The following is a 284,196-nucleotide window of genomic DNA, read 5'->3' on the forward strand; positions in this document are numbered from 1 at the left end:
CTCCAACCAAACTATTGGCTCCTCTAGGCGACAGCTGAGAGCAGGCCGGCCAAGACAAGCCTGCCCCTCGGCATCTGCACTCCTCCACCCACCCAGGCCCTCAGGTCAAGGAGTGTTTTCGAAACTTCAGAGATAACTTGGAAGTTGTGCATCTGTACCAGGCCAACTTTGTGCTCCTGCCACTGTCCCCGCGTCCGGAACTAGGGTGCAGGATCTCCGAAGGCTACATCTGAGGCCCTCAAAACGTGGGCGGGGGTAGTCTTGGGTGCTGTGTGTCTCCTCCCTCCGCTCCTCAGCCGGCGCAATTGCAGCCGCGCAGCCGCAATTCTATCCTGGTAGTTTGGGTGGAGACCGCGGAGACCCGGTTCTCCTGCCTCTCTCTGCATTCACTTCTACACCAGGAGAGCGCCAGCGGGGCGGAGAACCCAGGAGCCTGCTAACGGACCTCGCGCGACCCCAGTGTCTTGCCGAGTCTCAGGCCCTGGCGAGCAACCGCTGGGAGTTGTGGCCCTGTATTGAGGTCTGGGTGTGTCCCTGAGAGCATGTACAGACGCCTGTGTCGGGTCGGAGGGTGGTGGTGGATGATGAGTGGATGTCTTACTGCATGTGAATAGATTTTTGTTGGTCCCTGTGGACCTATGCGTCCCTGGGGTGGATCTGGGGTTGTGGTAGGAGGAGACTGTCTTTTTAGACACCTTGTTCTTGTGCCAGATGACAGTGAAGGATCTGTATGTCTGTCCTTGTGTCTATTCCTGTTTGGGAAAAGGATGTCAGGATTGTCCAAGATTGTCCTGCTGCAACAAAGATTACTTAGAGGCCCTTCAGCAACCTCTCAGATCTATCCTCCCCCATTCTTGCCAACACAGAGGCCCCAGCTTTCACCTGCTCTCCACCCTAAGAGACTTTCCTTCTCCACCCCAAGAAATCTCCCCAGCAGTTTCCCTCTCAGTTTCCTTCCACTTGAAACATTCTTGAAACTCTGAGCTGCCAGGTTAAAGGGCTGTAAGCAGGGCCTCTGCTGGACAGGCTCAGGAGTGACCTTCCTTCTTGCCTGGGGCACTGACTCCCAGACTCCTTTCCACCAAGATGCAGAAGCCTTGTTTTGCCCAAACTTACCCATGTCACCTCAGGGATATGCAGAACAAATCAGCAGAAACTCAACCTCTTCCTTCTCCCTCCTCATTTGTGACTCCTCTTTATTCTCCCTCTCAGCAAATGGCAGCCCCACCTTCCACCCTCTTTACCAAAGAGGGGACTTATATCTGCAATAGAATTCTGTTCATGTCATTCCAATATATATTTACTCATTCACACATTCCATAAATGTACTAGACTAACACATTAGGAATCTTGTAAAACATAAAAATAGAAAAAGAATAAAATAGAAATAGAGGTTCTAGGGGCTGGGGTGGTATCTCAGTGGTAGAGTGCTCACCTAGCATGCATGAGGCTCTGGGTTTGATCCTTGGCACCACATAAAACTAATGTATCCACCTAAAACTAAAGATACATAAATAAATAAATATTTTTTAAAAAGAAATAGAGGTTCTAATATATTTTTCTCACACCCAGTTGGATTATCTTGCATCCCTGAAAGGTATGCACTCCACTTTGGAGAACCTCCTCAGAACTCAGCTCACAAAAACCCAGCATGACTCCCATTGCTTGGTATGCATCAAGAGAATTCCCAGAAGATCCAGGGCACTGGGTTAGGCCAGAGTAGCCCATTGAACACCACCTTCATGATATGTAGCAGGCATCTGGTCTCCAGCACCTGGCTTTGCCTCCAGGTCTCCCCAGTCAGGTAGCTGTGCCCTGCCCAATCCAGCAAACTGGGACCAAAGGTACTTTTGTGGGTCCCCTGGGAACCTCTTCTTCTGTGTCACTTCTGGTCTCCCTCCTACCAAAATGGACAGTGAGGGTCACACTATTTATAGTAGTTGGTCTGCATAGAAGTCTTTGTGCTGTGTCCCTCCTGGGGTGCTGATTTTATCTTGAAATTAGTCCTAGGGCCCCGAAACATACTCTGGAGTCCTTGACAGTTGCCTATTCTACCTGCAGCCTCTTTACTCATCTTGAACACCATCAAGGCCTGTTCTCCAACTTTGATTTGCTTTTCCCGTAATTCATTTTGATTCTGCTAACCTCATCCTCACTTTACCCCCGCAGAGTTCCTGGTGTAGGTACACTAAGTATGACAGATGAAAATATGTGTCCCATCTTGAGGGAACAGCAGGATCAAAGACACGAAGGCCTAGAGATGTACCAGATAAAATGTAGCTGGAATCTCAGGTGCCTGGGGAAAGATGGGAGGGGGGTAAGTGGCAGGTGAAGGTTAAAAGTAGTTGGTAGCCAGGACATTGTGGTGAGAATGTCAAGATGGCACCTATCACTCACCCGGCTCTTTTAAGGAAGCTTCTCTACCGTAGTCATCTCATATTTGTATGAGTGATTCTGTTACTGGTACAGAATTGGACTTGTGCACAAATCCACACTGACACAATCCATTCTCTCAGGAAGCAGAACTAGGAAGTATGGAGAGAGTGAGGCCATTCACCAGGAGAGGCAAAGCCCCAGGGAGGCCCTGGGTAGCCTCCTAGTTTTCTTCTTGTCTGTAAAGGATAGCTCCATTCTACCAGATGCTCAAACCCCAAACCCAAATTTTCCTAGACTTCTTGTTTTTTTGCATCCCACTTCTGATTCATCAGTTCTACAAACAGTTCTTTAAACTAGATCCAGAATAGGACCACTTCCAACTCCCTGCAACTGTACTATCCCTGTCCAAGCCTCACCGCCCCAAAAATGTTGATTGTTCTTGCTTCAATCCTAACTCAATCTTCTCTTCCTTTCAGCAGCCAGAGTGACCCTCCAAAAAGTACAGCAGATCATGCCCCTCTTCTGCTCAGAACTCTCAGGTGGTTTCCCATCTCCTTCAAATTCAAGGTCAAATCCTGAGATAGATCTACCAGGTTCTACATGTTCTGCTGTTCCCCCATACTCCTACCCTGTGGCACTCCCACCCATCTCTCATTACCTCTCTCAGCTCACTATTCTCTGAGCCTTCTGGCCTCTGGGCTATTCTGTAGTCACACCAAGCTTATACTTTTTGAAGATATTTACACTCAATGTGACTTTTTGCCTAACAAACTCTTCCACTGGGCATCACCATGACTTGCTCCTTCACTTCCTCAAGGTCCCCATTCTAACATTACCTATCAGAGAGGCCTTCCCTGACCACCACAATCCCCTACCATGCTCCACTGCCTTCCCCTGCTTCTCCATACTGTCTACCAGCACCTTGCAGATTGCTTGTTTCATTTGTTTATCTCCCATCCCCTCCCATTAGAGTGTGACTTCCATGAGGGGAGATTTTTATTTGTTCTGTAACTGCTATATGTTCCAGTGCCTGTCACATGTTTGGCACACAGTTAACAGTTCAGCAGATGTACAACAGGCAAATAAACAAATGGAATGGTGAGGGAGAAGAAATCAGGAGCCCTCAATCATTGGGACAGGGTGATCCAGAGAGGGAGTAACTGAGTCGCTATATGGAGCTTTCAGAGGGCAGATGCTCTTCCTGCTCCTCCTGCAGCCCGGTGGTTTGAGATTTGTGAGCATCAAACTCCTTGAATAACTCCAATCATTATCTGAATGACTCTGTATTCCTTATAACCCAAAGCAGCAGTCATAGTTCCCATGGGAGGGGCATCAGGGGTGCACCCTTCCTTACATTGGGAAAGTGCCCCTCCACCATCCTACATAGTTCTTGGGGGATTGTCAATCCTCATCAGCTCCTGCCATACCTGTGGGTCCCTGACCCCTATCTGACCAACTAGGACCCCATCCCCCTGGCTATAGCCTATAGATGTCAAGTTAAAAACAATGGGAGTTCTCTCAGAAGGGTAGTTATTGGGTACTAGATTCATTTGGTCTGAGAGCTGCAATGATAGTCTTAGAGTTTCCCCCCCCCCACTAGGTGAAGAGCACCTGCCAGCCATGGAGTCACACTCAGAGTCAAGCAGAGACAAGCTGAGCTGAGAGGAGAGAAAGAGCTCTGGTGGTATCATTAGAGCCTCTGGAGCCAGATAGATCTGAAGCAAGACCTACTTTTGAATTTTCTGGGATTAGAAACCAATATTTCCTCTCTTTTTTGGCTTAAGCAAATGTGTTGGATATCTGACACTTGCAATCAAAAAAGTTCTGACCTAAAGAGCTCTGAGAGCATGAATGCCCTGTTAAATAAAGGCTTTGGGGAGACACACACACACACACACACACACACACACACACACGCACACACACTTCCCCCTACAGGTATGAGAGTTATGGAGATTTTTTGAGCAAGAGAAAATGGTTTAATAAGTCTGCATTTTTAGAAGAGTGCTCTGTCCCTAATGTGAGAAGTGGGATACAAGGAGAGACTGTGGGCGCAGGGAAGCCCATGGAGACCACCTCTGTGGTACATCCAGGAGATGATGGAAACCTACAAGAATGATTAAATTAGCTCTGGAAGGAAGCAGACATGAAAATATTACAAGATTATATTTTTAAGTAAAAAAAAGTGCAGAATAGAGGACATATTGTATAAGAAAGAGAGAAAGTAATAAATTTTTTCCCACATTTAATTTTAAAAAAAAAATAAAGAGATGACCAGGCCTTTGACACACAGAAGGATAATTGTTTCATGAATAAACAAAACTGAACTTTTTGTTGTTGTTGTTGTTGATGATGATGTTGTTCTATGACTGAGGGAAAGGCCACTGGAAATGGTATATAGGAGGCACCTAATGACCTCTAAGAACTGTGCTTTCTGAGGTGCAGGGAGAGCTGTGGGAGATGGGGTGGGAGATGGGGTGTGAGGCTAAAACCCTAGGAAACAGAAGGAGAGTGTAAACAATTCTTTTGAAAGGGAGAGGACAGAAGACAGTGTGTCAGTGAGCTGGTGAGCTCCCCGGGGCAAGTTCTTTTAGGCTAAGGACTATGTGAGCTAGCCTATGGCAGAGAGGCGGAGGGAGAGGAGGACTAGGGTTGCTATTGAGAGTGAGTGTGAGGGACATGTGGAATGAGGCCTGAAAGAAGGGTAAAAACATAAGGTGGAGGAGTGGGGAGGAACCAGAGAATCCTGCTAAGAAGATGAGGGTCATGAGGTCGTGGGGTCCACTAGGGATTGCAGGAGACAAGGGTCTTATCTGCTGAGAGGAGGGGAGCAGGGCTGGATGCATACCTTGGGGAGGATAGCAAACTTTGGAGGATCTCTTCTGGGGATTTTTAAGAAGTCTGTGGAGGCAGGTGTGTTGCTGGCCAGCAGCAGGGGACACACCTGCTGGTGGTAGAATCTTGGCTCCCCTTGTCCTGGATCTACCCTTCACAACACAGCACCCAAGCCTCTCAAGATTATGCTACCCTGCCCTGCACCTGACTCACATCCCCTTCCTCCATGAAACCTCCCCAGTTGACTGCACTCCACAGCACCTTGGGCCCATCCTCACAACCTGATCATTGTGACTGTCCATCTGCAAGCACCCAAGCTCAGCCTCAGCTACCTGTGTGGAGGAACCACACATCCCCACGGAAAAATTCCAGTCCCTACATGCAATATAGAGGCAGAACAAAGAGCATGTATATATGCAGGCAGCTCCAAGCCTAGGGCTGAAGGTACTCACAAGGTCACATGATACTGTCAACAAGCTCCCCCCTCTAAGCCTTAGTTTCTTCATATGTAAAAGCAAATGGCCTCTAGGGCTCCTTCCTGCTTGGACATTCTAGACCTCCATAGTTGTACACTGTAAGTGCTCAGGCAAGCTCCATGGCCAGGAGAAGTTCAGGAAAGTTCTATGGAAGGTGGGGTGAGTCCATGGAGATGGGGAAGGAGATGAGGGGCTTTTTAATGCTAGAGAAGGAGGACTCATGGGTTTGTTTCTTTATTGTCATTCTCCATCTTGAAGTTAGTACTGTGTTCTCCTATCTTTCCTCCCGGTGTCTGTCTAGAGATCTCTGGGGTGGGGAATGTAAGCACTAAGGCAAATGAATGGTGATCTGAGTGGGCCTTTGAGGGTGCAGGATAGGGCACCAAGAGAGGGAAACAAAGGAAGCAGCTATTTGGGGCTAACTACATTTCTAGCTTTCTCCCCATGCCCCAGCCTGCCCAAACCATTCCAATACCCTAATTAGCCAGTCCCTTAGGCCCCTGTTAGTTAGGCCGGCTGAGCGCCCAACTCCCTGGGGAACAGCCCCCTTACCCCCCAGACTAATCAGTCCTTTGCTCCTTGAGTGCATGAATGGGTTCAGAACACACACATATTTCTCTCTCTCTCTCTCTCTCTCTCTCTCTCTCTCTCTCTCTCTCTCTCTTTCATTCTCTCCCAGAGCCCTGGGCCCATTATAGCCTTCAGAGGGTTAATATAGGGTTGGTGCTGAGTTTCCTCAATGAAGATGCCCCCATTTGTGGTGACTGAAGAGTTGAGGAGAGACCAAAGTTTAGAGGGTCCTCTCCAAACTAAGGTTTTCTCTCCAACTTGTGGGAATCAGAATGTGTAGCAAAGGATAAAGTCATGATGGGGGTACTCTATGGTACCCCAAGCCCTTGGGCTTGTGCTTCTCAGGCCTCTATGTATGGTCAATATTCACCCCTCCCACACCCCCTCCCCTGTATCCCACCCCCTCCCAGGTCTATCTCCCCACCCCCTCTACCCCCCGACACCCGCACTGTCAGCCCAAACACATGATAAATTGCCCTGTCAACAGAATTCATTCAGGGACCAATTAATTCCACAGAAATGAACCAGGAGCCATCAGTTGCTGAAAAACTCAGAGTGCAGGGAGCAGAGGGAGGGGGTGCAAGTGGAGGGTGGGCGGTAGGGGAGGGGACGGGGAGGCTGGGGAAGTTAGTCTGACAGAAATTGGTCATTTAATGCTTAAGTGCACGCTAGACAGCCCTGTCATCGCCCGCGGCCCCCGTGCGGGATTAATTATCAGAGGAGGAGAGGGCAGCCCAGCCTAGCCCAGCCGTCTGTCACCAATGAAGGCTGGAGTCACCCAGGCCTTAGGCCACCCTGGGTCCACTTCCAAGTCTGCAGGCCTCCTGCTTCCCCAACTTCCAGGTCTTCCCATTTCCCTGTTCAAGGCCAATCACACTTAGATGTGGCCTTGCCATCAGCTAGCCTACCAGGAAAGCTTCCTCAACCCCTTGACCACATTAGGTATCATAACTCCTTGTATGCCCCTATCATTATCCACAACCTTCTAGAACCCAAGGCACAATTGTTCCTTCCATTGATCCTGTCTGAGGGAATTCTACCATTATGTATTCAATTGCTCAAGCCAGAATTCTTCCAGTCACTCTGACTCCTCCCAATCACTCATCCCTCTCAATCCAAATCTTGACAGTTTAGGTTCCCAGAAATATATCAAGTCTGGTCAAGTGTGTGTGTTGGGGGATAGCAGACAAGATGGTATTTGCATTTTCAAGGATAATACTTGGGATAAGCAATAGCCTAAAGTCAAGAGAGCAGGCAGAACTGATCATGGCTCAGCCTTGAATAGGGGCAGAAAGCTAGAAGCAATTGGATGAGATCTGATATATTTCTGGGAGGTTGTACTCTCAAGATTTGGATCCTGATTGGATGAGAGGGATGAGTGAGAGGGAGGAGTCAGAATGACTGGCAAAATTCTGGCTTAACATTCTGGTGGTCTACCATGAACTATCAAAGCCCAAACTCTTCATTGACTTTCAATCCATAAGCTCTAGTCTCAGCCACCAGCCAGCCTCTCTGTACTCTCTGCTCCAGCCCCACTGACCTTGCCTTCTGGCCTTTGTACACCCTCTCTCTACATGAAATACTTCTTCCACCCTGCAACATCCACTGTTCACTTAATTAACTCCTATTCATCCTTCCAATCTCAGATTAAATGCCACTCCTCCCAGGAAGCCTTTCCGTTTTAACCCTCAATATGCTTTTATAGCTCCCCAAATCTTCCCACTCATCAACATGTCACCTGGGTGTTTGTATTGTCCCTCCATCAAAATATTAAGTTCCATGAGAATAGAACCCATGTCTTTATTCTCAGAACCTGTCACTTAATGGACACAGAAAATGAGTAAATGCCTAATTCTGCCTTGGCTCTCCCCCAAGCCTGACTTAGGGGCTGTGGTCCCCAGAATCAGAACCCTCCTAGCAGCCCAAGACAGACTGGAAGGCTGGAGAGATAAGAAACACTCAGAGAATATTCAGTCAATTTATGAGCCCATCAAACTGATCCAAACCAGCTGGCTGGGTGGGTTCAGATGACAGAGAGATTGTTGAGAGCTGGAGATTACATTATCAAAGAGGCTACATTGTGCTCCGTTGGGAGGACTTCCTAGAAGAGTAAAACCCAGGGTCTAGAAAAGCAACCTCTACTTGGAGCCATGTGCTGGTTGAAGTTCAGGGGTTTGGGAGTGGGAGATACGTGGTTGAAAGGGGACTTTCCAAAACTGGTTAAGGCGTATTTACTGGAGGTTGAACTCACAAGACTTGGATACTGACTGCATGAGAGGAATGAGGGAGAGGGAGACCAACTTGTACAGGGCATTGAAGACCAGGTCGAGTTTGGCCTTTTTTCCTGTCACTATGGGGTTCTTGGACTGCTTCTAAGGATGACAAGATCAAAGTGTTATATATTTTTTAATTTGCAAACACCTGTATTTTTATTTTTATATTGAATCTTCTATAATATTTATTTGCTCATTTTAGATACACATGACAGTAGAGTATATTTTGACATATATACAGGGAGTGTAACTTATTCTAATAAGGATCCCATTCTTGCAATTGTACATGATGAGGAGTTTCAGTGGTCATGTATTCACATATGGACATAGGAAATAATGTCCCAATCATTCTACTATCTTTCCTATTCCCATGCCCCCCTTCCCTTCCTTCCCTTTGTCTATTCCAATGAACTTCTATTCTTCCACGGTCCCCTTATTGTGTGTCAGCATCCACATATCAGAAAGAACATTCAGACTTTGTTTTTTGGGGATTGAGTTATTTCACTTAGCATGATAGTCTTGAGTTCCATCCATTTACTGGAAAATGCCATAATTTTATTCTTCTTTATGGTTGGTAATATTTCATTGTGTATATATACCATACTTTCTTAATCCATTCATCTGTTGAAGGGTACCTAGCTTGGTTTCATAGCTTAACTATTGTGATTGAGCTGCTATAAACATTGATGTGGCCATGTCACTATAGCATGCTGATTTTAAGTCCTCTGAGTGTCTACTGAGGAGTAGGATCTGGGTCAAATGGTAGTTTCATTACAAGTTTCCTGGAATTTCCACACTACTTTCCATAGTGGTTGCACCAATTTGCATTCCCACCAGCCACGTATGAGTGAACCTTTTCCCCACATCCTCATCAACATTTATTGTTACTTGTATTCTTGACAATTGCCATTCTGACTGGAGTGATATGGAATCTCAGTATAGTTTTAATTTGCATTTCTCTAATTTGCTAGAGATGTTGAACATTTTTTCATATATTTGTTGGCCATTCAACGTGTTATTTGAAAAGTTAATTCTGGCTGATAGACAGGGTGGTTAAGGGAAAGTTGAGACAGGAGACTACTAGGAGGCTGGTACAATTGTGAGAAAGGAGGATGGAGAGATGAGGATGAAAGCAAGAGAGGACAAGAGAAAGACATTGAATTTGACCTATGGAAGGAAGGTCTGTGATGAAGAAGTATCACTTTAGGGACAGAGGGGGTTTCAGTAAACTAGATGAGCTCCATCTCCAAGTATCTGGGCCAAGGAGGCCTAGTTATAGCCTCTCTGAGATAGCACATCTTCTTGGCTACCAATTGGATATGAAGGTTCAAAAGAGAGGGCCAAGATGACTGCCTCCAAGATTTGTGTTCCAAGGGGGCTATGTGGCTGGTGGAGCCATCAGCAGAGGTGAGAGAGGCTGACTTGGAACTAGAAACAATGAGCATGACTTTGTATACTGAGTAGACATTCTGGGCATGATGTCCCATAGATAGAATTATAAGAAAGTGTCTCAAATCAGTGAATGATCTTGATAATTTCCCAGAATTGGTAGATTTACCCTTCTGCCCCATCTCCTAGCCTCTACATTTTCATTTCAGTTAGATGAGCCCTTGTAATTCCATGACAAACTGTCAGTATAATAGTAAAGTAAAAGAATCCTATAATAATATAATACAGTAAATGTATTACCATAATGTGTATTACCTTAAAGATAAAAGTGATGGTATAGTGCCGTAATGATGTAGTCCAGAAATAAGAAAATCATATGATAATCTACTAATATCAACTAGGAAGTAACAAGTCAGTGCACCATGGGTTAATGGTACAGGGCAGTATATAATCACGACACTGTAGGGCTGAAATGAGTCTGAGGAGGCAAAGAATCCAGCAACAAAATGACAACCTGACAGTGTAATCATGTTCACTCAGTAATGATGTACCTATATAATGATGCAATAACAAACGTAGTGATGATGTCACATAACAATAAAGCCTCAAGAAAGTGGAAAGGAAGATGATGGATCCCTTAACATAAGCCCCAGGACCCTAAGAATGGAGCAAGAGAGCTCTTTGAAAGTTTAAAGCTTCCTCAGGATGCAAACAGAGGTCTGGAAGGATGCTATAGCCTAGGGCAGGAAAGAGCTGATTCAAGCATAGTGGTGATGGCTTTGTAGGACAGAAGACAATTCTGTGGGATTGGCCAGGATGAAGAGGCCGAGGCTTGAATCAAAAGTAGCCTGACATGCTAGGGTTGTGGCTCAGTGGTAGAGCACTTGCCTAACGTGTGAAGCACTAGGTTCAATCCTTAGCACCACATAAAAAAATAAAATTAAATAAAATAAAGGTATTGTGTCCATCTACAACTAAAAATAAAATAATTTTTTTTTTAAAAGTAGACTGCTGAATAGTGTCTGAGCATTCTTAACTAAATTTGGTTCTTTGTCTGCCTGACTACTTGGTCCTGTTCCTTCAGGAACTAAAAGGTAAGGCAAAACTCACATTTAGCACTCGTAAAATCCGTGAAATCACTAAAAATTGAGAATATAAAAGAAAATTTAGACCTAATCACAACATTATTAAGGACAACTCATATTTATCCAACCTTTACCATGTGCTGGGCACTGTGCTGTTCCTGTATTATCCACAATAAAAAACCTTCTGAAGAAGGTTTTATTATGTCCGTGATACAGATGAAGATAAGGAGACCCAGAGAGATATTTGTCCAAAGTCACATACCAAGAAAGGGGCAAATTCAAACTTAGATTCATATACCTTTAAAGTACATCTTTGCCCTTGCCAATGGATAGTTGCTTTAAAAAATAAGAAAATCATATGATAATCTACTAATATCAACTAGTAAGAGACAAACCAGTAAGAGACAAATCAGAGAGCAAGTTGAGCTCCCTCTTATGTAAAAGGCCAATAAATATTAAGGTGAATAAAATATATATAGTAGGCAATTATTTAAGAAGGAAAGGAGAACTGGGTGTGATGGTGCACACCTGTAATCCCGGTGGCTCACAAGTCTAAGGCCAGAGGATGGAAAGTTCAAAGCCAGCCTCACCACAACTTATGAAGCCCTAAGTAACTCAGTGAGACTCTGTTTCTAAATAAAATATTAAAATGGCTATGGATGTGGCTTAGTGGTTAAGTGCCCCTGGGTTCTATTCCTGGTACCAAAAAAAAAGGAAAAATATTAATTTGGATGTATGCATATGTATATATATATATGTATATGCTTATTTGATTACATTTCATAAAATGGAAAGATAAACAAAAATTGTTTTTTAGAATGATCATCTCCTAGAGAAGGAAGGAAACAAAGTGAAGATGGCAGGTAGAAGATAGATATTACTGAGTGTAACTTACTTTATAGATTCAAATTTGAAACTATGTGAATACTTTACGTGATGACACAATAACATCAAATAAATAAGTAATCACCAAAAACACAAAATGAAATAAATGAACATAACTCTCTATTGAGTTGATATCATAGTCACATAGAGAGAAACTATTTCAAACAATTTAAAATCCAATAATTGACTCTACACACATCCCTAGTGGGATATACACTGATAAAGCAAATAAGAAATGACATTGATGTTCTCAGAGGCTTTTGGTATGACAGAAACAAATAAAAACAGATGGTAGATCAATGAAGATTAGCAAAATCTCCATAGTCCTGTATTTTATTTGGAAGTATCAGTAATACCTCTCGATGCACTTTATTTTTTTTTTAAGAGAGAGAGAGAATTTTTTTAATATTTATTTTTTTAGTTTTCGGGGGACACTTTGTTTGTATGTGGTGCTGAGGATCGAACCCAGGCCGAACGCATGCCAGGCAAGCGTGCTACATCGGCCACATCCCCAGCCCGATGCACTTTATTTTTAAAAACACCTATTTCATAGTTCTGTCCTCTAAAAAGGATAATAAACTAATCAACTCAGAAACAGTAAGCACCTCTAGGTCTCAGACTGTGGTCTTTATGAACTATTTTGCACTAAAAGGAACCAGGGCTCCTTGGGAGAAATGAAAGATTCTAGATCTAAAATATGATACATACTATAACTTCAGGAGTCTTGTCATATCAGAAAGAAAAGAAGCTATCAAGAGTCATGTAAAAGGACTTATATAGCAATTAGAGCCTCCCATTGGCCAAAGATGAGACAACTGAGCATTAATGAGAATATTAACTGTCATTGATTGAAACATCAAACATGGTTAAATCCCTGAGCATATAATTAAAAGAAAAATCTTACTGCTCTTTGAAAGATACTAGGGAATCAACACATTATTGGAAAACTGACAAGAGAAAGAATAAAGCTTTTCTACTGACTTTCTTTTATTTTTAGACATTATTTTTCATAACTTTGTTATTATTTTATCTGGTGTTGAGGATTAAACCCAGTATCTCACATGTGCTAGGCAAACATTCTACCACTGAGCCACAACCTCAACCCTCTCTGACCTTTTTTATATGAACTGTACCTTGGGAAAACCAAATAGTATGAGACAAGTTTCTCTTCATAAAAGTTTTCCAACTAATAAATGAAAAAAATTGATAGAATTAAAATATCACTTTGCAACTTCTAACGAAGCAATGGAGCTAGGTAATGATCATCCATGGCTATTAATTTTGTAAAAGGAGAGAGAATAGGACATTAGGTGCCTTGTAATGAAAATACAAAATTGAACTCTACAGGAAAGATTTTTCTAAAGCCTGAATCCAATCAATCTTCTATATGTAACTGCCACTTTACAGGAAATACTACAGACAGAGAAACCACAAGTATGCAATTTAAAAACTCCAGACCATGGGAAACAATAAGGCAAATGACTTGCTCCTTTAATAAACAGAAAGGCAGGGATGGAATAGACTGAAACAGACTTAAGAGTTAGATTACATTATATTTGAATTTTGCAAGTAGTTAAAAGGTAAAGGAGGAGCACGAGGAAGAAAAAGAGAAAGAGGAGGAGGAGAAGTTATGAGTCGATCAGGACTACATAAGCATTGCATTTATTGACTGCTATGAAGTTTTCAGATGTGCTAGTGATCCTGATTATTTTAATATCTTTTTTCTTCAGTAATTATTTTATTTTTAAATTTTTTACTTGTTTTTATAGATATACATGACAGGGGCTGGGGATGTGACTCAAGCGGTAGCGCGCTCGCCTGGCATGCGTGCGGCCCGGGTTCGATCCTCAGCACCACATACCAACAAAGATGTTGTGTCCACCAAGAACTAAAAAATAAATATTAAAAAAAAAATTAAAAAAAAGATATACATGACAGTAGAGTGTATTTTGACATATTATACATACATGTTAATGACTTTTTAATTTAGGCAAAAACTGAAATATTTATAGATTAAATGATAGAATATCTGGAATTTTATATAAAATAATCTGGTATATGAAGTTGGTTGAATGAATATATAGAATAAAAGTGATCACAGATTGATAATTGTTGGATCTGGGTTCATTATACTATTCTATTTTTATATATTTGAAGTTTTCAACAACAAAAATACTTAAACCATTGTTATTTTGAAATAAGCTGGTTAAATTTAGTAGTAGCTGTCTCCCTCATCTTGACTTTCAGATAGTTAGCAGCTTTCTGAATTTGCCCAACCTGCCAAGCTGAAGACTTCAAAGAAGCTGGTCAATCCAGAAGAAAAGGCCGATAAGAAACTGACAATGAAGGTCTCCCATCTGATCACTCTTCAGTGACGTCACTAATCATGTCCCAAACGTGAACATATAGCTTCCGAGCCATCTTTTTGTGTCTTACTTTGTGTATTGATGGACAGGAAAGAATACTAAGAATTTAAAACAAGTTTCTAACATGAAATATAATCATTAGAATTATATACTATAAAAAAGAATTTGAAAGAATTAAAGACAATTCATGGAAGAGAAGAAAACTTAAAACTCCTATAATTAACAGCTTCAGAGAAATAAAGAAACTCACATCAATGAAACAAGTACAGGATGTGTTTTAAAGTACATGCAGAAAATAATAATTTTCAAACTTCTAGAAATTAATGTAGACGATCTATAATATTAGAAGTAAAACTATTCAATTGAAGGTTTTCAAGATTAAGAAAAAAAAAGAAAATTTTCAAGATAAAGTTGAGAAAATCATGATAAAGGAAAACAAATAGCCAAAGAGATGAAAACTAGGGAATATAAAAATTTTAAACTAGAGTATAAGTTTAAACATCTGACTAGAAGAAATCTCAGAAAAATAATATGAAGAAAATAAAAGTAAAAAAATTTTTAAAAAATACTTCCAAAAATTCCTCAGAAATGAACAGTATGGACTTCTAGTTTAAAAGGTCTTATAAAGACCTAGAACAATTGATTTACAAATTCCCACACCAAAATATACAATGATTAAATTGTAGAACATCAAGGAAGAAATCAAATAATAGAAAGAAGGAAAATAAAAAGAAGGAAAATTATGACAGTTTGGAAATAAGAATGGCAGCAGACTTCTCAATGCCAATAATAGAAAATTATAAGGTAATGGAATGACACTATTAAAGCTCTAAGAAACAATGGTCTCAAGACTAAAATTCTATACCCAAACAAAATATGAATCAATTATGAGATGAAAATAATGTCATTATCACACATCCAAAGTCCCCCCCGCCCAGTTTAGTTCTCCTGCATTCTTTCTTGAAAAGTTACTGGAGAATGTTCTTTATAAAAAAATGAATGGCTGGCATGGTGTGCATGCCTGTAATCCCAGTAGCTGAGGAAGCTAAGCCAGGAGGATCGTGAGTTCAAAGCCAGCCTCAGAAAAGTGAGGCCCTAAGCAACTCAGTGAGACCCTGTCTCTAAATAAAAAACAAAATAGGGCTGAGGATGTGCTCAGTGGTTGAGTGCCCCTGAGTTCAATCCCTGGTACCAAGAAAAATGCGGGGCAGGGGGGGGGGGGTGAATAACCAAGAAAAAGAAATACTAGACACCCGGCAAGCAAAACATTTAAACATAGGAGACAGATAAGGGAAGTTCCCAAAACGATAAAGAAGGAAAAATCCATGATGATGGCTTTACAACATCATCACAGAGTTACTAGTACCAGATAGAAACAAGATCAGGTATATCACATACAGTTATGTAGGTTGTTTGCTGGCTAAATGTGTCTGGCTTGGGGTCATAAATGACAATTGAAATCACTTTTTTTGTTGTTTATTTTTTTATTTTGCACTCTACTTACAAAGCCACAATCTTGATGAGAAATTGCATCAAACCTAGAGGAAAAAGAATTGCTAAATAATTGCTCTTGGGCTGAGGTTGTGGCTCAGCGGTAGAGCACTCGCCTAGCACATGTGAGGTTCTGGACTTGATCCTCAGCACCACATAAGAATAAATAAAGGGGCTGGGGATGTGGCTCAAGCAGTAGCGCGCCCGTCTGGCATACGCGGCCAGGTTCTATCCTCAGCACCACATACAAACAAAGATGTTGTGTCCGCTGAAAACTAAAAAATAAATATTAAAAAAAGAATAAATAAATAAAATAAAGGTATTGGATCCAACTACAATTGAAAAATAAATTTAAAATAATAATAATAATAATTGGTCTTCCCAAAGGGAGCATTGTTTTATGTGTCATTCGAAGAAGCTTCTTTTAAAAATTCATCTGTTCAAACTCCAAAGGGCCATCTGTTAGTGGTGGCCTTTAATTGAAATATTTTAGGTGCAAAAAGTATACCACCAATAAAAAAATGTTAACAATAGATTTACAATATATTTTTTTCAAAAATAGTTTTGTACTTCTGTTATAGATGAATTATTAATAAGTAACTAGAAAATTTAGCAAAAACTGAGGTGATTATTAACTCTAGGATAAACAAAAGTTAGATGAGAAATTAAATGTGATGAAATGATAACATGGCTCAGCTATAATAAAAAGAAATATATATACATATATACAATATTTCATGTGTGTGTGTGTGTATATATACATGAAATATTAATTTTACTCCAATTGTGATATGAATATATTTGGATAATGGCCAAACATAAAGTGAATATAGATGATGGTGATATAAGAAACCCCAATCCTAGCTAAGCCTGATGGCACACACCTGTCATCCCAGTGGCTCTGGAGGCTGAGGCAGGGTGATAGTGAATTCAAAGTCAGCCTCAGCAAAAGCGAGGTGTTGGGGGCTGGGGATGTGGCTCAAGTGTAGCACACTCACCTGGCATGTGTGAGGCACTGGGTTTGACCCTCAGCACCACATAAAAATAAAATAAAGATATTATGTCCACCTAAAACTAAAAGCTAAATATAAAAAAAAGTGAGGTGCTAAGCAACTTAGTGAGAGCCTGTCTCTAAATAAAATACAAAATAGAGCTGGAGATATGGCTCAGTGGTCAAGTACCCCTTAGTTCAATCCCTGGTACCCCCACTGCCAATGTCTCAGCTGGGCACAAGATCACGAGCCACCACACACCTTGTAGATTCAAACAGCAATTCTTTATTCCCGAACTCACACCGGCCTCTACACACACGTTCTGGGGAAATCCCAGTTCTGCCGCCGCCCAATTCACCTACTCCTCGAGGCTTTCTTTTCCAATACTTTCTGCATCTCAGGAGAACTCAACGGGAACTCAAGCAGCAGGAATGCCCTATTCCCAGCAGCAATAATCTTCAACATCCAACTTCCCTAAAACCCATATTGTCTTAAACTGGGAACACCTTAAACTTGTCCTAAACCGGGAACGCCCTAAACCCAAGGACCGGGATACTTCCTCAAACTGCAGGATACACCCTAAACCTGGACCCACCCTCGTCCTTGAGCAGGGTCACCTTTCTCAAACACACATGCAATGTCACAGCGAATTTCCAAGGCAAGTCCATTTAACATGGGGTACGCTGGCAAGGAAATTTCGATGCGTCATTCCTACTTGGCAATGGCCCTTAGCACCCCCAAAAAAAGAAACCCCAATCCTAATCTTTCATAATAATTAGTCAATAAGGCTGGGTGCTAATGAGACCCTGTCTCAAAATAGAAAACAAAAAGGGCTGGGGAACCTAGTGGTAGAGGGCCCCTGAGTTACATCCCCAGAACTACACACACACACACACACACACACACACACACACACACACACAAATATGTACATTAATTAATCAATAAATAATATCGAAAATAAAAAGTTAAAAATAGCAATATAAGCATGTTATTTCTATAAAAATAAGAAAATATGTACCAGAAGATTTAGCTAAACTACTTAAAGGTGAGGAGCTGATAGAAGACAGGTACATCCTTAGCCAGGCATGGTGGCACATACCTCTGATCCCAGCTACTCAGAAGCCTTAGATAGGAAGATCACAAATTTGAGACCAACCTGGGCAAACCAGTCTCAAAATAAAAAATAAAAAAGTGTTGGGGATGTAGCTCAGTGACAGAGCTCCCGGGATTCAATCCCCAGTATTTGAGGGTGGAAGGAGGTAGTCAGACATATTTCTTTCTTTCTTTCTTTCTTTCTTTCTTTCTTTCTTTCTTTCTTTCTTTCTTTCTTTCGAGCTATATAAACACACCTTTTTTTTGGGGGGGGGGTACTGGGGATTAAACTCAGAGGCACTCACTCCACCACTAAGCACTTCCCCAGCCCTATTTTGTATTTTATTTTATTTAGAGGATGTGGGGTGCCATCCTGGAACGTGATTTGAGTTACCTCCCTGGCTGGGTAAGAGGCGCTTAGACACAGCTGTGTCTGAGCCATCCCCCACCCTTTCCCAGGTCCGCGCAGAGGCATGCCTGGTCACTGTCCTGACCTTGGGATGCTGCCCCCTTAACCTTCATTGGATGGGATTTTCCCTGGAATTTTTTGTTCCCCAATAAAAGCTCACTCCCTGGCGTGTTCTCCCTCTCTCGCTAGTCTCTTCTGTAAACCTCGCTACAGCATTAGGTTGATGGAGGCGGGAGCTAGGAGAAGCCGTCTGGGAGCTGGTATTAAAGGTAATGAGAGTCTGTCTCTTTAATTTAAAACTCCCTAGTAATTTCTTATGAACCGAACCTTCTTTCAAGAAGTCAGTGCTGGTCATGTGGCAGAAGAGGGTCTTGCTGAGTTCCTTAGTGCCCCACTTTTGCTGAGGCTGGCTTTGAACTGGCAATCCTTCTGCCTCAGCCTCCCAAGCTGCTGGGATTACAGTCGTGCACCAATGTACCCGACTAAACATACCATTTTTAGTGAAAAACTCAAATACACTCAAAAGTTGGAAAAATAGTATAGTGAATCCTCATATACTAATGCCTCAGATTTAGCTATTATCAAGATTTTGGCATACTTGCTTTATATAAACATTACTTCAAATTTAAAATTCAAGAAATATACATAAAAAATAATAATATGGTTGCTTTTGAAGCATATAGGGAATGAAAGAGGCTAGGAAAGGGAGTATACTTTTTCCTTTAAATGGTTTTGTTTTATTTTATTTTATTTTATTTTATTTTATTTTTAAAGAGAGAGCGAGAGAGGGGAGAGAGAGAGAGAGAGAGAGAGAGAGAGAGAGAGAGAGAGAATGAGAATTTTTAATATTTATTTATTTATTTTTTTTAGTTCTTGGCGGATACAACATCTTTGTTGGTATGTGGTGCTGAGGATCGAACCCGGGCCGCACGCATGCCAGGAGAGCGCGCTACCGCTTGAGCCACATCCCCAGCCCCTTATTTTATTTTTTTTCAGGGCTGAGGACTGAACTCAAGGCCTTCTGTACACTAAGCAAGTGCTCTGCTCCTGAGCTAAATCCCCAACCCTTAAATGGCTTTATTTATTTATTTTTATTTTACAAACTTATGTCAGGCTCTGCTTTGAACATTTTGCACTCATTTGATCCTCATAGCAGCAAAGTAAGGTATATACTAGTTTTATCCCCACATGACAGAACAAAGTTAATTTCTATCATTTGAATTATTTTCAATGAGCAGGTGGTGTTCCTTCTTAAATAATTTTTTTAATGGGTCTTAAAAATGTGTTTCCCATCTCATATGACAACCCTGGTTTTTTGAAGTCTTCTCTGGTGTAAAAGTTCCAGCCCCTCCACTGATACCTTACAGATAGGATTATTACACATTCCTGTTATTAATAAAACTTTTTTTCCTTCTCAAATGTGCCCCATTTTAGGTAATAAATTATATGGTTACCCTACCCGTAATACTTGATGTTTAGATTCCTTACCATTAAGGGTTGCCCTCCTCTGGACATTGCTCTTAAGAAAGGTTCTTATCCCTGAATCTAGCAAAATATGGGGCTAGTGGGACCACTGACCTTTCTTATTCCAGATTTCTCCATCTACTGAAGCAGCTTGGGAGTCATAGGCTCCTGACAGTGCCACACAATTGACTCACAGTGAATTTGCTGTCAAATAAACTCAAGTATTTTTCACATGATTCATTCCTAAGCCAGAGCACCCAGGTCCACATTTGCACCTCTAAACTTCTTAACCTGCCTGCAGAACTCCACATCCACCCCTCCAAATGTCATTTGTTCATGTAGGATCATCAATCCAGCCTGTCGAGATCATTTCAAGTCCCAGTTCTGCCATCCAACCTATTAGCAATCCTGTTCCTCTTGGTGTCATCTGAAAGTGTGATGAGCTGGACATCTACATCTTCATCTGAATAACTGAACTATCACATGACCAGGAATGAGTCACAGGCTCAAAGACCTCCTATTGGCAAGACATATAACCTGTCATCACATCTCTTTGGGTACAGTGAGTCACCAGTTATGAATCCTCCAAGCAGGGCCATCATGTACACTACATTTCTCCTATTATATCCACCAGGATAATGTGACAAACTGATTCATGCCCTGTTGAAAGAGAAAAATATATATTATTTACCACTCCCTAACCTCTTCATTCAATAGCCTTATCAATGAAAGAAGCATGACATTCTATCCTTCAGGAATTTGTTTATAGAGAACACCTTCTGGCTTCCACCCAGTGTTGTTTTCCTGACGAGGTATTGCCAGACTCCATAACAAATCATTTCTTAAAAGATAACAATCATGGGCTGGGGATGTGGCTCAAGCAGTAGCGCGCTCGCCTGGCATGCGTGCGGCCTGGGTTCGATCCTCAGCACCACATACCAACAAAGATGTTGTGTCCACCGAGAACTAAAAAATAAATATTAAAAATTCTCTCTCTCTCTCTCCTCTCTCACTCTCTCTTTTAAAAAAAAAAAAGACAACAATCATTTCTTAAAATTTTCCAAGAATCAAAGATTAACATTAAACAGAGACATGAGGTGGGAGGGAAAGGGAGAGAAAAGGGAAATTGCATGGAAATGGAAGGAGACCCTCATTGTTAGACAAAATTACATATAAGAGGTTGTGAGGGGAATGGGAAAAAAAACAAGGAGAGAAATGAATTACAGTAGATGGGGTAGAGAGAGAAGATGGGAGGGGAGGGGAGGGGGGATAGTAGAGGATAGGAAAGGTAGCAGAATACAACAGTTACTAATATGGCATTATGTAAAATTGTGGATGTGTAACCTATGTGATTCTGCAATCTTTGTAATGTTTTGTGCTGAGGGCCATTACCAAGTAGGAATGACGCATCGATTTCCTTGCCAGCGTACCCCATGTTAAATTTGCTGTGACCTTGCATGTGTGTTTGAGAAAGATGACCCTACTCAAGGACGAGGGTGGATCCAGGATTAGGGTGTATCCTGCAGTTTGAGGAAGTATAGTATCCCGGTCCTTGGGTTTAGGGCGTTCCCAGTTTAAGACCTTGGGTTTTAGGGAAGTTCGATGTTGAGGATTATTGCTGCTGGAAATAGGGCGTTCCTGCTGCCTGAGCTCCCGTTGAGCTCTCGTGAGATTCAGAGAGCATTTTGGGAAAAGAGTCTCGTGGAGTAGGTGAATTGGGTGGCAGCAGAACTGGGATTGCCCCAGAACGTGTGTGGAGGCCGGTGTGAGTTCGGGAATAAAGAATTGCTGTTTGAATCTACAAAGCTGTGTGGTGGCTCGTGATTCTGTGCCCAGCCAAGACTGCGGCAGTTTTGAACAACCAATTAAAAAAATTTTTTCCAAGAATCAACATCAAGTTTGAAAATCTTTTATTTCTAAATCCACTGTCTACTCCTTGGTGGAGAGAATGGTGGTATCTATCCAGCTCCACCCCATAGCACCCCTCCCATCCTCCAGGCGTCCCTAAAGTCCCTGTCAGCAAATTCCTGATCACATACATTGACATTTACTTGGACCTCTTACCATTTTTTTCTTACTATTTCTGATTTTCAAGTAACTCACCTTGACACTCTGGAAAAAAATGAAGAATAAATATAACAGATCTTCTTGTTCCATCTTTGGTTAATACTACATCATGACTTCCATCTCAAAGGTTGTCTGGGCATTAAACACATTTTATTTACTTATTATTTATTTATTTATGTTTCATCACACTAGCAATATAAAAATACACTTTCATCAAAATACAACTATTACTGATAAAACTAAAGCTCTCATTGGCCACTCCTTCTAATTCTAGTCCATTCTTTATTGTTGCAAGCTTGGTATATGTTCTTACAGATTTTTTCAATATATTTATACACAAGTATGTACATAAAAGCATATGTTTTGTTTTTTATGTTATAACTACATTGACACCTCTAGGTTTTTAATACCCAAACTTTATAAAATAGGTATAACTTTTAATAACATTTTTCAAATGTTTACATAGGGAAAATAGGTACAGTATTTGCATTTCCCAAACCCAATATACTACTCTAAACATAATGATGCACAGGAAGAATCCCAAGCTACATTTTGAATAGATTATGTAGGGTGTCAGGGATGGGGTTGTAGCTCAGCAGTAGAGCACTCGTCTAGCACATGCGAGGCCCTGGGTTCAATCATCAGCACCACATAAAAATAAAAAATAAAATAGAGGTATTGTGTCCAACTACAACTAAAAAAAAATAAATAAATAAAAGAAGATGTAGGGTGTCAGACTCATGTGTAGACAAGGGGATGTAAGCCCAGAGGTGGGTCAGTACTAAGAAAGGTTTTACTACTACTAACCATTTGTTTGGTACACAGGAAGAAATGTTTTAAGAACTTTACATCCCAATATAATAATTTGTTATTTATTTATAGGCATTTTTCTGGGCTTTGTTACATATTAGGAAATTGACTGAGAGATTTTGAGCTGACACATAATCTGTTTATCATTTTTCCCATTTGAAATAATGGAGAACAAGCTCCCAGTTAGTATTTTCACACAGAACATCTGATTTGAAGGAATGGATTTAAGAGTGGAAATGTCTACACATCAACAGATGAATGGATAAACAAAATGTGACAGGAACATACAACGGAATGTTATTCAGCCATAGAAAGAAATGAAGCTCTGAAGCATGCTACCTCATGGATGAACCTTGAAGGCATGATGCTATGTGAAAAAAGCCATACCCCAAAAGACAAATATTATATGATTCTACATCTGTGAAATATCTAGAATTGGCAAATTCATAGAGACAGAAAATAGATTAGAAGTTACCAGGAGCTGGCAGGAAGGAGGACTTATTACTTAATGGATAGCTTCTGTTTGGTATGATGAACATTATTTGAAATAGTGGTGATGTTGTGAATGTAATAATGGTGAATGTAATAAAACCACTTAATTGTATGATAAACATAGAAAATTCTTATATATATATATATATATTTACCACAATTAACAAGGAAAATAGTGCTGGGCACAGTAGCACATGCCCAGGGACTTGGAAAGCTAAGGCAGGAAGATCACAAGTTCAAGGCCAGCCTCAGCTACTTAATGGGGCTCAAGCAATTTAGTGAGATCTTATCTCAAAATAAAAAATGAAAAAAAAAAAAGCCTGGAGATATGGCTCAGTAATAAACTTCCCCTGGGTTAAATCTTCAATGCCAATAAAAGGGGGTAGGGTGTATTTTTTTAAAACCTCTTCAACACTGAGATTCTCATTGAGTCCTACAAAGAGTCCAAATACACATATGGAGAAATTCAGGGGAAATCATGTTTTCTTATTGATTTTTAAATTTTTTCCTTGAAAAGGGAAGGATGCCTGTATGTATAAAAATGGTGGGTTTTTTCCCCCTGCAGTTAGCTTTTCTCATTCAACAATATATTTTGTGAAGCTCTCTATGTTAGGACTTCCAGCAACCCATTTTGTAGTTGCTGAGGAGTCCTCTCTAGAATAGATGCATACTGGGTCTGCTTAGCCACACCCTGCCAGGCAATTTTACCAGGCTCTGCTAATTTCAAGCTCTCATCTTTCAGATGTTCCTCATAATTTGTTGTCAATCTGGTGTCTCTCTTCTTGGTCACTCTTTGAAGAAGCAAAGCCTCAGTCAATACAGTCTCATCAGAGAACTTCTCAGGCAGTCACACTGGATCATCCATGCCTCTATTGGAGTGAGAAATACAGGCTCAGGAATGTTTCTTGCATTGTTGTTCACAAAAGTAGAAAGCATGGAAAGTGTCCATCAATAAGAGATTATTCGATAAAGTTTTTCTCACAGTAGGCATCTATCAAATGTCAATGTAGATTATAGAACTATATTCATGGACATGAAAACTTGTTCACAATACATTAGTAAATAAAAATAAAGTTTCTAAAACAATATGCATTATATAATTCTATTTTTGTAAAAAACAAAAAGGTTGATTATATACTATGCATAATTCAGTCTGGAATGCTATCTACTAACATGTTAACAGTGGTAATATAGGTTTAGGATTGCAGGTGACTTTCATTTTGCATATCTGAATCTTCCAGTTTTTCTTCAGTTAGCATCCAGAACTCATGTAAAGAGAGAAAATATTTTTTTTAAATTCCAGGCTGACCTCCCTGACTGTACAGAGCTATCTATATTAGAGCACAAATAACGTGCCTTACACCCTTCTTTTTTTCTCCCTGAGAGTTTCGGTGTCCACTACAAGGAAGAGGGGGAGAGGGGAAAAAGGAATGGAGCTGCCATTCATAGGCATGGCACCAAGGGATATGCCTGGGGCTTTCTTCATTTTTTGTTGCACAAAACTAAGTGGATTAGATATTATTCATCCCATTTTACAAATGAAAGCACTATGGCTCTGAAATGATAAGAAATCACTTTCAATCATATGGCTAATGAATAAAAAGTGAAATTGAAACACAAGTCTGCCTGGCCCCAAAGCATTCCCTTGTCCCCTATACTTTTCTTCCCAAAATTTCTACCAAATGTCTCTTTTCTTCACCCCTTCCATCAAAGACAGGCATCAGAGACCAGAAAGAGTAACATGCACTAATTTTCCTAATTGTACCACCCTAACAAAACTACCAACCTCATTTCTGTAAAGGAGTTGTTTATTCTCTCAATGATTCTATACTCAGCACCTTCTATGTCTCAGACAGAGGGCACCAGGCACAGCAGACTCAGTGGTCAATAGGATAAATATGATTCTTGCCATCACAGAGTTTACATTTGGCCTGAAAAATGCATTATTAACAGTGCATGGGTGCTAAATAGAGAGCACATGCATAGTAATAGCCACTGTAGGTGCACCAAGAACCAATAATTCAAATGGAGAAAGGTATCAAAAAGGTAGCTGGGTATAAGTTCAAAAGGAAATATCAAGAGTTTTGTCCCGTGATTTCACCCTCCGCTCTTCCCATTCCCTATTTTTGTTAATGACCTCCAGTTTCATCAGATCATCAGAAGATGTAAAACTTGTGAATGGTGAAAGACAAAATTAGGGCCTCATAGGATCCTCAGAATAATAGGCTAAAATTAACATAATGGAATTTAAGGGGGGAAATGTGAAATTCTAAATTTGTTTCACAAATCAATTGCCTCAGTGTACTGTGAAGGCGTCATGATTTGCCAGTAGTTCCTAGGAAAAAAGGCAGGGGATTTCTGTTGGTCCACAAAGCCAACTAGCTATTTTAAAACGAGGACATAGGAATGTGCACTCTGATAGAGTCCAGTGCAGGCTAGAAAGACACTGTTCTCCAGACTCCTCTGAGAGGGCACTCCTCCCACACAGAGACCAGGAGACGCTGCAAGTGTCAATAAAGATGTGCAACATCTTGCATCATTGCATATCAGAGCTGATCATCAGGTCTATCCCCTCATTTACAGAGTGATAAACCTAGGCCCAGAGAGGGGAAGGGGTCTGCCTTATGGCACAGCAGGTGTGTACCAGAAAAAGATAGCTCTCATCTATCTTGAAGGAAGGAAGGAAGGATGTAAGTGGATAAGGATAAAGTGCATAGAAAATGAGATCAGCAATATCCATTCATTTCATCTTCTTAGAGGCATCAAGAGGAATAAAGTGATAAATCTTCCTATTGACTTGGGTATGGGTTCATTGTGCTCAGTACATATATGCCACCCCCAAAGGCTCTACCTTGATGCTACACACTCACCTCTCTGCCCTTGGTTGGTGCTGGAGGCAATGAGGAAAGCATAATCAGTTCTTGCCCATTCTCTGGGTTTTCTTTCCTCTTTCCAAGATCCCTCCTCCAAGAAACCCTCCTGAATTAGAGGCAGTAGTATTGACCTCCTGGCCAGAGCACCCTGACAGCTACCACAGCCTTTACTCAAAGCTCAGTGCTGGGTAGATACCCTAAATTTGCCAAAGAGCAAGAGCCTAGAGCAAGCCTGTATCTTATACCTTTGCACCCTCTCTCCGCAAATGCGTCTATGCCCTGCCCCTCATGCCCTCACTCTCTCCATGGTCCCGTCTCAGATCCATGTCTTCTTCACACCCCCAGGTCTCTTCCCCTCCCCTGAGATTCTCTGTCATTATCTCTGGAAAGTGAGGCTTGTGCATCATCATTAATGGGCTAAACAGCAGGGTCAGCGAGGCAGGTAGCAGTAAACGCAGCAATTACAGCCGCGCCTCCATCCCAGCGCCTTCGCTCCCAATCCATCTCCCCTCATCACCAGGCGGTGCTGAGCCGGCCCTGCCTTCATTACATTAATCAGGTTAATTCCAAGTTAGAGTCCACATTCTAATCACAGACAGTCAACACAGGTGGGGTGCAGGAGAAGAGGGAAGAGCTGTCTTCCCAAGGAATGGGGGTTGACAGGAGGATCCAGTCCTGGATGGCTGACAGCCTAGCCCCCAGAACCCCATTTCTTCCAGGAGCTGCTCCCATTCTATTTCAAGGCCTTGCTTCTGAAATCTTTTGCATTCTGATTTAACCCAGGGCTGAGAATTTAGATATAGTTAGAGGCAAAGGATGGTTCAATTTGTTGCCTCTCTAAAGAGACCAACCATACCACCATGTTCTTCCTTCCCTTTCTCAAGTACTGCTGGCAAGTTTGTATGTACACTGACAACTCACACTCATATTTAAGTCTATGTCAGAATTGTGCCCTTAGAATTGTGCTATGTAAAATTGGCACAAAAGTACAGAGCTGTCCTACAGACTGCTGAGGGCCATTGCCAAGTAGGAATGATGCATCAAAATTTCCTTGCTAGCGTACCCCATGTTAAATGGATTTCGCTGTTGACATTGCATGTAAGGTGACCTTGCTCAAGGACCAAGGCGGATCCGGGTTTAGAGCTGATCAGGTTTGAGGAAGTATCCCGGTCCTTGGGTTTAGGGCGTTCCCGGTTTAAGACAATAGGGGTTTTAGGGAAGTTGGAGGTTGAAGATTATTGCTGCCGGGATTAGGGTGTTCCTGCTGCTTGTTCCCGTTGAGTTCTCGTGAGATTCAAATGGGATATTGGAAAAAAAGCCTCGTGGAGTAGGTGAATGGGGTGGGAGAACGGGATTGCCCCAGAACGTGTGTGTAGAGGCCGGTGTGAGTTCAGGAATAAAGAATTGCTGTTTGAATCTACAAGGTGTGTGGTGGCTCGTGATCTTGTGCCCAGCCAAGACATTGGCAACAGACCACCTCCTAAGAAACCAAGTGCAATACAGTATGGGAAAGAGAATAGAGGCCACTGAGCCAAAACTGGAACTCAAAGAGCTTGTTAAGAGGAAACAGATAACAAAGCCAGCCTGCACCAGTGGCGACTCCTCTATCATCCCCAGCACACTGGCATCCCTCCTCCCCAGGTCTGTCCTCATTCAATGATGAGTGTCCTCCTCTGCTCCCACAGCTTTAAATAACATCATGCTGATGAAGACTGCTGTATTTTTTCACTTTCTGTTACTATAATGAAATACCTGAGGCTGGGAACTTATCTAAGAAAAGAGATTTATTTAGCTCACAGTTTTGAAGGCTAGGCAGGTTCTGGCAAGGGCTTCCCTGGCTGCATGATATCATGGAAGGTAACATCACAACGGTGTTACCACATGCAGGAGTGAGAAAGAGTGGGAGATCACATGATGATCACATGAATAAGGATAAAGTGAAAAGAAAATGAGATCAACAAAATCCATTCATTTCATCTTCTTAGAGGCATCAAAGAAGAATAAAGTGATAAATCTTTCTATTGACTTGGGTATGGGTTCATTGTGCTCAGTATATATGCTACCCCCAAAGGCTCTACCTTGATCCTACACACTCATCTCTCTGCCCTGGGTTGGTGCTGGAGGCAATAAGGAAAGCACTATTCAATCATATTGCTTTCCCCATTATAGTAACAGAAAGTGAAATAATACAGCAGTCTTCATCAGCATGATGATATTTGAAGCTGTGGGAGCAGAGGAGGTCACTCATCATTGAATGAGGACAGACCTGGGGAGCCAGTGTGAGGGAAGATAGAGGATGATAGTAGTCGTGCACACCTGTAATCCCAGCAGCTTGGAAGGCTGAGGCAGGAGGATCATGAGTTCAAATCCAGCCTCAGCAACTTAGTGAGGCCCTAAGAAATTTAGTATGACTTTAAGGTGCAGCCTGGCTCTGTTATCTGTTTGCTCTTAACAAGCTCTTTGAGTTCCAATATTGGCTCAGTGGCCTCTATTCTCTTTCCTGTACTGTATTGCCCTTGGTTTCTTAGGAGATGATGATACAGAAAGCCAAAGTGAGGGGAGGGACTGGTCTTGTTCTTTTTCTAACAACCTTCTTGCAAGAATCAATACAGGGTTCCTCCAGAACTACGTTAATATAGCACTCTCAACAACCTAAGGACTTCCCACTAGGCCCATCTCTTAAAGATCTCCCCACCTCTACACTGCCACACTAAGGACCAAGCCTACAACACATGAGCCCTTGGACATAAAGTACATCCAAGCCATCCAAACCCCCTCCCAAAAATCTTTCTCCCACCTTGGCTTCATATCCTATTTGATATAGTGCTCCACATAGAATTCCTTCCTGCCACACAAAGAACATGGTTGATACAACTCAGAAAACTCTCTCCAAATTTACCCTTTTACCCTTTACTCCTCCCTTTCTTGCCCAAGCTAGAAGTCTTAGAAATCATTTGAGAATCCTTCTTGGATTTTTTATAAGTTTATCACTGGTATTTTAACAGAGATCACAAGCTTGGTGGTTTAAAACAACACATATTTATTAACTTTCACTTTGGAAGTCAGAAGTCTAGAATGGTTCTCACTGAGCTCCAATCAAGATGTCAGCAGGGCTAGTCTTTCCAGAGGTTGTAGAGGAAAATCTGTTCCTTTGCCTTTTCCGATTTTGAGGGGCCACCAGTATTCCCTGGCTCATGGCCCCATTCTTTGTCTTCAAGAACAGCAACCTAGCACCTTCAAGTCACTCTTGACTCTGACACTCCTGCTTTCTTTTTCTTATAAGGACTCTTGTGAATACACTGGACCTATTCAGATCCAAGATAAATCTGGAGCTGATTAGCAACCTTAATTCCATTTGCCACCCTAATCCACCATGCTCTATAACATAACATATTTACAGGTTCTTGGGATTAGACTTAGGCACTGCCTACCACAGACCCCAAACACCAAATTTATCTATAGGCCAAATTAATTCTATTCCTTCCTCCCCTCAGTGCTCACATTCTTCATCTTGGATTGTGTGGCCATTGCAATCATCTCCTAACTGGTATGCCTCCCTCCATCCTCTACCTTTCCAATCTGTTTCCCAAGTGCCTGCCACAATTAGCAGATTCTTAATTGTTCCTGATATCTCTTCCCATCAGCCCACTTCTGATATCAGTTCATCTAGCCTAGGAAAAAGGATGGCATGGCCCTGACAGCAACCTTCTACCCATGGGGACCTCATGGAATAAACCCAGCTTCTTGTCCTTTAGAGATGCACAATTTTGAAGTGCCTTTTTTTTCCCTTTCTTTTTGGTACTACTAGGGATTGAACCCAGGGATTCTTAACCACTGAGCCACATCCCCAGCCCTTTTTATGTATTTTTTTTTTTTTTTTGAGATAAGTTCACACTAAATTGCTTAGGGCCTCACTAAGTTTCTGAGGCTGGATTTGAACGCGTGATCCTCCTGCCTCAGCCTTCCAAGCTGCTGGGATTACAGGTGTACACGACTATGCCCAGCCCAAAGTTCAGGATTAGAGGTTTCCCAAAGATTGAGCTCCCATTGCCCACAGTGGCATCCAGCTTTCCTCTCTTTCATTCTCCTTGTTCCCTCACTACTGCTCCCTGGGATCTCCTCTCAAATAAGCTGCCTTCTCCCAAGACCTTGTTTCAAGTTCTGATTCCAGAGAAAATCAAACTAAGATGTAGAGTAACAGCTGAAAATCTAACCAAGTCATATCCTTATTAAAGATAGTCAATAACTTGAACCTGGCTGCAGGTTAAAGTACTAACTTGTAGGTTGGTCTTCCAAGCCCTCGGTAACCCACCTCACTTCTGTCTCATCATCTGCATCCAAGCCACTCCTCCTATACATCAGTTGTGCCAGATTCTAGCATGAACTTTCACATCCCTAGGCCTTCACTCATGCTGAGAGAGCTGCCTTCTAGATTTGGCCACTAGACACAGATATATGGATGTCTCATAGCAAGCCTCAAACTCAAGAACTCTAAAAACCGAATTCAACTCTCAGCCATGTTCTCTTCCCTAACTTTGTTTTCCTCTGTTTTGTCTGATTCTTCAACATCTTTCTGTTTCTTTTTCTTCCTCCAGATCTCAACACATTCCCTGGGGAGTCACCTCTGCTCCTGTGGCATTGTTTACCACCTCCACATGCTGAGGATTCTCCTCTCTGTCTTCAGGTTGGTCATCTCTGCTGCACTCTAGCCCCATATCCAGCTGTCTTCTGGGTACCTCAACCTGACATCCTATTGCAACTTAAAGTCCACACATTCAAGACTGGGTCATTACCTTCATCCTTCACCTTCTTTCTCAAGTATGTCTCTTAAGGAATCACTACCTTGCTCTTAAGAAACCTTCAGCACCTCCTTCTGCCTCTCCCCTTCCTGAATCCTGCCCATTCTACTTAATCTCTTCCCTCTTCCCTCAGACCCTTATAATCTCTCCCCTGCATTATTCAATGGTTGTAACTGTTTTTCTTGCCTCTCATCTTGACTTCTCTGATCTATCTTTTAACCAACAGCCAGAACAATCTTTCTAGCAAGCATTTCTGAGAGCTGCTTCCAGGCAATACCGTACTGGAAAAGTACACATTTCTTAGCACAATCCACAATCATTTATGCTCCATTTATGCTCTGCCCTCCTAAGCAACCCTCACTTCCTCTTGTGCTATGCATACTGTTTGATCTTGTTGCAATGTCTTTCCTATATCCTAACCTCAGCAACTCCTTTTCTACTTACAAACTTTCTTATCTTTTAAGCCACTTCTTCTGGGAGGCCTTCAGAACAGTGCCACCTCAGCAATCCATGTAGTTCATGCTATAGCCATGACATTATTTACCAGTCTGTCTCCTTCCCTAGACTCTGAACCCTTGAGGACAGGGACCCCATCTCAGTCCTCTTTGCTCCACAATGCTATGCCTAACTCTTAGCAGGAGTTTTTTCTGTGCTTCCTGAAGAAATGAACAAATACATGTGCAGCCTCACACGCAGGTAGTTCTTACCTACGTAATGATACACACATAGTCACTGTATTCATGGTTACTCGGGCAGAGACAATCATCCTCATTCACACTGTCGTTCCAATATACCAGGAGTCTTTGACAGTCAATCACATGCCTCAAACGTCACTTACCTACACCCAAATACCAGCATTCACCCACACTCCCACCTCCACGTCAACCAAATCACTCACAGGCACACCCACGCAAACATGCCTAGTCACAAACTCCCACACAGCCAAACACACAAACTCACACAGAGCCACACACATGCAGCCACGCACACAGCTCCAAACACCTCGAGGGCACACTTCATCTCCAATTGTGAGCAAATGCTGTTGGTTTTCATTAATCTGCAGACTCTGTGTTTGCCAGTCTCTCTGGCTCCCCCTCTCCCTCTTCCCCACTCTCTCTCTTTCTGCTCCGAGGCAGGTGAGCGCATCAATTTTCTCCTCGTCTGTGGCAGTTAAATTAAATGGAATCGGCCTGATTGCTGAAAATCAAAGGGAAGGCTGATAAAGCAATTAAATCCCTCTAATTCCTCGTCCTGAAAGGTGCAGCGGCTCTGAAGCTAATTAACTTCATAATGAAAATCCTTCTTCACCCTTTTAGGCTCTTCTCCCTGGGTCTCCTCTCCTCTCCTTCTCTCCTTCTGGGGAGAAGCTGGCTACTGAGGAAGCGCTGGATCAGCAGCATTAAAAGTCAGAACCCTGGAGAGGTCTCAGGGGGGCTCTCCTGTGCTCCTGAATCCAACTCCCTCCATCAGCCCTCCCCCACTCCCCCAACACCCAGTCCCCTTTATCCTCCACCCAGTTGCCATTTATCTAACATTGCATTTCTAACAGCCACCCCATCCCAGACACCCAGCCCTGCACTGTCACCAGCTCTACTCCTACACCCAGCCCACCTCCCACCAGCTCTGCTGCAACACCCACCCTTACCCCAAACACCTCTACATCAACACTCCCTGGCTCCAGCCCTGTCTCTGACATCAGCCCTGCCCATCACCCAGCTACCTCCAACTCCAGCCCCATCTCCACATCAGTCTACTCTAATGCACCCCATCTGTAATTTTGAACCTGATATGTGCCTGGAATTATACGAGGCACTGGAACTATAGACAGGAACAAAACCCAAGCCCAACCCTACAGGATTTTCCTATCTGGAAGTAGAACCAGACCAGCAAGACAATCATCATATGAGTTAATAAGGTTTCCCTAAAGAGAAGCTGTCTTAGTCTGTTCAGTCTGCTATGGCAAATACCATAAACTGGATGTCTAATTAAAAAACTAGAAATTGATTTCTCATCATTCTGGAGGCTGACAAGTCCAAGATCAAGGCACCAGCAAGGCCCATTTCCTCATAGATGGCACCATCTTGCTGTGTCCCTGCGTGGTAGAAGGGACTAGCTAGCTCTCTGGGGTCATTTTTATAAAGGCATTAATCCCTTTCACTAGGGCTCTGCCCTTATAACCTAATCAGATCTCAAAGGCCCCACCTCCTAATACAATCACCTTGAGGGTTAAGATTTCAACGTGAATTTAGGGGGGACATAAACATTCAGATCCAGCAAAAAAAAAAAGCCCATGAGAAGGGTCCCTAAGGGGCTCTGAAAGACAGCAAAATCTCTCAGATGGGAGACACCTGAGCCAAATCACTAAAAGGTGGGAAAGGGAGATGGTGTCAAGAGCATGGGCACAGCTTGGAGGTAGGAGAGAGCAAGGGCTGATCAGGGTTTGGGAGTTAGTTTGGAAAGGCTGCCCTGGGGCATATGGGAGGTTTGGCCATGGATGATGCTGGGTAACTAGGCTGAGCCAGATCATGGAGGGCTTTGAAGACCATAACAAGGAGACTTGTTTTGTTTTGTTTTGTTTTTCAAACAATGTTGGAAGCTGTAGAAAGCTCTACAAGGCAGACAAAAGCAGAGTGTGTCAGACTTCTCTTCCACTGTACCACACACGGGAGTAGGACAGTCACAGGGAGCCGGCTGCCCCACAGACATGAGAAAGTCTATGTATGAGAAAGTCATGGAACACTGGCAGGGAGAAGGCCTGGAGAACAGGAACCACAGGAGACATCCAGTCAAGCTTGTCTGAGAAGGTAATGGAGCAAGTGTCTGGATGGCCTTCTGTGACTCAAGAGGAGAGGCCTCAGCTGCCTGCCACTAGCCCTGCAAGGCTGGCACTCTAGCATCTTCCTCTGTCCCCCACTGGAAAGTCCATCCTGTCTCATGGCTTCAGATGCCACCATTGATAGCTAGTGAGCCCCACAAGGGAAGAGGGCAGCTTGTTTCATATACCATTGCATTCCCAGCCCAATCCATCATAGGTGCTCAGGGGATATTTGTTGATTGATTCATAAAAATGAACAATGACTTCCAAATCTACATGCCCACCTCCAGACCCTGGTTTTCCACCAACAACTGAACAGTTCCACATGAATGCTTCCATTGCCTACTCAACACATCCAAAAGCATATTCATCCCTTCCACCATCCCAACCCTAATCTTTCTCTTCTAAGTTTCTCATTTTAGCAAATGGCACCATCAAACTTGCTACTGACTAAGCCAAAGGCCTGATCTTCAATCTTGGCTCCTCCCCCTCTCCCACCCACAGCCAGTCTCCATTCCTATTCATTCTGTCTTCCCCTTGGATTTCCATCTTCTCTCTCCCACAGCATTACCACAGTCAACATCTCTCATTGCCTAATGTCTCCTTCCTAACTGGTCTTTCTGCTTTGGGTCTCAACCGCCTCCAATCCATTTTCCAGAATAATTGTTCGAAAGTGGGAAATGTGGTCACACTATTCATCTGCTTACTACCCTTCAGGGTGGCTCCTCATTGCCCGAAAAGCAAAGCCAAATTCCTCAGCCAGCCTATGGGACCCTCAGGTTCAGCAACAGCAGTCTTCTTACAGCCACAAATATCCTGAACTCTTGCCACGATGCCTGGACTCATGCCCCTACCTTTGCCTGGAATGCTCTTCTCTAATTCCACTGTTCCCAAGTTTCCCCACCACCACCTCATTCACTTACAAAAACTATCATCTCTCAAAACTCCCTGAAATTGTTTGTAGAAGTTCTATTTGATTTCTGTTTTCCTTTGAGCTTCTCTATGTCTTCTAAGCATTCTGAATGAAGCAAGTATTATTTTTGTTAGTAGAAAAATTCTTTAATGCAGCTGAGAATCCCCTTCTCCCTAAAGCTTCTCTTCCACACTCCTCCCTATAGAATTCAGCCCCCTTTCGGCCTCACTGTACCCTCTCTCCCACCCCTGGAAGACCAGCATCCTTATCTGTTTACCTGCCTGCCTCCCTTATGCAGTGAGGCCCTGGAGGACAAGGGTCTATGAACATCTTGCTCATATTGGTTAACCCAGTGCCTGGCTTATCATATGGGCTCCATGATTGTTGAATTAATCAATGAATGACCAAGTGATCTGAGAAGGAGCTGATGGTTTGGTTAAACCACAGCATCCCGCTGGAGTCAGGGTGTTAGGGGCACTTGCTCTAAAGTGAAGAGTAGCCAGTGTGCCCCTCCCTGACAGGGCCCTATCACATTTCCATTCACCCACCCTCACCACCCATAGGTCTCTTTGCCATAAAGAATACTGCTGGTTTCAGGGAAGGGTGGTAATAGGACTTGCTAAATGGAAACAGCCTATGCCCCCGTTCCAGCCCCAGCCCTGATCTGCACCTTCAGAGACCCTCAGAGGCATAAAGAGAAAAATAGAGGAAAGGAGAAACCAAAGTGTGGAAGAAAGGCTGAGACAGAATGAATGGCAGAGGGAAGTTATCATGAGGACACAGGGGAGAGTCAGCAGCAGAGACACAGGGAGAGCACATAGACAGCAAGACCCTAGGCACAGCGCCCAAGTTGGGATTGTAGGACAGGGATCCCAGGCAGGGGAAAGAAGAGAGTGGGCTCCCAATCCTCTGCAGGTACCAGCCCCTATCCTGGGTGTGTGCCCCTCCCCATTCCAGAGCCAGCGGGCAGCACCCAGCAGGGGGCAGATGAGGCTGCTACATGAGTGATGGGCGCTGATTTAGGCCCAGATTTGCTGCTTGTGGGGCTGGCTCAGCTCCGAGACTAGAAAGGAGTGGGCAGGGTGAACCAGGCTGGACTGGCAATGGGAAAGAGGGGCATCTCTGTGGGGAAACACCTGGCTCTTTTCTCTGAGTCCCCAGCAGAGCCAGGTGACCAGTGACTTGGGGCCTCCGCCAGGATGCTTGAGAGTGCATATTATGCAGGGGCTAACTTCTGTTTACAGAGAGTATAGGGTTCTCTGAAGGGCCTAGACAGACACACATACACACACATACACCGTTCTCCTATCCAGTATTCACACCTAGAACAAGTCTCTTGGAAATGGCTGCATGCACTTACTCAGCAACACTGTTTGAGCACCTATTGTATACCACAGTTCATTTGAAACATTTGCACACTCAGCCACACTCCACACAACCCTCTACCCCAAAACCTCAAAGAACTGTTGCACACATGCCGTCACACTCCATCACACCCACCACCTCATCACCTCATTTTCACTCAATCTACAAGTCACAGTCCCACCAGACATAAAATATGGACACCCCCTCAGTCACACTTGGTCACAAATAGCCACCAACACTCATTCACACCCTTTCACAGTTGGTCAGAGTGAAAGGCAATTCACACAGACAAAATCGATTACAAGTCACCTCAATGTCCCAGACATCCTTGCACATATGCAAAAGCAGATAGGCATACAGGCACATACACCCAGGTGCACACACAGGCACATGCACAAATTATTAAGTTTTTTGGGGGGAATGATAGAGACAGTCCCAGGAGTCTGAGTCTTGGTTTTGAAGAAAGCAAAAGGCAGTATCAGGTTACTGAGACTGTGGAAGCAGATTTGTGGCCACAGTCCTAGCAGTACCCATAGGGTCTGGGTCTCTTGGGACAGCCCTTCCATCCCAGCTCACTTGGGCCCTATTCATACTAGAAGTCCCTAGCAGTCCTCCACCCTGCTGGGGTCCAGTCCCTTTCAGTCCCTATAGTCACCCCCTCCCTGGCCCCTCTCCTGTCAGCTCATTCTCTTTCCATCTGCATCCCTTCTCCTCCCTCCACCAACACCCCCATCCCTGCCCCCCCAGCCTCGGTGATAAAAGAGCCAGATTGGAGCGGGTGCCACGCAGCTTCATTCCCCACCATATGGGCCCAAAAGCCAAATCGTCAGCTAAGCGATTAAATCAAGTATGTCGAACAAAATGTTATGAACTGACATTATGGGTATATAATTTTATGCCATTTGTTGCCATCTGTTTATCTAAACAGCCCCTGTTCCACACAGACATACAGACTCACACCTTCCCTCCTACCCTCCACCCAGCAGGATCCCCCACCCCAACCAGGGCCAGGGGTCAGGGACAAGAAAACATGTGCCTGAAAGTTGAAGAACTGGGGGTTTTGATGTTCTTGGGAATCTGAAGCAACTGGAGGACCAGGAGCCCCAGAGGGCTGAGGGCTGGGAAAGTAGGAATCAGAATTGCTCCCTGGCTTAGGAGGGGGCGAGCCCCTTGGGAGTAGAAGGTGAAGGTATCAGAAGTCCCGAGCATAAAGATTGTGGCTAGGGCATCAACTCAGGGCGATGGACCAGGGCCAGGGAAGCCTCATTGGCAAGTCGCCAGCTTGGCACGTGGCATGTGTGCGTGTATGTGTGTGCATGTGTGTGTGTGTTCAGGGACAGGCACGAGAGTGGCAGCTGTGCACAGCCATGGCTGTGGGTGCTTGCTCTCGCTCTTTGCCCTGCCTGCAAAGGGAGGCTCCTCTTGGGACCACAGGCCAGGAGTCCGGGAGTTTAGCTTAATTTACTCAAGTCTCCTCAGCATGAGACCACAGGGCTGGTGTCTCATCGAGCCCAGAAACTGGGAAGCCTCTTCCCCACACTCTATCCCCAAGCAGCTTCAGCCTGAAGTGGACCTTTAGTAGAAGGTCCATGGCCCCTGGGAGCTTAAGCTTAAGTTCCCAGTCACAGATGCTCAGCCGTATTGGCCCTCCTGTCTCTTGCGGCCTGGCCTCTGACCTGAGTCTATTCACATCTGTGGGTCTCTCTGCCTGTCTGTCCCTTGTCTGCCACCTCTGCCAGGGTAAGTATCTGTGTGTCTCTCACCTGTGTTGGTTTTCATGTCTTTCTACCTCTGGATGTGTTTTGGCCTCTGACTCTTCAGGAGGTACAGGCTTGGGCCTCTGGCTGTCCAAATGGAAAGGGAGGTCTCCACAGAGGGGTACAGGCCAGAAGTGGGGGTGAGTAGCTGGGCCAGAGAAAGGGCAGAGCAAAATGTTATACACCAGAGACATGGATGGTGAACACTCAGGTGACCTTAGGGCATTGAAAGCCTTGGAACTTTTCCAGCAGCTGGAAAGAAAGTGGCTGTGGGTCAAGAAAGGGAAGGGGAGGGAGGAGACCTTAAGCCTGTACCCGAGGCTGGCCTGGAGGCACAAGGTACAGGAAGGCCTTGCAGAAGGCATGGTGCGGAAGATGATGAGCAACCTCTCCAAAAGCTTATTAAAGTTCCCCAAACACACACACACACACACACACACACACACACACACACACAGAAGATCCCACGTGCCCACCCATGCCCACTCACAGACTCTCGGGCACACTCCAAACACTCACTTTGGGTCATCATGACACTTCCCAGATACACAGCTCAAGGTCACTCTCACACACCCTCATAATCAGGGATAGTGTCACCAGCAAAATAGTAACTCTGCAGCTCACTGAGCCCAATCCGGGCATTCCCCAGTCTACTTGCAGGGTTCACCCTCCTCTTCCACGCACAGCACCACACAGCCACCCGGCAGCATCAGACAGGTGTAGCTCCATCACTGATGCAGGAAAATGATTGAGCACACAGAGAAGAGCCGAAAGTGAGCCCCAGAAACCCAGGAGTGAGAACAGAGAGACAGCCATAAAGACTCCAGAGAAAACTGAGCTGAGAAAGAGACACGGAAACAGAGACGGAAATGCTGGTCAAGCGACAGAAGAGAAAGAGAAGGACAAAGGGAGGAAAGACACTGAAAGGCCGACTGGGAAAAAGCGGGACAGCAAGAGGAGCGAGGGGACGCTGCGGGCGGGCGGGCGGGAGGGGGCGCCCGGGACGCGGAAAGCCGGGCAGGCGCGGGTGGTGGCGGCGGCTGAGGCTGGAAAAGCTCATTTTGCTGGTAATTTACTCTCCTGCTTTTGGGCCGCTCCGCCTGCCGCTGCCGCCCGCCCGGGCTGCCTGTTCCAATATTAGATATAAACAAGTAAACTGTGTAATGGATCACATTAAGCAGGCCTTGCGTCTTGAGGCAGGATTTAATTTGCATGGCAGATTAGCTTGTCTTCCCAGCAAGGCACCCCGGGGCACCCCGAGCTGTAATAGGATCCCGCCTCTTAGAGCCCATTAAGGCAATTGAGAGCGCCTTCTAATCTCCCTCCCCGCCCTGCGCCAGAATCCCCTCCTGCCGGACTGGGAGGGACTTGTGATCGCCACCCGGACCCTATCTTCCAACCCCTGTGTGGTGACACCACCTTAGACCCAACCTCGACCTTAAAGCGGCAACGCCATGGGTTGCCCCTTTCCACATCTTGCCTTGGCACCTAACCTTAGAGAAGTTTCACTGTGCAGGTCCCCAGCTCTACAGCTGAATCCCCAGATGCTCCCAACCCACTTTCCCTCTCTCCTCCAAAGCCTCCCCAAACTCCAGGCCAACGCTCTGACCCCCCAACTTTCTCTCTTCCCCATAGGGCTCCCTCAAACCCTTCACCAACTAGTGGACTTCTTGGTTGAGGTCAGAGATTAGACTGTGTCGCATTCTTTTCTTCCATTTTGCATTGAACAGCTAACTAGTCATTGAGTCTCCCATTCACTTAGCAATAGTGTGGTCAGGATGGACATCAGAGAAGAACTCAGAACCTACATGAAAATCAATGTTCAAGGCACAATTTGGTTTAAAAATGGGGTACTTTTAAGATTGTAAGTTGTATACCTATTAGGTCATTAATCCTCAGAAGAATCCTTGTAGATCAGTTCCACTATAAATATGAGGAAACTGGAGGCTGAGAGAGGAGAAAGGACTCACTCAAGGCCAAACAACTGAAAAGCAGCAGCTTCCAGACTCAATCTAGGTCTTCCTGACTCCAGTGCAGTAGCCCCTTAATCTACCATGGTACTGGAGTCAGCGTCAGGACCCAGAGAAAAACAAGTTAGTATTAAGACCCATGTCAGGGTCAAGACCCATATCAGGGTCTGCATCAGGATCAGGCCACCCATGGATATGTAACCCCTGGCCCCAAAAGACAGGGTGAGTGGAATCCACACCATGACTCAGTTTCCCCATGCATTTAACAGAAGGTACTCCTGAGTGAATTCACTGGGCACTCATCAAGAGGACAAAACATTCAAAGATTGGTGGCATCAGAAATTAAAGCAATTAGGGGTAGACATAGAGAAGGACTTCCAGTCTCTGGCAGCATCCATCTGGATTCCTTCAGCATTAGAGAGACCTTGAGCTGGACTGGAGTGAGAAGGGAGGAGGTTTCAGAGCCTGCAAGCAGGGAGATGGGGCCCAGGGTGTGTGGGATGGAGCCAGGCTGGTGGAGAAGGGTCAGTTCAGCCCTACTTGGTTCACAAAGGGTCCTTGTTGTGGGTAATGGGACTCCCCTGGCAGCTTTATTTGCTGTCAGTGGCTTTTATTAAAGTCTCCAGTTTCAGACCCTCCAACCTCCAAGCATTGTGTATGCTCCCCCTGGGCCCTGCCCCCAGCCCCTGGCTAAGCTGACTCTAAAGGGCCCCCTGCCCTGCCTCCTGGGCCCCGGCCGCCAGGCACCAGCCTCCCACCTCCATGCACCTCCCAGCGAGAGAAGGGAGAGAGGCTACGGCACACCACAATCAGAGGGAACATCTCAGCCTTGGCCCTCAACACCCAAACAAGTCCTAATCTCCCAGATGTTGTGGCTGGTATTGGGGGTGGAGCATGAGTCAGCCTGGGCAGAATTCAGAGTGACCTACACATGTGCACATATATGTTCACCCATGTGTGTCCTTGAGGGGTATGCACCCATCTGTTCCCTCAGTCTGCACCCAGATACACCAGAAGGTGTACCATTTAGGGAATGAGAAGAGGTTGAGGGTAAGGACTACAGTTTGATTCCATAAACATATAAGGTCACCAGATCAGGGCTGAGGGTAGGAGGACGGAGAGATGTGCCCAAGCTCAGACTGTCACTTGGGTGTGTACTCCCTGCTCCCTTCTTTTCTGCTGCAGGCAGGGAAGAGTGTTTGTCCTGTGGAAGGAAGTAGGCAGTGGACAGGCTGGGCCTTGACCTGGGGTAGGTAGGACTCTTAAATACAACGAATATCATCAGATAGTTTGACCTCACTTCACCAGATCCAAATCCCTCCTGTGTACCCCACGCCCTCAGGCCTGAATTCACAGCCCAGAAGCCAGGTCCTCACACTCTTCTTTCTGAGAAAACACAACTGGGGTTGAGGGATGGAGAGACCCAGGCCAGTTTCTTCAGGATGACTGCTGTGAAGCAGAAGTTTGGAATCAAAGTAGGGACTTTATTTCAGGAAACCCTTGCAACAGGGGAAACAGAAGAGAGGCAAAGAGGGAGGCCCAAGGGGCACAGGTGGGAATTGGAGAGGTCTCAGATCCCACACATGGGCCTCTGTGGTATGTCACACCCACCCTGTGGAGCAAGAGGGGAGAAGTGGCTGGTCTCCATTACCCACCCATGTGAGATCTGAGGCAGGTGTATTGCCTGACCCTTGACTGTGTATTGTGGGGTGTGATCCATGGAAAATCTGTGCATGTGTGTGCATACCCACCTGTGTGTGGGGATATGTGTGGGTGTGGTTGTTAGGTCCATGTGAACATGAATATTTGGAGTCAGGCAGGGAATCATTTGCACGCTTGCATGTGCCTCTTCTGGGGGTACTAATCTATGGAGAGCAGCTCCCTGGGTTATGTAGAAGAGTATGCCTGTGTTTGAAGGTGACTACCTGTGTTCATTGTGGGATGTCATTCCTGCATACACGGGAGTGCATAAGAGAAGGGGAGGTCCAGGGGGAACTTAGCCCTCCCCAGGGTCTTCTATGCTCTTGGCTCGGCCTGTGCCAGGCCATTTGGGGAGCTCCCGTGCTTTATGGTGCGCGGGTGAAAAATGGAAATGCTAATAAGTAGTCGTTAAGTTGTCTTGCAAAAATGTTAAATGATAAATTGGGTAATGTTATTGTTGAAATGAAATATGTAAAATAAATGAGTTATTTATTTCTAATAAATATTTTGTTTACGATACATTTGTAGGGGTGTTAATTATTTTCCCCCTCAATAGGGGCAACATATAAATTCTAATAAAGTGCAGGCTGTGGTGAAGGCAGCGGTGATGGTGGAGGCTCCTCTGGGCTGGGCTGCTGGAGGACCTCAGCCCATGATGGATGCTGTAGTCACAAGCGATTGTTTTACTCACCACTATTTCAGGTTCCAAATGTAGCCTGTTTTCTTTCTAAATAAAAAAAGAAAGAAGGAAAAGAAAAGCGAGTCAGGGAACAAAACAAATAGACCAGGGTCTCCATGATGAGATGATTAAACACCCCTCGGCCGGGTCTTGCTCCTTAGCTAGCTGCATAGGCCCTGGGCATTGCTATCATTGTGGGAACCAGCTTCAAGGAAGAAGCAATAAATACATAAGCAAACGGAGCAGTGAAGAAATTTCCCATCACCTAGACCCATCAGCAGCACTGAGCCCTCACGCTAAGCTACGTATCCTCAATTATTGCTGCTCTCCCTGACGCCAGTTGGGGATGTCCAGGGAAGCAGAGGCCCCTATTCCTTGCTGTTTCCATTTCTGCCCCCACCAAACCTCCTCTTTCCTCTCAAAGGAAGCCCAGCTCTCCCTTGACCCTGTCTCTTCTCTCTCTGCCCTTCCCTTTCTCTGCCCTTCCCTATGCAGGAAGCTCCAGGACTATCTATGGCTTCTCCAGGGGGACACTAGTTAGGTCCCTTCAGGATCCATCTGACCAGAAATTGATCTAGGCCCTGGCCTGACCCCTAAGGCTAGAACGTGTGTGGGGGGTACATTCCCCTTTAGAACAGGCTGCCTCCCCGCAGGGCGTTATCTCCCCATGGGTAATAAAACTGCTGAGGCAGGACCACCTGGTAGGCAGGGACAGGGAGCACGGGCACCAGATGCAGGGCCGCTCTGTCCCTGCCCCAGGCACCATCCAGCCCTCCCTCCCAACTCCGCTCACCCAACTCCCTGAGCTAAGCTAGATTCCAAGTTCCGAGTTCTCACAATGGAACTCTAGGCTGACCTCCACTGGAGGTCTCAACCACTTAGCCTGCTTTTCCTTGGAGGGGCTGGGGTAGTGGAGGTTGAGCAGATTCGGGAGGTTCCTATGGGTCCTTTAGAGCTGGGGTGGGAAAACCATGCCCCCTAAGCTGGGATCCCCCAAAGCCGGTCAGAAAGGGGACCTGTACTTTTTGCCACCCACCTACCATTGCCAACCACCCCTAGCTAAGCCACTGCAACTGCCTCTCAAAAACCATCCCCCTACAGAGGTGTGACCCATGTGCAAGTGCAAAAGGAGCAACAGGCCAAGCCTGAAGGATGAAATGACCTGCAGCACGGGACTAAGAGGAAGGTAAATGACAAGCCAATAAAGACATGCCCTCGTGCCCTGCCACATTCACAAACGCCACACTCACCCATACAAAGATACTGGACTTGGACATACAGACAAGTGTTATGCATGTTCAGTGGCAAAGCCCCAGCCCAGCGCAATCACGTTCCCACAAATACCAATTCAGCACAACTACACTTTTAGGGGAGTTTGAATCAAGAATTGTGAGTAAGGATGACCAAACAAAAAGGGACATGAAATCATTGCCCATCTGTGGGGCTTTGATTAGGTGGAAGGAGGGGGCATCAACACTGGGGGGGAGGCGCCCCCTGCTGGCAAGATCAGCTATAGCCACCCCCAACCCAGGCCATCCAAGCCTACCCCCTAATCTTATCCCCAACCCACTCCTACCAAGACACCTACACATCTGACACACTTGTCCACCACACTCTGGGTGAGTCCCCAGGCAGGCTGCATAATCTGGGTTCTTTTCAAAACATGTAAAATCTTTGATCATCATTTGTTTAAACTGTATAAATAATCCAACCAGTTTTAATAGAATTTTTCTATGAATCGGCAACAAAGCATGAAATGTGATATTTTCACCATGAGTAGTTGGGAAATTAGTCACCTCTGTCCCTGGCTTGCTGCTGGCTGGAGACCCCCATGCTGTTGGTCCCTTCCTCCCCTCCAACTCAAGTTCACCCTGGGCCTTCCAAATGCTACCCCCTGGGCTCCTAACTTTTTTGGATAGTTGGGGGAATTCTACCACATCACTCCAAGGAGCCCCTGCTGGTCATCACTTGGTCTGAGAACAAAGACCAGACTTCCCTAGGCCCATTTCCCAGAGACCTCATCTGAGGCCAGGTCTCATTCAATGAGTCCCATCCCAGGCTCTAATGCAGGCTGAGCTGGGTTTGGGATGGGTCGTGGGTTTAGGGATAGCTGTTTAAGGTAGGGGTATTGATGAGGGCAGAAAGTTGGAGTCAGTCTCAATTTCCCCCAGCTCCTCAAAAGTGCTCCAAACCTTTTCACTCCCCAGACTGTTGCACACCCACGTGATGTTATACACTAACAGTGGTGGAACCCAAACCCTACTCAAGGGAGCTGACTGGGCCTGTCTCCTAAGGCTGATAAGCTGCCTAGCCAGGCTGGGAACAGAGGATACTGAGTCTGAGAGGAACCACTGTTGATGACAAGGAAAGATCAGAGATGGGGGAGCAGATCTGGGGAAGCGAGAGACAGGGTGAGCTTCAGGGTTGGGAACCAGGCAGGGGTCAGGATGAGGCCAAGATGGATGAGGCAGCAATGGTAGAAATTGTCCAAATATGCAAGAAAGGTCCAAATAAGCAAGAAAGTCTTTCAGTGTCACTCCCAAATGACCCTTGATCCCTGCCCCCACTACCAAGTACAGCAGCCCCAAAGCATCCATCCCTCTTCTGCCTCGGTGCCCTGTTGGGAAAAGCCAACAGCCAATGCCAGTGTCTAAGGGCCTTGGATATAGGGCTGACCCTGAGCCTCCATCCAGCTCAAGCCAAAGACTGGTGAGGCTTAGCTTCAGAGTTGGGCATTGCTGTGGGGGAGGGGGTGTGGGTCCCCCTCCCTGCATTGAGCCACTGTCCACGTGCTCCAGGCTGAGCAGGACCCCCTTCCTTTCTGCCCTCTGGCCCTGGCCCTAGATGAATAAAACTCAGGGGGTGGGGGGAACTATTCATGGAACCAGAGAATGTGTGAGCCTCCCAGCAGCCCCCTCTCATTAGGGGACCCCCGTCAGGTGGCGCTCATTAACTTCAAGTTGTCTCTTGTTTTAAAACTCGGGTGAGGGGGGCAGGGTGGAGGGGCACATTGTCTGGCTGCTGCCCCAGAGAGATTAGGCGCCCGGGGGAGGGGACAGGCAAAGACTCTTTAATTAGTTACTTTCAAAGGTTCCCTGTCCCCTTTCTCTCAGGTCCCCTCCTAACCCCTGGCTGGGCCCAGCTTCCAGGGGGGCGGTCTTTTCTGCTTGGCAGAGCCGCCTGGTCACTCGGCTTAAATCTGCAGTCTTTGTTCCCGCCTGGACAATGGGCCCAGCACATCAGCCATGGAGGCCAGGGGAGAAGCAGAGCCTTCTCCTGGGAGGCCTGGAGCCAGCCAAGATGGTGTATCCTGGCACCCGGATGCAGCCTGGGGCCCCAGGCAGGGGGCTGGGCACCATGGGCCCTTTCTAATCTGAAAGGAAGAGGACATAGACAACACACTGACCTGAAAATCTGGCTCAAGCAGAGGAAAAAGAGGGTTCTTTTAAATGGGAAGTTTGGGGGAGAATACCTAGAACCTGGCTCAAGAATGGAGGTCCTCTTCCTTTCTATATAGCTGAAGGAATGTCTTGAGTCAGGCAGATCCGAGTCCCAATCTTAGCTCTACTAGTCATTAACAAGTGATTAATCTCTTCTGCCTCAATTTTCCTCATCTTTGAAATGGGAGAATTAAGGCCTGCCTTTTGGGTTCCAAGAATCAAAGGACCTAACCTTGTAAAGGTGTCTAGCATAGAGTCTGGCACACAGTAAGCACTCACTATGTGTTAGTTTCTTTCTTCCATGTTCATTTCTTCCTACAGTCAGAATCTGGCCCCACACTCTCCGCTACTAAGGACCAAGCGGAAGGGACCTTTTAGACTGGTAGTAGACATGGATTAGCCTCTTGACACACAAAGTGCTGGGACACATATGTGGTAAAAGACCTGGGAAGCAGTGAGTGTGTAGACCTGAATGAGGAGGAAGGAGGAGTGATGGGATGGGGGCATCAAACAGAAAGGGGTAAGTAGAGGAAGGGAAGAGTGAGCCCACCCCTCCCAGGGAGCCTCAGGGGAGGGGTGAGAAGCTTGAGTTGCAGGAAGAATTGGTGATTTGCCTGGGTCAGCAGATTAATGGCACTAACGAAGTTTCCGAGAGCATAGTGAGTTGGGGGGTCGGGGGCGTCCATGTGGAAAGGCACATGACTAGGGATTGATCAGGCTGAAGATGAAACAGAGAAAGCTTCCCGGGCAGCGGAGGTAGGAAATGCCAAAACCAATTACTCCCCAACCTCTTTGGCCTCCAGATCCCTCCCCTGGAGAGCAGGAAAAGGGCTATGACCTCTCTCAGTGGGTATATGCACTCCCAGGCACACACACAGACAGACCACTCACATGGGTGACAGTCCGCATGCAGGGGAAGACCCACTTGTGGAAATGGGTAGCCCCAGGATGTGATGACATCATGCATGCTGGTCTGCATGCTCTCCCCCTTGTGTGTGGGTCATTTGACTTCTCACAGATTTCCTCACATCACACCTAAATGTCCCTGCTTAGCAAGCACATGTGTCACCAGGAGAAGCCAGGGATCCATCAGTGGTAGAAGAAGTTTCAGGGACTGGAAGCTGCTGAGAATTTTCTTCATTCAACGTTGGTCTTAAGTTTTGCCTCCGCAAGTTTAATAGTTTGGGGTTAACCCTAGTTTCCAATCAGAGCAATTCTGGATTACCATTTAGGTGACTCATTCCCAATGCAGGTAACTGACAACTTACCAGCCTCTGGTTAATAAAAGTGTACCCCACTTTAGGAAAACCCACCCTTTATGGAAATCATCAATTAAGCATAGGTTCCTTTTAACAGCCACTGATGTTTGTCAAATGAATAAGTGTGTCAGATTGGACAGCCCTCTTCAGCTGAAAGAATTCACAAAGGATATCAAAGAACCAGATCAAAGGGCAAGCAAACATCCCTTACAGGACCCAGAGAAGCCCTTGGTTAAAAATCAACAGTTAAGAGGTGATTAAACATAAGATAAGGGCCCTTCAAACTCATAACACTAGCCCAATAGGGCCTGCATTTGGAGTCTTTGAGATGGGGGTGGAAGTTGGTGAGCAAGAACACCTGAATTTTGGCTCTTGCATGGGGAGGGCAGCTCCCTTCCAAGCATCTTGTAGACTGTGTAGTGTTCGCACCTCCAGACCCAGAACAGAATTTGCATTTCATGTCATATGTTCGGTGGTATTAATCGAGTTATTAGTAATTATGTTTTATTATAAAATCACTTTTCCTTGAGATATGTGAGTGAAAAACATTGGCTGTCCTTAGAACAGGGTTCTACTCAGTCTATCCCTCTTGGAAATTACTTCTAGTTTTATAATGTAAGCCAATAGGCAAGCAGGACAGGAGAAGCCCTGGACGTTGGCATGAGGCCCTGTTGGGAGCCTCACAAAGGGAGCAGCCACCACACTGCTAGGGTCCACACGGTTGTCCTGCAGGCAGGGTCATGCCCCAGAGATACTGTGCAGAGTCAGTGCCCGCTCTCCAGGCTCCTTACCTGCCCCACCCCCAACCTCCAACCCCATCAATGCAGTCACCAGGGCTCCTGACCCATGTATGCCTCCCGCCTTCCCATGCTCCCCCATCCCCACCTTGTGCCCCGCCACAATGTCTATGAGGGAGACCGGCTCCTCTTGGGGCCTGCAAGCTTTTGTTAGCGTTATGTGAGCCTCTAGTGACAAGGGCCTTGAAACCCAACTCGACCGAACTCATAAAAGGGGTCACTGTCTCTTTAATTAAAGTTCCCTGTTTGGAGGTTAAAGACAAACCCGTTTGATGGTGCAGGTGTGTAGAGGGCGGGTGGGGGAGAAGGGTGGAAGGGGCTAGAGGGAAAAGGAATTCTATCCTTGGATGGGAGCAGGGAGGGGCAGACATGAGGGGCAGACTGGCTGACCCATGGAAAGGTCTGATGGAGGCCCCCCCCCCCGGAGTGGTGTGGTGTGGGGAGAGTCATGAGAGTCAAAACCAGGCAGAAATAGGGAGCCCAGGAACCCAGGCAGCTGGCTCTGACTCCCCTAGTAGCATGTGTGCACTCCCGGCCTGGAGCCAAACCTACACACACTGCCTGCCCTCAGCCTCCCGCCCAGATGTATGCCCTGCTGACCACTCCCCCTTGTCCACTGCCTGATTCCCTTTCCCATCCCAAAAGTTCTCCATTAAACGAGGGCCCAGGGCCTAATCCCATCTCCACACAGAAGCAACTTCATCACAGTTTAACATAAAAAGATCAGCTGGTATCGACCCGTAATTTGGACCCATGCCACGCTATTGGCAGGAAGACAGAATAAGTTAGGGTGGCCATGTTTCAAAAATTCTCTGTGTGCACTCAATCACGGCCCAGGGAAGGCGGGCGGGTGCGTAATAACCCAGTCGCGCTCTCCATTTCCCCTGTAGATCAATGCTAATACCAGGAGGCCCCAGAAGATGGATGGAACCGACAGGAACCTTGAAATCCCGACACGGGGGCTGGTGCCTCAACCGATAAAGGATTTTGCAGCTGCTGGGGCAGGGACACTGAAACCCTAGGGGCCATGGGGAGAGAGTCTGGTAGGAGACAAAGAGGTGGGAAGAGGGGACAGCCTCTCTTTCATGCTCACTGACACCCACCTCATCACTTACAAGGCCCCTGACTGATCTTACCCCAGAGTCACTAACAAACCCCTTGCTCCCTCACTGCCAGGCTGAAGCACAAACATCTCCACAAAGAGATCTTGACTCTGTGAGGTCACTCAAAAGGGGCCTAGGATGTCCATGTATACAGCTTACACAAACTCAAGTCTACACCAAATCAGGGCCTCTACCACAGGAATGCCAACCTACCAAGGTACAGACAAACCGAAACATTGGCATCCACATCTGCCACAGTGAGACATCAAGGTATACATGCACACACGTACACATGCCCCTGCCCTTCCTCTTTTCCATCCCCTCCCTTCTTCATATTTCTTTCTGATTCTGTTCAGAACCTTGCTGGCTAATGGCCCATTGGAGAACTTTCCAAGATCCATGGAAAGAAAATCACTAAGAAATATAGTAATTGCACAGTCCTGGAGACACCCAGACAGGAATATCCACATGGAATGGGCTGGAGGCAGGAGTCCTGCATTCCAGGGACAGTTCAGCCACAGACTTGCAAGCCACTTCCTTCTTCTGGGCCTCTATTTCCTCATCTATAAAATCCAAGTTGGACTGAGCCATTTCTAAGGCCCTCTCCCAGGTCTAAATTTTTGTCTGTACAGATACAAAATCTTTGCAGAATCACACACAAACACAGGCAACCAGGATCAAACACTCCCCAGCTTTTGAGTACCTAACCTATGGTGTCCTGAAGCCACACACACAGCTCTTCACCTCAAGGGTTCCTACAACAGGGACAGCAGGTCCAGGTCTTTCCCATAGTTAGGATGTCAGGGAACCTCAGAACACACTGTCCTGGGAGCAAAGAATTGAGGGTAGAGAGATGGAGCATTGTCGTGAGTCTGAGGAGGGAGCAAAGGGAGAAGAGGCTACCACGTGCCCGGGTCCCCCTTATCAACTGCTATTTGATTTTCTTCCTTTTAAACTCAGCCCCAGCACAGACGCCAAGAATCCATTTCCACAGCCTCACCCTGACATCTTGTGGCCACCTGTAAGGATTGCAGGCGTCTCAAGGAGTCACTCAGTCCCCTACAGAGAAGCTGAGACCATACTGGACAGGACTGTGGATCTGATCCCTGGATGCCTTGCCCCATGCTCAGCTGCCAGGAAAGTCACAGGCAGCTGGCATGCACCTCCTATAGGGACAGGTGGAAGGACAAGAGGCTGCCTTGATAAAAGGCTTCAGGGTTACTTGATGAAAAAGCAAATGCGTAAGGGAATGCCAGTCTGTGGTAGTAATGTCGCCTTGCTGTCCCACAGCTGCAACCAGATGCAAGAACACTGCCTGACCCAGGGGACTGAAGGCTAAGGGAGGAGATGCAGCCTCCTTCAGAGACCTCCAGCCCAAAGGAGAATCAGTCCTGGCCTCATACATGCCCAATCTGATGCTGTGCATTTGGCCTTCCTCACAGCCTTAACCTCAGCGAAAGGAGGGTTAACTCTGCCCTAGTGAAGCCTCTAACCTTAAAGAAGGGAAAGTCTTAGGCACTAGAAGGGAACTTAATCCTATCTGAGGAGTACACAGTTTGGGGGGTTGGAAGCTCCCAACAATTCCTATTACTTAAACCAAGCCCTAATCTGAAAGTCTTAAAGGAACATGGTTTCTGTGTTTCCATTAACAACCTAGGGCTAGGGAGAAGGTTGGGGCAGAAATCTGAGGGAGTTGGGCCCTCCAGATCCAGCCCCATCTGTCCTAAAGCAAAAGTGGGGGCACACAGATGTCTCTGATCCAGGACTTCCCGACTTGTTCTTTCTTCTGCTAGGTCAGGCATCCTGTCACCTCTGGAGCCAGGTCTCAGGCACCTGGAGATGACAGACCACACACAAGACAGAGGCCATGGGTTCCCAGCCTCAAACCAGGGAACCCTGGAGGTGCTGGGCTGATGAGTTTGTTATAAATTAGAGACTCGTTAAGAGAAGGTGAGAAGGGCTTAGTAACAGCTTTCGGGGCCCATCTTTTCGATTTCTTGTTCGGTTTGTTTATTGCGATTGTTCCTGTCTCATAAGCTTATTGCAAAACCAATAAAAATGATCTATTCTGAGAGGGGAACTGCTCTTTTGACTGGTAAGCTGCTGCTTGGTCCCAGACCCCACCCTTCCCCCTCCCTGTGGCTGCAGCCCTAGCCTGGTTGACCAGCTGTCTCCCGCCGCCGGGTCAGCAGAGGGTGCCAGATTCCTGCTCACCAGAAACTGTGTCCACCTGCCATGCAGCCAACCTGGGCTGGCCTCAGGCCTCCAACCTGGCCCCATCACACTGATGACCGGTGTACCCCAGCCCTCCAGCTCACCTCTGATGGACACACCAGGGCTCAGTTATGGGGGGACAGGAGGCCAGGACAGGATCCAAGGACAGTCATTGAAGCCTGGAATTTCAAGAGAGATTTTTGGCTCAGTTTCTTCTCTGTGCCTCAGTGAGTCTGTGCCTTTAGCATGGGTTTGCCTGCCCTGTGATGGCCCTAAGAGCTGATGGAATGAATTAAAAGGTACCCAGGGGTTCCCTGGAATCAGAAGTTCTAGCTTTGACCTTGACAGAATAGAGGCCCCTGGTCCTTTACACTTCCAGGAACCTTGTCACAATTAAAATAATGGGTCTAGCAACTCCTGTCCTAAGTGAATTGCTTCCCACCCCCACCCCTTTTCCACCCATGACATATGTTCCACTTAGCAACTCTCATATTGCTGAAACATTACAGATTTTTCTGTCTTTCTGGTGCTTGATTTCAGAACCTTTCAGATAATTATTGTGTGGGGGGGGGGGGGACAGAATCGAGGAGACTCAGAGAAAAGTCACACTAACTTATGCAGAATTTCAGAGTGTTAGAATCAGGGACCCTGGAGCTTATTCTATCCAATCCCTTCCTGTCTAAAATACAGAATCAGGGTCGGAAACCTGAAATGACTTGACCAGAGTCCCACAGTCAGTGAGTGGCAGACGTGGGAGGGGAACCCAAGATGGCAGACTCTTGTACCATTACTCTTTACTTTGCCCTACTCTGTGTCTTCCTCTGTCCTGCTCATGTCTGAGACCCTTGTCTCCTACTTTAGTCCTGCAGCTGACACAGGTCACAGAGCATCCTTTCCCTCCCCACTCTCTGAGAACAGGCTCCTTTCCTCTAAAGCAAATTTGGCCTCTTTCCCCAAAGCCAATGCGCTGGCTCTGCCTGAGAGCCCAGAGGAGGGAGAAATAACTTGCACAAGAGGCCTGTATAGTTTCTCTATCATTTCAAAGAGATAGCATCGATTGACTGTCCCTTTGCCTGTTTATTTTGGACAAGGAGGATGAGAGGTGAATGTGGTTGAGAAACAGCAAAAGTTTTCAGGAAGCAGAGCATGTCAAGGACTTGGCACATCTTCAGAACAAATCCCATCAACATTTTTCCTTTCCAACACTTTTCTGTGTATTTGTTTATGTTAACAAGCATTCAGTATAGCCTTACTATGTGATAGTCATTGTTCTAAGCATGATGCACGCTCATCTATTAATTTAATTTCATATTAGTTTTCATATCACATAATTAATTTACTAAATTGTCTTACTAACCCTATGAGATAGGTACTGCTATTATTCTTATTTTAGAAATAAGGAAACTGAATCAGAGCCCTCTCAGTAGAGAAGTGGCAGAGTTTACATTCAAAGTCAGGTCATTGGCTCTTATCCACCATGCTAGTGTAGGGACAAAGGAAAACTTCCTTCTCTCACCTCTGAAGATTCGATATTTGAATCTATAAAACTCAAATATAAAGATTTTTATTTAAAAAATTTGATATTTGGGGGCTGGGGTTGTGGCTCAGTAGTAGAGCACTTGCCTTGTAGGTATGAGGCACTGGGTTTGATTCTCAGCCCAGCATATAAATAAATGAATACAATAAAGGTCCCTCAACAACTAAAAAAAAGCTTTTAAAAAAAAATTGATATTTGAGGGCTGGGGATGTGGCTCAAGCGGTAGCGCTCTCGCCTGGCATGCATGCGGCCCGGGTTCGATCCTCAGCACCACATACCAACAAAGATGTTGTGTCCGCCGAGAACTAAAAAAATAAATATTAAAAATTCTCTCTCTCCTCTCTCACTCTCTCTTTAAAAAAAATTGATATTTGAGTCTAACAATAGACAGATTAACAGGAAAAAAGGCACATACATGTATTACATGCAAGCACACAAGAACCACATGAAATATGAGCTTCACAGAAGAATCAGAAGACCAAAGTTTTATACTGTACAGAAAGGGAGTAGGGTTTGGGAAGAAACAAAGGTTGTGATTCTATTATTCAGGTAAAGTCTCTCAGGTAATAGCTCTCAGAAGGATGTGTCTGGGCAGGGTTGTCAATGTGATCTTTCCTAGAGCTAGATAAGGTGGAGATAAGGGGTCCCTGTATATATCACTTCTGGGAGAGGGGGTAATCAGGGATTGAATTTAGAGTCAGTCAACCACTGAGCCACATCCTCAGCCCTATTTTGTATTTTATTTAGAGACAGGGTCTCACTGAGTTGCTTAGGGCCTTGCTAAGTTGCTGAGGCTGGCTTTGAACTTGCAGTCCTCCTGCCTCAGCCTCCCCAACCACTGGGATTACAGGCATGCGCCTCCAAGCCTGGCTCTTGTATACATCGCTAATGTATATTTCCCTCCCCAGAAAAGGATAGTTCTTCAGAACTATTTCTTCAGCCTGCAGCCTCTCTGAATAGCCATCCCCATATCCACCATAGAAGCACACTCAGGGGTGGTATATTTTAATCTCCCACACTGGGAACCTTATCTTTACCGAAGCACCAGTGCAAGGGCTGGTGAGACCCATGTGACCTGGGGAGGAGGAAGATTCCAAAGGATTATGATGTCCTTAGAGTTCAGCACAATGTTCCCTTCAGTCTCTTGTTAACCTCCATCCTGACCACCTCTGCCCTCAGTTCATTTGAAGGCCAATTTTTGTGCTTGGGGTAACCAAAGGAAGCATAGGCAGCCTGGACCTTGGGTTCCTCCCACACCATTCACATTGGCAGGGAGACTTCTGCAGGGTTCTGGAAGCCAGGGTATGGGGTGTGGTGCCAAGCCCCACCACCTCCTCGCTCTCAGAACCCTGCTCCCTCCTACGCAGCTGCCTGCACTGACATCTCTGAAAGGGCCTTTGATTAAAGAGACAAGTGACTTTGCCCATTCTATTGATCAGAATAAATTACTAGGAACTAATTTATGGGCCTCCCCACAGCCGATGACATGGTGGATTGTGCGCTATTGGTCAGTAAATTGGATTGTCAGGCTAGATTATTGGTTCGTATACAGTTATCTCTCATAGCAATATCAGGCATCCCAGGTAGAAGAGTGAAATCCTTTCTCTGCTGCCAGATGCCAGGATGTCATGAGGCCTTCTCCAGGGCTGGTGAGGAGGGGCAGGGAGGGAAGAGGAGGAGAGGGGAGGAGAGGCGAGGCGAGGCCTCTGTGCAGGATGCTTATTAATTAGTGCAGCATCACAGCATTAAAAGAACATTAGTGTGGAATCGTCTGCAGAGTGATGGGGAAATGACATTGCAGGCCTCCTCCTGATTCTCCAGCTATGGCTCTGCTGGGCAAAGTCAGGGAGGGGGTTGATGAACAGACAGGGGGATGGGAAAGATAAAGGGTGAGGGGCGATGAGGGCCAAGAGGAGGGGAAGGGAAAGGAGAGGCCACATTTGCTGGGAGTTGCAAGCAGAGCAGGTCTGCTAAGTGCCAGCTTCGCTGAGCCCCACGCCAGGGAAATGGAGCTGCCGTTCTGCTCCGTACATCACAGCCAACGATGAAAAGTTCTAGAGCTGGGATTTCTCAGGCAATTTGGCCAGTGATGCATGGGGCAGTAGATCCTCACGCGCTCTTCCGTGCTTCTGCCAAGCCAGCAATAACAAAAACTTATTTTTTGCCAGGGAAACGGATATGAGTCAGGCGGCCCATCAGGAGTAAGGGGGGCTTTACCACGCCGCTGCGATTTGTACCGCTCCACTGTTTCCCTGAGCTCTAAAGACCTGCCAGGAGGTGACAAAGGCGAGACAATTTCGAGTTCACAGTCCTGTGTCCTCGAAGCATAACAGCATGCCATAGATGGGGACTTGCAGGGGCTGTAGGTTGCAAAGTCAGCGGTCTTTCCCCCAGTTCCACTGAGGAGGGGGAAATGGGGTGAGAGGAAAGAGAGCAGCAGAGAGCTGAGACACTGCTGATTTCCCTCCAAGGTCCCACTTTCTCCTCATGACCCCACCCGCCCAGTAACATGGTGGGAAGGGCCCTGAAGTGGGGATTACCAGAGTGACAAACTGGTCATGGGAATGAGAACATCAACATCCCAAATGAAATCCCTCTATGCCTTTCTGGCATGGGCTGCCAGGATCTTTGCCTCCCATCCAGACCCTGGGCCACTCAATCCCTGAAGGCCTGGGCACAGGAGCCTTATTTGGTCTTGTTTTCTTTCTTTCTGTTGAAGTATGAGCCCCTAGGAGGCCTGCACTTTCCTTGAGGCATGATTGGGAACACAGATAACCTGTTCTCTTGTCTGTAGGCCTCAGGGGAAATATTCAGATGGAGCACTGAACCCCTCTGACTTTAGCTATCATTCATCTGACAATGACAGTAACCCAGCCAAGTAAGCACAGGAACCCAGGGCCTCCAGCTTGCTAGAGTTGCCCCTGAGAACAGCAGCAAGGAGTTCTCATCAGTGCCTGCAAAGACGCCAACAATACTTCCCTTCCCTTGGAGCTTTAACATCCTTTAACATGTTAAACGGACTAAACACAATGGACTAAACATATGTGGCCCATTCCAAGAGATAGAGATTTCAAAGGTGAAGATCCTCTCCTGGGTCTCTAGATGCTTTTTATGCCCACCCCCCTCTGCTCTCCAAAAGATAAGCTGTGTCCAGCATGAGTGTTAATCCTAGTCACTCTCCCTTTCTGCTCTCTGTTGATAAATATGAAACTTAAGGGAGAAGCCCCTCAAAGTCAGAAATCACAGGGCTAGGCTCAGACCCCCAAGTTCCAAGGCAGTGCCACCTCTTCCTATGTAGCACTGCACTGTCCCAGTTTTTATTACAGTCACTATTCAGAAATGAGCACGTTCCCCCCTCCCACACACACACACATTCCTGCACCCAGGCCTCCAAGATGGAAAAGTTTGCAAAGCTTAGAAAAAGAAAAGTGGGCCTGCTAGTTGGTCTATAAATTAGAGACTCATTAAGAAGAGGTGGGAAGGGCTTTGGGGGCCTGTGCCTTTCGATTTCTTGTTGAGCTAGTTTATTGCTATTGTTTCTATTTCATACGTTTATTGCAAAACCAATAAAAATTATCTATTAAGAGCAGGAAACTCATCTTTTGACTTGTTGGTTGAGGTTTCTACAGAATAACCTTTAACTGGTCCAACATGTCTGCAGGACAGGAGGAGAACTGTGTAGTTAGCTCCAGAGGCCAACCAAGCACATAGTAGGAATTTCTAGTCTTAGGGTGGGAGGGCTTCCAAAACGTGAACAACTCATCCAAAACCTACCAGCTCACTATATTACCTGCCTGACCCCTATAACCATGTAGCTTTGCAACTCATACTTCAGAAAAGGACCGGGTTGAAAGGGGGGGAGAGCTAAATATTTCATTTATGAAACTACTCTTGAAATAAGTTTTTATAAGAATGATTCCAAATGAGACTAATAAAATTTCTCCTCCAAGATCCCAAAATGAAGGCCTGGGTCTTGTCCCAACTGGAGGAGAAGGAGCTAACATCTGTTACATACTGATGTGCTGGGCTCTGCACCCTGTTTTTTAAAATGTGCATTATCTCCATTTTGCCAAAAGGAAAATTGAAGCTGGGAGATATCAGTGATGTGCCCAGGGGTAAAGGACAATATAATCCCCAGCCTGAGATCAATGGCCCTAGAAGAACCCAATAACCACCTGCCTAATTTGAAGAAAGAACAGGAGGTACTACTCAGTGTTATCCTCCCAGGCCTCCGGGATGCCCTTAGGGAAGATTCACAACCAATTGAGAGAAAATCCACCCAACTGTGACCCAAGTTAGAACTTGCCTCCAGAGTTGCCAACACCCCTAAATCTAGTAAAAGGGAACCACCAGGGTCTTTAATAATCACTCTGGCAGGTAAAGGGATGGTGACTAATGGGCCTGGAGGAGGAGACGATGAGAAACACTCTAGGAAATAAATTTGGGTGATTAAATTTCAAGGCAGTTCATGGAACAGCAACCTGAGGCCTAAACTAAGCCATCAAGTTACCAAGAGAATCAAGATTTCAATTTAATCACCACTGCCTGGGAACCAAGCCTGAGTCTGCAAAATATCAGTGGATTAAGAGATGGTACCCCAAATTCTTCTGAGTAACTCTGCTACCTTCCCAACTTCAGCTATTACTTCCAAAGCGCCAACTAACAATGTCAAGTAATTACTGCCTTTCCCGGGTTATTATGAAATTCCAAGTTTTTAAGTAGAAAAAAAAATTATTGCTCACCTCAGCAAGGGAGGTAGAGGCCGGGGAAGGCCTCTTAATCAGGCATAGTCCAGAGCCTAGCACAAAGCTCTGAGAGAGTCTCAGTTTACTAAACTAACAGAAGTTATCCAAATTCCTCCAATTCTCTGCTATTTCAATTGAATACCACGTACCCTGATTGGATCTCAGCCTCACACACTCATGGTCTAAAGAATGGGGTGTAATCCCCCTGGTCCAAACACACCCCAGGTGCTGTTAAGCTTTAGAGTTGAACACCACCCGGCCTCCAAGAGCCTCATCTTCGACTCCCCCTTCCAGTGGGGTCCTCACCCACTGTTTATAGTCCCCAGGGCATCACTTTGTTTGTTTCTTCTTGAGTAAATCCAGGGTGGGAGAGCTGGAGCCTGGGTAGGCCTCTGTGATGGAAGAGCCCAGGCCTGGAAGAGCTTAACAACTGCAGCTGCTCCCATCTCTCTCTTTCTCAATCTCTTCCTCTCTTGAGATTTCACCTCTTTCTGCCCTAGCTCCACCAGCTGTTTCCTGCAAATCCAGCTGAGACAGCTGCTGGCCCCACCATGCAAAATTTCCAGGGGCCCTAGAATCCCTTGGCTGTCTTGGCCTAAGTGCGGGCAAATCTCGGGCATTCAGACAAGGTTGAGATTGTTCAAAAAGCACTAGGAAACTGGGGAGAAAGCCAAAAATGTAAATTACAAAAACAGAGAAACAGACAACTTACAGAGCATGGATTCCTTCCCCAGAATTACTCAGGTCCAATCCCAAAAAAAGTTTGTTGCAAAAATAAGAGTATAAGAAAAAGAGGGAAGGAAGGAGGAAAATAGGGTTTGTTGGACACCCTGACCTTCTTGCTCCTTACTCTTCCTCAATTCTTTAGGGCATGGATACCAACCAAACATGAATACCTGCTAGCCTGGGAGAGAATTCTTAGTGGCTTTCAGAATCTTCCACTCAGGCCCCTATCTGGTTCCAGCTCCCAGATATAGATTGTGCTGTGTGTCTGCTCTGCCTTCTAGCTGGGAGTCCTGACCAGGCCTCTGTATGAGGAAGGCACTCCTCTATCAACCTTCTGCTTAAACAAACAAGCTCCAGGGTACCCTTTCCAGAGAGCCCAATGACCCTGATCCAACTATGAACAAGCCATCTTCTCCCAAAAACTGCTTTGACTTTTCCCTAAAGTCAAGATCTAGGTCTCTTAGTCTGCTTGGGTGTTGGACCTCTCAGGTTGATGGCTGTTTGGCAAGATGGTGGTAAAGCCATTACCCCAGGACCCTTTCTGTCTGAGCCCCCAACCCTGGCCATCATGCTCACTATCAACAAGAACTCAGAAGTCCCCTTTTCAGAGTACTTCCAGAAGAAGTGAGGCATATGTTAGATGATGTCCTCAATTTCCATCTCTAGATCCAGACTCAGCCAAATTCCATTTCCAAGTGTCCCACTGTTTGGAGGAAATTCCCCTCTGGTCAACCGAATGTGTCATCTTATAATTGCTAGATAGCTGAGACTATTAGTCCAAATATTGGCTTTGGATTCAAATTCTAGTTCTGCTGTCGAACTCAATTAAGTCATTTAACTTGAACTTTTTTTTCATTCTGTGAAATGGGGTTAAGTGTTTTATAGCTCCCTCTCATGGTTGATGTGAGGAATTAATAAAATGACATCTGTAAACCATCTAGCATTTTGTCTGGCACGTAGTTGGAATGTTAGTTACAGATGTGGACATACAGATACATTCCCTTTCCTGTGCAAATTGGTGTCCCACACCAACCCTCCAATGTCCTTCATTGACATCATTTCCAGAAAACTCTGCCCCTAGAGAGCAAAGGTGATGCCTGCAGGATTATTCTAGATCAGAGACGGAGAAGGCAGAAGGCAGAGACCCACAGGTGGCTGCTCATCCTAGGCACCCCGAAGGGGAAGGAGGCTGTTTTGTGAAGATAAATTTCCCTTTTATTCTTCTTTGTTTGGGTTGAAGTATAGCTTATAAACAGTAAAAAGAAGGTGTATGGCTGGAGGAATATCCATATGTACTCCAGTAATCACTAGGCTTCTCATTTAATAATTACAAATGCAGTCTTTTAAGCTTGATTAATACTCTTTTGCTACTAGGACCAGGATCTGTTTCTGCTTGCACATAAAATGAATTTTCTGAGCCCATAAGGCTGAGGGTCAGATTGCCGGCTAGAGAAAAATTTCCCGGTCAATGGCTGTACCCTGAGAAACCTCCCAGAAATAGCCTGCTTTTCACCCCCATGACACCTGGCCACCTCTGTATCTGACACCCTGGGTTCACTGCCTCTTTTCCCATTTGAAAGTGTTCTATGCTGAGCACAGGTCTTCACAGATAGTAGGTATTTAGGACCTACTTGTTTTATTGTTGTGTGAGTGAGTGGGTGGACAATTGAATGGGTCACCGGAAATTTGTACCTCTTTTTGAGGCCAGGAAGAAGTAGTGGTGGCTTAGCAACAAGGGAATCTGCCTAGCAACAAGGGCGGGAAGCAGAGCCTGCTGGAATCGTTTTAGAACAAATAGGCAGATGGAAAAGAGAGCTTTCTGGATCTTGTCAAACTGGGGTCTCAGGCCAAAAAGAGAAGGGAGATCCCTAGGGATCAGGAAAGAAGAGTAGAAGGCAGGACAAACAGAGTCAGCATATTTGGAGACTTACAAACCCAAACTGAAAAAGTCTTGTACCTTTTCCAAAGTGTGTTTAAGTAAAGAGGAACCCTTTCCACCCCCAACCCAAAAGAGCTGATGCACCAGGTGGACACATTGAAAGAGTCTGCCACCTTTCCTGCACTCCAGTTTGCAAGGGTACACGCTTTCATGTGTGTTGTTAAGTCTGAAATTTGTTTGACTTAGAAAGTCACAACCCCTTGGAAAGGATAAAGACCAACATTCACTTAAAATGAAGCCACAGGCAGATTAAGCCACTTTCCAACAGTCTGTCTAGGGCAAGGGACCATTAAGAACTCAGGACTGGTCTGGCTTGAATGTTTGCCTCCTTCCCACCTTTCCACCCATCACAGGACAAGGGCCTGGGCCATCCCCTCCTGTGAACTCTCAAGACCCTTCCCTGAAGAGAAGAAAAATTGTCGTCAGCCTTTGACCTGATTAATAATTAAAACTGCTGAGTTTGAGCTGCCCCTAACAGCGAGGTGCCCCAAAACCCCAGCAAACTTTAACAAATAACCAGCCTGCTCAAGAGAGAGGAAGCTTCTTTCACTAGACAAACTGACAATTAGCCGCTATTCAAATCCCCCTCCAGTCTTAGCATATTGGTTCTCCTTTGAAAGTGGCTCGGCATGGGGTAGAATTTTTGGCCTTGAGTTGAGAACTACTGTGCATAAAATCAAAGCAAGGAAAACAGCAGTTGAGAGAATAGAGGCTATTTGGGGATTAGTGATTTCAGAGTTAGATTTCTAATAACTTGGTGAGTGGTGGGTTAGGAATGTCCTCCAGGAGCATCAGGCAGTCAACACCATGGGACATGTCCTCACTTTGAACTGGAAAGCAGTGAGTCACTACCCTAGAGAGCGGAAAAACAAAATGGCATGAAATAACTGCAACTCAGCAGCACCACATGGTAATCTGCCTTTTGTAACTGCTGCAGGCTACATCCCATGCTTACAATCTCGGGGTTACATGGGAGGCCCCAAGTTTGGCTCCAAGTTTTTTCCCCAAAGAGTCACAAATATATGCACCCCACATTAGGGAACACATTGATGGAGAACAAAGGGAGGAGAGTGGATGAGATGGGAGAAGGAAGGAGGGGGCAGGCATTCAAACTGCTCATTTTCCCCTAGGAAGCATAAGGCCCAGCCACTACGGTGGGTGAGCAAAGCAAATTGGTAATGGATGATCCAGATTGCATGGCAGAGTCTTGCCTGCTTTCCAGGCACTTACTGAACTTTATAACTCTTCTGGGGGTAAGGCACAAAAACCCAGGGTTTCTTATTGACCAGTTGGGGAGAGGGAGTCTGAGCTGGCTGGTGCAGCTCTGTTGCTTCTCCAAAAGATTATACAGTAGTCCATCAGGAGATTTTTTTTTTAATGATTTTTTTTATAGGTGGGAGGGCTGGAAAATCGTGCCATGATCAGCAGTTGCTGCAGCTTCAAGATTACAATATCCCAGCCTAAAAAGCACTAGAAAACTCAGTTTTTTCAGAAATGGAGAAGGCAGAAGGCAGAGACCCACAGGTGGCTGCTCATCCTAGGCACTCTGAAGGGGAAGGAGGCTGTTTTGTGAAGATAAATTTCCCTTTTATTTTTCTTTGTTTGGGTTGAAGTATAACTTACAAACAGTAAAAAGAAGGTGTATGGCTGGAGGAATATCCATATGCACTCCAGTAATCACTAGCAGATCAAGGTTGAAACTAATGATTACAGCACCACCCATGAGGTCCCTTTGTGTCCCTTCACAGTCACTGAAAGTACCAACTACCTTCTTTACATTATGCCCTAAGATATAAGTGATTTTTTAACTTCATGCAAGTGGAATCACTTAGTATGAACTCCTGTATCCTCCTTATGCTCAACACATCTGTAAGTTTCCTTTGTTCTTGCAGTTATCAGTAGTTCATTGTTTTTCATTGCTGTGTGATATCCCAGGGAATAAATTTTACTGTTGGGATATTTATTTTTCCATTTTACTGTTGGGATATTTGTGTTACTTCCCATTTTTGTCTCTTACAAATAAAGCTGCTGTGAGTATTCTTGTACATGTCTTGTGGTGGACATCAGCACTCATTTCTATTGGGTATGTACCTGGGGGTGGGATTGCTGGGCCATTTGTTTGTAAACAAAATGAGTTGGATTCCAAGAGGGAAGGGACCATATCTGACTTCTTCACTGCTATATCACCAGAGCTTGTCAAAAATAGGAACTCAGTAAATATTTTTGGAATGAATAAAAGAATATTAATAAAAACATCAATTTCTCCAAAATTAATGTACACATTTGATGTAATTGTAATTGAATAACAGAAAGTTTTTATTTGAAGGGCAAATTGAATAAAGGGATCTTAAAGTTATATAGAAGAATAAATGCTTTAGGATGGCAAATAAAAATGTGCAAAAGAAAAATAAAAGGCGAGAACTGTCTTCCCTGATATCACACTATCCTATAAAACCACTGTAATTAAATCAATTTGGTATTGGCATGGGAACAGATAAATGGATCAGTGGAATAAAACAGAGAACCCAGAAATAGACCAAATATATATTTGAGAATTTACTATATGACATAGTTGGTATTTCAATTCCATGAAAAAGAATGGATTATTTAATAAATGGTGCCAAGACAACTTCCATCTGGAAGAAAATAAAACTGGACTCCTATTTTATACTACATACAAATATAAAGTCCATATAGATTAAATACAAATGTAAAAAATAAGACAATAACAATCTTGAAAATTTAGGAGGTTTCGTGTTCAATATAGAATCAGGGAGGCGTGTTTTGTAAGCCAAGATTGGAAATCCAGAAGCTATAAAAGAAAATACAGACATATTTTACCTAGTAACAATTAAAAAAACTTTTGTGTGGCAAAAGATAAAATAAACAAAGTCAATAGACAAACAATAGATTTGTACAGGAGAGATGAATAATTAAAAACAACAATAAACAAAAGGTTTTATAAGTAAGACAATAGGGAAACATACAACCCAATAGAAAAATAAGCAAAGGCTATCAAAAGGCACCTCACCAAAAGCGCATATTTAAGTTATCAACATGCATAGGGAAAAAAAACTTAAAATTATTAGTACTCAGAGAAATGCAAATTAAAATATGAGTTATTATTTTATACCTTTCAGACTAGAAAAAAATTAAAATGAGGGTAATTTCCATTGCTGGCAGGGATGCAGGGGAAACAGTTTTTACATTGCTTGTAGAAATGAAAATTCCTACAAGCCTTTGCAATCTGGTAACATCTTTAGAAATTGAAAATATGTACTCCTTTGACCCATCAATCCCACTCTTATATCTCATAGAAATAAAAACACTAATATATGAATATATGTGTGTGTATAAATATGTATATGTATATATCAGTATATATCTCCAATCCTGGGGAAAAATGTAGAAACAAATTAAAACCTATTAGCAGGAACTGAGTGATAGGCTAGTTAAAACAAGGGAAAAGCCCTGGTTTTTAGCATTTACAAATCTATATAATGTGAATATTCGCACCATGCCAAATTTTAAGATACCAGCATGATGTCACTGAATTCCAGGTTGGGAAGAGATGTGAACAATCAGTTTCAGGAAGTCAGGGCTCCATCATCCACCTTGAATAAATTATAATGCAGCCATATCACTGACTTTTAGGTATTCATTAAGAAGAATGAGATAATCCTATAGAAGTCTACCTGATAGATTTCCAAGAGGTATCGTTGAGGGACAAAAACAAGAGGCAGAAAATATATAAGATGACAGAATCATATTTTTGTAAAATATATATATTGACAAAAACTTATATTTGGGGTTATGCAGTCTATTTGCATATGATTATATGAATTTGAGAAGAGGAGGAGAGAGCTAAGGAAAAAATAAAGAAAAAGGATGCATTTACATATCACACATGTGTGTAGCAAAAATACTCTTTTGGATTAAAAAAAAAAGAAGAAAAATATATTGCAACTCTGATACATGTCCAGTTCCATACCAGGTACTTCTGTAGCAGGCACTTGGGAATATAGGAACATGTGAGATATAGTTTCATTCTGTTATTAAAAAGCAAACAGAGGACAATATATTATCTCCAAGTAGGTGTGAAATAAATGCTACAATAGAGGGACAAGTAAAATAAGAGTGACCTTTTTATTTTTAAGATGTCCCCAAAGCCATCCTCATCCCAAATTTGCTGCCAGGCCTGGATCACCTCCTGGAGGAAGCCCCCAGGACCATCCTGCTTTCTTCTCTTTGGGGAGGTGACTTTACCAGCCTCCCTAGTTCCCCCTTTCTTACTGCCCCCAAAGACAAACACATGTTATTTTAAAGCTTTTAGTGTTTTACTGCTACTGATTTACCAATTTACTGCTAGTCACCATGGAAGCAGACATGGAAAATATAAAGAACACAATTGAGGGAGCCACACATAGTCAAGAATCTTTCAGGTGACAAAGGTTTGGTCCCAGGGCCTGGCTCCTGACACCTTTCTAATATGATTATTGGAAACCCTCACTAGATGCTCCCTCCCTTTTCCCTCTTTCAGTCTCTCTCTTAAAGAGTCCCCCCCCTTTTTTTTTTCTCTCTCTCTCTCCTTGGGTGGCCAACTATTCATCAAACAAGACCTGTGCTGAGTTGTCATCAGCTTTCCCTTAGGGAAGGGCCCTTTCATGGCAGAGTGGTTCTGTTCTCCCTTACATCCCTTTCATGGGGTTTGTCTCTGGGTAGCACACCAGCAGATAGGCCAGACAGGTATGCTGTGGGTCTCCAAGCCAAGGATTAGCTAAAGTCCAGTAAATCCTGGTTGGCCCCAACAGCCTTTGTCTTCAGTCAACTCCAGCCCCTTATGAATTCTCTACCCAGAGATGCTAGTGAGAGTCCCCCCAATACCTGATCCCCACCTCCCAAACACCCAGTCTCCTCAGGCCAGCTGGCCACCTTTGTCTTGCTCCAGGGGTTTAGCCTTCATTCCTAGACTGTAAAGAAACATGAGCAACTTCCACCCTGGAAAGGTTAGCTTTTGCCATCTCACTTTAAACACTGTTTTTTGAAAACTCTCTGTGCTCAGTATCTTTAATTGATCACATATGAATTTTACATTTATCTAGCTTCCCTGAACATTTACATAAAGTACTGAACCTCACAGAAAATGGCCAGAAGGCCAGTTTACATAGGAAACTAGGGAGGTCATTTCAATTCCAGGAGTTCAGAGAAAAACAGTATTTAGAATCTTTTTTTTTTTTTTTTTGAGTTGGGGTCTTTCTATGTTGACCAGGCTAGCCTCAAACTCCTCAGTTTCCCAAGTAGCTAGGTGTAAGGAGCATCAGCCACAGGCATGCTTAGCAATGTCTAGAAACAGAACAATGCTTGAGCATGATAAAACACCACCCAAGGACATAATAATGAACACCAACTTGGAACTGTATTTAAACCGCTTGTCCTGCCACATCAGAGAGCTTCGCTCCAAGGATATCAGTGAGACTGGCCACCTTGCTGTCTGTCCCTAGATCAACTCCACTGTTCCCTGAAGTCCAACTATTGGCTGGAGAGAATCACTGGACAATGACAACATTTGCTCTTTGGCTAAGAGAAGTCACATGGTATCAGAGGTACTTTGGGACTTATGGTTGCCCAGGGATTGTGTGATGTGCTTGCTGTGTTTAATTATCGTGAATTGAGTTAACTTTTAATTTTAATTGGTTTTGAAATAACTATTTGTATTTGATTTAACTGTTTGTATTTGATGATTGGTGTGATTGAATATTCGCTGCATTCAAAGACAATCTGCCTCCGAGTAATTATTAAAGCATCACTCATGACTCTAGAACTACAGGTGCATACACCAGGCTCAGAGTTTGGAATTTTAATTGTCAGATGAATACCTACTGAGCCTGTCTGGATAAGAGGGACAGATAGAGGGTGACCAGAAGTCAGAGGTAGTAGCAGAAGAGCACAGAGACTGCTGTGAATCAAAAGCAAGCATTCAGACTGGTCTTGTGGGAAGGATTTCATCCCTGCATTTGGCAGCAATATCTCAGTAGCCTAAAACAGAGGTGAGAGCACACAGCCTCACCACTGGAGTGATACTCTAGGACCAGGCCTAACTGCCCACAGCCTTTATGTTTTCTTTTTGTTTGTTCGTTTGTTCTGTTTTGTTTTTACCAGGGATTGAACTCAGGGGCACATAACCACTGAGCCACATCCCCAGTCCTATTTTGTATTTTATTTAGAGACAGGGTCTCACTGAGTTGCTTAGTGCCTCACCATTGCTGAGGTGATAGCTTTGAACTTGCTATCCTCCTGTCTCTGCCTCCTCAGCTGCTGGGATTACAGGGGTGCACCACTGCTTCTGGCTTGCCTTTACATTCTGTCTTGATTTTATTCATGCCTGTTTTCCTGATTAAAAATAACTTCCACCCATTGTAAACATGTCAAAAAAGTTACAAAAATATGCAAAGTGGGAATTAAAATCCTCTCCCACTTTTAAGTTGAGGTTTATTTATGCAGACTGCTTTTTCTGCAGATGTGAACATTTAATATATATGTACACGTATAAAAAGTTTTACAGGGGGTGGGATTGTGGCTCAGCGGTAGGGTGCTCGCCTAGCACGGGCAGGACCCGGTTCGATCCTCAGTACACATAAAAATTAAGGCGGGGCTGGGGATGTGGCTCAAGCGGTAGCGCGCTCGTCTGGCATGCAGCGCGGCCCGGGTTCGATCCTCAGCACCACATACAAAGAAAGATGTTGTGTCCGCGGATAACTAAAAAATAAATATTAAAAAAAAATTCTCTCTCTCCCCTCACTCTCTCTTTAAAAAAAAATAAAAATAAAAAATAAAAATTAAGGCGTTGTGTTGTGTCCATCTAAACCTAAAAATAAATATTAAAAAAAAAAGTTTTACAAAATTAGTATCATAAAATCATGGTCACTTAGAACTTAAGCACCTTAAACTTTCAAATAGGTACTACTTCCTCTCCCCTTACTAATGTATAGTTTAAAACAGAAATACTAAGCAATAAAACAAAAAGTTGAAATTTTGATTCTTCCTTTAATAATTATTTCAGTGTTTTTGAAAATATATATATTACACACACACACACACATATTTCTTTTTTCTTTTTTTCCCCCAGCAATACAGGAATTGAATGCAGAGCCTTGGACATGGTAACCAAGTGCTTGATTCGCTGAGCTACATTCCAGTCTAACATATATATATATATATATATATATATTATTTCAAAAATCTTTTTTCTTTCTTGATGCCCATGCCTGGTTTGCAAATTAGATAATCTAACAATGAATGCAACTTGGGTTTTTTTTCCCCCCACATAACATAACTTAGGCATCTGTCCATGTCAATATCTAAGCATTATTGTAACTGACAGGTGTGGGCTCCTCTCCAGAGGAAAACAGGGTTCTTCAAATGCCAGTGCCTGTAGCCAAGGGTTAGGATCTTGGAGGAATTTTCATGGCTTTAATAAATTAGCATTACAACCACTTGGCAAGGAGGATTTTTCCATATTCAGAACTGAGTTCACAAGCAACTGAACTGCTTCAAATCTTTATGGAAAGAGGTGAGATATGAATTAACTCATTCATTTATTCACAGGTACTTCAAACCAGGAGTAGTGAATGTTCTCACAATTAAGAGTAAAGGTAAAAGAAAATTCATGAAGTTTTTTTCTTTGTTATGTCTGTTAAATAATTTAGAATTGGATTGTGTCTTAAGTTGGTTATTTAACTATTACTTTAATGTGGTACATTTGCCACTGTTGTTAATTTTATTCCACTGTTGACAGAGAACATTATCTGTATGCTATTGGTTTTTGGCATTGTGTTGACTCCTGCTATGGCTTGTAAATGTTTTGCATGAGCATGAAAAGATTGTAAATTAATATGGCAATTCTGTCCATCATGCTCAGCAAAGAAAGAAGTCAGTAGATTAATGTCCATATTCTTATTTAAAACTAACACTCAGAGACAAGCTTTCAAGTGCAGGGCTTCTCTTGTAATTCATGGGGAATTAGCTCGAAGACCCCCTTGAATGCCAAAATTTGAAGATGCTCAAGTCTACACACATTCTCCTTATACTTTAAATCATCTTTAGATTGCTTATAATGCTAATGCTAATATAATGCAAATGCTGTGTAAATAGTTTTATTGTTTAGAGAATGACACACACAAAAAAATCTGTACATATTCAGTTTTTTTACCAAATATTTTCAACCCACAGTTGGTTGAATTCACTGATATAGATGGCTGACTGTATTGTAAATCCTGAAATTCACCTTCCAGAAATCCTGAAAAGCTTTTACAAAATAATAATAATAATTTTTAAAACTACAAACAGGGAGGCTGGGGTTGTGGCTTAGCGGTAGAGCACTCGCCTAGCATGTGCAGGGCCCTGGGTTCAATCCTCAGCACCACATAAGAATAATAAATAAAGATATTGTGTCCAACTACAACTAAAAAATAAATATTAAAAAAAAAAACTACAAGTAGGTTCTAAGACTTTCAAATCAAATAAAATATTAAAAGTATGGGGGCTGGAGTTTTGGCTCAGTGGTATAGCATTTGCCTAGCATGTGTGAGGCACTGAGTACAATTCTCAGCACTGCATATAAGTAAATGAATAAAATGAAAGTCCATCAACATCTAAAAAATATATTTTAAAAAAGTTGAAAGTATCCAGGCGCAGAGGTGCACACCTGTAATCTCAGCAACTTGGGAGGCTGAGGGAGAAAGAAACATCATAAATTCAAACCAAGCCTCAGCAACTTAGCTAGGCCCTAGACCCTGTCTCAATAAAAAATTTAAAAAGGGCTAGAGATGGGGCTCAGTGGTTAAGCACCCCTGAGTTCAATAAAAAAAAAATTGAAAGGAATAATTTCCTGATACCCACCTCACTCCTAATCCTGGAAGGCTGGGTTGAATAAAGTTCTGTTAACAGTTTTTGTGTGCAAATCGTCCCTGATTTATGATGGTTCTACCTAACAATTTTTTACTTTATGATAGTTTGAAAACAATAGAAATTCAATAGAATACTACTTTTAATTTTGTTGTCCTGGACTAGAAGCAATGTGAGTGAGCCATAGTTCCCAATCAGCCATGAGGGAGACAACTGAGAATCTGCAGTGTACTGTGTTGCTGAACATCTGCAGGTTTTTTAAAAAAACATATTTACTTTTTAGTTTGTTTTTTTAGGTGGACACAATATCTTTATTTTTTATTTTTATGTGGTGTTGAGGATCGAACCCAGCCAGCGCCCTGCGCATACCAGGTGAACATGCTACCGCTTGAGCCACATCCCCAGCTCCTTGAATGCAGGTTTCACATACAATGTTTTCAATTTACAATGAGTTTATCAGGATATAAACCCATATTAAGTCAAGGAGCATTTGTATTTCCTTCAAGACATTATGTACGTGCAAGACTATGTAAGTAAATATTATGAGAAACTCCATATATGAATGGGATTTTCAAACTTTTGTGCACTTTGCTTTTTTCATTTAATATTATCTCAGGTATCTTTTCAATATCAGCACATTATATCTCCAATCCTTTTTATGGTTATATGGTATTCCATGGAAAAACTGTTCTGTAATTTTTTTAACCATCCCCTTTTGATGGACACATAGGTTGTTTCCAGTTTGGTTATTACAGAAAATGCTGCTATGAGCAAGCTTCATGCAAAGTTTGTGTTAAACTTTGCTGCTATTGCTTAATCCTTTGTGAGGACCAACTGCTATCTCCCACTGTGTACCTCATCCAAAGCTCTCCTATTCCTTTTTTCCTGTAAATGAAGGTACTCTACCTGCTTCGTCCCCTTTGAAGTTTGTCATTCATCCTTGGGGTCCTCTGCCTGTAAGCCTAGCTAAGGAGCTTCCTGTGGCTCCTAAGCTCTCTGCTTTATTAATGCTCCTGACAATCAGCACTTGGGACATTTTGATTCTAAGTGCTCTTTGCCATCACCCCATGATGCAAACAGGGAATAGCAATAAGAACAATGTGATATGGGCTGGGGATGTGGCTCAAGCGGTAGCGCGCTTGCCTGGCATGCGTGCGGCCCAGGTTCGATCCTCAGCACCACATACAGACAAAGATGTTGTGTCTGCCGATAACTAAAAAATAATTTTAAAAAACAATGTGATATGGTACAAAACTTACAGTTGGTTTTTTTGTTTGTTTGTTTGTTTTTAAAGAGAGAGAGAATTCTTTATTTGTATATGGTGCTTAGGATGGAACCTGGGCGCTATAGCTTGAGCCACATCCCCAGCCCCTGTTTGTTTGTTTTTACTTTCATTGTACCTGGCTCTGTTTTCTGTCAGGCTTATTGAATTGTAAATGAAATGCCTACTTTCCAAAATTCACAAGTCCCATTTCTAATTCCAATGTTAGGGAAAGTCAGATGGATTCTTTCTTCCTTAAAATACCTTCTTCCCTAAGCTGAAAGTGTTTTCTTATTTTAAGAGAGCACTTTATGACTCTCAGGACCCTAGACTGGAATCCTCATTCAACCACTGGTCCAGTCAGTCTGGTTTAAGGATTTGCTTAAACCAACACAAACTTTTAATTATTATGCAAGTAGGTATGTCACAACGGTCTTTGACTAACAAACAACTTGCAAATGTCAGAACTTCCCGTCTTAAAGCCAGCTAATCCTGGGTGAGTCACATTTAACCTCCTGCTACCTGTAACAAAAGGCCAGCGGAATGCATAATTTTCTGAGCCCTGCAGAGAGTGGGTGGTGGGGGCCACACAAAGAGAGGGGGCAAATTTCATGAGAGAATTCAATCCTGAAGCAAGCTTTGGGTGTGAGTGCCTCATGGGTCGGTACATCTGTGGACACCTGTTGTTTTGCCATTTGTTCTGCTGAATTGGAGACACCCAGAATCCCTGAGGCTGATCTCTCGACTTTCACACCTGTCCACATCTGAATTTTTCATTTGTGATCTAAGCCAGCAGCACTCTAACTGTCTCTAGAAAAGCAGGCATGGCATTTCTAGGCTATGCACTACAAAACAAAAACAAAGCACTTTTTTTTTTTTTTTTTTTGCCCCTGACTACCCAGGAAAGGCTGGTTCCTGTTCTGGTCCTAAGAACACAAAATGAGAATTTTGTGCTTGGAAGAGTTCAGAAAGAGAACATATAGTAAGGTGCATGTGAGGCCCCAATATAGGAAACTGTGGATTCTGGGCAAATCTTTGCATGGATACCTTGGGTTTACCACATGTTGAGACCTCAGACTGAAACTTCAAGATTGAAGAGAAGAGAGAAAAGGCAGATTTTGGGGGGTGTGTGTAGTGTGTGTGTGTGTGTGGGGGGGTGCTAGGGATTGAACCCAGGGCCTTCCTTGTGCATGTGAGCAATCACTGTACCAACTGAGCTATATCTCCACCCTGAAAAGGCAGATTTGGTGAGTGACCTGGAAAGGACTGGGGTGAAGATAGTCCAGAGTGGCTGGCCAGAACCTTTAAAATGCAAAGAATGTTCTCAGGTTTATTTGATGTGATTAATTTTTCTATGCCTTCAGTTGTTTCTGGTAAGGACTCTAAGTGCTTGGGATGGAGGAGCTGGGGAAAGAAGGAAGGAAGAAAAAGGACACTTACTGACCAAGACCCAACCTGGGAGTAAGTGATCAGTGGGGTGATTCCTGAAACTTTAGCTAGGGGTGCACCCAGGCAGTGTGATGGCTTCAGAGTCCATATTCCTAACCACTCTGCTTGAGTCAAGCTAGTGCTACTTCTGCACCATGTATATCCTCTTGGCCTAGGGATCAGTGTAGGTGTGTGTGTGGGGGGGGGGTGCTGGGGCATGCTAGGCAAGTGCTTTATTATTGAGTTATGCCCCCATCCCATAGGAATCTCCATTTGAGGAATGCTCCTTATTTCAAGAAATCAGAAGAAGTCAGATTGGGCATCAGACAGGCTGGGGATATTAACTCAGCTATAGGAGTTGGCCCTTATGAAGATGTACCACTCCAAGGATAGTGGACAGATGTTTCAACAACCTTAGATGTTTCCTAATTCTGCAAATAACCATAAGACATCCAGGGCAAGTAAACTAGGTATTTGTACAAATATGCCAAGTGCCTATTATGATATGAATAAATGACAGTTATTATTAACAGGTTAAAAAATAGGGATCATCAGAATAAACTGTTTTTGAGCATCTACTAGATGCTAGACACAATAATAAGCACTTATGTATATATTAACTGATTTAATATAAACCAGTGAAATTAGTACAATTATTATCTTCATTTTATAAATGAGGAATCTGAGGCACAGAGTGATTAACTTCCTGAAGAGTAACAAAGCTAAAATTCTAATCCAGGCAGTGTGATGACTTCAGAGTCCATATTCTTAATCACTCTGCTTGAGATAAGCAATCTGAAGTTTTTAATTCTAGAAAAAAAACCCATATATCAATTCAATGTAAGGCCATACATATTATAGTGGACTCATGGTATATGTAGGGTTGAGCAAGGAACAACCAGGTCTCCTTAATGACGTCAGGGAAATTTTTACTAGAAGGACAAGTAACCCTACAAATGGCTTGTACAAAGGCCCAGAAGCATGAATGAGGCTGATGTGTTCAAAGAATGACTATTGTTCTGAGTGGTTTCATATAAGGTACACAAGGAGGAAGTGTGTGGCCACACAGCACAGGCAGAGAAGAATCAGATCATGGTTCATCTAGTAAGACAAATTTTAAAATGTGTTTGATGCTTTTTGTGATTTTCTTCTTGATATTTTTGTTTTATTCCATTTCCCTGTGGTTGATGAGTCTGGGAACAGCATGCTGAGATTTGCTTATTAGAAAGATAGTTCAAGCTATGATTTAGAAGATGGAATAAAGAGCAATGAAAGTTAGGAGACCAGTTTGGAAACTCTAGCAAAAAACTTTGCAAGGGCTGTAGAGGACGTATATCAGGGTGCAGCCAAGGGTTGGAAAGAATTTGTGAGTATTCAAAACATGTATTGTTCAAAATTCTATAAACCAATAAGAAAAATATAAACAATTTAGAAGAAAATGGGTGAAATATAGAAATAGACAATTGACAAAAGTATCCAAATAGGCCCCCCAAAATATATAAACAGATATTCATCTTTTTTTTCTTCTTTTTTTTCCAGGGCTGAGGCCTGTAGATATTCATCTTAATAGTTAAGGGAATACAAAACATTACAAGCATATGTCTGTAATCTCAGTGACTCCAGAGGCCAAAGCAGGAGGGTGGCAAATTCAAGGACAGCTTTAGCAACTTAGTGAGATAGTATCTCAAAAATGAGAGCTGGGGATGTGGCTCAGTGTTGGAGTGTTTGCCTGCCATGTGTTAGGTCCTAGGTTTGATCCTCAGCACAGGAAGGGAAAAAAAAGTGTACAAAAAAATAAAAGGGCTGGGAATGCAGTTCAGAGGTACAGCACCCTAGTATCAAATAAATAAAATAAAACAACAGGAACCAATTTTTACCCTACAGATTAGCAAAAAAAAAAAAAAAAAAAAAAAAGTCAAATATTGGAAAGGACATGAGGAAAACAATACTTTCTTCATACATTGCTAGTGCAACTGTAAATTAATTCAGCCATTTATGGAAAGCAATTTGGGACTATATAATAAACTTGATAATGCAAATACCTATGACCCAGTAATTTCCCTTCTGATTATATAACTCATGGAAGCTCTTGCACATGGGTACAAAGAAACATGTACAGAGATATCCATGACAGCATTGTTTGTAATGGGAAAATAAAATCTGGCATATTAACTACATGCATAAATAAAATGCACATGTATGCATGTTTTAAAAAACATACAAAACAATCCTTCTCTATCTCTCTCTTTTTTTCTCACTCTCTCAGCACTGGGGACTGAACCCAGGAGTGATCTACCTCTGAGTTACAGATCCAGCTCTTTTTTTGAGACAAAATCTCACTAAGTTGCCAAGCTTGGCTCTAAACTTGCTTCTTGCCTCTGTCTCCTGAGTAGTGGGGATGACAGGCATGCACCACCATGCCTGGTGAAATCCTATATATTCTTGTGTAGAAGAATTTTAGAGGACTTGAAAACCACAATAATGAGAAAGAGGGAAATTAAACTGGTGCTGGCAATTAAAAACAATCAGTAATGTTATACCATAAAAACAAAAAGACCAGAAAAGAAGATAAAAAAGTTAAAGATAAAAGGTTGGGCTGGGGTTGTGGCTCAGTGGTAGAGTGCTTGCCTAGCATGTACAAGGCACCGGGTTCAATCTTAAGCACTACATAAAAATAAAGATATTGTGTCCACCTAAAGCTTAAGAATAAATATTTTAAAAAGAAAAGAAAAAAGGTTAACAGTTGTGAGTTCAAAATGGCGAATATGTGTTTATAATATTATTCTTATAATAACTGTTACATTTAAAAAATATATTTATCTTTTAGTGGGCTAGGGTTATGGCCCAGCAGTAGAGCACTCACCTAGCATGTGTGAGGCCTTGAGTTCGATCCTCAGCACCACATAAACATAAAATAATGGTATTGTGTCCAATTACAACTAAAATAAAAAATATATATGTAAAAAAGAAATACAGGTGCTGAAGGTATACCTCAGTGGGAGAGCACTTACCCAGCATGTACAAGGCCCTGCATTCAATCCCCTGCAATGCAAAAAATATGTCTATAAAATGTGCATTTCCTTTGACTCAGCAATTTTCTTCCTAATGTATTTTAGAAGGAAATACATGTATTTTTATGTTTACAAAAATGTGCAGCAGAAAAGCATTCATTGCAGCTTTATCAGAGGCAAAAACTAAAAAGGAAGTGATTAAATAAATTATAGCACATCCACAACTGTGGAACACTAGGCTGTAGTGAAGAAATCACTAGGAAGACTGCATCCTTCCAGACATAGTCTTGGCATATGCATGCATATAACTCCTTTGGTCTATATGAACAATATAATAGCAGCATACATTGTTCTGTGACTTAATTTTTTCACTTAATATGTCTTAGAGATTACACCATACATAATGATAACTAAACCTCATGCTAACTACATGGCAGGCACTGTTCCTAGTGCTTTATTGTATTAACTCACTTAGGTAGGTACTACCATCACTCCTTTTTACATCTGAGCATAGTAGGGGAGAGGTAAGGCCACAGATCTGCTGAGTGGCAGGGCTGGGATTTGAACCCAGGAAGTAATACACATTTAACTATAATATATCCTGTATATTTAACTCAGAAGTCAGAAATCCTAACTGCCTGGTTTGCTACTATGTGGATGCACCATTATTGATTTAATGCATTCCCTTCTACTGCACTATTTAGGTACAAAGTTCCCTTTCCGCTTTTTTACAACTGCTAATGCTGCAATGAATATTTCTGTGATCATCTTTGTGAACATAAAAGCTTATCTCTAAGATACATTAGAATGGAAATTGCTGGATCAAAGGACATATTTTTATAGGTATTGGGCCACTGGTTCTTTTAAATGCTTATAGGTATTTATCATAGGTAATATATGGCAATTTCTTTAATTAAGAAGTGAGAAGCTTGCCTACTCCCTGTAATATTCTTCTGGGCCCCCAAAGTACTATTTCTTCCTCTTTGGGCTCTAAGAGACAATTGCTTTAAGAGAGCATGATCTCATAGTATGATAAAAAAATAAACAAATGTTAGGGTATAGGTCAAAACACTGCATGGCTGCATGCTTTTCCTGCAGGTCTGTCAAGTCTCATTCTACCGCTCCCCAGGGTGAATTTTTAGTCATGGAGCAACATTTTAAAATCAAGGGATTTCAGCTGCAGGTCTGTCAAGTCTCATTTTACCGCTCCCCAGGGTTTGACATTGAGAGGAGGGGAGACAGACCTGCATTCCCACATGGAAATTATGGTCTTGGAGGGGCTGCCCCCATTTAGTAAGGAATGTGCCCTCCAATTCTCACTGTCCCACCTCCCTCCACACTGAGGCTGAGTACCAGGTACCATTTATCACTGGACAAAGTCCACCATTTTCTGATTTGTAGGAATGTGGTGATTAAATGGGCCAGTATTCATAAGAACAGTGCCTGACCTATAATAAGATTCAATAATATTTGTCATGAATGTCACTGGTGGTGTTGAGAAATGTTCTCTGATTCCAAGTTTCTGTAAGAGGTAGGAAAATTGCTCTGATTCACTTACTTATATTACCTATCTAGCCTCTCTATATAGCTCCAATGTGAGACCAGTTTGCACCACTTGAAGTCAGAAATGTAGAAATTTATGCAGAATCCACACTGATTTTTTAATCATTTATTTATTCAGTTATTTATTGGTATGGGGGATTGAACCCAGGAGTGCTTTACCACTGAGCCACATCCCCAGCCCATTTTATTTTTTATTTTGAGATGGGGTCTCATGAAGTTACTTAGGGCCTCAATGAGCTGCTGAAAAAGGTCTTTTTTTTTTTTAAATGTTATGGAATGAATGTTTTTTTTTTTTCTTTTTTTAAAGTGAGAGAGGGGAGAGAGAGAGCGAGAGAGAGAGAGAGAGAGAGAGAGAGAGAGCGAGAGAGAGAGAATGAGAATTTTTAATATTTATTTTTTAGTTCTCAGCGGACACAACATCTTTGTTGGTATGTGGTGCTGAGGATCGAACCCGGGCCGCACGCATGCCAGGCAAGCGCGCTACCGCTTGAGCCACATCCCCAGCCCTGAAAAAGGTCTTGAACTTGCCATCCTCCTGCCTCAGTTTTACGAGCCATGGGATTACAAATGTGCACCACTGCACTTGGCTGAAATCCCTTGATTTTAAAATGTTGCTCCATGACTCTAAAAATTCACCAGGTGTGGTGGCACACACCTGTAATCCCAGCAGCTCGGGAGGCTGAGGCAGGAAGATTGCAAGTTCAAAGCCAGCCTCAGCAACTTAGCAAGGCCCTAAGCAACTCAGCTAGACCCTGTCGCTAAATAAAATATTTTTTAAAATGGCTGAGGATGAGGCTCCATGGTTGAGAACTCCTGAGTTCAATCGCTGGTACCAAAAAAAAAAAAAAAAAAAAAAAAAAAAAAAAAATTCTTTGGGGCTGGGCACAGTGGTATACCACTGAAATCCCAACTTCAATTCAGGAGATTAAGGCAGGAGGATCGCAAGCTCAAAGCCAGCCTGTGTAACGTAGTGAGACTTGTTTCAAAAAAATTTAAAAGGCTAGGGATGTAGCTCAGTGGTAAAGTGCCATTGGATTAAAGCCTCAATACCACCAAAAAATAAAAATAAAAATAAAAAACCTCTTTGGAGGCTAAAGACACACACATCTTCAGGAGACCATCTTATCATGATTGACATAGAGATTCAGAATTTTGGTGCTGTTGAGAGCTCAAAACTTGAGAGTAGAGATAATAGGGAATGACCCTGAAGAGGCCACTCAATGCCTAATAAAGACAGGCCTTTTGGTTGAGGGTGTAGTTCACTGGTTCAGTGCTTGTGTCACATGTACGAGACTCTGAGTTCCATCCCAAGCACCACACACACACACACACACACACACAAAGACCATCACACCAGGCACAGTGGTGCACGTCTGTAATACCAGCAGCTCACGAGGCTGAGACAGAATTGCGAGTTCAAAGCCAAACTCAGCAATGATGAGATGCTAAGCAACTTAGTAGATGTCTCTTAAATAAAATACGAAATAGGGCTGGGGATGTGGCTCAGTGGTTGAGTATCCCGAGGTTCAATCCCCAGTACCAAAAATAAAAGAGAAAGAAAGAGAGAGAGAGAGAGAGAGAGAGAGAGAGAGAAGAAAGAAAGAAAGAAAGAAAGAAAGAAAGAAAGAAAGAAAGAAAGAAAGAAAGAAAGAAAGAAAGAAAGAAAGATTACTATAGGTGTGTTGAATTCTGGGAATATCATGGTGAAGGTATGAGATCAAATGTATTATTCCCCAAAAGATTCTCTCCAGTTCCCAGGTAGCAGAGTTTTCTATGAGGGGCAGGTTGAACAGGAAATATAGTCTTTCTTTCAGGCTATTTTGCATCATTGTCCCCTCTATCCCATTTCTCTCCCACTGTACCTAGATTACTGAGGACAGGGTGAGATATGAGAGGGTCTCAGTCACTTCTCTCCACCTAAAAGTTATTACAGCATGAGAAGCAAAAAGGCAAGTTAGTAGAGAAAAACAAACTATACTCTCCTACTTTACACTCACAACACAGATTGCAAATGTGTGGGGATTTCTTCCCACCAGTAAGCAAGAAATTGATTCTGCATCAGACACTGATTCTGCAGTGGACACTAGCTGGGTCCCCATATTAAAATCAATTCTGACACTAAAGTGTCAGATCCCACAGGCTCAAGATTGTCCCCCACTTCAGAAGCCAGTCACCAGTCCCACCCTCCAGAACCTCTGACTAATCAGCTATAAATCAAGGTTCCTATGATCTCTTCCTTAGATTAATTTGCTAAAACAGTTCCCAGAACACAGGGAAACAAGTTTACTAGTTTGCTTTTTTATTTATTTATTGCAGTACTGGGTATTGAACTCAGGAATGCTCTACCACTGAGCTATATCCTCAACCCTTTTATTATTTGAGATAAGTTTCACTAAATTTCCAAAGCTGTAACTTGCAATCCTCCTGCCTCAGACTCCCAAATTGCTGGGATTACAGGTGTGCACCACTATGCCCAGCTCTATGGGATATTTCAAGGGACACAAATAAGCCAGATGACTAGATAATTTGGGTGAGGTCTGGAAGAGAATAGAGTACAGGAGCTTTTATCTCTGTGAAGTTGACTCCCAATATCCAAGGGAGATTGGTTCCAGGACCCCCACAGATACCCAAATCCACAGATTCACAAATTCCTTATATAAGAGGCTGAGACAGGAGGATCATAAGTTGCTATTCTCAGCAACTTACCAAGGAACTTAGTGAGACTCTTTCTCAAAGTTAAAAATAAAAAGGGCTGGAGGTGTGGCTTAGAAGTTAAGCACCCTTGGGTTCAATCCCCTGTAAAAATAAATAAATAATAATAATAAATTAATAAAATTCCTTAAATAAAATGGCATAGTCTTTGCATATAATCAACACATACCAACCATTCTATTTTAAATCATATCTAGATTACTTATAATACCTAATACAAGATAGATGCTATGTAAATAAGCCATTCTGTATTGTTTCGGGAACAATGACATGAAAAAAGTCTATATCTGTTTGGTATAGATACAGCTGTCACAGGACTAACTACCTAATGTATGAAAGAGATGAGAGGCAAACAATGATCAATGATTGCCCAGGGAGAATCTGTAACATGGAGAGAAGCCATAGGGTATGCCACACTTTACTTCATTTACACAAATTCAGTATAGTGCTTGCTATGTTTTTTGGAACTTTGTGGAATTTTTATTTTTAATCCATGGTTGGTAGATGTGGGTTCAAAGTAGATAAGGAGATATGGATTAACTATATAGTATAATATCATAGCAAGCTTCCTTGGAAAGTCAGTTTGAGTTTTCAGAATACTCCCTCAAGTCACCCCATTCCTGGAGGGTGTGGCCATAGAGAAGAAAAGCCCAAGTGATGTTCCCCATTGCCCTGCCAGCTGCAATGAGTAAAGGAAGACCAGTAGTTTTCCCAAACAACTTCTGCTGTTCAGTGTCAACCATACCAGAAGTATGAAACATCAATACAAATTACAGCAATGACTTTCAAACACTTTTTTTTTTTTGTATGTGTGTGTGTTGCTAGGAATCAAATGAAGGGCTTTATGCTCTACCTTTGAGTATTTCTCCAGCCCTAACTTTCAAACATTTTGACCACAACCTATAGCAGGAGAAACAGAAATATCTTCTAAATCAGTGTTGGAAAACTGAAGAAATAAAAATTTTGCAAAACATGAGCCCATATACTATGTGTAGTATACCAATATATTCCATTGTTTTTGTTGTTATTTTGATGTGGTTGGTGACCCATTATATCAATTTCAAAATCCTCTAATGGCTTGCTGATGTGAGAGAAACATCTGAGTCTGTAGAATTCCTAAAAACAACATTTCCCAAAGAATTTCTTTAGTATGTGTATGTAGTACTAGGGATTGAATCCAGGGCACTCAACCCTGAGTCACACCCCCAGCCCTTTTTATTTTTCATTTTGGGACAGGATCTTGCTTAGTTGCCCAGGCCAGCCTTTAATTTATAATCCTGCCTTAGCCTCCTAAAACCTGGGATTACAGTCATGCACCACCACACCTGGCTCCCAAAGAATTTCTTATATTTCAGATATACAAGTAATATCTATGTCTACTACCACTGCTAAACAAGATGGCTCTAGAAGAAACCTGTATATCTATATCTATCTCTAATGAAAGAATATTTTTGCTAGTCATCATTTATTATTTATTTATTTTTTTACAGTCATCTTCAATTTTAGGATTTATATTCATTTTCCATTATGAAAATGCCTTAAAGATTTTTACACATATATTTAAATTTAAAAAGTGACTTAAAGAAAATTTCCAGATATGTCAAAAATCACAAATGTTTCTCATGTGTGTAAGTGTGGGAAACTGTCTTATTCCATTTCAAAATGAAATAACAAGGAACTGCCTTTCCTTAACATCAGGTCTGCTTTTGCAGAGTTTTACTAATTATTCTCAGGAAGTTTGGGTTACATGTCACTACATTAAATTACATTTGGCATTTTCCCTGCTGCCCTGAAACCAAGCCAGTGCTTTTTCTAAGCATTTGTCCTGCAATTTTGAGTTCAGCATCTGTTAGCAGTTTTCTGTGTGGACCTTGAGCCACTGTGAGCTCACCTTCCCTTCTTGAAACCCTCATGTAGTCTTTCATTCTCTGTCAGGCTTTCAAGTTAATTATTTCCTGTGTTCTCTGAGTCTGTTCCTTATCCCCCTTCAGACCACCCTCTACTTTCTTTCACCTCTGCACACACTCTTGGGCTAACCCCACCCCCAACCTGCAGGTCCACAGCAAATGAGTCTTTGTCTCTTGGCCTGCATCTTCCAACCTTGGAGTTAATTCCTGTGGTGTAGCAATTTCAGAGCAAAAATTTGCCACATCTGTAGAATCAGAAGTTACTTTCCAAGTTCCCAACTTTTTAGAAACATTCTTTGTAACTTACTGACCTTTTGTTCTCTCAGTTCCTGTATGCTAAGGTCCTATGTGAGCCAGTCCACCCAAGATGTTTTCCCTTGATTGCCAAGGATCTCCGGTATGGTATCAGTTATGCTGTCCCTCCTCTCAGGACTCCCACCTTGAGCTTGACTCTTCTCAGCAAACTTGATCTGTTGTTCATGTAACTTTGTTTCAATGGTTGTCCCATCCCTTCCCATCAAGGCCAGAGCCTTTATCCTCTATCTTTCAAAACTCAAAGGTGCTAAACTGAGCTGAGCTATATCCTATAAAAGCTTCATGTACAGAAGCCACTTTGGTCCTGTGGTATTTGCTTCCTTATCCCCATGCTCAGAAACCTACCCAAACTAGCCATTTCTGGTTTTCCAGTCTTAATCTCTCTATTATTTTTCCAATCCTGGTTGAGGTTTGTTTTAGGTCTATAACTCAGTCTTGCTTCCATTATTCATCATCCTTTCCCCCCCAACTTCAGATTTTCTCTCCCCTCATCTCCACGTGAACACATGAGTTCCTTCACATTCCTTACTTAGTGTACAGTTTCCAGGCCAGTCTACCACAAATTAAAGCATAAAAAGTCCTTACAGGACTGGGATGAGACTCAATGGTAAAGCACTTGCCTAGCATGCAGAGGCCCCGGTTTCAAGCCCTCATGCCGGAAAATAAAAAGCTCTAATAATTAGTCCATGTGTGTGTTTGAGTGTGGTGTATATGTACACATTTAAAGTGGAAAAAGGAATATAAGTAGAAAATAGAGGTCCAACCTTGTTGGGGGGAGCAGGGAGAAGAGCATTAGAAATTCCCAGCTATTCTTGTTAATATGTTGAAAGTTATCTCACCCTGCAAACCATATCTGCCTCATTTTCCGACACAGCTTAAACAAAGAAGAGCCTTGATGTTTATTGAGGATTTAGATAACTACTTCCCTGTTAAGAAGAGATTTTTAAAATTGTGTTTTCATTATGACTCCATCTCCATTTATTGATCAAGGGATTTCTTGCCTCACTTAACTCTATAATCTGTTGCTCAGATTAAGAAAATGTGAAAACTATTGTTTGGTAGCATGAGTACAGATTTTAAAGTGATACTTGGAGTCTGGATGATTCAAATAATATAATGCAAGAAAAGCAACAAATTGATCATGCAGAACATGTTTTTATGTTTTATCCTTTTCATGGACTGAACATCCAGTGAAATGATTCGGATTAAATGTTTTGTAGATGTGCTCTGTTTTAAAAGAAGGGACTTCCTAGTGCAGTCACATCCAACAGAAAGCACTAAATCAAGAGATAGGAAACCATATATGTAAAAAGCCCTTAATAAACAAATGTATAAGCCATTGTTCATTTCAACACATTTTCAGCACCTATTATGTTCCTTTTTTAATGTAAGAACAATGCTTATATCAAAACAGGATAATAAGTTCTCAGTTATTTGGAGCAGAAAAGTGACTTTATTTTGGTTTTTCCTTTCTTACAACTACCACTACCTCATATAGAGCTCTGCACATAAATTTTTTGGATGAAAGACCTGTATGTTCACTGTTTATCTTCTACCCTCTACTTTGCAGCCTGTTGGCCACTTGATTCCTCATTAATTCTTTCTCCTGAGAATTACTAGGGAAGAGAAAGAAAGTGAACCTCAGGTCAGTCAGGTATGCTTAGCCATAGAAGCAGTTCAGTCTCAGTACAATAAACTTGAAAGACCTGTTCAAATTCTTTTGTTATTTCCGTTCTATCCAATTGGTTGAACAGCCCTGTCAATTAAAGCATGGCCATCCTCAAGGATGATATTTTGGTTCTTAATAGTAACCGAAACATAATTGCCCTGTCTCTAGATTTTATGGGAAATTAAATTCACTGCAAGAATCTAACTGGAGGACAAAGAAAAAAGAACCATAACTTACTCAATTTTTGATTACATGAAAGAATCTGAACTGTGCACTTTACATTGCTTATTTCTTATGATTTATAGCTGAGCAGAAAAAAATATACCCACTGTATAGATGTTGAAACTGAGGCTTAGGTATTCTGATCAGTCTCTCAATTTGTAAGGAAAACCCTAGCTAACAGCCTCCAAAGCACAAAACCTATCACAAAGTAGGATTTGGAGACTGCTGGCAGTTTTTAACTATTCTATGCTGTCCATAACTACTGGGGGTAATTTGAAAGCCGACCCCATGTTCCTTTCAAAAATCTTTTAAGAAGTTTGCTGCAGGAACTTCATGGATAATTCGAGAAACAAAATTTTTTGTGTGTGGAATAAAAACTGTATTTCAATTTTTTTCTTTGCTTAACAAGAACCCTCATAGAACGGACATGTCTTCAGATTGGCCTATGCAGACTTCTGAGGAAATCGTGACAACATTATGACATTTTGGCCTAAGATTTTTAAGATGTAATAAGCAACTCAGGATTTGTGAGGCACAATGTGTGACACAGAAGTCCAACTGCTGGCCATTTTAACTTAAGGGCAGCTAAGGGCTCCCCGCTTTGCTTCTGCAAACCTCACCCCTCGCCCTCCACCAGGCAGGTCTCACCAGCTGCAGACGCCCGCACCCCCGGCGCGAGGCAGCCCGCGCCTTTCCGCCCCCGCTCTGGGGGCCAAGGCCGACGCAGCCCCGACGCCTGGGCGCGCGCCCTAGGCACACGTGACGGTGTGGGGAGGGCAGTTTTCTTCCTCCCCTCCCCCTTCTGAAGTCCCGCCTCCTCCTGAGAGGTTACAGCTTTTTATTGCGCCACCAACAGAATGACCCCCGTCCAAGCCAATCAGAAATCCAGTCCTCAAGTAAGACCCGCCCCCAATTGGTCCTCAGGTTCCTTCCCGCTCACACCGGAGTCACTTCCGAAGAGAGAGAACCGCCATGAAGAGAGAAGGGGGTGCCGCCCACCTCTGTTCCGACAGCCTCCCCGAGTCCCAGCAACAAGACGGCAACCACACACCCAACTTCTCCAGCCACAGCTCATGCCGCCGTCGCCAGCGGCGCCGACATGACAAGGCGCTGCATGCCCGCTAGGCCAGGTTTCCCCTCATCCCCAGCCCCGGGGTCGTCGCCCCCGCGCTGCCATCTGAGACCCGGTAGTACCGCCCCTGCTGCAGCGGGAAAGAGAACAGAGAGTCCTGGGGACAGGTACCGTGCAGAGGGCTTGAGAAGGGGCCGGGTCGCGGGGGCAAGGGTATGAGGGTAGGACTACAGACGGCCGCTCTTCAGTTCCCGCCATCCTCCGCGAGCTCCGGCCTTAGAGTTCCGGGGCCTGGCAAACCCTCGCCCCGCCTCCGCGCGGGGGCTTCTGGGAGTTGGAGTTTTCTCTTCTGTGGTTGGGGAGCTGCTCTTGGTCTAGTGACCACCAGCCTGGATGGCTACGGAGAGCCCGCCTTTGGTAGAACGCTAGTTTTGTCCTTTCGGAGAGCTTGGCTGGGGCCCTAACTCCTTGATGCTTATTTAGGTCGTTTTCTGTACGTTCGCAGTTCTGATCCTGTTGGTTTAGTATGAACCTTTTTCTATATTGTGGGTGAAATTATGTAAGATGTGACAAAAAAAAACCCACGAATTACTTTATAGTCCAGTGTATATGACAATTCATACCTTTAAAAAAGAGCATGCAGATTTGGAATGTGATTGTTTTCTCTTTCAGTTACTTTGTGCCTCTCCAAGAGGCCAATTTTTTTGTAAAGATTGTGTGGGAGCTATGTAATGAGATGGGGAGTTTTATCAAATGACATCCTCTGACAATAAAACATACTTAAATTCTCTACGAACTTGGTACTGTCTTTTATTTTAAGTTTAAAAGCTTGTAACGATTTTAACAGTAAATTCATGGTCTGATATTGTGGAACAGATCCACAATCCCTTGTCTTAATCTGAAAGCCAGCAAGTTAAGAAAATGAAACGTTTTCGTTAAGTTTTGACACCACATCTTATTTGGCAATCAACCTTACCGAACTATTTATGGACTTTATTCCATTAAGTGTGAATATTAATAAGTTTTGCTGGAGAAATATTTATGTGCTTGATTACAGGTTGCAGCACTGGAAGCCACTGGGGACTTTGTATAATACATCAAATTATGTCCTTTCTAAAATGCAATAAAACACCCATTTGGCTCCAAAAGTTTCAGATAAGGGTTTGTGAAGCTGTTAAAAAAATTTTTTTTTAACCAGTTATAAATAAGTAGTGGACACTTCTGTGCCGATGAGCTAAGGGAACTATTATCTCTTGAAAGTTACATTCATGGTATTTTTACAGGTTACTCATGTTTTATCCAAAGTCACTTTTGTCTTACTTATGTATTCATTGAAAAGGAGCCTGAGATCTAATACTTTAGGGGAAAGATACAATGTTATGTTTAGTAATTAAGATAAAACATTTAATATATCTTGTTTTGAATTAGCTGCTTCTGCGTTTTTTTGCATCTCTCCTCTACCAGTAACAAGGAATCATGTTTCTCCCCTTTTAGACCCTCTATCTTTTCTTTCTTTACTCTGTGGTAAAATTTACCTAATACAGTTTATTTTCTGTAAATAAATGCATATATTCCTCCATAACCTGTCACTTATATTCATCTCATAACCACTTAGGTTTTCCACCAATACCTCAAAATAAATATGGTGGACCTTCTCAGTAAACCAGCAAAGGTGTACTTTTTGTTCTAACGTGACCAATAAAGTGTACAAGGTTAACCTTGGGTTTGAATTGTTCAGGTTTTCACCGAGTAGTCCGTCTTCATAGTGTATAAGTGTTTAGAGAAACTGGTAGTCTGTGCTTATTTTCTTTCAGCAAAATGAATACATTTTAGCAAAATTTGCCAGAAGTTTTTGTTGTTCTGGTATGGGGAATTGAAACCCGGAGTGCTTCATTATGAGCTGCATATCCAAACTTTTTAAACCAGAGGCACTCTACCACTGAGCTACTTCCCCAGACCTTTTCCTTTTTTGAGACAGCTTCTCTCTAAGTTGCCTAGGCTGATTTGAACTTGTGATCCTCCTGCTTTAGCTTTCTGAGTATCTAAAATTACAGGCATGCGCCACCATACTTGACCAGAAACTTAATTTTTTTGCTCTGCATATACCATCTCCCGGCCCACCGCCCGCCCCCTTCCTTTTTTTTTTTTCTTTTTTTTTTTTTTTTTTGGTTTTTTTTTTGTGGTACTGGGGATTGAACTTGTGCGTGCTGGGCAAGCACTCTACCAAATGAGCCACATCCCCAGTCCCAACATCCTCCTTTTTGTATCTCTAAATATGTGAACAAGTCAGAACACAAATTCTGGCAATATAGTCCTATTTCATTTTGTGCCTAATTTAAGATACAGAAGTCACTAAAAATTAAGCAATTTGTTTTTATTATTTTTTACCTATTAACTTTCATTTCTTCTTCTTTTGCTTTTTTCTTGGTGTTATTTTTGAGAATATCCTAAGGATTCTTAGATGATAAAATAAAAAAATTTGAAACACTAGTTGTAAAGTCTACAATTTTTGCTATTGACACCTTACTGTAGTGTATAAAGAGAGTAGTATGAGCTTAGTACTTGATTCTTTCTGCCTTTGCCTAGCACATTCTTCTTCAATTCTAAATACCAAAAAAGTTGAAATAAACATTCTTTAACAACTGCCTCCCCAGATCAACCAGATCACTCATACTACCATCCTACCATTTGCTTTCTTCTCTCATTGTGAGATTCTGTTTAGGTTTTAGTTCATTTTTACAATCTACATTTTTCATTTGGATTTTTGAGTGCTATTTTGTATGAATCACTAGAGAATACCAATAAACAGAATACGATGCCTATCCCTATGATCTTCCATTCTACTGAGTATCAATCAGTACTAAGAAGCACTCTACACCAATTCTCTGGACTTACACTCCAATCTTACTACTTTAATAATACTATAGATTATATAGATCTTAGTTGTTTTAAGCTCATGTAGAGTGATGAATTTTCAATAATTTTTCAGCTTAGCAAAGCATGATTGCCATATTTAAAACAGATAGTGAAATCTAGCTAATATTCTGTAAATCTAACATTTTTCATTTAATCTGAATTTTTGAGATTTTAATATTTGCTTATGTGATACCATATTAGTTATGCTTTTATTTTCAGGAAGCAGTCAATTATAGATTTCTTCAAACAAGCTTCAAAACAAGGTATGTATACTGTTAATACTTTTGGGGGGGCTATTTTGGAGGTTAAGAGAGAGATGGGTTCAATTTTAAACCTACTCTAAACTTTGATTAAACATAGTGTTCAAAATTGAAAATAATAATGTTTTAATGAGATACAGTTTTTTTTAAACAAAGATAAACAAGTTCTAAACAGTCTTTTTGCTTTTATACGTTCTTGCATTATACCATAAAATGTGTATTTTTACCCATATATTATTTATTTGATAATTTTTGTGATAACTAATGCATTTAAGTATTTTTAACTTTGATAATTAAGATAAATATAAAGCATCAGTTGTGTTATTTTTAATGTGTCTTAATTGGCTATTCAGATAGACATATGTTGGATTCTCCACAAAAATCAAACATCAAATATGGAGGAAGTGGATTGTCCATCACTGGGACAGAGCAATTTGAAAGGAAACCATCCTCACCAAAAAAATCTAAACCCAAAAGGGTGTCATCAGAGAAAAGTCCTATTTTAGAAGCTCTCATGAAAGGTGTTAATAAAGAGCATCATAAAGATCGTGATGTACATGAGTCACGTCGACCTTGTGTGTCACTAGGCTCCAAATATTTATCCAAAGGAACAAATATCTATGTTCCTTCTTCATATCGTTTGTCAAAAGAGATGAAGTCACTAAAGAAAAAACATCGGTCTCCAGAGAGAAGGAAATCACTGTTCACTCATGAAAATAGCAGGGAGAAGAATGATAGAGATCGAGGCAAGGCGAATTCAGACTCTAAAAAGCAGGCCATGGTGAGAGAAGCCGAAATCTTCAAGAATGGCTCCAGAAGTCTTAGTAGCCGGAGCAGCCTATCCAGACACCACCCAGGAGAAAGCCCATTGGGAGCTAAGTTCCAGTTGTCACTAGCTTCTTACTGCAGAGAACGGGAGCTGAAGAGGTTGAGAAAGGAGCAAATGGAGCAAAAAATCAACTCAGAAAATTCTTTCTCTGAAGCAAGCAGTCTTTCCTTAAAATCTTCTAGCATGGGAAGAAAATGTACACCGAGGCAGGAACAAAGTAAACATAATGATGTCATACCTGGAAAGAGTAATCTTTCAAATCTGGTATGTGCGATAATTACTGAACTAGTTTTCCCACTACTGTATCAAAGTATTTAATAATTGTGATGTGTTAATTTTTTTTTCTTTAAATATTTGTTTTTAGTTACAGGTGGATACAATATCTTTACGTGGTGCTGAGGATCAAACCCAGTGTGCCTCACGCATGCTAGGCAATCGCTCTACCTTTAAGCCACAATCATAGCCCTATATATGTTGATATTTTTAAGGAGATACTGATACACAGTTTGTGTAGAAGCTGTTTTCATTAGGTTTCTTCCAACGGTCCTTCATTAAATTCTTCCCTTAATTTTTTCAGACCAGGAACAAAGATCTTTTTAAGGAGAGTAGCATTTTTTGAACTTTTAGGCAAGTAAAGCTGTTTTTAAGTTAGGATATGCTGAAGGGAGTTATTCAAGGAATGGCAAATCAAAGACAACAGAAAATGGTTTAGAGCACTGATTCTCAGAATGTCCCCTGGAGCAGGTGTAGGAATGCAGTCTCGGATCCTACCCCAGGCCCACTAAAATCAAAAACTGTGGAGATAAAAGCCCAGCAGTCTTCAATTAATGAGCTTTCCAGATGCACCTTAAAGTTTAAGAAGCAGTGGTTTAGATTATATATTGTGTATGGGTCTTGGAAAACGGATGATGAGAATGATTTGAAAATTGTCCACATTCATCTTATCTCAGATTTTTCTTTTCTACATAGAGTGAATTTAGATTAGCATAAAAGCTATACCTTTCTCCAGAAAAAGTCAAGTTGTTAATTTCAGAGTGCTTCTCACAGAGCAAATAAAGAAAAGTCAGATGTCAAAATGGAATATTGATAAGTTGAACTTTTAAAACCAGACAGGCCACAAATAAACTATGACATTCCAGGAATAAATAGAGATTGGTGCTTTGTGCATTACTGTTTGCAAGAAGTAAGAGTATATTATATTTTTGTAATATAAATGCCCTACTTTTTATTTATTTAGCTCTCAGTAGTAGAGCTCTTGCCTGCTATGCTGAAACCCTAGGTAAAGCAAAAGCTCTACCTTTTGCTACATCCCCAACACATACCTTCATTTTAAATCTTAAGATCTTTAAACATTTTATTTAGAACTTAGATGTTACCTCCAAATACAGATATTTCCTTTATTTAGACTAGAAATCTATGTTTTAAATGTTAGGAAGAAAAGTTCATATTTATCTCCCAATTTCCTAATTTTTTTTTTTTTTTTTTTTTTTTCATTTTCCAAATAGGAAAATGGACATCTCTCAAGAAAAAGATCCTCTTCTGATTCATGGGAACCTAATTCAGGTAGAATCAAATTTAAATTTGCAAATTATTAGATAAATTTGCAGCTTAGTGGTACTGCTTTTTAAACAAATCTGCCTAAATATTCAGTTCCCTTCCTAGAAATCAACTAAGTGTTTCAGGATAATTAATTAAGATTTTGGTAAAATTATATTAAAAAAAAGAATAGTCCTTGAATTTAGCATGCATGTCCTCTTGACAGTTCTGTCTCTCCACAGTCAGTTCTAACAATGTGTATCTCATTAGTATTCAGTGTTCTATTTCTGAATCCCTGGATACATCAAGAAGCTTAATCCTATATTCTTGGAATTGTGAGGGGGGGGTCTTGGTGTTATGTTGAAGATACTTTATATAGGGTTGAAACTACTAATCATGATTCAAAATAGTGTTTCTTAATTTTTCAAATACAAACATGCCTTTTAAATATCAATTTTCAAGGACATTTTTAAGATAAGTGTTCTGTATCTAAAAGTACTAAAAGTATCTACTGACTGAGAAAACATAGTTACTGTTAACTCAGTAATTTTTAAAGTATCTTTTTTTGACTAGAAAATAGAACATTAGAATTCAAACCTGCAGAAATATATGACACGGAAAATGAAAGTCTACCAGAAATAATAACTGATAATAAAACTTAGTATATCAAGTTTTTTCCCTACTGTAAGTGCAAACTTTGAAAACTGAACTTTAGATTCTATTCAGTAAAATACAATGGATATGATGATAATAGTTAACATTTATTGAGCACTGACTATGTGCCAGACCTTATTCTTTGTGAAATTAAAAATACAAATGGACTGGTGGTGTTGGAGGCTAAAGCAGGAGGATCATGAGTTCAAAGCCAGCCTCAGCAAAAGCGAGGCTAAGCAACTCAGTGAGCCCCTTTCTCTAAATAAAATACAAAATAGGGCTGGGGATGTGGCTCAGTGGCTTAGTGCCCCTGAGTTTAATCCCCCATACCCCCAAAAATTTACAAATGGAGCTTGGCACGTTGGCACACACCTGTAAATCACAGTGGTCAAGAGGCTCAGGCAGGAAGATTGCAAGTCAGTCTGAGCAATTTAGTGAGACTTGAAGCAACTTAGTGAGACCATGTCTCAATGTGAAAAATAAAAAGGTCTGGGTATGTGGCTCAGTGGGTAAGCACCCCTGGGCTCAATCCCCTGGTACCAACCCCCCCCCCCAAAAAAAAAAAAAAACCCAAACAAATGGTACGTCTTGTCTATCTTACTGGTATTCCATTTATCATATGTGATGACATACAAAATCACATGATTATTATACTCACACAAGTATAAGAATTTTAGAAATGTTGGTAGAGTAGGCATTTAGCTTTTTGGTTCTCCAGGGCCTTGTCCTTTGGTTGCATTCTTGAGGTCAAATTTAATCCATCCCTAGTATCTTTGATAATTTATTAATAACCAATCTCCTATTAGTGAACATTGAATATTTTTTTTATGAACTCAATCCCAGATCCCTTATTAATGTAAATTGGAACCAGGTCCATCGATTTGGGAAGCTGAGGCAGGAGGATCACAAGTTCAAGGCCAGCCATAGCAACTTAGTGAGACCCTGTCTCCAAAAGGGCTGGAAATGTAGCTCAGTGGCAGAACACTCTTGGGTTTGATTCAGTACTACAGAGAAAAGAAAAAAAACATTGGCTTTTTCCTTTTCTTAAAAACTCAATCTCTCTTTGAATATTTTATATATTACTGGACACTGAAAAAAGTGTAAAACAGTCTATAGCACTACAAGGAGTGTCAAAAAAAAAACATGGAAATTTTGCAATTAATCTGCCCTTGAAATCTTACAAAAGGGGAGTCTACCTTTAGTACCAGTTTATTTCCATCTAATTCTAGATTTTTAAAAAAACTGACTTGCGCTAAACATTTTCTTAAAATATTTTTTTGATCGCCAGTGGATATTTATTTATTTATTTATGTGTGCTGAGGATTGAACCCAGGGCCTCACACATGCCAAGCAAGTGCTGTACCACTGAGCCACAATTCCAGCCCCTAAGTATTTTCCATAAACAGTTTGCATATCCTCTTGGATAAGTCCTCATTTTAATTCATTTTTGCCTATAAAGATCATATTTTCAAGATCACATTCTGTGGTGCTGGGCATCAGATAATATGTTATTTTGTGGGGACACAATGCAACCTGTAACATGGCTGAAGACTAAAGGGATATGTGGGGAAGAATAAATACTAATTAACTACTGAGGGGGACCATGGGTAAATTTATTTTTAAATGAGAAATTTAAATCTATAAGTCTGCCTTGCTGGATAGTGTCACATACCTTTAATCCAATGGCTCAGGAGGCTGAGGCAGGAAGATTGTAAGTTCAAGGCCAGCCTCAGCAATCTAGTGAGGTTGTAAGCAACTTAGCAAGACCCTGTAAATAAAACAATATATTATTTTTATTTTAAAAATAAAAAGCACTGGGAATGTGGCCCAAGGGTTAAGCATCCTAGGTTCAATCCCTGGTACCAAAAATTAATAACAACATAATAATCTGTCTGCAACTACTTATCCTTTATGTGTCTGAAGGTACTATACTTTTATTTTATTAATTTATTTTTGTAGTATTGGGGATTGCAAGTGCTCTACCACTGAGCCACATTCCAAGGCTGGTGCAATACTTTTAAATATAGAAGTGTTATTCTGTAATAAGGTAGTCCTGTAATTGAAAGAATATCCAAAGTGCTTTTAAAACCCTTTCATGGGTATAAATATGGGTTTTTTATGTTTTAGGGAGTGGTGACTTTAATTCTACTAAGGTAGTGAATGTTTAATAGCCTTGGAATGAAAGTGAATGTTTGTTATTAGCTCTAAATTTCTTGGATACCAGTATCTATCAATTGATAAATAAATGGCTTTTTGCTCATTCCATATATGATGAATAATCTCAGCCTATAGTATTAAAACTTAAACATTTTTTCAGTGTATTCTAGATACTTAGTGAATAAGCTGAACTCAGGACAGTATACTTTTCACTAATCTAAAAAAAAATTACTTTTAGCAGGTTCTAAGAATAAATTCCCTGACAAGAGAAAAAGGAACTCTGTGGACTCAGATCTGAAAAGCACAAGAGAATCTGTAATACCGAAAGCAAAAGAGTCCGTCCTTGAGAAGCGTCCTGACGGACCACATCAGAAAGAAAAATTTATAAGACATATTGCACTGAAGACACCTGGTGGTGTGCTGCGCTTGGAAGATATATCCAAGGAACCAAATGATGAAACTGATCACTCCTCCACAAGCTTAGCACCTTCAAATTCTGGCTACCATTCTTCCAGGAATAGTGACCAAATCCGTGTGGCAAGTACCAAAGAGACTAAGATACAGAAACCCCACTTATCTTTACCTCAGGAAAAATCTACAATTAAAAAGGCTAGCAACCTTCAGAAAAATAAAACTGCTAGCTCTGTGACATCAAAAGAGACAAAACTTCTACCTTTGCTCTCCCATGTTCCAAGTGCTGGTTCTTCTCGGGTACCATTAAATGCTAAAAATTGCACTCTTCCAGTTCCTAAAAAAGATAAAGAGCGTTCCTCATCTAAAGAATATTCTGGGCATTCTACAGAATCCTCCAAACACAAGGAACACAAAACAAAGACTAATAAGGCTGATTCTAATGTATCTTCAGGGAAAATTACTGGGGGATCTTTACATTCAGAATGTGGCACTTCTACAAAGTCTCCCCCAGCTGTTTTGGAAGTTGTGCCATGTATCCCAAGCCCTACAGAACCTTCAGATAAAGCCCCTTCAGATAAAGAGAGTTCAGGAAATTCCAATGCAGGTAGCAGTGCACTGAAAAGAAAATTAAGGGGTGATTTTGATAGTGATGAAGAAAGTTTAGGTTATAACCTAGACAGTGATGAGGAAGAGGAAACCTTAAAATCACTGGAAGAAATAATGGCTTTGAACTTCAGTCAGACTCCTGCAACTTCAGGAAAGCCTCCTGCTCTTTCTAAGGGGCTTAGATCTCAGTCATCAGACTATACAGTAAGTAGTTCTGTAACATTTATATTTACTTGAAAAGATGGATTAGTGAAGGAAGATAGGTTGTTAAAACTTACTTTAAAATTCAGTATTTATTATAACTCCTAGTTAGACCAAAACTAGTATAATTCTTGTTTAGTAATTGAGTTTCCCATATCTTTAGTTTTATTACTGTTAATCAGTGGTCTCCAAGCTTATTTGATCACACTTTTTTAGTAAAAAAAAATTTGAGCATGTACCCCAACATATATATGTATACTGATAGATTATATACATGTACCACTATAATAATATTGTGTAGTTTCTAAAGCATATGCAAAAACAGAATTTAAAAAGAAAGAAAAAAAATATTTTCCTATTAAAGTTATATAGAAGTTACTATAGAGTAAGTTCTATTGGAGTTTCTATAGAAGTTCCATATAAATAGAAGTTCTATTATTTTCTTCCTGCACCCCAATGGATCACCTTGCACACCCTCTGCTTTGGAGACCACTGCTGTAAATGAAGGTAGAGTGTAGAAATGTTGTTAATTGTGGTGTGCAATTTTATTTATAAATTGCTTCATTCTATCTTGGGAGTAAGCTGAATTCTAATTGTCTGTAAAATTTGGTGGGGAAGGTGTTTATATTCCATGGTAACACCTAAAGATTAGTTTGGTTTCACTAAAATAAAACTTAGAAGTAAAGATAGGGTAACTATAGAGCCTTTGGATGTTTCAGATCCTAAGGCTAGCAGGGTTTTATAAGCCATGCCTTTCCTAATAGATGATAAAAGCAAATTGCCTGCAGTATAAAATACTAGATTTAAAGCATGAAAATTCTCCTTTAAGAAAGGTCTCACCCTGGCCTTTGTTATTGAAATAGAAAGTAATCTTTAGTACTCAGAATAGCTTAAAACACCTCAGATCTTCTATGAAGATATGTTGTAAAGGATTTCTGAATTTTCTTCTTGTTTTAGGAGTATGTTCATACTGGAACTTATACAAATACTTTAGACCGTCTAGTGAAAGAGATGGAAGACACACAAAGGTTAGTTAGCATCATGATTAATTTACTAAATGTAACATACTATTGTTTGTGCGACCGCCTTTTAATTTTTGCCTTTTAAGAAAAAATAGCATACATGCTGTGTTAGTACCTTTATAACAACAGTTCTATGTGAGCTGTGTTAGAAATAAGATGGGTTCTCTTGTTCACAGGCTGGATCAAAAGATCCAGGTTTTGCAGGGCTGGGGATGTAACTCAGTGGTAGAGTATGTGCCTAGCATGCCCTGGCCCTGCATTCGATCCCCAGCACCACCAAAAAAAAAAAATTCCAGATTTTTATAGTTTATTGTATATTACATTAACTAATAGATCCCATTCAGCTTATCAGTAGTATCTGATAATGGAAATCCTTAATCAAAAGAATGGATAGAATTTATTTTGAAGTGTACAGTAGTTCAGTTCATTTAAGTACATTGACATTGTTTTGCAAACATTGGCGCCATCCAGCTCCAAACTTTTTTCATCTTCCCAAACTGAAACTATACCCAGGAAACTAATTGTCCATACTTCCCTCTGCCCTTGGCAACTACCATCCTATTTTCTATTTTTATGAAATGGACTGTCTAGCTAGGTATTTCATAAAAGGAGGATCATACAGTGTTTGTCCTTTTATGACTGATTTATTTCACTTGGTGTAATACCTTCATTGTTCATTGATGGTGAAGAATGTGTCCAAATTTCCTTCTTTTTAAGGTCAGTTATTCTATTGTATTATGTATAGATCATATTTTGTTTGTTTTGTCTATTCATTTGTCAATGGCCACATGTTATATCCACTTTTTGGCTATTGTGAGTAATGTTGCTGTGAACATGAATGTACATGTATCTTATGTTCCTGCTTTTAGTTCTTTCATGTATATATCCTAAGTTGACTTGCTGAATCATAAGGTAATTGTTTCATTGGGGGGAACTGCCACACTGCTTTCCACCTGCAATGCATAAAGCTTTCCTATTTCCACATAGTCTAATTATTTTTTCATTTTGGATAACAGCCATACTAATGGGTATGAAATGGTAACCCCTTATGATTTTGGTTTGTGCTTCTCTGATGACTAAAGATGTTAAATACCTTTTCATGTGCTATTGAGCCTTTGCATAGTTTCTTTGGAGAAATACCTGTTCAGATCCTTTGCCTATTTTTAATTAGATTATTTCATGTTTTTGTGATTCACGAAGGAAAAATGAACATTAGTATGTTCACCAACTCCAAGCTTTGAGGTTAATAACCAGACATGGTATTTCTACATCAAAGTTACTCTTGAATAGCTGCAGCATTATGATGAACATCCCTCCTCTCCACTGCCTACCTCCCACAAAGCAGAAAGTTGAGGATCATAATTTTTTCTAATGAAATTTATGTGACTAGATAGAGACCTGATGTTGCTAATGAGAGGGGGGAAATACATTCTTTATTAATTTCAAGGAATATCCGTGAATCCAGAGCACTTCACTTAAAAGTTCAGCTGACTTGCCAGACATGGTGGGGCATACCTAAAATCCCAATTTCTCAAGAAGCTGGGGCAGCTGAGGCAAGAGGATCACAAGTTCAAAGCCAGCCTTAGCAACTTAGTGATGCCCTGTCTCAAAATAAAAAGGGCTGGGGATATGGCTCAGTGGTTAAATGCCCCTGGGTTCAGTCCCCAGTACCAAAAATAAATAAATAAGCAAGCTGACTTGATAACATAGAAGTTGGTATATATGTATCTCAAATTTGATAACCAAATAGCTAATTATAGGAATTACAGATAATTAGCAGGTCAAAAGTTTTTCTCTCTCTGAATTTAATTAGAGAAATTGTCTCTTATAAAGTTCTTTAAAAGTTTTGTGAACTCATAGGATGAATCTAAAGTTGTTTGGTTGGGTTTTGGTGTCAGGGGTTGAACCCAGGGTACTTAATCACCGAGTGACATTCCCAGCCCTTATTATTTTTTATTTTGAGTCAAGGTCTCACTAAGGGGATGGCTTAGGATGGCTAAGTTGCTGAAGCTGTCTTTGAACTTGCAATCCTTCTGCCTCAGTCTCCCAAGTGCTGGTTTATCATCACAATACCTAACCCTTACTAAGCACTTAGTACATTACGGTAGTAAGATGTATTAAAACTTTCTTTCTTTCTTTTTTTTTTTTTTTTTTTTTTTTGTTTTTGTTTTTTGTTTTTTGTTTTTGGTACTAGGGATTGAAGCCAGGATGTTTTACCATGGCACTACGTCCCTACTCCTTTTTATATTTTGAGACAATTTTTTGTTAAATAGCTGAAGCTGGCCTTGAACTTGCAATCATCCTGCCCCAGATTACAGGCATGTACCACCAATAACTGGCTGAAGTCACTTATTAAAAATTGAGCATTGGGCTGGGGATGTGGCTCAAGCGGTAGCGCGCTCGCCTGGCATGCGTGCGGCCTGGGTTCGATCCTCAGCACCACATACAAACAAAGATGTTGTGTCTGCCGAGAACTGAAAAATAAAATAAAAAAAAAAAAAGTTTAAAAAATAAATATTAAAAAAATTCTAAAAAAAAAAATTGAGCATTGCTCATAAGAGAGGTAGATATAGTCAATCTGATTTGACTTTTAAGTGGTTGGGATTTTTTTTCTCTAAAATGGATAATAAGAAAACTACTACATGGGGTTGTTGTGAGGATTAAGGGTTAATACAGCTGGGCATGGTGGCACACACCTATAATTCCAGCAATTTAGGCATTTGGGGCAGGATGATTGCAAGTTCAAGGCCAGCTTCAGCTATTTAACAAGAATTTGTCTTGAAATGTAAAAGGAGTAGGGATGTAGCGCCATGGTAAAACACTCCTGACTTCAATCCCATACCCCAAAAAAAGAAAGAAAGTTTTCATATATCTTACTAATCGTAATGTAGTAAGTGCTTATTAAGGGTTAGGTATTGTGATGACAACCATGATGACAACAAAAACGGCCCTCAAAAAATTGTTAACATTATCTGGAGTTGCTCAGGTTTGTAATTCCAGCTACTCAGGGGCCTGAGATAGGATTGCAAGTGCTAGGCTAGCTTGGGCAATTTAGCAAGATCTTGTTTCAAAATTTAAAAAAGTAAAATTGGCTGAGTGTGTAGCTTAGTGTTAGAGCATCTCTGGTTTAAATCCCTAATGCCACAAAAACAGTTGTCTACTGGGCATCAAATGAGTATTAAAAGATTAGAGAAGATAACCAAATTAACAATGTTCATTCTTTGCCATTTTTTAAAATTTTTTAGTTTTAGGTGGACACAACATCTTTATTTTATTTTTATGTGGTGCTGAGGATCGAACCCAGCGCCCTGCGCATGCCAGGCAAGCGCGCTACCACTCGAGCCACATCCCCAGCCCTCTTTGCCATTTTTCTTTTCCCAATCTCCAAAATAATTTGGACAGGTCATTCTTAAAAGTCCTTTGCTATAAAGAAATATTAAAGTCTTTTTTGTAGGGACTGGGGTTGTAGCTATCACGCGTGAGGCACTGGATTCTATCCTTAGCACCACATAAAAATAAAATAGTTTTTAAAAAATTTTTTAAAAAATCTTTTTTGTAATGGAACACTGTTCTGATAATTATGCCAATTGTTGCATAAAAGCTTAATACCTAAGTAGACTTTCTTTGTCTTAAGAAAAATGGTGTACTGTTTTAAACATCATAATATATTTGGGAGACATGATTTGATCTATAGTATAACAGGATAAGGTAATAGGGTACTTAATAACATTTTTCCTTGATACTACTTTTAGATTGATATCAGGTAAAGTTTTCAGGGGCTTTTTGTTTTTTTTAGAGTAATCTATTTATCAGAGCGTTGTTTTAATTATCAGGCTAGATGAACTGCAGAAGCAACTACAAGAAGACATAAGGCAGGGCCGAGGCATTAAATCACCAATCAGAATCGGAGATCAAGACAGTACAGATGATGAGGATGGCCTCTTGGAAGAGCACAGGTACATTTCTCATTATATGTGCCCTATTAAGTTTTTAGATTTTTTAAATTTAATTTTTTTGGTATCAGGGATTAAACCTAGGGGTGCTTAACCACTGAGCCACATCCCCACCACTCTTTTATTTTTTTTATTTTGAAACAGAGTCTCACTAAAAATTGCTTAGGGTCTTATTAAGTTGCTGAGGCTGGCTTTGTACTTGAGATCTTCCTGCCTCAGCCTCCCAAGCCACTGGGATTACACACCATGCCAAGCCTTACATTTTTTAATTTTGTTTTTGTTAAATATATATAGAATAAAGTATGTTGTATTTCAAATTCATCTCTGATGATGCTGAAAGGCAAATGTTAGAGCCCAGGCATCTTTTGTCTTTTCTTTGGGTTATGGTTCCTTTTCATACAGATTTATTCAATGACTTTTGAGTAGTATGGACAGTGAGGGGGAGGAGCAAAACAACTTTTTCTTATGCTAGTGTTCTAATCTGGGATTAACATTGATTCTCACAATGTTTTAAGTACCAAACCATATGCAGTATAACTATTTGGTATTCAATGACTTTTTTTATTTCAGGGAATTTCTTAAGAAATTTTCAGTTACAATTGATGCTATTCCTGATCATCATCCAGGTGAAGAAATATTTAATTTTCTCAACTCTGGGAAAATTTTCAATCAGTATACCTTGGATTTAAGAGACTCTGGTTTTATTGGACAAAGTGCTGTAGAAAAGCTTATTCTCAAGTAAGTAGAAAGTAGGCTTGCTTTTGGGGGACTGGGCAGGGGGCAAAAATTATCCTAAAAGACTTGACCAATGTAATTTTCTAAAAGGTTAATTTCTATTATGATCTATCTAGTTTCCTAATCTTTTTATTGTTCTTTGTGTTTTTCTTAATAGTTTTTTGGCATATCACGTGCTCTTGTTAGTTGGGCTTATGATCAGTGCATAATATTGGACTGTTAAAATAGCAGGGACTTTATAAACATATTGCTTTCTTATGTGAAAGAAGTAAAGAAACAGGTTAGCCAGATGTGGTGGTGCTGGCCTGTAATCCCAACATCACTGGAGGCTGAAGTGAGGATTACAAGATCAAGGCCAACTTCAGCAACTTAGTGAAACTCTGTTCAAAATAAAAAGGGCTGGGCTGGGGCTGTAGCTCAGTGGTAAATAGCCCCTGGGTTAAGTTCCCAGTACCAAAAAAATAGTAGTACAGAAATAGGAAGTTCAGGGCTGGTATGTTGTTTTCACTATATTTATTCTTTACCATTCTTTGCACCTCATTGCTTCAGGTATTATTGGAGCTCAGCTTTTATGTTCTAATTTCCCAAAATCCCATACAACATTAGAATTATTTTGTCCATCAGATAATTATAGAGTTAGGCCAACAGATTGAATCAGCTTTACGCCGTGAATTGATTTTTTTTTTCCTTGAGTAACCAATCAATATTGGTGTATAGTCCACTTCCGTAGACTAGGGATAATTTTCTCATTTTCCTCATTGTATCAGATGTGGTGATGGTGGAAGTGTTTTGCCATGAAAACACTCATATTTGTTTTACTTTATTTTTTCAGATCGGGAAAAACAGATCAGATTTTTTTGACAACACAAGGTTTCCTCACCTCTGCTTACCATTATGTTCAGTGTCCTATACCTGTATTAAAGTGGCTGTTTCGGGTAAGAAATGTTTGGTAGTTCTCTTCCTCAGCCAAAAACAAACTATTTAAATATAATTTTTTTGTACGTTTCTAGAGAAAAAAATTAGCTCATCAAACCTTGGTTTCAATGACTTAGAATGAGGGAGGAAAAGTCAATGTGATGAGCTGGATACATTAGTGCATGCCTATAATCCCAGAGACTCAGGAGGCTGAGGCAGGAGGATCCCAGGCCAATCACAGCAACATAGTGAGGCCCTGTGTCAAAATCTAAAAAAAAAAAAGTCAAATCAGTATAAAGAAATTCTAAAGAAAATTATAATGAGCTGGGCATAGTGGCACACACATATAATTCCACTAACTCAGGAGGCTAAGGCAGGAGGATTGCCAAGCTCAAGGCCAGCCTAGGCAATTTAGCAAGATCCTATCTCAAAATTTAAAAAAGGTCTGGGGATGTATCTCAGTGGTACAACACCCTTCGGTTCAATCCCTAGTACTGCAAAATAAATGGAAGAATATGATAATGAGCTGGGTACAATGGCACTGCCTGTAATCCCAGAAACTCAGGTGGCTGAGGCAAGAGCATTACAAGTTTGAGGCCTGCCTGGGCTTCAAACCCTGACTCAAAATTAAAAAAAAAAAAAAAAAAAAGATTTAAAGGGTTAGAGTCATACAGTGGTAGCAGTACCCCCCTGCCTCACCGCCCCCCCCCCCCCAAACACTCATGTACACTTACATAAAATGATAATGTAGATCATGTTCAGGTCAGGATAAAAATAATGTTTCACACAATTAGATGCTTTTGTCACACTGATATACTGGAGAATCAGTATTGCAGGAACATAGACTTAGAAAGGTCCTTTAATTTCTTTTGAACTTTTTTCATGTTTATGGTAAATATTCTTTATTCATATGTATATTTTAATGCAAATACAACTTTTCTTTTCTCCATGCATATGTAATACCTAAATTCACATAAATATTTATTTTTATTGTATATAAATTGTAATTTTATAATGGTATTATTGATTTTATATATAGAATCCTGTTGTTACTATAATTTGGACTTTCAGACGGAAAACTTCAAACTAGAATTTACTATTCTTGACATTTCTATCATCTAGAAAATACCTATTCAGGATTAAAATATGTTTGTTGGCAGAGCTGAGAGGCTGTGTAAGGGCTTTTTACACTACACTAGGTTCTATATTGACAAGTAATATAGTTATGCCCAGGTGGGTTGCAATTGTCATTCTTTTAGAAACTAAAACTATGAATGACAAATTTTTTATCAGGTTGCTGGGGTGTTCCATTTTAATAAAATCCTGGATATGTGTTAGAGTTAACAAGTATGTGTTAGGGTAAAATAACAATATGTAAAAGTTGCGTATCAGAGAACCATAATTATACACAAACTGAGAAGTGGAAAACACATGAAGTTTCTACATTGGGCTTTAATACAGCATTTCAAGTTATATTTGGCAAGAACTAGAGACTACATTTTATGGATTTTGATTATTTTTTTTTTTTTCAGTTTTGAGTGTCACCTGTGCCAGGCACTGGAGAAAACAGCAGTGAAAAAAAATCAGGCTGTCTGATCTCAAGAAGCTCACATTCTAGTATTGAGAATACAGACAATAAACAAATGTGTGCTTGAACCATTTATAAATATGTTAGATGTTAAGTATTAGGGAGAAAATTAGTAGGTTAAGTTTTCCCAGTGGGAGATAGTCTTGCAGTTATTTTAAATAGTTATCACTACCCTCATCCTTCCCCATTCTAAATATTCTCCCATCCCTTTACTATCTTGATCATCTTTCTGAGTGATCTTTACCTTGTCAATGTTACTCCTAAGTTGTTCCACCTCCCACCACAAATGGACGTATGTTCCAGATAAAGTCTTGTCTTCCAGCAGTTTCCAGTGACACACTTCCATCTATCTCAACCATGTATTTCAAAACTTCATTTGCTATCATGCCAGGGCTTCATTATCTCCAATTATATATATCTTTTCTTAAACTTACAAGTAAGACTTTGTATTTATCTATGCTAATTTTCATCTTGTTGATGTGGGTCTATCAGTGTAGACTTTATTTTTTTTTAATATATATATTTTTTTAAGTTGTAGTTGGACTCAATATCTTTATTTATTTTTATGTGGTGCTGAGGAACGAATCCAGGGCCTCGCACGTGCTAGGCGGGCGCTGTACCGCTGAGCTACAACCTCATCCCCTCAGTATAGACTTTAAAGCTGCTATTGTGACATAACAAGCATATCTTCTAAGTATTTTTTTATACTCATTTCATTCTTTGAAAACCAAATTAATAATCACTAAGTATTTTCTCTATATATGACACATTGTCTCCTTTTTCCTTTTCTATTGTAAATCCATTTCATGGTAGAAAGGCTTTACCAACTTATGATTTTTTTTTTTTTTAAAGAGAGTGAGAGAGGAGAGAGAGAGAGAGAGAGAGAGAAAATTTTTAATAATTATTTTTTAGTTCTCGGCGGACACAACATCTTTGTTGGTATGTGGTGCTGAGGACCGAACCCGGGCCGCACGCATGCCAGGCGAGCTCGGGTTCGGTCCTCAGCACCACATACCAACAAAGATGTTGTGTCCGCCGAGAACTAAAAAATAAATAAATAAATATTAAAAATTCTCTCTCTCTCTTAAAAAAAAAAAAAAGAAAAAGAAAATATGTCCAAATTCATCTTACTATTTTGTAACTACTATTTTGTAAATTTGTTTAAATATAATAAAAATATTCACATTTTTGTGACTTTTTTTATCATGTATGTTTAAATGTAGTAGACCAGACCATAAAGTTTACTACTAAAAAAATTTTTTTTAGCCATTTTCAAAAGAAAATAATTTTATTGTGAAAAATTCAAGTGAGGGCTGGGATGTGGCTCAAGCGGTAGCGCGTTTGCCTGGCATGCGCGCGGCCCGGGTTCGATCCTCAGCACCACATACAAAGATGTCGTGTCCGCCGATAACCAAAAAATAAATATTAAAAATTCTCTCTCTCTCCCTCTCTCACGCTCTCTCTTAAAAAAAAAAAAAAAAAAAAAAAAGAAATCCTAAGCAATGCATAATTAAAAAAAAAAAAAGAAGAAGAAAAATTCAAGTGAAATGGAGAGAGAAAAAAAATTTTTTTTTAAAGCTGTCTAAATGTATCTCAAATCTTAATTTTCAGGATCTGTTAACATTTTGGTCAATGTTTTCTAGGTTGCTCTCTACGTACAAAAATTACTGGATATCTAGGCACAAATGATGTACGCCTATAATCCCAGTGGAGGCAGGAGGATCACAAGTTTGAGGCCAGCCTCAGCAACTTAATAAGATACTCTCTTAAAATAAAAAATGGGGGGAAAAGAGGCCTGGGGATGTGGCTCAGTGTAAAGGGCCCCTGGATTCAATCCCCACTACAAAAAACAACAACAACAAAATTTACTGTGTAACTTAGTATAAACAAAACATGAATATGTTTTATAACTTGTTTATTTCAGATAACAAACTATGATCGCAGTGTAAAACATTTTTCTTTTTATTGTTTTTAATGACCTTATAGTATTTCTTTGTCAGGCTGCTTAACATTTATTTAAACCAGTCTTAATTTGATAGACATTAGATTTGTTGTATAACATATTACACATTTATATAATTTTCTGAAATTATTGTATTCCTCATCCTAGAATTCCTCACCCACCATTAAAAGATTGTTATCCAAGCCAGGCATGGTGGCGTATGCCTGTAATCCCAGCGGCTTGGGAGGCTGAGGCAGGAGGATCCCAAGTTCAAAGCTAGTCTCAGCAACTTAGTGAGGCCCTAAGAAAGTCAGGGAGATCCTGTCTCTAAATAAAACACAAAAAAGGGCTGGGGACATGGCTCAGTGGTTAAGCATCTCTGGGTTCAATCCCTAGTACAAAAAACAAAAGCAAAAAACTGTTATCTGAACTTTGTCCTTTTTGCAGCATGTCTTTTTTAGTAAGTTCCTGGTAGCAGAACTTAACAGCACAAACAAGATAAAGACATTTTTTTCACATAGATTGATTTTGAAATCTTATAGTCATACACCTAATTGAGATCAGAATTTGGGTTTTTCCCCCTTACATTTTAAATTTACTATAAACTTAATTTTTGACAAAAGAAAAAGATAACAATTGAGTCAGGCGTATGTGCCTGTAATTCCAGCAGCTTGGGAGGCTGAGGCAGGAGGATCATGAGTTCAAAGCCAGCCTTAGCAGAAGCAAGACACTAAGTAACTCAGACCCTGTCTCTAAATAAAATACAAAATAGGGTTAGGAATGTGGCTCAGTGGTTGAGTGTCCCTGAGTTCAATCCATGGTACCCAAAAAGAAAAAAAAAAAAAGTTAGCAAGCTCAGCAAGCACTCTACACTGAGCTACATGCCCCGCTTAACAGCTTTTAAACATCAGGTTTTGGTGGTCTTCTGAGAGTTATTTCTCTGCATCTAAATTCCTAAATGTAAAAAGGCTGACTAGATCAAAGTGCAAATACAATGATTTGGCTTAAGTATTACTAAATTATTTCAAAATTTTTACAGAATTACACTCAACAGTAGGCATAGACTTCTTATCTCTTTTCTGGTACTCTTGTGAACACAGTATTATCAACATTCTGATCTTTGCTAACTTTGAGGTCAAATAATAATATCTTGTCATTGTTTTCCATTGCATCTCTTTGTTTGCTAGTAACATTGAGCATCTTTTAAAAAGTGCATTGGTAAGCCAGCACAGTGGTACATCCCTGAAGGCCCAACTCTTTAGGAAACTGAGGCAGGAGAATTGCTTAAGCCCAGAAATATGAGCCTGGGCAACATAATAAGACCTCATGTCAAAATAAACAAATAATTTAAAAAACAAAAGTATATTAGTAGGGCAGGGATTGTGGCTCAGTGGTAGAGCGCTTGCCTAGCGTGTGTGAGGCACTGGGTTCAAGTCTCAGCACCCCATATAAATAAATAAAGATCCATCAACAGGGGGCTGGGTTTGTGGCTCAGAAGTAGAACGCTCACCTAGCACGTGTGAGGCACTTGTTGGATACTTGGCACCACATAAAAATAAATAAATAAAGTTATGGTGTCTTACTACTACTAAAAAAAGTATTTAAAAAAAAGATCCATCAACAACTATAAGAATTTTTTTAAAAAGTATATTAGTATATTAGGTTGTATATTTGTATCTCTTCAAATATTTTACTAGTTTGTGGTTTGATTTTTGCCTATTATGTAATGTTAAACCTGGCAGACTTATGTGGGTCTTGGTTTCATGTCATCATGCATCCAGGAGAGGCATTTTTTGATGGTTTCAAATGTTATAGTTGTCTAATTATAAATGAAAGTTGTTTAAAAAAAAAAAAAGGTAACAGAATAGAAAGAGCCCTGACTTTGGAATGAGACCTTAATTTAAATTCCACGTCTTCCATGTATCGCATGTGTTACATTGGGCAAGGTATTTAATCTATATTTTCTCATACATGTAATGAGGACTACCTCACAACGTTACTATAAGTATTAACTATAAACATCTTTATATGTGCCTGGGAAGTATAAATGCTCATGTTTTAATACTCTTGCCATTTATTTTGAACAGATGATGTCAGTTCATACAGACTGTATTGTGTCAGTGCAAATTTTAAGTACGTTGATGGAAATAACAATTAGAAATGGTAAGTATATAAATTTTGCTGTGATTTATAGCATGTATATTGGTTATTTCTCGATCTCTTTCATATTCTAAATGTTAATGTATTTGGAGATGTTGAATTAAAAAATTGTTTTGTAACCAAATATCTTTAATGATAAAATGAACTCCAATAAAAAGTGAGTATATGTGTGGGGCATGGTGGGGCATGCCTATAATCCCAGCTACTTCAGTTCCTTAGTATTGCAAGTTGAGGCCAGCCTGGACAATTTAGCAAGACCCTGTCTCAAAATAAAAAGGGCCAGCAATATAGCTCAATGGTAGAGCATTACTGGGTTCAATCCAGTGTGCTACTGCAAAAAAAATGTACTGGTATCTGTATTTTTTTAGTTGCATTCATAAAAGGCAGTGTAAGATTTTGCAAGTGGCAACCTTTTCTTAATATTTAGCAAATCATGGCCTATTTCGGAGCAATAAATGGAAATAATTAAGATTTATTTAAAAAATTAATTTAAAAAATTTTTTAGTTGTAGATGGATACAATACCTTTATTTAATTTATTTTTTTATGTGGTGCTGAGGCTCGAACCCAGTGCCTCACACATGCTAGGCAAGTGCTCTACCACTGAGCCACAGTCCCAGCCCCTCAACCAATTAACTTTAATTGGCTTTTTGATGAGCAACAGTATTGTATTGATATTGCACTAATGCATATTGAAAACATCTATTGCAAAAGTGTGATAGTTGCTTTTTCACCTTTGAGAACCCTTATATTAAATAAAAGAAGCATTATGGTTTACTTGATTACTTGTTTGGGAGAGTTAAGACTTATAAAGATAATAGAATCTTCCCATGTGGATGGTGGTTGGGATTTTACCATTGTTATATCCGTTCATTTCAAAATGTATTACTTCAAGCTGGATATGGCTGAGGCTGGAGAGAGGCAGCAGGATCACTTGAGCTAACCAGTTCAAGGCCAGCCTAGGCAACATAGTGAGACCCTGTATCCAAAAAACAACAACAGCAACAACAAAACAAAATGATTACTTCCTTCTGAGTTACACTCATCTATCACTCTCAGGTAGTTTCTTCATTAAAGTCATTTCCTTCATACTTGTTTGAAAATCTATAATTCCTTTGATCATTCTGTAACTTAAACTATATTATTAACATTATTAGCAGATGATATTTTATAAAATCATTTAAATAATCTATGTTTTACATGCAGGCTATCATTTTGCAAATATGGGGTTTGTAGACCAGTGATTTGGAATAAAATATTTTCTTCTGTTAACCAGATACTTTCAGTGACTCACCAATTTGGCCTTGGATCCCATCATTGTCTGATATAGCAGCTGTGTTTTTCAATATGGGGATTGATTTTAGATCTTTGTTTCCTCTGGAGAATCTTCAACCAGACTTTAATGAAGACAATCTAGTGTAAGTTTCCTTTTCATAATTAACTCCCCAAACAACATTTTAAAATAAGTTACATAAAATAACAGTTGATATTGGTTTAATGAGTTCAGTATTGTTCTTTATTATTTTAAAGGAATCTCTTAGAGTTGAGATCAATCTTAAAATAGATACATTTTTAACATGTCTTTTTTTTTTTTTTTTTTAAAGAGAGAGTGAGAGAGGAGAGAGAGAGAGAGAGAATTTTTTTTTTTTAATATTTATTTTTTAGTTCTCGGCGGACACAACATCTTTGTTGGTATGTGGTGCTGAGGACCGAACCTGGGCCGCACGCATGCCAGGCGAGCGCGCTACTGCTTGAGCCACATCCCCAGCCCCAACATCTGTCTTAATCTAAAAGCCATTATCATGTTTAACAGGGAAATGATAGAAACATCTCCATAAAATGTTGTGGTTTTTCTGGTTTTTTTTTTTTTTTTTTTTTTTTTTTTTTTTTTCTGATACTAGGAATTGAACCCAGGGGTGCTTAACCACTGAGCCACATTCTCAGCTCTTCCTATTTTTTTGTTTTGAAACAGGGTCTCACTGAGTTGCTGAGGCTGGCTTCAAACTTGTAATCTTCTTGCCTCAGCTTCCCAAGTCACTGGGATTACAGGTGCATGCCACCACACTCGGCTCCCATAAAAAGGTTTTTTAAATCCAGGTGTGGTGTGGTGGCACATATCTATAATCCCAGTGACTGGGTATGCTGAGGTAAAAGGATCACTAGTTCAAGGCCAGCCTTGGGAACTTAGTGAGACCTTGTCTCAAAATAAAATGAAAAGGTCTGGGGATATAGTTCAGTGATAAAGAACCCCTGCGTTCAACCCCCAGCAGCCCCACCCCCCAAAAAAAGTAAGATTACTCATTGTTTTGTAGATATTGACCAAAGTCATTGGCAAGAGGAAAGAAATAGCATATAAAAATCAGAAAGAAGTTGATGATAAATCATTTATTTGATAAGTGATTTAATCCATACATAGAATTGTATAATCAGTTGAAAAACGATGAAAAATAGAATTTGATATGGGTGCCAGCATACAGAATTTATGAAAAACCAATAACCCTTAGATAGCTGATCTGCAGCTAATTTAAATGATAACACTGAAAGATAAGACAGTAAATTTTTTAATTAAAATTTTCATTGATAGTAATTTTTTTTAAAAGAAATACCTAGGAATAAACTCAACTGGAAGAGTGTGAGAGAGAGAGTGTGTGTGTGTATGTGTGTGTGTGTGTGTGTGTGTGTAGGTAAAACATTATTAAAAGACAAAAAGGACTTTAGGGGAAAGCCTGTCATAGTTCTAATATGAAAATTACACATTATTTATAATGAGATCCTGAAGATGGCGGAGTAGCAATGCGAAGTGGTCAGTATTAAGTCTTTGGGCCGACTTGGGTTCTGGTCTCTGCAGCAGCAGTGATCGCTGAGCGATGAGTGCCTAGGATAATTGCCCAAGATGCTGAATATCAAAATCTTCAGTGGCAGCTCTCATCAGGATTTACCTAGAAAATTGCTGACCACTTGGGCCTGGAGCTAGGCAAGGTGGTGACTAAGAAATTCAGCAACCAGGAGACCTCTATGGAAATTGGTGAAAGTGTACATGGAGAAGATGTCTACATCATTCAAAGTGGTTGTGGTGAAATCAATGACAATCAAATGGAGCTTTTGATCATGATTAATGCCTGCAAAATTGCTTCAGCCAGCCGGGTTACTGCAGACATCCCATGTTTCCCTTACGCCCAGCAGAATAAGAAGGAAAAGAGCTGGGCACCAATCTCAGCTAAGCTTGTTGCAAATATGCTGTCTGTAGCTAGTGCAGATCATATTATCACCATGGATCTGCATGCTTCTCAAATTCAGGGCTTTTTTGATATCGCAGTAGACAATCTGTATGCAGAGCCAGCTGTCCTGAAGTGGATTAGGGAGAATATCTCTGAGTGGAGGAATTGCACTGTTGTGTCACCTGATGCTGGTGGAGCCAAAAGAGTGACCTCCATTGCAGACAGGTTGATCGTGGACTTTGCCTTGATTCACAAATAACGGAAGAAGAAGTGGACCACATGGTGCTAGTGGAAGATGTGAAGGATTGAGTGGCTGTCCTTGTGGATGACATGGCTGACACATGTAGCACAACTTGCCATGAAGCTGACAAACTTCTCTCAGCTGGAGCGACCAGAGTTTATGCTGTCTTGACTCATGGAATCTTTTCTGGCCCAGCCATTTCTCGAATCAATAATGCATGTTTTGAAGCAGTAGTGGTTACCAATACCATACCTCAGGAGGACAAGATGAAGCATTGCTCTAAAATACAGGTGATAGACATCTCTATGATCCTTGCAGAAGCCATCAGGAGAACTCATAATGGGGAATCTGTTTCCTACCTGTTCGCCATGTTCCTTTGTAATAGAATAACTTGAGGCTTTTTTAAAAATGAAATAAATTCTACCCCTTGTTTCCCTTGGTATTTTATGGCAAATTCAGCATAAGACCCAGCTTGCTCCAGTATAGCTTTCTATATCCCACATCATGTAAATGAGAGTTTATTGTAAACTGGGGGAAGACAAATTGAGATTAACTGCTGGGATTTCTTTAACTGCATTGTCTCATTCTGGTTTCCTTAATGATTTTGTGAACTTTGCAGCTTTAACTAGAGTTCAGCTGCTGCAAGATATACAGACTTATGAGGGTGTTGAATAAGGCTGTTTGAATGATTGGGGAAGCTCAGACTTTGCATGTGAATGCTTTGGGGATTTTTCTTTGTCAGAACAACTAGCAACAAAGCAGCCCATGTGTGACAAGTTCTCCAAGATCTATGATAAATTAAGAACAAGAGCCCTGGGCAACCCCCAAACTTATTCTCCTGACCAAGCACCCTGTTAAGGCAGGAGCAGGCAACTCAGCCTGAAAAAACTTTTGGGTGGGATCCTGAGAGAGGAGGGGGTAGCACAGTGCAGCAAATGTTTTTTGGGAGGAAGAAGCCTGATTCATTGTCATCTGCTTGACCATGTAGCTTGTATTTCCTCTGTACCTATTCCTTTCTATGGCTTTACAACTTCAGCCATTTTGACCTTTTCCTGGCCAGATATCCTCTTGGGCCCAAACAATCATTGTACCATAGTCTTCTAGAACACAAATTTGCTTCCTGCTTTGTAATTGCTAATATTCACATTAGATATTTTGCTGTAGCTTAACTTTCTTCTTTCTTCCTGGAATCTGTTTGGCCTCTCCAATGACCTGACATTTCTGTTAAAAATTATGAGGCAGGACTGGCCCAAGAAGATCATAAAGCAGTATATTACAATTGGGAGGATACAAAAGTTCCATCAGTGGAACAAAATAGAGAAGTCCAAAAAGAGTGAGCTCTTCAATATCCAGTATTATCCTATATCTGGAAAACCTACTAGCTGCCTGGAAGAAAATTTAGATTTATAACTCAAAAGTTACAGATCAAAGATTTTAAATGTGTACAATGAAAACATAAAAGTAATAGAAGAAACTGGCAGGTTTTTTTAATAATCTTTGAAGAGAGGAAAATGATTTTATATAATACCTTCCATAAAAAGAAATATTAACTTATTTGACCACATTTGAAAAAAATCTGCATGCAAAATCATTATAAACAATATGAAAGAAAAACCGCAAAATGGAGAGGGAGGGTAAAAAGTGTGTGTGTGTATGAGAAGCTGTGTATATGAAACTTAATGTCAAATCAGCAAGAAAAAGATAAATAACCTATTAGGAAAGTGGCAAAGGAAATGAAAAACTTACAGAAAAGGATATAAGAACAATTCTTAAATATTATGAAAATATATTCATGCAAAGGCCTGGGTTCGATCCTCAGCACCACATAAAAATAAATAAAATAATAAAGATATTGTGTCCAACTACAACTAAAAAATAATTTTAAAAAGAAAGAAAGAAAAAGAAAATATATTCAGTTTCACTTAAGAGAAAAATGCAAACTATTATAATTTGGCATGTCCAAAAAATTCTTCATTTCTCAGGTTCTTTTTTCATCTTGCATCCTCAGATGTCATTTATATCTGAATATATGTTGGATAGCAAATTTTTAAATGGAGGTTATACTCCACTTTTACCCCCCTTTGTGATGCTAGGGATTGAACCCAGGGTCTCACACATGCTAGGCAAGTGTTCTACTACTGAACTACACCCCCAGCCCCTGTTTCATCACTTTAAATAAAAAACTTAATGCCTTTGCAGCCCATGCAAAAACCCCACATTTCTCCCACGTATAACTAGAATACTCTTAAACATCTATAATAAAAAATTTACCTTATATTTCTGCATAATATAAACATTTAAAATACCAACTACTTTATTAGTTAACATTTTAATGAACTCTGTGGTAATTTTTTATGTTGTATGCAATAGATTTGAGTTTTTCTTAACTGTTGAAAGTATATACAGTAGTTGAAATAAACAACAAATTAAAGATACATAGTGATTCCTTCAATACATAATAATGCAAATAATATTTGGCAAAATCAAACAATGTTTTATTAGTTACTTAAAATTGAAAAGTTGCATCATTTAGGTTTAATGATTGGACAGGGAAGTTGTGGCTGTAGCACTGTTGCTTCACTGAGTAAAGATTGGGAACAGGTCAGTAAAAGAGTGGCATAGAAATGACAGCAATGTAATGAAATGTATGTTTAATAACATGAGAATGAGTCTGAATCCTGTTGACATATGATCATAGCTCACTCTTCTTTTGAATCAGAACTCACACAAAACATATAGTTTTGCTTGTGTATAAGTATTCATTATAGGAAGTTCTAAAAATGTTTGTAGATTATTAGATACTCAGGGATATATCAGGGATACTGGTACATTTCTTTTCTTGACCATCACTGTCATCTGCTTGACCATGTAGCTTGTATTTCCTTTGTACCTATTCCTATACACAGACTTTGAGTACTAAGTACATCCAAATTTGTTTCAGTTCAATTCTCACATTCCTGTGTTGTTCCTCCTCCTCCTTATCTCATAACTATTTCTTCCTTTTTATTCCCAGTATCAGTTTTCTAATTCAGATTTTCTTTTTCATGCCTAGCCTGGTGAAATTTCCTATTCTCTACCATCTTTCTACCTCCAAGATATTAGTTTCACTGTTAGAAACAATTTTCTCTCCTTTTCGCATCCCATATTTAAGATTTTGCAATTTTACTCTGACCTATTTTCTGTTTTGCTCTCAGACTTTTGTTCTAAGCTAATTGGTCTACTCCTTTTCCCTCCACATCATAGTTTTTAGCCCTTACGTGGTTTTTGCTATATGCCATACGTTATTCTAAGGTCTGAACATAATATCTCACTTAATAGTAACTGCAAATATTTATAGTATTTCATTCCCATTTTGAGTAAGTGGGGTACAGAAAGGTTAATATTAAGGTTAAAGTTAACTTGCCCCAGGTTTATACAGCTAGGAAGGGGCGCAAGGGACTTCTAAGTAGGGTTTTGCTCTGTTTCCTTTTGTTTTGTAAATGGAATTGAACCCAGGAGCACTTTGTCACTGAACTATATTCCCCAATCATTTTTATTTTTTTTTATTTGAGATATGGTCCTGCTAAGTTACTGAGGGTCTAGCTAAGTTGCTGACACTAATATTGTACAAATTTGCAATCCTCCTGCCTCAGCCTCCCAAGTCACTGGGATTATATATAAGTGCCACCACATTAGCCTAAACTGCTATTTTTAAGAATAAGAAAATTGGGCCTGGAGTTGTGGCTCAATGGTAGAGTGCTCGCCTAGCATGCACGAGGCACTGGGTTTGATCCTCAGCACCACATAAGAAATGTAAAATACAGATATTGTGTCCACTTAAAACTTTTTAAAAAAAAAAAAAGAATAAGAAAGTTATTGCCAGGTGCAGTGGTATACTTCTGTAATCCCATCACTGGCTGAAGCAGGAGTATTGCAAATTCAAGGCCAGCCTCAGCATCTTAGCAAGACTAAGCAATTTAGTGAGACCCTGCCTCAAAATAAAAAATAAAAAGGGCTACAGATGTGGTTCAGTAGTTAAGTGCCCTAGGTTTAATCCCAGTACCAAAAAAAAGAGAGAGAGAGAAAGAAAGTTTTTTTCCCGGTGTGGTGGTACATGTCTATAGTCACAGTTACTGGGGAGGCTGAAGCAGGAGAATTGCAAATTTGAGGCCAGCCTCAGCAACTTAAGGAAACCCTGTCTCAAAATAAAAAGGGATGGAAATATAGCTCAATGGTAGAGTGCCCCTGGATTAAATCCCTAATACCACAAAAAATGAATAAATAAAGTGAAAAGGACTAGGGATGTAGCTCAGTGGTAATGCATCCCTGGTTCAATACTCAGTACCAGAAAACATTTCTGACACTAGTTGTATGGGTTTTCCACACATTGTAAGTCTCCAGTTTTCTGTAGACCCCAGCCAGGTGTCCTATGGTTTAATTTGATTCTGGAGCAGAGTTAGTGTGGACTCCCGTGAAAGGCTCAGGCCCACAAGACTGTCCCCACTTATGCCAGTCACAAATCTGGATCTCCTATACTTCTGACCAGTGAGCTATAAATTGGGAAGTCCTATAGTCCCCACTTTAGGTTCAATAAAATTATTGAATAGCTCACAAAACTTGGGAAAACAGTTTATTTACTATTACCAATTTATTGTAAATGATACAACTCAGGAACAGCCAAATGGAAGAGAAGCCTAGGACAAGGCTTGAGGAGAGTATGCCTGGAACATCCCATGCCGTCCAAGTCTACCACCCCTCCCATCATCTGTCAGAAGATTTCCAAACTTTAGGGGTTTTATGGAGTTTCTATTACATAAAGATGATTGACTAAAGCAGTGGCCACTTGATAATTAACCTGATCTCTGGCCCCTCTGGGTGGGCTCAAAGTTTTAACCCTCTCATCACAGGTTGGCAGTAGACCCCATCCTATAGTAGTCACCTCATTAGCATGAACTCAGTTATAGTTGAAGGAGATTTAACAAAAGAGGTTCTTTTTACCCCTGTCAGAAATTCTGAGGGTTTTAGGAGTTCTGTGCCTGGGTTCAAAGACCAGATGTATTTCTTACACTGCAAGAGGATATATATTCTTATTTGTGTGTGTGTGTGTGTGCATGCGTGCGCACAGTTCTGGGGATTGAACCCAGAGCCTCAGGCTTGCTAGGGAAGTGCCATACCATGGAACTACGCATCTAGCCCTTTTCCTTTTGAGACAAGGTCTCCCTAAATTATTCATTCTGGCCTTAAGTTTGCAGTTCTCCTGCCTCAGCTGCCTGAGTATTAACTGGCATGCCCACTCCTGCCTAACTCATTCTTGTTAATAAAAAATGCTTCTGGAAGGAAGGGACTAACACTAATAGTAATTGAGCAAATGGGTGGTGAAAGGGAGCTAGGTTGGGAGAACATTTTTCACAGAGTACTGTGCCTTGATATGTTTTGATTTTTTTAAACATATGAATACATATTTTTTCAAAAAATTAAAAATATCTTTCAAAAACCAAGTTCATGCATCTCCTCTTCCATGAACCTTTACTGACAACTTCAACCCAAATTGGAAAGTGTTAAGAATTATTTCTTCATATCACTGTGGCAGTTTCTTTAGGCATTTAAAATTTGGCATCAAAGCCACCTCCTTACATAGCTTTCTGACACCAAGAGCATTGAGGATAGTACCTAGTAAAAAGTAACTGGTTTAAAGGAAAACTAATGCAGAGATGGAACTCAGATTGGTGTTTGCTACCAGTGGGAAATAGCAGATTGACTTGTTTCTGGCATGAAGGGACCTTGGGGAATCATAGAAATGTTCTATTTCTTGATTTGAATGATGATTATATTAGTATACACACTCATCAAAACTTTAAGTAGGTACATTCCTTTTACTGTATGTGAATTATTTCTCACTAGAGTGTAATTTTAAGAAAAAAGAAAAAAAGTTAAACTGGGCATCTTGAACAACTTTTTTTTTTTAAGTAGTGTTCAGTATTTCTTAAAATGAGTAATCATTTTTCTGCCTAATTTCACATTACTTTATTCACTTCTCAACAGTTCTGAAACACAGACAACATTGGGGGAGAAAGGAAGTGAAGATTCATCTTATAAGCCAATTTTTTCAACTCTTCCTGAAACCAACATTTTAAATGTGGTTAAGGTAGGAAAAAGAGTTTGTGTGTGTATGTGTCCTTAGCAGACAGAGCTAGATGGTTAATAGTAACCAAAAGAAAAGAGAAAGGAAAAAAAATAGTTTCTTTTTTCTTTTTTTTTTTAGAAAGAGAGAGAGAGAGAATTTTAACATTTATTTTTTAGTTTTCGGCAGACACAACATCTCTGTTTGTATGTGGTGCTGAGGATCGAACCCCGGCCGCACGCATGCCAGGCAAGCGCGCTACCGCTTGAGCCACATCCCCAGCCCAAAAATAGTTTCTTACCTAATAAAATTTCTTAGCAATAATTAATCTTTTATTGAAGGTGGGTTTTTGCTGTTTTTATTTTTGTTTAAATATTAAGAGCAGAAGGGAACTTTAGGTCAGTGTTACATCATTAAAGTAGTTTTGAGACCAATTCCTTTTTGGAATTGGGGTATGTAAAGACAAAAGTATCTCAGTATAATTTAGTGATCAAGAATAATAACTGTTAGCTGGGCATGGTGGCACATACTTATAATCCCAGTGGCTTGGGAGACTAAGGCAAGAGGATTGCAAGTTCAAAGCCAGCCTTAGCAAAAGCGAGGTGCTGAGCAACTCAGTGAGACCCTGTCTCTAAATAAAATACAAAACGGGCTGGGGAGGTGGTGGCTCAGTGGTCAAGTGCCCCTGAGTTCAATCCCCAGCACCAAAAAAATAATAATAATAACTGTAAAACATTTTCATGGCTGAATCAAATGTCAAATCAGTGATACTGAACCATTAACAGAATCTTTAAAATCTTTAAATCTTTTTTTAGAGAGAGAGAGAGAATTTTTTAATATTTATTTTTTAGTTTTCGGCAGATACAACATCTTTGTTTGTATGTGGTGCTGAGGATCGAACCGGGCTGCAAGTATGCCAGGCGAACACACTACTGCTTGAGCCACATCCCCAGCCCCCATTAACAGAATCTTGAAAGAAAAAATATTTACCATTTAATTCAGCTTATTAGCAAGAAGAGCATTTCTGGGCCCCCTTTTCTGGATATCTGATACTTGTTTTATGTAGATTTCTCTTTTGCTAAAAAGATTTTACAATTAAAATTCATCAAGTAAAATAAACCTTCTTAAGTTGCTTTGTCTGCATTTGTGTCAAAAAGTTTCTAGGCTTGTGTACATCCATACATCCAGAAGGTTACCAAGACCGTGAAATAATGTTGCTGATTTTGATGTTGTTTAAAATGAGTTTGGAAAAACAGCTGAAACAGATTCCTCTAGTTGACTTTCAGAGCCTCCTGATAAACCTGATGAAGAATATCAGAGATTGGAACACAAAGGTAACATTACTTAAAACTTGAGTATTGGTCTTTTAAATAGCATCACAATTTGACTTTCACAGTGCATACAGAATTAAAATTGTTCCTAAGCTCAGTTAAAATCTTTAACAAGTGGAAAAGAGACTGTGGAAGGGGCTATGTTTCCTGGAACCTGTATTATATAAATTTAAAATATTTATTTTCTAAAACTGCAGCTATTCATTCAACAGAGATGTATTTATTGAGGATTTACTATGGACAGGTATTCATATGATAGGTGCTAGAAACCCAGCTGTGGAAAAGACAATGCCCTTGCCTTCATGAAGTTTTCATCCTACTCAGAGTTAAATGATAAGTAAAGATAGATTGAAATAACATATCAGGTTGTAATTAAGTGTTGCAAATTAAAAGCAAGACGTGGGTCGAGAGAGTAGAAAGATATGGATGCCAGGTTATTTCATATGAGGCAGTCAGGGGAAGACCTTTCTGAAGTGACCTTTGAGCAAAGAGACCTAAGTAAAATTAGGGAATAATTCATACTTAAGGCTAGAATTGAAGTTGAACTTGAGTAGCCATGTGAAGTAGCCATGTACAATTTTTATATAGAACTTTTAAATTTTTCCACCACTTTTTATGGAAAATTAAAAACACAATAGTAGGGAGAGTGTAATAAACTCTTAAGTAGCTACTAGCCAGCTTCAAAAATTATCAAAACACAATCAATCTTGTTTACTGTTACTCCCACCCCACAATTCCCCTACTTATAAGATTATTCTGAACCAACTATTAGGTTTTTTTCTTCCCCTTTGGTACCTGGGATTGAACCCAGGGGTGCTTCACCACGGAGCCATATCCCCAGCTCTTTTCTTTTTTTTTTTTTTTTGAGGCAGGGTCCTGCTAAGTTGCTTAGGGCCTTGCTAAGTTACTGAGGCTGGCTTTGAACTTGCAGTCCTCCTGCCTCAGCCTCCCAAGCTGTGTATGCCACTGTACCTGGCAACTGTTAGGCTTTCAAAAATACTTGAAGCTGGGCATGGTGGTGCACGCCTATAATCCTAGTGACTTGGGAGGTTGAGATTAGAGGATTGCAAGTTCAAGGCCAGCCACAGCAACTCAGTGAGGCCCTAAACAATTTAGCAAGAACCTGTCTCAAGAAATAAAAAGGGCTGAGGATGTAACTCAGTGGTAATGCCCCTGTGTTCAGTTTCCCATTAAGCCCCCACCTCACCCTACCACCACCAAACAAATAGATAAAATGAAATGCTGGAGTAAGATCCCTAAAGTGCAAGAAATTCCAGGTCAAAAAGCATATATGATTTTGTACAGTTCTCATTATACACATTTGGAAACTGGCATTTGTGTTTAGATTGCTGTATTCTTCCAATAAGGACTGTTTAAAGATATGTTATGACAAAATATGAAAGCCAAGTGAATTTCTGATGAATACATTTGGTTTATGATAGTACAGAATCTGTGTTGTATGCCTTTCAGCAGGTTCTAGATTGCATGCATTTTCAAAAATTGAGCATTCTATTTTGTTAGTGCTTCCATTAGAATAGGAAGGGATGTAGATTTGATTATCTGCTGTTCTGTTCGGAAAAAAATCTTGCACATTTCTTTTTTCTCAGGTACCTGAACTCTGTCTGGGCATAAATGAACTCTCCAGCCATCCTCATAATCTTCTGTGGTTGGTACAGCTAGTCCCTAACTGGACATCACGTGGAAGGTATTGAAAAGTGAGAATGAAACATTAAGAAATTTTATGTTTATAATGAAATACTTTTGGGTCCTTTATTTTCAATCACCATTCTTTGAATGTTACATAAGAGCCAATTGTTAATCATATTCAGTTGAGGGTAAAAGCATTTATAACCTGATTTTGATTGTTTTTTTTTTTATATTGGGGATTGAACCCAGGAGTACTTGAGCTACATCTCCAGCCCTTTGTATTTTTTATTTTGAGATAGAGTCTTGATAAGTTGCGTAGGGTCTTGGTAAATTGCCAAGGCTGGCCTCAAATTTGTGATCTTCCTGCCTCAGCCTCCCATGTTGCTGGAATTACTGGTATATACCACCACATCCAGCTGATTCTCATTTTTAATTCAAGTCATTCTGTAATCCTCCTCCTATGTACCCCTCTCCTACCACCATTACCACTGTGCTACATCTCCAGCCACTTTTTTGTTGCCTAGGCTGGCCTCACACTTGTGATCCTCCTGCCTTAGCCTTCTGAGTAGCTGGGATTATAGGAATGCAGCACTGAACCTTACTGTGATACTTTTGAGTTTTAGTTTAGCTGATAATAGATGAAGAATACTGTAAAAATGAATGAATTAGGGCTGGGGCTGGGGCTCAGTAGTAGAGCACTTGCCTTACATATGTGAGGCACTGGGTTCCATCTTCAGCACCACATAAAAATAAACAAAGATATTGTGTCCAACTACAACTAAGAATTTTTTTTTACAACATGAATGAATTATAGGGCTGGGGATGTGGCTCAAGCGGTAGCGCGCTCGCCTGGTGTGCGTGCGGCCCAGGTTCGATCCTCAGCACCACGTACAAAGATGTTGTGTCCGCCAATAACTGAAAAATAAATATTGAAATTCTCTCTCTCTCCTCTCTCTCAAAAAAAGAGTAGCTTGGGAAAGCTGCCCTTTAAAAAAAAAAATGAATGAATTATATAGCCTTCTCTTGAGACATTGCTTATATTTACAGTTAGAACTAGAACAACTTTTGGCCCATTCATTTGTTTCTCAAGTGATATTGATTAAAATGTTATTGTTGTTGTTTTTGTGGTGCTGGGGATTGAACCAGGGGCCTTGTACATATGAGACAAGTACTTCACCAACTGAGCTGTGTCGCCAGCCCAGCTTTCTAAATACTTAAAAATTCTAATTTCAGGCAACTCAGACAGTGCCTCAGTCTAGTGATAATTTCAAAGCTTTTGGATGAGAAACATGAAGATGTCCCAAATGCCAATAATCTGCAGGTATAAGTACTACTTTTTTCTTTTTTAATGTGGTAATGGTAGTGAAGTGTAGTGAAATTGACTCCTAAGTCAAAAACCCTTAGTCATGTTACTATTCATGTAATCTTTAGCATGGTACTTGCCTAACAAGATCCAGTTCCTTAACAGGAGACTAATAGAGCAAAGGAAGGGGATCAAGAGGGAAGGAGGAAGGAATGCAAGAGGTACTGGAGAATAAAATTGACCAAATTATGTTATGTCCATGTACAGATATAGCAGTAGGGAATCCCACTTTTATGTATGTTTATAATGCACTCGTTAAAATAATAATAGAAGGGAGACCATTAGACTAGAAGAAGGAATTTGGGGGGTGGGGGATGAGAGGAAGGAAAGGGGGAGGCACCAGGGAATGAGATTGATCAAAGTAATTTGCAAGTAGAATTATGTCGCAATAAATCCCACTGTTATGTGTAATTATAGTGCACCGATTAAAAAAAAAACATAAAAGAGAACCTATTATTGGCACATAGTGCTACTATTAAAAAAAAAAGATAAATTAAAAATAAAGGGTTCTTGTTTGAATGCAGTTAGTATAAGATACTCTATCAGGTTCTTAATTTTGTTTGTTGCAACTTTTTCCTTTATCACCCATGTAAAAAAGAACATAAAAATAAGTCCTGGGGCTGGGGTTATGGCCCAGTGGCAGAGCACTCACCTAACATGTGCGAGGTACTTGGGTTCGATCCTCAGCACCACATAAAATAAATAAATAAAATAAAGATATTAAAAAAATCTGAATTTAAAAGTAATAATAATAGTAAATCCTGAGATTCACTAATTCATATTTGAATTACACCGTCTAGATTTTTTTTAACTCTTTATAATGATTCTTTTCAGAATTTAGTGATTTCTATCCACTAAGAAATTGAACTTCACTGTTTTTCAAATAATTTCACAAAGAAATTTGTTATTTCTGTTATTTGGCCTTCTAAACATTTATCCTTATTTATAAGTACTAAATCTTTAACTTAAAATCTCATTTTAAGTATTTGAGGACTTTTAAGTAAAGAGGAAATGAATATCACTGGACTATTAAAAAAAAAGCTAAAGAGGACAAATTAGAGAAGGCAAAATGAACAGTGGGGAACACTAGGGAAAAGTAGCCTAAACAACTGTATTGCTTAGCATTATTCATTCTCTCCTTTTTCTTTTGATAGATATCCGTCCTGCATCGATATCTTGTGCAAATGAAGCCTTCTGATTTGTTGAAGAAAATGGTCTTAAAGAAAAGGGCTGAACAACCAAATGGCACTATTGATGACAGTCTTCATTTAGAACTTGAAAAGCAGGTATCTAGAATCTTAAAGAGTACATAAGTGCATAAAGTGATTTTTTTTTTTCTTTTAATTACTGTCGTGACATAACTCAGTAAACTTGAGCTAAGAATTTAGGTAAAAGGATGGTTGTTGATAATGTAAAACTGGAAGGAATTTTTTGTAGCTCTGTACTAGGGTAGTTGTGAAGGATGCACTTGAGTTAGAAATCTTTAAAAGGCCTAATTTAAATGCGTGTCTTTTTCTTTCTTACTAGCTGGATTAAATTCTTTATCCTCCCAAAACACTTTCTTAATGGGTAAATTGTGAGTGACATCAGTGCTAGCTAATTCCTAGGTATTAATTTTATTTATTTCTCTAACAGGCATATTACCTGACCTACATTCTTCTTCATTTAGTTGGTGAAGTTAGTTGTTCTCATTCTTTTTCTTCTGGACAACGGGTAGGTAATGTTTAATGGTTGTGTTTTAAAAGGTGTAACTATTGCTAAAATGAATGAGCATGCTTTAGTTAGGAGAATACTTAATAAAGGTTAACTGAAAAGAGGGGAGTGATAGTAACCTGCAAACATATCATATCAACAAGAATTAATTTGTCAACAAATGTTAGTTCAGTTGGTTGGAGTACAGTTTACCCATCATAACTTGGCAACAGTATAATATATTCATAACCAAGGTCACCAGATATCATTTGGGCAGCTTTTAGCTCATTTCTTCTCATCTCTTTTCACATTTCTTTTTTCTTTCTATTCTTTTTAAAGAAATAACATTTGGCTGGGCATGGTGATGCATGTCTATAATACCAGCAGATCAGGAGGCTGAAGCAGGAGGATTGTTGAGTTCAAAGCCACCTTCAGCAACTCAGTGAGACCCTGTCTCTCAATACAACAAAAAAGGGCTGGGGATGTGGCTCAGTGGTTAAGCACCCCTAGGTTTAGTTGCCAGTACCTAAAAAATAAAAAGAAAAAGAAATAATATTTGCCTTCAACACTAAACTGATGTTAAGCCATGCCACTTTAGGAGTGGGTTTAATTTCCAAATTATATCCACATATTACAGTTTTGATACTGGGGATTGAACCTGGGGTGCTTTACCACTGAGCTACATTCCCAGTCCTCCTTTTATTTTAATTTAAGTTGATTAGGCTGGCCTCAAATTCATGATCCTCCTACCTCAGTCTCCCAAGTAACTGGGATTACAAGTGTGCACCATCAGTCGTGGATTGTGTATATTTTTACATTTAACAAGCAATAGACCACAACCATCCTGTTATCATGGAAGTAACACTGATAGGACTGATATTATGTTGGATGATTAACATCAGAAATTGCTAACTGGAGAATGATAGATTTTTTTTTTAAATAACTTAATTGTTCTAATTACCTAATTCTTTATTAATTTGTAATGCTTAAGAATTGTTTTCATCCCTTGAACTTGTTTTGTCTTGTACAGAAGCACTTCGTGCTACTCTGTGGGGCTTTGGAAAAGCATGTTAAATGTGATATTAGGGAAGATGCAAGACTTTTTTACAGAACTAAGGTAAGTGGTTTTTTTTTTTTTTAATTAGTTGTTGTGTTAAGTCTTGGTTACATTAATATTTAAAAGCAGAAGCCAAGCATGGTGACACACACCCAGGAATTTGGGATCCTGAAGCAGAAGGATTGTAAGTTCGAGGCCAGCCTCAGCAATTTAGTAAGGCCCTACCTCAAAATAAAAAAATGAAAAGGACTGGGGATGTAGCTCAGTGGTAAAGTTCCCCGGGGTTCAATCCAAACAAAGATTTTTATAAATTTAAGGCCCTAGATTCCCAACACTACAAAATAAATAAATAAAAGATTCTTCTCTTTTTTTAAAAAATATTTTTTTTTTTTTTTTTTTTTTTTTTTTTTTAGTTGTAGATGGACACAATACCTTTATTTTTGTGTGGTGCTAAGGATCAAAAAAAGAAAGAAAATTTAAGGAAGAAAACCACATAAGCTTCTCTTTTAGAAAAAAAGAGTAATAGGTGGTGGGCATGGTGGTGCACACCTGTAATACCAGTCATTCAGGAGGCTGAGGCAGGAGGATCACAAGTTTGAGGTTAGCCTTGGCAACTTAGTAAGGCCCTGCCTCAATAAAAAGGGAAGGGGATTTATTTAATGCTCTGGTAGAGCGCTTGCCTAGCATTCGAAGGCTCTAGATTCACAACACTACAAAATAAATAAATAAAGGATTCTTCTCTTTTATTTCTTTTTTAGATTTTTTTTTTTTTTAGCTGTAGATGGACACAATACCTTTATTTTTGTGTGGTGCTAAGGATCAAACCCAGTGTCTCACACATTCAAGGCAAGCACTCTACCACTGAGCTACAACCCCAGCCCAAGACTTTCTTAATAACAAATCATCTTCTGCTAAGTACTTTTCTAGCTAGATTGACAGAGAAAAAAATCTCAAAAGCAAATACATTTTGTTTTTTATTCTGAAACTCCAGATACCAAAAGAGAAAAAATTCTTTCTAGTGGAATTTCTTAGTTTTTTTCCCATAGTACATATTAAAGCCCTTATGCTTAAGATAGTGTCAAAGTATCAAGGATTGAACCATTGTTTAAATAAAGATATAACTAAAAAATAGTGGCTATAAAATTTTATAATGCCCCATTTGATTTAAATATGTCAAGATCATTGTATTGTCATGTGTAACTATTAAAACAAATTTTTAAAAAATCTAAAAAAAAAATTTATAATGGTTGAAAACTTGTTTAAAGAAGAAATAAGGTTAGCTGAGTTTTTTTGTTGTTGTTTTTGATATTAGGGATTGAACCCAGGGGCACTTAACCACTGAGCCACATCCCCAGCCCATTTTATTTTTTGAGACAGGGTCTCATTAAGTTGCTTAGGGCCTTGCTAAATTGCTGAGACTGGCTTTGAACTTGCATTCCTCCTGCCTCAGCCTCCCAAGTCATGGGATTACAGGCATTACACCCAACTAGGCAACTATTATTCTTTGAATATTTCATTTGACCCTTCAAATCTCTGGGTCACCTATTCTGAGCTGTAGAATGGAAATGATTCAAGCCTGCTAGTTTTTTTGTTTTGTTTTTTTTCTTCAAAGGTTTTTGTATACTTAAAGATAGTAGAAAAAACAAATTTATGAACCATAGGGTAGGAAAGCAACTTTAGTATTAATTATGTGAGTTTTTCCTGAAACAAAATTAAATAATGCTTTTTTAAAACTTAAAAGAATGTTTTAATTTCCAAATCATCTTTTAGTTTTTGTAATGTAAAGTGGATTCTTTTGTTCCTCTGGTGTTTGGCTTGTCATTGTCTCTCAGCATTGTAATTTTTATCTCTCACATTAATTAGCTGTAAAGGCTAGTCATTTGGTTAATACACATTTGGATATAGTATATATTTACTTTAGTGCATTGAAGTTAAGTACAGAAATATAATTGTAGAAATTAGAACACATTTCAGATTTCCAGATACACATATGGGATAACTCTGTGCCTTAGAAGGGAAGCCCTACATCTCAAAGCACATTCTGAACTTGGTGGTTGTGACCACTACTGACAGACATGCTTACCATGGACCACCTCCTGCCTCAGCCTCCCAAATCACTGAGATTACAGACATTCTTTATGTTTCTTAAAACCAAGGGTCTAGCATAGATTAGTACCAAGGCTTCTCTTATTTACAGTGGAATTGACAACAGTGGTTTGTGGAAATTGTTTCAGAAGGTGGTCCTACTGAAATTGGTGAGTTGCAAGCCTCTCCAAAAGCCTCTACTAGAAAACTTATTTTGGCGATGCTTAATTTGCTGAACTATAGATAGGGAACAAAGCAGAAGTTGTAATTTACTTCGGGCAGTGTAAAATTCCTTGTTTAAAACATTTTTCTCAAGCAGTTATGGCAAGAGCTAATCAAGAATCTCTAGTGGGGCAGAATTTTGCTAAACCTCTAAACATAGGAATATACCAGGTATTTGAAGGGGATTCATAGCACTTTGTAAAAACATGGAGAAGAATAGTGGTGAATTTTGGGTCTTCTGATAATGTGGAAAGGAACAAATGACAGATGTTTTTTGTGGTCTTGAGTCTTTCAAATAGAAGGTGATAAGATAGGGAACAACTAAAGCCTTGCGCCCTATAACACAGTCCACCCTTAGTTTCTCTATTTAGTTGTTATAAAGCCAGCAAATCAAAAATGTAAGTTCCTTTGAAGGCAGGGTTTATGTTTTTCTGGATTATCTTTAATAACTAATAGGAAAATTGAACTCTAAGCATTCAATATTTTTGTTAATGATGATAAAGGAAAATTTTGTTGATCACTATAATTTGAAAGCCCCTCTAAAAGATAAGGAACTTGTTTTCTCTTAACAAAAATCAAACCAAGTGTGGGTCTGTCAAAGCTCTAAGATCTTTTGTATCAAGTTGTAAATGGATTGTAGGTTAGGATGTTTTGATCTGATACATTTTCCTCTTTGATATTTTTAAGGTGAAAGACTTGGTTGCCAGGATACATGGAAAATGGCAGGAAATAATTCAGAACTGTCGGCCTACTCAGGTGTCATTTTATTAAACAATTTATTAATAGTTTTACTAAGTGGTACTTTCCATACTTTTGAAACAAAAGTTCAACAGAAGACTTGCTTCTAATTGTCTATAAATTAAAAATGCCAGTATAATATAGATTGTTTGTGTATGAATGGTTTTTGTTTGCTTTATTATGTTCATTAATTTATTTTCAGAGGTGGCTAAACCCATTTCAGAATACATCAAATGAAGGTTATTTCATAAGAAGTATTACTCCCTACCCCCATTTATTTCCCTTGTTATTAATTGAACCCAGGAGTGCTCTACCACTGAACTATAACCCCATCCCTTTTTACTTTTTTTAATTTTTAATTTTGAGATAGACTCTCACTAAATTGCCCAGGCTGGCCTTGAACTTGCAATAATCCTGCCTTGGCCTCCTGTTAGCTGGGATTACAGGCTTGCATCACCATGCCCAGCTAGGGAACATTTTTTTCTTACTAGTTCTATAAAGATATAATACACAAAATATATATTTCACCCACTTAAAAGTATATAATGCTTTTTAATATATCCAGAGTTGTGAAGTGAATGCCATTACAATCATAGCCTAACTTTAGAACATTTTTGGCACCTGAAAAGAAATTCCATACCCATTCGCAGTCACTCACCATTCCCCCACTATTCTCATTCCCCTCCTCACTCCCTTAAGATCTAGACATGTCTGTATAGATTTGCCTGTTCTGAACATTTCCTATACATGAAATACACTGTGGTCTTTGACTAGTTTTTTTCACCTAACATAATGATAAGTGAATCCATGTTGTGGTATGCATGTTCTTTCTATTGATGGACAGTTTTCGACTATATGGATATATCACGTGTCCATTTTATGAAATGGACATTTGAATTGTTTCTATTTTCTGTTATGGATAATGTTTCCATGAACATTTGTATATATGTTTTTGTGTGAATATGCTTACAAATGAAAACATCTTAAGCAAATAACTGAGAGTAGAATTGCTGATCATTTGGTAATTCTATGTTCAACTTTTTTTGTTTTTGTGAGCTTTTTGATTTTTCATATGTGGGTTTTGTTTTGTTTTGTCTTGCAGCACTGAGAATTGAGCCCATCTTTACCACTGAGCTATTTTTTACTTTGAGATAGGAACTCACTAAGTTGCTGAGGCTGGCCTTGAACTTGTAATCCTCCTGCCTCAGCCTCCTAAAATGCTGGGATTATAGGCACATGCTACCAAACTCAGTTTCTATGATCAGTGTTTTAAGTAACTGCCAGAGTGCTGCATGATTTTACATTCTCACCAGAGTGTTTGAAGATTCTAGTTTCTCCACATTCTTCCCAATTATTATCTGTCTTTTTTATTAAAACTATATAGTCAAGGAGTGGGAAGTGAAATATTGTAGTTTTAATTGCATTTTCCTGACAACTAATGGTGCTGAGCATCTTTTAATATGCCTTTTGGCCATGTATACAGCTTGCTTGGAGAAATGTCTATTCAGATTTGTTGCTTCTTTTTTTTTTCCTTTGGTACTTAGGAATAGAACCCTGGAGTACTTTACCACTAAACTCCATTCCCAGTTTTTTTTATTTTTAATTTTGACACAGGGTCTTGCAAAGTTGCTAAGGCTGGCCTCAAACTTGCAATCTTCCTGCCTCAGTTTTTAAAATCACTGAGATTACGGCCTGTGCCACTATGCCAGGCTCACTTTCCTTTTTTTTTTTTTTTTTTTTTTTTTTTTTGCAGTTATAGCTGGACAGGGTGCCTTTATTTTGTTTATTTTTTATGTGGTGCTGAGGATCCAACCCAGTGCCTCACACTTGCCGGGCAAGTGCTCTGCCACTGAGCTACAGCCTCAGCCACTCACTGCCTGTTTTTTAATGGTTTATAGTTTATTTATCTTTATTGTTGAATAGTAAGAATTCTCCATGTGTTCTGGATAGAAGTTCTTTATTAGATGTATAATTTACAAGTATTTTGTTTCCTCTGTTGTCTTCATTGTCTAGGTAGTATCATTTATAACACAAACATTTTTACTTGTAGAATCCAGTTTATATCTTTTTTTTTTCCCTTTTGTCATTCATGCTTTTGGCCTCATTTAAAGAGGTTTTTGGGGGCTGGGGATGTGACTCAAGCAGTAGCGCGCTCGCCTGGCATGCGTGCGGCCCGGGTTCGATCCTCAGCACCACATACAAAGAAAGATGTTGTGTCTGCCGAAAACTAAAAAATAAATATTAAAAAATTCTCTCTCTTTCTCTCTCTCTCTCTCTCTCTCTCTCTCTCTCTCTCTCTTTAAAAAGAAAAAAAAAAGAGGTTTTTGCCTAGTTTGGCATTTTTCTTCACATCTGCTCAACAGTTCGCCATCTTTTTGTTTATAAACTAACTAATACAGGATTGTCTAAAATGATAATTCTAAGAGTTGGGGCTGGGGCTCAGCAGTAGAGCACTAGCCTAGCACGCACGAGGCACTGGGTTTGCTCCTCAGCACCACTTAAAAATAAATAAATAAAATAAAATGTTTAAAAAAATAACTTATGAGTCAACAAAGAAATCATAATAAAAAATTTTAAAAATAAATAAAATGATAACTTCTAAAGTTTTAATATAGGAATCAACTTGGAACTTGGTGAAATGTAGATTCTGATTCATTAGGTCTGAGGGACCTGAGATAGTCTATTCATTAGGGACCTGTGATAGTCTACAATTCCAGTAAGTTCTCAGATTGATACTAATGCTGCTGGTTCAGAGACTATACTCTGAGTAGCCAGGGCCTAAACATTGTTTATAGTTCACTTCATGTGCTAGCAGAAGTAAATCTGACTTTTTTTTTTGTACTAAGGATTGAACCTCAGGGGTGCTCAATACTGAGCCACATTCCCAGACCTTTGTATTTTTTGTTTTGTTTTGTTTTATTTGGGCTTTGGGGGGGAGGGGGCAGTTACTGGGGATTAAACTCAGGGGTACTTGACCACTGAGCCACATCCCCAGCCCTATTTTGTATTTTTTTTTTTTTTTTTTTTAGAGACACAGTCTCACTGAGTTGCTTAGCGCCTCGCTTTTGCTGAGGTTGGCTTTGAACTTGCAATTCTCCTGCCTCAGCCTCCCAAGTTGCTGGGTTTACAGGGGTGTACTACTACGCCTGGCAAATTTATACTGCTTTGTTGTTTCAGTTTCTAACCCTCAGTAGACTTTTTTCAGTCTGGCCATCTGTGCTGATGTGTTATTAAAATAGAAAATAATAACAAAACCTTATATTAATCAGTTTAACATAATAATCTCCTAAAATATGACCCTTCATGAGTACAATGGTAAGAAAAAATATCCTGTTTACATTATACTTCTTTTGATTGTTAGATCACAAAATGTGGCATTTGAACCTGATTATCTGAAATTTTTAGAAAAAATGTATAATATAAAGATTTTATTACTGTTGTTATCAAAACCCATGATTTTTATCACAACCCATGATGATTAGTAGTTTTATATAAGGGTTAATTCATAATTTGATTAAATTTTCCTTCTGCATTTTTTTTTTTTCTTTCCTTTTCTAGGGGCAGCTTCATGACTTCTGGGTACCAGATTCTTAACAGAAGTTATAGCAGCAAAAATATGAACCAAGAGAAATTCATTAAGAGCCTTTCCAAGAAGAGTAAAAAGAATCACTATGGATTCCAGTGCTACAGAATGCTAAGAAAATACACAGCAAATGTGCCACTTGAATATCTAGTATGAAGCTGGTAATGAAAAAATTGCCATTTCTGAAGCAGATATGAAATGTGATCTGCTTAGTTTTTAAGGCAACTGACCTTTTAAAAGAGCAGAGTCTTACAAAAGGAGGGAAAGGATAGAAGCACCTCATAATCTAAACCTGCCCTTATTAAGTCCTCCTGTTAAATTACAAGCCAATATCTTTTTGTAGGGAGTATTTGTGGCACTTGGATAAATCATGGGAAATATGGAAGAAAAGAGTTTGGACCAGCTTGAGGAGTTGGACATAGAAACCAGGACCAAGTTCCAGTTGGGTTTAATTTTCCCTCTTTGTTATTTTAGTATGCAAAGGGATTGCTTAGAACAGAGTTTAGTAACAAAGGCATTGATCTTTTCTGTAACTTCTATAAACTGCAATAGGTTTCAATCCCTGCATTTTCCTTCATTATTAAGATTGTACATCTATTAGGTTTTTTAAAACACATTTAAACAATTAATCAGAAGTTTGATATGTCATCAGATCCCTATAAGAGGAAGAGGTTAAGCTGTAGTGACTCTGTTTTTAAAATGCCAAAATAGTCATATGCAGCTTGTTTTGAATTGCTTTTAAATGCACATATATATATACATATATATATATATATACACACACACACACACACACTTTTTTTTTTTTTTTTAAATACTGGTTAAACCTTAGAAGTCTGGCCTTTGGTAGCCATATTACTGAAGTCTCTATTATAAAAACTTAAATATCTAGAAAAGTTTCCAAAAACCTTGTTTCCATGAGTGTATTACTTTGGCAGAGACCTGGATGGTGTTTATTCTTTGGGATACTGTGTGTGTGTGTGTGTGTGTGTGTGTACATACACACACACTCATGCATGTGTGTGCTCGTGTGCTTGTATTTTGAAGTTGTTGCACTTGAAAATCACAGCTGCTCTAAATTCTTAAACACTGGACAGCCATCCTTTGGTTTTAAATGGTGGAGGGTTAGTAGAAGCGTACAATGCTGGTTTTAGCCCAAGGGCCCTTTAAAGCCATTGGATAGTAACAGGTTCTTACTAGCCAACTCAAAAATTCTTTTGTTGACTGAATGTCTCTTTTAGTAGGGTTTGTTCCTGAAAGAGAATACTATTTTTTTTTTTTTTTTTTTTTTTTTTTTGTTCTTTCAACATTGGCTTGGGTGACTTGCTCTCTCCTGAGCACTCTCATGTCTTTAGTTGTAGGGGAAAAGATGATGGAAGTGAAGGGAACTGGACTTGATGTTTATGGTTTGAGAGGAGAAATTAAGTTTTAATTAAGAACTAACTTTCTACCTCTAAACTGAGGCTTAGGAGTAAAGAAAAAAAAATATCTTAAATTTATCATTTCATTTCAAAAAGCATCAGTAACTTTTGAGCTCATGTCAAGCATTGGGCAGTTAGAGATTTTTATAGACAGGACTAAATAAATCCAGTTTCTAAGAACCCAGGCTGAATGAGGCTCCAAGAGTCAGACCAACATGTTTTATTCTGTGTTGAGTTTACTGGTAAGAATATTATTATCTTGATACTACCTCTCAAAGGTATTGTTACAAAATGCCACTTATGAACTGAACGTTAAAGAGATAGATACAAAGAGTTATATTTGAAAGAAGCTTGATGAAACTCTGGCATCTATCTGCCCAACAATGGGGGCTTTCACTCTGTAATTTAATATTTTGTAGATACATTATTTGTGTGTAATTTTATAAGTGTTCATATTTTTCTCATTTTGCATTGTGTAAAGTGTACAAAATCTCAAAGTATAAAATACTGCTTATATTGCTTGTAATTATAGTGTGTAAATATTTTCTAATCGTGTACATTGACGGGGTGGGGGACAAGTGGGTTATTCAGGTTTTTTTTTAAGTGACCCTTTTGTATTGCAGTTTCAACAGATAACTGCCCATCAAATTTAAAACCACTTTGATACATTTTTATTTAGCAGTTCCAATAAGAAAAATCTCTATTTTTAATTGTCTTTCTCCACTAAAAGAAAAATATTTCATCTGTCCCTTTAAAATAAATGGCCAGACATCAGTTTAGGCCCTTTTATTTATGACTCTGGTAGACATCTTCAGTCTCCAGGTTATAGTCCAGTCAGCATTTGCATTTGGGTTCTCAGAAATTTTGTGATTCTGTTTTAGCACAAGTAGCCCATGGTTTTTCTCCCAAATAAAGTATTTTCCTTCACCCTCTTGAGTCCCCATGCTTTGTCTCCCTCCTCTTGTTGCCCAGTGAATGGGATGTTAGAGAGGGAGAAAATGTTCATTGCACAGAGAATGTCAGGCTGCTTTTGGGACTTGGCAAACAAAGCTTGCACTGAGTGGTGGTGTGTGTGGCAATATTACTGTGCCAAAAATCACCTTGTTTAATTATCTGGATATATATGTCAAACTTATTACCCTTATTGCAAGCTGAAAATTAAGATACTTGTGTTTATGCTTTTGTGTGTAACCATTTGCCTTTTCTAACCTGCTTTTCTTGTTAGCTGAAAATATAGTTCTGTTAGTTAAGTGAAGAGGCTCATGCAAAAAACACATCTACGTAGCAGTAAAGTAACAGCATTTGTACATTTGCTGTCTGTCTCCTGATGGCAGTGGTGCCTTTGTCACCTTTGGAAGGTTGGCGCTTTGTTTTCGTTTTGAAATGCAAGTAGTAGCTTGCTTTTTACTTCACAAAATCTCCCCAGATGTAAAAGATAGGTAATGGCATGTTATCATCCAGACTTAGTTGGAGCATTTGCATTTTTATTTTTATCAAAACAGGTTATAGTTGGTGAGGACTGGCCACTAATAATGTGTAGGGTCTTTAAGAATAATTTTTAAATTAAAAAAATAATAAAATTTTTGAGAAGTGACCCATTAACAAGTGACTTGAGTTGGAGAATTAGAAGTTGACTCTTCTGGTTTGTCTCTGAGGGGGCAAGAATAGGTACAGGTGGCTGGCCATGTAGAGCAGTTAAGCATGATCTTGGTGGTTATTTCTCACTCATCAGCAGTGTTGGTGCACCTCATTATCTGTGCATTTGTTTTCTTAAGAGTTGTGTCAGCCAGTGAGTCCACCAGTTCTTAGGTAGTAAATGCAGATTTCCCTCTTCGTTCATTTTTTTTTCTTTTTAAGATTTTATACTACATCTTGTTTAAAGTCCTATGAATGTATGTGTGTGTTATTAAAACTGCTTTTTCTCAGTTTGAACATGTGTTTGGTAATATTTGTTTGGGGTTGGTATCTGGAATTCCCTGTTGATTCCCTTGCTCATCCAAAGGTTTTTAAACTTATTCCTTTCTCTTTGGTTTCTCCAGTTTTCTAGCTCATTAGCTCCTGTTTCTGGAAAACACAAAAGCTTTTATATAACCAGTTAATAACTTTCTGTATATTTTACAGTCAAGAATTCAGTAATCTCATTTTTACCTCATTTGCCATGTTCATTTAACAACTATTGAGAACCTACTACATGTTAGACACTTTTTAGGAGCCAGTAAGAATTTAGTAACAAACAACACAGATAGCTCTTAGGAATCTTACCTGCTGGTATCTAGGTTAAAATACTTTAAGCTATTGGGCAAAGAGGGCTAGAAAAAATTCCCATGACCTAGATGCCATTTTGTATAGCGCAGGACCAAAAAGGGGGACACCCTACAGTGCAGAGGCAGGGCTCAGGATTACCTTTGACCAACCAGGTAGATAAGGCTCTGGGTATGCCAACTGTGGGGAGACATAGGTTAATACCCCTTATAGGAGAAGCTATTCTAACAAACGCAGAAGGCGTAGGCATTGTTCTTAGGAGACCTCAAGTTCCAGAACAAAGCCAGTATTTTCATTATCCTTTCTGATAGATGAATTGGAGGATGCTGCATTTTTTCTTTTGACAGTGGGTTAGAGGGATAGGGGTTGACAACCAGGCAGAAGCAGAAACATTCCTATGAGTACTTAATGGCAGACAGCACAGCCTTATTCAGTATAAGAGAAGGGCCTTGACCTTGCCCCTAGGCTTAGCCCTAGATCCCAATCTCACCACACTAGCCATTTGATATTGGGCAAGTTCTATTTATTCATCTAGTAGGAGGAATAACATAGGTGTCTACTTCAGAGTTTATAAGGATTAAGTGAGTTAATGCATGAAAAGTGCTCAGTACAGTGCCTGGCATATGGGAAGAACTCAATCATTCCTATCTCTTCTTACTGTTTTGCTTAAGAGACTCTTCTCGGATGACAATTAAAATTGCTCCTAAGCAGATATCCTGGAGTGTGCTGATTGAATTTTATCCCCAGAAAGTATAGTTGTATGCTCTGTTCCTTTAACTTCAGGGAGCTCCAGATGGTTCTCTGTCTAGCCCTGTCTGCTGGTAAAAATTTAATAATAAAGCCATGTGTCATGGTGTATACTTGTAATCCTAGCCACTCGGGAGGCTGAGGCAGGAGGATCACAAGTTTGAGGCCTGCCTGGGCAAGTTAGCAAGACATTTTGTCAAGGAAAAAAAAGTTGTTTTTTAAGGGCTAAGAATGTAGTGTAAAGCACACCCAGAGCCAGGTATGGTAGCACACACCTGTAATCCCAGCAACTTGGGAGGCTGAGGCAGGAGGATCACAAATTCAAAGCCAGCTTTAGCAAGGCTCTAAGCAACTTACAAGACCTTGACTTAAAAAATAAAAAGCTGGGGGTGTTGCTTAATGGTTAGAGCACCCCTGGGTTCAATCTCAAGTACTGCTAAGTAAATTAATAAGTAATTTTTTAAAAAGCACCCCCAGGTTCAATCACCAGTACCAAAAAATAAAGTTTCTGACTTTCCTTATGCCAAGTAGCTGAGAAAGAGGTGGTGGGTGGTGGTTTTCCAGCATTCATGGACATGTCCTGATACTCCCTTTTCCTTGCTAACCATTCCCTAGGCTGGAGTCAAGAGAGGGCAAACCAGAATGCCCAGCTTTGGGTCTGACTCCAAGAAGACTGGCTTGGAGGAAAACTTAGCAGGCAAAACAGGCTTCTGAGGCACAGAACAGTGAGACTACAGCATTGTTGAACTGGTGACAGTCCCTGCTGAAGAAACACCTCAGCTGTATATATGGCCAAAATAAAGATCACACCTCCTAAAGGGAAAATGCTGGGCAGACCAGAGATGGAGATGGCAAAGCAGGAACAGAAATGCTGCCACAGTGAACAGGAAGCAGGACAACCTGACTAGGCCAGAGTTCTCTGCCTCAGGGAGCCTCAAGTTTCAGGAGTTCATACCCACCCCCTTCACCTAGGATCCCCGCTACAGTGAGTAACTGAGCCTGGACCCAAACCAATCCTGATGTGCAGGTGGCTGAGAATCTGGTGAAGGCAAGAAGCACTCTTATCAGCCACTTTCTTTCAGCAGAGAAGTGAAAAGTAGCCTAGCAAAAACAAAATTCATATTTGTATTGTGTATATGTGAAGTACTTCAGAGTTTCCAAATGGGATCTTCTCACAGCCACCCTATCAAGTAGCAAGATTGGTGATTTCAAGGATGAGTAATAGAATAATGTGCCTTGTGTCCCAGGGCACAGAGTTAAGGCTGGGTTAGGATTCATTTCTTGAATGTTTGATTTCAAGTTTTTTATACTGTCAATATTTCCCTCAGTCATATTTTATCACGATTTGCATGGAAGAATCAAGTCAAAAGATATTTCTTATAGAAAGCACCATTAACTGCCTTCAGATCTAATACTTTTATTAGGTTCACAGTTTTAAGTCGGAAAAAAAGAAATGGATTATAGTCTGAATCCACATTTTCAAATGTATTGAAGTAGCCATATATGGTGACACACACCTGCAATCCCAGCAATTTGGGAGGCTGTCTTAAAAAGTTAAAAAAGGACTGGGAATGTAGCTCAGTGGTAAAGTGCCCCGGGATCAGTCCCTAGTACCAACAATAAAAAGAACTAAAATTAACTGCCCAATGACAGTTTAGCAAGTGCCATACTGAAAGTAAGACTAAAATCACATTTTGCTCATTTTAGAAATGTGGGAGGTTAGCCAGATATGGTGGCATGTACCTATAATCCCAGCAACTACACAGGCTGAGGCAGGATTATAAATTTGAGGCCAGTCTTCACAACAGACTCTTATCTCCAAATTTTTTAAATAAATAGGGCCGGGGTATAGCTCAGTGGTAAAGCACTCCTGGGTTCAAACATCAGGAACCACACACGACTACCACCCCCACCCCCCCCCCACCACGCACCCACCAAAAAGTATCTTAGCCAGGTACAGTGGTGCCTGCCTGTAATTTCAGCTAGTTAGGAGCCTGGAGCAGAAGGATCTCAAGTTCGAGGCCAATCTGAGCTACTTAGCAAGAAGACCTGTATCAAAATAAAAAGATCTGAGGGGCTGGGGATATATATAGCTCAGCTGGTAGAGTGCTTGCCTTTATGCACAAGACCCTGGGTTCTAATCCCCAGCACCATTAAATAAATAAAAAGATCTGGGGGTATAGTTAAATGGTAAAACACCTCTCTCTGGGTTTAATCCCCAGTAGCATGCAAAAAGCAAAAACAAGGGGCTGGGGATGTGGCTCAAGCGGTATCGCGCTCGCCTGGCATGCGTGCGGCCCGGGTTCGATCCTCAGCACCACATACCAACAAAGATGTTGTGTCCGCCGAGAACTAAAAAATAAATATTAAAAATTCTCTCTCTCTCTCCTCTCTCACTCTCTCTTTAAAAAAAAAAAAAAGCAAAAACAAGAAAAAATGTAAAGTTTTGAGTCTGCATTAGGAACACCTGAGAAGAGAGAATAGCTTGCTTCAGTGAAGCTGAGACTCAGAACCTACCATTTGGCCTATTTGCCACTCCTGAGGTATATGAAGTTAGCACTGAATCTGAGAACTTGGGAGCCATGCTACCAATCCCCTTAGCCCCTGAGTTTACTTTCTCTCCTGCCAAGTACTTTGTGGCGGGCAGTCTTCCTGTCCCACCCCATTGTTCCCTCCAACCCAGTTCCCCATAAGGACTATAGATTTATCCTTCTTAACTGTGTCTTACCGACTTCCTCACTTGCTCCATCAGCTCTTTCAGGATGTTCTGTGGTCTTTTCCAAGCTGTGATCTGACTTTTCTCTTCTGTTTCCCTCTAGATACCTTCCTGTTTCATCAAATCAAACTCACTGGCCTCTTGCATGCCCCTTCCCTTCTCCCTACTCTCCCCAAACAGTCTGCACCAATTTGTACATTTTTGCCTTTGCCTAGTGATAATTATTCCCAGGCTTCTTATGCATACCCTTTCTCGGACTTTTCCAGTCTTCATTGAGAACTTTCTATAAGCAGAATGAATTCCAATGCCAGTTTCTTAACTTCTTAGAGCCTGTTTCCCATCTATAAAATGGGACTACTAATTCTTCAGGATGAGATGAGGGTACAATGAAAGAAATGAGCCAAGAGCAGTGGTGCACGCCTGTAATCCAGGCTACTACAGAGGCTGAAGTAAGAGATTTGCAAATTCAAGTCCAGCCTCGGCAATTTAGTGAGACTTCCTTAAATATAAAAAGGTCTGGGGTTGCAGCTCAGTGGTAGAATGCCCCTGGGTTCAATCTTCAGTACTACCAAAAAAAAAAAAAAAAAATGTAGCTGGGCACCCTATAAAGTGTGTATGCATTTTTTAATATGAGTGTTTCTCCAAGCCACCCCCCCGCCACACACACACACCCTGTTTTCATAGTGCTGGTAGACAAGTTTAAGGGGTGGGGGTGGAAGTGTGATATGAGTCCTGCTGTCTAGCAGTCTGCAGTCACACTGCACTCCAAGCAATGAGATTTTATAGGATTAAGTACCGAACTCTGAGCTTTAAGGATTCCAGAAAGAAGGATGAAGTGTCTTTCTCAGGGTCCCTTCAGTTAAATATGCAACCTCGATCCTGTTCAAACTCCTGGACACATGCAAGAGTCCATTCCTGTGGCCCTTTACTTGATCCTTCTCTTGGGCCTAGATCAATGTTGTCATGGATTTTAGTGGGGGAGGGGATTGGTCAGGGTCATATCCAGAGCTCAGGTTTTATTGAGGCAATAGAAAGGAGGCAGGGCCTATGTTTGCAGAAAAACATCCTAGTTAAAGGAGTTGAGGAATTGATTCTGAGGGGGTTTTCTGAATTGCTGCTGGAAAGGGATTAAACCTGGCAAGGAAAGGATATTTGCTTGGGAACATGCACTGGAAACTTTGGAGTAAGAATAATGTTCAAGAGAAGCTAGAGGGAAAGGCAGGTGTCTGAGTGACCCAGTCTCTGAGGGGAAACTGAGTTAGGGCTAAGATTTGGTAAGTGAATCAGTGCAAAAGATTGTGACTTCACATGCCTGTAATCCCAGCGACTCAGGAGGTTGAGGCAGGAAGATCCCAAGTTCAAAGCCAGATTTAGCAATTTAGCTAGGCCCTAGTACTGGGAATGTGGTTCAGTGGTTAAGTGCCCCTGATTTCAATCCCAGGTACTCGCCCCACCCCCCAAAAAAGGTTGTGATTTATTTATTCAGAAAAGGGCATTTTTCTGGGAGCACTTCAGGTCAAACTGTCACTTCATCCCCTCCACCTACTCAGACCTCAAGCTGAACAGTCAGGCAGAGGGAGGCCCTTGTGTTCAGAGCTGCCCGGATGCCTGGTCCCCTACTGTAGCCCCAACCCCCACCCCACACTCACCCTGTTATTGTACCCTAAGCTGAGAGCCTGGACACGCGGCGGGGTGGGACAGAACCCAAGAAGTAAGGTCGAAGTTAGAAACAGACAGAGGGCTCTCGGAGAGGGAAAACCTCAAAGGACAAAATTTCCTGGTCACCTGCAGTAGACAAATGGAAAAGATCCTAGGGTTAAAGGGAATAGGCGGGCGGGCGCCAAACCTGTGGAGGGCGAACGCGTTGGGCAAGACCCCCCAGTAGGGGGCGGTACCCAGGTCGCTTGGCCTAGAAGAGCTGGGACGCCAGATGCACTAAGGTTGTTTGTGAGCCTTACCTTCAAGCCATCTCCATTGTGCTAGGGTGGGGGGCGCGAAAGTAGAGAGCGGCCTTCCCCGCACCCCGCCCGTGGGCCCGCCTCCAGGCCCCCGCCCCACCCCCGGCTCCGCCTCCACCCCCGCCCCGCCTCTGGCCGCGGCCCCTTCCTCCCGCAGCTGGTGCTGTGGGGCCGCCGAACCGAGCGTCGCTGTCTCTGTGGCCCAGGATCCCAACGCGCAAAGGTGAGGAAGGCGGAGAGTGCGGGCAGCCGACGGGGCCAGGCCCGGGCCGGGGGTCGGGAGCCGGGCAAAGCCTTCCCCACGTCCACTCCACCCTATGAACTGGGCCAGGCCTTTCTCACTGCCAAGACCCCCAGTCCTGCATAAAGGCTTTAGAGGGGCACTGGCCAGGCCTCAGGTCGCGCAGGGCGCAGACCGGCCGCCGCGGAGTCTGGGACCGGAGCGGGGCGGGGACCCGCGTGGCGAACAGTGTTCCTCTGGATCTGGGTCACGTCTCTCGGCGTCCAGCGCGATCGAAGGAGAGCTTGTCCTCGAGCTGCAGCAGTAGAGACTGAGGTTAGATCTGACGAAAGGAGAGAACCACGGACTGTCCAGAATGGTGGAGGGAGGGGGTGGCAAGGGAGGGGCTCTCTCTAGCCAAGAGAGACCGCCATCCTACTGGGCAGAGGGAGATACCGCCTACAGGCAGGTGGACATCTGGGATGAAGGTCGAGAGCCGGATGATCCTCCATTGATCCTGTTGGGGGCGGGGGGCATCCTTTCCCAGTCCTCTCCACCTTAGTACCTAATAGTGAGAAGGTGATCGGAGTTCAGGGGACCGGCAACCTGAACTGTAGAACTCAGGGTGAAGTGTGGGGTGTGAACTGGAGACCTTGAACCCGCTTAGCCACTGGGGGAGGGGTATGAATGCTCCGCCTAGTCTGGTTAGCCCCGCCTGTCCTCCCTCCCAGCAGGTTAAGTGGGGGCTATGAGCTCCCACTTACTTCTATCCTTAATTCCCCCAATCTAGAACTGCAGTATGCATGGAGATGGGAAGACTGCTGTTTTGCACTTCATTCCATCCCTCTTTGATAAAACTAAGGACCTCCTCCTGACTGGGTTAGTTACCTCCTCCCTCCCTTGCAGAGTAGCCTTGACCTATGCACTCATTCCAGGTCAGAAGCCCAGAAGCCTCCCCTCAACATCCCCATGTCCCCCATCCCCACACAGAACCACAATACACACTTGGAATCTGGCCTTTGAATTGGGACTTTGGGAAAGGAAGGTACAGTTCTGCTCTGCACCTCAGCCCAATGAACACTGTTAGCCACCAAGCCTGCAGCAAGAATCAGACCCCTGTATGCATGTGTGCTTGTCCCTACATGGTTGTAATTGTGTTTGAGTATTGTGTGAACACAACATGTAGCTGGCCCTTCTGTGAACATTAGTATGCCTGACTCAATGGGTTTGTGTGCATGTAATCAATGGGTTTGTGTGCATGTCCCTACACACCTGTGTATACCTATACAGGACTCTCCTGTTGAAGAGGTATACAGCCCTTTATATAAGCCCACATATGTAGGTTTAGAACCCTGATCATCTGCTGGGTGCAGTGGTGCATGCCTGTAATCCCAGCAGCTCAGGAGGCTGAGGCAGGAGGATCACAAGTTCAAAGCCAGCCTCAGCAAAAGCAAGGTGCTAAGCAACTCAATGAACCCTGTCTCTAAATAAAGTGCAAAATAGGGCTGGGGATGTGGCTCAATGGTCTAGTGCCTCTGAGTTCAATCCCTGGTATACCCCCCAAAAAAAATAGATGGGCATATGAATGCAGCCTTACATGTGAAATGTATCACTACACATGGCCATGACTCTCCATGTGAACATAAGTGTGCACAAACCTCCCTGTGAGTGTGAGTGTGTGAATGACTCTCCTGTGAATACATGTGTTCATAGCTCTCCCTGTGAATGTATACTCTCACCTGTGTATGTACATCACCTTCCTTTGGACCCATGTGATTCAGGATAAACCTGTATAAATGTGCCATGTACTGCACTCTGAGTGGTTCCTTTAACCTGGGGTGTGTTTGTTCTGCCCAATCCTAGGGACTGATCCCTCCTGGCTATAGGGCTCCCCGCTTCTGTGCTAAGCAAATAGGAGGCCCCAAAGGTAAACAGGTGTGCCTCCACAGTGAGGGGTGGAGCATGAGAAGCTTGCCTGAAACTTCCTGATGCCCCAGCCCCCAAATCAGGAACTAGTGCCCTTTCTGTGATCTGCAGGCCCTCTCCTCTCCCTCTCATATTCACTCTCCCCTCCCATGCTGACCTTTAACTCTTTGAATAAACCCTCCAAATTCCTCTTATCCTCTAGCCAGCTCTTGATCCCTCCCCTCTCTTCAAGGCCAGATAGTTAATATTTGACCTGGAAGAAAGAGGAGAGGCCAGTGGCACCTTCTGACCCTGCTTCTGGGTATCTGATGAGATGAGGTGAGTTGAACCGCCTCCACACCAAGCCCAGGCCAGGAAAATGAAGGACCCCCCTCAGAGATCAGGAGACCTGTAAAAGGTGCCAGGGAAAGCCTGTCCCCCAATCCCTATTGTTGGCTTGAGGGAGGATCCAGGTACGGGAATAATCTCCAAGATGTGCCAGGGAAGGTGGCCAAGAACTCAGAGATCTCACCATCCACCTTATCCACATTACTTGTGTCTCCATTAACTGGCCTTGCACACTACAGTCTCCTGCACAGATGTTATACCTGTGCAACTAGGGATACCCATATACTCATACCTGGTTCTGACCCCCTTGTGCCTGTGGAATGCCTGCTAGCAGGTAGGGACACGTGTGGAGGCCTAGCCAGAGGGTACAGTACAGACTCGCATGGGCAGGGCAGAGATGTGCAGCCCCCAGAGAAGAATGCTGAGGAGAAGTGTCTAATTAAAGAGAAATTCCAGAGGGAGCTCTCAGGCCAAGGAAAAGAAAAAACAAAGGGAAAACAGGACAAAATTAACAAAGGCCCATTAAACATCTCTGTTCAGGCCTTCCTGCATAAGGCACCCCCGCAGGCAGCAGGGGCAGCAGCTGCCCATTGTTGAAGAAGCATTCTCTTTTGAGAACACAAATTCCACCTCAAAGGGGACCTAGAAGAGCTTCTGACTTGGCCAGAGAAGGGGTGTTACTTGGGGTTTGAGTTGGAGGGAGTCCAGGATCAGATAAAGAGGGCAAGTTCCCATCCTAGCCTCCTGCATCAGAACAGAGATGAACAGGAATGAGTCAATTCTGTCCTAGGAGTTCTATGGAAGCTGGACCTCCTCCACCCTTTGGTGTCCCTGAAGACTGGGTAATTCCAACAATCTTCCACCTACCCACAGATCAAAGAGATTTTTATCCTCTTTTGGTTTTTTTCCCCCCTCCTTCAGAAAACGGACCTCAGAGAACCAGGAATAGCCCTGCTATCAGGGGCAAGGTGACCCATCAGTAACCTACGAACCCTCTATGACTCCGCAACTTCCGATTACCATGAAGTTTGCATTTGATGCAGAAAGGCATGTGATCCATCCTTCCCTCTGACCCCATAGCGGAGATTCCATGGCCACACAACCCTGTGGCTCCATGTCCCCCCCATTCCAGGATCCTCCCTGGCCCCATGACTTCTTGACCCCAAGGCCTCATGTCCCCTGACCTTCTATGTGACCTTCTTGGACTTTGACCCCTGTGACTGTGTTTCCCATCTCCTCCTGTGACTGGCCCTGGCTCCCCTTGGGGGTCTTGTTGGTCTTGGCCTCCCCAAAAAGATGTTGGGGAGGCTTTGGCCCCTCTTCCTGAGCCTCCTCACAGCAACAGCTGTCCCTGGACCCTCCTTGCGGCGACCTTCCCGAGAACTAGATGCCACCCCACGGATGACCATTTCCTATGAAGGTTAGACCCTCAATCTTCAAAGGCCACAGCAGCCAGGGCTGGGAGCAGGGGGCAGCCCCCAAACTGGGCTCACTGCCTCTGCTCTCCCTAGAGCTCTCCGGGACCCGGCACTTCAAGGGCCAAGCCCAGAACTATTCAACATTGCTATTGGAGGAGGCCTCTGCAAGGCTGCTGGTGGGAGCTCGAGGCGCCCTGTTCTCTCTCAGTGCCCATGACATAGGAGATGGGGCTCACAAAGAGGTCAGCCCCTGAAACTTGGACCACCCTCAGTGCCTATAGCCTTATCCTGTTCACAGGGACCTCAGCTTCCCAGAACCCTGCCAGACTTCCATAGCCCTTTGGACAGCACTTCCCTTCCCAGCCCAGGTCTCCCTTGCATCCAGTGTTCCTCCTGCTATTCACCCCATCCCAGTTTTTCCAGCTCCCTTGAAACCTCTGGGTAATGGGTATTGTCAATGCATCTATCCATTCCCTTTACCCCTGCTAGATCCAGTGGGAGGCCTCCCCAGAGATGCAAAGCAAATGTCATCAAAAAGGGAAAAACAACCAGGTATGTGGTGGTCTGCCCTGTCTCCAGCTCCTTCCTTCTCCTCAGTTGGGGATGCCGGGGTTGATAGGGACACAGATGAGGTGGTACAGACTCCCAAGTCAACTTTTCAACCACACAAAAAAAAACTGAGTGCTGCTGGAGTGGCAGACCTGGGGTGTAGCCCTTCTAATCCAAACATCTGGTGGCTTATTAGCTTGTCCTATCAGGGCATCTTAATCCCCTCTGAACTTCCAAATTATAATCATGATAATAAGAAGTAACCTCTAGTAAATGCTCACTTAGCTATTATCTTTTTTTTTTTTTTAGAAACTTTTTTTTTTTTTTTAGGAGAGAGAGAGAGAGAGAGAGAGAGAGAGAGAGAGAGAGAGAGAACTTTTTAATATTTATTGTTTAGTTTTCGGCAGACACGACATCTTTGTATGTGGTGCTGAGGATCGAACCCAGGCCGCACACATGCCAGGCGAGCGCGCTACCACTTGAGCCACATCCCCAGCCCACTTAGCTATTATCTTCCTCAAGTTCTAAAATAACTATGAAGTAATATTTCCCCATTTTACAGATGACAGAAATGAGGTTTTGGTGGGGGACTAGCTCTAGTACCCACTATTCCATGGAGGGGCATTATGGAAATGTCAGCCCTATCTGGCTAAAGAACATGGTGTCTGCAAGGGACCTGCATCTAACTATGTAACAGAATCTATCTGGAAAGCTTTTTTAAAAATACACATTCCCAAGTTTCACTGGCCTGGAGACTCTTGATTCTGGGGTGATGCTGGGACAGCTGAATTTAAAGAGGAGAATCCAGGAGATTCTATAAAAGGCTGCCTCTTGGTGCCGTGTGGGTAGATAACAGGGTTAGTGAGATAAGTAGAACCCTAGTCATGGAAGGCCATAATGCCCAGCAGAGGCTTTGTTTTTTATTCTATGACAATGGGCACCCTCACATTTAATACCTTATCTCAGGGCTCTCAAACTTTACATGTGATTCACCTGGGTATATTACAAATACAGATGCTAAATCAGTAGGTCTGGAAAGGGCCTAGGATTCTATAGTTCTGACAAGCTCCCAGGTGAGGCTGAGGCAGTAGTTCCCATACAACACTTTGAGTGGGAAGGCTTCTGAGACTGTTTCTCATTGTGCTGAGGGATATTAATTTTCAAAAGAGGGGTTTAATGATCCAGTTTGTTTGGAAAGTGTTGCATGTTCAGTTCCACAATGCATATCAATATCTTTAAGGTTCTAAGATAGGTTTTACCTGTGGTTTTTCAAACTTATTTGACCACAGAATTCCTCCCCAGAATTGAAAGCAGTGTGTGTCCTGGGACAGAGCAGGGATGGCTTTTAAAATGTAAACATCTTAGGGTAAGCTCACTGTAGGAAAGTTTATCTGGCCCAGACACCAGAAAGACTCAAATAGGCTGAATCTAGAGACAGGAAAAGCATTGGTGAGGCTGGAGTAGTATCCTATGGGTCAGACGAAAGAGGACTGAGAAGGCTAACAGAGAAGGGACAGATGCCAGGGGCTACAACAGGTGAGAGAGTGGGAGGAGATAGAGAAGACTGTGTAGACTCAAACCCTGGGCAACAGACAGGAGGAAGAATCATTAACAAGGCAGAGAAGTGAAGAGAGTGGTAGCTTAGGGCATTTGAAAGACAGAGAAGGCCAGTGTGGCTAGAATTGAGTGAGTGAGGCCAAGACAGGGGTAAGGGGCAGGGCCCAGTGATGCAGGGCCAGGGGCTTGAGGGACTCTGTTCAGGGCACTGATGAGCCACTGCAATGATATGATCTAGTTTACATTTGTGAAATGCGCTTTGAGAATTGGGTTGGAGAGGAGCAAGAGTGTGTTGATTGGTGGAACATCTCTAGAAGGAAGCTCCAGACAGTGGTAGTAGCAGTCCCCAGTCACAGACTACCTGGGAGACAGGAATAAATGGGAGACTGATTACAACACATCCCCTTATACCTTTTCAAATTTCATACTACGTGCAAGTATTCCTCATTCACTGAACAAAAAGAGTGGCAGAGGGTAGTCAGGAGGCTGCTAAAGTTGTCCAAGAAAGAAATGATGGTAGTAATTTGAATTGGGCAATGGTGATAAGGTAAATTGGACCAAGTTCAAGAGCAATTTAGGACAAAGAATGAATCATGAAGAGGGACTGAATGTGGGGGCGAGGGAGTGAGAAGCAGTGAAGATGACTCCTGCCTCCTGGCTCCATCCTTGAGAACAGGATGGAGGCAGTGAATGAGGTGGGAAAGACTGGATGAGCAGGTTTAGGAGGGAAGATGCAGGTTAGGGAGGAGATGAGTTTGCCTCCTGACAAGGTGAGTTTGATGTATCTAAGGGATGGCAGGTGGAGAGAGAGAGGCAGGGTGTGGGTACTCCTGGACAAGGAACATGCCTGAGAAGGAGTTCAGTGGGGGGAAAGCATCTCAGGGTGGTGGGAGCCCTGGAAGCTCCAGAACTGGGGGTGGAGGGAGCTCCAGGAGACACAGGAGAAGCTGTGGTGTTAGGTGATCCAAGAGCTTTGTCACTGGTAGGTTAAGGACAGAGAGTGCCAGGGAATATTTTGTAATCTGGGCAATGCAAAGGCCCATGAGCATCTTAGAACTGTTTGTCCTGCAAGTGGGGGAAAGAGACAGACTCTAAAATAGATTAAGGGAGGAGGACTCTACTAAGCAGGGGACTCACACTTCTCCACTACCTCATCCCACAGACCGAGTGTTTCAACCATGTCCGGTTTCTACAGCGGCTCAATGCCACCCACCTTTATGCATGTGGGACTCATGCCTTTCAGCCCCTCTGTGCAGCCATTGTGAGTATGACTGACCTGAGCCCTGACTGCTGACCCTAGACTGGTCTAACCTTGGGCTGCAGCCCACGCCTGTCCTGTGACTGACTGTTGGTACCTCGTTCCCTAGGATGCTGAGGCCTTCACCCTTCCAACCAGCTTCGAGGAGGGGAAGGAGAAGTGTCCTTATGACCCAGCCCGGGGCTTCACGGGCCTCATCATTGGTAAGCAGGCATTCCACCCTGCCCAGATCCTCATTCACAAGGACGGCATTTAGTGGATCTTGTCAATAGGACTTGCCACCTACGTGTGTTGTGTGCCCTGATGTATATAACATGTCTCATTCCTGGCATGTCCTTGCCTCAGATGGAGGCCTCTACACAGCCACACGGTATGAATTCCGGAGCATTCCTGACATCCGCCGGAGCCGCCACCCACATTCTCTGAGAACTGAGGAGGCACCAATGCACTGGCTCAATGGTTAGGAGGATGAGGCACAGGATGAAGGGGGGTAGGGGTCTATTTCTTCATTTTTACTCCCTTGGGCAGCTGACCATCCCATCCCCAAGTCCCCAGGTGAGCCTATTCATTCCACTCCTGTGCATTGTCAAGGGAGGGATAGGGTGGGGCAGAGGTCCCCAGCCTGTCTCAGAAGACACTTAACTGCTCAACCCACAGATGCTGAATTTGTGTTCTCTGTGCTGGTACGGGAGAGCAAGGCCAGTGCAGTGGGTGACGATGACAAGGTTTACTACTTCTTCACGGAGCGTGCTGCCGAGGAAGGCTCCAGCAGCTTCACTCAGAGCCGCAGCAGCCACCGTGTGGCCCGTGTGGCCCGTGTGTGCAAGGTAGATAGGGCTGAAATCAGGGCATAGGGTAGAGGCTTGATCTCTGACTCTGGTCCTTGAACCTCTGCCCCCTACCTCCCCAGGGAGATTTGGGAGGAAAGAAGATCCTGCAGAAGAAGTGGACATCCTTCCTCAAGGCTCGTCTCATATGTCACATACCACAGTATGAGACACTGCGTGCAGTCTGCAGCCTGGATGCTGACACCTCTGCCCGCACACACTTCTATGCCACTTTCACACTGACCACACAGTGGTAAGTGCAAGGACAGTGGGGAGGCATTGACTGGGAACAACTTGGGCTGGAGAAGAGGTCAGTGAGGATGAGTTAGGTCCATTGTGGGGAATACTGGCTGCAAAATGAGAACATCAGGCACCAAGCTAGCCTAGGGCCAGAGGCCACAGCAGCCACTCTCCCATGGAATAGGCCCTGAGTGTCTATAGTCAGGTCTAGACAAAGAAACAGTGGCTCCAGGCTAGCTAAACATGGGTTGGGGAAGGCTACACTCAGTGTGACTCAGTCTCTTCCCCTACGTCCCATTCCTAGGAAGACCTTGGAGGCCTCAGCCATCTGCCGCTATGACCTGGCTGAGGTGCAGGCTGTCTTCGCGGGGCCCTACATGGAATACCAGGATGGTGTCCGGCGCTGGGGCCGCTATGAGGGTGGGGTGCCTGAGCCCCGGCCTGGCTCGGTGAGCACCCAGACATAGGGCCAGAGCCGTGGGAGGGAGAGGAGGGTCTGGCCTTATGGAAGGCAGGTGGAAGAGTCCTGAGATTCACCATCCCCATTCCCCACCCCAGTGCATCACAGATTCATTGCGTAGCCGAGGCTACAACTCATCCCAAGACTTGCCATCCCTGGTCCTGGACTTTGTGAAGTTGCACCCACTGATGGCTCGGCCTGTGGTACCCACACGTGGACGCCCCTTGCTGCTCAAACGCAACGTGCGCTACACACACCTCACAGGGACACCCGTCACCACACCTTCTGGAGCCATCTATGACCTGCTCTTTCTGGGCACAGGTGCTTCTAACCCAAATCCCTGGTCCCTGTTAGCTTTGATCATTAATGTTTCTAAACATCCCAGACATTCCTGCCATGACTATTGGGAGTTCCCAGTGTTCTACTGAGTTCCCACTGCTACTGCTGAATCGTTGTTCCCCACATCATGATTCCTGAGCTGTTCCCATCAGGCCTCCTGTGGGGTGCTGAGGGAAGATCACATTGTTTGGGTTTGACTTTCATCCCTTTCCACGGCAGCTGATGGCTGGATCCACAAGGCCATTGTCCTGGGCTCTGGGATGCACATTATCGAAGAGACACAAGTGTTCAGGGAGCCCCAGTCTGTGGACAATCTAGTCATCTCTCCAATGCAGGTACCTCTGATTTCTGACCTCCAAAAAGTCCTTGCTGAAACAAGGGGAGTGGGAGGCTGGGCGAGGCTGTGTATGTTTTGTAAATGGGGTGGAGGATGTTGCCAACCAGCTCTCCTCTCTGGCTTCCAGCATAGCCTCTACGTGGGGGCCCCTAGTGGAGTCATCCAACTTCCACTGTCCAGCTGCTCTCGCTACCGTTCCTGCTATGACTGCATCCTAGCACGGGACCCCTACTGTGGCTGGAACCCCAGCACCCATGCCTGCATGGCAGCCACCACCGCAGCCAACAGGTCCCAGAGTAGCAGGTGAAGTGGAGAGGGTTGCATGTGGCCCAAGTGGAGGAGAAAGGCCTGCAGTCATAGGGGATGTGGGAGCTAGTTATTTGTTCATAGCCCCATCAACCCTTTCACTGGGGAAACTAAAGCCCAGTTGGCCTTGTTCATGAACCCTGACCTTCTGTCCCCAGGACAGCACTGATACAAGACATAGAGAGAGGAAACAGAGGCTGTGAAGGCAGCAGGGATACAGGTAAGTGACACTCTTGGATCTGTGTGGGTCTGGCTGCAGAGCCTGTCCTCTTGGCCATTTATCATCACTTGTATGGCCATGTTTGTGCATGAGTGGCTGCATCTATGTGCCTTCAGTGAGGATGATCCAGCACACAGCCTGGCACAGAATAAGAGCTCAATAGCTCAAACAAATTATAAACAAGGAAACAGGTTCAAGTATCAGGCTAGGGATGTAGCTCAGTAGTAGAGCAATATGTGTGAGATCCTGTGATGGATCTCCAGCATGGGATTAAAAGAAAGTGTCAAGTGTCTTGTCACTTCTGAAGCTTATAGCCAAGTGGTGGTGGTCGGGGGGGCAAGCACTCAAATGATCACAAAAATAACCAACGATAATTATTAATAATTATAACTATGACAAGATTCAGAAGGGTAGTGGATATTTCCCCAAGGAAGATGAAGTGACATGTGAAGGAAGAACAGATGTGAATGATCATAGCTAACATGTACTGAGTACTCAGTATGTGCCAGGCACTGATCTAAACACATATCATTTTATACACTTATTCTCACAGCGCCTATGACAGAAGTGCCATTATTATCCCCTTCAGGGACAACCCCTCAGGCACAAGAAATATAAGTAAACTGCTTAAAGGTACTCAGCTATTAAGCAGCAAGGTCAGAATTTAAACCTAACCCCTAGCATCTGATTCAGTTTGTACTTTAGATTATTATGCTGTGCTGTCTCCCACAAATTAACCAGGTAGGTGAAGGTCCTGGGGTAAGGCAATGACACCTAAGCAGAGGGAGCTATGCATGTTAGAGCATCAGAAGAAGGTGGTCCAATACCATGCTGAGGATCTGGGTTTTACCTGAAAAGCAACAGGACACTCTGAAGAGTTGTAGGCAGGGGAGTGGCATGAATCAGATTTGTGGTTCTTTCGAATCACCCAACTACTGCTTAGAGAATGGGTTCTATGGGGACCTGAATGGGTTGGCAGTTGTGGAAAGAGAGAAGTGAACAGATCAGAGAGATTCTGATGAGAGCTGGATATAAAGGTGGGAAAGAAAGACAGGCAAAGGAAACTGAGCAGCTGGTGGCACCATTTATTGTGGTAGCAATGCAAAGCAAGAACCTGGTTTAGTTTGGAAGTGAGGCTTTGGCCTTAGTTAGGTGCCCAAGAGACTTCATGTGGAGATGCCTAGCATATGGTAGTCAAGTCTGGCACTCAGGAGAGAGAGGTCTGTGCAGGAGGTAGAGATTAGGAGTCACTGGCAGATGGCAGAGACTGAAATCACAAGAGAGCATGGGAGCATGAAGAGAAGGCAAATGGGCCCAGGCACCACCTGCATCCTGAGAAGGGTCACGGGAACCCGTGTGGGAGTGTAAGCACACGGGCTTGGTAAGCTGTCACTGGTTCTAGACTCTATGCTTAGTACCAGTGTCTCATCCTGGCACCAGAATGGCTATCGTATGGGCGTGGATGGGCTGCTAGTGACAGACACACAGCCTGAGCACAGTGGAAACTATGGCTGCTATGCAGAGGAGAATGGCCTCCGTACCCTGCTGGCTTCCTACAGCTTCACAGTCCAGCCTGCCACTCCTGCCATTTCCAATGCCCTCCTGGGATGAGTAGGTAATGACTTTTCCACCCTCCTTCCCAGGGCCACCACCACCACTGAAGACCCGTTCTGTGCTCCGGGGTGATGATGTCCTTCTGCCTTGTGACCAGCCATCCAACCTGGCCCGTGCTTTGTGGCTACTCAATGGGAGCAAAGGCCTAAGTGATGGGCAGGATGGCTACCGTGTGGGTGTGGATGGGCTGCTAGTGACAGACACACAGCCTGAGCACAGTGGAAACTATAGCTGCTATGCAGAGGAGAATGACCTCCGTACCCTGCTGGCTTCCTACAGCCTCACAGTCCGGCCTGCCACTCCTGCCCCAGCTCCACAAGCCCCTGCCATGCCTGGGGCACAGCTGGCACCAGACGTGAGGCTGCTCTATGTGCTAGCCATTGCTGCACTTGGTGGCCTCTGCCTCATCCTGGCCTCCTCCCTCCTCTATGTTGCTTGTCTTCGGGGAGGCAGACGAGGACGCAGACGGAAATACTCACTGGGTCGGGCTGGCCGGGTAGGGGGCTCTGCTGTGCAGCTGCAGACAGTCTCAGGCCAGTGTCCTGGAGAGGAAGATGAGGGTGATGATGGGGAGGGGGCTGGGGGCCTGGAAGGCAGCTGCCTCCAGATCATCCCTGGGGAGGGTGCCCCAGCTCCACCGCCCCCACCACCTCCACCACCACCGACTGAGCTGACCAATGGGCTGGTGGCACTACCCAGCCGGCTGCGGAGGATGAATGGCAACAGTTATGTGCTCCTGAGGCAGAGCAACAATGGAGTGCCAGCAGGGCCCTGCTCCTTTGCTGAGGAACTCAGCCGCATCTTGGAGAAGAGGAAGCACACGCAGCTCGTGGAACAGCTAGATGAGAGCTCTGTTTGAGCCCAGCCTCCGGAACAAATTCTCTTCCAAGCCAGCCTGTGTGCCCCAGGCTGGGCTGCTGCCTCCCCATCATAGCCACTCTCCTTCACACCCCCTACTCCATGCCCTTCTCCCACCTTTTTGATGTCTCTGTAGGGCTGGCCAGTCAGGCCCAGCCTAAGCCCCTTTCTCAGTCTCCAAGACCTATGTGTGAGCAGCCCAGGCCAACCGGTGCTCCTCAGAGGTAGGTGCTCCCTGGGGACCAGGTGCTCTGCTGATCCAGACACAGTTCCTATTCCCTTAACCTAAATGTTTGGGAGGAGAGTACTTACTCCATCCTCTGCTTCCATTATCTGCCCAACCTTTCCTTTCTCCCAGGTAGGGCTCTGCAGATCCAGATGGCCTCAATGTCACCACCCTCTGCATGGCCCTGTTTGGTAGATCATCCTGAAGCCAGATAAGACCTCTGCTAGCCACCTGAGCCCTGCATACATTCACATGTGCTCATGGAAGAATGTTCATCAGCTGGGCTGCAGTGCCCCACCCCACCCTACCCTCTCCTGCTACATTCTTGTGTTTCATCTCTTCTTCTGAATTGGGGTACCCTTCCAATTGTCACATCCCTGTCTAGTTATCTTCCCCCAGTCCCCCCTCCCCGCCCCCACAATGTGTTGATGCCATTGGCAAGAGCTTGGGATCAGGCCAGCCTGGGAGGTAAGACTGCATCATTCCCCTCTTCTGCCTTCCTGTGCAGCCCTTGTGAGTCTGCCTCCCCACTCCCCTTGGTCACACCGAAGAGCAACAGAGCTCTAGGCATGTCCTTTCCCTATGCATATGTGGTAACACACCCACATCACATGTGCTTACATTTCCACCCACGTACACCTCTGAGCCTCCCCTTGCTGCCTTGGACCTGTGTCTGTCAGGTTTGGTCCATGGACATTTCAAAGGGAGATCCCCCTCCCATTTAGCTGTCTTTGCAGACCCTTCCCTAGGACGGGTGACCAACACTGCACTCAATGAGCCAGCTTCCCTTTTGGGGACCAAGCATTTTCTCCCCCTCAGCCACAGCAGGGAGAGAAGAGGACTGATGTCTCACCTGGCACACTAAGCCCGTTCTTGGAACTATGCAAAGGGCAGAGGCTGGGAGTTTGGATGCTTGGCTCCCACCCCTGTCCTACCTCACCGGGACACTTTCAGAGTCCAGGGGCCTCTGAAGTCTTCAGGCCCATATGGGACAATCAATTCTGAGCTCCCCCATTCCCATTGGGTGAGGATGACTGTTATTTTTGTAGCTGAGAACGTGGAATCCCACGGGTTTTTACTGCCCTTCACCCAACCTCTCCCACCTCCACCCCACAATGAATGTATTTATTGTGAGACCCGCTGCAGTTCTTTAGGAATGTCCCCACTCATCCCCAGGTGGGTGGAATAGGCATGTGAGAGTGGGGAGCCTGGGCTCAGCTCCTCCCCCAATGTTGGTTAATAAATATCCTTTTCCCCCACATCTCTGAGTAGTCTGATTGGTCTAGATTGACTTGCCCTGGTCCTCAGGGTACAGGCTCTGAGCCTATGGAGAGAGTGCTACAGTGGTTCTTGCATCCAGACTTGGCCTTGCTTTCCATACAATTATTTGCAAAGGAAACTGAGATCCTTAGCTTTCATCATGGCTGTGCTGGGTGGGCACACAGTCCCTTTTATTAAGGCTCACATTATTCATTGACTGTGGTTTAAGGTCATGACAAACAAGAAAATCACAGCAGTTGAAGAATTCACACAAGGGTTTTCAGACTTTTTACTTTCTGTACATGTCCCCATGCCTGATTCCCTTTTTGTTTTGCAGTTCTGGGATTGAACCCAGAGGAACTTTACCACTGAGCTACATCCCCAGCTATTTTTATTTTTGAGACAGTAGTAACTAAGTTGCTTAGGGCCTCACTAAGTCCTGAGGCCAGCCTCGAACTTGTGATCCTCCTGCCTCAGCCTCCCAAGCCACTAGGATTATAGGCATGCACCACCACACACAGCTTCCCTGCCTTTTTAAAATTAAGCTGGGGGAAGGGGGGGTTGGGGTTGTAGCTCAGAAGAGCGCTTGCCTAGCATGTGTGAGGCACTGGGTTGAATTCTCGGTACCACATATAACTAAATAAAATAAAGGTCTGTCAACAACTAAAAAAAAAAATTTTTTTAAGAAAAAAAAATTAAGCTCAGGGGATGCTCCTTATTTATCAGTCTTCCTGCTCTTCTAAACAGCTTTCTAGCACCTCCCATCCACTGGTCCAAGGGATGACATGGATTCATAGCTGCACAAAGAGGGGTCTTGGGGGTGGGGGTGGGGATGGAGCTGGGACTAGGGAAAGCTTGTTATGAGGAACCTTGTATGAGAATCACCCAGGACTCCCTCCAGGAGTCAGACCTAGATAATTGCCTAGAACATTGCCTTTGATCCTAATGATACAGGGTTATATGTTCTGCTTCTGGATTTAGGATAATGAAATCTCCAGCTTATGCTTTAAAATGCACACATTTTGAAGAACTCAAGTATGATGATAAGTTTAATGACCTCAGTTTTCTAATCTGTACATAATCACACAAGAGGTTTCTTGCCCAATGTCTGGTCACAATGGAGAACAGCTCAAAGGTTGTGGCAATAGGACATCAAGGATTCTTCAGAAGCCAGCCCTGAATCCCCTGTGTTTTGAGATTACTATAATCAATTTGAATTTCAGAAAACAAAGACCCTTCAAAGTTCTATCATCTCAGGTTTTGGGGATGCCAACTGGATTAGAATTAGAGAGTTCACAAGGTCACTGACCCCTAACTGTGGAAAAAAAGAGAAAAAACCACTTTACTAGGGCAACAGTCTCAGGTCTAGGGTTGGAGTTGGTAGGGCAACTCTTCTTCACTGCGCTTGCACCTGGGCTGGGACAGGATCCCGGAGCTCCCTGGGTCGCAGCCCCAGGAAGGTTGTCGGTTTGTTGGTGAAGGGGTGCCACTGGCCCTGTATACTAGGATTGTCGGTGTGGAAGGGCTTGCGGATGCGGATCACGTCCAAGCCCGACTGGTCTGCCAGCTTCTGCACCAGAGTCGTGATCTCTTCGACCGACTTGCAGTGGATGCTTTCCTCTCTTACAGCTCCGTTAACTGGCAGGGCGGAGACGGAAGCAAACAGGTCAGATGTCAAGCATGGGGAGGCTAGAGAATCGAGCTCGGACCCCGCCATCCAGCCCTAACCCGGCGCCACTCACGGTATTCAGCCACTACTCTGGGCACGCAGCAGGGCTTCGAGTTCACATATATTACGACCCCTGGGTTCCGTCGGGCGAAGTCGGTCACTTCGCGTTCCACGAACTCCCTGAGAGACCCAGGAAGAGTGAGCTCGGTGACCCCTGACCCGGCGCGACCTCTGCCGGGAATCCTTACTCCCTCTCCAACCCCGTGCGCTTTCCCGCACTCACCTGGCGCCGCGGGACGAGGGCGCGTCTCGGCTGAGGCTAAAACTGAGACGCTGTAGCTGCTGCACGTAGCGGCCCAGCCCGTTGTGGAGAACACTGGTCAGAAAGCGACTCGGAGTCCCCCGCGCAGTCATTGCTACTGCTCGGAGGTAGCGGAGCCCAGTTGCGGGAAGTGGGGGCGGGACTGAAAACGAACTTCCGGTTCCGGGGACCTTAGCGCTCCAGAGAGTTTTGCTTCCGAGGTTACCGCGAGTGGCGCGTGCAAACGACCCACGTTGTGGGCCTAAGGAGAGAGATGAGAGGCCAGGGGCCGGAGCCTTGGAACTCCTAGAGGAAAGACACGGGGAGAGAGGAGCGGGGCGCGTTCTTGGGGTTCAGACTGGCGGGAGTCGTAGATTAGCGCCCTAGCCGTGTGGAAGGTCCCAGTGAAGGGGAAGGAGTGCGAAGAGGGTCTCCATCTGGGTCCTAAAACAGAGGGACCACAAAAAGGATGCGGAAGGCTGTGACTGTAGAGATGAGTACTACGAGAAGAGTGCGTGGAGGGGTGGTAGAGGTGAGGAAATGATACGGATAGGTAGCGACGAGGACTGCAGAGGGTCACAGAGGTGAGAGAAACCATAAAGGACTGACCATAGAGGTAAGGAAGCCTTTATAGAGGGACATATAGATGTGAAAGGGTCATGTAGATGGGCAGAGATGTGAAGTGGCAATGTAAAAACGCAGAGGAAGATTCAGGGGGATGTTATGACAAGTTTTAGGGGAGATAAGCAAACTAAAAGTGAACTCTGGAGTGTTCCCTAGTGTTTGACCTAATGAAGGCACCCAAACCAGGCATTTAAGGCTTTTCAAGTAGTGACTTACTACTGCACTAGAAATGTGGGTCCTCCTCCGGGGTGCATACCCACTCCGGATCTTGCTGCCCCTGCGTGGGGTGTGGATGGGTCGGAGGGGTCTGCCCCGAAGCTTGGTCCCAGGCTCTTCTCGTCGCAGGTACAGGAAGGAGGCTCTTCCAGCCTTGGAGATACCAGTGTTGCCTCTAACTACAACTGAAATTCGGCAGTATTTACGGGCACACGGAATCCCCTTTCAGGATGGCTACAGCTGCCTTCGAGCACCTAGCCCTTTTGTGGGGTCCTTAGAGCCCAAGGATCAGACTAGTGCTGCCACTAACTTCAGTCTCTTCATTGACAAGACCACAGGCCGCTTTCTCTGCATGACTAGCCTAGCAGAGGGGAGCTGGGAAGACTTCCAAGCAAGCGTGGAGGGACGAGGGGATGGGGCCAGAGAGGGGGCCCTGCTTACTGAGGCTCCAGAAGCTAAGGACATTGAGGAGATCCGGAGGATCTGGGACCGAGCAATACCGCTCTGGGAGCTGCCTGACCCAGAGGAAGCCCAGTTGGCTCGTATGATGTTTGGCCTTACCAAAGTGACAGATGAAACACTCAGGCGTTTCAGTGTTCGATACCTACGACCTGCCCGAAGTCTGGTCTTTCCCTGGTTTTCCCCTCGGGATTTAGGATTACGAGGTCTGAAGCTATTAGGGGCTGAAGGCCAGGGAGATGGAGTACACTACATGGAGACCACTATTCCCCGGCCTGGTGCCTACCACAACCTGTTTGGATTACCACTGATCAGCCGACGAGATGTTGAGGTGGTTCTGACTAGTCGTGAGCTGGACAGCCTGGCCTTGAACCAGTCTACAGGGCTGCCCACCCTTGCCCTACCCCGAGGAACCATCTGCTTACCCCCTGCCTTACTCCCTTACCTCGAACAGTTCCGAAGGATTGTGTTCTGGCTAGGGGATGATCTTCGGTCCTGGGAAGCTGCCAAGTTGTTTGCCCGAAAACTGAACCCCAAGCGATGCTCTTTGGTGCGTCCTGGAGACCAACAGCCCCGTCCCCTTGAGGCCATGAACCAAGGCTTAAATCTTTCTCGTATTCTTCGTACTGCCCTGCCTGCCTGGCACAAATCTATTGTGTCCTTCCAGCAGCTTCGGGAAGAGGTGCTAGGAGAAATATCAAACGTGGAGCAAGCAGCTGGTGTCCCCTGGAGCCGCTTTCCAGACCTCAATCGTCTCTTGAAGGGGCACCGGAAAGGCGAGCTGACAGTCTTCACAGGTAACCCTCTGAGAAATCACTGGGTTAAAGGGAAAGAGAATCAGGTGTCAAAAATCTGGGTTTAGGCCATTGAAAATGTTGAGAAGGGGGCTTCCCCTCCTAGCTTTATAGCTCTAATCTGTGTTTTGATTTAAGGGACTTTTCTCCTTACCCAGGACTATGTTCATCTCTACTACAGGGCCAACAGGCAGTGGAAAGACAACATTCATCAGTGAGTATGCCCTGGATTTGTGTACCCAGGGGGTGAACACACTATGGGGTAGCTTTGAGATCAGCAATGTGAGACTAGCCCGGGTCATGCTGACGCAGTTTGCCATGGGGCGTCTAGAAGAACAACTGGATAAATATGAAGAGTGGGCCGACCGCTTTGAGGACCTGCCTCTCTATTTCATGACTTTCCATGGACAGCAGAGCATCAGGTGAGATCCTTATAGCCCAGCCACTTTGCTTTTCCAGACAAATCCTAGCACTTAGCACCTTTGGTTCCCTTTCCAACTCTAGTGGGAACTACTTCCAGGTCTCCTTAGATAGGTTTAGGGTTTTCAAAGAATGGAAGGGAAGAACAAATTGCCCGCAGACCAGCTGTTTTGCCTGAGGTGTCTGGAGGCTATTTGTAATTGACTCTTGAGTTCATTGCCTCTTCTTCTTCCCAGGTCTGTAATAGACACAATGCAACATGCAGTCTATGTCTATGATGTTTGTCATGTGGTCATCGACAACTTGCAGTTCATGATGGGTCACGAGCAGCTGTCTACAGACAGGTGATGCCCTCTTCTTGTCTAACTTGGATATGTCTTCTGAGGCAGCTGGCCTCTAGGTACACACTCTGTACTCTCTTGTTTTCTGAGAGGTGTACAGGTACATACCACGCTGTATGTATTATTTAGAGTTGGGGGGGGGGTGGCAGCAGGAAGTATGGATGAGGGCCTGATTGTGAGTTCTTGGGTAGAGGAAGTGGAGAGTAGAGTTGGGGTGCTTTGTGGGAGGATGTGGGTGGATTAAGGGTATGCGTCTGTTCTGGAGTCAGGCGCAGTGGCATATACCTATAATCCCAGCAACTCAGGAGGCTGAGGCAGGAAGATGGAAGATTCAAAGCGAGTCTCAGCAACTTAACAAGGCCCAAAGACCCTGTCTTAAAAAAATAGGGCTGAGAATGTGGTTCAGTGGTTAAGTGCCCCTGGGTTCAATACCCAGTACCAAAACAAAACAAAAAAAGTTCTTGACTTTCTGACTGTTCATTAACCTCTTTGGAACAGGATTGCAGCTCAAGACTACATCGTTGGGGCCTTTCGGAAGTTTGCAACAGACAACAGCTGCCATGTGACACTGGTCATTCACCCCCGGAAGGAGGATGATGACAAGGAATTGCAGACAGCATCCATTTTTGGCTCAGCCAAAGTGAGTGGACTTTAAAGGGGCTCAGGCTTTGGAGAGTACAGGGGACAGATGTAGCCAGAGAAAGGTCTCAGTCAGCCTTAGATTATCTTGACTGTAGTAGGAGAGGCAGGAGGCAGTGCTTCTGGGGCCATGACATGAAGAATACATGCACCAGAAATACAAAGGCTGGTAATAGTTAGTTCTTTGCCCTCTGAGAGCTCACATTCTCTAGTGAGGGAAACAGTGAGATAGTGATTGTGGCTCAGTGTGATGAGAACTACGATAGGAAGCATAGGTATTTGGGGAACAAAAAGGAGAGATCTGAGTCAGCCTGAGGAGACTTCCCAGAGGAAGTGTTAACAAACATTGTGCTGTAGTTTGGCAGACTAGGTATTAGACAGTCAAGTACATGGGAGTGCCTGCTGGGCATCAGGACCAGCCCAATCCTAAAGATTCCAGTGGTACACTGGGTACCTATTACATGCCAGGCCTGGGCTGGGCACCTGGGAATTCAGGGTGAGGAGCATAAACTCTGTGCCACGATGGAATAGACAAGGGTCTTGGAAAGAGAACAGTGCAGCAGAAGTGCAGAAATGATGGTGTTTTCTTCAGGAAATAAGAATGTTCTCTCTGAAGTATGACGTTTAGACTGAGACCTGAATGATGAGAAGCTGGGTTGAGTAGGGTGGCCCACTGTAGAGGAGAGGTGTTGCAAGTCAAGGGAGCAGCACAAAGTCTGAGATAGTAGCAAGCTTACTGTGAAGGAACTGGGAGACTGAAGTGGCCCCAGCATCACTTGTTGAAAGAGCTTTAGTAATGGGGGAGTACTTTTCCATTTCCAGTTCTTGCCACTATTCCCTAAACCTTTAGCCTTCTTTTCTGTTTCACTCACATGTCTTCTTAACTCCGGCTTTCGTCTTTCTGCTCCCTGTCTCCTAGGCAAGCCAAGAAGCAGACAACGTTCTGATCCTGCAGGACAGGAAACTGGTAACTGGGCCAGGAAAACGATATCTGCAGGTTTCCAAGAACCGCTTTGATGGAGATGTGGGTGTCTTCCCACTTGAGTTCAACAAGAACTCTCTCACCTTCTCCATCCCTCCAAAGAGCAAAGCCCGGCTCAAGAAGATTAAGGATGACAATGGACTAGTGGCCAAAAAGCCCTCTTCTGGCAAAAAAGGGGCTATGCCCCAAAACTCTGAGACTTAACTCAGGCCAGGGCCCCAATCCCTACCAGTCAGAAACCTCTAAGCCTTCAAGTGAAGGCAACCCAGAGCAGTCACTGAAATGACCTGACGGGACAGGCTGGGCCATAGACACTTTCTTGGCCTTCTGCTAGGACTTCTCTGTCCTATAGTCCTGAGCTATAGGCCCTTTTCAGGCTAGGGCAGGGTTTCATAGTGAGGAAATTCAATTTAGCTACTGTTTCCAAGAACTATCGTGTGCTGGGCTCTCCTCAAGGTCCTGAATATACATCACTGAAAAGAAAAATAAGGTCTCTGTTTCCACAGAACCAGTGTTTTAGTTGAAGAAACAAGACAAGCAATGAACAAGTGAACAAAAAGTTTTAGTTAGTAAAAATACTATAAAGAAAATAGTAATGTGATGGGGTGCTCATGGGCTAGCATAGATGAAATGGCCTACAAATGTTGGCAGCATGCATGTAGTTAGGGCCTCAAGAATTAGAAGGATTGGATCATATGAGTATCTAGGGAGAGGGATCCAGGCAGAGAAAAGCACAGAGTCCTGAGATGGGAATAAGCAAGTCAAATTCAAGATAGTGAGGTCAGGCCCCCTGAACCTAGAGTGGGATAGGAAACTCCTTCCTGAAACTGCATCCTTTTAGGCTTTTGGAGCCAAAAGGTGACATGATGGTAGCAAGTCCCCCTGCTCCCTGCTTTGTTGAGTCAGGCATGAGGTGGCACCTTCTAAAATTAAAATTGATCCTAGGTGCTTAGCTCTGTAATATCAGGGCCTCAAATTGAGAAGGGAGCTTCCTCCTGCTTGATTACTTGGCCATGCAGCCATAATAGGAAGCTATGAGCCTAGAATGCCTGGGCACTGTTTCCATTATATGTAACTTCAGATGAACAGCTGGAGTTAGAACTTTTTATAAAGAGACTTTTTCTTGTTTTACTGAAAAAAAAAAATAGTAATAATTCTTTCCATTATCTTTGTTTCTGTGCTTTTTCCTATTTGTCCACCAGGTGTCTCCCCAGTCTAACTGGACTTGACTCTGAATTAGGAGTGGATGGGTCCCCTCCCCCACTTGGAGATTTTGAGCTGTGGGCTCCCGTGGAAGCGGGGGGCATTAAAAGGTCTTCACATCCACCTCCCCTTTATATCTCTTCTTGCCCTGGGGCTGGGAGGGTAGGGTACTGTGTTAACTTCCCTGAGAATCTCCATGAGATTCTTGGCAGAGGTGTGGGTTAGTGGGCCATATGTCCAGGCCCTATCTGACCAGCTGTCCCTCTTCCCTCTGTGATGTGAGCCACTCATCTCTGAATGTGGACTCAAGACCCAAAATATTCTAATCTCTACCCTCCCCTATCCATTTCCCTCCTCCTGTACCCTCTCTCAGGTTAATATGTGCCAAAACTCCTGGGGACTTTTTAAAAATATAGAACCTAAGCCCTGCTCTCCCCACCCCTCCTGCCTCAGCCCATTATGCACACATTCTGGAGTTTGAGGAAGAGTACAGAAGTCCTCATTTTAACAAGCTCTGCAGGAGATTATAAAATAGATGATCCATAGACCCTCTCAGAAATATTCCTAAATGATGCTACTTTGTCATCTCACTTCCTCAGGTATTCTGAATTTCCAGTTTCCCTTTGAATTTGCCTGAAAAGGTGGTAAGGAAACAAGAATCCCTTTTTATGAGTAGGGGGAAGGTTTTTGCTCCATGGAAGCCTTTTCAAGGTCTTCCAGTCAACCCAAGAGGGGGCTTCTGGGACCCTGTGGAAAGGTCTGGAGTCTGAGAACTGTGGCCACAAACATCTCCAAAAACAGACCTTGGAGCAAAGCTGCTGCTGGCTGTTCTCTTTGGGGAAGATCCTGGGGGTGGGAGTAGTTTCTCCAGATTTTGCTTTCTTGGGGGTCTCTCCCAGACTGGCTGGAGCCAGGCCTCCCTAATCCCGCAGTAATCATTTCCAGCCGTTGGCTGGTCTAGGCCTCATCCAGGGTCTGTAACACTGAATGTCAGCCATGCTTTCCAGATGTACAGTACCAGACCAGTCCTACCTACAAGAACATGAATTCCACATTTAGTCTTCCACAAATGTCTGATACGTTGGAAAATCATTTAGGGGTTTCCAGTAGGGGATTTAGGGGTTTCCAGTAGGGGATTGAGGATTTGGGGATAGAGGGATAGATATACACTTGTTTGTCTTGCTCCACCCTCCTGGAAGACACCCTTACACAGTGCAAACCAGAATGATGAGGGGGAGGGGAAGCTAACACTGTGCAGCCCCCATCCCCTATACAAATATTCCCCTCCATACCTGCCTTAAACTCCCCACATTAAGATGTAGCCCAGAGTATTTTCAGAAGTTCCTGGAGCCAAGAAAGCAAAGGGTGGGGGAGATGCAAGTTTTCTGGGATAAGGCTGGTAATCCGCCAGTGTTCAACAACTTAACAATTTCTCTGAGAGCTCAGTAAGGGGCTGTCCAAGCAGTGACCAGTTGGATCTGCAGGTTTATCCTCAGATTGACTATTTGTCACATGTAGCTGTGAAGGGCAGCTTCCATACTTTAGACGTGTTTGAGAAGAGACTAAACTCACCTTGAGTCCTGCAGCCCCAGTACTCTTGGCTGCAAACAAGGCCCAGAAACCTGTAGACTGAGCCTTTCCACAGGCTGCCTTGAGTACCAGGGAGGGAGGGAGGGAGCTCTTGGTGCCTCCCTGCAATACAGGCCAACTTCCTGTTTGTGCCTGTGGGTGGGACTTTATGAGTCTAAGGGAACCATAGCCAGGCCTTGTGGGGGGCCAGGACTGACAACTGGCTCACCTGGGAAGGCACCTACCCCAGGGAAAGGGGCGGTGTTGATTCTGCTTCGGCAGCCCCAAGCAAAGGTGTATGTGTTGCCAAAAGGTCGGGGAGCTGTTTTGATTAAACCCAAGCCTTCTGTGTCTGCCTTACAGGGGTTTTCCTTGATTGAGGAGTAGGTTGAGAATGGATCCGGTTGGGCTCTCTACCGAGCATGGGAGGGTGACAGAGTCAAGCCCCATACCTTTAGGATAGCCAGGTAATTTAGCTCTGGGTCACGTGCTGCCTTTCCCTTCTCCAGGTGGAAAGCCATGAAGTCAGTCCACAGGGGCAGCCTTCAGCCACTATGGAGCTCTTTTTGGATTGAGTATTGAGTGGGTTGTTGAGGGGGTGTGGGGAAGACCACTCCCCTCCCCGGGTGGGGGGCGCGGCCTCAGCCGCCCCGCCCCGCCCCGCTCCACCAGGTCGGGCCAGGCTGGTGCCGGGAGCCCGGAGCCCGGAGCTGGCTGGGGATCGGCGTTCTCGCCCTTAGGAAGTGGGCGCACTGGAGCAGGAGCTTGGCGGGAGCTGGAGCGGCGGTGCAGGTGGTGTTAGGTGAGTGGCAGGGCGGTGGGGGTGCAGGAACCCCCACCTCCCGCACATCTTCACTCCGGAGCGAACTTTCTGAGTCTGGGCAAGCTGAAGGTTAGTGTGAGAAGGGGTGGGGGTCCCTGCTCCGTGGGACGCAGGCGAAGTGTCCGAACAGCAAAGCGACATAGAAACCGACGGACCTAAACACACGCGTGTCCACAGACCCACGCATGCACTTGGGACACATGAACACACGTGCGTTCGGAAAGGACGCACCCTGTTGGATACCCTAGCAGTCCGAGCGATCCGCGCCGACCCCAGCCGGCAGGGTGATGCTAATTTAGTCGTGGGTAGGGGAAAGGGGACTCCCTGTGACCGCCAGCGGGGGCGGGCAGGGTGGGACCCATCCGGAGGTTCCTGCTTCCCAGCCGCCTCCCTGCAGGTGATAACCGAGACGTAAACAGGCGCCGAGCACGTGATTGCTCCGCAGATTGGTGGGCTGTGCTCCCCTAACCCCACCACAGGACCGCGACCAGGCCAGGGAGTTTGCTTGGTCAGGTGCGGGCCTGATTCCATTATCTGCCTGGAGCGGTGATAAGCCCTCTTCTAGAAATAGGAGCACAACGCCCCCTGGAGCCAGGGTGGATGGGAGGATGACTATTAGGCTGGAAGGCGTTATTTACTTGGACTTCTCACCTTACAGGTCCGAAACACTTTGCTGAAGTCCGCATCCCTGAGGGTATCGGAGGGAGGCCTTTGATGGCAGTGGACAGCTGCCCCCGTCCCTTACCCCCAGCCCAAGGGGCAGCTGCCTGTGGGTCCCTTTCTACACCACGTCCACCTTTTGCAGATCTGGGAGCTCCTCCTCGAAGAGTAGGTACCGAGAGCCCACCCGTGCAAGAGTGGGAGCCTCCTATCCCCACAGGGAATGCTAGAGAGTAAATGACCCCTCAATACCCAAGGGGCCTACCCCCTCTAGTAAGAAGGAAGAGCCCCCACCCCCGCCCCCAGGGAATGAAGGAGGGGGCTGCAATCCTGCCTTCCTCCCCGCCCCACCCCCACCTCTCCACACGCTGAGCCCAGCTGCTGCCTGAGCTTCTGGGCCGGCTGCCAGAAAGGGGAGGAGGCTCTTAGTGCCCCTGGAGGCAGGGATGGGGCAAGGCCAGAGGAGGGGGTCTTTACTGGGGAGCGGGATTCATTCTGTTCTTGTGAGGCTGAGGGTCTGGGGTGAGCCTCAGGGTGGTTGGGCTGTTTCCCTTTCCAGGGAAAAAGAAAGAAAAACAACCCTTTCCATAGAGCTAAAAATAGAGCTGAGAGCCGGCCAGGCTGTGGCCTGGAAGGGGGGGGGATGCTCCTTCCTGGGGCCCAGCCGGCTCTGGCAGGCCGGGGATGGGGGTGAGGGCGTGTGTAGAAGGAGGAAGGTTGGATTTGCTTAGGGGTATCGCATCAGCTGACCTGACCAGGTCACCGAGACCCCTTAGGGAAAGTCCGGGGTAGTTTCTGAGGGGTGTGTATGTGTGTGTTTAAGAAGTTGTCAGAGTGTCTGAATAAGACTTGTCAATGAGTGAATAATGGTTAGGAGACCCAAGTCTATTTAAGTTTATGACTGGGTGCAAAGGACTGTGAGTTGGGAGAGACGGTGCACAATAGGCGTATGGCATCCAGGGTCTCCGTGTGTGAGTTGGCCTGGAAGATTGTGGAAAGGAGAAACACGCAACCACGTGATGGTTGAGACCGTGTGATGTGGCTGCCTGAGACTGAATGTGGGAAAGGTCGTGTGGGTGTTAAGATTGTGTTGTTTTCGAGAGGGTGAAAATATTTGTGACCCTGAGAAACACAGTGGAATGTTGTCTGCTTTGAGGCTGGTGTAGGTTTAGACTGTAGGTTTGGATCGCTTATCCCAGCGATTGGTGGGGCCAGAGGCCGCCCCCCTCTGAGCAATGACCTCTTCTAGCAAATGACTCGGAGGGCAAGTTGTGGAGCACAGATCCGCGCCAGCGGCAGGCCTGGGCTTGCGGGCCAGGGCCCAGTGCTGGGGAGTGAAGTGGGTGACCCCCACAGTGGGGAGCGACTGGTGTGTGATCAAAACTGGCCGCCAGGTGGCGCCGCCTCTGCAAATCCAAGTGTGCCGCCTCCAACCCATTGGGGGTGGGGCAGGCAGCGACCGGGCCTCGGCCCCGACTTGTGCCCAGGCTCCGGGCGCTGGTAGTTGAAGGCGGGCAACTAGCCCTCGGCCTCTTGTCTGGACTAAGAAGCTGGAGAGTGTCCGGGGCGGGGGGAGGCTTCTCCTAGAGAAGCGGAGGGGGAGGGGCGGCCGCTAGCGCGCCTTGGCCCTTTGTGCTTGAACAATGACCAGCTGCCACTGGCCCTGGGGGCCAGGCTAGGGTACAGGGTGACCCGCCCGCCAAGTTCCGAGCCCCAAAACACATGTCCACCCGGCTTCGCAGGGAGGGATCCTGAACGCTGCCGTGCAGCTCCTGCGTGCGCCCTGGCGGACACGCGTGACGTGGGGTGCTTGCGCGTGTCTGCGCCCCAGGGCGGGGACGCCCCTTGGACCCTCCTCCGCACCGCACCGCCCACTCGGGCCGGGCGGGGGCTGGCCCGGGCTGGGGGCACTGCCGTGGCGGAGGCGGAGGCGGGGCCCGGTCAGCCCGGCTGCTCCAAGTGGCCGCGCGCGGGCCGGAGCGGGCGACGCGCCTGTGGAGCGCTTGGGGCGGTCCGGGGCTGAGCATGGAGCAACGCAGCGGAGGTGAGGGGGCCAGGGCTGGGTCGCCCCAACTTCTCGTGGTGCAGTCTGGTAGGGAGGGACATTCCACCGCCGCCGCCCGCCCCCCCCTTCATGAAAGCGGGTGGGGGGTGGGGGGTGGGGGTGGACTGAAGGGTGGGTTGGGGGCTCCCTGCTTCCTGTCGCGAAATGGGAACTCAGACTTGTTCCTGCTTGACTGGTCCTTGGAGTTTGGGAGGGGGAGAGACTTTCCCCAACTCTGAAGCCCTTCAAACTGAGGTCTGTGAGAGCTGGGATCTTGGCCAGATGCCTCTCTGCCCCTGGCTGAACCTCAATCCCCCCAGCCCTCTAAACTGGGAGGCATCCCTATGCCAGAGTGATTGTTCAGGGAGTGCTGGGGAGAACGAGGGGTTCCCTTTTCCCACAGCCACAAACGCGTTTCTCAAAATGGAGCCTCGCTTGCCCCTCCTTCTCTCTTGGGCTCCAAGACAGGAGCCCGGCTGGCTGGGCCTGGTTTTCCAGACGCCTGGCTCTCAAGACCCACTCCATGTCCCTCTGGATTTAGGGACCCTTGGCTCTGTGGCTTAAGTGACTCTGGTTCCCACTAGGTCTGCCTCTGTCTCCTCGTGTCTTAGCCTCTCTGCCTCTGAGTCTTTGTCTCTTGTCTTTGGGTCTGTCTTTCTGAGTCTGTCTACAGCCACCCTTTGCTCTGGTCACTCTGTGCTGTCTGAAGTGAGAAGTGCACACACAGTGCCTGCTGTTTCCCCACTGTTCTTCCATGCCCCGGAATAGTGCCTGAGAGTGGGGAGGACAAGAGGGGGAACTTTATCAGCTTTGCTCAGGGATGGGACTTATGGGGTAGTCTCAGCCCCCACCCTTGCCCTGCCCTGCAGAGGGGCCTATGATTGTACCCTGCACCCAGCAACTCCTCCCTCGTTCTGGTATTCTTCGTGGTGGTTCTCAGTGTTGTAGTGCCTATCCACTTGGGTGGGGGTAAAGAGGATAGACTCAATGGAGCACAGGCAAGAAAAGGGGAACAGATTGGGCAAAGGAGTCAGATACTGTGAGTCTTACCTCTCCCCACCCCTCAAGAGGGTAAAAAAAAATCAGGCTCCTACCCACCCAGGGACCCTGCATGCCACTCAAGTCTCTACCTGTTCCTGCACTTGCTCACACTCCCACAGACTCCTTTTTACATACTTGTACACGCTCACCTTCCTGTTCACATAATCATGTAAGGTACACATAGCAGTTTACACCTAAACTTGCATATACATAAAGGCACTGATACATCTATCCAAACATTTTCTCTGATGTAATCACATTCAGACCCAAGTTCACTGACATACGCATTTGCGTTTACCTACACTATAATATTGACCTCTTATTCACTCACACACACACTCTTATAAGACACACTTAAGAATTCACACATACTTTCATGTATGTATAGAATGTTCTGGTACACCTGCCCAAACACATATATTCATACCTCGTCGTGATGTACTCACACATTTTCATATACATGGACAGTGTTCATTTTCATGCTCCTATACATATAGTCATGCACACAAATAAATAAATATGCACACTCCTACTCCCGTGAAGTTCTCTGTCCACTTCTTGGCCCTTGCTCTGCATGATGACTTCAGCAGATGCCTAAGTCCTGGTCATCAACAGTCTCAGTACTGGGAGGGAGTTCCGGGTGGAGGTTTTGCTATCCCCTTCCAGGAAGGAGCAGGGCCTGGGGAGGTGGAGCCCTCTTGCTTGAGACTCTGGCAAGGGAATCTGGGAGCAGCTGCTAGACGTGGTGGTGGGCTTCTGCATGTATCCCATGGGGCTTACTTTGGAGACCAGCTAAAGCTGGAAGGTTTCATAGAGGTTAGCTGCAGGGCAGAGACTGTCCAGCCTCTTTGGATCCTAACTATGGATTGTGGAGAAGCTAGGAGTTGTCATAGAAGTAAGCATGAGCTTGCCTCTACCTCTGAGAGGCAGGGGACCCCAGAGGGCTCCTTAAAAGCTGTGGGGTTCCTGTTTATCCAGCTCCACCTTTGCCGCCTCTCTGTCTGAGAGAAACTGAGGCCCAGCAGGGGGAGGTTGGGCACTACCTGGCCTCAGCTGTTTGTTCCCTAATTACCATCTGAGTTGCTGATTGCATCCCTGATGTTGCAGCCTAAACTGCCCTGTAATGAGGTCACCTGTCCCAGGAGAGCAGGGACCTACCTACCTGTGTTTGGAACTGGTGGAGATGGATCCACACCTCACCTGAGCCCTGACTTCTTATAGGTTTGAGCTTGGGCCTGGATCTCCATTGCCAAATGGCCCTATGTAACCTCCCAGACCTCCCATCCCTTCATCTCTGCTTGGTGAAATCAGTCAACCTGTTTAGACCAGAGTTGGGCAGTGGTCTGGCACCTAGAGAGGATTGAGGTTCATGCCAGTGTTTGGAGGAGGAGGCTTGTGAGGGATTGGGACTTTTTATTGGTGCTGGGGTGGAGGGAGGTTTTACCTGGATCACAGGATCAGGAGAAGACCTTGTATGGGGATGGGGCTAATGGTGGAGGGACTCTGACACCACTGCCCTGCTTACACAGGTTGCCCTCGAGGCCCTTGGCCAGGCCTGAGCCTCTGCTGCCATGGCCATTGTGCACACTCTGCCAGTGCCACTGGAGCCAGCTCCTGAGGCCACAGCTGCCCCACAAGCTCCCACCATGGGCAGCGTGAGCAGTCTCATCTCTGGCCGGCCCTGCCCTGGGGGGCCAGCTCCTTCTCGCCACCACGGCCCCCCTGGGCCCACCTTCTTCCGCCAGCAGGATGGGCTGCTACGGGGTGGCTATGAGACACAGGAACCACTGTGCCCAGCTGTGCCCCCCAGGAAAAATGTCCCCGGCACCAGCTTCACCTACATCAATGAGGATTTCCGAACAGAAACACCCCCCAGCCCAAGCAGTGACATTGAGGATACACGAGAGCAGCGGGCACGCAGTGCCCACCTCCGTGGTCCCCCACCAAAGCTCATCCCTGTCTCTGGAAAGCTGGAGAAGGTAAGGACCAGCCCCTCTTTTGGAGTCTGGGTAGAATCAAAACCCCCTTCCCTGGGGAAGCTGGAATTTGTAAGCCTTTTTACAGGGTAGAATGTGAGCTCGAAAGTCACCAGCCCTAGTTTCTAATCTCACCTGTCACATTCTGGCTGTGTGACCTTAGGGAAATCACTTAGTCTGTCTGAGCCCATTTTCTGTTATCAGTCTAGTCAAGGTAGACTTTCATTGGCTGTCATGAGAATTAAATCAAATAATGCTTAGCATGTACTCAGTAAATCTTAGTTTCTTCAGTTATCAATGTCCAACAACTGTGAGTTTGACTTGGACAAGGCCTATGGCCTTTCTCAGCCTCCATTTCCTCATCAGTAATCTGGGGATGGTGATAATGTTTTACTCGTCTGTCATAATTGACTGGAAATGAACCTTTTGAATCACTTGACATAAAGCTGACACCCAGGAAGCCCTCTGCCAGTGGTAGCAATTGTTATTAATGTATGGGGGTTGGAGGTGGGAGGGCAGGGAGCATGACAAGGGCTTTGAAGGATCAGGCAGCACATCCTCAGTGTTATGTGGTACCTTGTTTCAGAACATGGAGAAAATCCTGATCCGCCCAACAGCCTTCAAGCCAGTGCTGCCCAAACCTCGAGGGGCGCCCTCCCTACCTAGCTTCCTGGGTCCTCGAGCCACAGGGTTGTCTGGGAGCCAAGGCAGCCTGACACAGCTGTTTGGGGGCCCTGCCTCCTCCTCCTCCTCTTCCTCCTCTTCCTCTGCTGCCGACAAGCCCCTGGCATTGAGTGGCTGGGCCAGTGGCTGCCCCTCAGGGACTCTATCTGACTCTGGCAGAAATTCTTTGTCCAGCCTACCTACCTACAGCACCGGGGGTGCTGAACCAGTCACCACCTCCCCAGGCGGGCACCTACCCTCCCATGGTTCTGGGCGGGGGGCATTGCCTGGGCCAGCCCGAGGGGCCCCTACTGGGCCCTCCCACTCAGACAGTGGCCGGTCCTCCTCCAGCAAGAGCACAGGCTCTCTGGGGGGACGTGTGGCTGGGGGGCTCTTGGGTAGTGGTCCCAGGGCCTCCCCTGACAGTTCCTGTGGGGACCGCTCCCCGCCACCCCCACCCCCACCCCCCCCTTCGGATGAGGCCCTGCTGCACTGTGTCCTGGAAGAAAAGCTCCGAGACCGTGACCGTGAGGCAGATCTGCAGCAACTGCGGGACAGTCTGGATGAGAGCGAGGCCACCATGTGCCAGGTGTGGTCAGTGGTGGTATTGGGGGTGGTGTGGCAGAACATCCAAAGATACTGGAAGTGCAAGGAACATTTCCATTTGGTGGGGAGACGGGGATGGGCAGTTAGATTAACACCCCCCTGGTGTCACGTGCAGAGTAATAAGGAGTCAGAGCACTTCCTGCCATGTGCCAATTTTTAAAAATTGAGCAAGTTACTTAACCTTACAGAGCTTCAGTTTCTCCATCTATAGATGGAGATATTTCTGGCTCCATAGGGTCATCATGAGAAATAGGGCCAAGGATATAAAGTGCTAGCCTGGCACCTCAGAAGTGCAGTGTAAATGCTTGGTGTTACTATGGTGGTTGTTTCTATTATTATCATAAAAGCCATTCATACTACTATTGTAATAATTATTACTGGTTTCATGGACTCTGCCCTCTTAGAACCCAAACTGTGGGCCACCTGGGCAGTGAGCAGGTGAGGGTGGCAGGGCTCAGTCTGGGGAACCTGAGCAGGACAGACCTGTCTTCTCGCCCACAGGCATTCGGGGAGCGGCAGCGACACTGGCCTGGAGAACGTGAGGCCCTGCGTGAGGACTGTACAGCCCAGGCACAGCAGGCCGCACAGCGAGCCCAGCGCACCCAACAGCTGCTGCAGCTGCAGGTGTTCCAGCTGCAGCAAGAGAAGCGCCAGCTGCAGGATGACTTTGCACAGCTGCTGCAGGAGCGTGAGCAGCTGGAGAGGCGCTGTGCCACCTTTGAGCGGGAGCAGCGGGAACTTGGACCACGGCTGGAGGAGACCAAGTGGGAGGTTTGCAAGACCAGGAGGGACAGGCAGGAGGGTGACACCAGGACACATTCTGGAAACACAGGCCCAGCTATACATTCCCTCAGCCAGCCGCCCCAGAGTGCCTGCCCTTTCTCATCTCTGAGATAAGGACCCTCAGATCTCCCTTTTTGGGTGGGGTTCTCCTCCTGCTTCCATGTTGGGTCTCCTTGTTGGTCTGGCCTGGTGCCCACATAGCCAGTGGCACTGCAGTCTCACTGCCTCCCCTACAAGGTGGGTATTATTAATATCCCTATTTTAGACACAAAGAAACTGAGGCCCAGAAAAGCTGGAGCCGAGACTCACTCACACAACAGAGGCAGAAGTAAGATTTGAACCCAGGCTCTGATGTCGGTTCTCACACCCAAGACCTGGACACGTGCTCTGCCCATGGTTGCTCCCACTCCCGCACCACAACCACCTTGTTCCCGCGGCTAGGCAGTGCTTCCAGAGTATCTTCTGATGTTTTGATAAAACCAGCTTTGAAGGAAAAAGATCTGGTCTGTGTTCCCCTTTAGCCATGTACAAGGTGTGTGACATTGGATATGTGGCTAGGCTCACCTCAGTGTCTCTATCTGTAAAATGGAGGTAATAATTGAGCTTCCTGAATGCCCAGCATGATGCCCAGGGCCTGATCCCCTGAGAGAACCCTTCTCACCATCCTTCCTGACCATCTCCCACCCTCAGGTGTGCCAGAAGTCAGGCGAGATCTCCCTGCTGAAGCAGCAACTGAAGGAGTCTCAGGCAGAGTTGGTACAGAAGGGCAGTGAGCTGGTGGCACTGCGGGTGGCACTGCGGGAGGCCCGGGCTGCTCTGCGGGTCAGTGAGGGCCGAGCCCGGGGCCTGCAGGAGGCAGCCCGAGCCCGGGAGTTGGAGCTGGAGACCTGCTCCCAGGAGCTACAGCGCCACCGCCAGGAGGCTGAGCGGCTCCGAGAGAAGGCTGGACAGTTGGACGCTGAGGCAGCTGGACTCCGGGAGCCCCCTGTACCACCTGCCACGACTGATCCATTCCTCCTGGCAGAGAGTGACGAGGCCAAGGTGCAGCGGGCAGCAGCTGGGGCAGGAGGCAGCCTGCGGGCCCAAGTGGAGCGGCTGCGGGTGGAGCTACAGCGAGAACGACGGCGAGGCGAAGAGCAGAGGGACAGCTTTGAGGGGGAGCGACTGGCCTGGCAGGCCGAGAAGGAGCAGGTGATCCGCTACCAGAAGCAGCTGCAACACAACTACATCCAGATGTACCGGCGCAACCGGCAGCTGGAGCAGGAGCTGCAGCAGCTCAGCCTGGAGCTGGAGGCCCGTGAGCTCGCCGACCTGGGCCTGGCTGAGCCAGCACCTTGCATCTGCCTGGAGGAGATCACTGCCACCGAAATCTAGGACTCCAGCTCCACAGTGAGCTTCACTGAAGGGGCCAGGAGCCACAGGTCCACTCAGACCCCAGGACCCAGTGAGCATCCCCAAGTCTTAGGGTCTCAGAGCCGCTTGTCTTCCAGGGTACAGGCCTCTAGGCCTCTGCTAAGAACTTGGGTGTCCCTGACTTGGAGGAGCAAGATCAGACCCCTTGAACGTCCCCCATGTTCACTTTATCCAGAGGCTCCTACTATTCTGCCCATCTCACTCCCCAGCTGCTGCCAGTGCCACCCCACCAGTTCTGTTTGTCCCAGATGCTGGATAGCCCTTTCCAGCCATTGGAGCTGGGAAGAGGAAGGGGCTTCCTCATCTCCACATTCTCCCCACCCCAAAGCCAGAGAGAGCCAGATGGCACCAGCTGCTCCAGATGTGCCTGCCCCCACCTTGGCCATGTTGGGGGACAGGGCTGGAACTGGGGTCTGATCCCCATGTCCCAGCTCTGCAGCCTCCCTCCTGGGCTGAGGAGGCTGAAGTCAGACCAAAGGAAGAACTCAAAAATGTCTTGTTTATTTGTGTTTGTGACCAAGCAGCCCTTCCCAACACCCAGGTTTATGGCCTTGTTTTCACTTGTATATTTTTCACACTGTAAATTTCTTGTACAAACCCAAAGAAAAAATTAAAAAAAAATTTTTTGGTTTTTAAAAAACATGAATATGCTGGATAAACGAGTGCTGGAGGAACTTGTTTGACCTCCATTCCTTCATTGTTTGCTGGCAACTCCCACACCTCTCATAGCTCTAACTAAGGAGAGGAAGGGCCATGGGGGAAGGACAAGTTCAGCAGAAAGTGAGGTCCTAGTGTACCACAGCATGAAAGTGTCTGTTAGGAATTGGAAAAGCTTTCTATCTTGTCCCTTGCACTGAATGCTACTTGGAACTGGGGGGTGGATGCATTGACCCCTTGAGGACTCATCAGTTTTTGTCCCTCAATTCTTTAGGGAATTGGGGGTGGGGGAGAGGGGACATGAGAAGATGCCCACCAATCCTAGGCTCCAGACCTTGAGTTTTTCACTCCCCTCCTTGTCTTAGGAGTTTGGAGGGGCAGTGAGTGCAGGTGACAGGCTGTCTGTTAGCACCTTGTCCATGGTGGACACCAGGTTTATCTGGAAAGGGCAGAGTGTAATTGACAGCTGGGAGGGGAGCAGAGCTAGCAGTGTGGAGCTCTAGGAGACAGGGCAAGCAGGACCAAGATGTTCCTGAGTACCCAGGAGCTTCATAAGAGAGGTCCCAGAGATAAAAGGAAGACTTGGATTCAGTGGTGGGAGGGCGGGTGGATCTGAGGCCAGTGGAAAGAGTCCTTGGGAATCTGGGGGGGAGGGGTCAGGGGTTAGTCTCAGGAGTCTGGAGGGTTGGGGAAGGTACTGGGCTAGGAGTCCTCTGGAGAAGTCTGGCCTCTGTAGAATGGGTCCTGGCACTCATGGAAGATTTTGGGAGCCAGTGGGAGGGAACTGGAGTAGCATCAGCCAGTGGGTGGGCAGAGGGAGGATCAGGAGGAGGGTGCTGACTAGTAAGAACTGACAGGTCAGGGGGTAAGGGGAGCTGACCAGGCCCAGGGACCCTGACCACAAGCTCCATGGGTTCCCGAGCCTTGTTTCTATAAGCCCTGCGGATGGTGTCCACTGCTCGCTGGTGAGTCACCTGCTCCAGGCTCTCTCCATCCACTGCCACAAGCTCGAAACCAGCCTGGGATCAGGGTGGGAGAGTCATGGCATTCCCTGGGTCACTCCCACCCTACCACCTAACCTGAAGGCAGTGTCCTCTCACCTCCACTGGCTAGGGTACTCCTCCCCCAGCTGGGTTCAGGAGATGGACAATGGGACTTTTGTGCCTGGAGCTGTTGGGGGCAGGGTGGGGCATAGACAATGGCCTTTTGTCCCTTGAGGCCCAGGGTGGAACGGGATGGGCGGATGGGCCGTCCCTCAGGCCTAGGCTAGCATCAGGGGACAGATTTTCCCCTTAGGCCTGTTCTCTTGACCCCTGCGCTCCCAAGCTTCTTCCCACAACCTGGTCTGAACATGTCTGGATGAAGCAGCCCCACACCTTGCCAGACTTCAGCTCTGGGCCTAGGGAGTGGACTTCACCTACCTGCAGGGCCCCACTGAGAAAGGCCGCACCCCCTGGGAAGATCTTCTCTATCTTCACCATGGGCTGCACCCTGGACTCGATGCCCCCTGAAATGCTGATGCCTAGAGAGGGTCAAAGGCTCTGGTGAGAATATAGCCATACCCCCAAATCCCAGGAGGAACCTAGGACCTCATCCCAAAATCCAGGGCCCCCAGCTTCTCCCAAACCCCAGGTTCTGTTATTGCTCAAGTCTCAACTCCCAAATCCTTCAAATTCCAACTCTCCCAAATCTAGATTTCCCTTTACCCCAGGTTCTTTTCCTATGCCCAGGCAGATCTTGAAATTCAAGTTCACCAACTACCCAAACCCAGGAGTCTACTCCACCAGTGCAGTCCACCCTGCACTCACCCAAGGACTGCTTCATTTTAGACAGTGTGATTGTCCTCAGCTCCCCACTGGAGGCCTTCATGGCTGCCTCCTCAGCTCCCCTGCCGGATCCATTCTCTGAAGGACCTTGCCTGGCCCCCACCTTAGCCACCTGCCCATCCAGGGGTCGTGGCAGAGGGGGCCTGGCCTTCCGAGGCCTGTGGTAGCGCCCATTGGCTGCGTTGGAGGTGGGGATGGGCGCTGGGGAAGGGGAGCGCCTGCGCCCAGGGGACTTGCCTCGACCCCTGCTGTGGCTTCTGCTTCGACCCTGGGCTGGGCCCTGGCTCTGGCTCTGGCTCTGCTGAGGATCTTCTCGTCCTGGGGGTTCTGTCAGCAGCCAGTTAGGCCGCGGTGGCCGGGGAGCGACAGGGGGTGGTGGGAGAGAGGGTGTACATGTGCTTCTGCATGGTGTGAAGGCATCTACTGGCACATCTTGGAGAGGGGGGATCCCTTGATGAGGGTGGTGGGGAGCCGAGGCACTCAGGGAGACCTTGAGGCCCCCCAGCTGCTCCCTCAGCTCCCCATCCTCTTCTTCAGAGAAACCGTTCATAGGCAGCAGGTAGAAACCTCCACGGCTATCTGGGGAAGAGGCCAAGGTCAGGCTGCTGCCTCCTGGCCTCCCACCTCAGACCACCTTTCCAGCCACCAGGTCTTGCCTTTGTGTGTGGCCTATGAGAACCAGACCTGCATTTGCTCAGGCCCACTGCCCACTGGGACAGACAAATATGATCTATTATAGTCACATTTTAATACATTCTATTATAATACATTTCTTTCTTTCTCTTTCCTTTTTTTTTTTTTTTTGGTACTGGTGATTGAACTCAGGGGTGCTTAACCACTGGGAAACATCCCCCCAGACCTTTTTATTTTATATTTTGAGAGTCTTGCTGAGTTGCTTAGGGCCTTGCTGACTTGCTTAGGGCCTCGCTAAGTTGCTGAAGCTGACTTTGAACTTGCAATCCTCCTGCCTCAGCCTCTCAAGTTATGGGATACAGGTGTGTGCCACCCTGAACAGCTTGAACTGATAATTTCTCAAATATTATCACATAGAATGAGACTGGATTTAAAAAGCCAGCAGGTTTAAAAGCAGCTGTGAAGTGAGTAACAGTGCAGGTGGTAAGTGGATGGGATGAAAATGGACAAGGGCTTTCCTTCAGTGGGCCTCTGAAGCCATGAGGACCCCATTTGGGGGCAGGGATGGAAGGCCCCTTCTCTTTCCTAACGTTACCCGGGTTGTGCCCCTTCCTTGGGTTTTGAGATTCCAACTGACCAGGCACAGGGGTGATGAGGTGACGTTTGGGTGGCGTGTCCTGCCGGGCTGGTCTCAAAGCAGGAGGCCGTACTGGTTGGAGAGAACAAGTCAGAAGTAAGGCAGGTTAGCAACTTCTGCTGGCCCCACCCCCACCTGGGCTCAGGATCCTGTAGTCCTGGTCCCCAGCTGCTGACCTGCCCTGCTCTTGAGGGCCTCAAAAGCCTCTAGCTCCACGGGCATCACCATACTGTCAAAGCGGCCCAGGTCCGTGGGGGCCACCACACTCCTAGAAGAAGCAAGAGATGTGGGTGAGCAGAGTTCAGTTGTTGAGGTAACTGGAGGAGCTTCCTCCCTGGGGATGTTGAGGTATCAGGGATCCCCTCCTGCCCCCACTCCTCAAGCCCCTCCCCACCTGATGTCCCGCAGAAGCAGGAGCTTCTCAGGCTTGTCCAGAATAGCCAGCAGGGGCCTCACCAGGTCCTCCACGCCACCCTCATGCACATACTGCAGATAGAGGCACCACAGGTCAGACAAAGTAGGGACTTCACAGGTGGGCCAGGGGAAACCAGAGCACACAGAGGCCTTGGGACCCATTCGACCCTCCATGTTTTGGGAAATGTTCACTCCACCCCAGGGTCTAGAGGATGGTCTTATCTTGGTGACCTTGTGGAAGCCTGAAGTAATAACAGATCCATAATAAATGGCAGGAACAATAATAGCTTTGGGACAGACACTTTTCTAAGCCTTTTACATATGGCTTCTCACTTAACCACCCTGAGAGATGACATTAACTATTTCTATTTTATGAATGAGTAAACTGAGGCTCAGAGGGGACTTTGCTCAAAGCAACACAGATAAGGAAATGTGAGGAAGGACTGCAACCGGAGATGTCTGGCTCTTCTCTGCTCTGGTGACATTAAAGGATGAGCAGGGAGCCCACTCTCCTCCCCACTCCCACCTCTTGACAGAAGGAAGGAATTTGAGCCCAACACTAAGCTGTGGGCCTGACCCTTTGTTTGGAGCTGGAATGGGGACCTTGGGGAAGGGATGGCTCCTCAAAAAGCTTCTCCAGTCAGTACCCTTCTGCCTGGCACTGCCTGGATGCCACCAACGCGGATGCCACACCCCACAGACTGGAGAACTGAACACCGGGAGCCACCCTACTTGGGCAGAACACTGCCCCCTGGTGGCGAGAGGGAGACAGATTCAGGGACATGCACACAGAGAACCTCTTTTATGGGCATAGACAGAGAGAGCGCATCCTCTGGTGGTCAGAGTGAGTCATTTCCATTCATAAATAGCTGGAAATAAATAAAAACTTCGTGTGTGGCCCTAAACCTCACGCAGTCACAGGGATTCATACGTACACAAACCACAATACACTCCTTGTTGTCTGAAGAAAGACATGCAAATGACCCAGAAACAGCCACATGTGTGTACATACATCAAGTCCACAAATCATTCAGCATCCAGGCCCTGTACTGGGCAGTGGAGACAAAATAATGAAGACCCCTGTCCCCAATCCTCGGAAACTCAGTCTAGTGGGAACAAAGGGCAAATGAACCATAAATCCCTGGCAGTGGGGCAACGGGGGTTTCAGAAGTGGAGATTCTGAGTGGGCTTCCTGGAGATGGTGGCCTTTACTGAGACTCTGAAAGAAAAGATCAGGGAGGCAAGTGCTCCAAAGGCGAAGAGGAACAATGAGTAAACAGGTTTAGTGTGGCTATGGGGTCCACAAGGAGCCTCCACGTAGGGCTGCACAGTGGTGAGCGCTGTGACTTGTCCTCCCTGAAGTTGCTTAGTTCGTAACCTGTTCAGGCCAAAGTGGTGGCCATGGAAGACAATGGGAAAGGTGTTGAGAGGTGACCTCAGAGAGGGCCTTAAATGTGAGGATAAGCAACTTATATTCTATTCTGCCAAATATAAGTGGTCAAGAGGTGGCTTGGGCACCATGGAGTGAGCACAGAGGTATTTTGGTCTCATGGCTGTGTAGCAATGGCTCAGAGGGGAGAGAAAAGGGAGGCCTGAGGTTCAGGGCTTTATAGCCCAGGCATCAGAGGAACTTTATCGATCCCTGAGGGCTGGATTCATCCCAGAGGGTGGTGGAGGGGACTGGGTCAGGCAGTATGTAGAGCCTGCAGGTGATATGGGGACAAAGTGAGTACATGTCCTGACTTGAGGGCTGCAGAGTGGAGGGATGAGGGGGAAAGGCATTGGCCAAAGAAACAGACACAGAACCCCACCTAGTGGCCACATCCCAGAGGTACAAGATCCCTGGAGGTTGGTGAATAACAGCTGTACTTAGCACTCAGAGCTGTGTGACACCTACTGAGTTTAATTCTGAGTCCAGTAGCTGCCTCCCAACATGCACCCCCATCTGCAGCTCTACTGTGAACAAGGCCTTAGTAAAGGGATACATGAATGACCACATCTTAGGGTCCAGGTGACAATACCTGGATACACACATGCACTAGCCAGATACATACAAGCCCATACATAGATAAAATCATGCAGTCATGTTGACACAAACCAGGTAGCCCCCAGACATGCCAATGCAGATATTACACTGATATACAACATCACTCTGAGCAAGGTGGGTTGGAGGAATCTGCACATGACTCTCTGAAACCCCTCAGCCTGCACAAGCTGTGCAGAACCCACAGAACTCCAGGGATTCCTGAGACAAAGGATAGGACAGAATCTTCCAGTTCTCTTAGAGGGGGCGAGCTGCACCACACAGCCTCCCCAACATTCAGGCTTTAGGGACTCCTCAAAAGCTGACACCCACCCTGCCCTAGGGTCCTTGGGTTCTGTTTCAAGTAGAAGAGAACAGAATAATGGTGTAAGATTGCTTACGTGGGTAAGTAAGTAACTTAGTTACTTGGGTAACGGAAGGGGACTTTGTTTTTCTCTTGTTAAAAAAAAAAAGAAAAAGAAAAAGGGGACTTTGCATAGGGCTGGATCTACTGACTGTCCCAGGAATAAAAGATGACAAGGGGGATAAGGCTAGGTGGGGGCTTAGAGGGAGTCTAAGGGACTCACTTCCACCCCCTCATCACCTGTCCACCTTCTCTCTTCTCCTCGGTTTAAATGTCACCTCCTCGAGGAGACCTTCCTAGACCATGCCACCTAATGTGTACCTCTCCGGGGTTATCTTTTATGTTTTTCTCCTTCACAGCATCTTGAGTGATTTGTTACTAGGGGTGTTTAGGATCTAGTTATCATATAGCTCCCTTTCCTGTGAGATTGCTCTGTGTGTGTGTTTGTGTGTGTGTATGTGTGTGTGTGTGTGTATGAGAGAGAGAGGAGAGGTGTATTTTTCTTTTACTGACTGCTGGCCTCTCAGAATCAAGCCCAGGTTCTGCTCAATGGACAGTAGCCTGAATGAATAAGGGGCTAGGTGAGTGAGCCACTGTGGGCCACAGCTATAGGAGGGCTGGGGGCTTACCCGTGAGCAGTGACGGGTGACTGCCAGCACCTCATCATCTGTCAGCAGCCGCCGGGCCAGGTCCTGAATGAGTGGCCGCCGGATCTCCCAGGCCTGTACCTGCTCATTGGGCAGCTGGCTAGAGGGGCTCCCGGACCTGGCAGAGATCAGGGCCTGGCTCCTTTCCCGGTCTGCAGGGTAGGGAGGGGCAAAAGGATGTGATGGAGGAGCGGGAACTGTAGGGGTGGGTGGGCAGGGCTTCCCTACCAGGGGTCAGGCCTGAAGAAACAGGCCAGCTGAGAGGCCCAAGTACCTAGCATGAAATTCTAGCCTAGTCCATATATTCCCCAGTATGGCCTTCCACAGCAACCTGCCTTCCAGTGGAGTACCAACCCCCGCCTTTAGTCCCCAAACCCACCCCTATACCAGTCTACTCCTTAATGGAGTCTTGGCCCAGTGATCTCTGTGTCCCCTAAAAATACAGTGTCATACTAGTCTGTTCCTCATTGGAAGCCCTATCACAGACTTTCTCATTGACCCCAGATATCTCTCTGGGAGACTCCACACAAACCCTCAAAATGTAACCCTATCTTTTCTAGTTGGGAATGGTAAGCTTAGTCCAGTTCTTTGAACTGCCCCCAATATGTACCTCTTTGCCTGATTGTCCTTGCTCGAGCCCAACAGATTTTAGTCCAAAGCCATCAAACTGGCCCCAACATGCACCCTTATCTGCCACCCTACTGTTGACCAGGCCTTGGGAAAGACATGCATGAATTACCACGTCTCAGTCTCCAGGTGACAAACTTCTGTACAGGCCCAACTCCCCCTGCTGTGAAGAAGAAAAAGGCTCAGGCAGGCTCTGGAAACAAGGGTTGGGAGGGACTCAGTACTGACTGAAATGAAGCATTCAGGATGTAAGGAGGTTGGATCCGGAGACTAGAGAACTGGACCCCAGGGGCTTGAAGGTCATGCTCAGCTAGGGACTTCACTCTTAGGCAACAGAGAGTCAATGAAGATTTTGGATCAAGAGAGTATTCAGTGTGAGCGCTGCTCAGGGAGATTCATTTGAAAGAAGGAGGAAAGAACCCCAAGGACAGAGCCTGGGGAACCTACCTTCAAGGGTCAGAGGAGAAAAGAGGAGCCTTCAAAAGATAGATAAGAGTGACCAGAGAGGTGAGCTGAGAACCAGGAGAGAGCAGTGTCCTGGGAGCTGTGGGAAGAGAGAGGTGAAGAAGTAGGGGGTTGGCCCTAATTTGGAGGGCTGTCTCTCCTATGGGACCATCACCTTGATGCCCCAGAACATCCAAATCCAGATTGGGGCAGCATCCAGCTCCTCTTTCTCTGATTGTTTTCACCTACCCAACATCCACTCCCCTTTTCTGGAAACCTTACCCAAATGGTCTCCTGGGGACCAATGTCCCCATTCTCAGCCCATGTACTCTGGGGTAGGCATGTGACCCAGGCTGGCCAGCAAAAGCACTTTGTCTCCCACATCACAGTGGTTTGTTCAGCATGGTTTGTGACCCCAGTGGGGATGAGAGACAGGTTCATGAGACTTAGCTGGAACTACTTCAGGAGAAACTCCTTTTCCCTGGGGATTGCGAAATAATAGTGGCCATCTTACCAAGTCAGTAAAGCCTGCATGATGGCAAATCAACTCACCAGAAAATGGAACCAAAAGACCAATGGACACATGTAGTGATATTTTTTCAGACTTTTAGACCTGCCTAAGTCAGTACGTGAGCTAAGAGGTTGTGTGTTTTTTTGTTGTTTTTTTTTTTTTTTTGGTACCAGGGATTGAACCCAGAGGTGGTTAACCACTGAGCAACATCCTCAGCTCTTTTTTAAATAAAAAATCTCCTTAGGTCCTTGTTAAATAGCCAAGACTGGCCTCAAACTTGTGATCCTCCTGCCTCAACTTCCTGAGTCACTGGGATTATAGGCATGCACCACCACGCCCAGCAAGAGGTGACTTTTTTTAAAAAAAAATATTTTTTAGCTGTTGATAGACTTTTATTTATTTATTTTATATGTGGTACTGAGACTCAAACCCAGTGCCTGACACCTGCCTTGTAAGTGTGCTACCTCTGAGCCATGGCCACAGCCCCAAGAGGTGATTTTTAAAGTTAGTTTGGATGAGTTTCTGTCAAATGCAGCTCTAAGAGTCTTAACTCATCCACTCTTGGCCTGGAAGCTGAGCCTTACCAGGGAGGACAGCCATCTCGTGAGTGGAAAGCCTCATGTGAGCCTGGGCTGGCCCTTCTGCCTGGGCCTTGATCTAGAAATGGTCTTGCTCAATGATTCTAGAATTTGATTGGGCCTGAGAAGCTAGATGGCTGGCAAAAGCAAGCCCCACGACTGCCACCACCAAGGGCACTGGGCTCTGAGCCAAGGTCTTCTACTTCCTTGCTGTGTTGCAACTCTGTCACTTTCCCTTTCTGTACAAAGGGAGGTAAGGCAAGATGACAATGACCACCACATTTTCCGAGCACCTTCTGTGTGCCAGACAATGTGATTTACATTTGCTAACTCACTTATTCCCAGTATTCTAAAGAAACAGGCATTATTACTCCCATTGAATCTATGAGGAAACCGAGGCTCTCCAGGCTGAGTGGTGTGGCGGTGGTGTGCCAGAGACCCCAGCTGGCGGACTTTGCCCCATCTTCTCTGCCCGGTCAATCCAGCACCTACCTTTCTCCAGGTCCAGGCGAGGGCGGGCTTTGGCTGGGCTCCTGCTGTCCAGTGTCCAGGCCTCTCTGCGCCCATCCCCTGCAAGCCGCCCCTGCCGCCCTCCCTTGAAGAAGAGGTTCATCAGAGTCTTGGAGCGCTGCAGGGCCCCCTTCTCCCCAGGGGACCCCGACTTCTCCTTCTTCCGCTGTTTCTTCTCCTCTGCAGACACGAGGGAGCACCCGGGGGGCTGGAGGGTGGGCAGAAGGGAAGGACGAGGGGCAGGGGTGTGGGAAGGGGCAGAGAAGAGGGAGAGTGGGGGTGGCAGACAGGATCTCACTTGTGCAGGGTGGGGAAGGGTGTGGGGGGTTCCTCCTCCAGTTTCCACCTCTCCCAGAATCACACAAGTGCAGCCGTGTAAGGAATCTGGGGCTGGGGAGAACAGGCCTGGGCACTCCAGATTGAAAGGACAGGGGTGAGAGCGGATTTGGGGATCAAAGTTGGGGTTAGGACTAAGAATGGGTTTGCGGCCCAGGTCTGGCTTAAAATGGAGCCCAGAGTAAAAAGAGGTCTGGGGCTTGGGACAGAATGAGCAGTTTTGGACCAGGGACTATAGAGAAAGCAGTAGCCTCCCATTCCCCACGTACCCCATAGGGTCAGGTGGCTCTGGGAACGTGTGATGGGGGGCCGGGGTCGGCTAAGGGCCAGCAGCAAAGCAGTCTTGGGGGACTCTGAGAGGGCGGAGTCAAGGCGGCGGGCAGGAGGGGGTCCTTCAGAACGGATGGCTGTGTCTCTGAGGATGACTGTGGGCCGCACGCTACACCAAGTCTCCACACGGCCCCCCACATCAGGCTCCGTCTGCATGGCTGTGTCCGCCCGCCCCCAACCTGGTCCTTGGCTGCCCAGGTCATCAGGCCCCAGGCAGACATCCATGCGGTCCGAGGGCAGGGAGCCTGAGCTATAGGGGGCGCTGGAGGCATATGAGGAGACACTGGAGCTGCTCTCAGAGGCAGGTGACAGCTGCTGCAGCACCCCATTGCTCACTGCAGGGAGAGGGGAAGGCAGGGGCATCTGCAGCACCTGGGCATATGGCGGGTTTGCCTCGGCACCCTGTGAGGCTTGCAGATCACCCCGGGGCTTGCGGGTAGAGGAACGAAGGCCAGGCAGCCACTGAGGTTAAAGCCACAAGCTGCTACGCAATCGTGCCTCTGTCTTATGAGAAACCTCAGACAGAGCACTTCTCTGTTCACTCTCTGGGCCTCAAAGCCCTAGAAGAGCCTGAAATTGAATCTGCAAGACATCAGGGGGGTCCTAGAAGCCGCTCTGGGTTATGTGAGGGTCTTGAGTAGATCTTGGTCCCTGTCCTTTCTTTTTCAGAGACCCTGGCCCCACTCTTGGGTCTTAGCCCCTTTCCCTCCAAATTTGAGGACTTAAGCCACTTACATCGGTCCAGCCAACAGTACTCAGAAACCATCTCCTTGTAGGCAGGGTACCGGCCTGTCTCCTGGGGAGGTCATGGTGGGTATAGGAGGAACAGGTGAGAAGGGAGGGTGAGAAATGGGACAGGAGTAAACCTTACTTTCCATTTCTCCCTTCTGAATCCACTGTGCTCTAGCAACATTGGCCACTTTATTTCTAATCATGCCAAGTTCCTTTATACCACAGGATCTCTGCACCTGCCCTCCCTTCTGCCTGTTTTCTCTTCCTTCAGCTCATTATGTGGCTATCTCATTCTTGCTCTTTGTCACTTCCTCAGAGAGACCTGCCCTGATGTCCCCTGGCTATAAGGATCTTCCCAAATTACTCCATTCCACCCCTCTGTTAATTTCCTGGTGGCATTTGTCACAGTCTACAAGTATCTGGTTTGTCCTTTTTCCCCCAGGAGCAGAGACCTTGTCTGTCCTGTCATTGATGCAGCCTGAGTACCTGGCATAGCATCCAGCACAGAGTAGGTACTCAAAATATTGTAGTTTTGTTTTGTTTATGTGGAGTTGGAAATTGCACCCAGGGCCTCAAGCCTGCTGGGCAAAAACTCTACCACTGAGGTACACCCCCAGGCCTCAAAAATATTGTTGAATGAATGAATAAGAGGCAGAGCAGGAGTGAGGAGGGGGTCTGGGATAATTTGAGGAAGGAAAGGGAGAAATGGGATGCGGGAGAGGTGGGAAATAGTGGGGGTGGAGGAGGCACTAAATGGTGAGATGGGCAAAGGCCTGGTGACGAAGGAGAAGGCAGAGCAGGGGCCACCAGTTGGCACCAAGGAAGAGTGAGGCATCACCTCCTGCAGAAGCCAGAGTGAGAAGGACCTGATCCTCAGGCAAGCGTGAGACCTACATGAATAATGAATACAGCTGCCTCCCCTGAAATCTGATCTCTGGCCCTAGCCTAGGGCTCTTTGCCCTGTTGCCTGAGGGTGCCCACCACCAGGTCTTTGCCCAAAGCCACAGATATCACTCCACCCTTGTGGGCAGGACATTTGTTCCTTCAACCCTAGGTCTCCACCATTCAGAAGAAAGGGTGCTGCCTCAGAAATCTGGGGAGAGGACTGGAGCCAGGTTAGGCTACTGAGCAGCAGAATCACTGGCCTCTCTGAACCTCAGTTGCAATGCCTCTCTGAACCTCAGTTTCTTCTTTTGCAAAAGGGGAATTAGAACTCCTTTCCACTTGGCTATGGAAATGTCACATAGGGGAGACCAAGGAGCTCAATAAAGAACTAGGGTGGTCTGGGAAATACTTCTTCTAGTCTGGCCTCTCCATGACTCCCAGAGTCCTGCCCACCTTGATGGTCAACATGATGTGTGTTTGGCCTTTCAGCACCTCCACGGCTTGGCTGTGGCTGATGTCGTCGAATCTGACACCGTTGACCGCCAAGACTTGGTCCCCCACCTTGATGCCATTCTCCTCGGCTAGCCCACCATGGTCCACTCTGGGTCAGACAGGTGTCAGTTGATAAGACTCTGGCCTGTCTCCCTCACCCCTATTTAGTTCCCTTTCACTTGGATATGGGAATGCCCTAGTCATGCTCCTTGACCCCCCTCCTGATGACCACATACCTTATCAGGTCCACCCCTGACCTGGGCCCTCATTTGGACATGTAGTTGGCCAGGCCTCACTTGCTGGTCATCCCCAGGCCCCAATCCCAGCCCCATTCCCAGCCCAACCTCTAGATACTCCATTTCAACCCTGTCCCTGCCCTTACTTGGACACATAGATGCCCAGGCCAAACTCCTTGCCCCCTCGGATGTTGAAGCCCAAGCAGAAGTCATCAGAGGTCGTGTACAGGTGGACAATGCGCCGCGCACCATCCTCCGAGCTGCTGTTGGATGGAGTGGAACTGCACTTCTCCACCACCAGCCGCCGGTTCACCACATCCACCCTGGAACAGCAGCAAGGGACCCTCAGGTGGGGTCCCAGCCACCACCACCCATCTCCCCTCCCAGTAGTCTTGTAGCTGCATGGGAAAGGGAGGTTGCCTCCAGGGGACATCCCAGGCCTAGGATCCTCAGTGGGACATAAGTTGTATTCAATCTGGGAAATCATCCTACTCACATTTTTATGGAACAGCTGCAATATGCAGTGCCCCATTTTTTAAAAATCTTTTTTTTTTTTAATTTCGGTGCTGGAGATGGAACCCAGGGCCTGGGGCACAGGGAGCTTGCACTGTATACTGAACCACCCCCAGCCCTAGGGCCCCATTTCTATAATGCCCCCATGAGGGAGGTGCTGATGCTGTGCCCTAGTTTCACAGCAGCAGCAATGAGGGAAGAGGGCCCTGGTGTTGGACAGCTAGTGCCATTGAAGTATAGCAAGAAGGGAGACTCAGGCCCATTTTATTTCCTGGCTTCTCCTGTTCAGGGGTGGTTGGGGGATGGGAGGGCTGGGGCTGCTCACCACGTGGTTTTCTCCTTAGAGAATTTGATGCCTGGCACCCGGCCCATGCGCCGTACCATCATGTGCAGGCGGCTGCTGCCCGTCAGCACCTTCACTGCGCTGCCCATGGTGGTGCTCTCCAGGCTCAGTCCATTCACCTCTGTGATCTTGTCCCCCACACATAGGCCAGCCCGCTCTGCGCCAGAGAGTGGGGAGGAGGCTGACCTCCCCACTGGACAGAGCTCCCTGGGGTACCGAGCTTCCTCCCTCAAGGTACAGATCTCAGAGTAGGCTCTGAGTATTGCCTATTAAGGAATCTCTGTCCCTTGATCCACTCTGCCCAAGGGTGGCCCCATCTTCCATGAGATCAGCCTTCCAGAGCTGAGGATTTTTCCTCTTGCTGCCCACAGCATCCCCTGCCTCCCTTGAGATGGGGGTAACATCCTAAACCAGCAATTTCCCCCCAGGATCACTCACCTGCACTGCTCCCCTCCTCCACTTTGCTGACAAAGATGCCCAGGCCATGCTCAGAGCCTCCCCGAACGCTGAAACCCAGCCTCCCTGCTGGGCTCTTCTCCACCCGGACTGCGTGGATGATGTCACTTTCATCACTGTTGGCTGCAGGAATGGGGACACAGGCATGATCCCCATGTTCATTCTGGGCACAGAGGGCCCCTAGGTTCCCAAAATTGGGGCTTGCAAAAGCTGGATTACTGGTCAGAGCCACATAGTACTGAGGACCCTAAATGGGGAGGGAATCAATTTCCAAGTTCCCTTTAGGGTGATTTTGACCCTGGGCCATGGAGTGTGTGGAAGCAGATGAGGATATCAGGACAGGAGTCCTGCTCCTTGGCTGTGTGTGTGTGTGTGTGTGTGTGTGTGTGTGTGTGTGTGTAATGTTTACTGAGCGTTCTGTGCCCATATTTCTAAAACAGCTGCCACTCAGAGGCCCAGAAAGATGGCAAAGAAGATTCAAATTCCATTCTTTGGGACACAGCAAAGGGAGCCTGGCCTCTTCTGCTTGCAACAGAAATGGTAGATTAGCTCTAATTTCAAATAGCCGTAGAGCGAGGCTCTGGAAGGCATTAGATATTTTTGTCAGTGGAATCCAGAGGGCAGAATCAAGCCCATGTGGTGGAGTTACACGGAGGCATGTTTTGTAAGGAAAAACTTTCTGAAAAATGCAGCTGCCAGAAATGGAATGGGTTTCCTGGGACAGCTAGTGAGCAGCATGCAAACTCAGACCTGGTAAATCCCTAACTGGGATGTTTAGGAAAGAGTGTTGAGGCCTCCATCTCTAAGACTCTGTGATTCTGGGAGTAAGCATCTTTCCCCTGGCTACCTGGGGAAAGAAACCCCAAACATCACCATGCTGCATGGTGTGCCCAGAGCTAACTTCTCCATCCAGTGCTGGGGTAAGTCCAAAGGTACGGGAGTGTCCTGGGTCCCAAGTTATCAGGAAAGGCTTCTTAGAGGACTGATGGATGGGATTTGAATGGATGGAAGGAAAAGGAGACACTGAGGAGGGGATGGAGTGAGCCAGGCTCGGAGGCAGGCCTTGAGGAGAACTTCCGGGAAGAGAAAAGCAAGAAAACTTAAGAATAAATTGGGTACCAGATGAATTGGGTCCCTTTCTGAGATTTCTTCTCAGAAAGGCTTACCCTAGAGGTATTTGAGAGGGAGAAATCACACACACACACACACACACACACACACACACACACACACACTTCAATTCGATCTAGCCGAAATCAGGTTACAGTGCATGGCCAGCTCAGACAGAAGTCCCTAAGGACAGCCTGAGGAGGGACAGTGCAGGACAGAGACTTGGGAGCTTGTGGGGTTTCCCAGCAGACAGTAGTCACAGGACACTTCAGCCTCAGCCCAGGAGTCTTTTGCTCCCAGTCCCAGCCCTCTTTCTCCTCAGTCCCTCCCGGGGTGGGGGGGCCCTAGGGCCCTGTGCCAAGGTGATACCTATTCTGAGGTTTGATCTCAGAAGCCTGAGTCCTCTAAGGATGAGACCTTCTCTCCCTCCACTGCCCTGGCCCTGGCCACCCACCCATCCTCCAGGAACTCTACAGCAGTTGCCCATATGCCCCCTTCTGCTCTTGCCCTCTCCATCTTCTTCATGGCCAGTCTGTGTTTGTAACAAGGCATGCCTCTCCCCTGATGAAAAATGTCAACTCCTGCCCCTTTGCCAGCTTCTAGAGGAACTCCAACTCCTCCCTGGACTCAGTGAGGCCACCCACAGGCTTCCTCTGCCCACTTCCCTCCCCTCCCTCACCGGGCTTTGGCCACACTGACCTCCTTCCTGTTACTCTTGGAAACCAACCCTTTCCGTGTCCCCATTGCCTGCAACACCTTTGCCTCGACCTGCATAGGCCAGTTCCTTTCGTCATTCCCTCTCTGCAGCCTTCCTGGACTCCTGGCCCTCCTGCCAGTTAGTCCCTGTCACAGTAGTTCCTGGGATGTGGTGTGGACCAACAGCATCAACATCACCAGTAAAGATGTTAAAAAAAAAGTGAATTCTTGGGATTCACCACAGATCTAGAACCAGAAACTCAGGAGTAAGGCCAAGTAATTTGTCTTGGTTTTTTTTTTTTTTTGGTGCTGGGCATTGAACCCAGGGCATCAAGCATGCTAGGTAAGGCTGTACCACTGAGCTACATTGAGACAGGGTCTCAAAATATAAACTAAGTCGCCAGACTGGACTCTTGTGATCCTCCTGCCTCAACCTCTGGAATAGCTGGGATTTCAGGATTTTGCCACCTGCTGGCTACATAGTTCTTTCAGCAGAGTGAAACCCATGAGGGAAGTGCCTTCCCACTCCCTTCCACACACACCTCCTAGCTCCTCTGAAGACTTCTGCTACATGACCAGACTGACAATGGTGACCCTCAGCAATACCCTGCTGCTCACCTAAAGGTGAGGCATACCGTGGTAGGTGATGGCATGAATGTTCTGGGGACAGGGGCAGAGACACCCAGCTGGGTCAGAGGGGAGGAGGAAGGCCTGAAAAGTCCAATCTGAGATCCAGTCAGAGGAGTGCTGCTGGATAAGAAAGAGGAGAGGAGCTGGAGATATTTATCTGGTCCTGCCCACAGAAAGCCCAGGCCCAGAGGGCCCTGCTCCCTGCCCGGCAGTCAGGGTGCTGTCTTGTTCACGAGATCTTTGCCGCCTCACAGCTGTCGCTGCAACCAGGCTATCTCCTAGGTGCCTGCCTCACATGCTCCATGCTTTTCACTCTAACCTCTGTGGGGGATAGCTGAACCCCAATACCAGCTGTTTTTGTTGCTGTGTCTCTAAGTCCTGCTACAATGTATGTTTCTGGAGGTGAGGCTCATTTCTCTAGGTCCTCTGCAGGACCTAATCAGGGCAGGTATAGAATTGGTGTACAATAACTGCAGCATCAGGTAACTACACCAGCTTAGGTCATACCCTCTTTCAGGGCCCAGACCTAGGCTTCCCTCAATCCTCTTCTCTCTTCTCTTCTGACTGAACATTTGCTGCTCTACCTTCAGGCCCTTGCTTCGATCCCTGAAACCTGGGCACTGACTCCTCATAGTTAGGCACAAAGCTGGTCATACAATTGGCTGGTTGCTGGAAGATGTCATTTTCCATCCTGCTCCATCCCACAAAGCACACATAAATGGATCTGGAGAAAAGCAGAGTTCATGGGAGGAATGGGCCTGTTCAACACTTAACCTTGCTCACTCCAGGGCTAACATACTATACACACAGCTTTCCCTGCTGTCCTATCCCTAGCTTCTAACTCTGGTCTACAATCTTAGAGCCCTAAAATCTTGGCCTGGAGGAGAGGCAAGGGTAAACAAGGAAGATGTGGGTTCCCAGAGCCCTCAATTCCCTAAGACTCCTATCTCTTGAGTTCCCCCCAATCATTGGCTTTACCACCTCCTACTTAGTTCCTGCTGTCCTCTATCCCAGCCTTCCCCAGCCCAAGCTAGTGACTGGGCCCCACACCCACCTTCGATGGGGGAGTTGATGAGAATGACACGGCCCATGGGTGATGAGGCTCGGATTCCACGGGGGGGCCCATTCAGCAGTCGCTGCTGCTTCCGCAACAGGTATCGCGTTGCGGTGGAGCCGAAGTCGCTGCCCAGGTGGCCTCGGGAGGAGAGGGAGCTCAGAGAGCTAGAGCTGACTTCTCCTAGACCCGGTGGGTCGAAGCCCACTGTGAAGCCATGTGCCATGGTGGCTGGACTGGAGTGGCACCCTATAGGTCCAGAAGGAATCTGCCAACCCTCCAGAGGCCAACTCCCAGTGCTCTGAGCTCCATGAGCCTTCCGTGCAGGGTGAGGTCTCAGAAAGGTGGAAACCCTCACTTCTCAGGTGTGTAGGCTCCAGACCTGGACAGGGAGAGCATAGATTGGGTGAGAGGGTGTGAACATTGCCCTACTGTCCCCAGAACTGCCGCTTCTCCCCTTGGTTTGAGCATCCTGCCCTCTCATATCTTAGACCCTCAGCCCCCCACCTCTCCCACCCTGGGCCAGGGGTTGACCAGGGCCAGGCACCATTTTGGACCTTTGGAGCCATTTATATAAAAGATGTATGGGGAGCTCTCATTTCTGCTCTCAGCTGAGTCATTTACCCCATCCCCAGTCCCCAGTAGAGGTTGAGAGAGTGGATATGGGATTATTGCAGCCCCTGGCCTTCCAGCAATGTGGGAAAAATGAAGGGTCAGGACAATTCATTGCCATACCTCTTCTGTGTATGCGGATAGGGGCCAACCTTCAGCGTAGGGCTTCAGGACCTGGGACAGCTGCAGCCCAGGCCCAAGAAATCCCCTGACGGCAGGCAGCTGCTCAGGGTTCAAAACTGCTGCGTGACTCCTTCCCACTCTAGGGCGGAGAATCTGCCGGTCAGAGCCTCACAATACCCAGCGAAAAACCCAGGGCCAAGTCTCCCAGAGCAGATCTGGCACCCAGAACACAACCCCTACTCCAGGCCTGGCCCTCCTGGGCCCCATTTCTCTGGCTTGGCCCCCTCACCTGCTCCGGTGTGCGTTTGCGGCGGGTTTTGTGCACCCTCAGGTGCCAGCCAGTGCAGCAGCCAAGGACCCCGCCCACGCCCGGCGGGCTGCGGGAATAGGGCTGCTCTGTGAAGCTCTGGGCTCCCATTGGCTAGTGGGGCCACCAGTTACTCCTTCCCAGCACCTCCCTTGGTCGCCGGGGGTCTGCCGCTGGTCACCTGGTCCTGGGTCCACAGAGCTCTGCCCCAACCTATCACGCGAACCCAGGGCTTGGCTCTCGGCTCGCCCCATCCCTCTGGAACCTTGTCTTCTCCGGGCCACGCTATCCCGGGCTCTTGGAAATGCCACCCCTTCGTGGTCAATCCTGAAGCCTCCATGGGGGGGATTCACCAGGAAAGAGCAGGGTGTGAGCCCGCGATGAGCTTCAGCGCCGGGTGGCGCCTGGGCATTTAGCAGGTGTGCTGTGTGGTGACTGGGTAAGCTGTGTGTGTGTGTGCGCGCGCCCGCGCGTATGAAGGCTGCCTTTATCACCTGCCTCCTTCTATGTCAGAAGGTGTCTGCCAGGCCACCCTGTTCTGGAAAGGTCGCAGGGCAGGGCAATTGTCCCAGAACACTAGGGGAAGGAATAATACTTCTGATGTTTTTCCTCAGATGCAGATAGAGGTTAGCCTTCTGGCCATTCACATCTGGGGCTAAGATCAGTGGTGCAGGGCTGAGGGTTGGAGGTATAAAGATACTGGGGAAACAGTGGAGTAAGGGGTCAGAGAGGGAGAGCCTAAGAGGGCGACACGATAGGAACTCTGCTGCGAAGGGATGCTGAATACTGAGGTGCTGAGAGAGGAGCTTAGGGATATCTGGGTAGGAGCCCAGGGGACCCAGCAAGCAGAGGCCATCACAGACAGCCCTCAAGTAAACAATCAGTAACCTGAGTCCCTCCGGGAGGGCTCTGCATCAGAGGACAGCCCCTTCACACCACGCACCTGCGCCAAGTGCACCTATACCCCTGCGACAGGGACAGGGTGCCTCTGGAGGCCCTCCAGGGCATTGCAAGAGAAGCGAAGCGGGCAGTGGTGCGGCTCCTCCCTTCCTTTCTCTGGATGGGGAGTGGGGCCAGAACAGATCTCTGCGGTAAGACTCGTTCTGCGAGGCCTCACGGAACCTAGTCCTGGCGGCCCGGGCTGGGGGCGTATCCCCAAATGACATCTACCGCCCCCAGGGCCTTCCAGGTTTGGGGCTGGCTAAGCGAACAAGCCAGAGGGAGCCACCTTCCCTCCCTGCTGCTCAGCGTCATGCGTGACGTCTGACTTGATGACTGGGAGGGCCACAGTCGCGCGGAAAGGAAGGCGGGTCTGAGATCTGCAGAGGCAGGCAATCCCGGAAAGCGTGAGTGCTCCCTGTCCAGGCAGGGAATGGGAGTTAGGGGAGTGGAGGGTAGGGGGTGGGGGTTGGAGAAGGATGCCTGCCTTGAAACGTGCTCTTTATCCTGGGGATTCAGTATCTCGGCCTCTGTGGAGGTCTATGTTGCACAGGGGGAGGCTGGGGGCGGGGGTGGAGGTGTGTGTGGGAGTGTCATTTAGCATCTGCAACTGATGGATGTGAGCTCTCCTGTGTGTAACGGTCTTTATGGTTGGTGTATTGTGTTCACCCTGTTTGTATGTCTGGGTCGGGCGTGCATGTCTTTGTGTGTGGGTATGTGAGAGTGAGAGAGAGTTGGGTGTGCCTGCCTTAGGGAGGAAGTAGGGTTGGAGGGGATTAGTCATTCTGCAGGATTTTGCCTAGCACGGCCAGATGGCTGCTCCCGGCTTTCCTCTCTGCTGGGTAGCCGGGTATCCACTGAATCCTGCTCTTTCTGGAGGTAGATGGTTCAGAGAGAAGCAGATGGGTGTCTATGGCAGTCCTGCCTTGCCAGGGAACAGGAAGAGCTTTGGGTCACCCAGTGTGGCTTGGGGAAAATGGGTTTGAACAGAGGACATGTGCATGCCCACATGAATGCATATGGCTTACAGAGTGTCCTGTTTGAGATCTGGGATAAGCCCAAAGAGCTCTGGTTGTCCTCCAATCAGGGGCTGGAACATGGTATGTCTTGCCATCTTCTCAAATAGGCAAGGGGGTTTATATCTAGGTATCAGGGCAGCTGGGGCCTGAAGCTGACATGGGCATGGCTGTGTCATGCACATATTACGCCTTTCTGTGCAAGCAGAGCTCATAAGTAGCTGCACAGGATTAGTTGTTGCTCATGCATCAACCACACACATGTAAATCTTTACTCATGAAAATCTTCACCAGGCCAGAGCCCAGGGTAACCTATTTTCTAGTTCTTGTCTTCTCCTCCCCCTCTTCCAGTGCTTGTAGGTCCCTGGCTAGGACATTGCCTAGGAAACAACTCCTCCTCTACCATTGCTTACCTATCTGGAGTCACCTTGAGCTCTTGAAGAGACAGGTGATAGGCTCAGAAACTAGGGCAGGGCCATCAAAGCTTCCCCCAGGTGAAGCCGTTGGACTCCCTCCTTGAAGCCCTCTGACCCTTGTCCCTGCCTTGCAGAAAATGGGTGAATTGCCTTTAGATATCAACATCCAGGAACCTCGCTGGGACCAGAGCACTTTCCTGGGCAGAGCCCGGCACTTCTTCACTGTTACTGATCCTCGAAATCTGCTGTTGTCTGGGGCTCAGCTGGAAGCTTCTCGGAACATTGTGCAAAACTACAGGTGACCCCCATCTGACACTGTGTCTTAGGGTGTCATTCACTGTCATTAATCTAGTACATTTTGTACCTGCCTTCCTAAACTTACAAGTCCCATTCCACAACTCTCTCACTCCCTGACCCCATTTGCTGGCACCTCTCCATGGCACAGAGCTTTAATCTAAAGAACTTTTGGGTATTTGGGTTGAGGAAGTAACATTGATATTATGAGTGGAAGGCTGCTCTATGTTTCACAAACCACTATAGGAACTTTTCCCACTGTTGGTCTACTGTTGGTCTACTCTAAGGAGGTAGGAGGGCATCCCTTTTGTCTTCAGAATCAAAAGTTCTTGTGATGCTTCCCACCGGTTTTTTTTTTTTTTTTTTGTATTGGGGATTGAACTCAGGGGCACTCAATCACTGAGCCCCATCCCCAATCCTATTTTGTATTTTATTTAGAGACAGGGTCTCACTGAGTTGCTCAGCACCTCACTTTTGCTGAGGCTGGCTTTGAACACATGATCCTCCTGTCTCAGTTTCCCAAGCCACTGGAATTATAGGCATGTGCCACTGTGCCTGGCCCAGCCATTTTTGACTTGTCAAACCACCATCAGGGCTGGGGATATAGCTCAGTTGGTAGAGTGCTTGCCTTGCATGTACACAGCCCTGGGTTCAATCCCCAGCACTCAACACACACACACACACACACACACACACACACACACACACCACCACTATCTATGACTTAGCAGAAAATGTGTGGCTAGAAGGGAAATTGAACTAGGAACCTCCACTTCTGGGACCCTTTGATTCTCCCAAGGAGTCAAGGAACTCTTTTATCCTGAGATGGGGAGCCAAAGTTCCTAGTCCTCTGCCCAGAGTTTTCTGAGCAGGGTAAACATAACCTTAGAGGGCAGATTGTCCTCTTAGAACAATTTGGTTCCTTGTCAACTTCTGCAGGGCTGGGGTAGTGACCCCAGGGCTCACCGAGGACCAGCTGTGGAGGGCCAAATATGTGTACGACTCTGCCTTCCATCCAGACACAGGGGAGAAGGTGGTCCTGATTGGCCGCATGTCAGCCCAGGTGCCCATGAACATGATGATCACTGGCTGCATGCTTACGTTCTACAGGCAGGTCTTATCCCATGTCCCCTTCCTGAGTGATCCAAGCTAGAGTATAGCTAGGTGTCTCCTCTTTGGGCCAATTTGGGTACAGAATAGTGGGTGGGCAGGAGCTTGTATTAGAATCCCTCCCATTCCTCAGAATGCAGCCTTGGGGGTCCCCCACCCCAGAGTCAGTGGGTCTACTTGTATGAGGGGGGCATATAAGGGTTATCAGAGCAGGTTCTAGGGTCATCAACTGGATTCTCCTGAGGGCTTGTGAGTAACCGTTGGGATTTCACTATAGGGGTCCAAAGATGAGAGACACTGTAGAGGGAGAAATAAAACTGATTTTGTTCCCTCAGGAAGACCCCAACTGTGGTGTTCTGGCAGTGGGTGAACCAGTCCTTCAATGCTGTTGTTAACTATTCCAACCGCAGCGGCGATGCTCCCATCACTGTGCAGTGAGTGCCGGTCCCTGGGAAAAACTGTGGTGCCTTTTCCCAGCCCACACTCTGTGCTTTCCTTGTCACTCCTGATCCCTGTGGGCCCTGCAGGCAGTGGCTCAGCTCTCCTCCCAGCCTAGCCTTTCCTCACTCTCCCTGCCTGAGGGTGAGGCCCTCTTGTGTATGTTTTTGGGGACCTACTCCCATTTGAAGGGAGGGAGTAGGGTTTCCAGGCAAGTTTACACTGGAGCTGGGGGGAGGACTTTCTCTGCAATGAGACTACCCTCCTAGCCTCACGCACTGAGGATCTGGCATCTTCCTAAAGGTAAGAGCCACATGCTGGACTCTTCCTCTGTCCCTTGTCAACTGGTTCTTTAATCCACAGGCAGCTGGGAACAGCCTATGTGAGTGCCACCACTGGGGCTGTGGCCACAGCTCTGGGACTCAAATCCCTCACCAAGGTAAAGGCTCTCCCTCCATTGACCCTCCATTCATCCTTTACCCTCCTTCTTCTTCCCCATTACCATTAGATCCCATTACCTGTAGATCCATTCCTGATGGACAGGCTCCCATCTCTCCCCCAAGAGTCCCTTCCCACTCCATGGGCCACTAAAAGACACCTTTCCTCCCCCAGCACCTACCTCCTTTGGTTGGCAGATTTGTGCCCTTTGCAGCTGTGGCTGCTGCCAACTGTATCAACATCCCCTTGATGAGGCAAAGGTGAGTAGACCTAACTCCTGTCACGTGCATGTCCAGTGTGCTTGTGATGTACCACCCAGTGTGCAGACCAGCCCAGTATGGGGACAACCCTCTCTCCTTCACTGGACATGAGCTGCTGGGCCCTACCTCAGACTGACCCTGTGTTCCAGAACAACCCAGTCCCAGTGTAGGAGAACTGGTCCCAAACTGCTGAGACTGAGGAAGGAGGCAGGCAGATCCAGGATTATACAGAGTGCAATTTATTGGGGACTTACTGACAGAAGCACTGTCCCAGGCAGCAGCAAGATTAGGGTTTCCCATGATTTGGATCAGGAGGAGGCATATATAATAGGATGAAAGTTATTTACTTCAAGCCAAAATATACCTGATTTATCTTAAGCCATCAGCAAGGACATCAACAAGATTCTGGCACTGGCAGCAACACGGTCCAGATAGTAAACCTCCACATACTACTCTATGGTTTTGTTTGTTTATAGTATTCTGAGAAACTGTGGGAAAAATCAGTCAGGGTTACTCAGTGGTAATCATGGTGGTTATGATTCAAGATGGCTACATTCATGCTGAGCTGAATCCCTATACCCTGGGATCCTTGGGTAGGAGAACCAGCCTTTTTCTCTTTCTCTGAGACAGTGTCTTTCTAAGTTGCACAGGCTGGCTTCAAACTCGTGATCCTCCTGCCTCAGCTTGCCAAGTTGCCGGGATTATAGGCATATAATATTGTACCCAGCAGGGAACCAGCCTTTAAGACTAGAATATGTGAGGGACTCTAGGGAGTAGCTTCCCATTCAGGTGAGACTTGGGCCCTGAATCTGACTGAAGCCACTTCTCTTCCTAGGGAGCTGCAGGTGGGCATTCCTGTGACTGATGAGGCAGGTCAGAGGCTTGGCCACTCCGTGACTGCAGCCAAGCAGGGCATTTTCCAGGTGGTGGTATCAAGAATCTGCATGGCGATTCCTGCCATGGGTGAGATAGGGGTGGCTGGGTGGGGCATGGGAAGCTCTGATAGAAGGCAGGGGCTGAGGTTCTCAGGGGGCTTTTGGAACTCAGGGGCAATAAGACTCTGGGGAGAATGAGGAGCTGTGAATAGGATCTCCTTCCTTAGGGTTCCCAACTTTTACTGACTAACTCCCTCTCTCCCTACCCTGCTTCCCCTCAGCCATTCCCCCAGTGATCATGAACACTCTGGAGAAGAAAGACTTCCTGAAGGTAGGTGGCTTACTCCTCCCATTCTGGAAGTGGTGGTTCTGGGAGAAGTGACCAGTTCCCTCTCTCCAGGCTGGCCTGAGACTAAGATTTACCACCATTTCTCCTGGCTCTGAACCTTCCTCCATTCAGCAAGAATGAACTGGGCTGTAGTGAAGGAAAATTGAGGAAGCAGAAGGAGACTGGGGAAGGAAGGAAATTGTTTCTCTACTGAGGGAAATTGGTGTCATTCGGGAGGCATCCCTGTTACAGACCTGGATGGACTATGTGTGACATGACTCAATCATGCTTGAAAGAGTCATGTTGTTACCCACTATATCACCAAGACACTCACTCTCTCTCTCTCTCTCTCTCTCTCTCTCTCTCTCACACACACACACACACACACACACGACAGGGAAGCAAGGCACAGGAATATAAAATATGCCTCCTTCCTTGAATTGTTTATCCACATATATTCATTGAGTACATTTAGAGCTATGAAGCTGGCATGGACCAAGATGGTCATAATCCCTGTCCTCATGAAGTTTATAGTCTAGTGCAGAAACCAATAAACAAAGAAGCAACCAATAACTATATTATTATAAATTCTGATATGTGCTTTGTAGGAAATGTCAGAGAAGGGGTCTCTACAGACCCAAAGAATGAGAAGGAGACAACCATGCAAAGAGCTCAGAGAAGGGTGTTTCATGTAGAGAAAAGAGCCAGAGCAAAGGCTCTGAAGCAGGAACATGATTGCACATTTGAGGAACAGAACGGTGGGCTCTGTGGCTGAAGTGAGTGAAGGAGTGTGTGCCGAGCAGATGTTTGGGGGAAGGGAGAGATTCATACCACTGGGATCAGAGGAAGTGAGTAGAGGTTCAGAGGAGGCTTTCTGATAGCAGCTCCTGGAGGAAGGGAGGAAAGAACAAATGTATGAAGTAAAGGCATCACTCAGACGTTCAGCTGGTATGTATCTTGGGCACACATAGGGTATACTGTGTGTTAGGGGGTGGAACCTGTTCTGAAGATCAAGTGGTTGAGGGATTCCACGAGAATTGGTTCTAAGAGATGAGAATGTGTAAGGGGATGGCAGGAAATGGGACTGGCTGGAAAGGTTGCCAGCTGGAGGCCCCAATCCTGTCATGGGCTTGGAAGAAAGAAAAGGGGCATGTGTCCACAGGTTCAAAGGCAGAGCTGATGAGATAGAGCCTTGGGGGGTAAAATGGGATGGGGGTTAGGGAGTAAGGGATACAAGCCATTCCATTGTTTGTCTCCCACAGCACCGCCCCTGGCTGGGGGCACCCCTGCAGGTGGGACTGGTGGGTTTCTGGTAAGTGTGCAAGGAGTTAGCTGAGGGCACATGGGAGTGCCTTTCACTTGTGGATGTGGGTAGGTATTTATTGCCTTTAAGACATTTACATACATCATCCATTCTGGTGTCGGTCCTGGACACCTGCTGGGCATACTGTATGTGTTAGGGGATGGCCCCTGTCCTTGAAGGTCGAGTTCAGTTGAAGGGTTCATCTTTATCCACCAGGGGAAAACCATGGAAGTATACTCTCTGGTACCACCCAGGAGGGATTCCATGAGAATTGGTTCTAAGAGATGAGAATGACCATTTAATTTCTGATCTGCCACTTTTCAGCCTCAGGGCTTTGAATCAGTGCTTAGGAGTCTCTTTACCCAGCCAGAACCTAATGTCAGGACTGGGTTTAATGTTTCTAAAAGATTCTTTGGCCTTTAATCAATATCTACTCTGTGGGCTGGAGGTGTAGTTCAGTGGTTGAGGGCCAGCTTAGCAAGCATAAGACCCTGGATTTGATCCCCAATATTGAAAAAAAAATCAATCTCCACCTCTAGGGGTATAGTATCTCCATAGGGTAGGGTGCAGGAAGGGAGCACTATGAGACCAAAGTTTCACAAACCTTTCTACTGCTCTTCTCTCCTAGCCTGATATTTGCCACTCCCCTATGCTGTGCCCTGTTCCCCCAAAGAAGGTAAGTGGTGCCCACTGGCCTTGGCTGGGAACTCTGAACAGGTCCCCATATCTCTGTGTGTGTTAGGGGATGGCCCCTGTCCTTGAAGGTCGAGTTCACAGCACCACCTGGGCCTCCCTGGAACACACCTGGGGCTCCGTGGTGTGTTCTAAGGAGGCCTGGCAAACACTCAATTGATTTGGGGGGTGGGGTAATGACAGTGAGCCAGCTCTTCTGGAAGCAAAAGAGGAGGGAGGAGGATGGGATGGTGGGAGGAGGGATGGTGATCCTGGGCCTGAGGGTCTGGGTCCTGTGTTGTTCTGTTGCAGCTCTATACAAGTGAACAGGCTGGAGCCGGAGCTGAGAGCTCAGATCCAGGAGCAAAACCCAGGCACCGAGGTGGTTTACTACAACAAGGGGCTTTGAGGAGGGTCAGCCTTTGTGCCCTACCTCACTTCCCTGAGCTGCTGTTTTAGTGCCTCCCTTCCCTTATATGCCACTGCCCATCAGCCTGGTACTGGGCAGGGGGTATGGTAGGGGAGCAGTCACTGAGAGCAACAACCCATTAAGCTGGGGGAAGTGCCCTCAAAAAGTCTTTTCTTTCCTCTGATTTCAAAGAGCAGGGTCACATCACCCCTCCCTTCTGTGCTTGTATGTCTGCACACATACATACATGATACTCATATATATTGATACATTTGGTCCTGGAAGCTAAGAGCAGACATGCTGCCTTAGGATATTCTGATATCTGGCTTCCCTCCTCAGCCTCTTGTCTACCTACCAGCAAGCCAGGTTACAGGTGAGACTTTCTTCCTTCCCTAAATTGTTCCTTGGGTCAAGTCATTTCTGACAGGACCTCACCCTTTCTGGACACAGGAGGAGCCCTGGGATCTCAGGACAGAAACTGAGGGACACTAGCAGGCCAACTGGGATGAATACTTCAGATTTCTGGCACCCAACTGCTATAGCTAGCTTAAGGCCTGCACCAGCAAAGGAAGCCATGTCTGAAGCCAGGAGTCAGGGGCTTATGTGTCCCTTGGTACTATACCCAACCTCTTGGAATAGCTCCATTTCTTCTCCTCTTCTCTACCAGAACAAAGGAGTGTCAAGTGTCCTGTATTGCCCTTTTCTCTCCTATGTAGGTATCTTTAGGCACAATTTGAGGATTTGTTGGTCTTCTCTAACATCATAATCTCAAAACACATATCTAACAATCCCAATCCTCCCCCAACCAGAAAACCACATGGGCAGAGTGAGCATTCTTCTCCTTTAAGAGTCACTGTCATACTTGCTCACAAAGGGACATGTATGGGAATGGTGCTTCAACTCCACAGGCCCAAAGCTTATATTTAAAGACAGGGAATATTCTGATCCATTGACCTGTAAGACATTCACAACCCCCACATTAGCTACTTCCTTCTTTTCTTTTGTGGTGCTGGGGTTCAAGCCCAGGGCCTCACACATGCTAAGCAAATGGTCTATTACTGAGCTACACCCTCAGCCCTTTCTTCTCTTTCTTGAGGCTTGGTCCTTCTCCTCCTTCCACCCTCACCTCCAAGAAAAAGAAGGGCCCAGGTTCAATGTCTGGACCAAATAGAAGATGGGTTTGGGGATGAAATGGGTAGCAAGTGAATCCAGAGAGTAGAGTTAAGCCAGGACTCCAATTCCCGTGACCTCTGGCTGAAGAGTGGGTGAGGTGGATAAAAGGGTCCAATGGGATTTTCTGAGATCACTTTCCCTCTCCCTCTAATCCATTGTACCCAGTGATAACAGCTACGATACCATGGTTAGTCAATAAACTGCAAATATGTCTACTTCTTGATTTTCACTTGATTACATGTCCTAAGTGTCCAGGAAGAATTGCCTGCCTGCAGTCTCCCCTTCTCTCCCCAAAGTCTGGGTCCCTACCTGTCTGTAGGGAGCCTCATCTCCCAGTAGAGGGCACTCTGAGCTTTGAAAAAAAAAATCAATCCTTTCAATAGCATCTTTATTTTCCCTCTGAATGTGGAGTCTTGCCTTCATTTTCCTCTTCACCAGCAGTGATCACAAACCTACATATCAATTCAGACTCTGGGCTTCTTGGTTTCCTTCAAGCATCTGTATGGAATGGCGACCGGTGGTCCCTAAGGAGGCCTCTGGAGAGAAGGCCAAGGTCTGTCTATCTCCATCAGAGAAAAGCTATTAGGGAACCAATACCCCATCAATTCACCATGGAAACAGGCCTGGAAAGACCCCCTTGACAGTTACCCCTTTCTACTACCCTGGGGACCCTTCATACCCTCCCTACTCATGTAATATTCTCTCTCTCTCTCTCCTGGAAAAATGATGCTGAAAGTTCACTTTATGTATAGCCATTAAGGGCTACCATTTAACAGCTTATAGTTGCCACTCTTCTCCCAACTCTTAACTTTGGGAATAAATATAAGTGAGTCTATAATAAAATCTACTCCCCATTCCCTGCAGGGAGATAACTCTCACCTTCCCTTTTCATCTGAGGTGGTAGGGGAATATTTTTAGGACTGACTGGTCCTAGAGCAGATGGAAGTGAACCTTGGCCTGGGGTCAGTTACTCATCCTGGGGTATCTTCTTGGAGGTGGGGTTGATACTAGCTCCTGTTCCCTGAGTCCTTCTGTGAGGTCCCAGGATCAATGATGCCAAGTGCTTTTAAGGATTCTTGATCTTTACAACCATCCCTGCCAAGTGGACATGTTATGCCCATTCTGTCTTTATTTTCTTGCAGTACTGGGGATGGAACACAGGGTGTTCTACCAATGAGCTACATCTCCAGCCCTTTTTATTTTAAGATAATGTCTTGCTACATTGTAGAGGCTGGTTGGGACTTGCAATCCTCCTGCCTCAGCTTCCTGAGTAGCTGGGATTACAGGTATATGCCACCAAACCTGGTTTGTTATGCCCATTCTTAGCAAAAACACAGGTTTAGAGATATTAAGAAAGTTGCCCATAGCAAACTGTTATTCATGCTGAGGTCTGTGACTCTGAAAACACTGTCCTGTATTTCTCACCTGCCAGCCAAACTTCAGGTCACTTTTCTGGTCCTTTTGACATTCCAGGGCACCTCCTTCCTGTCTTTTTACAGACCAGCAAAACTGACAGGTCCACAAGTGTACACAAATCTTTCACTAGCTCTGCTTCCTGATGATCATGTCCTGATGGGCTTTCCTCCACCACACCCTTCTGCCATTTTGTTCTGCCTCATTCTTGGACCCAGAGCAATGAAGTCAGCTGTCTATGAACTTAGACTTCTAAACTATGAGCCTTAAATCCAAAATAAAACTTTTCCTCCTCTAAAACAAACAAACTTTCACTAACATCACTAAGGAGTTTCCAAATTTTAAGAGTCTTTTTTTTTTCTTCCCCTTAGGTGTTTCTGGGGACTGAAACCAGAACCTTGTGCATCCTGGGCAAGCAATCTACCACTGAGCCCTTTTTTAATCTTTAAATTTTGAGACAGGGTCTTGCTAAGTTGCTCAGGCTGATCTTTAACTTGTGATTCTCCTGCCTTAGCCTCCTCAGTAGCTGGAATCACAGTATGCACCACCACACTGGGTCTAAACTTGAGGGTATTATATTCTGCATGTAAGCAAAAATTCCCTTTCTTGATTGAATATGGGATAACAGATGACCGGTTTCAATTCCATCCCATTCTGCCAATCAGACCAGCACGTCCCACCAAGCCTGCTGGATCCCTGGGTCAACTCTGGAAGGCTCTTTGTATAGTTAAGCTTTGGCCTTAGGGAATTCCCTTGAAAAGTCTTGGACTTTACTGAAGAATTTTATGTATGTAGGATAAACCCATTTGAGGAGTGAAGTGCAGGAATCTCTTACAAATCTGGTAAGAATGTTTTATAACAGAATTATCTGTGCTGTACAGGTAATGCTAAACTGAATCAGAGGGAAAATTAACAGGGCACCAGTGGGTTGGTTAGGAAGGAGTGCTTTCCTGTTGTCTATCCTTCCCAGTTCCACACCAGTTTCTCAAATACAACAAAAGTTAGCGACAGGGCACTTCACAGGCTCTCAAGGGACAAATCCTAGCCAGGTATACTCTCCAAATTGCTTCTATATACTTATATGGAATTTCCCTCAGAAATCAGCATTTGAGCAGAGACAGCAATTTTTCATTGGAAAGCTACTTTGTTCCAGTCTTAGTTGGGCCTCCCCTCTTCCAGTGATCAGACTTCGAGAATCTTCTCTGGGAAACAGGTGTCCTTGGCCTTCCCTCTCCAGTCTTTCTCCCTTAGTCTAGCTCTGCTTCAAAGCCTCTACCCTGCCTATTATTAAGTCCAGAAAGACCACAACCCTCCCTACCCATGTTCTAAGGGAAAATAATAGCTTGAGTCCCGGAGCCTTGGCCCAGCCTGGCCGTAGGGAGAGGGTCAAGTGAGCAAGCACATCCTTACTCTTTCCCTGATCACTGGGACTAATGAGACAGGCCGGCATCCTAAGGACAGGTGGTTAAGGCCAGCTTCAGCTCCGTCCTGTGGGGTTGTGCTAGTCAGACTTCGCTTAGTCCGGTGCCCTACGTGTGGAACAAAGCCCCTTTCCCCACCAATTAAGTCGGCCAGCTTGGAGCTCCTCCCTCAGGGCAATTCAGTCTCGGTTAAGCCACGCCTCCTGGACGTAGACACGTCCGGACAAGGGCCCGCCTCCAGCTGTGGCTGCTGTCACTCAAAGCTAGGCTCAGTTCCGCTTCCTTTTCGTTTCCTGCGCAACGGCTTTTTCCCCCCTAGAGGCAAGTCCAGCTCACAATCCCGAGTCTGAGCCTGGAACTTGCGACTCGGGTCTGGTTCCCCGCTGACCTCAGTCCTGGACAGTTAAATCCGCCGAATTCTTCTCTTTCCTTTCCCGTTTCAAAACCCACCATCTTCCCAGCGCTCGCCCTTTGACTTCCTGCCGTGACACCCGCGGGGTTTTCGAGGAGTCACGCGAGGCCTCTCCTGCCCAAGCCCGGATTTTTTTTCCCCGCCGCGTTCCAGGCTATTGGCTCTAACTCCCGCGCCAGCCTCTTGCTCCTCCTTCTCTTCACCTTTGCTCCCAGCAGTCAGGAAACGTGTACTGAATCCTGTTCACCGTGGCTCTGTGCCTGCACTGTGAAATGGGTCGCTGGGTGAACAGAGTGGCTGCCTTCTCACCTGTAGAGACGCAGCCGGTGCCTGGCGAGTATTGGGGCACTTCTTCCAGTTCTTGTTCGTTAATATGCACGTTGCCATGATCTCTGGGCCTGATGTGGGGACGACCTTTTGCTATAAATTATGGAGAAATCTTGGCCTGGCCGGATCATTCTGTTCCTGGAGTGCCCCCTTCTCTTTTTCCTTTATTCACAACATTTTCCTCTTTGGGGGTCCTCTGAGCTCCAGTACCCACCCAGACTGCAGAGGACAATGGCAGAACCGGCTCCAGGCCTGGGTGCTTCTAGCTTGTCTTCCAATCTTCTCAGACTAGCTAGATTTTGCAACTGTTAAAACTACTGGGCAACATGGGAGGAACCGTTCCTACCTAGCTTGGCTACACACACAACCCTACCCACACCCAACACGTCCAGTAGAAAAATAACCCCCATACCTAACAGGCACGAGGAAGCTCCTTCAGAGTAAAGTGCTTGCCTGTGGAACAGAAGTTTACTATGTTGATCTATAAATTAACCACCTATATTATTTTCCTTCTGACTGAACCCCCCACCCCCGCCAGTCACCAGCAAATCTTCACTCAATTGGCAATTGACAGTTTTTTTTTTTTTTTTTTTTAATTTCCCAGAAGGAGTAGTCCTGGTGTTTGTTTTGTGATGCTGGGAGTTGACCCAGGGCCTGGGGCATACTAAGCAAGCACTCTGCCACTGAGCTACACCCTCAGCCCTGTTTTGTTTTGTACTGGGAATTGAACCCAGGTGCTGCTTTACAACATTGAGCTTCATCTCCAGCCCTTTTTTTTCCTTTCTTTCTTTTTTTTTTTTTTTTTTTTTTTGAGACGGGGGTCTGGCTAAGTTGCTGAGACTGTCCTGGAACTTGCAATTCTCCTGCCTCAGCAGATTTGAGTTTTAAAGTTATTTTGTTGAAAGCAATAGAGAATGATTGTGGCTAGCATCAATAAATAGGGGGATATATTGAAAGGGATTGGTTATAACTCTCATAAGCAGAGATGGTGCTAACAACCTTGGAAAGATCAGGAAGCCAGGTAGCTCTGCTACCTCAGCAGCTGGAGTTTATGGGCACTGCCATTCAGATGACAGCTTCCACCAGCTCCTATCTAGTTCCAAAAATCAGTACAATTTAGATCAGTTGTCTATCTCTTGGTGGTGGCCAGAGATCAGGGTCAAGTTGAAAGGACATTGGACATCATTCCTTCAGGTTCACCTCTGAGGTTGGAACTGTTCCTAAAGAAGGGCAACACTTATGAGCTGGTTATCACCTTAATTGGCATTTACTACAATATATGTTATTATTGGTCCTATACAGATGTTTCTCTCCAGCTTAAATGAAAATCCCCTCCCCCAGAGAAGTCCCCATGTCTTGTTTTTGTTTTTTGTGGTACTAGGAATTGAACTTGGGGCCTCACCCTCACTTATGCCAGGCAAGCATGCTACTATTGAGTTGTAGCCTCAGGCCTCACTTTTTTTTTTTTTTAACTCTGATTCAAACATATAAACCTAAGAATTACCATCCTGGCCAGGTGTGGTGGCACATGCCTGTAAACCCAGTGGCTCAGGAGGCTGAGACAGAAGGATAGCAAGTTCAAAGTCAGCCTCAGCTACTTAATGAGGCCCTAAGCAACTTAACAAGACCCTGTCTCAATATTTTTAAAAAAGGGCAGGGTGGAGTTGGGGAGTAGCTCAGTAGTTGAGTGCCCCTGGGTCAATCCCTGTTACCCTCCAAATACACACACACACACACACACACACACACACACACATATCCATCTTAATCACTTTAAGTGTACAGTTCAGTAGTGTTAAGCATATGTTCACATTGTCCTGAGATTCCAGAATTTTTTCATCTTGCAAACTTAAAACCCACAGGGCTGGGGATGTGGCTCAAGTGGTAGTGCGCTCACCTGGCATGTGCAGGGCACTGGGTTCGATCCTCAGCACCACATAAAAATAAAAAATAAAGATGTTGTGTCCACCGGAAAAAAACTAATAAATAAATTTATATTAAAAAAACTTAAAACCCACATGAAACTACAGCTTATATCTTCACTTTTATATGTCCCAGCATCTACAATAGTGCCTGATCTACAGTAAATACTCAATATTTGTTTGTTGAATAAATGAATGTGGAATCCCAAAGTACCCTAAACCCCACTCCTATGTTTATCCTAGGTTAAGATCACTAAGGCATTTCAACAAACCTAAAAAACATGACACATCCACAAGAGAAACAATGGCTTAGACCTTTAGTGGTTTTCAGCCTGGAGGGTAGAGGAGCATGACTCTCCTCCCAGAGGTATATAAGAATCTTATGGGGATCTTGGCTTGAAAAGTCCCCTGAGCAATGTAAAACTTGTCTCAAGATATGACAGCCAAGAGGAGGATGACCCTCCCTCTTACGTCTCTCCAGAAGACAGCATGAAGTGTATAGTACGTGTAACAAGAGCCACTCTCTCCCAGCCAGTTTATCTGTTTTCTTGCATGTGCCAATCCTTTTTCCTTTGGCAAATTTCCTTTGGCAATTCCCTGTGGGGCTGATTCACCCTCTATTTTGCAGCTTCTTGGGGCCTCACTTCACTCTTGCTAGGTGAGTGCTCTACGCTGAGCCACAACCCCATCCCCTATTTTTTTTTTTCCTTTTTGAGATGGCATCTCACTTGCTGTTTTCCAGGGTTCAAGCAGTCCTCCTGTCTCAGTCTCTTCAGTAGCTGGAAATATAGGTGTGCTACCACACCCAGTTAAATATTTCTTTTGACCTAGGATGCTGTGGAGAGGGAAAAAATACCAAGAAACTAAGTGTTCCATGAATGTAAAAAAATTGGGAACTTCTGTTGTAAATGAATGAAGGAAGAAATGAAAGAATGAAATAATATCATTGGGGTTGTATTTAGGTCTCAGATCTGTAAACTCACAGCATACCGAGCCTCGGTAGGAGATTTTCTTTTACTGGATTCTTCTTTTCATTTTGTAGTGCTGGGGATGAACTCAGGGCCTCACTGCGAGCTAGGCAAGCACTGTACACCCCCAGCCTTTTACTGGATTCCTAATTCCTTTTGGGAACTTCTAACCTTATTTCAGTGATTCAGAGTTGCTCACAATGTGAACAGAAGGTATTAGGGAGCCCCCAGAGACTTGCATGGTGGTTGGAATGGTGATGGAGATTTAGAAATCAGAGCTTCACTGGCCAGGCCAGCTCAGGCGGTCAGAAGCAAAGGAGGCCCCTAATCTGCGTATCCCTCTGGGTTGCACCAGGTAGACCTAGTTTCCTTGGCCAACCTGATCCACAGAGCGGTTCCAGGCTGCGCCTCGTGGAGGCCACACGGGATCTGTGGAACGGAAGAGATGCTATTCTCCCAGTCATTGGAAATCTGGGACCTTTGAACGCCCCCATCAGGAGAAGGGAGAAGGTGTGTGCCATTGGGGCCTCTCGCAAGGCCACAGCCTTCCCTCCATTCTCATTGGTATCCTCAAGTGACTAGCAGACGCTGTTGCCGCGGGTCCCTAACTCCCTGGCTCATACATTAAAGATGCGAGGCGCCGGACTGCGGTGCCACAAACATGAAGACAAATTTTTAATCCCAAGTAAGAAGATGCCGGGAGATGGGGGGCGCAGGAGAAAAATGAATTAGGTTTTTATTATGTGTTTTATTATGCTGTAATTGAACAGGATTAGGTGAGAACACAATATATTTCTGATGCGGCGGGATGCGGAATGGGGCGAGAGAGAGGCTGACAGCAAGCCAGAGACAGCAAAGCCGGCAGAGAAGCCTGGGCTCCAGCACTAGGCGAGTCCCAGGGGAGGGCCGAGGAGCGGCTGCCTTCAGCTGGGTGGGCCCAGCCCCCAAATCCAGGGCAGTTTGGGTCAGGATGGGGGAGGGGGTGTTAACTGCAATGAGTCTCGCTGGCATATGATAAAAGAGATACTAGATTGGGAGTTGGAGGGCCGGGGAACTCACAAACCTGTCTCTGAAGGGAAACTGAGCCATGGAGGGGTTAGGGATGCGGCTCTGAAAAGACTGGACCCTCTGAATCACTGGGATCTGAAGGCCCAGGAATTCACACTTGCTTGTAACACCGCTCCCCAACACATGTTGGGTCAAGCCTTGCAGGTCATTTTTCTTCTGCATCCCCCATCTCCTGGTATCTTTTTGCTCAGGATTAAAAATTTGTCTTCATGTTTTTGGCGCCGCAGTTTCGGCACCTCAGCATCTTTAATAGATGAGCCAGGGAGTCAGGGACCTGCCGGTTCTGCGGAGTTTCGGTGCGCCCACTTAGTGCCCGGTCCTTGCTATTGTAGGGCGACCCGGATCTCAGATCCTTCTCCAAATCCCAACTGATCCCTGTCACCTCTGAAAAAATCCATATCTGCACGGTCTACTCAACATTCTTTCCCCGCCACCAGCACTGAGACCCAGAAGGCCTCCTCAGGTAAATTGAGGCCAACTGAGTATCAGAGTTGTGCTGTCTGAGCGGGGGGTGGGGGGGGGTGGACGAACCATCCTTTCACCTGGAACCGCCTCCCTCCCGGTGAGATCCTCTACGTCCGCCCCAGCTCGTACAGCTTCATTAAGGGCTTCCGCCAGCTCTGTGTCTCACCTGCTGCAGCGCCCTGGCGCTCCGCAGGGGACCGGCTCCTGGCGGTGATGAAGAGGCCCATTAGCCGCTTCTACCTTTAGGGCGGACTGGGCCGCTCCCCCCACTTCCCAATTAGGATGTGAGAAACCGTCAACCAAGATTAATAGTTGCCCGGCTCCGGGGCAGGGAGATGAGCCCAGATTCTGGGGCGGCGCTGCTAGCTCAGCGCAGGCCAACCCGCGCGGGTCCAAGAGCACCACCTGCCTCCACTATCCTTCCACTCCGCCTCCTTTTCGCCTGCCCCCAACTCCTCCCGCCCCACTCCTCCTGCTCTTCAGAGACTCCCAATTGAACCCAACAATGGGCTCACTAGTGTCAGGATTGCCTGCTGAGTCTTCAACCTAGGCGTGCTCCAAAGCAAGGCAGGTTCTTGGCGTGTGAGGGAAGAAGGCGCACGATCTCCAGTGGATACTCTCTCTTCCAGCTTTCCCACGGACTTGATATAGGGATTTCCGAACTTAGATCATGAGCTGACCAATGTTTTCTTGACATCCTCGCACCACCCCCGAAGTCAGTTTCTTTTATCACCACTCATTACACCTTGGCATAGGTTTTAGTATATGTACCCATATGCCGTTTACCTTTATTTGTGCGATTATATGATTGATGTCTGTCTCCCCGACTAAGCTGGGAGTTTTGGGGCGGGGGAGGACCATGGTTTTGCTCACCACGCCTCTGGTGCGCATTTAGTAATTGTGTGCTGAATGAATGAGTAGGCAACAGGCTTGCTCCCTGTATGTTTATTGTAACATCTGCTTCCTGTGCAAGTCCCCTGCCCCAACACTCTAGGAGCACCTGCACTCTTTCTTCTACTCATATTACAATTGTAACTTAATAATTATTTCTGTGATTATCAGTTCCATGTCTTCTCCCCCTGGAGACCACAGTGTTCTGGAGGGCAGACTCCGGGGCACACATAGATGCTTCCCCAAATGCCTGCCATTAGGAAACTACTTAGGCACTTTGAGAGATTATGGCATCTGAGGGCTCAGGATCCTTCTGGCTCTTCCAATCCTATTCTTCTGAGGATTTTGTGGCCTGGAGACACCAAGAGACTTGCCTGAGTTTAACAGACATCTAGAAGCAAAGCCAGGATGAAAACAACTTTCCTTTCTGACATACTGTAATCTGTCTACAAATGTCACACCATCTGGGACCCAGAGAAAGCCCTTTGTGAATTCTGAATGTCAGCCTTGGGGAGCCTGCAGGGTGGCTCCAGGTATCTCCCTTTCTTTGGTGATGATGGTGATCAGAACTAAGTCTTTCCCCCTCCCTCTTGGGTTAGGTGTTTGGGGCCCAGAGATGTCCTATACCCTGTGTATAGGAGAAAATACTTTCCATTATCTTTGGCCTTACCATGGTTGCCCTATAGTCCCAACTACTGGGAAGCTGAAGCAGGAAGATTGGTTGAGCCCAGGTTGGAGGCTAGCCTGGGCAATATAGGAAAAGCCTGTTAGATAGATAGATAGATAGATAGATAGATAGATAGATAGATAGATATCAAGCTCAACTGTGGTTTCTTTACCTTGGATGTAAAACTAGGGGAGTCCCTCTGTCCAACCCTGGAGTTATGTGAACTGTCTCCAGTCTCCCTCCACCCCGGCAGCACTAGTGGAAAATACGGGGGTGGATTTGGGACCAGAAGCTAAAGAGAGTAAGGGAACTCAAGAGAAAGTGCTAGGACAGAGTAGGGACAAGGACCCTTCTCTACCTCTTCACACCCCTGGTGTCACCTCTCTAGAAGCCACTCACTCTAGGGAGGCGGAGCGAGAATGGCTTTGGGTATGGGGGGAAAGATCGATACATCACTAGATTTTGATGACCTCAGGCTTTCACCTTGCAGATAATGGGGTGAGCGGCGGTAAACTCTCCCCGACAGAGCGGGCTCCCCCGGCCTTAATGAGATAATCAATACTTGTTCTCGGCTTAATTTCCATCTAATTGCTCTTTAACGACGCCGGATAATGGGCCGCCTCCTGTGAGGAGGGAGCTGGCTGGGAATCCGACCCGCCCCGGACTCCCGCCTTTCCTCCCCCGGGCGGGGTGCCCTCGCGCAGGTGGGAAGGGGGCGCACAGAGCTCGCCAGGGTGGCTGGCACTTCTTCCGTGGGTCTCCCTGCCCTCTCCGCCACCGGCCTACGGAGCTCTTGGCCTCCACCGGAGGGCGCTCCAGGTCTTTTGATGTGGGATCCTGGCTAAGGATCCCAGTTTTGGCCTCGGAGCCACGCACCGCTGGACAAGCCTTTTCCTCTTTTCCCTTCCCACTTCAAAGAAATTCACAGGATGGTAGCCCCGGGGCCTTAGGTAAGGCCTTAGATTCTGTGTTTCTGCGTCTAAGGAAGGCCCAAAGACTATATTTTCCCTTGCAAGGTGGTTGGGCTGCCTCCTACAAGTAACCTGGCAGGTCACCAGGATCACTCAAGCAAGGAAGGGAGGTGAGTAAGAATGAAAAGGGGTAGGCCCCTTGATTCAGACTCCTACTGCCCGCCTCCACCCAGAGAGGGCCACCTGATTTCCATTAACACCACCCGGCCTGCCACACGCACTCCAACCACCACAACCAGGAAGACTTCTGTCAACCTCAGTAGCTCAGACTTTAGGTACAACTTCTCTCACTTCCCACCTGCTGTCTCAGCGCAAGGAGCTGCTGGAGGCTCTTTCCAAGGCCTTCCAAACATTCTAGACTTCCAGGGAATTGACCCCTTACTTCATTTCTATTATCTCCTCCCCCACCCACCTCCTCTGGGGATAGAACCTACATTCTAGGCAAGGGCTTTACCCCTGAGCTACATCATCCCCCACCCACACCCCCACCCCCACCCTTTTTGGGGCTGGGATTGAACCCAGGGACATTTTACACTAAGCAAAAACATCCCCAGACTTTTTTTTTTTTTTTTTTTTTTTTTTGAGACAGGGTCTTCTTGCTAAACTTCCCAGGCTGGCCTTGAACTTGTGATCCTTTTGCCTTAGTCTCCTCAGTGGCTTGAGTGGCTTGGAATACAAGTGAGTGCCACCATACCTAGTTTCTTGTCTTCTGTTGATGCCAACCCTGTAGCACTTTGGCCTCAGATGTTCCTAAATGCTGTGACCTACGATATTGCACACAAGCTTCCCACCTCCTAATCCTCTGCCATACAGGCACATACTGACACTGCCCTGCACGTCTACAGCTTGGCTACTGAATGTGGAGTAATGGTTTTGGCTCCAACTGCAATGAAGTTAGGCTGACAAAGATATGATACTACTGTCAGGATAGTGTCATGGTTAGAATCGTGTCTTGAACCTAGGCAGCTCCAGGTTCAAATCTTAGCTCCGTTGATAAGCCTTGATGAGTGTGACAATGGACAAACTTGTCTAGAGATCTGAACCTCACTTAATAAGGTTAACACTCCTACCTTGTTTTGTAAGTCTGAAACAAGCTAACATATGTAAATTGCTTGCTATGGTGCCTGGCACAGCATGGCCATTTGATAAATAGTAACTCTTATTATTATTGTGTATTAGAGCTGAAGAACTATTCAGGAATATGAATTCTAAGACTACAGGGGCAGGTAAGAATTTTAAATGATGGAAACAGACCAGGTACAGACTGTGGCAGTTTACAGAAGATCACACCTATCCAAAACAACACCCAATACTTACCTTTGGTTATTGTTGGATGGAACCAATTCCCCATTTGTGTTTATTTTCAAAATAATCTGACAGCACTAGAGCTTAGATGTTAGCTCTGATATCTGCACTAGCTGGAAGTTCTTCATAAGACCCCTCAAACATCCTGACCTCCCAGGGAACTGACTTGCCTTAACCTCCTTCTCCCAGTTCATCTCCTTTGTCTGTCTATCTTTTTCTTTTTGGTAATGACGATGGAACCCAGGACCTCCTACATGCTAGGCAAGCCCCTTTAATGCTGAACTACATCTCCAGCCCTTCTTATCTTTTCTTTTTATTATTTATTATTTATTTATTTATTTTTAGTTGTAGTTGGACACAATACCTTTGTTTTATTTATTTATTTTTATGTGGTGCTGAGGATTCAACCCAGGGCCTCGCATATGCTAGGTGAGTGCTTTACCGCTGGGCCACAACCCCAGCCCTCTTTTCTTTTTGTGTGTGTGGGGGTACTGGGAATTGAACTCAGGGGCACTCCACTGAGCCACATCCCCAGCCCTATTTTGTATTTTATTTAGAGATGGGGTTCTCACTGAGTTTTCTTATCTTTTTTTTTTTTAAAACAGATGCAACATATTTTATACCTTTGTTTTTTTAATATTTAGTTTTTTAGTTGTAGTTGGACATAATAGCTTTACTCTATTAATTTATATGGTGCTGAGGATCGAACCCAGGGCCTCGCATATGCTAGATGAGCACTCTACCACTGAGCCACAACCCCAGCCTCCTTTATTTTATTTATTCATTTTTTACATGGTACAGTGGATTGAACACCCAGTGCCTCACACTTGCTAGGCAAGTGCTCTACCACTGAGCCACAACCATAGCCCCTTCTTATCTTTTCTTGATGCCAACCCTGAAGCACTTTGGCCTCATTGGATGAGACTTGCTCCTGAGTTAGTGGCATTTCTAGTCTGCTCTGCATGACAGCCAAGAGCTTACTCTAGGGGCCAGAGATCTCCCTCAGGCAGAAATCCATGAGATTGTGATTGCATGGGAACTGTCTGCAAGCATACTTCTGTGTGAGCTGATGGTAAGTAGGTGTCGTGGTCCAAGGTGACTACTCCTTGGCCAAATAATTAATTTCTACTGAATGTCTCACCTAAGCAGAGTCATCAGAAGATTTCTCTGAGATTTCATATATTGATGCTTTTTCTGGAGCCAAAAGTATGATGCAGGCTGCAGCCTTTTATGGTCTTCTTTCCTGGATGGAGAAGAAAATATCAGAAGTGGATTAATTAGTTTGGATATTTTAGAGTGATGTTTGGGGGAAAGATCTGGGCAGGAAATAAAAATCTGAGAATCTAGTGGAAGGAATATGAGATCCTGTAGAGGTGTCAATAGAAAGTTATCTAATTGGCCTCACCAAAAGAAAACGGTCTTTAAGTAAAAAGTGTATGTAAGGTGAGACAAGATCTTTTTTTCTGAGTATGCCACAGTGAAAAGTGGATGTGGTAGCGCATGCCTGGAATCCCAACAATTGGCTAGGCAGCCTAAGTGGGAAGGATCACAAGTTCAAGGCCAGTAGGGGAAACTGAGTGAGACCCTGACTCAAGAATAAAATTAAAAAGGACTGGAGATAGAGCTCAGTGGTAGTGCACTCCTGGGATCTAGGTACAAAAAAAAAGGACTTTGACTTTGACTAATAGTGCTAGAATTGGAATTATACCTTTGCCCAGTTTCCCCAACAGGTAAATTCATAGTATGCAAATGTATGTGGTTAGCTACAACAACTTGCAGCCTTTCCATCATTGACCTTTGATAATAATAATTTTAAAAGGAACCATATATTAAATGACATTATATTTAGTATTGCTGATTCTACTAGCCTTTCTGTTGACATCAGCTTTAGTCTGTCACACCAAAAATGATCATTTATTCAATCCATAGTTATACCTGTCATAAAACTGAACTACATAGACATACACTGTCTATGTAAAAATGTAATGTAAAAACTGGTGAAATCTAGCCAAGCCTAGTGGCACAGGCCTGTAACCCCAGCTACTCTGGGAACTGTGGCAAGAGGATCACAAGTTTGAGTCCAGCCTGGACTACTTAGCAAGACCCTGTCTGAAAAATAAAATTAAAAAGGACTAGAGATAGAGCTCAGTGGTAGAGTGCTTACCTAGCATGTGTAAGGCCTTGGATTTAATTCCCAGTACCAGAGGAAAGCAAAACCAAAAGTGACCTAGTGAAATCTTAATAAGGTCCATAGTTAAGTTAATAGTATTTTAGTAATGTCAACTCCCTGGTTTTGATAATTATGCTATGGTTATACAAAATGTTATTATTGGCTAGGCAGGATAAAGGGTATATGGGAACTTTCTCTTATTTTTGCAACTTCTATACAAGTTAAACTAAAATTATTTCATGATTAATTCTTTTTTAATCCAAGGGAGTAAATCTTTTCAGAACCAGCCATCTTTATTTGTTCTAGTTATACATGACAGTAGAATGAATTTTGACACATCATATATAGATGGGGTATATATAACTTCTCATTCTTCTGGTTGTACATGATATAGAGTTATACTGGTTGCTAATCATATGTCCAGTATGTGTATATATATGTCTGATATGTATATATGTATGTGTGTGTGTATATAGTAATAATTTCAATTCATTCCTACCCCCATATCCACTTCCCTCCAAGAACTACGCATTTTATGCCTAAAATTAAGAAGACTGACAATACCAAATGTTAACAGTGATCAGGCACTTTGGGGAACTCTCATTAACTGCTGGTGACTGTAAATGGATACAGTGACTTTGGAAAAAGGGTTTGGTAATATCTATTAGTGTTGAAAGTACACATATCACACAAAGCAGTAGTTTTTACTCCTAGGCATGTCCCAATTTATATGTTAAAACCAGGTAAAATTATAGAATTTGAAATGATTGTCTAGCTGGGCATGATGATGCACACCTGCAATCCCAGCTACTCAGGAGGCTGAGTCAGGAAGAAGTCAAATTCAAGGCCAGCATGGGCAACTTATTGAGACTTGCTGCAAATTTAAGTATATATATATATATATATATATATATATATATATATATATATATTTATATATATATACTTTAAGTATATATATATACATATATATACACACACACACATACACACACACACACACACACAAATAAAAAGTGTTGGGGATGTTGTTCAGTGGTAGAATGCCCCTGGATTCACTCCCTGGTATTGAGAGAGATATAAGATGATAGATAGATAGATAAATAGATAGACAGACAGACAGATAGATGAAGGAAAGAAGGAAGCAAGGAGGGAAGGAAGGAAGGAGGCTATCTGTTTTCTAGGGAGAAAAGGAGAGATAATGATGGAGATGACAGGGTGGAGGCTTCAGGAAGTGTTAGCAATCTATTATTTCTTAACTTGAATAAGGATCCCATGATTGTTCATTTTGTACTAATTAAATAAAATATATGTCTCTATTTTGTGCTTATTTCTGCTTGTCTGTTATACTTCCTGATGAGAAAAGTTAAAAAACAAAAAAAGAGAAGAAATGTAGAATGCTCTATACATCCCTTCTAAGTTTATCCTTATAAAAATTGGTTATCAAGGGGCTGGGGTTGTGGGGTTGTGGCTTAGTGGTAGAGTGCTCGCTTAGCGTGCATGGGGCACTGGGTTCAATCCTCAGCACCACATAAAAATAAAATAAAGATATTGTGTCCGCCTAAAACTAAAAAATAAACTAAAAAAATTGGTTATCAGGTTGGATGGAGCCATGATCTCCATCTCAAAGATGGATGAGATCCTACTGATAGGATATGGGGAGGTATAAGTTCCTTTTTTTCAGGAAGAAAGGTAAACTGAAGTAATTATTAGCCTGATTTCTGTCTAGATGTCTTAATGTTCATTCAACTTGCCTTAATGCCTAGGTATTCCAGAGTCAGATCCTGGCCATTCTAGCCTTCATTTTGTAACATTACTTTTAATTGAATTATAATGTTTACTTCCTATTTTGCTATCCCAACTTTCTATGCTATTTATCTCAACATTCTAATTTACCTAAAAATGTAGCCTCTGCTTTTTTATTATGAAAAATTTTGCAAAATAAATGGTAGTGAGCCTTACACTCAACTTTATTTTGCAGCCTCATTCCCAAATTTAGTGTTTATTGATGATATACACTACATATATTTCACAGTTATATGTAACTGTGATATGTAACAGATCCATATGATTCTCTTAATCTTGTTTTCCGATACATATTTCTCACTCTGAGTTCACCTATTTGTCATAGTAGGTAGCTACAAAATATTTCATCTTAATTGTCTATGTTGAGTCCTTTTTTATTTATCTGATTCAAATATTCATGGGAAGCACAGTTCCTCTGTATCTATATCTAAGGACCATTCATTTCACTTCTTCCTCAGTTGCAACTCCACTACTTTACCAACTATGTTAAAAAAGAGTTCATAAAGTAAAGGTTAGAATGTGTGGGTCCTCCATTTCTTACCAAGTTATAGACTGACTCTTATTGTTGTTTCATCTTATGTTGTTCAATTATCTATAGCCCTTTTTATTATATTTATTTCATGGGTCAGTCATTGAAAGTGAAAATATGATAATCTGATTCCTAGCTATGATTCAAATGGAAAGCAAACTACAATCTATGCCTCATTCCTTTTTAAGCACAAGCATCTGCAGGAAAGTGGGGAGATGAAGCAAGAGCATCTACTCAACAAATTTTAACTTCACTTTGTTCATCTGAATCTGGCCTCCCTCATGTAAACGCAAAAGATGCTGCCACCTGGCTTCTCTCATTGCAGTGCTCATATCGTGTAGAGAATTCTTTTCTTCTGGCCCAACAGCAATAACCTGGACCGTCAACAGTTCCAAAGTATGAATATGAAAAAATCTTTGACTATTTACGATGTACAAAGGTATTATTGTTTTGGAGCAGATGTTACTGAATGTTTTGGAGCCTTAATGGATAAAATACCAAATGCTGAAGATCTGGTAACCCATTCGAACAACTTTCTTCTAAAATATTTTTACTTTGTTTCATTTCTGGGGATTGACCTAGGGTGCTCTACCAGTGAATTAAATGCACCAGCAATTTTTTTTTATTTTATTGTTGGTTGTTCAAAACATTACATAGTTCTTAATATACCATATTTCACAGATTGATTCAAGTGGGTTATGAACTCCCATTTTTACCCCGTATACAGATTGCTGTGTCACATCAGTTACATTTCCATTGATTTACAAATTGCCTTTCTAGTGACTGATGTATTCTGCTGTCTATCCCATTCTCCACTGTCCCCTCACCCCTCCCCTCCCCTCCCCTCCCCTTCTCTCTCTCCATCCCCTCTACTATAAATCGTTTCTTCCACTTATATAATTTTTCTCCTACTCCTCCTTTCCTCTTATATGTAATTGTGTATAACCCTGAGGCTCACTTTCCAATTCCATGCAATTTCCCTTAACTCTCACTTTCCCTCCCGCCTATCATCCCTGTTTAATGTTATTCTTCTTCTCCAGCTCTTCGTCTCTATCCTGTCCTTGGTTACTCCCCTTATATCAAAGAAGACATTTGACATTTGTTTTTTAAGGATTGGCTAGCTTCACTTAGCATAATCTGCTCTAATGCCATCCATTTCCCTCCAAATTCTATGATTTTGTCATTTCTTATTGCAGAGTAATACTCCATTGTGTATAAATGCCACATTTTTTAATCCATTCATCTATTGAAGGGCTTCTAGGTTGGTTCCACAATCTTGCTATCGTGAATTGTGCTGCTATGAACATCGATATAGCAGTGTCCCTGTAGCATGCTCTTGTTAGGTCTTTAGGGAATAGACCGAGAAGGGGAATAGCTGGGTCAAATGGTGGTTCCATTCCCAGCTTTCCAAGAAATCTCCATACTGCTTTCCAAATTGGCTGCACCATTTTGCAGTCCCACCAACAATGAACAAGTGTACCCATTTTCCCGCATCCTCGCCAGCACTTGTTGTTGTTGGACTTCTTAATGGCTGCCAATCTTACTGGAGTGAGATGGTATCTTAGGGTGGTTTTGATTTGCATTTCTCTGAGCACCAACAATTTTTACTTACTTTGAGACCGGGTCTCGCAAAGTTGCCGAGGCTGGCCTCGAATTTGCGATTATCCTGCCTCAGCCTTCTGAGTGGCTAAAATTACAGGAGTGACTCTTAAAGCGGTCCCACTATACAGTCAACATCTTTGTTGCCTGCCTTATGAACCTTCATATTCTTGTCATGAGCTTAAAACCCACCAGAGGGCGCTCGTTCCCTGTAGATCTAGACTTTCATCAGCGACTCAGAAAATCCAGGTTAAACTTGATTTTAACATTCAGGAAGTCTTTCACTCTTAATCCACAAATATTTGCTGAGAATTTATCATGCTGCTAGTTTCTCATGATGCAGTGGTGTGTTAGGCACGATCCCTATTACTAGAGACTTAGACTGGAGCAAACACTGCTACGATAAAATGGGATAAGAGTTTCTGGATTCATGAAATTTGTTGTTTTGACGTTAGCCCCAACCCTATAGCAATTCATTCAGAGATCCTAGAGTGCTTCTGCTCTGTATCCGGGGCAACTATCTCCGCCCCTAAGGTGTTTGGTCGGGCATAAGTCGGGACCTCCCCTTATGCGGCTACAGTCGGCTACGCAGGACCCCTTCTGTCGCCTTTTCTAGCGATTCTTTGCAGTTCGCTTCTGCCCCCATATCAATACTTCAATTGCCTTCCAGGCCAAGTACAAGGAATAACCTACAATTATCAGTGATAGATGGCGCCGCCCATTCTCTTTCACTTTAAAACCCGCGGGCTTTTCCTGTTTGGAATTGCTAAATTTACCGTCCTGATTCTCGCGACAGTTCCTAAACCTCGCGAGAAGTTCGCTTTTCGTCCCTCTAAGAGTTTGAGACCCTGTTGGCGGTGTACTTCTCGATATTACACCTCGTCAGAATATCTAATAATCGTTTGCACGGCTTGGGAGCCCCCTAAGAGAAAGGCGTGGTCGAGTTCAGATGATCTCTCGAAGGCAGAGAACTTGGGTTTCCTCCAAGGCTCACTCCGGGGCGCACAGCGCCTGCGCGGCAGATCCGCTGGGTGGACCCCCGCTGCTGCGAGGCAAAGGCTGTGGCGGCCTGGCCTGCGGGGCTGATCCTGACTAGATGCCGCCCCTTCCCTGGCAGCAAACCGCGATTTCCGACCCTATAAACTTTACTGCCGCGAGGCTTCAGAAAGCCTCTCGGTGTAGGCAGGGGCGGGGTCTGGCTGACCTGCGTGGGGTGGGCGGGCTTCCAAGGGTGCTCTCTTCCCCGCCCCCAGCCCAAAGTGCCACGGTGGCGCTGGTGGCGGCCGCGAGACTCAGTGCCTGTGGGCCAGTCTCGCAACGATAACCCGTAATCCGGACTGGGAGCTACACCCGCTGGGGAGGCGCCCAGCCCGCCTCTCCCCGCAGCAGCTAGTTAGCTCCGACCTCTAATCACCCCTCTCATCCCTGGACTGAAGCACCTGCCGGAAGTGGGTAGGGAGGAGGCCAGTTGTAGGAAGTCAAAAGTAAACGCCAAGAGCGGTCCGTGCCTGAGTGCAGAAACTGGGTAGGCAAGGCTACGCTACGACCACCTCCGGGAAAGCCAGCCCAAGGCTGCGGGGAGACGATGTTGGCTTACCCTGCCTTCTAGGTGCACCCAGACATCGACGTGAAATGCCTTGGCACCAGAGCAGCTGCTCTAACCACCCCCTGGGACTGTAAACTCAGATGGGACAGGACCAAGACGTTAAGCCAAACTTTGAACTTCCCATCCATCCTTCTACCCCCACTCCCAGTCTCCAGCTCTCACACTCTTCCTTCTTTCCAGCTTCGGTGTCTAGTTACAGCTCTTCTGCTCTCTCTTTGTGGCTTTGGACCAGGCTGGAAGGAAATGGCCCGGGACGGTCCCGTGCGGCTGCATAAAATTGGCAGCTTCAGAATCAGGGGGAAGGAGGGTACGCGACATCGAGGGGCGGGGAAAAGGGGTGGAGGAGCTGCTTTTCGAATCCAAGCCCTTGGGCTCTCGGAAATCTTCTGGCTTCAGGCGGGAGCAGAGGTGGCAGGTGGGCCCAGCGGACTGTGCACCTCTACTGTTTCCACCTCCTGCTCTTTCCGACTGGATTCACCAAGCTGCTCCTGAGGGCCTAGTCCGGGACAATAGGTGAGTCCCTTAGCCCCTGGCCACACGCGAGGGGCATCCCTCCCCTTCCCAACCCCTTTAATAGCTTCTTACATCTGGAGCTGGCCGTTCTCATCCATTTCTGGAACAAGGAGCTGCAGAGTTGGGTGGTATATGGAAGTGGTGCTGGTGGTGTTTGTGGGTGTGTGCGCGCATGTGAGCCCTTTTATCTCCCATCATCTCTCCTTTCCTGATTCCCCAGGCCCCAAGAGCAACCCGATCAATTGCAACCGGCATAACTGGATAACCGCTAGGGATTATTAGACATCTGTTAGGGAACTCCAAGGTAGCAGGGAAAAGGATATTGCTAGGATCAAGCTTTGGTATAAGGAACAGTGAGGCTAGTCTTTACGCATAGGCATTGTTTCCAACTTCTTGACCTAGCTTTCCTCTCTAGCAGGGTGCCACCAACGCTCTGATGCCCCGAGTGCTCACAGGGCTTCCAGCTAAGCATGCTGCAGTTGCCTTGGCGCTGCCCCTTCTACTGCTACTGCTGGTGGGGTGGATGCCACCACCGATCAGCGCAAGGCCGTCCCCAGGCCCGGATTACCTGCGGCGCGGCTGGCTGCGGTTGCTAGCGGAGGGCGAGGGCTGCGCTCCCTGCCGGCTAGAAGAATGCGTCACGCCTCGGGGCTGCCTGGCGGGCAGGGTGCACGACGCGTGCGGCTGCTGTTGGGAATGCGCCAACCTCGAGGGCCAGCTCTGCGACCTGGACCCCAGTGCTCATTTCTATGGGCGCTGCGGCGAACAGCTTGAGTGCCGGCTGGACACAGGCGGCGACCTGAGCCATGGAGAGGTGCCGGAGCCGCTCTGTGCCTGTCGCTCGCAACGCCCGCTCTGCGGTTCCGACGGCCGTACCTACGCCCAGATCTGCCGCCTGCAGGAGGCAGCCCGCGCTCGGCCCGACACTAACCTCACTGTGGCGCATCCAGGGCCCTGCGAAGCCGGTACGCACGGCCCAGGACCCTATCCCCGGGATTGGGAATTCTTCCAGGCACTGCTTCCCGAGCCCCGACGGCATTGGTCTCTGGCCGGTGGGGAGAAAAAGATGAGGCCCAGGAGGCCCCCAGTCTAGTGTTAGACCCTGCTCTGGTAACCGGGCTTCAGGCGGTTGCCTTAAGGTGCGGGTCCTGAGCTTTGTTGGCAGCTTTGCATACTGAGCTGCCTGAAATCCTCAGACCCAACCGGCAGGGAGGGAGGAAGCACGTAGTCAATAACTGGTTCAAAATTAAAAAGACCCCCAGACTTTTCCTAGGCCTCTGGAGCTTAGACAGCTAAACAGAGATTCGATCAGTTTCTTTGTTCTTATTTGTTATTGTTTTGTTTTGTTTTTTGAGGGGGTGGGTACGCAGTACCGGAATTTCTTTGGGAAGAATCTTAAAGCACTCTGTTAACCAAACTCCCTGCCTCTTTCCTTTCTCCTGCGAATAGGGATTAATGAAGGGGGGTGGGGAATCATTTCTCAGCTTTCCCTCTAGTCACCCTGGGGACTGGGGCCATTCAAGCTTTTAGTTTTCTTAGGCGGCTTCAGCAACTTTCGCTTCCTAAGCCACTACTGGTTCTGGCTTGGCTGGGCTGCTGGCAAAACAAACACAATAGTGGGGGGGTCCCAACAATTTCCTCAGCCTCCAGGAGGCTGCTTGGTTTCAGGTTCTCCCACATTAGCCCAGGTTCCCCGCTGGTCCTCTTCCCCCTTTAGTCCCCCTTCCCAGATGGAGGGAGGGTTGCTCTTCAGGCCTTTGAGAAGGGACTGGTTACAAGAGAGGGAAGGGGAGAGGGTGGTATTAGTTACAAGCACAGTAGGAAAGGGGCCCAGCAGAGTGCAATGAGGACTAGGGAGTAGTCCTGGACTGAGTGCCTGAAAGCCAAGATGTAGGTCTGTGTACTTGTTTGTGCAATTTGTACAGTGCTCTGTGTGTATATGTGTGCATGTCCATCTTTATTCTGCATCTGCACCCTCATATGTACCTGTATCTACATTTGTATGTATCTGTGTATACATGCCATGTTTTATTTGTGGACGTGTATTTGGTTCAGCATATATTGTGTTCCTTAAAATACATGTCCACAAGAATTGGTATATTGTGTCCTTGCTGGGCAAGATACACCATCCTGTTCTCAGGCCTCCCACCTTCACCCCCTAGAGCCTCAGATCGTGTTGCAGCCATATGACATTTGGAATGTGACGGGGCAGGATGTGATCTTTGGCTGTGAGGTGTTTGCCTATCCCATGGCCTCCATTGAGTGGAGGAAGGACGGCTTGGACATCCAGCTGCCAGGCGATGACCCCCACATCTCTGTACAGGTAGGGGCAGGGAGCAGAGGTTTCCCTCAAGCATCCTAGACCTCTCTAGAATGACCTTGCTGACTTTGCCTCTGCTCTAGTTTAGGGGTGGACCGCAGAGATTTGAGGTGACCAGCTGGCTGCAGATCCAAGCTGTGCGTCCCAGTGATGAGGGTACCTATCGCTGCCTTGCCCGAAATGCCCTGGGTGAGGTTGAGGCTCCTGCTACCCTGACAGTGCTCACACCAGGTATGGAGGGCGGGTGGCTGTGGGAGGCTGAGCTCTGACGGTTGAATGGTGTTGGATTAGGACCCTCAAATGTGTATAATAATCCACATGTGTATGTTTATGTGGGTGCACACAAGCATGGTCTTCCCATAGACTGATCTTTGTGCATCAGCAGCCTCTCCCCTGTTCTCTCTCCTTTGTCCACATGTGTGTTTGCAGATCAGCTGAACTCTACAGGCATTCCCCAGCTGCGATCACTGAACCTGGCTCCAGAGGTGGCTGAGAGTGAAGAGAATGAGGATTACTACTAGGTCCAGAGCTCTGGCCTATGGGGGTGGATGAGTGGGTATAGTATTCATTCCTGCTTGAGAAGACCTGGAAGAGACCTGAAAAGGGCGAGCGAGCAGAGAGCATACATGAAATAGCTGCAGATACCAGAATCCTCTTTCCACCAGACTTCCCTCCATCCCTGCTAAGCCAGTTTCTCCTAACTGCCTTTTCCCACAGACCCTGGTTCCTGCAGTTGTTTTCCGTGTTCCCAACCTTTGCCTAGCCTCAATTTATTCTCCCTCAAAACTCATATTCCATCCAGACATGGTGGTGCATACCTATAATCCCAGCCAATAGGGAATCTGAGCAGAAGGATCACAAGTTCAAAGACAGCCCTAGCAACTTAGCAAGGCTCTGACTCAGTGGTTAAGTACCCCTGGGTTCAACCCCTGGTACCAAAACAAAACAAAACCCTCACATTCCAGAAGTTTTCCCTCTCACCCAGATATTAACTGTAGTTCTTTTTTGTTGTTCACCATCTGTTGTACAAGAGAGCACACAAACATGGTTTAGTTCAGTGCAGTAAAAGGGGTAGGGCCAGCTCCAAATCTTGTATATTCTGTTGTGGACAAAGCCTACCTAGCACAGGATTAGGCACAATAGGCAACAATAAAGATTTATAAACCAAAGTACACAGCTACAGACAGTTTTTGCAGATGTGCACTTGAAGACCAGATACCCCTGGGAGGCCTTTCATGCTAATGGGACTCTGGCTTCCAGAGCTGTGTATCCTGCTCTCTAAGCACATGCCTGCCAGATGAGAGAAAGCTTGAGCTCTGGCCTACCCTGTCCTCTAGGGAAGGAACCTGAAGCTTCTGGTTAGTGGGAGGATATCCCTTCATTGGGGCTGGTGTAGAAATAGGTTATTTGTTCTTCTGTTCATCTTACTCTGGTTTCCTCTCTGGCAGAGTGGGGAACCAGGTCTATGCGGGTGGGACCCCAATATGAAAGCATAAACTAGACAGAGGAGAGGAGAAGTGGGGCCACCAGCTTCCACAGGAATCTATCCATTTTACTGCTGAACTCAGAGCCATGGTAAGCCTATTTCTAACTGCCCCAATTACAACCTATCTGACTTCAAATCTGTCACAGAACTGCACTCTGACTTCCCAAATCTCTTGCTCACATTCTCCTCACATACCCCAGGGACACTGGGGAAGTTATTGAATGATTGAAGTAGGGAATGGAAGCTTAACTCAGTAAAGACAAGATGCTTTGTGTGTGTGGATGGGGAGGGCCTCTAAGCTTCCGGCTACGCCCTAGCTGGCGCCACAACGGGAGGGACCACTTTTGGCTCAGCGTCTCTGGGGCCCATCGCAGGGAGCAGGGAGCCTTGTCTCTAGGGAGAGGCTTGATCCAGAACCCCAGCCCCAGGGCTTGGCTACCTTTCCACGTCTACCCTCTACTCTTTCTTCTGCCTCCGCCTTGTTGTGGGCCCCCAAGTTAGAAAATGGTTTTTATTTCTGAATCTTTGCTGGAGCCTGGCAGCTCCTGGAGTCTCTCAGGACCACACGGGGTAAGGGAGGGGCTGGGTACTTGGGGCGAATTCCGAGGCAACTACAAAGCAGGAGTCCGGTTGTGAGGGGTGGGGGGAAAGCGCTCATTCTATGTGGGGACCAGAGGAAGGTCGGCTCCTCACTGTAAGAGGGGACATGTGTCTGGGTCCCTGAGCCAGCCAGGAAATCCCCTTCTAGGCTGTTCTTCGTCCAGCTGGACTCAAGGCGCCCCCTGAAGGCCCAGGGGTCGGACAGCGTCCACCTGCAGAGCTGAGACTCCTAGCCGAGAGCCCCACCTGACCCAACATGGTCACGTGGGACCTGGGGATTCTGTATCCTCAATAGCGTTTGCAGAGTTTGTAGGTTTCAGGAGTAGCCTCCTTGTAGCCTCGGTTTCCCCCTCTGCCGCCCTGCTGGCTGGTGCCCGGCAGCCTTGAATGGGAGGAACCCCTGCTGTGCACCGCCTCCATCTTCCCCGCACCCCGCCTCTGCTGCAGCGGATGGCCTTTAATAACGTCGCTGGAAAGTGACACGCGATTTATTATTAAAGTAATGCGGGCGCAGGGACGGTAAAGGTTTAATAAACGCGCTGAGATGCCGAGGATTATTCACCGCAAATAAATGAGAGAGCGGGTGGTGTTTTAATAAATAATTTCCCGGGGCTCCCAGGGGAGGAGAGGGGAGGAGGACGGGGGAAGCTGAGCGACTGCAGGAACTCCAGGCTTCGCCTCCCCATGGGTTTCCAAGCCTTCTTGCATTTTCCTTTCTAGGTTGCTCACACCTAGATGTTGAGGTTCCAGGAGAGTGCACTCTCCTGGAGTAGCCCAGGACTGGAGGCGGGAAGGGCTGTACTTGCCCCACATACAAGATTTTAAGTAGTTTGCTTCAGATAGAGCTAACATCTTCCTTTCAGCATCCACCTAGAGATGGGAATCAAGACCGGAAAGGAGCAGGCAGGGTTAATAGCAACTAGCCCTGTCTCTGGCCTCCCTGCTTTTGGCTTTTTTGGGCTAGGTGTCCAACTCTCCTTCATCTAAGGCAGGCTGTGAGGAGTAAGCCAAAAGGGGCTACATGTACAAGTATGAGAATGACACGTGTTTGCAAATGACCCTGACTCTGGTTCTGTCCTTGGACCATCCGGGAATGGGGCCACTTCTCTGGCTGCTTCCTACTGCAGACTCTAAGAATCCTCAGCTGTCTTGGTCTGAAATGAAGGTGTTTGGGCTTAGCTCCATCCTTGGCTTGCTGGTGACAGAGTCAAATTGAGGATTGGGCAGAACTAGAGCCCCAATGAGGAGTAGACATCTCGGAAGGAAGTCTGGAGACCCAAGAGGAGGAGCCTGACTTTGGAGAGGCCAGAATTGCAGATTTTTGGGACTGAGGTCGCACTTATAAGGCTGCTGGTGGTGGAGGGGGAGCTTAAGTTATATCTGACTCTGCATATTTTGTATCTTGGAGGAAAAAAGCGACATCTCTGGCAACACTTGGGAGTATAGGAAGTAGGGAAAAAGTGCCATCTGGTGGATATTTCTGGTAGTGTCCTTCAGGCCCGGGTCAGGGTCCTTGAGACAATTTTTATTTGTTTGGAAGCATCTGTGTAAAAAGGTGCTACTATATGTATTCATTTAGTGTGGACACATATGTAGTATATATGTGATGTCTACATTTACCTGTGTAAACTATAAATTATTATGTTTATAGTGGTTGTTTGCATGTGTTTTTATATGTACATTATGTAAACTGTATAAATTATGTACGTATATCACAATATGTTATGTATGTGGATTATCTAAATGCATATATAAGTATGCAGATATCACATAGGTGTATTTATGATGTGTGAACATAAACATTGTATATATTAAATTTTTTTTGGCAATACTAGATGGAACCCAGGGGTGCTCTTCCAGTGAGCTACATACCCAACCCCCCGCTTTTTTTGTGGTGCTGGGGATTGAACCCAGGGCCTTGTGCATTCAAGGCAAGCACTGTACCAACTGATCTATATCCCCAATCCTAATATTATTTATTTATTTGTTTATTTTTATACTGCAGATTGAACTCAGGGAAACTCAAACCACTGAGCCACATCCCCAGCCCCATTTTGTATTTTATTTAAAGATAGGGTGTTAGGGAGTTGCTTAGCGCTTCACCATTGCTGAGGCTGTCTTTGAACTTGCAATCCTTCTGTCTCAGCCGCCAGGTCACTGGGATTATAGATGTGCACCACTGCACCCAGTCCTAATACTTTTTAAATTTTTATTTTGCTAAATCACTGAGGCTAGCTTCAAACTTGCGATTCTCCTGCCTGAACTTCCCAAGTAGCTGGGGTTAACAGGCATGCACCATCACTGCCAGCTTGTATATATTATTATATGTATTTGTATATACATTTATTTACAAGTATATGTTCCATATGTGTCAGTCTTTCTACAAACATTTATGTACTAGCACTGTTGTAGGGTCAGGGCTACACCATGGGGAGAAAATTGTCCCTACATCATGGAGCACACATTCCAGTTGTGTTTATGAATATATGTGCACTTTAATTAATTATATATGGATATATTTGCAGGTTTATGGGCATATGCATATGTAACAATGTCCACCTGTGTATGTATGAGGGGCAGATGAGCTTAAACTCTGGGTTGGCCTGGAGATTCCTGGGTTTTTTTTCCTCTATTATTTATTTTTCAGTTGTAGTTGGATACAGTATCTTTATTTATTTATTTATTTTTATGTGGTGCTGAGGATTGAACCCAGGGCCTCACAAGTGCTAGGCAAGCGCTGTACCGCTGAGCTACAACCCCAGCCCAAGATTCCTGGTTTTTAACTCAAAAGTGTAGGTCCTATCACCTAGAACTCTTTTAATGAGTGTGCAGACAGATAAGGGCAGAGGGAAGGAGGATGGAGATAAGCTTATGTCTTCCTAGGATTTATTTTGGCTGTTTCCTCAGCTCCCTGGATGACTAAATTCTTTCTAAACAAGGAATAGCTATAGAAGTCACTTATGGTAATAAAAGTTAATACAGATCAAATCTCACCTCTGCTCAAGGCAGAGCACCCTTGGAGGAAGGATGATAGGCTAGGGATGGATGTAAATGCAGTCTAGGAGGCTGAGAGTAGGAACAGGCTCTGAGAGCAGTGTTGGGGGCTACTCAGAGATCAGGTCTGGGAGATAGTGAATCAGCTGTGGATAATGGGGGATGGTTTGAAGACATTTGAGAAGAATGGGATAGTGGGGTTGAGAAGAGGCCTGAGGGGAGTAATGAGGTCATGAATGAAGATCGAGTTGGACTGGGGGAGGAAAGACAGGCTCTGGTGGCAGAGATACACCAATCTTGGGTGGAGCCTGGATGACAGCTCAGACAAGCCACTCTCCCTTTCTCTGACCCCCTACTTTCCCCATGTTGAGGCCCCTAACATCTCTAGCTCTCTGCTCAAGCTGCATCCCAGATATGCTGGGGGCAGAAGAGAAAAGCTTAAGTTTCAAGGCTTGGCTTTGCTTAGCTGACTCACTGGTGGGTGAGGTAGAGCAGGCTCACAACATCAGTGTCCCGTGAAGCCTTGTCCCAACTACCTGGGTCATTGCCTGCCCAGCAGCCATTTCAGTTCCCAGTTTGGGCTTAAGGGTGGAACATGGACCTGGAAAAGGTCATGGTCTCCACTCCCAGCACACACTCCCAGGGCAGAATTGGGGGGAGTGCTTCACAATTATTTTTTCCTCATTCCCTCCTCTGCTAGATGTTTTCCAGATGCTGTTGATACCTGAATGTTTCCAGTGCCATCCTAATTCTTGGTCTGTGGTGATACCTCATACCTATCCCCTTCCTTCTCACCATCTCTTGCTGGACCACTTCTCCCTAAAACCAGGGATACTCTCCCCCATATTTTTGTCCCCTCGTTGTCTCTTTCCCTCCCATCAGTCCCTCTTTTCTTCCTAGCGTTGAGATCTTAGTTGCCAGGGCTGTGTCCTTACTGGTCAGGATAAGTGGAAGACACAGGCTGGAGCCTGGCCTGGATTTATTTTTGACACTTTCTCTGCCATCCAGGCAACTAAAGCATCTGTGGACATAGTGAACACTTTCAAATGTCCTGTTTTAGTGATAAGTGTTAGCTGATGGTCAAATCTCATCCCATCCCCTGGGTGGAGCCTTGGGAGGCAGGATGGACTTGAGGGACTAAAATGAGGCCTGGATCCCTTGGAAGAAATGGGGTCTCTATGCAAAATGGCAGGGGCCTGAGCTGGAGTCTCCTGGAATGAGGGCTGGGGACTCTAGAGACAATGGCTTCCTGTCTCCCACCTGATCTTCATCTGGAATACTGAAGCTGGATGGAAGGTTCTACAGTTCCCCTGGGTCCTAACTGGCTTCACCAGCAACCCCATGCCCCAGTTTTGCTGGGTGGACTAGTATTGGAAGGGTTAAATTCTGGGGGTAATAGTAGGAGTCTCTGGGGACAGTGGCCTCTGAAGGTAATAATGGGTCTTTGGGAGCAAAACTGGGGACTCTGAGGTCAAGGATAAGCTGGCAAGGGGACCCAAGGTTTTGCAATATGTTTTGCAGCAGGATTTTTGACCAAAAGTTTAAGTCTCAGTTCTACTGCTTTTTAAGTTCATATCTTGGGCCAGTTTCTTAGCCTCCCTTCTTTTGTGTTCCCCTCTGCAAGATAATAACATTTACTCCATAGGGAACATACTTGTAACATACTCCAGATGCAAGAAGTAATGCATCTGGAACACAATAAGCATTCAACAAATGGTCAAATTTTCTATGATTATTTCTAGGCAGATTTTCATGGAGAGGGGCAAAATGCCCAGTATATAGCTTCCTGCTGATGTTTGAGTGTTGTAGAACAAGGTGACTCAGCTTTGGTGCCTGCCCAGAGGGGGCCTTAGGAAAAGGAGAAGGACTGAGGCAGGATGATAGGGACTGGGCTTCCAGAGAGTTTGGCAGTCTTTTACCCCCCCCCCATCCCTCCACAGGGAGCTTCTGTCAGAAAGCAGGGCTCTAGCTTAGGCTTGCAGGGAGGGGCATCCCCCAAACTCACCTCCATCCATCTCTTTTATCTGGGCTGCTGAAGGGCTAGAGCTCCAATGGGGCCTCTGATGGGGAACAGATACAGACTGGGCGGAAGCAGCCGGAACTGTGCTGAGCTGGAGCTGAGGACTGGGCCAGGGGTCAGTGAAGACAGATAAAGCTCAGAGCAGCTGGGGGCTCCTGGGATCCATGGGGAGGGGTAGCAGGAGCTGAGGGCTGGCTGTGTCCTGGGAGAAGACAAGGCCGGAAGCTTCTGATGGGGACCAGTGTCCATCAAGGGCTTCAAATAACCAGATGAGCCTTTGATAAGTCTTGAGTAAGAGGGAAGGAGTAGAGGACCTCTCCTTCAGATGTGGCTATAGGAAGCTAGGGTGCCCACTAGGAATAAGAGAGGGGAGAAGTGGAGACTTGGGGCAGGGGAACCCTCAAGAGGCCAGCCTGACACAGGGGATTTAGGGGTTGCCTTACCTTTAAGGCAGAGATGAGAAAAGGGTTGGTTAGTGATTCTGTGATTTTAGTTCCTGTTTTAATTAACTCTGAAGGGCTTGGGGCCTCCCTGAACGCCAGGGAAGGGAGCAGAGAAGACGTTTATTTTCCTCTTTTCCCTTTTAAAGACAATTTTATTAAATCACTTTGTTTTCATTCTGGCTTGAACATGGGGCATTTAAATGGAAAAGTAATTATTTCACCTCGTTTGCTTATGGAGAGAGGAGGGCAGGGAAGGGGAGAGACGTCAGTGAGAGGCTGCAGCCCCACATTGGTACTGACAACAGAATGCACACACAAATGTACATGTGTGCTGCAATATGCACATGCACACATACACACAACCATACTTATATTCATACCAGCATCAACACCCACAACCCCCCCCCCACACACACACATACATTGGCACAAATTTTGTGCTCACTGAAAGATGCCTATTTTGGCCCAAACACAGACACCTCAGGACTTGCAAACCCTCATCCATGTTCTCCTGAAGACACCCTTGTTGGTCACATCCGTCCTCACAGCAAAGGTTTTCTCTTTCACATATACAACACTCAGCCACACACTTCCAACCAAGCACTGGTGAATGTGTTTAAATACACACACACACACACACACACACACACACACGTACTTTCAAGTCTATTAAGTTACAAGAACACACAGGTGCACTCTCACAGACTCTTCTCCTTAAATACACAAGCCCACCCTGCCAAGGATCCTGGGATAGACTTGTGTGGGGAAGCGTCCTCCTGGAGAAGGTGGGTCTCCTCCTCACTGGGGTTTCTTGGCTCCAAATCTACCTAAGCTACATCCCCTTCTCTGCCCCTGAAGCCCCTCAGAAGGATGCTTCGGCCTGGGTTTTGCAGCCTCCCACCGCCCTCCACCCGGGTCAGTGGAGCAGGGCCCGAGGAGGCCCACAGGTTTCCCGGGCTCAGTCCGCCCTCTCCGGGGTTTAAGTTCCACCTCTCCGCCTCCCCGGCAGCCCCCGCGCGCCCGCCGTGCGCCGGTGGCGGAGGGGTTAAAACTTCGGTAGCGCCCTCCACCCCCACCCGGCTGGTACGTCGAGGGCCGGTTCGCGGGAGCTGTACCTGTACTTTGTCTTCATCTGTCACCCCTTCTGACAGTCAGATACATCTTGTGGGGGGGCGTGGGGGGCGGGGGAGCAATAATTAACCTCTCCCGCCTTAGCCCCCAACGCCGTTGCCGGGCCAGGCTGCAGCCGGTCTGCGGGCGAGGAGCGAGGGAGGGAGCCGAGGGATGGAGAGCGGGAGAGAGTCGAGCGCAGAACTCGGGAAGCGCGGAGAGCAGCCTGCAGGGAGGAAAGGCCCTGACATGTTTATTGCTCTGCCAACCTCTTTTCGCACCCTCCTTTCCCACCTCTTGCTGGGGAATGGCGGCAGATGGGAGAAGCGATTAGAAGGACGGGAGAAAGTGCCCTCCCCAAATCGCCACTTTCCCTCTTATCAAAGGAGTTCTGGTCTCTCCTGAAGGCCTGGGGCAGAAGGGGGTAGGCAGTGTGAGGTGAGGGAGACTCTTCCGGGGTTATTAGCTAGTCACAAGGGCACAGATGACTAGAGTCTGCGTTGGGCTGGTGCGGGTGAGGTGGAGGAACCATGCTGGTCTTCCATGTTGATGGCAAATGACTAGAACTTGTGTTGAGGACCAGTTTTTCCCCCAATCAGTGAAGGGGGAAGTGACTTTTAATTTCAAAGGAGTGTGGATCAAACGGGACTCCAGAATTTGCTAGGGGAAGACACTTTGAAAAAGTAAATAAGCTGGAATCAGGGCTTGAATAAGAAAACCAATCTGTCTCAGCTTACTTCCTTGGATGAGGCAGATGGGACTCAGGGTCAGATTAGGAACATCCAGCCAAGAAGTGGAACTCAGATATAGAGTATTTCCAGTCAGGCTGTTTCCTGAGCAGGGACTTTACCCAGGAAGGAGCTGGGCCTGGAGTCTCCTCTGCAGAAGAGAAGCAGCCATGGTGGTAAGCAGAGGTGGGTATTCACTGCTGGGGCTGGGTGGAGGGGTACAGAGAAACTTGAACAGCCTGAGGAGATTTTAGCCTTTTCCATCTATTGGAGAAGGTGTTAAATCTGTCATCATTAGAGTGTGTGAGAAAGACCTTTCTTCTAAGGTCTCTGATATAATTGTGGACACAGCTTTGCCCATGAGTCAGGATACCTGTGTTCTAACCTTGGTTAGGCTACTAGTTAGTTATGTGATGGAAGATAAGTCACTTAACCTCTCTGGACCTCAGGTTTCTCATTTGTCAATTGTGTGTGTTGGTGGGAGTTGCCAAAGAGACAAACTCTAGACGCCATGAACACTGATGTTTTGTAATCTGAATCTTGGGGAACTTTATGTTTAGGGCTGGCTGTGCCCCCTTTACTCAACACTCTGAACCCTTTTCACCCCCGAACAAGCATACACACAGACCAAAAGCTGCTCCTGCTTAAGTGCTCTCTCTCTCTCTCTCTCTCTCTCTCTCACACACACACACACACACACACACACACACACACGCCCCCCCCCATACACACAGAGTCTCCTTGCCCCATGTACCGTGTGTATCCCTGGACTACCAATCATCTATAAAATTTGCTGTGGTTGAGAAGGAGCCAGGGACTAGGGTTTCCCAACTGAAAAGCTGACTCTATGCTTTTCTGTTAAAAGAAGAAGAAAACAGCCTAGCAAAGCTGGAAAGTGGAGCACCAAGACAAGAAGTTAGCACTGAAAAGGGCTTGCCATGTGCAAGGAAGGTATTGGAAAAGGAAAGAGACCCAGCCTTAGATGTAGAGAAAGGACATATGAAAAATCTCTGCTCAGCTGCAGGGGACTCACTGTTGAGAGCCAGAAGTGAAAGGAGCTGACAGTCCTGTCAGGAAGTCACCTCTATGAGTCCTACACCTATCTGTCAAATTCCATCTCCCCAAGGGAGGAGCCCCTGTGAATCATGCTGCTTTCTGTCCCATGATCCCCCAGCCAACACACACACACACACACACGCACACACACACACGCACACATGCACACATACACGTACACATAGTCTTTCTCTGGGAGATGAAATTAATTTCTGGCTATTATTCTTTTAATCTGGAGAAGTGCTGGAAATTTTAACAGCATGGGGGAGAGAAGCAGAAAGAAGTCAGGACTACCCAGGGTAGGTGCCCCTAGATTGGTGCTGGGTCACCCAGAGCAATTCACCTGGGATTGAGCTGGACTTCTGAGATGCTATGGCATTGAGAATAGAGGTGGGCTTTTCTTTGTCAGCTTGTAGTTTGGAGCAGCTGTGGGTCCCCTAGGATACATCAGGGCTCACAGGACAAAGCTGAGCTCTGAAGTCTGGAGGGAATGGCTGGAGCAGCCTCATTTGTGGAGTGGAGATTCCATCTCCCCCAGCTTTGAGGGTTAGACTTTCCACCCTCTCTGTTTTTTTTTTTTTTTTTTCCTGGTCTGACCTTCTCCAGGCTTTCCCTTCTATGGGAATGAGTCTCAAGTTCCAGCCCCAATCTCTGCTTTCACCCATCACCTTAATAAGATAACTCCTTAGTCTGTCTTTTTTTTTTTTTAAAACTTTTTATTGTCCTTTACTTTAAAATGGAATCTGCTTATAAAAATTTCAGTTTCAAATAATTCAGAAGCATGTAGAGAAGAAGAGCCTTTCTTCCCTCCTTCCAGTCCTCTATGCTTCATAAGTCACTACTGTTGACAATTCAGTGTGTCTTCTAAGCCTCTTACAATATTCAGCACACACACACACACACACACACACACACACACACACGAATAGGTTTAAAAACAATTACTAAATAGATTTGTCAGGTCATACAATTATTTCACAATTTTGCCTTTTCAATTAAAATTATCAAAGGTATTTTCCAGGTCAGTAATGTGGATTTCCCATAATACATGTAGGTCTACTTCACATGGCACCCCAGAAGAGATTAAACCAATTCCTTATTGACAGACTTTATTTGTTTCCAAGTGTTGCAAACAATGCTATGGTGAGCCTTCTTAAGCATGTGTCATTTCCCACAGAATTAATATTTCTGAGATTCATATTTCTACAAGTAACATTAGTGGGTCAAATATATATATCTTGAACCTCTCAAGTTTGAAACACATATTTCCAAGCAAGCGCACATAAATGCTTGGAAACAAGCATCCTGCCACTTTGCTTTGGCCAGCCTCGTCTCTATAAATGCTGTCACCTAAGCACCATACTTCAAGTCCTCTATGACCAAGGTACCTATGTGTCTAAATATGCCCAGGATATGTCCAGTTTATGTCATTTGTTCTGGTAAAATTACTGATAGGACTCTATTCACACTCAAAACTGGATAGGATAATGTATTGTATAGTCACACCATCCCTCTTCTTCTCTGATTCCTGTTTGATCCATCACCAAGTTCCACCAATTCTTTTTTTTTTTAAAGAGAGAGAGAGAGAGAGAGAGAGAGAATTTTTAATATTTATTTTTTAGTTCTCGGCGGACACAACATCTTTGTTGGTATGTGGTGCCGAGGATCGAACCCGGGCCGCACACATGCCAGGCGAGTGCGCTACCGCTTGAGCCACATCCCCAGCCCCTCCACCAATTCTTACTTTATTCTTCTTGCTGTTCTTTTCCCATCGAATGGCTTAGGGATCCATCACAAAGTTTTAATGGTAACAACAGGCTCCTAATGAGTCTCCCCTCTTTTGGCATCCCTTTTATTTACATTTCCATTTCACTGTCTGTCAGTCAGTCGTTGTCTTCTTCTTCCTCCTCCTCCTCCTCCTCCTCCTCCTCCTCTTCTTCTTCTTCTTCTTCTTCTTCTTTTCTTCTCCTTCTCCTTCTTTTTCTTCTTTTTTTTAGATCATTACTCTTATCATATGATTCTCTTGCTCTCCATTGCCTATAGAATTGAACCTATTCATGATCCCCCATGATGCCATGGTTCACCAGAGCAGGTATCCCCATCCCAATGGGTCAGGAGGCTGCATCACCTTATCTGGAGGAGAAGCAATAATAGGCACTGAAAAAATTGTTTTATGCCACCCCAACCATGAAATAGGCTGGCATGAGAAAGTCAAACACATAATTTACAAAGAGAAAAGATTCCTTGGTATCAGAAGGAGGCCTAGAGGTAGTTCAATGTCTCTCTGAATTCAGATTTGAGGTGTCCTTAAAGAGAGGCCCCCTTCTTGAACAACACTCCTTCCAGCTCATGCTTTCTCCCGCTCCTCATCTGCTTTGTGTCTAACCAGTTTCTTCCCCATCTCTTGTTCCAGGGCTGGAGTCTTTAGGGACAGCCTTTCATTCTGGGCAGTTTCTGAGTGGTTCTTTTTCAACTGATGCTTAACCACTGTGCCCCATGCCAACTCTAAGCAGTGCCACATATGATCAAAGGTCCAAGAACACCCACTCTGTGAGTGAAAGGGAGGGTGGTAACACAGAGACATGTAGTATAGAATGGACCCTCAAAGCCAGGAGTGATGGTGCATGCCTATAATTCCATCAACCCACAAGGCTTAGGCAAGAGAATCACGAGTTTAAGGCCAGTCTCAGCAATTTAGCTAGGCCCCTTTTATAAAAATAAAAAGGGTTGGGAATGTAGCTCAGTGATAAAGCACCCCTTCATTCAATCCCCAGTACAAAAAAACAAAACTAACAACAAAAAACAAACAAAAATTGACCCTCACCTCCCAGTCATGCCCTGGGGAGACTCTCTAGGGAATATTCAGGGAAGGTTTGATCAGAACTTTCTAGCCCTCCCCTCCATGTTACCCCCATCCATCCCAGTATTTAGGAAAAGCCTCTGGAGCTCTTCACTAAACTCAAGGGTGCCTGCGGCCTCTCCACTCCCTTCCCTGGCATCCCCTCCCCTCACTCGAAGGTTGCCAAATGGATGGTGAGCTTGGATGGGTCCTGGTGGCCGAACTCCAAACAGAGAAGGAGGCTTCCTGGCCTCCTGCCAGCATTCTGTCCGAGGTAATTTGGCAGGGAAGCGCCAGCTGCATATATCTGCACATCTGTTTATGCCTCTGGCTTGTTATTTATTCTCTGCCTTTCATGGGCAGCAGAGCCAGAACACACCTCAACTCTTCCCAAGTTAGATTAACCGGGAAAGAAGGCTGGGACACTCAGTCACTACAATTGCTGATGCTCATTGAAGGGTATGCCTTCTCCAGCAGCTGCTGCCACTTTTCATAGAGACACAGAGGAGAAGAGAGGAGGGGAAGGAAGGGAGGGGAGGAGTGGGAAGTAAGGGGAGGGAAGCAGAGAGCTGTAGAATTGGAGCTATAGTCATGCTTGGAGTAATCAGGTGGGCCTATCCCAGGCCCCACTGGAGAGGGGGAGAGCTGTCTAGTCTTTCAAAAACAATCACCCTGACCTTCCTTCCTGCTCAGCACCAGCTTTCAGTATGTGTGTGTTCTTGTATGGTGTAGGTGAGAGCTGATCATATGAATAAGGCTTTTAACAGAGTCTGGATGAGGTGGTGCATTTTGAGATGCTTAAGTAATTTTTCTTGAGGGATTCCTAGTGCCTAGTGATGAACAACTAGAAGCCAGGCTCTTTCCTGGGATTAAGAACAAGGAAATGAGAAGCAGGAGAGGAAGGGATGGAGTAAAAGGGAAAAGTGAGTGTTAGGGAGTGGGGAATACGTTTGGCAATGAAGGAAGAGGTCTGGGTGGGGAACTGGAAGTTAGGAGATCCTTGAAATGGCCGGGGCTGCTGTCCTTGGTCCTGACTAAGAGCCAAGGATGCCTGCCCTAGATGGACTCCCTCAAAAGGCCCCTGAGATTTCCTTTGAAGGTGACTGGGTGATTTTGAAGGGAGAAAAGAAAAGTTAAAGCTGAACATGATAGAAATTGAATCCACAGGTCTGCCTTCTGTTCTTAGGCCATATTCCTTTCTTGCCTTTCCCCCAAACAACACTCTGTCCAATCAATGCTCCTTATGGGAAGCAGAGAGATGTGGACTCAGAAGTAATATGGACAGGGCTCCTGGTAAAGGGTGCAGGCACCTGAACCCCAGAGGACCTTTAACCTGAGTCTAGTGTAATGAGATAAGTTGACTGGGAAGTGGGGGTCTCTTAGGATGGAGGGGTGCTGGCTGGTCATATTAAAAGCAAACGGACTCTGCCCAAAAAAGTCTGGACAGACATTTTATTTCCACACGCCCTCCTTCCTTTTTGCAAAACTCAAATAGCAACATCATTTCCCCCTCATTTAAAAAATTATATATAATGAGATATTCCCAGGCAGGTCTTGCACAGATGGGAGTTTAATCACCTGGAGTCTAAGCACATGGGTATTCCAGCCTAATTCAATTCCCATCCATTCATTAGGGGAAATATTCATCACCCAGAGATTATAGCAGGGCCAAAACTCTGAATGGATTCTAAAGAGCTGTCAATGGAGCAATAGCTGCATCAGCCTGTCAGGAAGCCATACTGTGCAGGGACACCCAACAGCTTTGGCCATGCTAAAACCCCTGCTCCTATCAGGTTACTTTAAAGGTCCTTTATTTTGTTAATCTCTGTTTGCAGACCTCAGGGTCAGGCATTGAGGAGGAAGATGGGAGAAAAATATTAACTGCCTTTGAGAACGCTTTTTATTTTGTTTTTGTACTAGGGATTGAATCCAGGGGCACTCTACCACTGAGCTACATCCCCAGCCCTTCCTTCCTTCCTTCTTTCCTTCCTTCCTTCCTTCCTTTCTTCCTTCCTTTCGTTCTTTCTTTCTTTCTTTTTTTTTTTCTGGAACACGTTCTCACCAAGTTGCTGAAGATCTTGCTAAGTTGCTGAGGCTGGTCCCAAACTTGCAATCCTCCTGCCTCAGTCTCCCAAATCACTGGGATTATAGGTATGGACCTTTATGCTTGGCTGCCCCTGTTTTTAGAGAGCCTCCAGCCCACTGGAGGAGGCATGACTCCCACATTCTAGACTGTTCTGACTTTGCTAAAGAATACTGACATGTGAGTAATCAGAATCTTGTCCTAGAATATCTAGCAAGAGGCAAGAAATTGCCTCTTCATGAAGGGAACATAAGAGTGTGATTCCTCCCAGTCCCTGCAGGAAATCAGAAGCAGAAGTTGGGAGTAGAAGTTAAGGATAGATTCCAGGGAATCGGGTGATATGACCTCCCTTCTGTCATGGGGGAGCTGGGCCAGGTGAAGTCAGGGGCTGAGTGTAAAGACCCTCTGCAAGGTTGGATTTTCCCAAAAAGGTGAGACCCTCACGAATCAGGTGATAGTCACCTCCTAGTATTGAGAATCTTAGACACATCCCTGTGCATATTTCCTGCTCACATCTCCATCTGAGGTTTGGAAAGTTAGTTTGTTGGTCATCTCTGCTTTCCTGATGCTACCCTCTGCCAGTCATTTTTCTTTTGTTTGGCCTGATAGTGGAGGTGTGGGGGCCTTGCTTTAGGAGGCTCATATTCATCCCTGGGGGTGTCTAAACCAAGAGCAAAGCATTCACAGGCCACACTTTGGCCTCAGAGCTCATAGTGTTTCTTGACACCACTGTTCCCGAGCTTCTGTTGTAGACATGGTCCTGAGAACTCATGAGAACTGGTCACCTGTAAAACCTGTCTCTATGCCCTCTTGCTTACCTGGGCCAGGACAGGAGTATAGGAAAAAGGGAAGCATGGGAACCAGGCATGGTGGGGCACACCTGTAATCCTACCTACTTAGGAGGCTGAGGCAGGAGGATCATAAATTTGAGCCTAGTCTGGGGCAACTTAGAAAGATCCTATCTCAAAAAATAATAGTTTTAAAGGACTTGGGGATGTAACTCAGTGATGGAGTGCTTGCCTAGTATGCATGAAGCCCTGGATTCCATCCCAGTACCACAAAAGAAGAAGAAAGGAGGAGGAAGTGAACAAGGAGGATACAAAGGAAGAGGAGAAGAAAAAAGGAAACATGGATCATGTGGCCTGCCCTCAACTTGGGATTAGAGAGTTTCCTAGAGGCAGGACAACTAGGAGGTACCTGAGTGTATATGTTCACAGCAGGGTCTTCCCTATTGTCCCCTTCTGCTCCATGGACACTCCTTTTTTTCTCAGACTCTTGGGACCAATTTGTATCTCAGTGCTCTTTTATCCTGTCTCCCAGATTGCTTTCTTCTCCCCACACTCTGCCTAGTGTCTAGCCTTCAAAGGGAACCCTCAGCTCTGAGACTATACCAGGGCAATGTCCCAGGCATTTGGTTGGAAGACTCTAGACATAGAGGATGGGAACAGCCAGTGCCTGGGAGGCACAAAGGCTCTGCCACTCTCAGGCCCATATCTTTAGAAGGAATCAGAGCCACAAGAGCTCAGAATACAGGGTTGGGAGCCTGATAGAGGTGACAAGATCCAGAGAAGAAGTGAAAATTGAGCTGAACCACAGTGTTACTTGAGAGTTATCAGGTATGGAGGGGTGCACAACTACCTCCCCACTTTGCCACAGGTATAACCTGCCTTGCACTTGGAACCTGGAGCTAGGTCCTATCTTCCAATGAACAATAGTAATATAATTGGGAACCTAGCTTCAAACTTTGTTTCTCCTTTAGTAGCTATGGAATCTAAGGTCAGCCACTCTTGTGTATTTGACTCCAGTTTCTTCCTCTGGAGACGCCTTCCTAAGGAGGTATGCCTCAGAAGTGCGGAGCCTGTATATGTGTATAAAATACCAATGAAATTCATCTCAAGGAATTGGTTTATACTAATTGCATGAGTTTGCCAAGAAAATCTGAAATCTATAGGACAGTCAGAGAGGAAGGAAAGATCACAAAAAAGCTGGAAAACCTGGGCAATGGCAAAGATGTTGTCCACAGACAGCTAGTCTGGGAAATCCTAGCAGGGGAAGGACAACCAGAGATCCAGCTGCTGTTCAGAGTCTCCTTCATGAGGGAAAGTATAGACCCTTTTAAAGGGTCACCTGATTGAGTAAGGTCCATGGAGGATAATCATCCTAGTTTAAAGCCAACTGACTAGGGTCTTTGATTACATCTTCAAAATCCCTTTATAGCGGAACCTAGAGAAGTATGTGTTGATTAAGTGGGGAAAGGTGTGTGTAAGCTAAAAACAAACAAAAAAAATAGAAAAGAAAAATTTCTGCCTTCTTTCTGTTCATCTTGTTGCTTAACCTAACCTAATTGACAGAAAAAAGGCTATCTGGGGGAAATTATTTTTATAATAATTAACAGATTCTCTTTTGGAAAGTTCCAGACACACAGGACTAATGTAAATGAGTGGAACTTACCTGGCAGTAATTCTATCTCAGGAGAAGCTGGGACACCTCTTCCCTTAGCAAAAGGAGTCTAGTGAGGTCCTTAGGTTTCATTGGTTAGAAGTAAGGGCGTCTCGATAGGGATTCCTGATGGTTGTAGACATGGTGTAGGATCTCAATATAAACCAGCACTATGGGGATACCCTGCTCTGGTTTTCAGGCCACCAGAGCCAGAACTACAGCAGCAAGTGATAGGAATGGCCTTAGTGACCTGTAGGGCTTTAGCAGGTAATTACCCAGCAAAAGCTGAGAATTGACAGGGTAATTATTAGCTTCTAATTGCAGGGCAAACCCAGGCCGGGATCCTCCTCTCCAAAGCAGAGGGCATTACTATTTGCATAGCAATTAATTACTTTGGGAGCTACGGAATTTAATTACCTACTAGTCCGCAGGAGCCAATAATTAAATTACTCTCAGAAATAGGGTATTTATTTCCCAGTTAGGCTGAGCAGGTAGCCCCCACTTGGGGAGAGTGCCTAGGTGGTGGCCCTGGATGAATAGTAGATCCTTGGCCTGAGCAGGCATACAGCAGTGATCTCAGTGCCCAGCAGGGAGTGCCAACTCTGTGATGCAGAAGGACACCCAGGCATCCATAGGTACAGATCCACCTGGTGCCTAAGGACAAAAGGCACCATATGCTGGCCATAACCCACAGGTTGGTGCTTCACACGGGGGTCACACATTTTATGTGGGGCACATAGATCCACAGAGAATCACATGCATGGTAAGGAAAAGGGAAAAGAGACCAAAGGGAACATTTTGGTTCAGTCATTTTGCCACAGTTGTTTTCCCTAATTTGTATCAATGTTTAAGAAGGTCTTTTTAGTATTGTGTACTTCAGTTAATAGGTTGTGATTCTGGGCCCATCACGGAATCTTTTTTCATCCCTGAGGCTTCTTTGGGATGTGGTTGGACTGGGAGGAGCTCAGAAATGAGTGATAATTTGGTGCTGAAGAATGTCTGTTTGGCATCATTTGTTTAAAAAATAAAATTGTGAACTAAGTTTAATGTCCCTGCATCAAAATAGCCATACTAAAATGCCACATGCTCCTGGGAGACTGGAGCTCATAGAAGGCTTTGGGGTCAAGGACATCTGGAAGCTTCCCAATAGAAAATGGCAACTTGGAGAAAAGCTATGTTGGATGCTGTGTTGCTTCTCCCTCCTGGTAAAAAAGAAGGTCATGGAGCCCCACAGATTTGAGAAGGAGCTAACGGGATGGGGAAGTCACCAGGATGTATTTGGGTTTGCTTGCTCACTGACTGGGACCTCCTGTGCCTCAGGCCTGACAAAGTCTAGAGGCTGGAGGCCATGTGCCCGCCATGCCCCATAGCTTTCCCCTTAGTCCACCAGATCCCTTCTCCACACCATTGCTTCCCATTGGTTTCCTGGAGGTCAGCAGCCTACAGGTTGCAGAGGCAAGGCAACTTTCACCTCCATTCCAATAGGAGAGCATGGGACAAAGCCCCTGACCTGGGTGCTGGGGATTCTAGCATTGGGGCTGACTTGCTGCCCAGTGAGCTGTTCAACCTCTAGGCTAGTGGTCCCACTGTCATAGTGCACTGTCCCCCTCTGAGGAAGGATGAAAAATAGGGCTTACTTCCCTTGCTCTTCTTAAATGGATCCCACCCCATTATCTTCTTCCCTCCTCTTCCCCAGCTGATTATCAACCCTCTGATGTGTGTAGGTCCAGAGCTGGGCCACCCTACTGCTCCACTACTGCCTTTGGGGAGGTGACTTTCTGACTTCTATCAACTCCCCACCACTTGTAATTTCCTTCTCAAACTTCTAGCTGGGGCTCCAGCCCCCACTCCAGGTGGATCCTGTGGAAGCTTCTAATGAAGTTCTCTTTGACTCTGTTTGGGGCACCCACCACCCGAGAAAAGGAGCTGTGGCCAGCCCTCAGCCCAGGCTGCTGACAGCAGCAATCCATCTCCATCACAGTAATGGCGTCCCCATTAATCGGCCATAAACTAATAAAGCAAGCACTTTCCACCCTTCATCCCCCCCCCAACTTCATTAAGTCTTTAGTACATTAATATGTCTTACTTAGTGTCAGCTAAGCCTCTTTCTCTGTTTGGGGTGGAGCTCAATGGGTTGGGCACCTCGCTCAGTGGGTTGGGGGACATGACCCCTCCCCTGGCCTGGGAGAGGGGCTGCTGACTCAGGGCCACCCACTCCTCTCCCTCCTCCTACTCCACCTGCTGTCCTCTGAAGAGGCCTGAGAGACTACAGTGGGGAGGAAGAACAGGAGGAATAGGAAACCCTGGAGCAGGAGGGGTGGGCAGAAAGAGGAGGAAAGGAGTGGAAAAGGAAAGAGGAAGCTGGACGACATGGGGGGGGGCGGTGGGAGGAGGAGGAGGAATCGGGATGGGGGAGGAGCTGAACACCTCCAAATTAAATTTGTGATTCAGGCATCAGATGGGCCGACAGCCAGAGATTAATTCGACTGATCGAGTTATAAAGAGCGGGAGGCCTGGGTAATCAATCTTGCAGCTGTCAGGCCGACAGGCAGGAGTATTAACCTGGCGAGACGGCACGTACAGAGGACTTCTTCATTTCATTCACCCTTACCATGTCCCTGACCACCTCTGGCCCATCTCTCCAAATAATAATAATTGTGGCTGTTAACGATGACAGAGACAGGATGAAGGCCTGGCTCCTCTGCCAAGGCTTTCCCTCCTGGAGCGCCCATCCACTGCTCAGATTGACCCCTTCCAGAAAGTACAACGAGTCCCTGCTCTTGGCCCTCTTTGAGAGGAGAGAACTCTAAGGAGACCTTCAGACAGGTCAGAAGCAGGGCCAGGAAAGTGTTCTAGACCCCTCCCACACTCTGGGAAAAGCCCCCTCCCTGACTGGCTCAAACCCTGGCACTTTCAGCTCTGGGCAAGGAAGCTGGGCTCCAACAAGGTCAGACTGACCCCTCCTCTGGGTGCTTACTCCTCTAGCCCCCAATCAGAGCTCTGGACAGAGTGTCTAGGGGCTGGTCCCTGACATAGGCCCCTGGGTTGGGCACCACTCACTCTCCTTGGCAAGCCACCCCCTCTTTTCCTTCTCACTCTCCTCTGCCTGACAGTGTCAGTCGGCACCTGGGGATGGGGTGGGGGTCTCCCTGCAGAGACTTGTGGAAACACCATCCTGAGGGCAGAGAAGGGGTGGGTGGGGGCACTGCCTTGAAGTTGACACCTCTCTCAACTCCAGCTAATTTTCACATCCTTCAAACTGATGTCTCTTTCTCCCTCCTTGCTTCAGGGAAAGGAAGGAGAAAGAACGTGTGTGTGTGTGTGTGTGTGTGTGTGTGTGTGTGTGTAGATAGGTAACACAGTGCTATGGGGCACCTTAGGGTTTCCTGGGAGTGAGTCACGACCTCATCAGTCCTCTGAAATGGTCATGCCAGGGCTTGACCTTGGAGGGCTGAGGTAAACAGATGTGTGTCCTTCCCTCCTTTCTCAGTAAGAACCAGGCACAGGGCTAGTTGAGGGGGCTGTGATCTCTGTAGTATAACAGCATTTCCTATTCTTACTGTCATTACTATTACAAATCTAAAGACCTGACCCCTACAGACAGCAACACTGTAACAATATCTCTCATTTATTGTGTTCTAGGTGCCAGAGTTTCCTTGCCTCCAATGCTGAGAATCAAATCCAGGGTCTTGAACATGCTAGGTAAGTGCTCTACCACTGAGCTACATCCCCACCCTAGGTGCCAGAGTCTTGCTAAGAGTTTTATACACGTTACTAGATTAATGTTCACAAAAATCTGTGTGAACCTAAAGTTCACACTATGATCAGTTTCTATTTTCAGGCCCATTTTACAGATGAAAAACCTAGGTTCAGAGAAATTGGGAGACTTACCTAGCTCACACAGCCAGGCAACTGTAAGGCCAATTTGTGTTCCCCAACTGGAGTTCCAGCATAGTCTAACTTTCCCACTCTCTCCCAAATTTCACTTGCCCTACCCTGACCCCGTCCTTCACTGGAGTTCCCCAGTATTCCCTGTTAGCTGATCTAGATGTCTCTAGCTGAAGTTACCCAGGCACCAGATCTCTCTGGGCTTGAGTAAGGGTGGTGTTACTATTTGTTTAGAGGGTGCGGGGCGGAGGGAGGCAGTAGCTTGTGTCAGAGCATACTTATCCAGGCAATGGGAAGAGTGGGAGCCCCACCCAGGGAGGTACCCATTGCTCTGCCCTGGAGTAACCTCAGGGAGTGGCATTTGCCCACTTTCCAGCCCCAGTGCCTCTTGGGAAAGGTGAGGGTACTGACTTGCCTGCACTACCCGCCTCCCCCAGGGATAGAGCGATTGGAGGAATGCCATGCTGGGTGTGCATTGAGGCTGGGGTAGATCCTGACTTGGATGAGCCTGGAGAGAAGGCTCTCCCTCTCACCTCTTAACCCCAGCTGGGACTGGGCTGGAGGGGGAGCGAGGAAGAAGGCCTGGAGGTTGGAGGCTGGAACCAGGCCAGCCCTTCTCCCAGGCTCCCTGGGGCCCATTTCAAGTGGTTGCTTCCAGGCTGGGCCAGCCCAGGGATGGGGAGCGGGAACAGGGAGTCTCTTTCCAAGCAAGAGTTCAAGGGTCTCCTTTCCTAGGCCCATGCCCCCTTGCTCAGGGCAGCCAGTGCTTCTGCCCTGTCAGTCTTGGTGTTTACTCCTTTTCCGGGACCAAAGCTGAGTAGAGGGGCCCAAGTTTCTGGAGACTTTATGTGGGCTACCACTGCCCCGTCTTGAGGAAGCTCTTGTTTCTGGAGTGGGGACAGATGGAGACCCAAGAGACCAGAGTCCTTCAGTCTTAAGATTTTGATCACTGGCGTGGTTGGAGGATTGAGCCTGCTGTGACTACTCTCCACTCACGGCTTTCCTGACCCAGTAGCCTTCCCATTCACTCACGATTCTGCAGTTGGGGGAGGGGGTCTCTTGTGGTAGTAGGGATGGAGGTGTCCTCTGGTTTCTAATCTTCTTGCACTCATTAAGATTGATGTAGAATCAGAGCCTAAGGGCATCTTATCATGATCACACGGATTGTCCCTTGAACCATATCTGTGCTTTGGCTCTCCATCTATAGGCCAAACATTCTCTCTGTGATCTCTGCCTCTTCTACTTTACGATGAGGAAAGGCAGGTTGCCAGGAAGGAGAGAGGGGAGAATCTTTTAAGGTAAATCACATTAGTACACCTGCTTCAAAAATTGGTCATCTCTCTGTGCCTCAGTTTCTTCACCTGTAGATTGGGAGAAATGACACATACTTCCTTGGCTTGTGGTAATGGCTAAATATGATGGTGGAGAGTGTCTAGCATTGCGTTGGCACACTGCAAGTGCTGAGTAAATATTAGAAATGATCAGCCAGAGTGGGGTGTAACCTGGGGTGTAGGGAGGGCATAGGCTTTGGGGGAGATGCTCTCCTTGCTTGTCTTTAATTTTCCTCCCTCCCACATCTTCCACCCCACACTCTGTGACAAGTCCAGGCAGAAGCCTTCAACTTGACATTCCCCTCTCTGAAAAGCTCTTTACAAGACTGGAGAACACTGGTGTGCTGGAGAACATTAGTGTGCTGGCTGGGGGATGTGTGTGTTTCTACATCCCTGTTTTGAAAAAGGAGTTATTTGGACATCAGCCAGGCTGTATGTATATGCAAGTGAGTATGCATGTGTGCATGTGTGTGTGTGTGTGTTCAGGCTGTGGCTGGCACCAAAATACTTGCTGATTAATCTTTGTCTTCATGCACCCGGCTATGGTCCCTGGGAAGCTCCAGGGCCTGAGCTGGTGTCCAATGGGCCTGAGGGGCCAGAATCAGGCCCAGGAAGATGGATTTCCCTGTCCCCTCGGCCTGCACCCAACAGAGAAGGGGGGACGGCTGCTTCATTATGTTTAATGGGATTATTGGGGGGGATAGTAGTCATGGGGCATTAGCTGCTAATTGGGTCCATAATAAAGTTAATAAAGCTCTTATGGTCTTTGCCATTAAGTATAATTAAGGGGGTGCTCTGTGGCAAGGAGGGAGGTGTTGGCGGGGAATGGGCACTGGGCTCTGGCTGGCAGGAAGGAGCCAGAACAGGAGCAGGTGATGGGGAAGCTGGCAGCCATGCCAAGGCTGGGAACTGCAGTGGCTTCTGGAGCCCACCCCTGGCTGGAGTCCTTACCAAGTCCTTTGGGGAATGGAGGAAAGGAAGTGGACAGGAATGGAAGGAGATTCACTATGTGCTGTTCATAAGAGTCTAGGAGTAGGAGAAAGAATATTAACTCCAGTCCAGAAGCCCAAACCCTTGAAGAGCCTCAGAACATGGAAGAAATGTCATTTCTGAGGAGAGCAGGCATGGACAGAACAAGCATGGCTCTGGCTTGTGTTCGCTGTGTGAGCCCGAGGAAGCTGCAGAACCTCTCTTGTCTCAGTTTCCCCTTTTGTAACATAAGAGTAATAGCATGGTCATAAGGATGTGTCTATGGTAGGAAAAAAAAAGGCAAGTCTTATTCTTTTTGTCAACTTTATTTTATTTTGCAATTATATAAGGCATACTTTATGAAGTCTTCCTGTATGTACAGAATCATAAAAAGTAACTCTCCCATCCCTGTGTTAGAGGTGGTAGTTATTCTTCCAGAGTTTTAATTTTTAGTTCCAGAGTTTCTCTGTATATAGTTAAGAAGAAAAACATATAATTTTGTTTTGTTCCTCTTTCTTTCATAGATGGAATAGTATTTTTGTCCTTTTTTACAATTTGCTTTTTCTCTTACATTTTTCTTTGTGATCATTCCATGCCAGTGCATGTAGATCCCCTTCATTTATGCCTGGATGCTCAGTATTTTTTAAAATTATGGCACTGGGGATTGAACCCAGGGTGCTTTGCCACTGAAATATATCCCTAGCACTTTTTATTTTTTATTTTGAGACAGGGTCTCACTAAGTTCCTGAGGTTGGCTTGGAATTTGCCATCCTCCTGCCTCAGCCTCCTGAGCTGTTGGGATTACAGGCATGCACCACCACATCTTGTAAGACCATTCTTATGTTATTTTTGTATACTTGTTTATTTCCATGAGCTAGAGTTCTGGAAACTGAATAGTTGAGTTGAGGATATATAATTTTATTTTTGAATGTATAATAATTTTTTGTTTTTGAAAGATAAAATATAAGTACAATAATGTAATAGTAGAACTTTGTCTCCCTTCTACTCTAAGCCCTCAGTTCCTCTTCCCTTAGGCTACCATTGTTACTTCATTTTTTTCAAACATATTTGGGGACTGGGATATGGCTCAGTGGAGATTTGCCCACTGTGTGTATAGCCCTGGGTTCCATCCTCAGCACTGCAAAACAAAATATGTATATTTTTGAAAAAATTTTGAATGCTTATTTGCATATTTTCCTTCTCCATCCCCTCAAATGGTGGCATATTGTATTCTCATCTTTATTTTGGATTTTCTTTCTTTTTTTTTTGGTACTAGAGATTGAACTAAGGGGTGCTCTAGCACTGAGCTATGCCCCCCAGCCCTTATTTTTTATTTTGAGATAGGACCTTGGTAAATTGCCCTGGCTGGCTTCGAACCTGTGATCCTCCTACCTCAGCTTCCTGAGCCACTGGGATCATAGGCATACGCTGCTGCACCCAGCTGCACATTGTTTTTTTTTTTTTTTCCCTCTTTTTTTTTTAAAGATAGACGTTTCTGTTTAATTTAACTGAAGTAGGGAGAAAACCACATTACTAAATTTATGTCAGTCTAATTAATAGTTTAATACAGATTTTTATTTGTTTTGATTAGTTATACATGACAGTAGAATGCATCACATTGTTCTTTTGATTGGCCAGGTAGTGTTCCATTGTATGGTTACTTTTTGGTTATGGAGTTTAACCCCTAGCTGAAAACCTAGATTATTTCTAATCTTGAGTTTCTACAATGCTTCAAGAAATACTCTTGTACATTTTTTTTACCCTTGTACTTTTTTTTAATATTTATTTTTTAGTTGTAGTTGTCAATACCTTTATTTTATTTATTTATTTTTATGTGGTGCTGAGGATTGAACCCGGGTCCTTGCATAGGCTAGGCGAGCACTCTACTGCTGAGCCACTACCCCAGCCCATACCCTTGTACTTTGAGCACAAATGAAGGACTTATATAGACACATTCCTAGATGTGCAATTCCTGGGTCAAATGTGTTCATTAAAATTTTTTTGATAGAAATGGCCAGATTACACATTAAGATGGTTGTACTGGAGGCTAAGTGCTTGCCTAACTTGCATGAAGCCCGATGTTCTATCATCAGTCCTGTAAAAAAACAACCAAAAAACCCTGGAAAAAAACCAAAGATTGTACCAATCTGTCTGTGGAGCCCTGTAGGTATAGAGGCTGCTTTCTGTATGCTTAGCTATAGCCACGTGCATTGTGCTCTGGCACACTCCTGGACAACAAAGGTTCTTCAGTGTTCCCTGGCAGTCACTGGGACTGGAGTCTCAAGCAAAGCACTTGGACAGGGAACATAGCTTCCCCCAGGAGAGGCAGGAGAAGGAGGGGAAAGAAGTAAGCCCTCCCCTCTTCACTGAAAAAGCCACCAACTTTAAATGGGTAAACACAGTTGTCAGAGGGGAGGGAGAGTTACAGTCAGGGTCAGGGGTTAATGCGGATGGAGCTACTGGGACATGCTGCACAAAGCAAACAAAACAAGTTGGGTGAGGGGGAGGGGCCGCCCTCTGCGGGGGCTGGACACACAGGCCAGCTTGGGCTTGGCTCTTCCCTGGGCAGCTGCCATCATGGGCACAGGCTCTGCTCTGAATGAGGACCTTGTGACCAGACTGCCAAGGGGCAGCTTTCTTCCTCCCAAAACCTCCCCAACCCAGAACCAGCAGGGTGGGCCTGCGGAACAACCCCTGCAGCACCTCCAGGGCTCCTCTCAGGTAATCCCCCCGGCAGCCCGTCTGGAGGCTTTGTGAGCTATTAGAGGTGAGCCAGGCGGTCGCCCTGGAGCCAGGCACACAGCTTTTAGAGCATTCCTGGGCATTAGGCCCCTGTTCCAGCCCAGCCTAGCCTGTACCCTATTGAGCCCTGGGGCTTCTCTGCTGCAGCCGCTCCTGGCCTAATTACAGGTGTCTATGTCGGGGTCAGTGGCAGGGTTAATTTGGGGCTTGTCCTGGGGTGGCCAGGGCTCATTAATGGAGTCCCAAGGAGTCCACAGGATGAACCTTGCAAAAAGGGGATTAGAGACTGAGGAAGACTGTTGGAAAGGCTGGGTTAGTCAGGGCGGGGAGGACCTGAGGCTGTGGTCAATCTCAAAAGTAGTTCACACTCACCCAGCGTTGCTCACAGACACAGCAGGGGCTCAGACACTTGCCAGAGGCACACATGCACATTCATACTCATACACACTCACACAGAGCCACACACCAGAGGACTTAGAATTGCTTCTCACACAGCTTCATGGTGCAGGACGACTGGTGTTAGGGAGCAGATGACCCAGAAACCTCCAGCCAGAAACTCAGGCCTGCTCCTGCCAGGCTTCTCCTGGGCCCCACCAGGCTCTGGCCAGGGTGATGATGCTCCCTTCAACTTTTCTTTCAGCACCTCCTCACACCCCAGCACTAGAATTCTGAAGCATTTTTTCCCAAGGGTAGAATGGTTTAGAGCAAGCTCCCAGTCTGCCTGGGAGAATGAGGGGGTGTTCCCCTACATCACAGAGTCTAGCCTGGCCCAGAGGGTCTCTGAGTCCAGTTGTCAGCTCAACTCCCAGAAAAACCCCTGTGCCTCATGACAACCCTTGAATTCTAAGGGAATGCAGGGCCACACTGCCCAGAGGTCACAAAGGAGGAGGAAGAGGAAGAGGAGGAAGGAGCTGACAGGAGCCAGGGCTGGAAGGGGCTGAGCTGGGGGAAATCACTTAAACCTAAAGCTGCCACTGGTCTTTGGAACCACCAGCACTGATGGGGGCCAGCTGGAGCTGGCTGAGGACAGAGAGGCCCAAGTGTGGGAATGAAGGGAGTGGGGCCTCCCAGGGCTTCCTGGGTCAGCTGGGAGGAGAGTACCAGGAGCCTTCTTCCCCAGCCTGTCCCCAGCCACCATCCCTCCCTAGGGCATGGAGACAGGGCCTGGCTCCCTGGCTCTATTGCTGACACAGAACTTTTTTCCAATATTAACCATTCCCCCCAAGTGGGCTGGCTGATGTCACTTCATTCCTAAACTGGTGGTGGCTACATGGGACAGGCAGGTGGGGGGTGAGAGAGTCAGATTTTTCCCAAGGATGCCTTCTTCCATCTGTGTACCCTTCCCAAGGCATCCCCTTGACTATTTAGAAGTGACCCTGGGGCAAAGTGATTCCTATTACAAAAACAGGCACTGGTCCATCCGTGAATGTAATTTCTCATCAGTAAAGGTACCCACAGGGCCAGGCTGCCACCTGTTGTCACCTCACCCTTGGTTCTAGGCATCCAGCATTCCCTCCTTGTGTTCCCAGTCTTCCCCATGCCATCCCCAGGACCCCCCACATACTCCAGGCCCGTAATTGAATATTAAGGCCCAGAAGCCAGTGCAAACAGCAGCATTAATCACCAGCAACCTGGCAGCCTCCTGCCATAGATCTTTCTCACACGTAAAATAGCTCATGTTAATCATTGCTGCTGATTTATTGTCTTCTCTGCCTTGTACATAAATTATTCACTATTGCCAGACTGCTTGGAGGATCCTGTAATGAGCACTTCTGTCCTCCCATCTCTGAGGTGTATCTTCAGACCTCTGTGTCTACCCAACTGTGGATGTTAGCTGGTCTGGCCAAGGCATGGTGCACAGACAAGGGAATTGGGGGATGCTGGCAAGAGGAAGTCCACATTCATGAATCTCTATCCCACCCATATAGGAGTTCTCAGCTCCAGGAATCTAGGCTATGCCCTCACCTCTCCAGGTATGATAGAGAGTCAGAACAGAATGGGGGGCATGCTGTTGGGTAGACCTTGGGCATCCCAAGGCTCTAAGGGAGTAGAAGCAGGGAGACTTTACCACAGCTTCTCCTACCAACCAAGCCCAACTTCTGGAAGTTCCCCTGAAGCAGGATGTAGGCATTCCCCTGCAGTTTTGGGACTTGATCCTTCCCCACTACCCCTGTTCATCTCCCATCTACCCTGAGTCTGGGCTGCTCTCTGACCACACCTTGGAAAAGGGTTTCTACTGACAGTAGTAGCAGTAGTTATGGGAATGTCCACCAGATGGCAGCCCTAAGACCCAGGACAGCAGCTGCCAAGGCAGGAGTCAGCACTAGGTGAGGAAATACCTCTGGAAAGGTCAGCTCGACCAATGGAGGGTGACAAGGAGTTGGTGGAAATGGGGTCTTGCTGAGGTGGGAGCCCTTAACCTCAGTGGGATCAGAGGACAAAACCATCTCACACATCAAACTCCACATGGTACCATTCTCAAATGGAATCATCTCAGAAGCACTGGGAACCCAGAAAGTGTGGACAGTAGGACCCAGGAGGGGAGGTTGCAGCCAGCCTGACTTCTGTGGCCCTGTCCCAACTAAACTGAAGTGCAGCCAGCCTGTCAGAGTTCCTCTTCCCAGGCTCAAATCCATTGCCTCCCAATCCCTCTCTCACGGCTGAGACACCCTGAGAAGCAGTCAAGATGGGAACTTGGAAAGCCCAGTGTCATTTTCTGCAAACCTGCAAGATTGAGTGTTTGGGCCCAGTCCACTCCAGGATCCAAATCCTCCCACAAGCCTGCTCCTTACTCCCCAACCCCCACTTGTGGAATGGTGAGCTATCCAGAGACATAAATAGGTACTAACATTAGGGAGACTTGTAGCTTCAATCCCAGACTTGCCAGTGGGTCCCCAGCCTAAAACCTCTCCAAGCCCTTTGTCCCCCCAGGTACACTTTGAGTGTGGTTTTGCACTATTCACTGAGGCTGGACTGAACACTTCAGGACCATGGTGTGCAAAGTATGTAGAGTACTGCATTACCACCAAGCAATAGGCAACTTCCCCAAAGACACAGGACTCTGGCCCTTTAAGAACCCTAAGCCCAAGGGTAGAGCTGGCAGAACCAGGCTCTGAAGGACAGCCAGGCTTCCTTTAACCCCCACTGCCTGAATCAGAGTCCTAGGAAAATATCTGCACTTCGTGTCTCTTTGGCAGTTCTTGACTAGGTGTCTTTGCTATAAGCTCCTCCCCAGAATGGGATTCTGGAATGCTCCCCTGCTCTGGCTTCCAGCTGGGCCTGTAGGTCCTGATGACTTCCCAGCCCAAGCAGAGCCTTTTCTCCTGCTCTCAGGCTCCTTGAAGGCAAGATGGAGTTGACCCCATCAGTGAAAACCAATGTGTTTCTCCAAGTATAACTCCTGCTCCTGTTTCAGACACACTGAGCTAGAGACTGTGGGGATGGGGACCAGGGAACCAAACTGACACCAAGCTCCCTATGGTCTGAGAACCACAGCACAGGAGACTTCCGTAAAGCCAGACAAGGTTCTCACTAGTCCTGCAGCTTCCCCAGGGCAGCCCAGTCCAGGCTGGGTGAGTGGAAGTGTTCCTAGTTGGCATCAGAGTAGCCACTTTCTGCAGCAGCTGCCCAGGAAGTGGGCACACCACTGGTCTCCTGCCTGTGCTTCCACCTGGCCCCCTCCCTCCCTGCCAGCCTCTCCCCTTCCACACCCAACTTGCTGGCCTCCCCAGCCCCACTGTCTTCGTATCTGTCTTCACATTTGTTTCAGGGCTGCCCCAGCCCAGCTTGTTTATCCTTCGGGGGTCCGAGTGGGTGTTTCAGCCCCAATTATGCTCTGACCACAGCCACCACAGATACCAAAACAAACGTCCTGGGCGTCAGTGGTGGGGGAGGCTCAGACAGGCTGGTGCCAGGGGGCCTGATAAAGGGGGATCCGCTTGGGCTTGGAGGTGATGAGAGCTGCTCCTAGTGATGGGGCCCTGGGGAGCAGGGGCTCGTGGGTAATTGGCCTCCTCAGCCAGGCTCAGGCCACAGAGGGGACAGTGTCTTGGTCTCAGCACCTCCCCTTCCATTTCCCAGTGTCCTCATGGTCTCATCTAACAGAAGTCTGGAGGGGGTAGGGGTGACTTGGGAAAACCACATCTCCCCAACTAGTGGCTAATTCTGGCCTCACTTTCAGAGGATGAAGATCTTGACTCTTCAACCCAGGCCTGCCCAGGAAGATGTTTTTATCCCCTCAGACCTGTGGTCAGTATCCAGGAAAGAAAGGAAATGTCAGGGATTCTAGACCCAACCCTGCTGGCCTATTTCTGTGACTTGAGTTGTAATTCCCTTGTACTGTTGTTCCTTGGTTTCCCATCTTTAGGTCAATTATTAGCAGAAAATAATTCCAGTTTGACTATACGAAAGGGAGAAAAATCCTGATCCTCTGAGCTCCCTGGGTTACCTAGAGAGGACACTAAAGTTCCTCAGGAGCAAGGGAAGCAGGAAATGGTTCTGCTGGGGGTGCTGGTGACAAGAGTGAGAGGCTCTGCTGGTGGGTGAGCCCCAAAGGACAGGACACCAGGCATTCAAGACTATGGGAATAGTATCACCAGCAGCCGTGGCAGGATCCAGGGAACCCAGCAGAAGCCGTGCTCAACACCCCTCCACTGTCTGTCCCCAGCTGGGAGGAGCCACCCCCACTCACTGCTGCCCTCTCTGGCTTTTGTCTTTGCCTGATCTTATCCCACTCTTGGGATTCTGCTCTTTCCTGTAAAGGCCACCTCAGCTCTTCTGCTCATTGGCCTATCTCTGCAAGAGACCACACCTGGGAACATCTTTAATAATAATGATATTAGTAAGGTTCTGAAAACCAGGCCTCATGTGTCATGCTGGATGCTTTTGCAGTTTGGTCTCCTGCCAGTCCTGCAAGGCAGGCAGAGGTAGTAGCCCCGCTTTATAGAAGAGAAAGCTGAGACTCAGGGAGGGTAAGTCAGTTGTGCAAAGCCGTAACACCAGGAAGTGGTAGGCAGTGGTAGAATCAGATTCAAACCCAATGAAGCTTGACTTCCCAAGGCTTTTGCACCAGGCTCCAGATCCCGTAGAGAGTGGTTTGCTCTGCATTTGCTGAACTAGCCAGCCTCTTGAAAGTTTAGGGTCATGGCTTCTGTGGGGACTTCTCTGTCTTCAGTTCTGATACTTATGGTCAAAGAGACCTTTTGGCCATTCAGGACTCTGGAGCTTCAGAATCCCACTGGAGACCTGGGGAATCTAACTCAGTCTGAGCTAAATTGGACAAAGAGCATTAGCTTCTGTTCCACACTGGTGGGAGCAAACTTTCACATCCTGAGCTTTGACTCTGCTGCAGGCATGTGGGGCCCTGGTTTCCTGGCTGCCTTGAAGAGGATCTCCATGAGGATGAGTTTCTCTTCTGATCTCTGCTCTGCCCTCCCTTGTTCATTCAACCCTGGCTTACAACCAAATATAGGCAGCCTCTGCTCTGGGGCTGGGCTCACAACATGGTGGGTGGAGGGATGCAAGGTGGCTATTAGCCCCTGATATCTGCTTTCCAGCCTCCTCTGTTCTAGGCATACAATCACTGTCAATGTGGTGGGGCAGGGCAAGTGGCCTCTAAGAAGGAGGGAAGCCACCAGGGGCTCATGTGGGTGAATGTGGGTACATCTGGGCCTGTGTGATTATGCTGGAGATGGGGCTGTGTCAGTCTGGGACTGTGTGGAAGCGTGTGCTCATGAGGTGGGGCCAGGCTGTGTTGTGCACTAGTAAGAGGGTGAACATGTGAGTCTCTAAAAGAATAAATGCGACTAAGCAATTGTCCTAGCAGTGTAAGCATGTGTGGCATGGGTATCCAGGAGTGTAATTATTGTACTTAGGTGTGAAAGCTCAAAGATGAATGCAAAGAGTCGTGGCTTGTCAGTGTCTTAGAAGGAAAATCACAGAAGGGTCAGAGGCCAGTCTGTGCTCTGCTGTGGACAGCTCTGTGGCTTTGGTTGTGTTACTTCTCTGAGTATCTGTAGCTGCAAATGGGGAACACAGCCCCTCCCAGGGTTATCATGAAGACCGAGGGCAGTGGAGTGGTGGGAGTGGGGAGCACTTTGTAATCCATCCACTGTAGGTCCCTGGGAAGGTCAATGAGCTCTTTTCATCATCTGCTTCTCTACCACACTTCCACCCGCCAACATGCTCATGCCTTAGCCAGGTGCCACACCAGGGTAGGGTGACACCCCCAAGCTTAAGCCTGTACAACAAGACTTGGGGTCCCAAGTTCAGGAGGATTTACTAGGGAGGGGGAGAGTGAACAAGTATAGCTGTCACATCTGTCCACATGGCTCCATAGGTTTGCCCTGAGGCTGACCCTGCCCCCAGCACCAACCCATGTGTACCTCTTTGCTCTGCTCCAGATCTGAAGGGCTGCTCCTCCACCTCACCAGCGCCTCACATTGTGGAATCTGCTGTCTCCATCCTCCATGAGGTGGAGGCCCACGAGCAGAGGCTGTCACTTGATGCTGAAGACGGCAATGATGAGTATCAATAACAGCATGGCCTCTTACCCTGGTGAGCATGACTTGAACCTCTACTTTGTTGCATGCTTGCCAATGGAGGGAACTATATCTAAGAAAGGTGACAGAGCAGCCTGGGAGCTGAGGAGGAGCAATTGGGTTAGAGGATGCTAAGCTAGCAGCCAGCTGCAAATGGGGAGATCCAAGGCCCCAGAGGGGGAAAACGGGCTGAATATTCTTGAGTGGTTGGTCTGAGAGGGCTTGTTGTGGGGAAGGAGCATCTGGGTTCAAGTGGTATGGACCAAAGTGCTGAGCAGAGATTCAGGAGGGAGCATGGGGGAGACCTCTGGGGGACAGTTCACTACAAGTCAGCCAAATAAGATCCAAGAGCTAGTATGTTTCTCAGACCCAGATTTCCCTTAATCTGGGCTTCCTTATTTGGAAGGAAGCCAGAGAGGCATAAAGTAGAGAACCAAGGTACTCAGAAGACCAAGTTCACATCTTGGCAACTGCTGACAAGGTCAAGGAGATGAGTGAGAGCTAACAATGTGCTAGGCACCAACTAAGGACTATACATGTATTATCTTAATATGTGTTTACCTCATCACCTTGAGATAGATTCTCTCATTATCTCTGTTACAGATGAAGAAGCAGAGGAAAAGATGTTATGTAACTTGCCCAACATCACTGGGCTAGAAATCAGAACTGGAGTCCTGGTGCACATGATTCTAGTGTGTATCTAGCATCTGCTCTGCTCTGCCTCTCGTGGTCTTCAGTACCAGCCCAAGGCCTCAATTAAGTCCTCTACCTGGAAATAGCCTCATTGAATTCTTTCCAAAGCAAATTTCAGGTCAGGGTAAGGCTCATGCCCAGAAAAACTGAGGCAAGAAACAGGAACCCCAGAGGGATTTAGCTGCAGTGGGAAGAATTAGGGCTGGAGGATCAAAAGGACTGAGGTTCAATTTCACTCTGCCTCTCGTTAGCAAGTGAATTTGGCCAACTCTTTAACCTCTCTGAGCCTCAGTTTCTTCATCTGGGACATGGGTATGGTAGCAGAAGCTACATGTCATAGGTTATGAGGCACAAATGAGGAGACATACAAGCAGGATTTATCAAATGCAAATGATTGTCTTGTGTAAAATTACTGGGGCCTGTAGTCACTCAATATTTGTTATGAATTTTTGGGGGTGAGTACAGAGACTGTGGATACATCCAGGAGGTCCTGGACCTGGACTTGTCCCTGAAATGACAAATTATAAGTCAAATGAGAGTATGATCAACTTGCCACCCTCTGCCTTCTGTTAACCATTTGTGATCTTTCTATAGCTATGACTTGGGCCTCAGAGCATCTTTCCTTATCTCTGTAAAATGAGGGACTCTAGCCCCACCAATTTTAATATTAGGGCTGAAATACTAGGCGAGTCCTTGTGACTTTTGCTAATATAGAAGTGCAGTCCAGAAGGGCCCCTTTTCTTCATGCAATGGGTAAAACTTAGTGTCTTGAGTTTGTCTATGTCAGGTTTCACTGCTGAACCCTTTATTAATTCATTCAATACACACATTTATTAAAGTTTATCTTAAAATTAAAAAGCAAGCTGTGTATTCTTGCTATAAGAAATACAGATGAGGGGCTGGGGATGTGGCTCAAGCGGTAGCGCGCTCGCCTGGCATGCGTGCGGCCCGGGTTCGATTCTCAGCACCACATACAAACAAAGATGTTGTGTCCGCCGATAACTAAAAAATAAATATTAAAATTCTCTCTCTTTCTCTCTCTCCCTCTCTCACTCTCTCTTTCAAAAAAAAAAAAGAAGAAATACAGATGAGTTGGGTTAGGTGGCATCACCTCCTGTAACTCAGGAGGCTGGGGCAGAGGATCACAAGTTCAAGACCAGCTTGGGCACTTAGTGAGATCCTATCTCAAAATAAAAAAATAAAAGGACTGGGGACATAGCTCAGTGGCAGAGCACCCCTGGGTTCAATCCCCAATATTGGGGAAAAAAAAACATGTAGGGGCTGGGGATGTGGCTCAAGCGGTAGCGTGCTCACCTGGCATGTGCAGGGCACTGGGTTCGATCCTCAGCACCACGTACAAATAAAATAAAAGATGTTGGGTCCACCAAAAAATAAAAAATAAAAAAAACCCATGTAGATCTACCCCATTATGTTGAATTGCTACACATTAAATATTTTGTAGCAGGGAAGTACCATTGTTCATTTAGCCATTCTGACCAGTGGATTGTTGGGTTGCTTCTAATTTTTCATTGTTATAAATAATGCTTAGTGAACTCCCTAGTATGTGGTTCTGTGGGCAGACGTAGCTATTTCGTTAGGATAATGGATATGTAGAAATGAGTTGCTAGGATGAGGAAAGGCATCATTAATTTTAATAGAAATGGCTGAAACACCTTCCAAGAAGACCAAACAAATTTATGTTGTTTCCAAGAAAGGAGAAAATAACCAGCTTACAGATACTCTCTCCCACATTGGATCCTGTTGATGTTTTGAATTTTTTCTAAGCTAATGGACCAAGCAAGAATAAATCTTATGTTTCTTTTAATTTGCATTTCTCTAATTGTGATTGCATTTCTCTCACAGTGAATATATTTTCCTAAGTTCATAGGACATTTTGTATTTCTGTTTCTGTAAATTGCCTGTTCATATACTTTGCCCATTTTTCTACTACGTTTTAAAAATATTTTTCTTATTGGTGTGTTGCAATTCTTAATCCTGGATGTTTATAGTTGTTATTCTTTAGTTGCTCTTCTTTCGATATCATTTATGACCTTTTATGTCACAGCAGTTTTAAATTTAGATGTAGTATATTTGTCAACATTTTCCTTTATGGCTTTTATGGTTACTGTCTTATTTTTAAACAGCCTTTTCTAATCTGAAATTACTTAATTTTAGCTTCCATTTTCTTCTAACATTTTAAATCAGTTCTTTATTTTCTTTGGAATTTACTTTGTAAATGGTGTGGGAGAAATGATCCTTTTGTGGGGCTGGGGATGTAGTTTAGTGGTAGAGCACTTGCCTAGCATGCTCAAGGCTCTAGCATCAAAAATTTGATCCCTAGCATCAAAAATATAATAATAATCCTTTTCATAAATTAAAGCTTGGAGATGCCACACCGTCACAGGTGTCTGGACTATGATGAAGCTGATTTGCTAATACCAAGGCATGCTGTATTTGTCTTCATGATTCAGAAGTGGGAGCATTTGTAAGCTATGGTGGGTGTCAGGTGAGGTGAAGGGAGGTGAAGGAAGTGACTTGAGGGGAACCCTCACAAGGATGAGTGAAGATAAATGGGCACTCCGGCCTTCACTCCCTTTCTCACTCCTTGATATGAAAATGGCTTCAGTCAAAGAGAGCGGTAGGTGATCCCCAAGCGGTCCATCCAGGGGTGCACCTGGTGTACAAGACCTTCTGCCTACTTGTCACATCTCTCCCCACCTGCAACTAACATGTTAGTCCCTGGGAGGCAGAGACTGTGTTCTCTTCATTTTTGTCTCCGTCACACCTAAGACAGAGCCAATGCCCTTAAATGAATACATGTCCACACTTCTGCGTGCTCTGGCTGGTGTGTGAGGGATGTGCCTCTGTACTGTCTTGTGGTCTCTGATTCCCAGTCCAATGCTAAGCACTCAAGAGAAAGAAATGGGAAGTCTAACAAATGTCTACTCTGACCATGATGGAGCTATGGGACTTTAAAGGTAGCAAGTCCAGATAAAAGTGAGTGGACATGATCCTGAAAGTGACAGGGACCTGGGGAGGCCCTTTAAACCTGTCATGTTTGAAGGAGGACCTGAATAGCTGACACTCCTGTGACCAACCATTTGGGAAAAGTATGGCTGGGACTTTGCAATTCATTTCTCCTAAGGCTCCAACCCTTGGAGGGACTGAGCATTGTTCCCAGATTCTGTTGCAAAAAGGAGTTAAGGACACATCTGGGGACCTTCTTTTCTAGGAGGGGTCACAGCAGGGGCATGGATCTTCTAGAGCCTCCCCTCTACATCAGGAGCTAGGAATAGTACTCTCCTTGTCCCTTTCCCGATCCTGAGTCCCTGACTGGGAGGTACTGTTAAGACTGAAGCCCGTCTGCTGCAGGCCTCCTCAAACCTGATGTGGTCTTGTGGACTGTCCCAGGCCAATATGGACCCTGCAGCAGTCTCTGTCAGTTCCCAGGTCACTCCCTGCCCTCCTCCTCAGCAGGGCTCAACTTGGCAGTCCACTTCTAGATTGTTTCTCAAGAAGATTTCATTTTCCAGCACACCCTCATTCTACTTTAAAAAGCATAGAGTGGGGGCTTTGGTTGTGACCCAGTGGTAGAGCACTTGCCTGCATGGGTTTGATTTCAGCACCACATATAAATAAATAAATGTTCATTGAAAACTAAAAAAATACATTTAAAAAAGAAAAAGCACAGAGTAGCAGAGTCCTGGCTCTGAGAGAGAGGGAGCCTCCTGACCATCATTGTGTCAGCATGGATGGAGGAGGCAGTGGGTCTTAGGGCAGGGGAAGTGGAAGATACAGGTTCTAGGTCAGGAAGACTAGCATCTGACTGACTTTGGGGAGCTCTCCCTACTTTTAAGAGTTTCCTTAATTCTAAAACAAGGAGAATAGGACTTCGTTCCAAGTATTAGAAGCCATGTATAATGTCTAATGTGATTTGCTTACCAGTGCATTGACAATTTCCAGAAGAGTGTACATATATAAAGCATTGACCGTGGTTACCTTTCAGGGTTGGAGGTGGAGCTCAGTAGTAGGCAATGAGGCTCAGGGTTCCATACTAGCACCAAAAAAATCAAAAACAAAAACAATGGTTACCTCTGGAAATGGAATAACAGGAGGAAGGAAGACTTTCACTTTTCGCTTTGTTGTCCTTTGTACCATTTTAATTTTACTATGAAGCATTTTCTACATTCATTTAAAGAAAGGAAGGAGGGCTGGGGTTGTGGCTCAGTGATAGAGTGCTCACCTAGTGCATGTGGGGCACTGGGTTTGATTCTCAGCACCACATAAAAAACAAGTAAATGGAATAAAGGTATTGTGTCCATCTACAACTAAAAAATATTTAAAACAAAGGAAGGAGAGAGATGAAACAATGAACCACTACTAGCCAAGAAGCTAAGCCTCATCTGAGTCAACAAATGGTAGCTTTAATTGTTATTAAATGTAACAACCCTCCTCCCTGGGGGGCATTGTGTCTAGGTGTGAAAGTGATTTGTAAATAAATTGCTGCATAATACTAGTTATGATTAACATCTGGGTATGTCTGCCCAATTATATAAGTGAGCCAGCTTGTCCTAAATAGTAAGTGCATATATCCTTAAGGGTGATTATGCAAATGTTGCAGGGTGGCAGTTCAGACTCAGTAGCCACACCTGGGTTTAAGTCCTGAACCCACTGTTTGCTGTACCAGTGATCTCCACCAAGGTACTTAACTCTCTGGGCCTCATTCTTCCAGTCTTTACAGAGGGAATACAGACTATATCTACTCCAGAGCATTGATATGAAGGTTAAAATGAACCATGATTATGTAAAACTCTTGAACAACCCTAGTGCATTGTAAGGGTTTAACAATTATTTTTTGTCTGTGTCTCTGATGCACACCTGTTGATGTTTCTCACCCGTCAAAAAGGAGGAACACTGTCTTGGCTTTTCTTCCAAGGCTGTGAGATGGCTGTGTAGGGTATGCCAGTTCTTTCAGTCTATTAATAGACACCTACTTCAGGAGTCTAAGGTGCTTGAGGAGACCAGAGTTGCACTTTGTGGATGGTCCAGAGCCAGGGCCTATCCTCACAGGGAACCCAGGGGAGAAAAGGGTGGCACATGAGCTATCATCCTTTTCAGGCTTCCAGGATAGTCCTGAGAGTTGCAATGTCCTGATTAACTCAGATAAAATGTCAGCTGAGCCAGGAGGGAGTCATTTAGGTGGGGGTGGGCAGAAGTAGATCACTCTCAAGAGTTCAGCCCTACAGGAGAGACCAGGGAGAGGGGGTTCTGCAAGGCAAGACCAGAGAGAAGTATCAAGGCAACTTCAGTGTCCTATCTGATGGCACTTCCTACCCATCCCATCTCTGGGAGGCACCTCTGGGAGATGCTGGGCTGCCAAGCAGGTTGAGCAGGTTTGGGAGAGGGTGGGAGGGGCCCTGATTGGGGGAGGAACCTGGATTTGGGTGCCAAGGCAGGCGCCAGCCTGGCAAGGGGAGTGAATGTGTTCATAGCTGGAGCCCAGCCCAGAGGAAGATGAGGGAGCTGACAAGCTGACCCTCCCTCATCTAGGCTTAGCCCCCTTTCCATTATAGACTCTATGTCTCAAAGACCTGTAGAAATCAGAAGTTCTGAGCCCCAAACTGGAACAAATGGTTCAGCAAATGTTTGTAGGAGTTAAAGGATGATGCAATCTGAAATGGGATAAACTTTGGGGAATTGACCTTCCTAGCAGTTCTAGTGTGTTCCTCAATCTTGGGACACCTAGGTACAAGGCTTTCTTCCTAGGAGAGTCTGGATACTGGGTCTGAACTGTGTTCTGAATGTGCTTGCTGAGAACAGTTGGGAAGTGCAAAACCTCTTCATGGAGCATGAGCACACACATCCATGAGATCCCTTACCTGGGCTCAGGTGCGAAGTTGATTAACCGAGCACAATTATACACAATCACATACATCATTCGTGGGCACATGCACACAGTTGTGTACACACAGATATAAGCAGGCACAATAACAGAGACAGGACTGGGATGCATAGTACTTTATCTCACCTTTCAGGTGAAGAAACCAGATCCTAGAAGCTGAAATACTGTGACCAAGATCCCCTTTAGGGATCTCCAAAGAAAGGTCCTCTAAAAGTTTCCCTCCTAAAAAGCCATACTGCAACCATCATCCTTCTGTGTTTTGTCCCTCTGTAGAGTGACTGGCATTCTAGTACTGCCATATTAGTGGGCAAACCTGAGGTTTCACCACTTCAGAACTTCATCTTGGGGATTCCTGTGGGGTATGAACCAAATTTTCTCCGTTAGACCTTTGTCTCCAGGGACACTGCCTTGGAAGGTCAATGAGTTCCACAGGAAGACCAAGAAAGTTAGGATGGGGGAGCAGGAGGGCTGTGGGGGTGTGGACAACCTTGATTTTTCACAGGCAATGCAGGCTCAGTGACCTCTTGCACATGTAGAGACCCTCATCTTCAGGGGCATGAGGAACAAGAAGGAGGAGAAGAATCCCCAACAAACTGGAGAAGAGCACAGTATGTGCACTTGTGGGGGAGATGAAGAAAGGTATAATCGTCATGTTCTATTTTTGGAATAAATTGTTTGTTTTGACACTGGGGATTGAACACAGGGGTGCTTTGCCACTGAGCCACATCCCCAGTTTTTAATTTTTATTTTAAGAAGTTGCTGAGGTTTTCCTCGAACTTGCAATTCTCCTTCCTCAACCTCCTGAGTTGCTGGGCTTACAGGTGTTCACCACTGTGCCAGGCCAGGGTAAATGTTTTGTTGAATTATAATAAGTACATAAATTGCATATGTACTTTATGATTTATTACTACATGTGAGTATAGAGTTTATTGAATTTTTATGAAGTACTCATACCTATATAAATGGATATAAAAGTATTTCAGCTGGGCCTGTAATCCCAGGGGTTTGGGAGGCTGAGTTAGGAGGATCACGAGATCAAAGCCAGCTTTAGCAACTTAATAAGGCCCCAAGCAATTTAGCAAGACCTGTCTCAAAATAAAAAATAAAAAGAGCTGGGGGTGTGGCTCAATGGTTAAGTACCCCTGGGTTCAATCCATGGTATCCCCCCAGGAGCCTCTTCATGCCCCCTTCCAGGGTGAACCTATTCTGGCTTCCTATACCATAGATTAGATTTGCCTGTTTTAGTATTTTATATAAATGGAGTCATGTGTCTGGCTTCTGTTGCTTAACAATACAGTTCTGAGATGGATTCACTTTGTCTAGATATACTTTCTTAAACACTATCCATACACCATTTGTAAACACAAACTTGTCAATCCCCAGCACTACAAAAAAGAAAAAAAATCACCCCTAGGAACGTCCACGTGTATATGGTTTTGCCACAAATATGCATATTTAAACTGCTTAGAGAGGCATATACACAGCCACAAACACCCAGGTTCTCATGCATGTGTCTCACTCTCATATGTATGCATGTGTACATCATACACATAAATATATGTACTCTCACACAGCCTCGCAAGCTTGGCAGCTCTCATGCACACACATGCACTCACACACACATACATAAGTCATACAATCATCATTTGTCACAATGATACATATGTAAGTGTAAATGTTTGCATCCAAATACTCATGCTTATTCACACTTATGCAGCTTCACACACATAAAAACATTTTCAAACCAGAGACGTCAAGCTGGGCACAGTGGCGCATGCCTATAATATCAGCGACTCATTGAGACAGGAGGATTGCAAGTTCAAAGCCAGCCTCAGCAATTTAGCAAGGCCCTGTCTCAAAATAAAAAGGACTGGGGATGTGGTTCAGTGGTTAAGTGCCTCTGGGTTCAATCCTGGTATCAAAAGAGAGAGAGAGAGAGAGAGAGAGAGATATTGATTATATATGCCTCTGTTTCTACCCACAAATGCCCACTCTCACACCACACACCCTCAGCCTCTTGCACCAGCCCCACTTCTCACACGCATGTGCCCACTCTTTGGCATTCTGGTGGCTCCCACCTTCTCCAGCTCAGGCTCTGAATAGACAGCAGAATGTGATAAAATCAACAGCTGAAGACTGTCCTGAGAGCAAAGCTGTACTTTGTTGAGAAATCTGAGCCCTTATTGGAGGAATACAAGTGCCTGTGTCTGGGGCTTGGGGAGAGGGAAGGTGGCGGGGTGGTCTCCCAGGGCGCCTGTGGCCATTGGGCTGTTTCCATTATAAAAAATGATGAAAGGGCTGGCGCAGTGAGAGCATGACTCTGAGTAAATAAAGCTGACACCTCTGACCCTTGGAGACCAGAGCACATCCCAGAACAAATGCTCATTAGGGAGCCCATGCTTGGGCCCAGCCCAAGTTCTCCAGCACCCGAGGCCCTGGGTCAGACTCCCAAGGCGGGGTGGATGTGTGAACTCCTGCAAGAGGGTAAAGGACATGTAAAGGGAGTAGTGAGGAGGGGGTAGGGGTACAGAAAGTAGGTTGGGAACATTAAGAAGATGGGGAAGCTGGTGGGGGAGGAGTGGGAACATTCACAACATTCTCTCTCTCTCTCTCTCTCTCTCTCTCTCCCCTCCTCCCCTTTTTCTCTCAACCTCTCCACAGCCTCTCCAGGTCTCTTCCACTTCTGGGCTCTGAAACCAGCATACATCCCCCTTCTTGTGTTTAAGTCTTGGTTTGCTTGTCTGTCTAATCACCAGGAACTACAGGCCAACAGGGATTAGCAGAAATAACAAACACAGGACAAACTACAAAGTCGCCAAGAATCCCAGAAAAGTTGAGAAGTGGTTGATTCTGGCTTTGATTCAGGAACGAGTATGGCTGCACCTGAGTCCTGGATGTACCCCCTGAACCCTTTTCCTAGGGCACCTGTCCAGCTCAGCACTGGGCATGGTCCCTGGCTATGGCAAAACTCAATGAGCTTGGCTACCTGAATAAGTGACTAGGTGCACAGGGAATGTATGAAAGCAGTGTCTTGGAAATCCACCTCCCAAATCGTCTGGGCTTGAATCTTTCCTGACAGTGCACATGAGGGGCTGACCAGACTGTGAGTCAGGCAGGATCCTCAACCTTCCCAGGAATGTCTTCCTCTGTGGCTGGCCTCTGGGGACCCTTGCCCAAGGCTGAAATTCATTTTATTTTGTAGTCACCTGGGCTTTTAAAAGTTCAGCTGGGGGGGACTGGGGTGGTGGCTTAGTGGCAGAGTGCTTTCCTAGCATGCATGAGGCACTGGGCTCAATCCTCAGTACCACGTATCAATAAATAAAATAAAAGTCCATTGGCAACTAAAAAAATTTAAATAAATAAATAAATAAAAATAAAAGTTCAGCTGGGGGACTGGGGTTGTGGCTCAGAAGTGGAGCGCTTGCCTCTCATGTGTGAGGCACTGGGTTCAATCCTCAGCACCACATAAAAATAAATAAACAAAATAAAGATGTCATGTTCATGTGTAACTAAAAAATATTTTTAAAAATTCAGCTGGTCCAGTTTCCTGAAGAAGAAAGCACTTTTCAATCTGTGCCCCAAAGAGCCCTGCCCTGTGAGTCTCTCTGTCCTGTGTAGACCCAGCAGCTGCTCACTTTGTTTCTCTCTTAAGCGGCCACTAAGTAGGTCTGGGAAGTCCTGTCTTGGCTAATTTTAATAAGAATGTCATAATGATGAAATATAGCAATAAATATGAAGTTTTCCCTAAAAGAAAAGGAAACTCCCAGTTTTCTCTGGGGCAGGTGACAAGAAACAGGCTACTGTGCCTTTCACCCCCACCACCTCATCTGTCCCTGACTCAGGAAAAGGAATAGAGGAAAGAGAATTTAAGAAAAGCATTTCCATTTTCCTGTAAGCCTGCAGAATTGTGGCTAGAGTCACAGCCTCAGACTGGAGGGTACAATTGCTGGAGGAAGTCCAGCTCAAGAGCACTCCAAGTGGGCCGGAGCAGCCAGGGGGCTGCTGCTCAGTCAAAGGAGCTGCCCCTGTCCAGTGAGACATGGCCTGAAGCCAAGTACCCCAAACCAGGCCTCTCTCTACCCCCAGGCACAAAGCCTACCCCCCATCCCCTGCTAATCCCTGATGGTGACATGGCTTGGTCTTCCTCCCTGAGGGGAGAGGAAGGCTGAGCTTCCATGGCGGGAGGAGGAATCCAGGCAGCTGAGGCCTGTGTGTCAGCACTGGATTCTTGGTCTGCACCACAGCCCCCTCTTGGCCAAATCTCTCTTGCCTCGTCATCTGAGATGAAGGGGAAAGCCAGGTGGGCTCAGCTTCAACACCAGCCATGGACCTAGAAGATGCAGACATCATGGAAATCATGACTCTGGTTTCTGCCTCCTCCTTTAGCATTCCCTAAGCCCCAACTCAAATCATAATCAGATTTTGCTGAGGAGTTACTCTGGAACAGACCCTATTTCTGTGGGCTTCATATGAATTAACTAATTGAATCCTCATAATAACTCTATGAATAAATGCCAATATTATCCCCACTTTACACTATATTTATTATTATATTATTATATTACTTTGATGGTACTAGGGATTAAACCCGGGGCCTGGAGCATGCTACACAAGTATTCTGTCACTGAACTATATCCTTAGCCTTTCCCCCCTCTTTATAGATGAGAAAACTGAGATCCAGATAAGCTAATTAAGTTACTGGTCCAAGGTTGCCCAATTTTTAGGTGGAGGATTGGAATTGGATCCCAAGCAGTGTGACTTCTGGGTGACTAGCAGGAATCTGAGTTTTGTTGGGGTTTGGAAATTCCAGGTTCAGGGGTCAGATCAGAAGGTTGGTGAGGATTCATGGCTCATTGCTCTGGACCTCTACTGCTGGGTCCCTCATCTGACCCCAGCCCTCCTGCAAGCAGCACCATGTCCCCTAGGTGTTGGCAAAAGGCTGAAGCCCAGGCAGCCCCCTCCTTCCCCATTCTATTAAACTCCTACCATCTCAACAACAAAAATGTCCATCCATTTTAAACACCAAATGTTTACATCAATCATGTTTCATTTCTTGATCCTTATCAAGGTTAAAACCTGGGCTTTGGGCTGAGGATGTAGTTCAGTGGTAGATTGTTTGTCTAGCATGTGTGAGGCCTGGAGTTTGATCCCCAATATCTCAAAAAATTGGGAAGGCTTTTTCTAAGATGTAGTTAGTAAGAATATACAATCTTCAATTTGGAGAGCCAGGGTGCTAGAGGTTGAACCCAGGGTATTGCACCACTTAGCTACTCCCCCAGCCCACAGTTTTCAAATTTTTAAAATTTCACATTGCAATGCACCAATACTTACTTCCCTACATCTCCAGCTCCTCCTTTAATTCTTTAACTCATCTTGCATTTATTTTATAGAATATAAAACAACTTACTTGTTTTTAAGTAACAAAGCTTTTCTCAACATCATTTATTGAGCAATGTTCCTCTCTCCCTTTTACCTATTGCCTGTACTAAATTCTTCAATGTGATTATGTCTGCTTCTAAGCTCTAATGTGTCTCATGATGTAAATGTCTATTTAAGTGCTTACATCATGTTATTTCTATTTAATTACCTGGTAACAAAATGTTTTACACTCAAATTTGCTCTTCCTTAGATTATTTGATATGTTCACCTATTTACTCTTCCATAGAAAACTCACAATCATTTTTTTCTGAGTTCCAATAAAGTCTCTAGTTACAATTTTGATTAGTGGGCACTGAGTCTGTGAATTATCTTGAGGAATATTGGCATTTTAACAGTGCTTGGCATCTTCCGCTAGAAACATGGAACATCTCATCATCTTTCCATGTCATATTTAGCAGTTGCAATGGCTGTGTACTATTCCTTTGTGCTGAAGTTCCCCAGCTGGCTTAACCATTTCCTTAGTGTTGAATATTTGGGTTGCTTCCAAGGTTGAGCTATTATGAGGAGTGATGCTATAAACATCTTTACACAAATTACATTTTTATTTCCTCAGCATGCAGTCCCAAAAAGGGGATTATCTGATCAAAGAATATGAGTGGTATCATGGTTTTTGTTACATAACTCAAGGAGGATGGGACCAATTTACAGTGCCATTGGCAACATATGAAGTAATAACCACTTTCCCCTTAACAAACCCTTAAACAGCTTGAAGACTCAAATAGGTTACTTGTTCCTAAGGTAAACAAACCGCAGCACCTGAGGACAAAAAAGGGAGTTTGAGAGTGCAGATCTCACAGCCAGAGGCAGGCTGCCTGCCTTCCTCCCCATTTGTAGCTGCCCTGCTGTCCCTGAGTCCTCAGAACTCGTACCCTGTCCACCTGGGAGCCAAGTTTATTCTTATGTATTTATTATACATTTGTATGGAACTTATTATGTGACAGGTACTATTCAAAGCACTTTACAAATATTAACTCATTTACTGTTTATAATAAAATTCTCAGGGAGGTGCTATCATTTTACAGGTGAAGACACGGAGACATAGAAAATTTACTGAAGGTCACAAAGCTGACAGGACTTAAACCCAGGCAGTCTAGCATGAAATTATTACCCACTGTGCAGATTTTCCCTGACTAAGGACAGGCACTTGAGCTTGTTGTGCCTTTCTTTTTTTTTTTTTAAAGAGAGAGTGAGAGAGGGAGAGAGAGAAAGAGAGAGAGAGAATTTTAATATTTATTTTTTAGTTATCGGCAGACACAACATCTTTGTTGGTATGTGGTGCTGAGAATCGAACCCGGGCCGCACGCATGCCAGGCGAGCGCCGCTACCGCTTGAGCCACATCCCCAGCCCTTGTTGTGCCTTTCTTTTTCTGGATCCTATCTTGGTCCCAGCAGCCTCTACTCTAAGGAAGGAAGCCTCTAAATCTTCACCACTTGGGTGTCAGACCTTCTTACACTGGCCTTCCAGTTACCTTTTCCTTACACACAGAACCCATTGCCATGTGCCAGTCATTGGGCTAAGCACTTTGACATCTTTCCATCTCTTTTAATATTTACCACAATCATATGAAGTATGTAGCATATCTTCACTTTATAAAGGAGGAAACTGAGGATCAGTGAAGTTAAGTATATGCCCAAGAACATACAGCTAGTAGAGTGACAGAAGAAGAACTTGAATCCAGTTGATAAAACATCAATGTCTTTGGTTTCCATTATACTTCTCTGGTTCCCTGAAGCCCCACTTTTTACCCTAGTCCATTTCTCTTTGGCCTGTTTGATTTTTTGGAAGTATACAGAGGTGAAAACAATTTCATTTAGTGTAGCTTATCTGCTCTTCCTGGCCATACTCAGGCCAAGCTTTATCAGGGCCCAAGTGGCTGTCTTCAAGAAAAATGACATCTTTACCTTCTGTTTTTTGGAACTGAGGACTACTCCCTGAGAGACCCAAATAGCTCCTTCCTTTCCTGTTTCAAAGTCCACTCCCCTTTGGAGCCTGCCCTCTAGATTCCTACTTCCTGTCTTAGAATCTGAGAGCAGATGATGGGCAGGTTCTAGTTCCAATGAACAGACCACACCTCTTAGCTCAGAGTTTTGTGCTTCCTACTTCTCCAGATCCTCTGGGATGACTCATAGCTCAGGTAACTTCCAGGGAATGTTCCTTCCCAATCCTGGCTCACAATCTTACAAGTGCCAAATACCCTGAGCACACATTATGATAAGTACACAGAATTCCCACCAAGGATAAGAAAAGCCACATCCCGAGTCCTAACAAACTCTGGGATATTTTGATGGCAGCATAATTTCAGAAACTGCTTAGCATGTTGATTGATTGTTAATCTGTGTTTGAGCATTCTTTTGTGTGAATATGCACATCTGCTTGAGTACATGTGTGTCAGTGGGAGATGGTGCTAATTTCTGTCTGCATGGGGAACCCATAACTTCAGTGATGGGCTGATACGTTATACTTAGGAGTTTATATATGTGTGTTTTTTGAGAATGGGGTGTCTGTATGTTCCTCTGTGTTTCTATGTGAGTTTTTTGGTATATAGACTATGTATAAGTTGTGTAAAAGGAATATTTCTCATACACAGAACACTAAGAAAAGATTTGAGAGGGAGACTGGACAGGAGAAGAGCGGGTGGGAGGAAAGAAGTAAAAAGAGAGTCAGGTGTGATGCTTCATGACTAAGCAAAGAGATGTTGTGGTAAATCAGAAATGCCCCCAGACAGATTGAGACAGGTTTGTAGCCTTTAACAAAGCCCCTTGTAGCCCAGTGTAAGAACAATAGGTAGGAGGTCGGGATATGCTAACATGACTAGGTTAGCCCCAAATTTGAGGAGCAAGGGATTGGAGAATTTGGTATAGCATTCCCTGTCCCCTCATCCAGCAGGCCCTGGTCCACATCCTGTTCCCATAGACCTTAGGGCCTCTCTAAGCCAGAACAGTTTGGCTATAGTAGAAAGGTAGGGATTGCTGATGAAAGGCTCCAGGAGGGGGGGCAGAAAGCGGCCTTGTCTATGCCTCTCACCACTCTGCCTGCTCCAGAAGCCACTAGAAGATTTCACTGACTTCAAAGGGATGCTGGAGAAGGGAGGAAGAGCCAGGGACTTTGAGGTGGGGAAGCTTTTGCTGAGACTGCAGGCTTCCCAGGCCTCCAGGTTTCTTATTACTGAGGTCCTTGGACATGAAATATTTTCTCATTGAAGGCCAAGAAGAACCCTTGGGTAGGGCCTGAGGTAGGGGGCTGGCTCTCTTGATCTTGAAGTTCTGTTGCATTTTTCTGCCTTGCAGATGTCATATTTTCCCAGATCTTGTCTCTGCCACCCTAAAGAGGCCTCAAGCAGATGTAGTTAGGAAAGAAAGAAAGGAACCTGAGATATCTGAGGAGGTCATCAACTGAACATGGATAACTGAGCAGAGCTGGACAGCATACATCCCAAGGACTCCAAGACCAGAAGGGATGACAAACATTTTATGTAAGTGTCAATGCAGTAAGAAATAGTAAAACCGATGTGTGCAATGGAATGGGACACTTCTACATTGTTTCATTTTCATTTTGAGTCTGACATGGCTTGATGGAATTCAAAGGCAGGACGTATGCCCTTTTCATAAACTAGAAAAGCAAATGTCAGGCTGGAGTTACAGCTCAGTGGTACAGTGCCTGCCTAGCATGTGTGAAGCACTGGGTTCGGTTCTCAGCACCATATATAAATAAATAAAATAAAGGTACATCAACAACTAAAAAAAATAAAATAAAAAAGAAAAGGTCAGAGAAGCTAATTGATCTGTTCATTTTCACACATAAAAATAGCATGGCCAGCACTCCACCTCATGTTTCTGTGACTTCAAATCTATGACCAAAAAAAAAAAAAAAAAGAATTTTTAAAACTTGTGTGCTAATGGCCACTTGAGGAGAGACTTATGTATGAATTATACCTAAAGAATATTAGGGGAGGAAATAGTACTTTGAACTAGTTTGTGAGGTAGGAATAGGGAATTTTATTTCTTTTGGGGGCAGGGGTGGGAGGGATTGCCAGGGTTTTGCACCCAAGAGATAGAAGGAAAATCTGTGAGTTCTTACATCCTGTTGGTACACAACAGTCAATGGTAGTCAGCAATTGGGGGAAGGGATTATGGATGAAGCAGAAAAGAAGTTAAGGGCCTTTAAATGGAGGGAGAAGGGTTTTGGCTTCCCCCCTATAGGCAGTGTAGAGCCATGAGCTATTTCTAAGTCTGGGAAGACATTTACTGTATGCCCATCAAGGGGGTAAAAGTGGGTACCCTCCCCATAGTGTAGATTCAGGAGAGAGGGTTGGGTGCCAGCTGGGACTGACCAGTGGCAGAAATAGAACATAATAGAGGAGGTAATGGTATAGATAGTTTCCTCATTTGGGTCAGATGCTTCCAGAGAAGAGGCCCAGAGAAAGGGCCCAGAGAGGGAGCTCCTGGCCTAAAGACATGGAGAGGCTGGTGGTCCCTGCATCTCTGGGAAAGGGCTCAGGCCTGCTGAGTCCCTGAGTGGGAGACAACCACATTATGGGCATTCTTACTGAGCATGCAGCCCTGGCATCTTCTGGCTCTGCAATCCAAGCCTCGTGCCTCATTGAGAGGTTATTAATAGGGAGTTTGTCTGGTGTCAGAGCGCAGACATAAACTGCATTAGCATTACCCCATAATCTTATTTAGTAAACGCTCATGCCGTTCAGTCTCCTGTAATTGCATTGGGAAGATGCAATATTTATGAAAGGGGAGAGGGGAATGTCACTGCTCATCTCTGTGCTGCAGTAAAAGTCCCAGGAAATACTGCACAGGCTGCAGAGACCTGGCCAGGGGCTTGCCAGTGAGGGCAGTATTGGTGCCTCATGGGCTCTGGGTGACCCCACTGGCTACTCCCAACCCAGAGCTCCCCCTCAATCTTTCTGGAGCCTTGGGCAGCAGTCCAGGGGGTGTAGACAGAGGCAGCAGGTCACTTGTCACTTGATGTAGCCTCCCAGGTCTTGGTCCCTGGCCCACAGGGTGCAAAGACCTTGTGTTTAACTGAGTCTTCAGTTGAGCACAAGGCTCTGGACTTTGCTTCCCACCCATTTGTTCATCTCTGGATTAGTGAACCTAATCCAGAGATGAACAAGGGGAGAAGGGAGGTTAACTTTTCAGTATAACCTAGGCAATTTAGCAAAGCTGGGGTTGGGCAGTGATAGCAGGGGTCAGGGGTCCTGCCTGGGGCCCTACAACCTCTGGAGCAGTTCTATCCACTGAGAGGATCCCCCAAACCCACTGCAGCTCTAGGTTTCTGGGTGATAGCCCTCTTCCACTTTCTGGGATCCTCTCACAGCTCCGAAAGACACCTAATGCATACTTTCAAGCCGGTCCCAGGTCTCTTGCTTCCTGGTGGAGGAGGCAGGACTGTAAAGTTACCCTATGGGACTCAAAAGTATGGTCTTGTGACTACGCTGCCTATACACCCTGGTCTCCTGAATACCTTAAATATCCTGGCTCTTGAGTAGAGCTTACCAGCCTGGGAAGTCTCACTCCTATCAAGATTGAGTAAGTGAATGTCAGCATCGAAGGACAAAATGGGACTTTGGTCTGCACCAATGTGCTTCAGTTCAGAAACAGAATAGACACACAGACGTGCTTTCTGTCCCAGGTGTTACAGGCTACCTCAGACAGAGGAATTATTTCCCAATTACATATGAGGGCCTTCCTGTGAGTTGGAGGGGGATAGCTCTGTGACCTCAAAATCAAAGCACCATTATACTGAGCCAAATATCTTGGTGCACGTCTATAATCCCAGTGATAGGGTTGGGGTTGTGGCAAGAGGGTGGCAAGTTTGAGCCAACTTGGGCAACCTAGCAAGAGCCCAACTCAAAGTAAAAACATAAAAAGGGTCAGGGGTGTAGCTCAGCCGAGGCCCCTCCCCATGTCAGTGTCTTGGGTTCAACCCCCAGGACAGAGGACAAGAGGAGAGCTCTACTAGTACTGAAACAGAATATACTACAGAGAATACCGAAAGTAGAAGACCAGCTGAATAAAAAATGTTGGGCTTCTCTGCTATCCAGGACAGTGGATGGCAAGGAAGTGGGGAAAGGAATCACACTGTCAACTGCTAGAGATTGGGGCTTGGGGTGAAGTGACCCCAAATCTAAGCTTGACAAGAGGGCAGATCCTAGCCAGGCACTTACTAAGGGATCCACGGCATTGCCAGAGTTCAAACCCAGCTCCTTGGCATTAGGGCTAGTGTGGCCCTCAGAAGTGGGACTTTCATCTCCTGACATACCCCAATTATGCCTAAGTACACACAGCTCCACATTCCCACCCTGCACATAGTACACTTACCATGCACACAGGCCCCACCGCATTGTGCAGGGCTTAGAGCTCTGGATGCCCTGGCACATTCACGCAGACCGCTGGGCATGCAGACTCGCCAGATATTCCATGCCACACTCACTAAGGCACCCAACTCTGATTCCTACCAGCAACCTTCCTCTCCTTTCCCCCTAGATCTTTCTCCTTTCGCTGCTCTAGATCCCTCAGATTAGAGCGGAGAAAAGGCACCGGAACTCGGGGCAGCTGAGGGAGAAGGATGGGCGGAGGAGGGCCGAGGCCCCTCCCCATGTCAGCTCCCTCACCGCAGTCCCATTAATCACAGCGTCGCAGTCCAGTTGGGGACCCCGAGAGCCCAGAGCCGAGCGCAGCCTGCGGGACAATGGATTATTTCCGGGGGGAGAGGCCGCCTCGGGCCGGGGCTCAGGAGGCGGCGCCTCCTTCCCTCAACCCGTCCCTCGGCACCCAACGAGCGCCTGCGGCGGCCGGGGACCGGTGGCAAAGCGGACGCGGGTGGCGCGCGGGTGGCAGGACTAGGCCGACCTAATTCAATTAGTTGGGCCGCCGCCGCCGCCACGGTGCAACTCTGGGCCCGCCGGGGCTCTGTCTCTGGGCAGCTGCTCTTTGTGCGCGGAGTCCATGCATATGGATTCTATCCCTCCCCCTTCGGCGCTCCCCAACCCCGCTTCTGGCACCTGCGGCTCGCCGTGTTCCCCCCCCCCCCCGGAAAGTTAGGAAACTGTGTGGTGGCCTGTGTGCTCAGTGTGACCATCGAAGTGTGAGATGGAGAGAGATGCAGCGGTTTTTAAAACTCTGAGCTGGATGGTCGTGCGGAAGTGCGTGCACCTGTGGGTGTGTGAGCGGGTGTATAGTGACCCGCCAGGGTGTGTGCACTAAGGGAGAAGGTTTGGTTTTGTTTAATATCAATCTATGCTGCAGGGTCTGTGGGTGCAGTTGGGTGCATCTAGGGGGTACCTGTGTATGGACGCCTGAAGGACTTGTGGGGATCGCACGCCTGTGTTTGCGAGTTAGGGGTGAGTGCGGGTCTGTGTATCTGCGCCAACACAGAATCTGGAAAGCCTGGGGTGTTCCGATTTGTCTGTATGTCACCATTTATGTGTATGCTGTTTCCTTGTGCATTCAGGACACCGTGTGAGGTACATTACCCCACTACTAACTACCGTCATCAGCAGCTGGGTCTCCTGGGCCGAGTCCGTTACCCCCTCACCTCCCTGGGTGCTTTTTTGATGGAAGAGGAACTTGAGTTAATTTCAAAGTGGACTCCAACTCAATTCATTTATTCCAAGAACACTCCCTAGATCCACCAGGCTCCCGGCTTGGAGGCAGAGGTCCCTGAGGGCCCCCTCATTCTACGCTGCAGGGTTTTCCACTCCCAGCACAGCTTGGTAATGGCTCAGCCAGCGCCAGCGGCTTCCGACTTGCAAACTGAGTCCTGATCACCCTGGAAATAACCAGACCTGCCCACGCCAAGGAAGCCCAAGCACCTAGGGGCTCTTGGAGGTCTTCATCAGCTCTTCCCCTGAGGCCAAATCTACCCTCCCAGAGGGGTCGAGGAAATGAGAATCTGGCCACTGCTGGGTCTTGGCTCAGCTAGGAAGCTTGCCTTATTCATCTCTTTTCCAGCTCGAAGTTGGGGAGCCCGAAACTGGAGGAGATCCAGACTACTAGTCCCCAGTTTCCAGTCCGACGCAATACAGGAAGTAGGATGGTTCCTGGAGGATGATGGTGGCCCTGGGAAGCTCTGCAGGCCTGGCCTGGAGCTGGCTTGAGCTCTCTACATTGGTTTTCTCCACATCTCAGTTGGGGAGGATCAGATGCCCTCTGGTGCCTAAAATTCTGCACACTGGGGTACAGACTCATCTGGCCAGCAGAGTAGAACCCAGGATAGTGCCCAGGGTAGACACCAAGGATTGGAGAAGTTGAGGCCAGCCCACAGAGGCTCTGAGTCCTAGGCTGAGCTTTCCTCCTGGGGCCAAAGGTTGGACAGCTAAATACCATGCCCAGGGAGCTATTTGGGAGCTATCTGGGAGCAGAGGTGGTGGGCAAGGCCATCAGGTATTCCCTGCCCTGAGCTTTCTCAGCACAAAGCCTGTCGGATCCTTTCTGGAGTTCTGACATCCTGAGAGGAGACTTAGCATCAAAGATATCCTTATCAAAGGCATTTTTGTTATAGTCTGGGGTCATGTGCTTGTAATCCCAGCTACTTGGGAGGCTGAGGCTCCTAGACCCTGTCTCAAAATAAAATAAAAAGGTCTGGGGATGTAGCATAGGGTGGAGTGCTTGCCTAGCTTGTGTAAAGCCTTGGGTTCAATCTCCAGTGTGTGTGTGGTGGGGGCAGGGATATTTTGTCCAGATGGAGTGCTGAATGGTGGGATTTGAGAGTCTCTGGGCCTTCCTTGAAAGGGAGTTTTTCAGAGAGAGACTGGAGACCTTAGCTTGATGCCTGGGGTGGTGGAGCCTATAGCTTCCTTTGGAATAAGAATCCAAGCAGGGGCTGGATTGTGACTCAGTGGTAGAGAGCTTGCCTAGTATGTTTGAGGCACTGGGTTCGATTCTCAGCACCACATAAAAATAAGTAAATAAAATAAAGGTCCATCAACAACTAATAAAAATATATTTAAAAAATAGAAACCCCCAAGGGTCCTGCCATGGACCACTGCATGTTACACATCCCCTTACATATTTCTTTCTTTGCAGGATATCCATTAGACATCCCTGTCTCCCCACTCCCCACAGACCCACATATGGCCATTTCCCTGACAACTATATTAGAATATAAGACATCCTCCCAGACACACACACACACACCATTATTACACTAATATTTTCACACATATGTGCGCAGCACAGAGGAACATTTATAGAAACCAGCACTCACATGCTGTTGTAGAAAACACACATTCACTTATATTCTCACACATATCTCATGGGAAAAACCCAGTTGTAGAAACAACCCAAACTCCTTCTCTCCTCCAACAATCTTACCAACATGTGTTTCACTTGCAGTTGTATCTCAACAGCCCAACACAGTGCCTGATATGTAATAGACACTCAATAAATATTCATGGAATAATTTTAAAAATTATTCCTTAAAGACATGCTCAGGACATCTGCACAGCCCTCTCAACCCTCACCGTCACATGTACTTTCACATCCGTCTTTCCCCTTGTAGATATACAGTCCCATGAACAAAGTAATTAAGTTACCACATATACCCCTAAGCTAAAGGACAACCCCTGGCCCAAGGGTCTCTCCCAGAGGGGGGAGGGAGCTGTGTGGGATCCAAAGAGGCTTCCCCCTGGGACCTTCCCCGTCCTTCTCTCCACCCCCAGCTCTGGCCTCAGCCCCAGCTGCTCCCCCTTTAATTGGAGACACTTCTTTATTCAGCTGGTGAGGGGGAGATGGTGTTGGGGGACAGGAGTTACCAGGTGGCCTCAGGACTGGAGAAAACGGTCTGCACTCACCTAGGCTCAAGAGTGCAAGATAGTCCTGCAAGGCAAGAGCCAAGGTGAGTGTTGAGGAAGCAGCTTGTGATAGTGGAGTCCCAAAGCAGTGCTGAAGTCTAGTCTCTGCCCCTGCCTGACTTTCAGTACCTTGAGGTTTTCTCATCTGTAAACTGAAGATAACAAAAACACAGAATTATTGGAGGGTGAAAAGAAAAATAATTACTGTGATTGAAGGCAACTAGGACATCTCAGTGCTTTGTGAGTCCTGCTTCCTTCCCAGCCCTCCTCTTCCCTAGCAGTACCTCTCTGCAAGGAATGCTAAGTACAGTGGAAACACAGAACCTGCACCAAATAAACACAAGCTCTGTGTCACTGTCCTTCCCCCACTTTAGAAGACTTTCCGTCCTGCAGTATGGTGCTCAGGTAACAGCACTTCCAGGAGATGCAGTAAAGGCAAGAACCCAACAAATTCTAACCCCTTTGTCTTATCTTTCTAGGCAAGGACCAAAAAGGTAGCCCTGGTCCTCAATAACTATCCCATTGGAGGACTGAGGTCAAGTGGAGTCACAGAACTACCTCAGAAGTGGATTGGGATAAAAGTTTACTTAGATAAGAAGGTAAGGAAGGGGGAGGGCAGAGGAAAGCCAGGCTATCCCTCAGGTGCTAGATTTTGATGAGAAGAGCTGGACAATCTTAGTTGATCACTAGGAGCTGTGACCTCTGCCAACCTGGGCCAGCAAGGGCAAAGTTTCCTCCCTGGCACCCTGGACAACTGGTGCTAGATCTGAGGAGTTTAAGAGGTGAGTCAGGCAGATGCCAAAGGGTTGGAAGAGACAGGGTTGGAAGGTCAGAACCTGGAAAGGTACATTTCTGGAGGGAGAAGAAGAGAGGAAGAGGAGAATATTAGGAAAACTCAAGTACTTTCATATACTGGCCAGAGGGTGGCAAAGAGAAGTTGTTCTGAAGCTAATCTAGAAGTATAGGATTTTAACTGCAGTAGGCAGAAAGAACTGTGGTTAGAAAAGGAGTAAATCCATTGGGATTCAACCTCAAAGGCACTATGGCGCCCTTCCCATGATTTTTTCAATCTCCTACAGGAGGAAATAGTTCAGTTTTGGGGATTCAGATCAATCCTTTTCTGCTTACAGAAACTTGGGCAGGTTTGTTCACCTCACTGAGTCTCAGTTTTCATTTCTTTCCTTTCTTCCTTTGTTAGGGATTGAATCCAGGGCTTCACACATGGTAGGCCAGTACTCTAGCACTGAGTACACTCCCAGTCCCTTTTTAAAAAAAATTTTAAGAAGGAAATATAATTCATGCACCACAGGATTCAGCCTTTAATATGTACAATTCAGCATTTCTTAGTATATTCACAAAATTGTGCAACATTTAGCACTATCTAATGGAATCTTTTCATCATTCCAAAACAAAACTTGGTACCCATTGGCAGTCACTTCCCTGTCCCTCTCCTCCAAACCTCTGGCAACCACAAATCTACTTTCTACCTGTATGAATTTGTCTATGTTGGAAATTTCATTTAAATGGAATCATATGGCCTTTTGTGCCTGGCTTCTTTCACTTAGTATAATGCTTCCTAGGTTCATCTTTGTTGTAGCATGAACCAACACTTTCTTTTTTATTTCTTTTTAGGGTGGAATGATGTTCCATTGAATGAATATGTCACATTTTGTTTATACATTCATTATTTGATGGGCATTTGAGTTGTTTACACTTTCTGGTTGTTATGAATAATTATTGCCATGAAATTTCATTCAGTTTTATTAACTATAAAAAAGTGGACATATATATTAACTTCACAGGATTACTATGAGTCTTAAGTAAGATGTGTGATGTGGTACCAGGCACATAGTAGTTATTCAGTAAACATTTGTGTTCCTTCAAGATAAGACCCAGGAAAGAGACTCATTTAGATTTAAACAATTTCCAAATAAGTTTTGGAACCTTCTGGGTTGTGTATAATACCTGGATTGGGGGAGGGGTGTAACAGAACTACTAAAGGAGTGGACCTTCCTTCTCATAGCTTTGTTTAGTGTTAAAAACAACTACTAACAAATATCTGGCTATGTCTCAAGGGGGCCTTTGTCCCCTTGGCTGGAGATCAGAGTTTTCCCCCATGTAGATCAGCTTCCAGCCAGCAGCCAGGTTTCTAGGCTAACCTACAAAAGCAAGGCCAGTCTAGTTCTTCCATCTTGATCTATACCAACTTAGCCTCTCCAGTCCTCCCATCTGTAAAGTTGGAATAATATTCATCTCAAAGGGTTGCTGTCAAGTTTATATAGTTCTATATAATACTTACTAACATCTGGCTTATTTATTTATTTGCAGTACTGATGATAGAACCCAGGGGCACTATCCCACTGAGCTATGTTCCCAGCCTCCCCCACTTTTTTAAAATTATGAGACAAGGTCTCACTAAGTTGCCCAGACTAGTTGAATTTGCTGTCCTCCTTCCTCAGCCTCCCAAGTACTTACAGATTACAGCCCTGTGTGTTGCACTTGACCTATCTTCTTTGTTTATTGTCTGACCCCCCTCCATAGAATGTAATCTCTATGAAGTCAGAAACCTTGTTTGGTTCATTGCTGAGTCTCCAGTACCTAGAACAGTGCCAGGCACATAGTAAGTACTCAATACATATTTGTTGACTAAAGATCCACTCATTCATTATTCACCAAGATGAACATATTTTATTGATTTGGTCTGTATTGGCTGGGGGACACAGATGAGTAAACCACTTCCTGCCTTCAAGAAGATCTTTTCAAGTGGAAGTGATGGACATGACCAAAACAAATAGATTACAGTGAGACTTGAATGGTAGAATGTGAGCCTTCACATTCTAGCATCTTACCTGGTAGAGATAAACCCTCCCAGAAGGTTGAATCTGAATGGGACCTCCCTTTCTCAGAGCTTCCCTCCTAGGAGGGAGCAGACCTTTCCCGACTGGAGAGGGGAAAGAGAGGAAGCAGAAAAAGGGAGTTTCCTCCTTCTCTCTTGGGCTCTCAGCCAGGCAGCCACAGGCAAAGCTTTGAAAAGGCCTAAATTTGTCCTGGATGCACTTCCCTGATCCTAGTCCCACCAACCCCAGCCCCCACTGCCTTAAGCCCTTAGGTCTCCTGCCCTGAGACCCCAAAAGTAACAAAATAATTCCTTCTTCTCACTGCAGTTTAAAGGCTTCTTGCTTGGAATAGCCAGCCTGGGCTAGGTGCTAGGTGGAAAGTAAAACAAACTGGTTGGATTCATTCAAACACAGTGGAGATTGCTTCTTGAAGAATGTGTTTATTTAAATGGAAAGGGGTATCTTGAGGATGGAGCACCCCAGCAGCAAGCCCTGAACCAACTTGTACCTGCCTTTCAGGAAGTCTTACCTTCCTTAATTTCTCTAAAGGGGCTGAGTTGGTTTCGCTGCTGCTTTTTATAACAATATGTAGCTAGCTGTTCATAGGCCCTGTTTTAAAGAAGGACAAGCCTGAACTCACCCTCCTGCCTCAGGGCCTGGGCTCCATACCTGGGAGAAGACAAGTCTTCTACCTTCTAACAAGACGGACTTGAAGTTGGAGTAAATCGCCTGGTTGAGTGACAGGTGTTTCCCAGCTGAGCCCTTGGGGAGATTCTCCAGTTGGGCAGGACACCCGTCCCCAGAGGCTTGGTGGGCTGGACTTCTTTGGCCCAGTCCAAAAATGAGGGGGCGGCTCCTTCCAGGAGAGGCAAAGGACTCTCACTTCTCCCTCCTTGGGTCTGTCTGTCTGTCCATTCTTGGGAATGGCCACTTCCTGTCCCTTTTCTTTCTCATTCTAAGCCTCTCCTCATTGTTCCCCTCTTCCCTCTCTACAGGAACTACTCAAAGCCTTAGTCTCTGTCCCTCTGTCTCTGGCTCTTGCATCTGTCTGGGCTCCTGGCCTCCTCTCCCCCTCTCTCCCCCTCCCCCGCGCTGTCATTCACCCCGCTCCTCTCAGCGTACAGCCAATGGAGAGACCCGGCCGAAACTGCGAGGCTCGCTAGCACAGGGCTTTTTCGCCCGGTGATTGATGTCCCAGAGTCAACAGCGAGCAAGCAGCCGGAGAGGGGAAGGAGAAGCCGCAGAAGGGAAGAATACGGAGCCCCTTCTCTCTCTCCCCTCCCCCCTACTTTAGCCCTTCTGCGCACTTCGTCTTCAAGTCTCCAGCGCAGCCAGGAGCCGCTGTTGCCTCCGCGCCCCCCTGCTTGCTGCCCCCCATAACCAAGAGCAGCAAGCACCCGCCGCCCGGGCCCCCCCGTGGGGCCGGGGCCAGCATGGAGCATCTGGGTCCGCACCACCTCCACCCGGGCCACGCGGAGCCCATCAGCTTCGGCATTGACCAGATCCTCAACAGCCCGGACCAAGGCGGCTGCATGGGGCCGGCCTCTCGCCTCCAGGACGGAGAATACGGCCTTGGCTGTTTGGTCGGAGGCGCTTACACTTATGGCGGCGGGGGCTCCGCAGCCGGGGCCGGGGCCGGGGGCGCGGGGGCCTATGGCGCTGGCGGCCCGGGCGGCCCCGGCGGCCCCGCAAGCAGCAGCGGCGCCTGCAGCATGGGCCCGCTGGCCGGCTCCTACAATGTGAACATGGCCTTGGCGGGCGGCCCTGGTCCGGGCGGCGGCGGCGGAGGGAGCGGCGGCGGCGGGGGGGCGCTGAGCGCTGCCGGGGTGATCCGGGTGCCAGCGCACAGGCCGCTAGCTGGAGCCGTGGCCCACCCCCAACCCCTGGCTACTGGCTTGCCCACTGTGCCCTCTGTGCCTGCCGTGCCGGGTGTCAACAACCTCACCGGCCTCACCTTCCCCTGGATGGAGAGTAACCGCAGATACACAAAGGACAGGTTCACAGGTGAGTCCGGCCCGCGCGCGCCCCGCCTGGCCGTGGCTCGGGCTCTGCACTACCCCTTCCCTGCTTGGTGGCTCCCTGAACACCCCTCTGAGTGCCAGGTTGCCCAGCTCCTCTCCTCGCTTTCGCCAAGTTCAGCGGTCCGCCGAATTCTATGTTCCCAGAATCGCTGTGCTCCAAGAGTTCTCGCAGCCTGGGTCCCTCCAACTCTCCTGCAGGACCCCTGCTCCAAGAAGCAATCCTTGGTCCCCTCTCTTGGGATCCTGGGGTCCAGTCAGGTAGAGGGAAGAGGCTGTAGATTCAAGACTATCTTCTATAAACATTCGAGGCTCAGGGATCTCAGAGAAAGGGGTGCGATGTGAACAAAGTGTTTCTTTCGCCCGGGCTGCGATTTTCTGACCGAGGCTGGGACCCCCACAGTTAGATGCAAGAACGGGTTTCCCACCTCTGCCCCGCCATACACACACCAAGTTCCCGTGCCCATCGTGCTGTCAGGCCCGGCAAAGAGCCGGGTTCCCCGCGAAGCAGAGCTGGCAGGTCCTTGTCGGAGAGTAGACTTTCTCCTCTCGGTGGCAGCGCGGGGCTGAGTCGCCCGAGACAGCTTGCTCTTCATTTTCTTTCTGTCCCGGCTGGGCGTCCTCGCCAGGGCCCAACTCTGTTGTCTCCGGGATGAATAATGCATCCATGGCTGGAGGACGACTCTCGGGATGATTACTGCACTAGGTGGCGGCTGGCTCCTGCCCTCTCAGCTCCTTCCTTGGCTCGTCCCGGGTCCCTCCGCTCCCGCTTCCGCTCTGGGCACTCAGCTCGGACTCTGGGGCTGCCCGTTCCCCAGGCCCTTACTTCCCGTTCCCTGGATCTGAGACCATGATCCTCCTGCAGGCCAGATCCCCAAACACCACTGGGAAAACTGCCTCAAATTGAACTCTGTTCCTGGTCTGGGCCTTAGAGAGGGGACGTAGGACAACCAGGCCTCTGCTGGCTGCAGCTGGGACTCCCAGCCCAGCTCCAGGGCCCAACTGTGAAAGTGTGTGTGTGTGTGTGTGTGTGTGTGTGGGTGGGTGTGGGTGTGGGTGTACACACGTGTGCAAAGACATTGGGAGAAGAATTTTAGAGCTAAACGTGGCTAGATAATCCCAAGGAATTCCAGGCCCTCTATGAAGCACAGAGACTGCATTTGGAGCTTCTGACCAGATTCTGGGACTGTGGCAGAAGCCTGTGTGTGTGTGTGTGTGTGGGGGGTCAGAAGCAGAACAGCTGCTGCATTGTGGGCCTCCAGGAAGAACCCTCACTCATGGGTCCCCAATGCTCCAACTCAGGTGATCTCAGGCAGGCCTGAGTAGGCAGAGCCTTGTGCCCACCTCATTCCCCTAACCAGACTAGGTCAGTGTTGAAGGCTCTGAAGGAACCCCCAACTAGGACCCCACTCTCCTGGATATACATATATTAGGATCCTGGGACAGGGAGACCACTGTGTGTGTGTGTGTGTGTGTGTGTGTGTGTGTGTCTATACACTCAGCACAGGGCTTACTCTGGGGAGCCACAGTCCATCCTAGTCCTGTGTTGGGACTGAAAGAGGTTCTGAGGGAGTATATGACTATGGCCTCCTATTGCCTTGTGTCCTGTGTGCTTGTGCTGTGTCTGTGCTTGTATGGGTGTATACATCCTCCTGTTTGTGTGCACAGATCTGTAAGTTCACACCTGGTATATGCTATGTCTGTGAAGGGCTGTGAAGGCAGCTCAGGTCAGGCACCTTGATTACCCTCTGCCTCTTAGTGTTGGCCTGCTTTTCTGAGGTTGGAGGCCAGGGGCTGTGACCTTTAGGTCTCCTTACACTGACCCTGGGTGGGAGGAAGGGAGCAAGGAGGCCACTGGGCTTGGGGAGCCCCGGGCTAGGGAGGCCTAGGCGGTGGTGGCTTTCGAGGAGGCGTCAGCCTGGCGGGCGGAAGGGTGCCCTTTCCCGTGGCGGGCTTGGAGCTGAGGGCTGCTGGGAGGATCGTGGTCTTGCTTTTAGGGGTCCAGCCACTGCGCTCGCTGACTCGCGTGGTGTCGGGCCTGGGACGCCTCCTGACGCTCTGCCGCTTGCCTCTGCCGTCTGTCTGTCTCCCGCTCCAGTGGCCCTCTCACCCTTCACTGTAACACGCCGTATAGGTCACCCCTACCAGAACCGGACGCCCCCCAAGAAGAAGAAGCCGCGCACGTCCTTCACGCGCCTGCAGATCTGCGAGTTGGAGAAGCGTTTCCACCGCCAGAAGTACTTAGCCTCCGCGGAGC

At 45.5% G+C, this 284,196-nt stretch overlaps 9 protein-coding genes and 1 pseudogene across 26 annotated transcripts in view; 8 read left to right on the plus strand and 2 right to left on the minus strand.

Annotated features, from left to right (window-relative positions):
* Nucleotides 1-83,065: 83,065 nt before the first annotated feature.
* Nucleotides 83,066-135,706, plus strand: SLF2 (SMC5-SMC6 complex localization factor 2). Of its 3 annotated transcripts, XR_014018920.1 has the most exons (21): nt 83,066-83,938; nt 86,907-86,950; nt 87,301-88,040; nt 89,282-89,339; nt 92,362-93,347; nt 94,302-94,372; nt 98,200-98,322; nt 98,890-99,057; nt 99,887-99,989; nt 105,587-105,662; nt 106,935-107,076; nt 115,139-115,241; nt 116,375-116,551; nt 118,156-118,253; nt 119,429-119,516; nt 120,713-120,844; nt 121,194-121,271; nt 122,281-122,367; nt 125,302-125,370; nt 128,911-129,096; nt 133,981-135,706. XR_014018920.1 is itself a non-coding variant. In XM_081267382.1 (20 exons), exons 1-20 carry the CDS (start codon nt 83,799-83,801, stop codon nt 128,944-128,946), a joined length of 3,519 nt encoding a protein of 1,172 aa, XP_081123508.1. In that variant the 5' UTR covers nt 83,066-83,798; the 3' UTR covers nt 128,947-131,661. The 3 variants fall into 3 exon arrangements, 2 of the variants coding, with proteins under 2 accessions (XP_081123508.1, XP_081123509.1); XM_081267382.1 differs by lacking the exon at nt 133,981-135,706 and having other exon boundaries at nt 128,911-131,661; XM_081267383.1 differs by lacking the exon at nt 133,981-135,706 and having other exon boundaries at nt 92,365-93,347; nt 128,911-131,661.
* LOC308633955 (ribose-phosphate pyrophosphokinase 1-like) lies at nt 108,434-109,499 on the plus strand (annotated as a pseudogene). Its single transcript has one exon. The product of its transcript is annotated as a ribose-phosphate pyrophosphokinase 1-like (transcript).
* A 2,079-nt stretch (nt 135,707-137,785) lies between the features above and the next one.
* SEMA4G (semaphorin 4G) lies at nt 137,786-151,985 on the plus strand. Of its 5 annotated transcripts, none has more exons than XR_014018950.1 (16): nt 137,786-138,595; nt 141,434-141,932; nt 142,024-142,172; nt 142,420-142,482; nt 145,199-145,297; nt 145,404-145,497; nt 145,640-145,753; nt 145,952-146,121; nt 146,205-146,374; nt 146,666-146,810; nt 146,920-147,142; nt 147,380-147,495; nt 147,625-147,800; nt 147,962-148,023; nt 149,667-150,719; nt 150,854-151,985. XR_014018950.1 is itself a non-coding variant. In XM_081267585.1 (16 exons), exons 3-16 carry the CDS (start codon nt 141,809-141,811, stop codon nt 150,494-150,496), a joined length of 2,535 nt encoding a protein of 844 aa, XP_081123711.1. In that variant the 5' UTR covers nt 137,786-138,595; nt 139,050-139,138; nt 141,434-141,808; the 3' UTR covers nt 150,497-151,985. The 5 variants fall into 5 exon arrangements, 4 of the variants coding, with proteins under 4 accessions (XP_081123711.1, XP_081123712.1, XP_081123709.1 ...); XM_081267585.1 differs by adding an exon at nt 139,050-139,138 and having other exon boundaries at nt 149,667-151,985; XM_081267586.1 differs by adding an exon at nt 139,195-139,304 and having other exon boundaries at nt 149,667-151,985.
* Nucleotides 151,986-153,012: 1,027 nt separating this feature from the next.
* Nucleotides 153,013-154,125, minus strand: MRPL43 (mitochondrial ribosomal protein L43). The gene is made up of 3 exons (XM_081267597.1): nt 153,934-154,125; nt 153,724-153,830; nt 153,013-153,619 (listed from the first exon to the last, which is right to left on the minus strand). The coding sequence occupies exons 1-3, from the start codon at nt 154,062-154,064 to the stop codon at nt 153,378-153,380; spliced, it is 480 nt and encodes a 159-aa protein (XP_081123723.1). The 5' UTR covers nt 154,065-154,125; the 3' UTR covers nt 153,013-153,377.
* A 34-nt stretch (nt 154,126-154,159) lies between these two features.
* TWNK (twinkle mtDNA helicase) lies at nt 154,160-159,592 on the plus strand. Of its 5 annotated transcripts, none has more exons than XM_081267592.1 (6): nt 154,160-155,800; nt 155,918-156,047; nt 156,226-156,466; nt 156,701-156,808; nt 157,304-157,445; nt 158,364-159,592. In XM_081267592.1, exons 1-6 carry the CDS (start codon nt 154,805-154,807, stop codon nt 158,628-158,630), a joined length of 1,884 nt encoding a protein of 627 aa, XP_081123718.1. In that variant the 5' UTR covers nt 154,160-154,804; the 3' UTR covers nt 158,631-159,592. The 5 variants fall into 5 exon arrangements, with proteins under 5 accessions (XP_081123718.1, XP_081123719.1, XP_081123721.1 ...); XM_081267593.1 differs by having other exon boundaries at nt 155,921-156,047; XM_081267595.1 differs by having other exon boundaries at nt 154,160-154,567.
* A 2,200-nt stretch (nt 159,593-161,792) lies between these two features.
* On the plus strand, nt 161,793-171,826 carry LZTS2 (leucine zipper tumor suppressor 2). Of its 4 annotated transcripts, XM_081267589.1 has the most exons (6): nt 161,801-162,000; nt 162,680-162,849; nt 167,296-167,745; nt 168,329-168,994; nt 169,513-169,782; nt 170,485-171,825. In XM_081267589.1, exons 3-6 carry the CDS (start codon nt 167,338-167,340, stop codon nt 171,166-171,168), a joined length of 2,028 nt encoding a protein of 675 aa, XP_081123715.1. In that variant the 5' UTR covers nt 161,801-162,000; nt 162,680-162,849; nt 167,296-167,337; the 3' UTR covers nt 171,169-171,825. The 4 variants fall into 4 exon arrangements, with proteins under 4 accessions (XP_081123714.1, XP_081123715.1, XP_081123713.1 ...); XM_081267588.1 differs by lacking the exon at nt 162,680-162,849 and having other exon boundaries at nt 161,793-162,000; XM_081267587.1 differs by lacking the exons at nt 161,801-162,000; nt 162,680-162,849 and adding an exon at nt 163,211-164,725.
* A 685-nt stretch (nt 171,827-172,511) lies between these two features.
* PDZD7 (PDZ domain containing 7) lies at nt 172,512-190,366 on the minus strand. Its single transcript, XM_081268650.1, has 17 exons — nt 189,916-190,366; nt 188,892-189,273; nt 185,384-185,524; nt 184,928-185,102; nt 184,236-184,412; nt 183,815-183,962; nt 182,480-182,540; nt 181,684-182,079; nt 181,061-181,258; nt 179,148-179,198; nt 178,391-178,560; nt 175,355-175,446; nt 175,137-175,228; nt 174,961-175,032; nt 173,673-174,269; nt 173,286-173,386; nt 172,512-172,883 (listed from the first exon to the last, which is right to left on the minus strand). Exons 2-17 carry the CDS (start codon nt 189,115-189,117, stop codon nt 172,521-172,523), a joined length of 3,060 nt encoding a protein of 1,019 aa, XP_081124776.1. The 5' UTR covers nt 189,118-189,273; nt 189,916-190,366; the 3' UTR covers nt 172,512-172,520.
* A 542-nt stretch (nt 190,367-190,908) lies between these two features.
* SFXN3 (sideroflexin 3) lies at nt 190,909-199,819 on the plus strand. Of its 3 annotated transcripts, XM_081267898.1 has the most exons (12): nt 190,909-191,024; nt 191,113-191,279; nt 192,439-192,602; nt 193,538-193,712; nt 194,048-194,142; nt 194,510-194,585; nt 194,759-194,844; nt 195,680-195,807; nt 196,001-196,050; nt 197,310-197,359; nt 197,979-198,026; nt 198,335-199,819. In XM_081267898.1, exons 3-12 carry the CDS (start codon nt 192,442-192,444, stop codon nt 198,429-198,431), a joined length of 966 nt encoding a protein of 321 aa, XP_081124024.1. In that variant the 5' UTR covers nt 190,909-191,024; nt 191,113-191,279; nt 192,439-192,441; the 3' UTR covers nt 198,432-199,819. The 3 variants fall into 3 exon arrangements, with proteins under 3 accessions (XP_081124024.1, XP_081124023.1, XP_081124025.1); XM_081267897.1 differs by having other exon boundaries at nt 190,986-191,279; XM_081267899.1 differs by having other exon boundaries at nt 190,986-191,279; nt 192,461-192,602.
* Nucleotides 199,820-219,464: 19,645 nt separating this feature from the next.
* KAZALD1 (Kazal type serine peptidase inhibitor domain 1) lies at nt 219,465-223,934 on the plus strand. 2 transcript variants are annotated; one of them, XM_081267704.1, is made up of 5 exons: nt 219,465-219,657; nt 220,073-220,622; nt 221,820-221,980; nt 222,061-222,208; nt 222,407-223,934. In XM_081267704.1, exons 2-5 carry the CDS (start codon nt 220,094-220,096, stop codon nt 222,496-222,498), a joined length of 930 nt encoding a protein of 309 aa, XP_081123830.1. In that variant the 5' UTR covers nt 219,465-219,657; nt 220,073-220,093; the 3' UTR covers nt 222,499-223,934. The 2 variants fall into 2 exon arrangements, with proteins under 2 accessions (XP_081123830.1, XP_081123831.1); XM_081267705.1 differs by having other exon boundaries at nt 220,076-220,622.
* Nucleotides 223,935-281,354: 57,420 nt separating this feature from the next.
* Nucleotides 281,355-284,196, plus strand: part of TLX1 (T cell leukemia homeobox 1) — a gene marked incomplete at its 5' end in the record, with an annotated part of 5,574 nt that continues 2,732 nt past the window's right edge. The window contains 2 exons of the mRNA XM_081268623.1: nt 281,355-281,925; nt 284,074-284,196. The exon at nt 284,074-284,196 is cut by the window's right edge and continues 79 nt beyond it. Of these exons, the coding sequence (XP_081124749.1) occupies nt 281,355-281,925; nt 284,074-284,196 (694 nt within the window). The remainder of the gene's footprint in view (nt 281,926-284,073) is intronic.

The sequence above is a fragment of the Spermophilus citellus genome, assembly GCF_964194105.1.
Source record: "Spermophilus citellus genome assembly, chromosome: 15".
NCBI classification, from domain to species: domain Eukaryota; kingdom Metazoa; phylum Chordata; class Mammalia; order Rodentia; family Sciuridae; genus Spermophilus; species Spermophilus citellus.

Excerpts from the sequence above, each read along its gene's own strand:
- SFXN3 (XM_081267898.1), top strand. The coding sequence starts at position 192,442 with ATGGGTGAATTGCCTTTAGATATCAACATCCAGGAACCTCGCTGGGAC. Across the intron at positions 194,143-194,509 it reads GATGCTCCCATCACTGTGCA|GCAGCTGGGAACAGCCTATG; the intron begins GTGAGTGCCGGT and ends TTTAATCCACAG. Across the intron at positions 197,360-197,978 it reads GTGGGACTGGTGGGTTTCTG|CCTGATATTTGCCACTCCCC; the intron begins GTAAGTGTGCAA and ends CTTCTCTCCTAG.
- TWNK (XM_081267591.1), top strand. The coding sequence starts at position 154,805 with ATGTGGGTCCTCCTCCGGGGTGCATACCCACTCCGGATCTTGCTGCCC. Across the intron at positions 156,048-156,225 it reads CGAGCTGACAGTCTTCACAG|GGCCAACAGGCAGTGGAAAG; the intron begins GTAACCCTCTGA and ends TCTCTACTACAG. Across the intron at positions 156,467-156,700 it reads CATGGACAGCAGAGCATCAG|GTCTGTAATAGACACAATGC; the intron begins GTGAGATCCTTA and ends TCTTCTTCCCAG.
- PDZD7 (XM_081268650.1), bottom strand. The coding sequence starts at position 189,117 with ATGGCACATGGCTTCACAGTGGGCTTCGACCCACCGGGTCTAGGAGAA. Across the intron at positions 185,103-185,383 it reads GGAGGAGGGGAGCAGTGCAG|AGCGGGCTGGCCTATGTGTG; the intron begins GTGAGTGATCCT and ends TCTCTGGCGCAG. Across the intron at positions 182,541-183,814 it reads ACATCATGTTGACCATCAAG|GAGACAGGCCGGTACCCTGC; the intron begins GTGGGCAGGACT and ends TGACCTCCCCAG.
- SEMA4G (XM_081267585.1), top strand. The coding sequence starts at position 141,809 with ATGTTGGGGAGGCTTTGGCCCCTCTTCCTGAGCCTCCTCACAGCAACA. Across the intron at positions 142,173-142,419 it reads GAGATGGGGCTCACAAAGAG|ATCCAGTGGGAGGCCTCCCC; the intron begins GTCAGCCCCTGA and ends TACCCCTGCTAG. Across the intron at positions 146,122-146,204 it reads GTGTGGCCCGTGTGTGCAAG|GGAGATTTGGGAGGAAAGAA; the intron begins GTAGATAGGGCT and ends CTACCTCCCCAG.
- LZTS2 (XM_081267588.1), top strand. The coding sequence starts at position 167,338 with ATGGCCATTGTGCACACTCTGCCAGTGCCACTGGAGCCAGCTCCTGAG. Across the intron at positions 168,995-169,512 it reads GCGAGGCCACCATGTGCCAG|GCATTCGGGGAGCGGCAGCG; the intron begins GTGTGGTCAGTG and ends TCTCGCCCACAG. Across the intron at positions 169,783-170,484 it reads TGGAGGAGACCAAGTGGGAG|GTGTGCCAGAAGTCAGGCGA; the intron begins GTTTGCAAGACC and ends TCCCACCCTCAG.
- SLF2 (XM_081267382.1), top strand. The coding sequence starts at position 83,799 with ATGACAAGGCGCTGCATGCCCGCTAGGCCAGGTTTCCCCTCATCCCCA. Across the intron at positions 99,058-99,886 it reads GTAGAAAAGCTTATTCTCAA|ATCGGGAAAAACAGATCAGA; the intron begins GTAAGTAGAAAG and ends TTATTTTTTCAG. Across the intron at positions 105,663-106,934 it reads GGAAATAACAATTAGAAATG|ATACTTTCAGTGACTCACCA; the intron begins GTAAGTATATAA and ends TCTGTTAACCAG.
- MRPL43 (XM_081267597.1), bottom strand. The coding sequence starts at position 154,064 with ATGACTGCGCGGGGGACTCCGAGTCGCTTTCTGACCAGTGTTCTCCAC. Across the intron at positions 153,831-153,933 it reads CCCTCGTCCCGCGGCGCCAG|GGAGTTCGTGGAACGCGAAG; the intron begins GTGAGTGCGGGA and ends TGGGTCTCTCAG. Across the intron at positions 153,620-153,723 it reads CAGAGTAGTGGCTGAATACC|TTAACGGAGCTGTAAGAGAG; the intron begins GTGAGTGGCGCC and ends CCGCCCTGCCAG.
- KAZALD1 (XM_081267704.1), top strand. The coding sequence starts at position 220,094 with ATGCCCCGAGTGCTCACAGGGCTTCCAGCTAAGCATGCTGCAGTTGCC. Across the intron at positions 221,981-222,060 it reads ACCCCCACATCTCTGTACAG|TTTAGGGGTGGACCGCAGAG; the intron begins GTAGGGGCAGGG and ends CCTCTGCTCTAG. Across the intron at positions 222,209-222,406 it reads CCTGACAGTGCTCACACCAG|ATCAGCTGAACTCTACAGGC; the intron begins GTATGGAGGGCG and ends GTGTGTTTGCAG.